Below are 286,492 nucleotides of genomic sequence, written 5' to 3'. Positions count from 1 at the left end.
AGCAACCATCAAAGCCCGACATACCACCCACTGTACAGTAACCGTCACGGCCCGACATACCTCCCACTTGACTGTAACCATCATGGCTCGACATATCTCCCACTGTACAGTAAACATCACTGCCCGACATAACTTCTTCTGTACAGTATCCATCACGGCACGACATACCCCCCATTGTACAGTAACCATCATGGTCCGACATACCGCCCACTGTACAGTAACCGTCACGGCCTGACATACCTTCCACTGTACAGTAACCATCATGGCTAGACCTACCCTTCCACTGTACGGTAACCATCACGGCCCGACATACCTCCCACTGTACAGTAACCGTCACGGCCAGACATACCTTCCACTGTACAGTAACCATCATGGCTAGACCTACCTTCCACTGTACAGTAACTATCACTGCCCGTCATACCACCCAATGTACAGTAACTTTCACTGCCCAACATACCAAACACTGTACAGTCAGCTGCACGACCAGACACTTCTCCCACTGTAGAGTAACCGTCACGGCCCGGCATACCTCCCACTGTACAGTAGCCGTCACTGTCCGACATACCTCCCACTGTACAGTATCCGTCACGGCCAGACACACCTCCCACTGTACAGGAACCGTCACTGCCACACATACCTCCCACTGTACATTAACCATCACAGCACGACATACCTCCCACTGTACAGTAACCATCGAGGCCCGGCATACCTCCCACTGTACAGTAACCATCAAAGCCCGACATACCTCCCACTGTACAGTAACCATAACACCCCGACATACCTCCCACTGTACAGTGACAGTCACGGCCCGACATACCGCCCACTGTACAGTAGCCATCAAAGTTCGACATAGCTCCCACCGTACAGGAACCATCACGGTCTGACATAACTCCCACTGTACAGTAACCATCACTGCCCGACATACCACCCACTATATAGTAACAATCACGGCCTGACATACCCCCCACTGTACAGTAACCATCACGACCCGACATACCTCCCACTGTACATTAACCATCACACCCCGACATACCGTCCAGTAACTATCACAGTCCGACACACCTCCCACTGTACAGTAACCGTCACGGCCCGACATACCTCCAACTGTACAGTAAACATCACAGCCGAACATACCACCCCACTGGACAATAAAAATCTCGAAGCTAAACACCTCCTAATGTACAGTAACCATCACGGTACGACATACCTCCCACTGTACAGTAACCATAACGTCCTGATATACCTCCCACTGTACAGTAACCATCACGGCCCGATATAACTCCCAATGTACAGTAACCGTCACGGCCCGGCATACATCCCACTGTACAGTAACCATCATGGTCCGACATACCTCCTACTGTACAGCAACCATCAACGCCCGACATACCTCCCACTATACAGTAACCACCACAGCCCGACATACCTCCCACTGTACAGTAACCATCACGGCCCGACATACTTCCCACTGTACAGCAACCATCAAAGCCCGACATACCACCCAATGTACAGTAGACATCACGGCCCGACATACCGCCCACTTTACAGTAACCATCACGACCCCGACATACCTCCCACTATACAGTAACCAGCACGACCAGACACTTCTCCCACTGTACAGTAACCATCATGGCCCGGCATACCTCCCACTGTACAATAACCACCAGGACATACCTCCCACTGTACAGTAACCATCACGGCCCGACATACTTCCCACTGTACAGCAACCATCAAAGCCCGACATACCACCCAATGTACAGTAGCCATCACGGCCCGACATACCGCCCACTGTACTGTAACTATCAAAGCCCGACATACCTCCCACTGTACAGTAACCAGCACGACCAGACACTTCTCTCACTGTACAGTAACCATCATGGCCCGGCATACCTCCCACTGTACAGTAACCACCAGGACATACCTCCCACTGTACAGTAACCGTCACGGCCCGACATACATCCCACTGTACAGTAACCATTAAAGCACGACATACCACCCACTGTACAGTAACCACCCCGACATACCTCCCACTGAGGTACGTCCTGACATACCTCCCACTGTACAGTAACCATCACGGCCCGACATAAATCCCAATGTACAGTAACCGTCACGGCCCGGCATACATCCCACTGTACAGTAAGCATCACGGCCCGACATACCACCCACTATACAGTAACCGTCACGGCCTGACATACCTCCCACTGTACAGGAACCATCACGGAACGAAATATTGCCCACTGTACAGTAACCATCACACCCCGACATACCTCCCACTGTACAGTAACTGTTACGGCCCGACATAACTCCCACTGTACAGTAACAGTCACGGCCCGACATACCTCCCACTGTACAGTAACCATAACCGCCTGACATACCTCCCACTGTACAGTAACCATCTCGGCCCGACATACCTCCCACTAAACAGTAACCATCACATCCCGACAAACTTCCCAAGATACAGTAAGCATCACGGCCCAACATATCGCTCACTGCACAGTTACCATTGCACCACGACATATCTCCCACTGTACAGTAACCATCATTACGCGACATACCACCCACTGTACAGTAACCATCACGGCCCGACATACCTCCCACTGGACAGTTACCGTGACGTCCAGACGTATCTCCCACTGTACAGTAACCGTGACGGCCCGACGTTCCACCCACTGTAGTATAACTGTCACGGCCCGACATACCTTCCACTGTACAGTAACCATCTCACTCCGACATACCACCCACTGAACAGTAACCATCACATCCCGACATACCTCCCACTATACAGTAACCGTCACGGCCCGACACACCTCCCACTGTACAGTAACAGTCACGGCCCGACATACCTGCCATCGTACAGGAACCATCATGGCCCGACATACCACCCACTGTACAGTAACCAACACCGTCCGACATACCTCCCACTGTACAGTAACCATCACCGTCCGACATACCTCCCACTGTACAGTAACCATCACATCCCGACATACCTCCCACTGTACAGTAACCATCACCGCCCGACATACCTCCCACTGTACAGTAACCGTCAGGCCCTGACACACCTTCCACTGTACAGTAACCATCACGTCACGACATCCCTCCCAATGTATAGTAACCATCACGGCCCGACATATCTCCCACTGCACAGTAACCATTGCACCCCGACGTATCTCCCTCTGTACAGTAACCATAATGGCGCGATATATCTCCCTCTGTACAGTAACCATCACGGCCTCACATACCTCCCACTGTACAGTAACCATCACGGCCCGACATTCTCCCACTGTACAGTAACCGTCACGGCCCGACATACCTCCCACTGTACAGTAAACATCACTGCCCGACATAACTCCCTCTGTACAGTATCCATCACGGCACGACATACCTCACACTGTACAGTAAACATCACGGCCCGACATACCTCCCACTGTATAGTAACCGTCACGTCCAGACATACCTCCTACTGTACAGTAACCAGCATGGCTAGACCTACCTCCCAGTGTACAGTAACCATCAAGGCCCGACATACCTCCAACTGTACAGTAACTATCACTGCCCGTCATATCTCCCAATGTCCAGTAACATTCACTTCCCAACATACCTCCCACTGTACAGTAACCAGCACGACCAGACACTTCTCCCACTGTACAGTAACCGTCAGGGCCCGGTATACCTCCCACTGCACAGTAACCGTCACGGCCAGACACACCTCCCACTGTACTGTAACCGTCACGGACACACATACCTCCCACTGTACATTTACCGTCACAGCACGACATACCACCCACTGTACAGTATCCATCACGGCCCGACATACCTCCCACTTTACAGTAACCATCACATACCGACATACCTCCCACTGTACAGTAACCGTCACTTCCCGACATACATCCCACTGTACAGTAACCATCAAAGCCCGACATACCACCCACTGTACAATAACCATCACACCCCGACATACCTCCCACTGTACAGTAACAGTCACGGCCCGACATAACTCCCAATGTACAGTAACCATCAAAATTCGACATACCTCCCACTGTACAGTATCCATCACGGCCTTACATACTACCCACTGTACAGTAACAGTCACGGCCTGACATAACTCCCACTGTAGGGTAACTATCACGGCCCGACATACCACCCACTGTACAGTCACCATCACGGCCCGACATACCACCCACTGTACAGTAACAGTCACGGCCCGACATACGTCCCATTGGACAGTTACCATCACGGCCCGACATACCACCCACTGTACTGTAACCATCACGGACCGACATACCTCCCACTGTACACTAACCATCACGGCCCGACATACCACCCACTGTACAGTAATCATCACGGCCCGACATACCTCCCACTGTACAGTAACCATCACATCCCGACATACCTCCCACTATACAGTAACCATCACGGCCCAACATACCTCCCACTGTACAGTAACCATCACCGCCCGACATAGCTCCCACTGTACAGTAACCGTCAGGGCCTGACACACCTTCCACTGTACAGTACCCATCACGTCACGACATCCTTCCCAATGTACAGTAACCATCACGGCCCGACATATCTCCCACTGCACAGTAAACATTGCACCCCGACATATCTCCCTCTGTACAGTAACCATAATGGCGCGACATATCTCCCACTGTACAGTAACCATCACAGCCTCACATACCTCCCACTGTACAGTAACCATCATGGCCCGACATTCTCCCACTGTACCGTAACCGTCACGGCCCGACATTCTCCCACTGTACAGTAACCATCACGGCCCGACATAACTCCCACTGTACTGTAACCATCACGGCCCGACATACCTCCCACTGTACAGTAACAGTAACGGCCCGACATAACTCCCACTGTACAGTAACCATCACGGCCCGACATACCACACACTGTACAGTAACCATCACGTCACGACATCCCTCCCAATGTACAGTAACCACCACGGCCCGACATATCGCCCACTGCACAATTACCATTGCACCCCGACATATCTCCCTCTGTACAGTAACCATCATGGCGCGACATACCTCCCACTGTACACTAACCGTCACGGCTCGACATACCTCCCACTGTACAGTAACTATCACATTCCAACATACCTCCCACTGTCCAGTAACCATCACGGCCTCACATACATCCCACTGTACAGTAACCATCACACCCCGACACACCTCCAACTGTACAGTAACCGTCACGGCCCGACATACCTCCCACTGTACAGTAACAGTCACGGCCCGACATACCACACACAATACAGTAACAGTCACGGCCTGACGTACCTCCCACTGTACAGTAACCGTCACACTCCGACATACCTCCAACTGTACAGTAACCGTCACGGCCCGATATACCTCCCACTGTACAGTAACAGTCACGGCCCGACATACCTCCCATTGTACAGGAACCATCACGGCCCGACATACCACCCACTGTACAGTAGCCATCACGTTCCGACATACCTCCCACTGTACAGTAACCATCACGGCCCGACATAACTCCCAATGTACAGTAACCATCACGGCCCGGCATACATCCCACTGTACAGTAACCATCACGGTCCGACATACCTCCCACTGTACAGTCAGCATCTCGCCCCGACATACCTCCCACTTTACAGCAACCGTCAGGGCCTGACAAACCTTCCACTGTACAGTAACCATCACAGTCCGACATACCTCCCAACTGTACAGTAACCATCACGTCAATACATCCCTCCCACTGTACTGTAGCCATCAAAGCCCGACATACCTCCCACTGTACAGTAACCAGCACGACCGGACACTTCTCCCACTGTACAGTAACCATCATGGCCCGGCATTCCTCCCACTGTACAGTAACCACCAGGACATACCTCCCACTCTACAGTAATCATCACGGCCCGACATACCTCCCACTGTACAGTAACCATCACCGCCCGACATAGCTCCCACTGTACAGTAACCGTCAGGGCCTGACACACCTTCCACTGTACAGTAACCATCACGTCACGACATCCCTCCCAATGTACAGTAACCATCACGGCCCGACATATCTCCCACTGCACAGTAAGCATTGCACCCCGACATATCTCCCTCTGTCCAGTAACCATAATGGCGCGACATATCTCCCACTGTACAGTAACCATCACAGCCTCACATACCTCCCACTGTACAGTAACCATCATGGCCCGACATTCTCCCACTGTACCGTAACCGTCACGGACCGACATTCTCCCACTGTACAGTAACCATCACGGCCCGACATAACTCCCACTGTACTGTAACCATCACGGCCCGACATACCTCCCACTGTACAGTAACAGTAACGGCCCGACATAACTCCCACTGTACAGTAACCATCACGTCACAACATCCCTCCCAATGTACAGTAACCACCACGGCCCGACATATCGCCCACTGCACAATTACCATTGCACCCCGACATATCTCCCTCTGTACAGTAACCATCATGGCGCGACATACCTCCCACTGTACACGAACCGTCACGGCCCGACATACCTCCCACTGTACAGTAACTATCACATTCCGACATACCTCCCACTGTCCAGTAACCATCACGGCCTCACATACATCCCACTGTACAATAACCATCACACCCGACACACCTCCAACTGTACAGTAACCGTCACGGCCCGACATACCTCCCACTGTACAGTAACAGTCACGGCCCGACATACCACACACAATACAGTAACAGTCACAGCCTGACGTACCTCCCACTGTACAGTAACCGTCACACTCCGACATACCTCCAACTGTACAGTAACCGTCACGGCCCGATATAACTCCCACTGTACAGTAACAGTCACGGCCCGACATACCTCCCATTGTACAGGAACCATCACGCCCCGACATACCACCCACTGTACAGTAGCCATCACGTTCCGACATACCTCCCACTGTACAGTAACCATCACGGCCCGACATAACTCACAATGTACAGTAACCATCACGGCCCGGCATACATCCCACTGTACAGTAACCATCACGGTCCGACATACCTCCCACTGTACAGTCAGCATCTCGCCCCGACATACCTCCCACTTTACAGCAACCGTCAGGGCCTGACAAACCTTCCACTGTACAGTAACCATCACAGTCCGACATACCTCCCAACTGTACAGTAACCATCACGTCAAGACATCCCTCCCACTGTACTGTAACCATCAAAGCCCGACATACCTCCCACTGTACAGTAACCAGCACGACCGGACACTTCTCCCACTGTACAGTAACCATCGTGGCCCGGCATACCTCCCACTGTACAGTAACCGTCACGGCCAGGCATACCTCTCACTGTACAGTAACCATCATGGCTAGACCTACCTCCCACTGTATAGTAACCATAACGGCCCGACATACCTCCAACTGTACAGTAACTATCACTGCCCGGCAGATTTCCCACTGTACAGGGACCATCACGGCCCGACATACCACACTGTACAGTAACAGTCACGGTCTGACATACCTCCCACTGTCCTGTAACCAGCACGGCCCGACATACATCCCACTCACAGTAACCATCACGGCCCGTCATACCTCCCACTGTACAGTAACCATCAAAGCCCGACATACCTCCTACTGTAGAGTAACCATCACACCCCGACATACCTCCCACTGTACAGTAACAGTCATCGCCTGACATACCTCCAACTGTAGAGTAACCATCACGGCCCGATGTACCTCCCACTGTACAGTAACCATCACACCCGACATACCTCCCACTGTACAGTAACAGTCACAGACCGACAGACTTCCCACTGTACAGGAACCATCACGGCCCGACATACCACCCACTGTACATTAACAGTCACGGCCTGACATACCTCCCACTGTACAGTAACCATCACGGCCCGACATACCACCCACTATACAGCAACAGTCACGAATGACATACCTCCCACTGTACAGTAACCATCACGGCCCGACATACCTTCCACTGTACATTAACCATCACACACCGACATACCTCGCAGTGTCCAGTAACTATCACAGTCCGACAAACCTCCCACTGTACAGTAACCGTCACGGCCCGACATACCTCCCACTGTGCAGTAACAGTCACGGCCCGACTTACCTCCAACTGTACAGTAACCATCACGGCCCGACATACCACCCACTATACAGCAACAGTCACGAAAGACATACCACCCACTGTACAGTAACCATCACGGCCCGACATACCTTCCACTGTACATTAACCATCACACACCGACATACCTTCCACTGTACATTAACCATCACACACCGACATACCTTGCAGTGTCCAGTAACTATCACAGTCTGACAAACCTCCCACTGTACAGTAACCGTCACGGCCCGACATACCTCCCACTGTGCAGTAACAGTCACGGCCCGACTTACCTCCAACTGTACAGTAACCATCACGGCCCGACATACCACCCACTATACAGCAACAGTCACGAAAGACATACCACCCACTGTCCAGTAACCATCACGGCCCGACATACCTTCCACTGTATATTAACCATCACACACCGACATACCTCCCACTGTACAGTAACCATCACAGCCCGACATACCTCCAACTGTACAGTAACCATCACACCCCGACATACCTCCCACTGTACAGTAACAGTCACGGCCAGACATACCTCCCATTGTACAGGAACCATCATGGCCCGACATACCACCCACAGTACAGTAGCTATCAGGTCCGACATACCTCCCACTGTACAATAATCATCACACCCCGACACACCTCCCACTGTACGTAACCATAACGGCCTGACATACCTCCCACTGTACAATAACCATCACGGCCCGACATACCACCCACTGTACAGTAGCCACCACATCCCGACATACCTCCCACTGTACAGTAACTATCACATTCCGACATACCTCCCACTGTCCAGTAACCATCACGGCCCGACATACCTCCCACTGTACAGTAACCATCACAGCCCGACATACCTTCAACTGTACAGTAACCATCACATTCCGACATACCTCCACATGTACAGTAACCATCACGTCACGACATCCCTCCCATTGTACAGTAACCATCACGGGAAGTCATATCTCCCCCTGCACAGTAACCATTGCACCCCGACAAATCTCCCCCTGCACAGTAACCATTGCACCCCGACATATCTCCCTGTGTACAGTAACCATACTGGCGCGACATACCTCCCACTGTACAGTAACCATTACCGCTCGACATACCTCCTACTGTACAGTAACCGTCACGGGCAGGCATACCTCTCACTGTACAGTAACCATCATGGCTAGACCTACCTCCCACTGTATAGTAACCATAACGGCCCGACATACCTCCAACTGTACAGTAACTATCACTGCCCGACAGACTTCCCACTGTCCAGGAACCATGACGGCCCGACATACCACACTGTACAGTAACAGTCACGGCCTGACATACCTCCCACTGTCCTGTAACCAGCACGGCCCGACATACATCCCACTCACAGTAACCATCACGGCCCGTCATACCTCCCACTGTACAGTAACCATCAAAGCCCGACATACCTCCTACTGTAGAGTAACCATCACACCCCGACATACCTCCCACTGTACAGTAACAGTCACGGCCCGGCATAGCACCCACTGTACAGTAACAGTCATCGCCCGACATACCTCCCACTGTACAGTAACAGTCACAGACCGACAGACTTCCCACTGTACAGGAACCATCACGGCCCGACATACCACCCACTGTACAGTAACAGTCACGGCCTGACATACCTCCCACTGTACAGTAACCATCACGGCCCGACATACCACCCACTATACAGCAACAGTCACGAATGACATACCTCCCACTGTACAGTAACCATCACGGCCCGACATACCTTCCACTGTACATTAACCATCACACATCGACATACCTCGCAGTGTCCAGTAACTATCACAGTCCGACATACCTCCCACTGTACAGTAACAGTCACGGCCCGGCATAGCACCCACTGTACAGTAACAGTCATCGCCTGACATACCTCGAACTGTAGAGTAACCATCACGGCCCGATGTACCTCCCACTGTACAGTAACCATCACACCCGACATACCTCCCACTGTACAGTAACAGTCACAGACCGACAGACTTCCCACTGTACAGGAACCATCACGGCCCGACATACCACCCACTGTACAGTAACAGTCACGGCCTGACATACCTCCCACTGTACAGTAACCATCACGGCCCGACATACCACCCACTATACAGCAACAGTCACGAATGACATACCTCCCACTGTACAGTAACCATCACGGCCCGACATACCTTCCACTGTACATTAACCATCACAAACCGACATACCTCGCAGTGTCCAGTAACTATCACAGTCCGACAAACCTCCCACTGTACAGTAACCGTCACGGCCCGACATACCTCCCACTGTGCAGTAACAGTCACGGCCCGACTTCCCTCCAACTGTACAGTAACCATCATGGCCCGACATACCACCCACTATACAGCAACAGTCACGAAAGACATACCACCCACTGTACAGTAACCATCACGGCCCGACATACCTTCCACTGTACATTAACCATCACACACCGACATACCTCCCACTGTACAGTAACCATCACGGTCCGACATACCTCCCACTGTACAGTAACCATCACAGCCCGACATACCTCCAACTGTACAGTAACCATCACACCCCGACATACCTCCCACTGTACAGTAACAGTCACGTCCAGACATACCTCCCATTGTACAGGAACCATCATGGCCCGACATACCACCCACTGTACAGTAGCTATCAGGTCCGACATACCTCCCACTGTACAATAATCATCACACCCCGACACACCTCCCACTGTACGTAATCATAACGGCCTGACATACCTCCCACTGTACAGTAACCACCACATCCTGACATTCCTCCCACTGTACAGTAACCATCACATTCCGACATACCTCCCTCTGTCCAGTAACCATCACGGCCCGACATACCTCCCACTGTACAGTAACCATCACAGCCCGACATACCTTCAACTGTACAGTAACCATCACATTCCGACATACCTCCACCTGTACAGTAACCATCACGTCACGACATCCCTCCCATTGTACAGTAACCATCACGGGAAGACATATCTCCCCCTGCACAGTAACCATTGCACCCCGACATATCTCCCCCTGCACAGTAACCATTGCACCCCGACATATCTCCCTGTGTACAGTAACCATACTGGCGCGACATACCTCCCACTGTACAGTAACCATTACCGCTCGACATACCTCCAACTGTACAGTAACCGTCACGGGCAGGCATACCTCTCACTGTACAGTAACCATCATGGCTTGACCTACCTCCCACTGTATAGTAACCATAACGGCCCGACATACCTCCAACTGTACAGTAACTATCACTGCCCGACAGACTTCCCGCTGTACAGGAACCATCACGGCCCGACATACCACACTGTACAGTAACAGTCACGGCCTGACATACCTCCCACTGTCCTGTAACCAGCACGGCCCGACATACATCCCACTCACAGTAACCATCACGGCCCGTCATACCTCCCACTGTACAGTAACCATCAAAGCCCGACATACCTCCTACTGTACAGTAACCATCACACCCCTACAAACCTCCCACAGTACAGTAACAGTCACGGCCCGACATACCACCCACTGTACAGTAACAGTCATCGCCTGACATACCTCCAACTGTAGAGTAACCATCACGGACCGATCTACCTCCCACTGTACAGTAACCATCACACCCGACATACCTCCCACGGTATAGTAACAGTCACAGACCGACAGACTTCCCACTGTACAGGAACCATCACGGCCCGACATACCACCCACTGCACAGTAACAGTCACGACCTGACATACCTCCCACTGTACAGTAACCATCACGGCCCGACATACCACCCACTATACAGCAACAGTCACGAATGACATACCTCCCACTGTACAGTAACCATCACGGCCCGACATACCTTCCACTGTACATTAACCATCACACACCGACATACCTCGCAGTGTCCAGTAACTATCACAGTCCGACAAACCTCCCACTGTACAGTAACCGTCACGGCCCGACATACCTCCCACTGTGCAGTAACAGTCACGGCCCGACTTACCTCCAACTGTACAGTAACCATCACGGCCCGAAATACCACCCACTATACAGGAACAGTCACGAAAGACATACCACCCACTGTACAGTAACCATCACGGCCCGACATACCTTCCACTGTACATTAACCATCACACACCGACATACCTCCCACTGTACAGTAACCATCACGGTCCGACATACCTCCCACTGTACAGTAACCATCACAGCCCGACATACCTCCAACTGTACAGTAACCATCACACCCCGACATACCTCCCACTGTACAGTAACTATCACATTCCGACATCCCTCCCACTGTCCAGGAACCATCACGGCCCGACATACCTCCCACTGTACAGTAACCATCACAGCGCGACATACCTTCAACTGTACACTAACCATCACATTCCGACATACCTCCTCCTGTACAGTAACCATCACGTCACGACATCCCTCCCATTGTACAGTAACCATCACGGGAAGACATATCTCCCCCTGCACAGTAACCATTGCACCCCGACAAATTTCCCCCTGCACAGTAACCATTGCACCCCGACATATCTCCCTGTGTACAGTAACCATACTGGCGCGACATACCTCCCACAGTACAGTAACCATTACCGCTCGACATACCTCCTACTGTACAGTAACCGTCACGGGCAGGCATACCTCTCACTGTACAGTAACCATCATGGCTAGACCTACCTCCCACTGTGTAGTAACCATAACGGCCCGACATACCTCCAACTGTACAGTAACTATCACTGCCCGACAGACTTCCCACTGTACAGGAACCATCACGGCCCGACATACCACACTGTACAGTAACAGTCACGGCCTGACATACCTCCCACTGTCCTGTAACCAGCACGGCCCGACATACATCCCACTCACAGTAACCATCACGGCCCGTCATACCTCCCACTGTACAGTAACCATCAAAGCCCGACATACCTCCTACTGTAGAGTAACCATCACACCCCGACATACCTCCCACTGTACAGTAACAGTCATGGCCCGGCATACCACCCACTGTACAGTAACAGTCATCGCCTGACATACCTCCAACTGTAGATTAACCTTCACGGCCCGATGTACCTCCCACTGTACAGTAACCATCACACCCGACATACGCCTCACTGTACAGTAACAGTCACAGACCGACAGACTTCCCACTGTACAGGAACCATCACGGCCCGACATACCACCCACTGTACAGTAACAGTCACGGCCTGACATACCTCCCACTGTACAGTAACCATCACGGCCCGACATACCACCCACTATACAGCAACAGTCACGAATGACATACCTCCCACTGTACAGTAACCATCAAGGCCCGACATACCTTCCACTGTACATTAACCATCACACACCGACATACCTCGCAGTGTCCAGTAACTATCACAGTCCGACAAACCTCCCACTGTACAGTAACCGTCACGGCCCGACATACCTCCCACTGTGCAGTAACAGTCACGGCCCGACTTCCCTCCAACTGTACAGTAACCATCACGGCCCGACATACCACCCACTATACAGCAACAGTCACGAAAGACATACCACCCACTGTACAGTAACCATCACGGCCCGACATACCTTCCACTGTACATTAACCATCACACACCGACATACCTCCCACTGTACAGTAACCATCACGGTCCGACATACCTCCCACTGTACAGTAACCATCACAGCCCGACATGCCTCCAACTGTACAGTAACCATCACACCCCGACATACCTCCCACTGTACAGTAACAGTCACGGCCAGACATACCTCCCATTGTACAGGAACCATCATGGCCCGACATACCACCCACTGTACAGTAGCTATCAGGTCCGACATACCTCCCACTGTACAATAATCATCACACCCCGACACACCTCCCACTGTACGTAACCATAATGGCCTGCCATACCTCCCACTGTACAGTAACCATCTCGGCCCGACATACCACCCACTGTACAGTAACCACCACATCCCGACATACCTCCCACTGTACAGTAACTATCACATTCCGACATACCTCCCACTGTCCAGTAACCATCACGGCCCGACATACCTCCCACTGTACCGTAACCATCACAGCCCGACATACCTTCCACTGTACAGTAACCATCACATTCCGACATACCTCCACCTGTACAGGAACCATCACGTCACGACATCCCTCCCATTGTACAGTAACCATCACGGGAAGACATATCTCCCCCTGCACAGTAACCACTGCACCCCGACATATCTCCCCCTGCACAGTAACCATTGCACCCCGACATATCTCCCTGTGTACAGTAACCATACTGGCGCGACATACCTCCCACTGTACAGTAACCATCACGGCCTCACATACCTCCCACTGTACAGTAACCATCACACGCCAACATACCTCCCACTGTACAGTAATAGTCACGCCCCGACATACCTCCCACTGTACAGTAACCATCATAGCTAGACCTACCTCCCACTGTATAGTAACCATAACGGCCCGACATACCTCCAACTTTACAGTAACTATCACTGCCCGACAGACTTCCCGCTGTACAGGAACCATCACTGCCCGACATACCACACTGTACAGTAACAGTCACGGCCTGACATACCTCCCACTGTCCTGTAACCAGCACGGCCCGACATACATCCCACTCACAGTAACCATCACGGCCCGTCATACCTCCTACTGTACAGTAACCATCACACCCCTACAAACCTCCCACAGTACAGTAACAGTCACGGCCCGACATACCACCCACTGTACAGTAACAGTCATCGCCTGACATACCTCCAACTGTAGAGTAACCATCACGGTCCGATGTACCTCCCACTGTACAGTAACCATCACACCCGACATACCTCCCACTGTACAGTAACAGTCACAGACCGACAGACTTCCCACTGTACAGGAACCATCACGGCCCGACATACCACCCACTATACAGCAACAGCCACGAATGACATACCTCCCACTGTACAGTAACCATCACGGCCCGACATACCTTCCACTGTACATTAACCATCACACACCGACATACCTCGCAGTGTCCAGTAACGATCACAGTCCGACAAACCTCCCACTGTACAGTAACCGTCACGGCCCGACATACCTCCCACTGTGCAGTAACAGTCACGACCCGACATACCTCCAACTGTACAGTAACCATCACGGCCCGACATACCAAACACTATACAGCAACAGTCACGAAAGACATACCACCCACTGTACAGTAACCATCACGGCCCGACATACCTTCCACTGTGCAGTAACAGTCACAGCCCGACATACCTCCAACTGTACAGTAACCATCACGGCCCGACATACCAAACACTATACAGCAACAGTCACGAAAGACATACACCCACTGTACAGTAGCTATCACACCCCGACACCCCTCCCACTGTACAGTTACCATAACGGCCTGACATACCTCCCACTCTACGGTAATCATCACGGCCCGACAAACCATCCACTGTACAGTAACCATCACGGCCCGACATGCCTCCCACTGTACAGTAACCACCACATCCCGACATACCTCTCATTATGCAGTAAGCATCACACCCCGACATACCTCCCACTGTGCAGGAACCATCACGGCCCGACATACCACCCACCGCACTGTTACCATCACGGCCCGACATACCACCCACTGTACAGTAACAGTCACGGCCTGACATACCTCCCACTGTACAGTAACCATCACGGCCCGACATACCACCCACTATACAGCAACAGTCACGAATGACATACCTCCCACTGTACAGTAACCATCAAGGCCCGACATACCTTCCACTGTACATTAACCATCACACACCGACATACCTCGCAGTGTCCAGTAACTATCACAGTCCGACAAACCTCCCACTGTACAGTAACCGTCACGGCCCGACATACCTCCCACTGTGCAGTAACAGTCACGGCCCGACTTACCTCCAACTGTACAGTAACCATCACGGCCCGACATACCACCCACTATACAGCAACAGTCACGAAAGACATACCACCCACTGTACAGTAACCATCACGGCCCGACATACCTTCCACTGTACATTAACCATCACACACCGACATACCTCCCACTGTACAGTAACCATCACGGTCCGACATACCTCCCACTGTACAGTAACCATCACAGCCCGACATACCTCCAACTGTACAGTAACCATCACAACCCGACATACCTCCCACTGTACAGTAACAGTCACGGCCAGACATACCTCCCATTGTACAGGAACCATCATGGCCCGACATACCACCCACTGTACAGTAGCTATCAGGTCCGACATACCTCCCACTGTACAATAATCATCACACCCCGACACACCTCCCACTGTACGTAACCATAATGGCCTGCCATACCTCCCACTGTACAGTAACCATCTCGGCCCGACATACCACCCACTGTACAGTAACCACCACATCCCGACATACCTCCCACTGTACAGTAACTATCACATTCCGACATACCTCCCACTGTCCAGTAACCATCACGGCCCGACATACCTCCCACTGTACAGTAACCATCACAGCCCGACATACCTTCCACTGTACAGTAACCATCACATTCCGACATACCTCCACCTGTACAGGAACCATCACGTCACGACATCCCTCCCATTGTACAGTAACCATCACGGGAAGACATATCTCCCCCTGCACAGTAACCACTGCACCCCGACATATCTCCCCCTGCACAGTAACCATTGCACCCCGACATATCTCCCTGTGTACAGTAACCATACTGGCGCGACATACCTCCCACTGTACAGTAACCATCACGGCCTCACATACCTCCCACTGTACAGTAACCATCACACGCCAACATACCTCCCACTGTACAGTAATAGTCACGCCCCGACATACCTCCCACTGTACAGTAACCATCATAGCTAGACCTACCTCCCACTGTATAGTAACCATAACGGCCCGACATACCTCCAACTGTACAGTAACTATCACTGCCCGACAGACTTCCCGCTGTACAGGAACCATCACGGCCCGACATACCACACTGTACAGTAACAGTCACGGCCTGACATACCTCCCACTGTCCTGTAACCAGCACGGCCCGACATACATCCCACTCACAGTAACCATCACGGCCCGTCATACCTCCCACTGTACAGTAACCATCAAAGCCCGACATACCTCCTACTGTACAGTAACCATCACACCCCTACAAACCTCCCACAGTACAGTAACAGTCACGGCCCGACATACCACCCACTGTACAGTAACAGTCATCGCCTGACATACCTCCAACTGTAGATTAACCATCACGGACCGATGTACCTCCCACTGTACAGTAACCATCACACCCGACATACCTCCCACTGTACAGTAACAGTCACAGACCGACAGACTTCCCACTGTACAGGAACCATCACGGCCCGACATACCACCCACTATACAGCAACAGCCACGAATGACATACCTCCCACTGTACAGTAACCATCACGGCCCGACATACCTTCCACTGTACATTAACCATCACACACCGACATACCTCGCAGTGTCCAGTAACGATCACAGTCCGACAAACCTCCCACTGTACAGTAACCGTCACGGCCCGACATACCTCCCACTGTGCAGTAACAGTCACGACCCGACATACCTCCAACTGTACAGTAACCATCACGGCCCGACATACCAAACACTATACAGCAACAGTCACGAAAGACATACCACCCACTGTACAGTAACCATCACGGCCCGACATACCTTCCACTGTGCAGTAACAGTCACAGCCCGACATACCTCCAACTGTACAGTAACCATCACGGCCCGACATACCAAACACTATACAGCAACAGTCACGAAAGACATACACCCACTGTACAGTAGCTATCACACCCCGACACCCCTCCCACTGTACAGTTACCATAACAGCCTGACATACCTCCCACTCTACGGTAATCATCACGGCCCGACAAACCATCCACTGTACAGTAACCATCACGGCCCGACATGCCTCCCACTGTACAGTAACCACCACATCCCGACATACCTCTCATTATGCAGTAAGCATCACACCCCGACATACCTCCCACTGTGCAGGAACCATCACGGCCCGACATACCACCCACCGCACTGTTACCATCACGGCCCGACATACCACCCACTGTACAGTAACAGTCACGGCCTGACATACCTCCCACTGTACAGTAACCATCACGGCCCGACATACCACCCACTATACAGCAACAGTCACGAATGACATACCTCCCACTGTACAGTAACCATCAAGGCCCGACATACCTTCCACTGTACATTAACCATCACACACCGACATACCTCGCAGTGTCCAGTAACTATCACAGTCCGACAAACCTCCCACTGTACAGTAACCGTCACGGCCCGACATACCTCCCACTGTGCAGTAACAGTCACGGCCCGACTTACCTCCAACTGTACAGTAACCATCACGGCCCGACATACCACCCACTATACAGCAACAGTCACGAAAGACATACCACCCACTGTACAGTAACCATCACGGCCCGACATACCTTCCACTGTACATTAACCATCACACACCGACATACCTCCCACTGTACAGTAACCATCACGGTCCGACATACCTCCCACTGTACAGTAACCATCACAGCCCGACATACCTCCAACTGTACAGTAACCATCACACCCCGACATACCTCCCACTGTACAGTAACAGTCACGGCCAGACATACCTCCCATTGTACAGGAACCATCATGGCCCGACATACCACCCACTGTACAGTAGCTATCAGGTCCGACATACCTCCCACTGTACAATAATCATCACACCCCGACACACCTCCCACTGTACGTAACCATAATGGCCTGCCATACCTCCCACTGTACAGTAACCATCTCGGCCCGACATACCACCCACTGTACAGTAACCACCACATCCCGACATACCTCCCACTGTACAGTAACTATCACATTCCGACATACCTCCCACTGTCCAGTAACCATCACGGCCCGACATACCTCCCACTGTACAGTAACCATCACAGCCCGACATACCTTCCACTGTACAGTAACCATCACATTCCGACATACCTCCACCTGTACAGGAACCATCACGTCACGACATCCCTCCCATTGTACAGTAACCATCACGGGAAGACATATCTCCCCCTGCACAGTAACCACTGCACCCCGACATATCTCCCCCTGCACAGTAACCATTGCACCCCGACATATCTCCCTGTGTACAGTAACCATACTGGCGCGACATACCTCCCACTGTACAGTAACCATCACGGCCTCACATACCTCCCACTGTACAGTAACCATCACACGCCAACATACCTCCCACTGTACAGTAATAGTCACGCCCCGACATACCTCCCACTGTACAGTAACCATCATAGCTAGACCTACCTCCCACTGTATAGTAACCATAACGGCCCGACATACCTCCAACTGTACAGTAACTATCACTGCCCGACAGACTTCCCGCTGTACAGGAACCATCACGGCCCGACATACCACACTGTACAGTAACAGTCACGGCCTGACATACCTCCCACTGTCCTGTAACCAGCACGGCCCGACATACATCCCACTCACAGTAACCATCACGGCCCGTCATACCTCCCACTGTACAGTAACCATCAAAGCCCGACATACCTCCTACTGTACAGTAACCATCACACCCCTACAAACCTCCCACAGTACAGTAACAGTCACGGCCCGACATACCACCCACTGTACAGTAACAGTCATCGCCTGACATACCTCCAACTGTAGATTAACCATCACGGACCGATGTACCTCCCACTGTACAGTAACCATCACACCCGACATACCTCCCACTGTACAGTAACAGTCACAGACCGACAGACTTCCCACTGTACAGGAACCATCACGGCCCGACATACCACCCACTATACAGCAACAGCCACGAATGACATACCTCCCACTGTACAGTAACCATCACGGCCCGACATACCTTCCACTGTACATTAACCATCACACACCGACATACCTCGCAGTGTCCAGTAACGATCACAGTCCGACAAACCTCCCACTGTACAGTAACCGTCACGGCCCGACATACCTCCCACTGTGCAGTAACAGTCACGACCCGACATACCTCCAACTGTATAGTAACCATCACGGCCCGACATACCAAACACTATACAGCAACAGTCACGAAAGACATACCACCCACTGTACAGTAACCATCACGGCCCGACATACCTTCCACTGTACATTAACCATCACACACCGACATACCTCTCACTGTACAGTAACCATCACGGCCCGACATACCTCCCACTGTGCAGTAACAGTCACAGCCCGACATACCTCCAACTGTACAGTAACCATCACGGCCCGACATACCAAACACTATACAGCAACAGTCACGAAAGACATACACCCACTGTACAGTAGCTATCACACCCCGACACCCCTCCCACTGTACAGTTACCATAACGGCCTGACATACCTCCCACTCTACGGTAATCATCACGGCCCGACAAACCATCCACTGTACAGTAACCATCACGGCCCGACATGCCTCCCACTGTACAGTAACCACCACATCCCGACATACCTCTCATTATACAGTAAGCATCACACCCCGACATACCTCCCACTGTGCAGGAACCATCACGGCCCGACATACCACCCACCGCACTGTTACCATCACGGTCCGACATATCTCCCACTGTACTGTAACCATCAATCCGCGACACACCTCCCACTGTACAGTAACCATAACGGCCCGACATACCTCCCACTGTTCAGTCACCATCAATCCCCGACACACCTCCCACTGTACAGTAACCATAACGGCCCGACACACCTCCCACTGTACAGTAACCATAACGGCCCGACATACCTCCCACTTTACAGTCACCATCACGGCCTGACATACCACACACTGTACAGTAACAGTCACGGCCTGACGTACCTCGCACTGTATAGTAAACATCACGGCCCGACATACCTCCCACTGTACAGTAACCGTCACACCCCGACATACCTCCAACTGTACAGTAACCGTCACGGCCCGACATACCTCCTACTGTACAGTAACGTCACGGCCCGACATACCTCCCATTGTACAGGAACCATCACGGTCCGACATCTCTCCCACTGTACAGTAACCATCAAACCCCGACACACCTCCCACTGTACAGTAACCATAACGGCCCGACATACCTCCCACTGTACAGTCACCATCACGGCCCGACATACCACCCACGGTAAAGTAACCATCACGGCCCGACATACCTCCCACTGTACAGTGACCATCACATCCCGACATACCTCCCACTGTACAGTAACTATCACAGTCCGACATACCTCCCACTGTACAGTAACCATCACTTCCCGACATACCACCCACTGTACAGTAACCATCACGGCCCGACCTATCTCCCACTGCACAGTAACCATTGCACCCCGACATATCTCCCTCTGTACAGTAACCAACATGGCGCGACACACCTCCCACTGTACAGTAACCATCGCGGCCTCACATACTTTCCATTGCACAGTAACCATCACGGTACGACATTCTCCCACTGTGCTGTAACCATCATGGCCCGACATACCTCCCACTTTTCAGTATACATTACTGCCCGACATAACTCCCTCTGTACAGTAACCACCACGTCCTGACCTACCTCCCACTGTCCAGTAACCATCACGGCCTGACATAACTCCCACTGTGCTGTAACCATCATGGCCCGACAAACTCCCACTGTTCAGTAAACATTACTGCCCGACATAACTCCCTCTGTACAGTAACCATCACGGCGCGACATACCTTCCACCGTGTAGTAACTGTCACGGCCCAACATACCTCCAAATGTACAGTTACCGTGAGGGCCCGACGCACCTCCCACTGTACAGTAACCGTGACGGTCCGACGTACCGCCCAGTGTATAGTAACTGTCACTGCCCGAAATATCCCCCACTGTACAGTAACCAACACCGCCCGACATATCTCCCACTGTACAGTAACCATCACGGCCCGACATTCCTCCCACTGTACAGTAACCACCACGGCCCGCCATACCTCCCACTGTATAGTAACTGTCACGGCCCAACATACCTCCAACTGTACAGTAACCGTCACGGCCAGACATATCTCCCACTGTATAGTAACTGTCACGGCCCAACATACCTCCAACTGTACAGTAACCGTCACGGCCCGACATATCTCCCAACGTACAGTAACTTTCAATGCCCAACATACCTCCCACTATACAGTAATCAACACGACCAGACATACCACCCACTGTACGGTAACCATCATGGCTTGACATACCTCCCACTGTACAGTAACCGTCACGGCCCGACATTCCTCCCATTGTGCAGTAACCATCACCGCTCGGCATACCTCCCACTGTACAGTAACCATCACGGTCCGACGTACCGCCCACTGTACTGTAACCATCACGGTCCGACATACCATCCACTGTACAGTAACCGGCTCGGCCCAACATACTTTCTACTCTACAGGCGCAATCAAGAGCGGCATGGTGGCTCAGTGTTTTGTCCTGCTACCTCACAGCGCCAATGTCCTGGGTTCGATTCCAGCCTTGGGAGATAACTGCATGGAGTTTGCACATTCACCCCGTCTCTGCATGGGTTTCCTCCCACAATCCAAAGTTATGCAGGCCAAGTGAATTGGCCATACTAAATTCTTAAGTGTCTTCGTCAGAGGTAGATGTGTGTGGGTGGGTTACTCTTCGGTGGGTTGATGTGGACTCGTTAGGCCGAAGGGCCTGTTTCCACAATGTAAGGAATCTAACCTGCTCTCCACGGTTCATGTCAGGAATATGATGGAATTATCACTTGTCTGAATGAGTGCAGCTCCAACAGCACTCTAGTATGGACTTACTAGCAACAGGCAACACAGTTGCGTGGGGAGGATCATGTCTCACAAACTTGATTGAATGTTTTGGGGAAGTGACAAAATTGATTGATGCAGGCGCGAGGCTGGATGCTGGCCGTCTGGATCTTGGCAATGCCTTTGATATGGTTTCTTATGGCAGGCACATACAGAAGGTGAGGTGAAGTGAAGTGGGATCAGCGGTCAGTTAGTAAGATGGATAGAGAACTGCTTGGCCATCGAAGACAGAGTCGTGGTGGAACAGTGTTTTTTGTGACTGGAGATCTGTAAATTGATTGGCGGAGTTGCAGATTGTGAGGATGATTGCCAGAGAATACAGCAGGATATAGGTCAGCTGCATACTTGGACAGAGAAAACACAGATGTAACTTTATTTGGACAATTGTGATGTGATGCATTGTAGAAGGTCTAATGCAGGAGAGAAAAATAAAGTGAATGGAGAAACTATTGATTGCATCAACATCCGAAGGGATCTAGGTGTACAGCTCATAGTTCCCTGAAAGTGGTAACACGGGTGGAGAGGGTGATCAAGAAGACTGACAGCAAACTTGCAGACATGCATCAGAGCATGCAGTATGAAAATTAGCCGGTCATGTTGCAGCTGTGGAGAAACGTAGTTCGAGGTACATTTAGAATATTGTGTACAGTACTGGTTGGCACACGATGTTGAGATGTTGGAGAGGGTATGGAAAAGTTTTACCAGGATGTAGTCTGGTTTGGAGGGTATTAGCCAGAAGGAGAAATTGAACACACATAGTTTGTTTGCACCTGGGCATCATTGGCTATGGGGCTATCAGATAAATATTTTCAAAATTGTAGGGGCATAGATAGAAGGATAGTTAGAGGCTTTTTCCCAGAGTAGAAATATCAATTACACAGGACCGTAGGTTTTAGGTAAAAGGGAAAAAGTTCAGGAGATATGATAGGTACGTTTTTTTTGCTGTTCCAGACAGAATGTGAATGTGGCTGGAATGTACTGATAGAGGGGAAGAAGCCAATATAGCAAGGATTAAGAATCTTGGCACAAGTGTGAGTAAGTAGGGAATAGAATGACATAGAAAGTATCGGAGCAAAAACTTTTGTGTTAACTTTAGAGCGGCATCCTGTGTCAATGTGGGCTTGCTGGGCAGAAGGACCTATTCTTGTGCTGGACTGTTCTTTAAGACAAGATTTGAGCGCGGGAGTGGCGAGATGCTCACTGACTAATTACTGATTACGAACAGCCATATTATTGTGTATCCCTCCCCTCATCAACTTGCAGCTTCATATCCATCCCCACTGTGGGCAAACACAATATTGAGAATTTGATATGAATGTCAGAGCTGGTACCTGGTGAAGCCATCTTGACCCTTGTTCCTGCGGCCTTCTATCTTGGACACCAACGTCTCGGGGGACACTGCACTGACAGAAGCTGCATGTACTCCATACCCACCAATGTTGTCGTCTGACACATGCCAGCCTCACTATGCCATCCCAACACATCTCCGACCCACTGACATTACGCTTCTGTACTTTAATGCTGCAGCTCAGGGTGCACTGACAACTCTCATTGCAATGCTGCTGCAAGGACACTGTGCTCAGGGACACACACCCAGCTCATGGACTGTCCCTCTGGGCTGCTCACTCCGTATTTGTACATACTCAATGCTGCTGCAAGGACACTGTGCTCAGGGACACACACCCAGCTCATGGACTGTCCCTCTGGGTTGCTCACTCCGTATTTGTACATACTCAATGCTGCTGCAAGGACACTGTGCTCAGGGACACACACCGAGCTCATGGACTATCTCTCTGGGCTGCACACTCCGTGTTTGTACACACTCACTTTGAACTGACTTCAATGCTCACAGAATTATTGCCTTGCCTTACCCTGTCTGTAGCAGAGTTTCCCCACAGCTAGAGCTACCAGGCTCACCCGTCTGCTGTATTGTCTTGGTGTTTAGAACAGACACAAACCCAGGAAGCTTGACATAATTGTCCACAGTCAGTCACGGTGCCCAGCACAGTGAGTCAGGGGGAGTCTCAGATCCTAGTCCGGGAACTTGGACACGGTCAGTCAGCCTCTCGTGGTTGTTAGGGTCAGGGTCCTTCCTCTGTGCTGGGCGAGGAGCTGAATGTTAGGCTGCCCCATATCTCTCTTCGCTCTTTGTTCCCTAGTGTGGGATGGTTCCTTCCGGAATGTGAGAATTACCAAGAAAGATTAGGGAAATGGAAGTGGTTGGTACAGCTGTTAGTGCTGGAACAGCTGGGGGAATGGTGTCGAGATGTGCTGAGTGAGTGAGTGGGCAGCATAGACACCAGGCAGAGTTGGGCAGAGGGGCAGAAAAGAGATTACATAGAGACTGAGAGAAGGTGCTGCATTCACTGAGGGTGGGAGAACATGAGCCTTGTTGCGAGGTGGGTGCAGTAACAGAGATAGAGTGAGGGAGAGGTCACAAAGTGCAGATGGTGCCACTTACCTGGTGGAGTGGAGAAAATCACTGACCTCCTTCCTCACAGCTGGGCATTCACCCAGAAAGCTGTCACTGCACTGACCCAGGGGTCAGCCTCGGACCAAGCTGGAAGGATTTGATGTCATAGCTTCCCCTGCCAGCCCTGGAGGAAGGTAATGACCCTCTCATGCACCATGTCATACACCAGGACCAGGGTCTTGGCCACAAAGTGGGGCCCCAGTTTTACCCCCTCTGCCATGTCCATGCCAGATTTGGATTCACAATCCAAGAGTAAAATGACTTTTTAAAGATGGCTCCTGGAAACAGGAAGGCCGGTGCATTCTGGGATATCCAGGCAGAGGGCAGTTGTTATGACAAAGGGGAAAATCATTGCGTTAGTGTCAGATGAGAGGAAGACCACGCGGACAGGGAGAGTAGTTAATGAGACAGATTGGGGATGGTATCATGAGAAAATGCAATGCACCTTGTGGAGAGTAACCCTCCATGAATCCCGAATAAAATGAGACTTGACCAAATCATAAGATGGGTTAGGCCTCTGTTTGTCTGAATCAAAGTGGGGATGCCGTGTTAAACATTGGGAGCAACAAACTTGGAGCAGAGAATTATACAGGAGATTCAAATCCTCAAAAAGGGGTAAGACAATGTTCCAGACTGTTAAAAGGAGCCGGTGAAAAATCTCCTGACTTATAGGTACCTACATTGTCCAATCCTCACTGGATGCAGGGATGATGCCGGAGGACAGGAGAACGGCATCGTTGTTTAATGTGAAGCAAGGCACTGACTGAATAGGTCGAGGCTGGAATTCGGAGACAGTGGATAAACCGTCACTGAGGAAGTCCCAGGGACTCCAGGACGGTCGGTCTGGATTTGTTCAAGGAAGATCGCGTGTAATTAATCCAACTGTATCGATCTGAGGCAGTAACTTGTAACTGCATGTGAATTACTTGGATTTGACAAGCGAGCCCATGGCAGTCTGTTTAAAAACAGAAATCCAGGTGAGTGAAGCAAACATCCCAGAGAAGTGCAAGGCAAGGCATTTGGGGACATCACCAATAGAGAGGAATACACAATAAATGAGAATATGGTCAGTGTGGGCAGGTAAATGAAGGTAGCTGGAAACATCAATAATCTCGTTAATGGCTTCATTTCCTCTGTAAGCCAAAGGGCAGAATATCAGAGCAGGAAGCTTATGCTGGAACTGTATAAAGAATGAGTTCAGTCGCGGCTTGGGGACTGTGTGCAGTTCTGGTCACCCCATCACATGGAAGGATGGAATTGGACTGGAGAGGGTACAGAGGAGATCCGTTACCCTGTGACAGTGGAAGTGCAGTTATGGGGAAAGATTGGAACGGAGGATACTGAGAGGAGATTTGATTGGTGCGCACATATTGTCAGGAGCCTGGGTAGAAAGGGAGAGAATACCTTGTTCCTCTTGGATACCTCAGTTATCAGTGGCAAAAATTTAATGTAATTGGTTAAAATATTAGAGAAGTGATGAGGAAAGTTATTTCACGCAGTTTATGCTTGGGATCTGGGAGGCACACATGGAAGTGGAATAGAGGCAGAAACTCTCAAACCACTTTAACAAGGTGCCGGGATCTGCACGTGAAGTCCTACACTGTCCGGGGAGACAGAACTCGGGCGTTAAAAACAACGTTACATCTTGTCCAATGCAGACAGCGGACAGAGTCATCTCCTCTATACTGTGCTATTTTCTGAAGTTTTCAAATGTTACCAATATCTGATAGGATTAATACGCAGAGATGAGGGGTGAGGGCAGGGAGGAGCAGTGTGCAAATTGATTAGCATCACAATAATACTGATCCCATCCTTTATACACAATGCTACTTCACTGTGTTGGTTTGTTTATCCTTCCTGTAGAAATGGGGAAAATCTTAGATTATCCAGGTCTTTCGTGGTCACACTGCAGCCCCATCTCCATAATCCCAGTTCCATCTGACCTGGTTCACACTATTTAACGCTACCATTTCACTGTCCTTGTGGAAAAGTTCCCAGCATCATTGTTGCCCCTTGAAGGCTGCTGTCAGTCAACTACTGTTTCTCCCTCTCAATTATTGCATATCATTGTCTACCATCATCCTGAACTTTACAATAAAATGATGGCTGCGCCGCAAAACCATCTCCTACTGACAATGGATCCACTTGCCCCACCTCTTTCCCAAGGACTATGTCCAACAGTACATGCTCTCTTGGGCTGGATACATACTACTGAAAAGAGCTCTCCTCCATGTAATCCAGGATCACTTGACCCTCGTGTTTCTTCACCACCAGTATCTCTGTCTGTATCTGGAAACATTAGGTTTCTCAGTATAACTGATCTGTAGTATTGCCATCGCTCTCAAATGATCCTGCATATTTATTGTCCATCATTTCTTTGGTTGCTGACCGACAGACTGTACCTGAAAGTGTAATTGTATACTTGTTGTGTGGTTCCAGCCAAATTCGTTCTGTCCTTGGACGGATCCTCTTTCTCTTGGACTCCTTAACTAATGCTAATCTAAACCAATACTTCTACCTTCATCCTTTCCCTTCTATTCTATCAGTTTGGAATCTTTTATACTCAGTAATATTTAACACCCAGTCCTGCCATTCCTTGAACCAGCTCTCGGTGATCAGTCCATCAGATTTCCACACACCAATCTGCATCTGGAACTCCCCACACTCCGAGTATTTATGTCCATGCAGAGTACCTCAGATTAAGGCTTTCTTTCTTATTCATCTTCCACTGATAAACGTGTTGTTGTAAATTAATACCAACTGTATCTACCATGATAAAGAGAATCCTGGTACTCTCCTCTACTATTCCTTTTTGGATCCTAAGCACACACCAAGTTATTTTCAATCCCTTCCAAACACCCCGTAAGAAATTCAGTCCCAGCTCTGTCACGTTAGCCCATCCAGCTCGTACAGTTGCTGCCTTCCCCAGAACCAGTCCCAATGTCCCTGGAATCTGAAGCCCTTCCTGCTGCACCATCGTTTCAGTCACACTCTCATCTACCTAAAACTCCGAGTCCTGTTCTCACTTGGACACGGCACTGGGAGTTTTCCAGGGATTGCTGCATTTTCAGACTGGCTTGCTAACCATCCACCGAGCTCCCAAAATTCCGACTCCCAGACCACTTCACCCTTCCTACCCAGGTCATTCCAACCAACATGGACATGACCTTTGACTGCTCACTGTCCCCCAGACGAATATCCTGCAGCCATCGTGACATTCTTAGCCCCACTATCCTGGAATTACAGAGACGCTCACACCTTTTTCACTTTCCGGTCTCACCTGTGAATATTGCTCCTCCTTCCTGCTCCCTCCCCTCCTGTACAGTCAGTATGCTTGCGGGGCCACAGACATGGCTCTGACTCCCTCCCTTGAGCAGTCTATACCTTCATCAGCTCTCAAACTGGGAAACCGAATTGGGAGGGAGACACCATGATATTCTTGTATTCTCTGACTATTTCTCTCCGATTGCTTTGTTCCCCTGACCCTTCCTTCTTCCAGGCCGTCATGTCTGCAGTGTGATCTACTCTTTGTGTGTGCTATCCACCTAACTCTCAGCATCACAGATGCCCCATAGAGTCTCTAGTCACTGTCTGAGCTCCATGACCCAGTGTCCATCTAGGACACGAGCAGGGAGCTATGACTTCCCAATGTAACAGAACACATTTTCCATCTGACAAGTATGTCTTACCATGTCTTAAAATACAACATGTCTGGAGTAACATAATTAATTACTTAGAATGAAGTTAACATTCAGGAAATAGCAATATGGTTAAGTCCCTTATTCAACTGTGGCTTACTGAGGGTAATTTATTATATTGGATCACAATTTCACTTGTCCCTCTTATTTCTGTGTTCAACCATTATTTCAGAAGTTGAAAAAATAAATTTGCTGACTTACAACAATTACCTGACAGTCACTAATAACAGTGTATTTATCAGCCAGTGACTTTACAGCCTTTTCTGTGATGGCTCTTGCATTTCTTTCAAACTCAGTGCAGGCAGGTCCCAGCAGCAGAAAGTTATCTCTGTGACTCCCAGGTGTGTGTAATCCTCCAGCTCCCACTGCACTCTGCTCCCTCACAGGGTCACCATCTCGGTGACTCCCGGGTACATGCCCTCCTCCAGCTCCCACTCCACTGTGCTCCCTCACAGGGTCACCGTCTCTGGGACTCACTGGTACGTGTAATACTCCAGTTCCACCTCCATTCCGCTCCCTCACAGGGTCACCGTCTCTGTGACTCCCAGGCACGATTAGGCCTTGATCCTCAGTTCTGATTTATATCCTCCCACGTTGCTGCTTCTGTAACTCCCAGGTATGTTAGCCTCATGCTCCTGCTCCAAGTTGCTCCCTCACATGGTTACGCCCTCTGTGACTCGGTGCTGATTTCGAGCCTCCTGCTCTGCTGTTTCTCCAACTCCAGGTCCCAGCCGGCCTCGATCCTCGCTACTGATTTATATTCACCCGCTCTGTGCTGCTTTCTCTCAGGTTCTCTCCCTTTGTGACTCCCAGGTAATAGTAGGCCTCAATCCTCAGCTGAGATTAATAACATTATATTCTGCATTGCTCTCTTACAGAATCGCTGTTATGCCTGGAATACAGTGGGAACGAGGAGGATTAGACAGAACAGAGTGTTTTACAGTGATTGAGCGAGCTATATGGGATGGAACAAGTTATCTGGGAAGCTTGGCAGACCTGCAGCAACTAAAGACGTTTACTGGAAGATACAGCGAGAGTTGCAGACACTGAAGAAGGCAAAGGAAATAGAGAGATGGTGGCTTGTTCATGACGGAGCTTTGTAGAGTCTAAAGGGCTTTTTCTGAACTGGTTACAGTGATGTGTAGACTTCAATAAAAGTAAATTGACAGCCAGCAAGTGTTGTCTGGTCCTGGAGACTTGGATGGAGACTTGGATGTGACAGAGTGAGAAGACTTGCAGTAGCTGGGGGAATATAAATCTTTGGGGCACTGGTGGTTTTCAAGGATCGTCAGGACATGAGGAGGTGCAGAGGATGGGAGCATTCCAAATAGTGGGATTGTAGGGATTGGAATTCCTGAGATGGATAAGGAGGAAGAAAATTGCCAATTTAACACAGACAACCATGGTAATTATAGACATTTAGGAAGGGAATCTGTGCTGTCATTGATTACAGTTATATGGAGTGCAACATAAACTGAAGGAGTTACAATTTTAAAAAGGGAGATATTTTGGGTGATTAGAAGTTTAAACAAGAATAAAGAAATTTTAGTGATCTCTAGCACAGATGGGAATGGAGGAGGTGAGATATTATGAGGAACTGTCAGATTTATATGGCAGGGAGGATGTCAGATATGAAAGGGAGAGCTGCATTCTCTCGATGCAGTTGCAGACATGAGGAGTGTTGTTGCGCCTGCGGGAGGGTACACAGATAACAACAGCAGTGGCTCAGGAAGGCAGCTCACCACCACCTTCTCAGGGACAACTCAAACTCAACGATAAATGCTGGCTCAGCTAACAAAGCTCATGTTCATGAATGAATGAAGGAATAAAAGATCTACAAATAGCACTGAGATAAATGAGGAAGGCTCTTTCAACAGCCGTTCACAAACCCGAAACCACTATACTCTGGAAGTACATTAGTTCCAGGTGCACGGGAGCACCACTATTTCCAACGTGCCCTCCAAGACACGCTCCATCCTCCCAGCACTGTGTCTGTCTCTACACACAAAGGCCTGCAGTGGATCAGGAAGGCAGCTCACCACCACCTTCTCCAGGGAATTACAGATGGGAAGGTAATGGTGAAACTCTGCTGTTTACAGCCAGATCGAAAAATAAATCCAGCAGTGGGTGTGAAATGAAATTTCTGTTTCAGAACAACATGTTTAGCATGGATAGAGGATTTGTCTGATTGGCACAAGGCAGAGAGTGTGAAAAAAAGGGTCTTTTTCACAATGGGAACTGGTGACGAGGGGAACTCCGCAGGGGTCAGTGTTGGGACTACACTCCATGCGTTATACATTAAGAGTCTGGACAAAGGAAGTGAATGGGTACGAGAAATGGGTTTCCAAGAAAGATTTCAGGGATGAAATTTGTGTCATATGAGGAGCAGGTGAAGTCTCTGGTCTGCACTTGATGAAGTTTCAGAGACAGCGGCAGAATCTTATTCAAACTTACAGAATACTGAGGGGCCTGGATGGTGTGGACGTGGGCAAGATGTTTCCACGAGCAGGAGAGACTAGGGGCCAACGGCACAGCTTCAGAGTGAAGGGACGACCCTTTAGAATGGAGATGTGGAGGAATTTATTCAACCAGAGGGTGATGGATCTGTGGAACTCACTACCTCATGGGGCTGTGGATGCTAAGTGATTCAGAGATAGCTAGTTTCTTGATGAGTAAGGAGATCAAGGGTTACAGGGAGTAAGTGAGAGAACGAGGTTGAGAATCAAATCAACCATAATCGAATAATGGAATAGACCCGATGGACAGAAGGGCCTAATTCTACTCCTATAAATGATGGTCGTATGGACTGCGCTTTATCAATAGGTTTCTAACTGTGCAGTTCGTATTTCTGACATATCATTTACCATACATTCTAACACTTTCCTGATTATTGATGTCACTTTTTGGTTTCAGATCAACTGCAGAAAGCGATACCACAGAGTAACTTGGGAATCCTTGTGTATAAATCTCAGAAAGGTGGCATACCGGGCAAGCAGTACATAGAGAATGTAAATGGAATGCTGGCATTGATTCCAAAGGGAATGGAGAATAAAAATAGGGAAGGCTTGTAACAACTATAGAGGACTCCTGTCAGCCCACAGTGAGAATACTGTGAACAGGTTTGGTCCTCTATCTGGAGGGAAAATGTCCTTGCATTGGGCGGCACGGTGGCACAGTGGGCGGCACGTGGCACGGTGGTTAGCACTGCTGCCTCGCAGCTTCAGAGACCCGGGTCCCCCTTAGGCGACTGACTGTGTGGAGTTTGCACGTTCTCCCCGTGTCTATGTGGGTTTCCTCCGGGTGTTCCGGTTTCCTCCCACAGTCCAAAGATGTGCAGGTCAGGTGAATTGGCCATGCTAAATTGCCCGTAGTGTTAGGTAAGGGGTAAATGTAGGGGTATGGGTGGGTTGTGCTTCGGCGGGGCGGTGTGGACTTGTTGGGCCGAAGGGCCTGTTTCCACACTGTAAGTAATCTAATCTAATCTAATTTGAGGCAGCCTGGAGAAGGTTCACCAGGCTGATCTTCAAAATGGAGGCATATAGATGAGAAGAGGTGCGGAAGGTTGAACTTGCAGTCATTAAAGTTTAGAAAATGAGGCAAATTTATTGATACAACGAAGATTCATATGTTCTTACAGATTCGGTACTGAGACATTGTTTCCCTGAGCAAGGATCTGTAACCGGAGATAAAGGGGAATACAGAGACCAGAGAGACTAACAGAGAAAAGCTGGGCTGTAGAGACTGGAGAATGTTACAGAGTTCGGGTGGTTTGAGATCACTGTTGGTGATTAGAGTTCAGATCGCTTGTCGGGCTGAAAGATGTCAAGGAGAGTGACAGGGTTATCAGTCCTGAAGGAGTTACAGAGATCAGGAGGAATATAGGGACTAGACATTACTCAGATAGTGGTGGTCGTTGGAGCTTCAGGAGATACAGAGACTGGGAGTGTTGTTGGGACTGAAGATTACACAGATATTGGTGGTAGTTGGAACTATAGAAGATTTTAGAGAAAGGGAAGGTGGTAGGCACTGGAGATCAGACAGATTGGGTGGTTTTTTGAGCTACAGAAAGGGAGGTTTGGACGGACGAGAGATTACACAGATTGGGGTGGGAGTTGGAGCTGCAGGAGTTTATAGAGACCGGGAGGATTGTTAGTGCCGGGAATTACACTGACATGGACAATAGTTGGAGCAGGAGTGAGTGAGATAGGGAGGATTGAACGGGCTGGATCAGTTCACGCAGCCAGGGAGAAGTGTAGGGATTGGAGGAACCAGAGATACTGAGAGTTGTAGGGCTTCAGGAGTTCAGAGAGTTAGTGAGGACTGCGAAGGCAGGTTTTCAGCATTCCCATCAGTTACACAGAGATGTGGAGTGCTGTTCTGGAAGAGGTTACAGAAATCAACAGGGTTGCAGATACTGGAAAATATTACAAAGACAGTGAGCTGTCGTAATTGAGGAGGTTACAGTGACAGAATGCATTGAGGAGTTGGAGGCTGCTACAGGTGTTAAACATGCTGCAAGAGATTAATAACATTACATCATTCAGGGGGATTGGAAGCTCTGGATATAAAGATTTAGAATTGCAGTAACTGAAGAATATCACAGAGATGGGGAGTAACATATGTGGAATGGTGCTATTTACAGAGACTATGAAATTGTATAGAATTGAGGAACAAAAAGAGATATGGAAGGCTATAGTTAATGTAGACATTTGTTGATGTCGGATACTGAGGTTCTGGAAATTATATGGACCGTAAAAGCAGGACAATCTGTCAGAGCTTACAGAGACAAGAACAGCAATAGAGCCTGGAGACACTAACAGATAGGGAGTATTGCACACACCAGAGGAGTTTTCTGCTTTAGGGATGGTTGTAGGGGAATGTAACGTTTACACTGATAGGGGTGTAAGAGCTGGAGAAAGTTATGGAGATGATTAGATTGGTGGGGAGAGAGGAGGAGCTTACATTGACAGGGCGGGTGATAGCGACGGGAGGATGTTACATCGATAGTAAGTCTTGTAGAAACTGAGTGGGAGAGTCACAAGCATTGGAGTTGTTTCCACAGATCGGGGGTGTTGCAGGGACCTGAGAGGATTATGCAGATAGGGAGGATTGTAGGATGTCCACATTTTCAGAGTGTTCCAGGACTGGAAAAGGTGACACAGTGAAGGAGGTATGTTGGAGCTGTGGGAGTTCACACATACTTGGAGGTTTGAAGGGTTTGGGGCTGTTTATGGATAGAGGGATATATGTAGGGACAATAATATGGAACGCAGAGGGAGAGTTTAGATTAGAAACTCTACAGCATGGGAACAGGTACTTCGGCCCAACAAGTCCACACCGACCCTGCAAAGAGTAACCAACCCAGACCCACTTCTCTCTGACAATGCACCTAACACTATGGTCAACTTAGAATGGCCAATTCACCTGACCTGCACATCTTTGGAGTGTCGGAGGAAGCCCACGCAGACACGGGGTTAATGTGCAAACTCCACACAGACAGTCACCTAACGCTGGAATCGAACCTGGGTCCCTGGCGCTGTGAGGCACCATTGCTCACCACTGACCCACCGTGCTGCCCCAAATTGCAGAATTACACAGAGACAATGTTTGAGGTGCTGGGAGGACTGTCGGGAGTGGAGCAGCAAACAGAGATGTGGAGTGCTGTTGTGGCTTGACAAGTGTCTGGAGGTGTTTATGCAGATAAGGAACTCAGTAAGGTTGGGAGAAGGTTATTGAGGTCATGTGGTGCTATAGGCCAGTAGGCACGAGTGTTATAGGGCCTGCAGAAGGTTACAGTGATATTATGTTCTCTTGGGGCTTGAGGAAGGTACACAGGAGGGTATTTTAGTCCAGGCTGGAGGAGTGTACAGAGACGGGGGCACGTAAGTATTGTGCAAGACTACAGAAATAGGAATTATTGTACTGAGTGAAGGATGAGATTATTGAGATTGGGCATGTTATCGACACTGGAGCAATTTACACACAGGGAGAGTCGTCAGCATTGGAGTAGGTTTGAAATATACAGCGGGAATATGGGAGGGGTGGAGGTTACAGAAACAGGAAATTTTCTGGGAATTACAAGTATTCCAGACACTGGTGCAAATGAGTTGGACAAAAAGGCTGTTTGACTCTATCACATGACAAGAGACAATGTGAGAATATAGAACAGAAATTTCCCAGGTTTCAATACCATCTCCTTGGGGGAGGCCTGCTTTCCCCTCGGTTGTACTGATCCTCACGAAGACAGCACAAGCCTGGATTGATAACTGTCAACTTTCTATATTGACACAGGAAGTCTCAGTACAGCAGAGATGAAAATGAACAAGAGGTGGAGTTTGAGCCTGGAACTATCATACTCTGTGTTCGTGCTTCAACACTGTATCTATGTCATGTCTTCTGGACCAAAGTTCGATCCCTTAAATACACTCTGCTCTGTTCAATGTGCGAGATCTTACCTCACTGCAGGATTTACTGAAGGCTCCAGATCTCACTCTCCATCTCTCTGGTTGACCAACTGTCGTCAATGTGGTGATGGACGAAACAGGAATTGGGAATTCTGCTGAGTCAGGAGCATCCTGAGTACCTACAGGAGACAGAGAAATGAACAGAATGGGAAATCAGATTGATGCAGTGATGGTTAAACATGGAGAATGACCGAGTCCCATAGAGACCTGGAAAATCCCAGTCTCCATCCCTGGTCTGTGCTGCTGCGTCTCCCTGGAGTGGAGAATTCTGTTGGGTCAGGATCTGGAGTAGCTGCAAAAGGTGCAGTCACCGGCAGCAATTAAACTCTCACAGTGACACATAACACATGGAGTGAGACTGTGTGATAGCACCAGAGTGCAGGAAGTTATCAGGATCAAATCACGGTCAGGAAGAAGGTGCACTGGGATCAGTACTCAGGGATGAGGGAGCTATCAATGGGCCAGGCAATGGCCTCGTGTTACTCTCACTAGACTGTTCATCCAGAATTTAATGCCGGTAGCAGGGATACCCATCTGACTACTTAATACCCTTTAAGTAAGGAAATCTGTTATAGGCTGCCAGTCTAGACAACATATGAATCCAGACCCAGAGCAATGGGATTGACTCTCAAATGCCCTCTGTAATGGTCTGGCAAGCCACTCAGCTCTAAGGCTGGTCAGGGTGGGCATGTGATGCTGGCCAGTCAGAGACAACAATATCTCACGAGTGAATTAAAACTAACACTGCTGGGACCAGTGTCTTGGCCAGTCATGTCGGTAGGTTTATGGACAGAGCTTTAAACTGACATGGAGGGTGCAGGGACAGGGTACAGGTGAAAGGAGCTTTCCAAATCCAAAGGGAAAATGTGAAGCCTCGGAACAGCATGGGAATGTGGCTGAAAACAAGCAGAAAGGAACAGGAAGGGACAGAGTTTAACGAAAACTGTACATTAATGAATCAGTTTCTGACAGACATTGTGGGAAAGAGGAAATTATCATTTTTTTGGAATGGGCAAAGTATCTACAATAAGGTAATAGACTTGTGACACAGAGAAAAATGAGACTTAGTCACCAGACAGACGTGGTTACAGGTTGAACAAAAGGTGGAACATAAATATTGCACAGTAAACAACCTTACAGGATCTCAGGCAGAATGGAAAATCAAGGTGGGAACCCTGACACTAATGGATAACAAAGGCATTACAGAGAAAGCATTTGGCCTCGGATTATGCAGCTGAATCAGCCTGAATGCAAATTCTGGGTGCTGTGTGTCAAAAACACAAGCAGGAAGAACAGTTTTTATGCTGCCTTGCAGTATTTCATTGCTCATCCCTGCATTAAACAGGAATTAATGAGAAATTGTAGCAAAGATGGTGAGATAATTTTTGGAGACTTCAATCTTTGTATAATCTGGGACAGACATATTGGCAAGAGTCATATTATCCGAGATCCTCCTTGAATGTTTTTGTCAGTATTTCTTTGAATAACGCATTGCGCAAATGGTTAGGGATGTAACTATCTCAGATCGACCGTTGGGTGATGAAGCTGAGTGAATGAGTAATATCACACTGAGATCCTCCAAGAAATTATACCGGAATTCAAAGGGATTATGACACTTTAAAGTGACCATAAAGCACACCCGAGCATCAGTAACAAAACCAATTACATGATGTTGAGAGAGAACTGACCAAGGTAAACAAAATGTCATTCTGTAAATGAACAGAGGAAAACATTTAGACCCAGAGAGTCCTAGAGACGTACAGCACATAAACAGACCCTTTGGTCCAATTCGTCCACGCCACCCAGATATCCTATCGTAATCTCGTCCCATCTTGGCCTATATCCCACTAAAACCTTTTTATTCATATACCAATCCAGATGCCTTTTGAATGCTGCAATTGTACCAGCCTCCACCACTTCCTCTGGCAGTACATTCCCTACATAACCACACTCTGCGTGAAAAGGTTGTCCCTTAGGTCCCTTTTAAATCTTTCATCTCTCACCCTAAACTAATGCCCTCCAGCTCTGGTCTCCACCACCCCAGGGAAAAGACCTTTTCTGTTTATCCTATCCATGCCCCTCATGATTTAATAATCCTCAAGAATGTCACCCCTTAGCCTCTGACGCTCCAGGGAAAACAGTCCCAGTCATTTCAGACTCTCCCGATAGCTCAAATCCTCCAACCCTGGCAACATCCTAGTAAAACCTTTCTAAACACTTCCAAGTTTCACAACATCCTTCCAATAGGAAAAAGACCAAAAATGCACGCAATATTCCAAAAGTGTCCTAACCAGTGTGCTGTACAACTGTAATATGTCCCCCAATCTCCTATAATCAATGCTATGACCAATAGAGGAAAGCATACCAAACACCGTCTTCACTATCCGCTTACCTGCGACTCTACTTACAAGGACTTATGAACTCCAAGGTCTCTTTGTTCAGCAACATTCCCTAGGACCTTCACATTATGTGTACAAGTCCTGCTCAGATGTGCTTTCCCAAAATGCAGCACCTCACATTTATCGAAATTAAACTCCATCTGTTACTCCTCAGCCCATTTGCACATCTGATCCAGATGCCGTTGTAATCTGAGGTAACCTTCTTCACTACCCACTATATCTAAAATTTTGGCGTCATCTGCAAACTTGTTTAACTGTACCTCCTATGTTCATGTCAAAATCATTAATATAATGACGAAACATAGTGACACCAGCACCGATCTTTATGGGACACCATCGTCCTCCAGTGTGATTAGATTACAGATTACATTACAGTGTAGAAACAGGCCCTTCGGCCCAACAAGTCCACACCGACCCACCGAAGTGCAAACCACCCATACGCCTACATTTACCCCTTACCTAACACTAAGGCAACTTAGCATGGTCAATTCACCTGACCTGCACATCTTTGGACTGTGGGAGGAAACCGGAGCACCAGGGGGAAACCCACGCAGACACGAGGAGAGCGTGCAAACTCCACACAGTCAGTCGCCTGAGGCGGGAATTGAACCCGGGTCTCTGGCGCTGTGAGGCAGCAGTGCTAACCATTGTGCCGCCCACAAACGCAACCCTCTGTATTTTACCTTCGAGCCAGTTCTGTATCCAAACAGCCAGTTCTCCCTGTATTCCATGAGATCTAACCTTGCTAACCAATCTCCCATGAGGATCTATTTCAAGCACCTCACTGAAGTCCATAGAAATCACATCCAATGATTGGCCCTCATCAATCCTTTTTGTTACTTCTTCAAAAAACGCAATCATTTTTTTGAGACATGATTTCCCACACACAAAGCCATGCTGACTATCCCTAGTCATTCCTTGCCTTTCTAAATACATGCAAATCCTATCTCGCAGGATTCCCTTCAACAATTTACCCACTACTGATGTCAGGCTCACTGGTCTGTAGTTCCCTAGCTTTCCCTTACCACCTTTCGTAAATGGTGGCACCACGTTAGCCAACCTGCAGTCTTCAAGCACCTCACCTGTGATAATCAATGATACAAATTTCTCAGCAAAGGGCCTATCAGTCACTTCCCTAGATTCCCACAGATTCCAAGGTACACCTGATCAGAGCCTGGGGATTTATGCGCTTTTATGCATTTCAAGACATCCAGCACCTCCTCGTCTTCGATATGGACGCTTTTCAAGACGTCACCATCTAATTCTCCACATTCTGCATCCTCCATTTCCTTCGCCTGATGCAAAATACTCATATAGTATCGCCACCATCTCCTCCGGCTGCACACAAAGGCTGTCTTGCTGATCTTTGAGGGGCCCTATTTTCTCCCTAGTTACCCTCTTGTCGTTTATGTATTTATAAAAACCCTTTGGATTCTCCTTAACACTATTTGTCAAAGCTGTCTCATGTACCCTTTTTACCCTTCTGATTTCCCTCTTAAGCATACTCCTCCTGCCTTTATATTCTGAGAATTCACTTGATTTCTCTTGTATATACCTGACAAATTTTTCCTTTTTTTCTTAACCAAAATCTTCATTCTCTCGTCATCCAGCATACCCTACACCCACCAGCATTTCCTTCCACCCTAACAGGAATACTACGTACTGTCTCTGGAAAGCCGTTATCTCATTTTTGAAGGCTTCCCAATCTCCAATGATAAAGGTTTCATTCTCTTAAAATGGAATCACCCCAATTCTGCATCTCATGAAACTGTCACTTGAAAATAATAAAAAAAGAAGAACATTCTAAACGAAGGCTTTGATGAGGTGAGCTCTGGTCAGTCCTGTCGATCTGGAGGTTACCAGATACACGGAGAGTACTTTCTATTAAAGCAGCACCAGGTCAGTGTTAGGCACACAGACAGAATGGGCAAATAGATTCACATCTGAACTCACATTTCCCAGCCTGGGAATCTGAAGCTGTGCACAGCCAATTCTGGTTAACATCAGCAAAATTAGGTCATCAAGATCGGCCCAATAGTCCAACATATAAAAAAAAAAATCATTCAGACTAAAATATCCTTCAGGTTCCACAACGCAGCCTCGGTCCCATCCTGCAGGTAATATGAATCCCGCTACCTCTAACCTCCTGAAGGATCCCCGTCCCTTCCTACATTTGTACCATCCTCCAGGTTCTGCTGCCCTTCCTACCTCCGTAACATGACCCAGACTCTACAACTCTTCCTTCCTCTGCAATATTCCCCAGAAGGGTACTGGAGGAGGTGAGGGGTACAGAGTTAGGAGGAATATCAGGACTGGTGGATTTTGCAGTTATTAGTAATATTGAAGTGGCTAAAATTGGCTTTGGTAGGTTTGAGGGTTCACATCAATAAAGGAGGTTACAGAGCTAAGGAGGATTATAGAGACCGGAAGACGCTTCACAGTTTATGAGTTTTGTGGGGACTGGAGCAAGGTACCAAATCAGGGAGGGTTAAAGATTGAAGGATTCTGCAGAAAATCTCTACTGGGTTAATGGCAGGAGTCTTGGTAGTGTGGAGCAACAGAAGTTTCATGGGGTCTACGTCCATAGATCCTTCAAAGATGACAGCCATGTTGATAGGGGTGGTAAGAAGGCGTGTGATGTATTAGCTTTCATTAGCAGGGGAATGGAATTTAAGACCTGTGAGGTTATGCTGCAGTTCCATACAGCCCTGGTTAGTCCACACTTGGAATATTGTGTTACGTTCTGGTCGCCTCATTATAGGAAAGATGTGGAAGCTTTGGAGAGGGTGCATAAGAGATTCATCAGGATGATTTCTGGATTGGAGGGCAGATCTAATGGAGAAATGTTGGGGAATCCATGGCTTTTCTCATTGGAATGTAAAAGGATGAGAGCTGACTTGATAGAGGTGTACAAAATGATGAGAAGCAGACAGAGTGGATAGCCCGAGAATGTTCCCATTGTGAAAATGGCTATAACCTTGGGGCATAAGTTTAAGGTAATTGGAGGAAGGTTTATGGAAGATGTCAGAGGTAGGTATGTTACACAGAGACTGGTTGGGTATGTGGAATGCACTGACAGTGTTGGTGGTAGAGACAGTTACATTAGGGATATTTAATTAACTTTTGGATATGCATATGGATGAGAGAAAAATGAATTTCTCAAAATGGAGACCTGTGCCCTGTGGTGTTCCACGAGGATCCGGGCTGAGTCCACTGTTGTTTGTGATATACATAAATGATTTGGAGGAAGATATCAGTTGCCTGATTAGCAAGTTTGCAGATGACACTAAGATTGGTGGAATAGCAGACAGTGAAGGGGACTGTTAGAGAATACAGCAGTGTATAGATTGAAGAGATGGGCAGAGAAATGGTAGATGGGGAGTTCAATCCGGGCAAATTTCAGAAGATCCAATTCAAGAGCAAACTAAATGGAAAAGTCCTGGGGACGTCTGACGTACAGAGAGATCTGGGTATTTAGGTCCATTGTTCCTTGAAGGTGACAACGCAGGTCAGTAAAGTGGTCAAGGCGGCATACAGCATGCTTTCTTTCACTGGAGGGGATAATGAGTAAAAGAGTTGGCAGGTCATGGTGCAGTTGTATTGGACTTTGGTTCGACCACATTTGGAATATTACGTACACTTCTGTTCACCACATTAACAAAAGGGTGTGGATGCATTGGAGATGGTGCAGGGGAGGTTCACCAGGATGTTGTCTGGTATGGAAGGGGCTAGCTTTGAAGAAAGTTTGAATAGATTCGGATTATTTTCATTAGAAAGACAAAGGTTGACTGGGGACCTGATTGAGGTCTACAAAATCATGTGATGTACAGACAGGGTGGATAGCAAGAAGCTTTTTCCCCCAGAGTGTGGTGAATGGAACAGATTGCAGGGATAAAGTGGGTTGTATAGACTGGAGGACCAAACAGAGATGGAGGGTAGTCGTGACTGAAGATGTTTATAGATATAGGAAGGTTTACTTCTGCAGATTATTTAGACATGGAGGGTGTGGAGTCTGACAGATTTTCCAGAAGGACAGTAATTTTAGTTGGAGCCAGTTTCAAAGATAAGAGAGCATGTGTAACCTCCTCCAGTTTGGTCAAAGTGGGAAGGGTTGTAGGGGAGGGTGACATTTCCACAGATAGGGGTGTAAGAGCTGGAGAAGGTTATGGAGATGAGTAAATGCATGGCAATACAGGAGGAACTTACATTGATAAGGTGGGTGCTGGTGACAGGAGGATGTCACACAGATAGTGAGTCTTGTCGGAACTGGATCAGGAGAATGACAGGCTTTCACTGGGTTCTGCAGACCGGGAATGCTGCAGGCACCTGAAAGGATTGTCGAGTCTCCAGGGAGTGATCTTGTCTTTAGGACTGGAATAGGTTACGTAGATACGGAAACATTGAAGACAATGTATACTATTTTCTTTTTCTTGAACAGAGCGTCAATATCCCTCATGAGCCAGGGATCGCTAAACCTGCCAGCTATTCCCTTCACTCTAACAGGGATACATTGGCCCTGGATTCTTGAGATCACACTTTTAAAAGCCTCCCATTTGTCCGTTATTCCATTCCTTCAAACAGCCTCACCCAGTTGATGGGAGCATGATGTGGAAGAGCCGATGTTGGACGGGGGTGGGGGGTGGGGGGGGGGGGGGGGGGGCGGGGGGCAAAGCTAAAAATCACACAACACCAGCTTACAGTCCAACAGGTTTATTTGAAGGCACTAGGTTTCAGAGCACTGCTCCTTCATCAGGTGGTTGTGGAGCACAATCATAAGGCACAGAATTTATAGCAACAGGATTGCAGTGTCATGGAAGGTAATATCAAACACATTTAGTTGAAGTTTTATCTTTTCGGCTGATCACCTGCGCTTTGAAAGCTAGTGCTTTGAAATAAACCTGTTGGACGAAACCTGGTGTTGTGTGATTTTTAATTCACCCAATCGACCTCTGCTCGATCCTGCCTCATGGCCCCAAACCTGTCCCTGCTCCAGTTAAAGAAATTAATCTGTGAACCTTTCTGATCTTTTTCCATAACTATGTTAAAACTAAGACAGTTGTGTTCACTGGACCCAAAGTGCTCTGCGACTGACACTTCAGTCACTTGCCTGACCTCGTTTTCTGAGGGGAGGTCCAGTGTTTCACCCGCCTGAGTAGAGTGGGGCCCTCTACATATTGATTTAGGAAAATTTCTTGGACACATTTGACAAATTCCACTCCATATGGGCTTTTTACACTCTGGGTGGCCAAGTCAATCGAGGGGAAGTTAAAATATCAAACCAATACTATCCTAATATTTCTATAGGTACATGCAATCTCTCTACACATCTGCCCCTGTAGTACCCGCTGGCTATTTGGGGTCGAGAACACCATCCCAGCAGACTGACCATCCCCTTTCTGTTTCTAACTTCTCAACATATGACCTCATTTGATCACGTCGAAAAAGTATCCTAATCACTGTTGTTATATCCTCCCTTATCACAAGGGCAGCTCCCCCTCCTCACTTACTTGTCCTTCTGTCCCGCCTGTATCTTCTGTATCGTGGAACACTGAGCTGCCAGTCCTGCCCTTCTCTCAGTCATGTTTTTGTTATGGCTATAATATCCCAGTCCCCAGAGTCAATCCGTGATCTGAGCTTGTCTGCCTTACCAGTCAGGCCTCGTGCGTTGAAATGAATGCCCTTTAAACCAGAAGTATTTTCCCTCCCTTGACTGTGCCCCAGGATATCCTGGATAGGAAACTTGCTCTTGATGACTGATGCATTTTTCCTTGACTGGTCGATGGTACCTCTCTTATTCAGAGTCCAAACCCCCTGTCAAACTAGTTTAAATCCTCCCTGCATAACACTGGCAAATCTCCCTCCTGTCAAGAGGTTTTAACAATTGACTGTTGAGGGTATTCACAGGTAAAGGACGTCAGGAAGGTGGGAAGCATTCAAAAGGGAGATAAAATGAGAGTTCAGGGCCAGCATATTCCTGTTAGTGTGAAGGACCATGCCGATCACAAGTAGGAAACACTGGGTGATTGGGGTTATTAAGTCTCTGGTCAAGGAAAAGGGGGCACGTGTCATAAAAATTGCGGGTGGAGTAATTCCCTTAACAGGGAAATCGGGAAGGACCAAAGGAGACCATAGAAAGCGTTGGCAGATCAGGCTGAGGAAAATCCAAAGATAGTCTACTCGTATATTAACAACAGAAGATTGACTAAAGGTAGAACATGGATTAATGTGACCATCCATGTGTGGAACCACAGGAGATGGGCGAGACCCTAAATGAGCATTTCATGTCAGAACGTACAGTGGACAAAGACGAGGAAACAAAGGGAATAAACAGTGATGACTTGTAAAGAGTCCCCATTACAGTAGAGGTCTTAGAACACAAAGGTAGAGAAAGTGCTAGATCCTAAACAAGCGTATCCCAGAACATTGTGACAAAGTAGTGGCAGGGACATGAGCAGAAATATTTTTATTATTGTCTTTCGCATTTCCACTGGGCGTAGGTGGCTCAGGGGTGATCTTATGAAGGTTTAGAAAACCATGAGGGGTACAGGTAAGTTGATTAGCCAACGTCTTTACCCCAGGGTAGTGGAGTCCATAACGAGATGGGATTGAACTGCAGAAGGAGAAGGTGTTAGCAATTCTGGAAAGTGTGAAAAAAACAGTTCCCTGGGCCAGATGGGATTTATCCTTGGACTCTCGAAAGCCAGGAAGGAGATTGCCAAGCCTTTGGCTTTGATCTTTAAGACATCATTGTGTACAGGAATAGTGCCAGAAGGCTGGTGGACAGCAAATGTTATCCCCTTGTCCAAGAAGGGGAATAGAGACAACCCTGGTAATTATAGAGCTGTGAGCCTTACTTCGATTCTGGGTAAAGTGTTGGAAAGGCTTGTAAAAACGAGCATTTATAATCAGCGGGAGATGGATAAGTTGATTAGGGAGAGTCAGCACAGTTTTCTAAAGGGTAGGACATGCCTCACAAACCATATTGAGTTCTTTGAGATGGTGACCAAAGAGGTGGATGAGGGTAAAGCAGTTGGTGTGCATACGGATTACAGTAAAGTGTTTGTTAAGGTTCCCCACGGTAGGCTATTGCCAACAATACAAAGGCATGGGATTGAGGGTGATTTCGCTGTGAGGATTGGATTATTGGCTCGCTGAACGAAGACAGAGGGTTGTGGTTGAAGGGAAATACTCATGCTAGAGTTCACTCACTAGTTGGAACTGCCACGATCTGTTTCGGAACCACTATTGTTTGTCATTTATATAAATGACTTGGGAAAGGCATTGAAGGATATGTTAGCAAATTTGCGGATAACACTCAGGTCGGTAGAGTTGTGGATAGTGACGAAGAATGTTCTAGGTTATAGAGAAGTCTAGATAAGCTGCAGAACTGGACAGAGAGTGTGAGGTGATTCACTTTGGAAGAAGTAACAGAAACACAGAGTACTGGGATATGGTAAGATTCTTGGTAGTGTAGGGGAACAGAGACATCTCTCTGTCCATGTACATAGATCCTTGAAGGTTGCCACGCAGATTGATAGGGTTGTTAAGAAGGCATTCGGCGCATGAGCTTTTATTGGTACAATCATTAAATTTCGGAACCATGAAATAATGCTGCAGCTGTACAAAACCCTGGTGCGTCCACATTTGGAGTATTGCCGATGGCTCAGGTCACCGTATTAGAGGACGGATATGAAAGATTTGGAAAGGTTAAGAGGTGAGTTACTAGGATTTTAACAAGTCTGAAGGGAAGGTCTTATGAGGAAGGCTGAGGGACTAGAATCTGTTTTTGATCGAGAGAAGACATTTGAGGCCAATTAATTGAGACATATAAGATAATCAGAGGGTTATATAGGTTAGACAGTGAGAGACGTTTCCCTCGGATGGCGATACCTAGCACGAAGTGAGATAGCTTGAAATTAAGGTAGCAATTAATATTAATATTAATTAATAGATATGGGATAGATGCCAGAGGTAGGTTCTTTACTCAGAATAGTAGAGCCATGGAATGCATTGCCTGCAACAGTAGTAGCCGCGCCAACTTTAAGGGCGTTTAAACGGTCATTGGACAGGCAGAGAGATGAGAATGGAATAGAGAAGGTTAGATGGACTTCACATTGGTTCCACAGGTTGGCGCAACATCGAGAGCCGGAGGGCCTGTACCGCGCTTCCATGTTCTATGTTCTGTCTTCTAGAAGGCATAAGTGTGAGATGGGAAAGAAAAACTGAAAAAGCGATCGGAGGAGAAGATTTTTCACACAGACGATGGTGCAGGTATGCAATGAGTTTCTGGGGGAAGTGGTAGAGAAATGTACAAGAACAACAACAACATGTAAAAGACATTTGGGCAGGTACAGAGAGAGGAGAACGTTTGAAGGGATTTATGTCAAATGCAGGGAAACGTGAATCATTCAGGGACTCTGTTCAGCATGGACTAGTTGGATCGAAGGAACCGTTTCCGTGCTGCATGACCCTGTCTCCTGTTAATGGAGGAGTAGACTACCGAGATAAGGAATGATTTAGAGATGCCGGTGTTGGACTGGGGTGTATAAAGTTAAAAATCACACAACACCTGGTTATAGTCCACCAGGTTTAATTGGAAGCACACTAGCTTTCGCAGCGACGCTCCTTCATAAGGTGACTATCACCTGATGAAGGACCATCGTTCTGAAAGCTAGTAGGCTTCCAATTATACCTGTTGGACTATAAACTGGTGTTGTGTGATTTTTAAAGAGATAAGGCATGGTATAGACACTGAAACAAGTTACAGCGATAGGGATGGCAGTCTGGAATGCAGTATATTCCAATTATATCTGGGACTATGGGGAAGGGAGGAGGTTATAGGGAATGTAACTGTTATAGTAGTTACAAACTATTGAAGATACTGGTCCACAAGACATGCCACAGATACAGTGTTGCAGAGTAGTGAGTCTTAGTACAACAGAACTTACAGTCGGAGTGGTGATTTAGCCTTGGGTGCGTCTGTACTGAGCTCCCCATCCAACACTGTATCTATATCATGTCTTGTTAGCCGATGTTTGGAGCCCTCGGTAAGGGCTGGAAGTTACAGACATTGTGGGCTGTACGTGCTGGGCAAGATGACACACACAATGATTTTTGTAGCGTTTTGGGGATAGTGGGCATAACACTAAGTGTCAGAGTTATTTTGGAAAGAGATAAGGGTAGTGCAGAAGTGAAGATTCCAAATTTGGGGAAGGCCCCTAATCATTAGAATATCACTGTCACTGGCCATTATCACGATCATGATACAGCACCTGGCAAACACAGACTGGGAGGAACTATCTGCAGTTGGGCTCATATTCGGAAAAAGGAAGTATGTTAAAGTGATACGGTGAGAATTCAGGTCCGGTATGGTCCCTGATGAGTGAATGTCAAAGGCAGTAACTCCAGCGAATACTGATCAAGCGATGTTGTGATCCTGATAAAGAAAGTACACTGCGATGAAAATAGGCGAAGCCCTTTAAATGTATAGAACATGCAATGGGGTCCTTCAAATTGAGGGTCAAAGAAAGGACATGAAATATCCTTTGCAGATACTGTTAAGGAAAGGCCACGAGGTATTTTATCAGTATAGTTAGAGGGTTGCGCCTGTTAGAAACCAAAGGAACAATCTGTACATGGAGCCAGAGGACGTAGGTGAGGCCTTCAATGAATACCTCCTGTCCTTATTCACACAGGAGAAAGGCATTGTAGCCAGGGATTCCAGTCGAGGATGGTGAGGTTCTCGAACATGTGACGACCAATAAGGAGGAGGTATTAAACGCTTTCACAAGCATAAAGGTGGATAAACCCCCAGTACCCAATGAAATATATCCTGGGCTGCTATAGGAAGTAAGGGAGGAGATTGCTGGGGCCCTGGTGGGTACTTTGGCTGGTCACAGGTGAAGTGCCGAATGACTGGAGGATAGTTAATCTGTTTCCTTTGTTCAAGAAGGGCACCAGGGATAGGCCAGGTAATTACAGAGCAGATAGTCTGACAACAGAGGGAGGGAAATTATTGGAAAATATTCTGAGGATGGATTAACACTTACAAAGGCAAAGGTCAACTTCGCTGCGTCATCACGGATTTGGTAGAGGAAGATACTGCCACAGAATTCAGTTGTGTTTTTTGAATTGGTCTCTCAAAATATTGAGGAAGGCAGTGCAGATTATGTGGTTTACATGCACTTGAATAAGGCCTTTGACAAGGTCCCAAGGGGAAGGCTGATCCAAAAGGGAACAGCCCATGGGATTCAAGGCATGTTGGTAATTTGGATACAAAATTGGGGTATAAACTTCTTCGTGTTTGAAATTCTTTCACCAGCGGGTGTACCACAGGGGTATGTGCAGGGACCATTGCTGGTTATTCTGTGGAATAATAACTCCGATGTGAAAGCAGAAGGTATCATTCGTCGGTTTGCCGATGACGTGGAAGGTGAGGGTGTTGTTCACAGTGAGGGGGATGGTCTCTAGCTACAGTTTGATGACAATCAGATGATAAGCTTAGCAGAGTTTAGTTCTGATCAATGTAAGTTCATACCCTGTGGGAGGTATGATAAGCGAAGTGCAGACATAATGAATGCGCGAACCTTGTGGAGTACTGAGGAACACAGGGACCTTCGTGGACAGGTGCCTCGATCCCTGAAGGTGTCAACACAGGGAGACAGGGTGGGAAAGGCACCTGAACCGGGAGCGGGAGGGGGACCAATACCCTGGTTGGGTGAATTACTTGAGAGGATATAAACTTAACTGGCAGGGTGTTGGACTTTAAACAGCCGTAAAGCCAGAAAGAAGATTGAGGCCAGTGCACAAGTTAAAGAGAGAACATTCAACAGGCAAGGCAGGCAAGAACATCGCAGGGAATGTGGAAAAACTAATGATTAAACTGCATTTATTTCAATGAAAGTGTCCCGACAGATGAACTAAGGGCATGGATTGGAACATGGGACTGGGATATTATAGTTATTACAGAAACACAGCTGAGGGAGGGGCAGGACTGGCTACTCAATATTTCAAGGTAGAGATACTACAGGAAGCATCGAAGGGGAGGAAAGAGAGGACGTGTGGTGGTGGGTTTTGATTGCATGAATCATCCCAGCAGTACTTAGAGTGGATATTCCTGTGGGATCACCCAGTGAAGCTATGTTAATGAAATTGAGAAATAAGAATGGGTCATCACTCTGACACGATTGTCCCACTAACCCCGAATAATCCGTGGCAGACTGAGGAACAAATATGTCGGGAGATCCCAAATATTAATCATAATAATAGGGCTGTTATGGTTGGGGTTTTTAAACTTTCTAAACTGAGACTGGGACTGCCAGTGTTCAGTGTTTGCAAGGGAGGAATTTGGTAATTGTGTTCCAGAAACTCCCACTCAATGTGTAATTGGCCTGAAAGGAGAAAGGGGAAAAACCTGACCCCCCTTTGGAAACAAGGTAGGAAAAGGGACTGAGGTATTAGTGGGAAAGCATTTTGCCAAAGTGACCACAGTTCTATTAGTTTGAAAACAGCGATGGAAAAGGACAGGCCTGGTCCACAAGTTCAAGTTACAAAATGGGGCCTGACCAATATTGATTGTATTAGCCAGGAACTTTCAAAATGTGATTGGGGAGTCTCTTTGCAGGGAAAGGGAAGTCTGGCAAGTGAGAATATATTAAAAGTGAGTTAAATTGAGCGATCACCACCAGCATGTTCCTGTTTGTGTGCAGGTCAATGCTGACAGCATTAGCAAACACTGGCTGTCTACTGAGGGTCTGGTCAAGGAAAAGGGAGCACATGTCAGGTATCACCAGCTGGATCAAGGGAACCTCTGAGGATCACAGGGACTGTAGGAATACAATTTGGGTGGAAATCAGGAATGCAGAAAGGGGACATGAAATAGCCTTGGCAGAGAATGATAAGGAGAATCCAAAAGTGATTGTATAAATATATTGAGCAAAAGAGTAACTCGAGACAAAATAGCAATGACACCATTGATGTGTGGAACCATATGATATGGCTAAGACCTTAAACACATTTTTTACTCCAGAACTTACTGTGGACAACTACTGGGGAACTCAGGGAACAAGAGTAATATGTTAGACCACATTTGGAGTTTTCTGCATTCCAGTATACTCGCAATAGGAAGGATGTTGTGAAATTTGAAAGTGCTCAGAAAAGATTTACAAGATGTTGCCAGGATTGTTGCTGAATAAGCTGGGGCTATTTTCCCTGAGCACCGGAGACTGAGTGGTGACCTGACAGAGGTTTATATAAACATGAGGGGTATGGATTTTGTAAACATTCAAGGTCTTTTCTCGGGGTTGGAGAGTCCAAAACTAGAGTGCACAGGTTTGAGGTTAAAGGGAAAAGGTTTAAAAGGGACTGAAGGGTCAGTTTTTTATGCACACGGTGATGTGTGTATGGAATGAGCTGAGAGAGAAAGTATCAGATACTGATACTATGACAACATTTAAAAGATATCTGGACGGGTATATGAATAATAAGGGTTTAGAAGTACATGGGCCAAATGCGGGTAAATGGGTTGGATTTATTTGCGTCTTCTGGTCAGCATGGACGAGTTGAACCGAAGGGTCTGTTTCCATGCTGTACATTTCTATGACTTTAATAGAGTGCATGTTATAGAAGAGGTGGTACTGGAGGTTTTAAGACACAAAGGTATGGAAAGCCCCAGGACCTGATTAAGTGTATCACAGGAAATTGTGCGATGCTAGTGAAGAAATTGTGGAGCCCCGAGCAAAGGTATTTGTACCATTGACAGCCATGTGTGATGTGCTGGAAAGGCTGGAGGGTGGCTTAGTCGACAGTGAAGGAGGTTTTTTGAGATTACAAAGTGATCTTGATGAGTGAATGGGCTGAAAAGCTGTAGATGGAATTCAATCTGAACAAATGTGAGGTAATGCACTTGGTAAAACTAACAAGGGTAGAACTTATACAATTCATGTTCTGGCCTCGGTTAGTGTTTTAGAGCAGAGCGACCTCCAGGTTCAGGTACATAATTCTTGAAGTTTGCATCACAGTATGGGTAAGACAGTGCTTGGCATGCCTGACTATTGCTCAGTCCATTGAATAGAGGATTTGGGACGTCATGTTGAGATTGCGCAGACATTGGTGAGGCCTGTTCTGCAATACTCTGTCCAGTTTGGGTCGCCCAGTTATCGGGAGGATATTATTAAGCTGCAGGGGTTCAGAAGATATTTACCAGGACGTTGCTGGACATGGAAGGCTTGAGTTCTGAAAAAGGGCTGGATAGGCTGAGTCTTTTTTCACTGGAGCCTGAAGGTTGAGACGTGATGTTATAAAAGGGTATTTTTTTAAAAAAAAGAAGTATATAGATCGATTTAGTGGTAGTTGCCTTTTCCGCAGGATGGGGGAGTCTCAAGAGGAGGGACCACATTTTTTAGGTTTGAAGAGAGAGATGTTCAAAAAAAAAAGACATGGGGGCAAATTGTTACCCAGAGGGTGTTTTGATTGTGGAATGAACTTCCTGAGGAAGGGGTGGATCTGGGTAAAATTACAATGTTTATAAGACAGAGATACTAAATGAGTATTTTGCATCAGTTTTTACTGTGGAAAATGATATGGAAGATATAGAATGTAGGGAAATAGATGGTGACACCTTGCAAAATGTCCATATTACAGAGGAGCAAGTGTTGGATGTCTTGAAATGCATAAAGAGGGGTACATTGGCCAGGATCTGATCAGGTGTACCCTCGAACTCTGTGGGAAGGTAGAGAAGTGATTGCTGGGCCTCTTGCTGAGATATTTGAGTCATCGATAGTCACAGGTGAGGTGGCGGAAGACTGGAGATTGGCTAACGTGGTGCAACTGCTTAAGAAGGGTGGTAAAGACAAGCCAGGGAATTATAGGCCAGTGAGCGTGACGTCGGTGGTGGGCAAGTTGTTGAAGGGGATCCTGAGGGACAGGATGCACATGTATTTGGAAAGGCAAGGACTGATTAGGGATATTCAACATTGCTTTGTGAGTGGGAATTCATGTCTCCCAAACTTGATTGAGTTTTTTGAAGAAGTAACAAAGAGGATTGATGAGGGCTGAGCGGTAGATGCGAACTATATGGACTTCAGTAAGGCATTCGACAAGTTTCCCTATGGGAGACTGACTTGCAAAGTTCGATCTCACGGAATACAGGAAGAACTAACTATGTGGATACAGAACTGGCTCAAAGGTAGAAGACAGAGGGTGGTGGTGGAGGGTTGCTTATCAGATTGGAGACCTGTGACCAGTGGAGTGCCACAAGGATTGGGCCTAAGAATGGTGAATAACCAAGGGAGTCCAAAACTCGAGGGTACAAATGGGAGGTGAGAGAGCAGAGATTTAAAGAGGGAGCTGAGGGGCAACATTATCCATAGAGGATGGTTCACAGACAGAACGGACTGCCAGAGGCACATGGGAGATACAAGAACAATGACAACATGGAAAACACATTTGGGCAGGTACATGGAGAGGAGAAGGTTTGAAGAGCTGAGGGCCAAATGCAGGCAAATGAGACTTATTCAGTGTGTGAAACATGGGCGGAAATGATGAGTTGGACACAGGTTCTGTTTCTGCGCTGTATCACTCTGTATCCAGCTAAAGAGGATTACAGTTCCGAGATAAAGCATGTTGTAGATGCTGAAGCAAGTTACAGCGATAGGGATGGTAGTCTGGAATGCAGTATGCTTCAAATATGTGGAGGGACTATCGGGAAGGGAGGTGGTTACAGGGACAGGAACTGTGAAAGGAGTTAAAAATGACGAAAGACACTGGTGCACAAGCCATGCCATAGGTACAGAGTTGCAGAATAATGAGTCTTAGTACAGTGATAGAGGGAGAACACAGAACAGAACGATCCCAGGCAGAATTCCCAACCTCTCATCAGAGGCCTGTTTTCCCCTCTGTTGTCCTGATTTTCACTAAGACAGCACAGGCCTGGTTTGATAACTATGAATTCCCCATGCTGTCCCAGCGCAATGTGAGTTATGTTGACGTGGTGTTTGAGCCAGGGGTGTGTCTGTACTGTACTGTTCTCCCCCTCCAGCACTGCATCTATGTCATGTCTTGTTAGCAATGTTAGGAGGCCTTTCATTGCTCTCTGCTCTGTGCACTGAGTGATCTTACCTCACTGCAGGATTTATTGAAGGCTCCACAAATCCCTGCCTTTTGTCTCTCTGGCTGACCAATCATCCTCAATGAGGTGTTGGACGACACACCCAGCAATTGAGAAGTCTATTGAGTCAGGAACTTCGTAAGTACCTACAGGATTCAGAGAAATAGACAGAATGGAAAATTCTGCAGTGAGGGTTACATATGAAGAATGGAAATGAGCCCCACAGAGATCTGTAAAATCCCACTCCATCCCTGGCCTGTGCTGTTGCATCTCTCTGGAGTGGAGAATTCTGTTGGCTCAGGATCTGGAGTAACGGCAAGAGTGGAGGCACTGACCAAGGCAGCAATTACACCCACACAGTGAGGGATACCACATGGAGAGAGACTGAGTGATATCACTAGAATGCTGGAAGACCTCAGGATCACACAGTCATGTTGAAAGAATGGGTTTAGCTTCATGATGCCCTGGTATCAGTGCTCAGGGATGAGCAACCAGTAAGCAGGCGAAGTGATGGCCTAGTGGTATTATTGCTAGAGCATGTATCCAAAATCTCAGCTAATGTTCAGGGGAAGTGGGTTTGAATCCCGCCATCAGAAATGGTGGAATTTGAAGTCAATAATTTTAAAAATAGTAATTAACAATCCATAAATAATATGAAACCATTGCTGATGTACAAAAAACCCAAACACTTGTCCTTCAGATAAGGATAGCTGCTCGTCTGCACGACGTACTCACAGCAAAATGTTTGCCTCTCAATTACCCTCTGAAATGGCCGAGCAAGTTACTCAGCTCGAAGGCAGCTAGAGCTGGGCAAGAAAGGTTGGTCAGCCAGAGACACCCACATCCCCTACCTGATTTAAAAAAAACAATCCATTAGGATGATCCCACTGGAACTGCTGGGACCAGTGTTCTGGCCAATCATGTCGTCGGTTAATGGACAGGGCTTTCAACTGACAGAGAGGATGCAGGAACAGGGTCCAGGTGAAAGGAGCTTTCCAAATCCAAATGGAAAAGGTGAAGTATGGGAACAGCATGGGAATGTGGCTGAAGACAAGCAGAAAGGAACAGGAAGGGACAGAGTTTAACTAAGATTGTGCATCAGGGAATCGGTTTGTGACAGGAAATTGTGGGAAAGAGTAAATTATGTTTTTTTTTGGAATGCATAATGTCTCATCAATAAGGTAGATTGATTTGTGACACAGAGATAAAAGAGATTTAGACACCAGGGTGACGTAGTTACAGGGCGAACAAAAGGTGGAACATAAATATTCAATGGATCACAACCTTGTGGAAACTCAGGCAAAATGGGTAACGCTAACAATAATGGATAAGAAAGGCATTACAGAGAAAGCATTTGGCCTCAGATCATGAAGTAGAGTCAGCCTGAATGTAAATTCTGGCCACTACTTGCAAAGGACACAAGCAGCAGAACAGTTTTAGACACCGAACAGCATTTCATTGCTCATCACTGCATTAAGCAGGAAGACATTAGAATTTTTTAACAAACACATTGTGATAATTTTGGGAAACTTCAATATTCACATAATCTGGGCTGACAGTGATATTGGAAGAGGAGTTCAGAGAATTTTTTTTCAGTGTTTCTTTGAATAACAAATTGTGCAACTGGCTAGGGATGTAACTATCTCAGAGCGACCGTTGTTTTTTTTTTAGATTAGATTAGATTACAGTGTGGAAACAGGCCCTTCGGCCCAACAAGTCCACACCGACCCGCCGAAGCGAAACCCACCCATATCCCTACATTTACCTCTTACCTAACACTACAGACAATTTAATATGGCCAATTTACCTGACCCTGCACATCTTTGGATGGTGGGAGGAAACCGGAGCACCCGGAGGAAACCCACGCAGACACGGGGAGAACGTGCAAACTCCACACAGTCAGTCGCCTGAGGCGGGAATTGAACCCGGGTCTCTGGCGCTGTGAGGCAGCAGTGCTAACCACTGTGCCACCGTGCCGCCCGTTGTGTGATGAAACTTAGTGAATGAGTAATGTCACCTGGAGAGATCTTCAAGGAAATTGTGATAAAGTTCAGCTTAAAGAAATATAAAGTTTTAAAGTGAATCACAGAAAGGACAAGCTACAACTAGAAACAAAAACAGTCTATTACATTTGAGAAGAGAACTGACCAAGGTAAAGAGGCGAAACAAACTGAAATGTGTGCCTGTAAATGGAAACCATTTGAAGGAACAGTGTAAATCACTCAACAAAATAACATTCCATTGGAACAGACAAAACCTCAGCAAGAAATTCCCACTGGCCCCTCTCTGAGGACAAAATGTATCATATTAGATTAGGAGACTTAGAAGATCACCAAAAAATACTTAAAATCCTGAAGTGAGAGAGTGTTTTAGGAGTAAGTTTTAAAGGTATTGCAAAGGGTCTGCTATCAGGAGGAGGGCAGTGGGAAGGGGAATCATTGTCAGGGTTTAATGTCGCAAAAGGAACAGGGAGAGGTGAAGGTGCTGGAGGTGGTGAGAGTGTTACACAGAGTGGTCAGGGTCTGAACGGTGTTACAAAGCCAGTACGGATTGCTGCAGCTGGAGGGGTTTGCAGAGATAGGGAGGGACATATATATTTTTATTTATTCATTCATGGGATGTGGGTGTCACTGCTAATTACCCAGAGGACAGCTCAGAGTCAGCCATATTGCTGTGGGTCTGGAGTCACATGTTAGCCAGGCAAGGTGAGAATGTCAGATGTTCGACACAAAAGGAGGTCAGTGAACCAGATGAGTTCTTCCCACTGATCAACAATGCTTTTATGGTGGCCTCACCAATGTCCACCACGACATGACATCCCAACTCCTACTCTCAATGCTCTGCCCAATGAAGGTAACCATCCCAAAGACCTGCTTCACCAGCCTGTCTGCGTGTGACACCACTTTCAAAGAACTGTGTACCTGCATCACTGGGTCTCTGACTAACAACACTACCCAAGGCCCGAACATTAACTGTACAAGTCCCACCCTGGCTTGTTTCACCCAAATGGCACACTTCCCATTTATCTAATTAAGCTCCATCTGCTATTCTTCAGCCCACTATCCCAGCAGTACTGTTCATCCTGTTATATCACAGATAACCTTAATCACTGTCCAGTTTACCACCAATTTCAGTGTCACCCAAAAAACTTACTTAACAATATTCCCATCCAAATCATTTATCTAAATGACAAACAACAGGGGACTCACCCCACCGCTGGTCACATGTCTCCAGTCAGAAAAAAACATGTCTCCCAAAACCCTCTGTCTCCTACCATCAGGCCCAATTTTCTGTCCAGTTGACTAGCTCCTCCTGAATGCCATAACCATTTACACTGATCTGAGCTTATTACCCAGTTTACCATATGACACATAGAACACAGAACAGTACAGAACAAGACCGTTCGGCCATGATGACATGCCAATCTTTTATCTGACGGTCGGATCAAAAAAAAGTAGCAGATAGTGTATAATTCAGATAAATGCAAGGTGCTGCATTTTGGGCAAGCAAATATTAGCAGGACTTATACACTTAATGGTAAGGTCCGAGGGAGTGTTGCTGAACAAAGAGACGTTGGAGTGCAGGTTCATAGCACCTTGAAAGTGGAGTTGCAGGTAGATAGGATAGTGAAGAAGGCGTTTGGTATGTTTCGTCTTTTGGTCTGAGTATTGAGTGCAGGAGTTGGGATGTCATGTTGCGACTGTACAACACATTGGTTAGACTACTGTTGTAATATTGCGTGCAATTTTGGTCTCCTTACTATCAGAAAGATGTTGTGAAACTTGAAGGGGTTCAGAAAAGATTTACAAGGATGTTGCCAGGGTTGGAGGATTTGAGCCACAGGGAGAGGTTGAACAGGCTGGGGCTGTTTTCCCTGCAGCGTTGGAGGCTGAGGGGTGACCTTATAGAGGTTTACAAAATTATGAAGGGCATGGATAGGGTAAATAGACAAAATCTTTTCCCTGGGGTTGGGAAGTCCAGAACTAGAGGGCATAGGTTTAGGATGAGAGGGGAAAGATATAAAAGAGACCTAAGGGGCAACTTTTTCATGCAGAGGGTGGTCCGTGTATGGAATGAGCTGATGGTCCGTGTATGGAATGAGCTGCCAGAGGAAGTGGTGGAGGCTGGTTACAATTGCAACATTTAAGATTTATTTGGATGGCTATATGAATAGGAAGAGTTTGGAGGGATATGGACCAGGTGCTGGCAGGTGGGACTAGATTGGGTTGGGATATCTAGTCGGCATTGACGGGTTGGACTGAAGGGTCTGTTTCCTTGTTGTACATCTCTATGACTCTAACTTCCATACCCTTCATTTTATTATCATCTATGTGCCTATCCAGAAGTATATTAAATGTCCCTAATGCATCTAATTTTACTGCCAACGCTGGCAGTGCATTCCACTCAGCTACCACTCTGTTTGTAACGAAACTAGCTCTGAAATCTCCCCTTAACCATCCGCTAATCACCGGAAAATTATAAACCCTTGTAATAGCTATTTATATCAGGGGAAAAAAAACTCTCTATATTCACTCTAACTATGCCTCTCATCACCTTGTTCACCTCTGCCAAGTCACCCCTCACCCTTCTTCATTCCAATGAGAAAAGCCTTAGCTCCCTCTATCTTTATTCATAAGACATGCCCTCCATTACAGGCAGCATCCTGGTAAATCTCCTCTTTACCCTCTCTAAAGCTTCCAAATCCTTCCTGAAATGAGGGGATCCAAACTGAACACAATATTCCAAGTGGGGTCCAACCAGGGTTCTATAGAGCTGAAGCATAACCTCACAGATTTAAAACTCAATCCCCAAACTCATGAAATCCCACGCAATATATTCCTTCTTAACCAGCCGATCAGCTCGATTGGCAACTTTGAGGTATCTAGGGACTTGGAACTCAAGATCCCTCTGTTCCTCCACACTGCAAAGGATCCTGCCTTTAACCCTGCATTCTGCATTCAATCTTTCAAAATGAATGACTTCACGCTTTTCCAGATTGAACTCTGTCTGCCACTTCTCAGCTCAGCTCTACATCCTATCAATGTTCCGTTGCAACCTACAACAGTCCTCCACACTATCAACCACTCCACCGACCTTTGTGTCATTGGCAAATTTTCTAACCCACTCTTCCACTCACACATCCAAGTCATTCATAAACTCACAAAGCGCACTGTAACCACTTCCTGAAGAAAAAAAAAACTGGTCACTAAGCTCCAGGATGAATGTTTTCCATCCATCATCGCCCTCCGTCTTCTGTGGGCCAGTAATCCTGTATTAGGACAGACAGGTTTCCCTGTATCCCATGCCTCCATACTTTCTGAATGAGCCATAAAGGTGTTCTGTCACATTCTCAAAAGATTCAATAAGACTTTTAAGGCATGACCTTCCCCTTACAAAACCATGCTACTATCTCTAATTAAACTATGGCTTCCCAAGGAATAATAAATCCTGTCTCCCAAAGTCCTCTCCAAAACTCTGGACACCACAGACATAAGACTGACAGGTGTGCAATTCCCAGGGTTATCCCTATTCACTTTCCTGAACAAGGGAATAATAATTTCCTGCCTCCAATCATCTGGTCTGACTCCAGTGGACGGTGAGGGTGCAAAGGTCATCACCAGGTGCGCAGCAATCCATTCCCTCCCTCGCTTTGTGTAGTAACTTCGGACGCATCCAGTCTGGTTCAGCGACTTATCGATCCTTATCTTTGACAAAATTTTCAGCACATTCTTCTTCTTAACATCCGCCTGTTCACGTACAGCAGCCTGTTTCACGCTGTCCTCACAAACGACAAGACCCTTCTCAGCCGTGAATACTGAGGCATAGTATTCATTAGGAACCTCCCCGACCTCCTGTGACTCCAAGCACAAGTTCCTTCCACTATCCCAGATTGGCCTTATCCACACTCTGACCATCCTTTTGTTCATCGAGAATGTGGAGAATGCCTCACGGTTTTCCTTAATCCTTCCCAACAAAGCATTTTCATGTCCCCTTCTAGTTGCTCTAATTCCATTCCTCAGTTCCTTCCTGGTACCTTCAGAGAATCCCTGCAGTGTGGAAACGGGCTATTTGACCTAACACCTCCATACCAACCATCCAAACAGTATCCAACCCAGCCCCATTCCCCCACCCTATTACTCTCCATTTGTCCTGACTAATGCACCAAACCTACACATCCCTGAACACTATGGGTAATTTAACATGGCTGAGTCACCAAACTGGCATATCTTTGGACTGTGGCGGGAAACCGGAGCATCTGGAGGAAACCCACAGGGAGAATGCGCAAACTCCACACAGACCGTCGCCTGAGGCTGTAATCGAAATGGAGTCCGTGGTGCTTTGAGGTAGCAGTACTAACCACTGAGACACCGTGCCACCCAATGCAAGTTTCTGGAGCCCTGCCTGATCCTTTCTTCCTCAAACTTACGTAACCTTCCTTCTTCCTCTTGACTAGATGCTAAAGTCAATGTGGACAACGTTGACTGCTCTGCCTTCATCGAAGTTTGGCCTTCCTCGAAGAGTCAATCCAGTTTGAGAAACATGGTTATCCACTCACAAAGCCATGCTGACCATCTCGAATCCGCCCTTGCCTTTGTAAATGTAAGGAGCTCCTTTCTCTCAGAATCTCCTCCAACAATTTCCACGTCACTGGTCTAACTGGGCTGTAATTTCCTGGCTTTTTCCTGCACCCTGAAGCGAATGAACAGCACTAGCCAACCTCCAGTCTTCCAACATCTCACTGTATCTTGTAATTTCCTGGCTTTTTCCTGCACCCTGAAGCGAATGAACACCACTAGCCAACCTCCAGTCTTGCAACATCTCACTGTATCTCTGTAAGGGACACTGCTATCTCTTCCCGAGCTTCCCTCAATATTCTAGAATCAACTTAATGAGCTACTGAAGATTGACTGATCTTTATTTGTTTTAAGATCCAGCACTTTCTCTTCTCTGGTGAGGATTCTTTCCAAGACATCACTATTTATTTCCCCATGTTCCCAAGCTTCCATGTCTTTCGCCACAGTAAATACTGACAAGACTACTTTGTCTCATATCTCACCCATCGCCTCTGGTTCCACGCATGGGTGACGTTATTGATCTTTAAGGGGCCCTATTCTCTACCAAGTTACTCTTTAGCCCTTATTGAAACTTGTGTAAAGGCTTCTGGTGATTCAAATACACATTATCCCCCCTACCACTATACCCCTCCTGCACTCTTACAATTCTGCCATTTATATTCACACCAACACATTAAATCTAACATGCTCAAAAACAAACTCTCTTTCATCAAATGTGTTTCTAAGTGGCCAGTTATTGTATATTGACATATCCTTTCTAACAATGTCAATATGCTCCCGACTTAGTATCAGGCTAACTCTGTTTGGTTTCAGATTGGCAGTTGAAAGGGTTGAGGGAGTCCTTGTTTATCAATCTGAAAAAGGTACCTCACAGGGCCAGCAGGTAATAGAGAAGGCAAATCAAATGCTAGCATTTATTACAGAGGGAATGGAGTCTAAAAACATGGAGGTCTAGCTAAAACTATACAAGGCACAAGTCAGACCACACCTCGAATATTATGAACAGTGTGAGTGCCCGAAGGAAAGGTATTTTCGAATTGGAGGCAGTCCAGAGAAGGGTCACTCGGCTGATCCTGGGAATGGAGGGGATTTTCTAATGAGAAGAGGTGGAGTAGGTTGAGGTTGAACCCATTGAAGTTTAGATAATGAGAGAGAAATGGAATGAACCATCCAAGATTCTGATGGGGTCTGATCGGGCAGATGCTTGGAAGTTAGTAAATAGAACAGTAGAGCACAGCAACAGGCCCTTCGGCCCACCACGTCTATGCTGTATAATATACTATTCTAACTCATACCATCTGACTGCACATGGGTCCATATCCCTCTATTCTCTGCCTGTTCATTTTTCTGTCTAAATGCCACTTCAAAACTTTACTCACATTTCTGCTTCTATGACTTCCCTCGGTAACATCCACTCACGTTAAAAAAAACTGGCTTCACACATCTCGTTTAAAATTCCTCTTTCTCACCTGAAAGTGATGCGCTCCAGTATTTGGAACTTACACATTGGAAAAGAGATTCTGACTGTCCACATTATCTATCCCTGTTCCAAATGTTATATTCCTGAATCTGGTCACCTGTCAGCCTCTAATACTCTCACAAAACTATCCAACTTTGTTAAACTTCCTCTTACACCTAAGACACCCTTAAAAAACCCCAACACAGGCAACATGCTGATAAACCCCTTTTGCACCCTGTCCAAAGCCTCTACCTCCTTCCTATTGTGTGGAGATGAGAACTGCACACAGTACTCCACGTGACAAAACAAGCATTTTATACAATTACAACATCAGATGCAAATCACTATACTTAACCTTGTTACCGATGAAGTCCAGTGTTCCATTTGCTTCCTTCCCCATCTGAAACACGTCTGTTGCTATTTTCTGGGAGTTACTGACTTGCACCAAGATCCTTCTGTATATCAATATCCCTCAGTATGCTAACTTTCGACTTGAATTTGACATCATCTCACACTTCTCCAGATTAAACTCAATTTGCCATTTCTGTCTATCTTTCCAAATGTTCTGTAACCTCATGCAGATTTTAATGAATCAGGGAAACAAACGTTTTGAGGAAAAGGCAGGAAAGTAGAGTTGAACAGTATCAGATCAGGCATGATCTTACTGAAGGACAGAGCACATTCAATGAGCCAAATGGCCTCATTCTCCTACATCTCACAGTGGTAAACACAAACTCAATATGTCCTGCATAATATTATGGGTGTCTGCTCACAAAACGCCTTTATAATGGGATTATTGGATATTTATTAGTACACAGCATTTGATCTACAAATATGAGATGACGTTATAGAAAACCATCTCACATACAATCCAGGCTTCTATCCATTGCAGCACTGATAGTCAGGCCATGGAGAATGCCAGGTTTCTGGGTTGGAGACAGTTACACAAATGGGGAGGGTTGCACAAACTGAAAGAGGTTCCTGTGGTCGCGAGGTGTCGGGAATGAAGATGAAATTGAACAAGATAAAGATCAAAGAATTGGAAAAGGATAAGGAGATTACAAATTTTTCACAGCTAAGGAAGGGTTGTAGGAGCTGGAGAAGATTACATAGGTAGGGACCGATGGAGAGGTTAAAGACAAATACATTGACATGGAGATGGTATTGGTGGGAGGAGATTACAGGGATAGACAGGACTGTCAGGGTTTACAGGGATGAAGGAATTTAGTATCTACTGGGTAAGGTTAGGAATTAGTGCGTGAGGGATTGGAGAACCTGACAGAGACAAACACAGAGGTGTAGTGTGGACGAGAGGAGATTTTAAACAGAGGAAGAAATATCGGGACTGGAGGATATTACAGAGAGCACGAATACAGCATGGGTCAGGATTGATGCCTGCGATCCTCTGTGTTGTCGCATCGAGGACCAGTACAGCAGAGGTGAAGGCAGGACCCTCACAAGATGGTTGGAGTGAAGCTTAGAATGTTGATGTTCCTTGCCCAGCTCTGTATCTATGTTCTGTCTTCCAGGTCTGAATATAGAAGTCTCCTACCTCCACGCTGTGCTGTTTACTGCGAGTGATCTTACCGGCTGCAGGATTTACTGAAGGCTCCAGATCTTCCTCTCCATCTCTCTCTGGCTGACCAAGCATCTTCAATGAGGTGATGGATGAGACAGGAGTTAGGATCATCCTGATTACCTGCATGAGAAAGAAATAGACAGAATGGGAAATTAGACTGATGCAATGAGGATAACTCATGCAGAGTGGCACTGAGTCCAGCAGAGATCTTGAAAATCCCAGTCTCCGTCCCTTGCCTGTGATGCTGCGTCTCTCTGGAGTGGACAATTCTGTTGACTCAGGATATCAGACCATCTGTAAGAGGAAGAAACACTGGCAGAGGCAGCAAATAGACTGACACAGCGAGGGATACCATATGGAGAGGTACTGAGTGATGTCACATTATTAGACACTGCATTAACAGGGAATTATTGGAATTTGTAACAAAGGCACTGGGATAATTGTGAGGGGATTCAAACTTCCTATCTCATCATCTCATTGGCGGTGGGTCACAGACGAGGCTGACTCTCTCCCACTCTCGGGGGTGGGCTGGGGCGCGGTCTGGAGTTGGCTATAAAGACCAATGTGGCCTTCCACACGTCCAGACTCTATTACACTTGGGGCAGAAGGTGGCTATGGGAAGGGTGTGGGAGTGGCATTGGTGTGGTCATGCGCTCCTTGTGCTGTTTTCTCCTGGATTCCCATTTTCCCCACAGAAAGTCTCGAGGTACTGACCAGCTTCCCAATGCTCCTCCTCCCACTTCGGACGATCTTGGCACAGGACTTACCAGATTTGATTAAGAGATGAAAAAAAACTATCAATTCTGAAGAAGCCAACATTTAGAAATGTGGACACATTTGTTAAAGAGACCGTCAGGGATTCTTCTAGCTGGCGGAGTGCAGTCGGAAGAGGAAACGTTGCCAGCGTTTAATCAGATGATCTGAACAGGTAGAGGTGAAGGTGCTGGAGGTGGGGAGAGTGTTACAGAGAGGGACAAAGGCCTGAACAATGTTACAAAGCCAGTACGATTTGCTGCAGCTACAGCTGTTTGCAGAGGTAGGGATGGACATCTGTATTTTCATTGATTCATTCATGGCCTGAGGCTGTCAGCGAATGGACCAGCATACATTGCCCGACTGCGAATTGGCTAGAGGCAGCTCAGACTCAGCCATATTGCTGTGGGACTGGAGTCACATGTGAGCCAGACCAGTGTAAGAATGTCAGATGTCCCTCTCTAATGGACATACGTGAACAAGTTGATTTTTTTCCAGATAATCAACAATGCTTATACGGTGGACTCAATGATGTCCTGAACAGATATACCATGACATCGCAACTCCTACTCTCAATGCTCTACGCAATGAAGGGTAACCATCCCAAACGCCGGTTCACAACTAACAACAGGGCAATTCCAAACTACTCTTTCAAACACACTGCAGCGTTAGTGCACCACCACTTCCCAGACAATGCTAAAAAGAGAGAAAGAAAGAACATAATAAGAATAGGCAATAAAAAGTGAATTTCACCAATCACAGTCTCGATTAGATTACCTTTCCCTTCCGACGTCTCCAGGACGGAAATGAAGGAAATGGGAGAAATTCAATAACATAACACATCGAAATTCATTGGAACGATTTTCTCATTGGCCAGAAAACCAAATAACGACGAGTCGAGTCACCGTAGGACTTTGTTTCACAACAGCGAGGAAATAACAGTCTCCATTCGGTTCCAGTAAAAACTCAACTTGCCTGGAACGTGAAGCAACAGCAGAGCTGTTTGCGATTTTCCGCGCGGGAGACGAACATGATCGTGACAGCACAGACACTTCGGAAAATTCGGCAATTGACCACACCACAGTTAATTCCACGGGAAGCAAACTCATTTTTCTTCTGTTTCAAACAGAAATGCAGCAGGGGTCGAAACCGCATTTGAACAAGCGGCGTCGTTGGAGTTTATCAGCATGAATGGCAGCGGAGGGATTCGAACCCACGCCTCTGACGAGACTGGAGCCTTAATCCAGCGCCTTCGACCGCTCGGCCACATTACCAGCCGCCCGCAGCCGCTCCTTTTCTTACACTTCCAATTGTGCTCCTGCATACCAACATATGCAAAGTCACGTGAAAAGGGTTCCATGACCCCTCTCCGACACGCACAACTGCTGGGATGTGCCCGTCTACAATATCAATTTCGCAGCAGATAATGATAGCCCATCAATCCAGACAAAAATCAATGGTATGCTGAGTCTATCTTCTCAGACTCTTTTCAGCTACAAATGTATCTGTGAGTGCGTGAGAATATATGATCGATTATGATTTGGTCACATTACCATGAGCTGCTTGACATTACTGCAATTTCGATTCTTGCTTTGCTAAATGATTTCACCCTTTGATCGAAACAGGACACCTTTCACGTTTACACGGAACATGAAACACACCGGACTACAGGGAAAATGCACAAAGCTGAGCAGGCCGTGTTCCACATCATACCGCGCAGCATCGTTTCAGTCAATGTGTCTGTTTTGCAGAATTAGAGTCCCAAAGAATGTTCTCCACCCTAAAACCGGAGGTTGCATTACAATCCGAGAACGACAGATCACATTGTGAGGATGCTCTGACTTCGGAGCCGGTTCGAGATGCCACTTTCCTTGTCTTTTTGCCTTAACCGTGCAATTCGCTGCAGAGATGTTCACAGCTGGATATGAGCCACATGGATACCAACTGAGTCGACGAGAAGCGACTCAATAAATTTTGCTAAATTCCACGGTGCTTATTAGACATGCAGTTTCTGTTCACATCAATCTAAAAGACAGTTTCTGAACATAGTAACAGAAGTCAAAAGGTAATTAGCTCACCCCACCCCCCTCTCCGGAAGAGGTGCTAACTGCCCTTGACTGCTTTTTGTTCTCGATGTGAAGAGCTCTCACGTCTGAGTCACCTTCACACGTCTCTGTATGCTGAGTGAATCACAAAGAAGGAATTTCACCAGAGCTGCAACTGCCTCACTTCTCCACTCGCCCTCCCAGTTTACATTTTCCTGCTCGTCAGTGATTTAAAGAAAACCAAATGGATGCGATGTCATTCTGTAGCCTCGCTGTCGATTCCTCCGTTTCAGTTCCAACGTGGCTTAGATCTCGGGGCGCACCCTAATACTAGCGACGCTATGAAAGCACAGGTGCAGAGGTTCCCCTGAGAGTGTCATTTCTTTCATTGCTGTTGCTGATTGAATGAGCCACTAACGTGCGAACTGCTCCAAAACATGATTCAGGACCTCTGGTGCCAACTCTCGCACGTTGAATAACGACAGACAGCTTCCAAATGATGTCTTTCATAGACGACTTTGGGGGTACATTTGACAGACCGATTAGTTCAGGCATCCGTGGTGTGCTGTGACACCAGCGCATCAGCTTCTCCCCTGTCTTGGAAACGGGCCGCCTGCGCAAGGAATGCCAATGCGGTACTGCTTTTCGTGGAAGGACCAGAAGGCCACTACACTCTCAAACAGAATGGCATATGATCACAACCAAGTTGGAGAAAAATTTACAATACTTTGCACAGTAATTAAATGGAGTTGCATTGCATTTCACTCCGAGAGCAGATTTTTTCAAGCAACTTCGAAGGCAGTTTGCAGATGGGAAAGCAATCAAGAAAGCTCCGTTCTTGTCCATGTTAAATTCTGCAGTTGAAGAACAAAGCAGTTTCTGCCCAGTTTCGAACTGGGGACCTTTCGCGCCTAAGGCGAACGTGATGACCAGTACACTACAGAAACAAGCCGCAGTCGCCTCTGCGGAGCCTCAGTGGCATCCACCACTGAACGTTGAAGCCATTTTACCTTTCACTTTTCTGTTTCCAATAGCTCGTTGTTTAATGGGACTTGTTTAATCATGGCTATGTGGTGAGCATGGACGAGATACACCGAAGTATCTGTTTCCACGCGGTGTGCGCCAATAACATTGTGTTGCTTACACCGGCTGTAAAGGATCACTTTTTAGCGGAGCTTGCCGTCGCAGTCTGTGGCAGTATCATTTAGTCTGTTCGACTGCTCACGGGACAAGTCGCATTGTGAAACACTGCAGAAACGAACGACTTCCTTACTTTTGCTCCGACTGACCATACTGAGGGAAATTTTCCCAGATTCTCAGTTGAGGATTTTTGCAGCTGGAAGTTACCTCAGAAACCCTGTTAATTCGTAATGTATTGAGCGAATCGCAAAACAGAAAGCATTTAACACGGAACACAAACAAAACTGGCAAACCAAATGCGTTTTCAGACACAGCGAGCATGAATGCTAAATGTGAGACAGGCCGGGGGCATGAGCCATAAAGTAATCTCACAACTAACAACAGGGCAATTCCAAACTGCTCTTTCAAACATACTGGAGCCTGAGTGCACCACCACTTCCCAGACAATGCTGAAAAGAGAGAAAGAAAGAACACAATAAGAATGGGCCATTAAAAAGTGAATTTCACCAATCACAGTCTCGATTACATTACCTTTCCCTTCCGATGTCTCCAGGACGGAAATAAAGGAAATGGGAGAAATTCAATAACATGTGACATCGCAATTCATTGGAACGATTTTCCCATTGGCAGAAAACAAAATAACGACGAGTCGAGCCACCGCAGGACTTTGTTTCACAGCAGCAATGAAATAACAGCCTCCATTCGGTTCCAGGAAACGCACAACTTGTCTGGGACAGCAGAGCTGTTTGCGATTTTCCGCGCGGGAGGCGAGCACGATCATGACAGCACAGACACCGGAAAAGTCGGCACTTTTCCACACCACAGTTAATTGCCCGGGAAGCACAGACATGTTTTATCGGTTTTAAACAGAAATGCAGCAGGAGTCGAAACAGTATTTTAACAAGCTGCGTCGTTGGAAACGATCAGCAGAAATGGCAGCGGTGGGATTCGAACCCACGCCTCTATCGAGACTGGAGTCTAAATCCAGCGCCTTAGACCGCTCGGCCACACTACCAGCCAGGCGCGCCTCTCATTTTCTTGCACTTCCAATTGTGATGCTGCATAACAACAGATGCAAAGTCACGTGAAAAGGGTTCCATCATCCCTCTCCGACACGCACAACTGCTGGGATGTGCCCGTCTACAATATCAATTTCGCAGCAGATAATGATAGCCCATCAATCCAGATAAATAAGCTGAGTCTATCTTCTCAGACTCTTTTCAGCTACAAATGTATCTGTGAGTGCGTGAGGACATACGATCGGTTATGATTTGGTCAAATTACCATGAGCTGCTTGACATTACTGCAATTGTTTAATGGGACTTGTTTAATCATGGCTTTGTGGTGAGCATGGACGAGATACACCGAAGTATCTGTTTCCACGCGGTGTGCGCCAATAACATTGTGTTGCTTACACCGGCTGTAAAGGATCACTTTTTAGCGGAGCTTGCCGGCGAAGTCTGTGGCAGTATCATTTAGTCTGTTCGACTGCTCACGGGACAAGTCGCATTGTGAAACACTGCAGAAACGAACGACTTCCTTACTTTTGCTCCGACTGACCATACTGAGGGAAATTTTCCCAGAATCTCAGTTGAGGATTTTTGCAGCTGGAAGTTACCTCAGAAACCCTGTTAATTCGTAATGTATTGAGCGAATCGCAAAACAGAAAGCATTTAACACGGAACACAAACAAAACTGGCAAACCAAATGCGTTTTCAGACACAGCGAGCATGAATGCTAAATGTGAGACAGGCCGGGGGCATGAGCCATAAAGTAATCTCACAACTAACAACAGGGCAATTCCAAACTGCTCTTTCAAACATACTGGAGCCTGAGTGCACCACCACTTCCCAGACAATGCTGAAAAGAGAGAAAGAAAGAACACAATAAGAATGGGCCATTAAAAAGTAAATTTCACCAATCACAGTCTCGATTACATTACCTTTCCCTTCCGACGTCTCCAGGACGGAAATAAAGGAAATGGGAGAAATTCAATAACATGTGACATCGCAATTCATTGGAACGATTTTCCTATTGGCAGAAAACAAAATAACGACGAGTCGAGCCACCGCAGGACTTTGTTTCACAGCAGCAATGAAATAACAGCCTCCATTCGGTTCCAGTAAACGCACAACTTGTCTGGGACAGCAGAGCTGTTTGCGATTTTCCGCGCGGGAGGGGAGCACGATCATGACAGCACAGACACCAGAAAAGTCGGCACTTTTCCACACCACAGTTAATTGCCCGGGAAGCACAGACATGTTTTATCGGTTTTAAACAGAAATGCAGCAGGAGTCGAAACAGTATTTTAACAAGCTGCGTCGTTGGAAACGATCAGCAGAAATGGCAGCGGTGGGTTTCGAACCCACGCCTCTATCGAGACTGGAGTCTAAATCCAGCGCCTTAGACCGCTCGGCCACACTACCAGCCAGGCGCACCTCTCATTTTCTTGCACTTCCAATTGTGATGCTGCATAACAACAGATGCAAAGTCACGTGAAAAGGGTTCCATGATCCCTCTCCGACACGCACAACTGCTGGGATGTGCCCGTCTACAATATCAATTTCGCAGCAGATAATGATAGCCCATCAATCCAGATAAATAAGCTGAGTCTATCTTCTCAGACTCTTTTCAGCTACAAATGTATCTGTGAGTGCGTGAGGACATACGATCGGTTATGATTTGGTCAAATTACCATGAGCTGCTTGACATTACTGCAATTGTTTAATGGGACTTGTTTAATCATGGCTTTGTGGTGAGCATGGACGAGATACACCGAAGTATCTGTTTCCACGCGGTGTGCGCCAATAACATTGTGTTGCTTCCACCGGCTGTAAAGGATCACTTTTTAGCGGAGCTTGCCGTCGAAGTCTGTGGCAGTATCATTTAGTCTGTTCGACTGCTCACGGGACAAGTCGCATTGTGAAACACTGCAGAAACGAACGACTTCCTTACTTTTGCTCCGACTGACCATACTGCGGGAAATTTTCCCAGATTCTCAGTTGAGGATTTTTGCAGCTGGAAGTTACCTCAGAAACCCTGTTAATTCGTAATGTATTGAGCGAATCGCAAAACAGAAAGCATTTAACACGGAACACAAACAAAACTGGCAAACCAAATGCGTTTTCAGACACAGCGAGCATGAATGCTAAATGTGAGACAGGCCGGGGGCATGAGCCATAAAGTAATCTCACAACTAACAACAGGGCAATTCCAAACTGCTCTTTCAAACATACTGGAGCCTGAGTGCACCACCACTTCCCAGACAATGCTGAAAAGAGAGAAAGAAAGAACACAATAAGAATGGGCCATTAAAAAGTGAATTTCACCAATCACAGTCTCGATTACATTACCTTTCCCTTCCGATGTCTCCAGGACGGAAATAAAGGAAATGGGAGAAATTCAATAACATGTGACATCGCAATTCATTGGAACGATTTTCCCATTAGCAGAAAACAAAATAACGACGAGTCGAGCCCCCGCAGGACTTTGTTTCACAGCAGCAATGAAATAACAGCCTCCATTCGGTTCCAGTAAACGCACAACTTGTCTGGGACAGCAGAGCTGTTTGCGATTTTCCGCGCGGGAGGCGAGCACGATCATGACAGCACAGACACCGGAAAAGTCGGCACTTTTCCACACCACAGTTAATTGCCCGGGAAGCACAGACATGTTTTTTCGGTTTTAAACAGAAATGCAGCAGGAGTCGAAACAGTATTTTAACAAGCTGCGTCGTTGGAAACGATCAGCAGAAATGGCAGCGGTGGGATTCGAACCCACGCCTCTATCGAGACTGGAGTCTAAACCCAGCGCCTTAGACCGCTCGGCCACACTACCAGCCAGCCGCGCCCCTCATTTTCTTGCACTTCCAATTGTGATGCTGCGTAACAACAGATGCAAAGTCACGTGAAAAGGGTTCCATGATCCCTCTCTGACACGCACAACTGCTGGGATGTGCCCGTCTACAATATCAATTTCGCAGCAGATAATGATAGCCCATCAATCCAGATAAATAAGCTGAGTCTATCTTCTCAGACTCTTTTCAGCTACAAATGTATCTGTGAGTGCGTGAGAACATACGATCGGTTATGATTTGGTCAAATTACCATGAGCTGCTTGACATTACTGCAATTTCGATTCTTGCTTTGCTAAATGATTTCACCCTTTGATCGAAACAGGACACCTTTCACGTTTACACGGAACATGAAACACACCGGACTACAGGGAAAATGCGCAAAGCTGAGCAGGCCGTGTTCCACATCATACCGCGCAGCATCGTTTCAGTCACTGTGTCTGTTTTGCAGAATTAGAGTCCCAAAGAATGTTCTCCACCCTAAAACCGGAGGTTGCATTACAATCCGAGAACGACAGATCACATTGTGAGGATGCTCTGACTTCGGAGCCGGTTCGAGATGCCACTTTCCTTGTCTTTTTGCCTTAACCGTGCAATTCGCTGCAGAGATGTTCACAGCTGGATATGAGCCACATGGATACCAACTGAGTCGACGAGAAGCGACTCAATAAATTTTGCTAAATTCCACGGTGCTTATTAGAAATGCAGTTTCTGTTCACATCAATCTAAAAGACAGTTTCTGAACATAGTAACAGAAGTCAAAAGGTAATTAGCTCACCCCACCCCCCTCTCCGGAAGAGGTGCTAACTGCTCTTGAGTGCTTTTTGTTCTCGATGTGAAGAGCTCTCACGTCTGAGTCACCTTCACACGTCTCTGTATGCTGAGTGAATCACAAAGAAGGAATTTCACCAGAGCTGCAACTGCCTCACTTCTCCACTCGCCCTCCCAGTTTACATTTTCCTGCTCGTCAGTGATTTAAAGAAAACCAAATGGATGCGATGTCATTCTGTAGCCTCGCTGTCGATTCCTCCGTTTCAGTTCCAACGTGGCTTAGATCTCGGGGCGCACCTTAATACTAGCGACGCTATGAAAGCACAGGTGCAGAGGTTCCCCTGAGAGTGTCATTTCTTTCATTGCTGTTGCTGATTGAATGAGCCACTAACGTGCGAACTGCTCCAAAACATGATTCAGGACCTCTGGTGCCAACTCTCGCACGTTGAATAACGACAGACAGCTTCCAAATGATGTCTTTCATAGACGACTTTGGGGGTACATTTGACAGACCGATTAGTTCAGGCATCCGTGGTGTGCTGTGACACCAGCGCATCAGCTTCTCCCCTGTCTTGGAAACGGGCCGCCTGCGCAAGGAATGCCAATGCGGTACTGCTTTTCGTGGAAGGACCAGAAGGCCACTACACTCTCAAACAGAATGGCATATGATCACAACCAAGTTGGAGAAAAATTTACAATACTTTGCACAGTAATTAAATGGAGTTGCATTGCATTTCACTCCGAGAGCAGATTTTTTCAAGCAAATTCGAAGGCAGTTTGCAGATGGTAAAGCAATCAAGAAAGCTCCGTTCTTGTCCATGTTAAATTCTGCAGTTGAAGAACAAAGCAGTTTCTGGCCAGTTTCGAACTGGGGACCTTTCGCGCGTAAGGCGAACGTGATGACCACTACACTACAGAAACAAGCCGCAGTCGCCTCTGCGGAGCCTCAGTGGCATCCAGCACTGAACGTTGAAGCCATTTTACCTTTCACTTTTCTGTTTCCAATAGCTCGTTGTTTAATGGGACTTGTTTAATCATGGCTATGTGGTGAGCATGGACGAGATACACCGAAGTATCTGTTTCCACGCGGTGTGCGCCAATAACATTGTGTTGCTTACACCGGCTGTAAAGGATCACTTTTTAGCGGAGCTTGCCGTCGCAGTCTGTGGCAGTATCATTTAGTCTGTTCGACTGCTCACGGGACAAGTCGCATTGTGAAACACTGCAGAAACGAACGACTTCCTTACTTTTGCTCCGACTGACCATACTGCGGGAAATTTTCCCAGATTCTCAGTTGAGGATTTTTGCAGCTGGAAGTTACCTCAGAAACCCTGTTAATTCGTAATGTATTGAGCGAATCGCAAAACAGAAAGCATTTAACACGGAACACAAACAAAACTGGCAAACCAAATGCGTTTTCAGACACAGCGAGCATGAATGCTAAATGTGAGACAGGCCGGGGGCATGAGCCATAAAGTAATCTCACAACTAACAACAGGGCAATTCCAAACTGCTCTTTCAAACATACTGGAGCCTGAGTGCACCACCACTTCCCAGACAATGCTGAAAAGAGAGAAAGAAAGAACACAATAAGAATGGGCCATTAAAAAGTGAATTTCACCAATCACAGTCTCGATTACATTACCTTTCCCTTCCGATGTCTCCAGGACGGAAATAAAGGAAATGGGAGAAATTCAATAACATGTGACATCGCAATTCATTGGAACGATTTTCCCATTAGCAGAAAACAAAATAACGACGAGTCGAGCCCCCGCAGGACTTTGTTTCACAGCAGCAATGAAATAACAGCCTCCATTCGGTTCCAGTAAACGCACAACTTGTCTGGGACAGCAGAGCTGTTTGCGATTTTCCGCGCGGGAGGCGAGCACGATCATGACAGCACAGACACCGGAAAAGTCGGCACTTTTCCACACCACAGTTAATTGCCCGGGAAGCACAGACATGTTTTTTCGGTTTTAAACAGAAATGCAGCAGGAGTCGAAACAGTATTTTAACAAGCTGCGTCGTTGGAAACGATCAGCAGAAATGGCAGCGGTGGGATTCGAACCCACGCCTCTATCGAGACTGGAGTCTAAACCCAGCGCCTTAGACCGCTCGGCCACACTACCAGCCAGCCGCGCCCCTCATTTTCTTGCACTTCCAATTGTGATGCTGCGTAACAACAGATGCAAAGTCACGTGAAAAGGGTTCCATGATCCCTCTCTGACACGCACAACTGCTGGGATGTGCCCGTCTACAATATCAATTTCGCAGCAGATAATGATAGCCCATCAATCCAGATAAATAAGCTGAGTCTATCTTCTCAGACTCTTTTCAGCTACAAATGTATCTGTGAGTGCGTGAGAACATACGATCGGTTATGATTTGGTCAAATTACCATGAGCTGCTTGACATTACTGCAATTTCGATTCTTGCTTTGCTAAATGATTTCACCCTTTGATCGAAACAGGACACCTTTCACGTTTACACGGAACATGAAACACACCGGACTACAGGGAAAATGCACAAAGCTGAGCAGGCCGTGTTCCACATCATACCGCGCAGCATCGTTTCAGTCACTGTGTCTGTTTTGCAGAATTAGAGTCCCAAAGAATGTTCTCCACCCTAAAACCGGAGGTTGCATTACAATCCGAGAACGACAGATCACATTGTGAGGATGCTCTGACTTCGGAGCCGGTTCGAGATGCCACTTTCCTTGTCTTTTTGCCTTAACCGTGCAATTCGCTGCAGAGATGTTCACAGCTGGATATGAGCCACATGGATACCAACTGAGTCGACGAGAAGCGACTCAATAAATTTTGCTAAATTCCACGGTGCTTATTAGAAATGCAGTTTCTGTTCACATCAATCTAAAAGACAGTTTCTGAACATAGTAACAGAAGTCAAAAGGTAATTAGCTCACCCCACCCCCCTCTCCGGAAGAGGTGCTAACTGCTCTTGAGTGCTTTTTGTTCTCGATGTGAAGAGCTCTCACGTCTGAGTCACCTTCACACGTCTCTGTATGCTGAGTGAATCACAAAGAAGGAATTTCACCAGAGCTGCAACTGCCTCACTTCTCCACTCGCCCTCCCAGTTTACATTTTCCTGCTCGTCAGTGATTTAAAGAAAACCAAATGGATGCGATGTCATTCTGTAGCCTCGCTGTCGATTCCTCCGTTTCAGTTCCAACGTGGCTTAGATCTCGGGGCGCACCTTAATACTAGCGACGCTATGAAAGCACAGGTGCAGAGGTTCCCCTGAGAGTGTCATTTCTTTCATTGCTGTTGCTGATTGAATGAGCCACTAACGTGCGAACTGCTCCAAAACATGATTCAGGACCTCTGGTGCCAACTCTCGCACGTTGAATAACGACAGACAGCTTCCAAATGATGTCTTTCATAGACGACTTTGGGGGTACATTTGACAGACCGATTAGTTCAGGCATCCGTGGTGTGCTGTGACACCAGCGCATCAGCTTCTCCCCTGTCTTGGAAACGGGCCGCCTGCGCAAGGAATGCCAATGCGGTACTGCTTTTCGTGGAAGGACCAGAAGGCCACTACACTCTCAAACAGAATGGCATATGATCACAACCAAGTTGGAGAAAAATTTACAATACTTTGCACAGTAATTAAATGGAGTTGCATTGCATTTCACTCCGAGAGCAGATTTTTTCAAGCAAATTCGAAGGCAGTTTGCAGATGGTAAAGCAATCAAGAAAGCTCCGTTCTTGTCCATGTTAAATTCTGCAGTTGAAGAACAAAGCAGTTTCTGGCCAGTTTCGAACTGGGGACCTTTCGCGCGTAAGGCGAACGTGATGACCACTACACTACAGAAACAAGCCGCAGTCGCCTCTGCGGAGCCTCAGTGGCATCCAGCACTGAACGTTGAAGCCATTTTACCTTTCACTTTTCTGTTTCCAATAGCTCGTTGTTTAATGGGACTTGTTTAATCATGGCTATGTGGTGAGCATGGACGAGATACACCGAAGTATCTGTTTCCACGCGGTGTGCGCCAATAACATTGTGTTGCTTACACCGGCTGTAAAGGATCACTTTTTAGCGGAGCTTGCCGTCGCAGTCTGTGGCAGTATCATTTAGTCTGTTCGACTGCTCACGGGACAAGTCGCATTGTGAAACACTGCAGAAACGAACGACTTCCTTACTTTTGCTCCGACTGACCATACTGCGGGAAATTTTCCCAGATTCTCAGTTGAGGATTTTTGCAGCTGGAAGTTACCTCAGAAACCCTGTTAATTCGTAATGTATTGAGCGAATCGCAAAACAGAAAGCATTTAACACGGAACACAAACAAAACTGGCAAACCAAATGCGTTTTCAGACACAGCGAGCATGAATGCTAAATGTGAGACAGGCCGGGGGCATGAGCCATAAAGTAATCTCACAACTAACAACAGGGCAATTCCAAACTGCTCTTTCAAACATACTGGAGCCTGAGTGCACCACCACTTCCCAGACAATGCTGAAAAGAGAGAAAGAAAGAACACAATAAGAATGGGCCATTAAAAAGTGAATTTCACCAATCACAGTCTCGATTACATTACCTTTCCCTTCCGATGTCTCCAGGACGGAAATAAAGGAAATGGGAGAAATTCAATAACATGTGACATCGCAATTCATTGGAACGATTTTCCCATTAGCAGAAAACAAAATAACGACGAGTCGAGCCCCCGCAGGACTTTGTTTCACAGCAGCAATGAAATAACAGCCTCCATTCGGTTCCAGTAAACGCACAACTTGTCTGGGACAGCAGAGCTGTTTGCGATTTTCCGCGCGGGAGGCGAGCACGATCATGACAGCACAGACACCGGAAAAGTCGGCACTTTTCCACACCACAGTTAATTGCCCGGGAAGCACAGACATGTTTTTTCGGTTTTAAACAGAAATGCAGCAGGAGTCGAAACAGTATTTTAACAAGCTGCGTCGTTGGAAACGATCAGCAGAAATGGCAGCGGTGGGATTCGAACCCACGCCTCTATCGAGACTGGAGTCTAAACCCAGCGCCTTAGACCGCTCGGCCACACTACCAGCCAGCCGCGCCTCTCATTTTCTTGCACTTCCAATTGTGATGCTGCGTAACAACAGATGCAAAGTCACGTGAAAAGGGTTCCATGATCCCTCTCTGACACGCACAACTGCTGGGATGTGCCCGTCTACAATATCAATTTCGCAGCAGATAATGATAGCCCATCAATCCAGATAAATAAGCTGAGTCTATCTTCTCAGACTCTTTTCAGCTACAAATGTATCTGTGAGTGCGTGAGAACATACGATCGGTTATGATTTGGTCAAATTACCATGAGCTGCTTGACATTACTGCAATTTCGATTCTTGCTTTGCTAAATGATTTCACCCTTTGATCGAAACAGGACACCTTTCACGTTTACACGGAACATGAAACACACCGGACTACAGGGAAAATGCACAAAGCTGAGCAGGCCGTGTTCCACATCATACCGCGCAGCATCGTTTCAGTCACTGTGTCTGTTTTGCAGAATTAGAGTCCCAAAGAATGTTCTCCACCCTAAAACCGGAGGTTGCATTACAATCCGAGAACGACAGATCACATTGTGAGGATGCTCTGACTTCGGAGCCGGTTCGAGATGCCACTTTCCTTGTCTTTTTGCCTTAACCGTGCAATTCGCTGCAGAGATGTTCACAGCTGGATATGAGCCACATGGATACCAACTGAGTCGACGAGAAGCGACTCAATAAATTTTGCTAAATTCCACGGTGCTTATTAGAAATGCAGTTTCTGTTCACATCAATCTAAAAGACAGTTTCTGAACATAGTAACAGAAGTCAAAAGGTAATTAGCTCACCCCACCCCCCTCTCCGGAAGAGGTGCTAACTGCTCTTGAGTGCTTTTTGTTCTCGATGTGAAGAGCTCTCACGTCTGAGTCACCTTCACACGTCTCTGTATGCTGAGTGAATCACAAAGAAGGAATTTCACCAGAGCTGCAACTGCCTCACTTCTCCACTCGCCCTCCCAGTTTACATTTTCCTGCTCGTCAGTGATTTAAAGAAAACCAAATGGATGCGATGTCATTCTGTAGCCTCGCTGTCGATTCCTCCGTTTCAGTTCCAACGTGGCTTAGATCTCGGGGCGCACCTTAATACTAGCGACGCTATGAAAGCACAGGTGCAGAGGTTCCCCTGAGAGTGTCATTTCTTTCATTGCTGTTGCTGATTGAATGAGCCACTAACGTGCGAACTGCTCCAAAACATGATTCAGGACCTCTGGTGCCAACTCTCGCACGTTGAATAACGACAGACAGCTTCCAAATGATGTCTTTCATAGACGACTTTGGGGGTACATTTGACAGACCGATTAGTTCAGGCATCCGTGGTGTGCTGTGACACCAGCGCATCAGCTTCTCCCCTGTCTTGGAAACGGGCCGCCTGCGCAAGGAATGCCAATGCGGTACTGCTTTTCGTGGAAGGACCAGAAGGCCACTACACTCTCAAACAGAATGGCATATGATCACAACCAAGTTGGAGAAAAATTTACAATACTTTGCACAGTAATTAAATGGAGTTGCATTGCATTTCACTCCGAGAGCAGATTTTTTCAAGCAAATTCGAAGGCAGTTTGCAGATGGTAAAGCAATCAAGAAAGCTCCGTTCTTGTCCATGTTAAATTCTGCAGTTGAAGAACAAAGCAGTTTCTGGCCAGTTTCGAACTGGGGACCTTTCGCGCGTAAGGCGAACGTGATGACCACTACACTACAGAAACAAGCCGCAGTCGCCTCTGCGGAGCCTCAGTGGCATCCAGCACTGAACGTTGAAGCCATTTTACCTTTCACTTTTCTGTTTCCAATAGCTCGTTGTTTAATGGGACTTGTTTAATCATGGCTATGTGGTGAGCATGGACGAGATACACCGAAGTATCTGTTTCCACGCGGTGTGCGCCAATAACATTGTGTTGCTTACACCGGCTGTAAAGGATCACTTTTTAGCGGAGCTTGCCGTCGCAGTCTGTGGCAGTATCATTTAGTCTGTTCGACTGCTCACGGGACAAGTCGCATTGTGAAACACTGCAGAAACGAACGACTTCCTTACTTTTGCTCCGACTGACCATACTGCGGGAAATTTTCCCAGATTCTCAGTTGAGGATTTTTGCAGCTGGAAGTTACCTCAGAAACCCTGTTAATTCGTAATGTATTGAGCGAATCGCAAAACAGAAAGCATTTAACACGGAACACAAACAAAACTGGCAAACCAAATGCGTTTTCAGACACAGCGAGCATGAATGCTAAATGTGAGACAGGCCGGGGGCATGAGCCATAAAGTAATCTCACAACTAACAACAGGGCAATTCCAAACTGCTCTTTCAAACATACTGGAGCCTGAGTGCACCACCACTTCCCAGACAATGCTGAAAAGAGAGAAAGAAAGAACACAATAAGAATGGGCCATTAAAAAGTGAATTTCACCAATCACAGTCTCGATTACATTACCTTTCCCTTCCGATGTCTCCAGGACGGAAATAAAGGAAATGGGAGAAATTCAATAACATGTGACATCGCAATTCATTGGAACGATTTTCCCATTGGCAGAAAACAAAATAACGACGAGTCGAACCACCGCAGGACTTTGTTTCACAGCAGCAATGAAATAACAGCCTCCATTCGGTTCCAGTAAACGCACAACTTGTCTGGGACAGCAGAGCTGTTTGCGATTTTCCGCGCGGGAGGCGAGCACGATCATGACAGCACAGACACCGGAAAAGTCGGCACTTTTCCACACCACAGTTAATTGCCCGGGAAGCACAGACATGTTTTTTCGGTTTTAAACAGAAATGCAGCAGGAGTCGAAACAGTATTTTAACAAGCTGCGTCGTTGGAAACGATCAGCAGAAATGGCAGCGGTGGGATTCGAACCCACGCCTCTATCGAGACTGGAGTCTAAACCCAGCGCCTTAGACCGTTCGGCCACACTACCAGCCAGCCGCGCCTCTCATTTTCTTGCACTTCCAATTGTGATGCTGCGTAACAACAGATGCAAAGTCACGTGAAAAGGGTTCCATGATCCCTCTCTGACACGCACAACTGCTGGGATGTGCCCGTCTACAATATCAATTTCGCAGCAGATAATGATAGCCCATCAATCCAGATAAATAAGCTGAGTCTATCTTCTCAGACTCTTTTCAGCTACAAATGTATCTGTGAGTGCGTGAGAACATACGATCGGTTATGATTTGGTCAAATTACCATGAGCTGCTTGACATTACTGCAATTTCGATTCTTGCTTTGCTAAATGATTTCACCCTTTGATCGAAACAGGACACCTTTCACGTTTACACGGAACATGAAACACACCGGACTACAGGGAAAATGCACAAAGCTGAGCAGGCCGTGTTCCACATCATACCGCGCAGCATCGTTTCAGTCACTGTGTCTGTTTTGCAGAATTAGAGTCCCAAAGAATGTTCTCCACCCTAAAACCGGAGGTTGCATTACAATCCGAGAACGACAGATCACATTGTGAGGATGCTCTGACTTCGGAGCCGGTTCGAGATGCCACTTTCCTTGTCTTTTTGCCTTAACCGTGCAATTCGCTGCAGAGATGTTCACAGCTGGATATGAGCCACATGGATACCAACTGAGTCGACGAGAAGCGACTCAATAAATTTTGCTAAATTCCACGGTGCTTATTAGAAATGCAGTTTCTGTTCACATCAATCTAAAAGACAGTTTCTGAACATAGTAACAGAAGTCAAAAGGTAATTAGCTCACCCCACCCCCCTCTCCGGAAGAGGTGCTAACTGCTCTTGAGTGCTTTTTGTTCTCGATGTGAAGAGCTCTCACGTCTGAGTCACCTTCACACGTCTCTGTATGCTGAGTGAATCACAAAGAAGGAATTTCACCAGAGCTGCAACTGCCTCACTTCTCCACTCGCCCTCCCAGTTTACATTTTCCTGCTCGTCAGTGATTTAAAGAAAACCAAATGGATGCGATGTCATTCTGTAGCCTCGCTGTCGATTCCTCCGTTTCAGTTCCAACGTGGCTTAGATCTCGGGGCGCACCTTAATACTAGCGACGCTATGAAAGCACAGGTGCAGAGGTTCCCCTGAGAGTGTCATTTCTTTCATTGCTGTTGCTGATTGAATGAGCCACTAACGTGCGAACTGCTCCAAAACATGATTCAGGACCTCTGGTGCCAACTCTCGCACGTTGAATAACGACAGACAGCTTCCAAATGATGTCTTTCATAGACGACTTTGGGGGTACATTTGACAGACCGATTAGTTCAGGCATCCGTGGTGTGCTGTGACACCAGCGCATCAGCTTCTCCCCTGTCTTGGAAACGGGCCGCCTGCGCAAGGAATGCCAATGCGGTACTGCTTTTCGTGGAAGGACCAGAAGGCCACTACACTCTCAAACAGAATGGCATATGATCACAACCAAGTTGGAGAAAAATTTACAATACTTTGCACAGTAATTAAATGGAGTTGCATTGCATTTCACTCCGAGAGCAGATTTTTTCAAGCAAATTCGAAGGCAGTTTGCAGATGGTAAAGCAATCAAGAAAGCTCCGTTCTTGTCCATGTTAAATTCTGCAGTTGAAGAACAAAGCAGTTTCTGGCCAGTTTCGAACTGGGGACCTTTCGCGCGTAAGGCGAACGTGATGACCACTACACTACAGAAACAAGCCGCAGTCGCCTCTGCGGAGCCTCAGTGGCATCCAGCACTGAACGTTGAAGCCATTTTACCTTTCACTTTTCTGTTTCCAATAGCTCGTTGTTTAATGGGACTTGTTTAATCATGGCTATGTGGTGAGCATGGACGAGATACACCGAAGTATCTGTTTCCACGCGGTGTGCGCCAATAACATTGTGTTGCTTACACCGGCTGTAAAGGATCACTTTTTAGCGGAGCTTGCCGTCGCAGTCTGTGGCAGTATCATTTAGTCTGTTCGACTGCTCACGGGACAAGTCGCATTGTGAAACACTGCAGAAACGAACGACTTCCTTACTTTTGCTCCGACTGACCATACTGCGGGAAATTTTCCCAGATTCTCAGTTGAGGATTTTTGCAGCTGGAAGTTACCTCAGAAACCCTGTTAATTCGTAATGTATTGAGCGAATCGCAAAACAGAAAGCATTTAACACGGAACACAAACAAAACTGGCAAACCAAATGCGTTTTCAGACACAGCGAGCATGAATGCTAAATGTGAGACAGGCCGGGGGCATGAGCCATAAAGTAATCTCACAACTAACAACAGGGCAATTCCAAACTGCTCTTTCAAACATACTGGAGCCTGAGTGCACCACCACTTCCCAGACAATGCTGAAAAGAGAGAAAGAAAGAACACAATAAGAATGGGCCATTAAAAAGTGAATTTCACCAATCACAGTCTCGATTACATTACCTTTCCCTTCCGATGTCTCCAGGACGGAAATAAAGGAAATGGGAGAAATTCAATAACATGTGACATCGCAATTCATTGGAACGATTTTCCCATTGGCAGAAAACAAAATAACGACGAGTCGAGCCCCCGCAGGACTTTGTTTCACAGCAGCAATGAAATAACAGCCTCCATTCGGTTCCAGTAAACGCACAACTTGTCTGGGACAGCAGAGCTGTTTGCGATTTTCCGCGCGGGAGGCGAGCACGATCATGACAGCACAGACACCGGAAAAGTCGGCACTTTTCCACACCACAGTTAATTGCCCGGGAAGCACAGACATGTTTTTTCGGTTTTAAACAGAAATGCAGCAGGAGTCGAAACAGTATTTTAACAAGCTGCGTCGTTGGAAACGATCAGCAGAAATGGCAGCGGTGGGATTCGAACCCACGCCTCTATCGAGACTGGAGTCTAAACCCAGCGCCTTAGACCGTTCGGCCACACTACCAGCCAGCCGCGCCTCTCATTTTCTTGCACTTCCAATTGTGATGCTGCGTAACAACAGATGCAAAGTCACGTGAAAAGGGTTCCATGATCCCTCTCTGACACGCACAACTGCTGGGATGTGCCCGTCTACAATATCAATTTCGCAGCAGATAATGATAGCCCATCAATCCAGATAAATAAGCTGAGTCTATCTTCTCAGACTCTTTTCAGCTACAAATGTATCTGTGAGTGCGTGAGAACATACGATCGGTTATGATTTGGTCAAATTACCATGAGCTGCTTGACATTACTGCAATTTCGATTCTTGCTTTGCTAAATGATTTCACCCTTTGATCGAAACAGGACACCTTTCACGTTTACACGGAACATGAAACACACCGGACTACAGGGAAAATGCACAAAGCTGAGCAGGCCGTGTTCCACATCATACCGCGCAGCATCGTTTCAGTCACTGTGTCTGTTTTGCAGAATTAGAGTCCCAAAGAATGTTCTCCACCCTAAAACCGGAGGTTGCATTACAATCCGAGAACGACAGATCACATTGTGAGGATGCTCTGACTTCGGAGCCGGTTCGAGATGCCACTTTCCTTGTCTTTTTGCCTTAACCGTGCAATTCGCTGCAGAGATGTTCACAGCTGGATATGAGCCACATGGATACCAACTGAGTCGACGAGAAGCGACTCAATAAATTTTGCTAAATTCCACGGTGCTTATTAGAAATGCAGTTTCTGTTCACATCAATCTAAAAGACAGTTTCTGAACATAGTAACAGAAGTCAAAAGGTAATTAGCTCACCCCACCCCCCTCTCCGGAAGAGGTGCTAACTGCTCTTGAGTGCTTTTTGTTCTCGATGTGAAGAGCTCTCACGTCTGAGTCACCTTCACACGTCTCTGTATGCTGAGTGAATCACAAAGAAGGAATTTCACCAGAGCTGCAACTGCCTCACTTCTCCACTCGCCCTCCCAGTTTACATTTTCCTGCTCGTCAGTGATTTAAAGAAAACCAAATGGATGCGATGTCATTCTGTAGCCTCGCTGTCGATTCCTCCGTTTCAGTTCCAACGTGGCTTAGATCTCGGGGCGCACCTTAATACTAGCGACGCTATGAAAGCACAGGTGCAGAGGTTCCCCTGAGAGTGTCATTTCTTTCATTGCTGTTGCTGATTGAATGAGCCACTAACGTGCGAACTGCTCCAAAACATGATTCAGGACCTCTGGTGCCAACTCTCGCACGTTGAATAACGACAGACAGCTTCCAAATGATGTCTTTCATAGACGACTTTGGGGGTACATTTGACAGACCGATTAGTTCAGGCATCCGTGGTGTGCTGTGACACCAGCGCATCAGCTTCTCCCCTGTCTTGGAAACGGGCCGCCTGCGCAAGGAATGCCAATGCGGTACTGCTTTTCGTGGAAGGACCAGAAGGCCACTACACTCTCAAACAGAATGGCATATGATCACAACCAAGTTGGAGAAAAATTTACAATACTTTGCACAGTAATTAAATGGAGTTGCATTGCATTTCACTCCGAGAGCAGATTTTTTCAAGCAAATTCGAAGGCAGTTTGCAGATGGTAAAGCAATCAAGAAAGCTCCGTTCTTGTCCATGTTAAATTCTGCAGTTGAAGAACAAAGCAGTTTCTGCCCAGTTTCGAACTGGGGACCTTTCGCGCGTAAGGCGAACGTGATGACCACTACACTACAGAAACAAGCCGCAGTCGCCTCTGCGGAGCCTCAGTGGCATCCAGCACTGAACGTTGAAGCCATTTTACCTTTCACTTTTCTGTTTCCAATAGCTCGTTGTTTAATGGGACTTGTTTAATCATGGCTATGTGGTGAGCATGGACGAGATACACCGAAGTATCTGTTTCCACGCGGTGTGCGCCAATAACATTGTGTTGCTTACACCGGCTGTAAAGGATCACTTTTTAGCGGAGCTTGCCGTCGCAGTCTGTGGCAGTATCATTTAGTCTGTTCGACTGCTCACGGGACAAGTCGCATTGTGAAACACTGCAGAAACGAACGACTTCCTTACTTTTGCTCCGACTGACCATACTGCGGGAAATTTTCCCAGATTCTCAGTTGAGGATTTTTGCAGCTGGAAGTTACCTCAGAAACCCTGTTAATTCGTAATGTATTGAGCGAATCGCAAAACAGAAAGCATTTAACACGGAACACAAACAAAACTGGCAAACCAAATGCGTTTTCAGACACAGCGAGCATGAATGCTAAATGTGAGACAGGCCGGGGGCATGAGCCATAAAGTAATCTCACAACTAACAACAGGGCAATTCCAAACTGCTCTTTCAAACATACTGGAGCCTGAGTGCACCACCACTTCCCAGACAATGCTGAAAAGAGAGAAAGAAAGAACACAATAAGAATGGGCCATTAAAAAGTGAATTTCACCAATCACAGTCTCGATTACATTACCTTTCCCTTCCGATGTCTCCAGGACGGAAATAAAGGAAATGGGAGAAATTCAATAACATGTGACATCGCAATTCATTGGAACGATTTTCCCATTAGCAGAAAACAAAATAACGACGAGTCGAGCCCCCGCAGGACTTTGTTTCACAGCAGCAATGAAATAACAGCCTCCATTCGGTTCCAGTAAACGCACAACTTGTCTGGGACAGCAGAGCTGTTTGCGATTTTCCGCGCGGGAGGCGAGCACGATCATGACAGCACAGACACCGGAAAAGTCGGCACTTTTCCACACCACAGTTAATTGCCCGGGAAGCACAGACATGTTTTTTCGGTTTTAAACAGAAATGCAGCAGGAGTCGAAACAGTATTTTAACAAGCTGCGTCGTTGGAAACGATCAGCAGAAATGGCAGCGGTGGGATTCGAACCCACGCCTCTATCGAGACTGGAGTCTAAACCCAGCGCCTTAGACCGCTCGGCCACACTACCAGCCAGCCGCGCCCCTCATTTTCTTGCACTTCCAATTGTGATGCTGCGTAACAACAGATGCAAAGTCACGTGAAAAGGGTTCCATGATCCCTCTCTGACACGCACAACTGCTGGGATGTGCCCGTCTACAATATCAATTTCGCAGCAGATAATGATAGCCCATCAATCCAGATAAATAAGCTGAGTCTATCTTCTCAGACTCTTTTCAGCTACAAATGTATCTGTGAGTGCGTGAGAACATACGATCGGTTATGATTTGGTCAAATTACCATGAGCTGCTTGACATTACTGCAATTTCGATTCTTGCTTTGCTAAATGATTTCACCCTTTGATCGAAACAGGACACCTTTCACGTTTACACGGAACATGAAACACACCGGACTACAGGGAAAATGCACAAAGCTGAGCAGGCCGTGTTCCACATCATACCGCGCAGCATCGTTTCAGTCACTGTGTCTGTTTTGCAGAATTAGAGTCCCAAAGAATGTTCTCCACCCTAAAACCGGAGGTTGCATTACAATCCGAGAACGACAGATCACATTGTGAGGATGCTCTGACTTCGGAGCCGGTTCGAGATGCCACTTTCCTTGTCTTTTTGCCTTAACCGTGCAATTCGCTGCAGAGATGTTCACAGCTGGATATGAGCCACATGGATACCAACTGAGTCGACGAGAAGCGACTCAATAAATTTTGCTAAATTCCACGGTGCTTATTAGAAATGCAGTTTCTGTTCACATCAATCTAAAAGACAGTTTCTGAACATAGTAACAGAAGTCAAAAGGTAATTAGCTCACCCCACCCCCCTCTCCGGAAGAGGTGCTAACTGCTCTTGAGTGCTTTTTGTTCTCGATGTGAAGAGCTCTCACGTCTGAGTCACCTTCACACGTCTCTGTATGCTGAGTGAATCACAAAGAAGGAATTTCACCAGAGCTGCAACTGCCTCACTTCTCCACTCGCCCTCCCAGTTTACATTTTCCTGCTCGTCAGTGATTTAAAGAAAACCAAATGGATGCGATGTCATTCTGTAGCCTCGCTGTCGATTCCTCCGTTTCAGTTCCAACGTGGCTTAGATCTCGGGGCGCACCTTAATACTAGCGACGCTATGAAAGCACAGGTGCAGAGGTTCCCCTGAGAGTGTCATTTCTTTCATTGCTGTTGCTGATTGAATGAGCCACTAACGTGCGAACTGCTCCAAAACATGATTCAGGACCTCTGGTGCCAACTCTCGCACGTTGAATAACGACAGACAGCTTCCAAATGATGTCTTTCATAGACGACTTTGGGGGTACATTTGACAGACCGCTTAGTTCAGGCATCCGTGGTGTGCTGTGACACCAGCGCATCAGCTTCTCCCCTGTCTTGGAAACGGGCCGCCTGCGCAAGGAATGCCAATGCGGTACTGCTTTTCGTGGAAGGACCAGAAGGCCACTACACTCTCAAACAGAATGGCATATGATCACAACCAAGTTGGAGAAAAATTTACAATACTTTGCACAGTAATTAAATGGAGTTGCATTGCATTTCACTCCGAGAGCAGATTTTTTCAAGCAAATTCGAAGGCAGTTTGCAGATGGTAAAGCAATCAAGAAAGCTCCGTTCTTGTCCATGTTAAATTCTGCAGTTGAAGAACAAAGCAGTTTCTGCCCAGTTTCGAACTGGGGACCTTTCGCGCGTAAGGCGAACGTGATGACCACTACACTACAGAAACAAGCCGCAGTCGCCTCTGCGGAGCCTCAGTGGCATCCAGCACTGAACGTTGAAGCCATTTTACCTTTCACTTTTCTGTTTCCAATAGCTCGTTGTTTAATGGGACTTGTTTAATCATGGCTATGTGGTGAGCATGGACGAGATACACCGAAGTATCTGTTTCCACGCGGTGTGCGCCAATAACATTGTGTTGCTTACACCGGCTGTAAAGGATCACTTTTTAGCGGAGCTTGCCGTCGCAGTCTGTGGCAGTATCATTTAGTCTGTTCGACTGCTCACGGGACAAGTCGCATTGTGAAACACTGCAGAAACGAACGACTTCCTTACTTTTGCTCCGACTGACCATACTGCGGGAAATTTTCCCAGATTCTCAGTTGAGGATTTTTGCAGCTGGAAGTTACCTCAGAAACCCTGTTAATTCGTAATGTATTGAGCGAATCGCAAAACAGAAAGCATTTAACACGGAACACAAACAAAACTGGCAAACCAAATGCGTTTTCAGACACAGCGAGCATGAATGCTAAATGTGAGACAGGCCGGGGGCATGAGCCATAAAGTAATCTCACAACTAACAACAGGGCAATTCCAAACTGCTCTTTCAAACATACTGGAGCCTGAGTGCACCACCACTTTCCAGACAATGCTGAAAAGAGAGAAAGAAAGAACACAATAAGAATGGGCCATTAAAAAGTGAATTTCACCAATCACAGTCTCGATTACATTACCTTTCCCTTCCGATGTCTCCAGGACGGAAATAAAGGAAATGGGAGAAATTCAATAACATGTGACATCGCAATTCATTGGAACGATTTTCCCATTAGCAGAAAACAAAATAACGACGAGTCGAGCCCCCGCAGGACTTTGTTTCACAGCAGCAATGAAATAACAGCCTCCATTCGGTTCCAGTAAACGCACAACTTGTCTGGGACAGCAGAGCTGTTTGCGATTTTCCGCGCGGGAGGCGAGCACGATCATGACAGCACAGACACCGGAAAAGTCGGCACTTTTCCACACCACAGTTAATTGCCCGGGAAGCACAGACATGTTTTTTCGGTTTTAAACAGAAATGCAGCAGGAGTCGAAACAGTATTTTAACAAGCTGCGTCGTTGGAAACGATCAGCAGAAATGGCAGCGGTGGGATTCGAACCCACGCCTCTATCGAGACTGGAGTCTAAACCCAGCGCCTTAGACCGCTCGGCCACACTACCAGTCAGCCGCGCCCCTCATTTTCTTGCACTTCCAATTGTGATGCTGCGTAACAACAGATGCAAAGTCACGTGAAAAGGGTTCCATGATCCCTCTCTGACACGCACAACTGCTGGGATGTGCCCGTCTACAATATCAATTTCGCAGCAGATAATGATAGCCCATCAATCCAGATAAATAAGCTGAGTCTATCTTCTCAGACTCTTTTCAGCTACAAATGTATCTGTGAGTGCGTGAGAACATACGATCGGTTATGATTTGGTCAAATTACCATGAGCTGCTTGACATTACTGCAATTTCGATTCTTGCTTTGCTAAATGATTTCACCCTTTGATCGAAACAGGACACCTTTCACGTTTACACGGAACATGAAACACACCGGACTACAGGGAAAATGCACAAAGCTGAGCAGGCCGTGTTCCACATCATACCGCGCAGCATCGTTTCAGTCACTGTGTCTGTTTTGCAGAATTAGAGTCCCAAAGAATGTTCTCCACCCTAAAACCGGAGGTTGCATTACAATCCGAGAACGACAGATCACATTGTGAGGATGCTCTGACTTCGGAGCCGGTTCGAGATGCCACTTTCCTTGTCTTTTTGCCTTAACCGTGCAATTCGCTGCAGAGATGTTCACAGCTGGATATGAGCCACATGGATACCAACTGAGTCGACGAGAAGCGACTCAATAAATTTTGCTAAATTCCACGGTGCTTATTAGAAATGCAGTTTCTGTTCACATCAATCTAAAAGACAGTTTCTGAACATAGTAACAGAAGTCAAAAGGTAATTAGCTCACCCCACCCCCCTCTCCGGAAGAGGTGCTAACTGCTCTTGAGTGCTTTTTGTTCTCGATGTGAAGAGCTCTCACGTCTGAGTCACCTTCACACGTCTCTGTATGCTGAGTGAATCACAAAGAAGGAATTTCACCAGAGCTGCAACTGCCTCACTTCTCCACTCGCCCTCCCAGTTTACATTTTCCTGCTCGTCAGTGATTTAAAGAAAACCAAATGGATGCGATGTCATTCTGTAGCCTCGCTGTCGATTCCTCCGTTTCAGTTCCAACGTGGCTTAGATCTCGGGGCGCACCTTAATACTAGCGACGCTATGAAAGCACAGGTGCAGAGGTTCCCCTGAGAGTGTCATTTCTTTCATTGCTGTTGCTGATTGAATGAGCCACTAACGTGCGAACTGCTCCAAAACATGATTCAGGACCTCTGGTGCCAACTCTCGCACGTTGAATAACGACAGACAGCTTCCAAATGATGTCTTTCATAGACGACTTTGGGGGTACATTTGACAGACCGCTTAGTTCAGGCATCCGTGGTGTGCTGTGACACCAGCGCATCAGCTTCTCCCCTGTCTTGGAAACGGGCCGCCTGCGCAAGGAATGCCAATGCGGTACTGCTTTTCGTGGAAGGACCAGAAGGCCACTACACTCTCAAACAGAATGGCATATGATCACAACCAAGTTGGAGAAAAATTTACAATACTTTGCACAGTAATTAAATGGAGTTGCATTGCATTTCACTCCGAGAGCAGATTTTTTCAAGCAAATTCGAAGGCAGTTTGCAGATGGTAAAGCAATCAAGAAAGCTCCGTTCTTGTCCATGTTAAATTCTGCAGTTGAAGAACAAAGCAGTTTCTGCCCAGTTTCGAACTGGGGACCTTTCGCGCGTAAGGCGAACGTGATGACCACTACACTACAGAAACAAGCCGCAGTCGCCTCTGCGGAGCCTCAGTGGCATCCAGCACTGAACGTTGAAGCCATTTTACCTTTCACTTTTCTGTTTCCAATAGCTCGTTGTTTAATGGGACTTGTTTAATCATGGCTATGTGGTGAGCATGGACGAGATACACCGAAGTATCTGTTTCCACGCGGTGTGCGCCAATAACATTGTGTTGCTTACACCGGCTGTAAAGGATCACTTTTTAGCGGAGCTTGCCGTCGCAGTCTGTGGCAGTATCATTTAGTCTGTTCGACTGCTCACGGGACAAGTCGCATTGTGAAACACTGCAGAAACGAACGACTTCCTTACTTTTGCTCCGACTGACCATACTGCGGGAAATTTTCCCAGATTCTCAGTTGAGGATTTTTGCAGCTGGAAGTTACCTCAGAAACCCTGTTAATTCGTAATGTATTGAGCGAATCGCAAAACAGAAAGCATTTAACACGGAACACAAACAAAACTGGCAAACCAAATGCGTTTTCAGACACAGCGAGCATGAATGCTAAATGTGAGACAGGCCGGGGGCATGAGCCATAAAGTAATCTCACAACTAACAACAGGGCAATTCCAAACTGCTCTTTCAAACATACTGGAGCCTGAGTGCACCACCACTTCCCAGACAATGCTGAAAAGAGAGAAAGAAAGAACACAATAAGAATGGGCCATTAAAAAGTGAATTTCACCAATCACAGTCTCGATTACATTACCTTTCCCTTCCGATGTCTCCAGGACGGAAATAAAGGAAATGGGAGAAATTCAATAACATGTGACATCGCAATTCATTGGAACGATTTTCCCATTAGCAGAAAACAAAATAACGACGAGTCGAGCCCCCGCAGGACTTTGTTTCACAGCAGCAATGAAATAACAGCCTCCATTCGGTTCCAGTAAACGCACAACTTGTCTGGGACAGCAGAGCTGTTTGCGATTTTCCGCGCGGGAGGCGAGCACGATCATGACAGCACAGACACCGGAAAAGTCGGCACTTTTCCACACCACAGTTAATTGCCCGGGAAGCACAGACATGTTTTTTCGGTTTTAAACAGAAATGCAGCAGGAGTCGAAACAGTATTTTAACAAGCTGCGTCGTTGGAAACGATCAGCAGAAATGGCAGCGGTGGGATTCGAACCCACGCCTCTATCGAGACTGGAGTCTAAACCCAGCGCCTTAGACCGCTCGGCCACACTACCAGCCAGCCGCGCCCCTCATTTTCTTGCACTTCCAATTGTGATGCTGCGTAACAACAGATGCAAAGTCACGTGAAAAGGGTTCCATGATCCCTCTCTGACACGCACAACTGCTGGGATGTGCCCGTCTACAATATCAATTTCGCAGCAGATAATGATAGCCCATCAATCCAGATAAATAAGCTGAGTCTATCTTCTCAGACTCTTTTCAGCTACAAATGTATCTGTGAGTGCGTGAGAACATACGATCGGTTATGATTTGGTCAAATTACCATGAGCTGCTTGACATTACTGCAATTTCGATTCTTGCTTTGCTAAATGATTTCACCCTTTGATCGAAACAGGACACCTTTCACGTTTACACGGAACATGAAACACACCGGACTACAGGGAAAATGCACAAAGCTGAGCAGGCCGTGTTCCACATCATACCGCGCAGCATCGTTTCAGTCACTGTGTCTGTTTTGCAGAATTAGAGTCCCAAAGAATGTTCTCCACCCTAAAACCGGAGGTTGCATTACAATCCGAGAACGACAGATCACATTGTGAGGATGCTCTGACTTCGGAGCCGGTTCGAGATGCCGTGCAATTCGCTGCAGAGATGTTCACAGCTGGATATGAGCCACATGGATACCAACTGAGTCGACGAGAAGCGACTCAATAAATTTTGCTAAATTCCACGGTGCTTATTAGAAATGCAGTTTCTGTTCACATCAATCTAAAAGACAGTTTCTGAACATAGTAACAGAAGTCAAAAGGTAATTAGCTCACCCCACCCCCCTCTCCGGAAGAGGTGCTAACTGCTCTTGAGTGCTTTTTGTTCTCGATGTGAAGAGCTCTCACGTCTGAGTCACCTTCACACGTCTCTGTATGCTGAGTGAATCACAAAGAAGGAATTTCACCAGAGCTGCAACTGCCTCACTTCTCCACTCGCCCTCCCAGTTTACATTTTCCTGCTCGTCAGTGATTTAAAGAAAACCAAATGGATGCGATGTCATTCTGTAGCCTCGCTGTCGATTCCTCCGTTTCAGTTCCAACGTGGCTTAGATCTCGGGGCGCACCTTAATACTAGCGACGCTATGAAAGCACAGGTGCAGAGGTTCCCCTGAGAGTGTCATTTCTTTCATTGCTGTTGCTGATTGAATGAGCCACTAACGTGCGAACTGCTCCAAAACATGATTCAGGACCTCTGGTGCCAACTCTCGCACGTTGAATAACGACAGACAGCTTCCAAATGATGTCTTTCATAGACGACTTTGGGGGTACATTTGACAGACCGATTAGTTCAGGCATCCGTGGTGTGCTGTGACACCAGCGCATCAGCTTCTCCCCTGTCTTGGAAACGGGCCGCCTGCGCAAGGAATGCCAATGCGGTACTGCTTTTCGTGGAAGGACCAGAAGGCCACTACACTCTCAAACAGAATGGCATATGATCACAACCAAGTTGGAGAAAAATTTACAATACTTTGCACAGTAATTAAATGGAGTTGCATTGCATTTCACTCCGAGAGCAGATTTTTTCAAGCAAATTCGAAGGCAGTTTGCAGATGGTAAAGCAATCAAGAAAGCTCCGTTCTTGTCCATGTTAAATTCTGCAGTTGAAGAACAAAGCAGTTTCTGGCCAGTTTCGAACTGGGGACCTTTCGCGCGTAAGGCGAACGTGATGACCACTACACTACAGAAACAAGCCGCAGTCGCCTCTGCGGAGCCTCAGTGGCATCCAGCACTGAACGTTGAAGCCATTTTACCTTTCACTTTTCTGTTTCCAATAGCTCGTTGTTTAATGGGACTTGTTTAATCATGGCTATGTGGTGAGCATGGACGAGATACACCGAAGTATCTGTTTCCACGCGGTGTGCGCCAATAACATTGTGTTGCTTACACCGGCTGTAAAGGATCACTTTTTAGCGGAGCTTGCCGTCGCAGTCTGTGGCAGTATCATTTAGTCTGTTCGACTGCTCACGGGACAAGTCGCATTGTGAAACACTGCAGAAACGAACGACTTCCTTACTTTTGCTCCGACTGACCATACTGCGGGAAATTTTCCCAGATTCTCAGGTGAGGATTTTTGCAGCTGGAAGTTACCTCAGAAACCCTGTTAATTCGTAATGTATTGAGCGAATCGCAAAACAGAAAGCATTTAACACGGAACACAAACAAAACTGGCAAACCAAATGCGTTTTCAGACACAGCGAGCATGAATGCTAAATGTGAGACAGGCCGGGGGCATGAGCCATAAAGTAATCTCACAACTAACAACAGGGCAATTCCAAACTGCTCTTTCAAACATACTGGAGCCTGAGTGCACCACCACTTCCCAGACAATGCTGAAAAGAGAGAAAGAAAGAACACAATAAGAATGGGCCATTAAAAAGTGAATTTCACCAATCACAGTCTCGATTACATTACCTTTCCCTTCCGATGTCTCCAGGACGGAAATAAAGGAAATGGGAGAAATTCAATAACATGTGACATCGCAATTCATTGGAACGATTTTCCCATTAGCAGAAAACAAAATAACGACGAGTCGAGCCCCCGCAGGACTTTGTTTCACAGCAGCAATGAAATAACAGCCTCCATTCGGTTCCAGTAAACGCACAACTTGTCTGGGACAGCAGAGCTGTTTGCGATTTTCCGCGCGGGAGGCGAGCACGATCATGACAGCACAGACACCGGAAAAGTCGGCACTTTTCCACACCACAGTTAATTGCCCGGGAAGCACAGACATGTTTTTTCGGTTTTAAACAGAAATGCAGCAGGAGTCGAAACAGTATTTTAACAAGCTGCGTCGTTGGAAACGATCAGCAGAAATGGCAGCGGTGGGATTCGAACCCACGCCTCTATCGAGACTGGAGTCTAAACCCAGCGCCTTAGACCGCTCGGCCACACTACCAGCCAGCCGCGCCCCTCATTTTCTTGCACTTCCAATTGTGATGCTGCGTAACAACAGATGCAAAGTCACGTGAAAAGGGTTCCATGATCCCTCTCTGACACGCACAACTGCTGGGATGTGCCCGTCTACAATATCAATTTCGCAGCAGATAATGATAGCCCATCAATCCAGATAAATAAGCTGAGTCTATCTTCTCAGACTCTTTTCAGCTACAAATGTATCTGTGAGTGCGTGAGAACATACGATCGGTTATGATTTGGTCAAATTACCATGAGCTGCTTGACATTACTGCAATTTCGATTCTTGCTTTGCTAAATGATTTCACCCTTTGATCGAAACAGGACACCTTTCACGTTTACACGGAACATGAAACACACCGGACTACAGGGAAAATGCGCAAAGCTGAGCAGGCCGTGTTCCACATCATACCGCGCAGCATCGTTTCAGTCACTGTGTCTGTTTTGCAGAATTAGAGTCCCAAAGAATGTTCTCCACCCTAAAACCGGAGGTTGCATTACAATCCGAGAACGACAGATCACATTGTGAGGATGCTCTGACTTCGGAGCCGGTTCGAGATGCCACTTTCCTTGTCTTTTTGCCTTAACCGTGCAATTCGCTGCAGAGATGTTCACAGCTGGATATGAGCCACATGGATACCAACTGAGTCGACGAGAAGCGACTCAATAAATTTTGCTAAATTCCACGGTGCTTATTAGAAATGCAGTTTCTGTTCACATCAATCTAAAAGACAGTTTCTGAACATAGTAACAGAAGTCAAAAGGTAATTAGCTCACCCCACCCCCCTCTCCGGAAGAGGTGCTAACTGCTCTTGAGTGCTTTTTGTTCTCGATGTGAAGAGCTCTCACGTCTGAGTCACCTTCACACGTCTCTGTATGCTGAGTGAATCACAAAGAAGGAATTTCACCAGAGCTGCAACTGCCTCACTTCTCCACTCGCCCTCCCAGTTTACATTTTCCTGCTCGTCAGTGATTTAAAGAAAACCAAATGGATGCGATGTCATTCTGTAGCCTCGCTGTCGATTCCTCCGTTTCAGTTCCAACGTGGCTTAGATCTCGGGGCGCACCTTAATACTAGCGACGCTATGAAAGCACAGGTGCAGAGGTTCCCCTGAGAGTGTCATTTCTTTCATTGCTGTTGCTGATTGAATGAGCCACTAACGTGCGAACTGCTCCAAAACATGATTCAGGACCTCTGGTGCCAACTCTCGCACGTTGAATAACGACAGACAGCTTCCAAATGATGTCTTTCATAGACGACTTTGGGGGTACATTTGACAGACCGCTTAGTTCAGGCATCCGTGGTGTGCTGTGACACCAGCGCATCAGCTTCTCCCCTGTCTTGGAAACGGGCCGCCTGCGCAAGGAATGCCAATGCGGTACTGCTTTTCGTGGAAGGACCAGAAGGCCACTACACTCTCAAACAGAATGGCATATGATCACAACCAAGTTGGAGAAAAATTTACAATACTTTGCACAGTAATTAAATGGAGTTGCATTGCATTTCACTCCGAGAGCAGATTTTTTCAAGCAAATTCGAAGGCAGTTTGCAGATGGTAAAGCAATCAAGAAAGCTCCGTTCTTGTCCATGTTAAATTCTGCAGTTGAAGAACAAAGCAGTTTCTGCCCAGTTTCGAACTGGGGACCTTTCGCGCGTAAGGCGAACGTGATGACCACTACACTACAGAAACAAGCCGCAGTCGCCTCTGCGGAGCCTCAGTGGCATCCAGCACTGAACGTTGAAGCCATTTTACCTTTCACTTTTCTGTTTCCAATAGCTCGTTGTTTAATGGGACTTGTTTAATCATGGCTATGTGGTGAGCATGGACGAGATACACCGAAGTATCTGTTTCCACGCGGTGTGCGCCAATAACATTGTGTTGCTTACACCGGCTGTAAAGGATCACTTTTTAGCGGAGCTTGCCGTCGCAGTCTGTGGCAGTATCATTTAGTCTGTTCGACTGCTCACGGGACAAGTCGCATTGTGAAACACTGCAGAAACGAACGACTTCCTTACTTTTGCTCCGACTGACCATACTGCGGGAAATTTTCCCAGATTCTCAGGTGAGGATTTTTGCAGCTGGAAGTTACCTCAGAAACCCTGTTAATTCGTAATGTATTGAGCGAATCGCAAAACAGAAAGCATTTAACACGGAACACAAACAAAACTGGCAAACCAAATGCGTTTTCAGACACAGCGAGCATGAATGCTAAATGTGAGACAGGCCGGGGGCATGAGCCATAAAGTAATCTCACAACTAACAACAGGGCAATTCCAAACTGCTCTTTCAAACATACTGGAGCCTGAGTGCACCACCACTTCCCAGACAATGCTGAAAAGAGAGAAAGAAAGAACACAATAAGAATGGGCCATTAAAAAGTGAATTTCACCAATCACAGTCTCGATTACATTACCTTTCCCTTCCGATGTCTCCAGGACGGAAATAAAGGAAATGGGAGAAATTCAATAACATGTGACATCGCAATTCATTGGAACGATTTTCCCATTAGCAGAAAACAAAATAACGACGAGTCGAGCCCCCGCAGGACTTTGTTTCACAGCAGCAATGAAATAACAGCCTCCATTCGGTTCCAGTAAACGCACAACTTGTCTGGGACAGCAGAGCTGTTTGCGATTTTCCGCGCGGGAGGCGAGCACGATCATGACAGCACAGACACCGGAAAAGTCGGCACTTTTCCACACCACAGTTAATTGCCCGGGAAGCACAGACATGTTTTTTCGGTTTTAAACAGAAATGCAGCAGGAGTCGAAACAGTATTTTAACAAGCTGCGTCGTTGGAAACGATCAGCAGAAATGGCAGCGGTGGGATTCGAACCCACGCCTCTATCGAGACTGGAGTCTAAACCCAGCGCCTTAGACCGCTCGGCCACACTACCAGCCAGCCGCGCCCCTCATTTTCTTGCACTTCCAATTGTGATGCTGCGTAACAACAGATGCAAAGTCACGTGAAAAGGGTTCCATGATCCCTCTCTGACACGCACAACTGCTGGGATGTGCCCGTCTACAATATCAATTTCGCAGCAGATAATGATAGCCCATCAATCCAGATAAATAAGCTGAGTCTATCTTCTCAGACTCTTTTCAGCTACAAATGTATCTGTGAGTGCGTGAGAACATACGATCGGTTATGATTTGGTCAAATTACCATGAGCTGCTTGACATTACTGCAATTTCGATTCTTGCTTTGCTAAATGATTTCACCCTTTGATCGAAACAGGACACCTTTCACGTTTACACGGAACATGAAACACACCGGACTACAGGGAAAATGCGCAAAGCTGAGCAGGCCGTGTTCCACATCATACCGCGCAGCATCGTTTCAGTCACTGTGTCTGTTTTGCAGAATTAGAGTCCCAAAGAATGTTCTCCACCCTAAAACCGGAGGTTGCATTACAATCCGAGAACGACAGATCACATTGTGAGGATGCTCTGACTTCGGAGCCGGTTCGAGATGCCGTGCAATTCGCTGCAGAGATGTTCACAGCTGGATATGAGCCACATGGATACCAACTGAGTCGACGAGAAGCGACTCAATAAATTTTGCTAAATTCCACGGTGCTTATTAGAAATGCAGTTTCTGTTCACATCAATCTAAAAGACAGTTTCTGAACATAGTAACAGAAGTCAAAAGGTAATTAGCTCACCCCACCCCCCTCTCCGGAAGAGGTGCTAACTGCTCTTGAGTGCTTTTTGTTCTCGATGTGAAGAGCTCTCACGTCTGAGTCACCTTCACACGTCTCTGTATGCTGAGTGAATCACAAAGAAGGAATTTCACCAGAGCTGCAACTGCCTCACTTCTCCACTCGCCCTCCCAGTTTACATTTTCCTGCTCGTCAGTGATTTAAAGAAAACCAAATGGATGCGATGTCATTCTGTAGCCTCGCTGTCGATTCCTCCGTTTCAGTTCCAACGTGGCTTAGATCTCGGGGCGCACCTTAATACTAGCGACGCTATGAAAGCACAGGTGCAGAGGTTCCCCTGAGAGTGTCATTTCTTTCATTGCTGTTGCTGATTGAATGAGCCACTAACGTGCGAACTGCTCCAAAACATGATTCAGGACCTCTGGTGCCAACTCTCGCACGTTGAATAACGACAGACAGCTTCCAAATGATGTCTTTCATAGACGACTTTGGGGGTACATTTGACAGACCGATTAGTTCAGGCATCCGTGGTGTGCTGTGACACCAGCGCATCAGCTTCTCCCCTGTCTTGGAAACGGGCCGCCTGCGCAAGGAATGCCAATGCGGTACTGCTTTTCGTGGAAGGACCAGAAGGCCACTACACTCTCAAACAGAATGGCATATGATCACAACCAAGTTGGAGAAAAATTTACAATACTTTGCACAGTAATTAAATGGAGTTGCATTGCATTTCACTCCGAGAGCAGATTTTTTCAAGCAAATTCGAAGGCAGTTTGCAGATGGTAAAGCAATCAAGAAAGCTCCGTTCTTGTCCATGTTAAATTCTGCAGTTGAAGAACAAAGCAGTTTCTGGCCAGTTTCGAACTGGGGACCTTTCGCGCGTAAGGCGAACGTGATGACCACTACACTACAGAAACAAGCCGCAGTCGCCTCTGCGGAGCCTCAGTGGCATCCAGCACTGAACGTTGAAGCCATTTTACCTTTCACTTTTCTGTTTCCAATAGCTCGTTGTTTAATGGGACTTGTTTAATCATGGCTATGTGGTGAGCATGGACGAGATACACCGAAGTATCTGTTTCCACGCGGTGTGCGCCAATAACATTGTGTTGCTTACACCGGCTGTAAAGGATCACTTTTTAGCGGAGCTTGCCGTCGCAGTCTGTGGCAGTATCATTTAGTCTGTTCGACTGCTCACGGGACAAGTCGCATTGTGAAACACTGCAGAAACGAACGACTTCCTTACTTTTGCTCCGACTGACCATACTGCGGGAAATTTTCCCAGATTCTCAGGTGAGGATTTTTGCAGCTGGAAGTTACCTCAGAAACCCTGTTAATTCGTAATGTATTGAGCGAATCGCAAAACAGAAAGCATTTAACACGGAACACAAACAAAACTGGCAAACCAAATGCGTTTTCAGACACAGCGAGCATGAATGCTAAATGTGAGACAGGCCGGGGGCATGAGCCATAAAGTAATCTCACAACTAACAACAGGGCAATTCCAAACTGCTCTTTCAAACATACTGGAGCCTGAGTGCACCACCACTTCCCAGACAATGCTGAAAAGAGAGAAAGAAAGAACACAATAAGAATGGGCCATTAAAAAGTGAATTTCACCAATCACAGTCTCGATTACATTACCTTTCCCTTCCGATGTCTCCAGGACGGAAATAAAGGAAATGGGAGAAATTCAATAACATGTGACATCGCAATTCATTGGAACGATTTTCCCATTAGCAGAAAACAAAATAACGACGAGTCGAGCCCCCGCAGGACTTTGTTTCACAGCAGCAATGAAATAACAGCCTCCATTCGGTTCCAGTAAACGCACAACTTGTCTGGGACAGCAGAGCTGTTTGCGATTTTCCGCGCGGGAGGCGAGCACGATCATGACAGCACAGACACCGGAAAAGTCGGCACTTTTCCACACCACAGTTAATTGCCCGGGAAGCACAGACATGTTTTTTCGGTTTTAAACAGAAATGCAGCAGGAGTCGAAACAGTATTTTAACAAGCTGCGTCGTTGGAAACGATCAGCAGAAATGGCAGCGGTGGGATTCGAACCCACGCCTCTATCGAGACTGGAGTCTAAACCCAGCGCCTTAGACCGCTCGGCCACACTACCAGCCAGCCGCGCCCCTCATTTTCTTGCACTTCCAATTGTGATGCTGCGTAACAACAGATGCAAAGTCACGTGAAAAGGGTTCCATGATCCCTCTCTGACACGCACAACTGCTGGGATGTGCCCGTCTACAATATCAATTTCGCAGCAGATAATGATAGCCCATCAATCCAGATAAATAAGCTGAGTCTATCTTCTCAGACTCTTTTCAGCTACAAATGTATCTGTGAGTGCGTGAGAACATACGATCGGTTATGATTTGGTCAAATTACCATGAGCTGCTTGACATTACTGCAATTTCGATTCTTGCTTTGCTAAATGATTTCACCCTTTGATCGAAACAGGACACCTTTCACGTTTACACGGAACATGAAACACACCGGACTACAGGGAAAATGCGCAAAGCTGAGCAGGCCGTGTTCCACATCATACCGCGCAGCATCGTTTCAGTCACTGTGTCTGTTTTGCAGAATTAGAGTCCCAAAGAATGTTCTCCACCCTAAAACCGGAGGTTGCATTACAATCCGAGAACGACAGATCACATTGTGAGGATGCTCTGACTTCGGAGCCGGTTCGAGATGCCACTTTCCTTGTCTTTTTGCCTTAACCGTGCAATTCGCTGCAGAGATGTTCACAGCTGGATATGAGCCACATGGATACCAACTGAGTCGACGAGAAGCGACTCAATAAATTTTGCTAAATTCCACGGTGCTTATTAGAAATGCAGTTTCTGTTCACATCAATCTAAAAGACAGTTTCTGAACATAGTAACAGAAGTCAAAAGGTAATTAGCTCACCCCACCCCCCTCTCCGGAAGAGGTGCTAACTGCTCTTGAGTGCTTTTTGTTCTCGATGTGAAGAGCTCTCACGTCTGAGTCACCTTCACACGTCTCTGTATGCTGAGTGAATCACAAAGAAGGAATTTCACCAGAGCTGCAACTGCCTCACTTCTCCACTCGCCCTCCCAGTTTACATTTTCCTGCTCGTCAGTGATTTAAAGAAAACCAAATGGATGCGATGTCATTCTGTAGCCTCGCTGTCGATTCCTCCGTTTCAGTTCCAACGTGGCTTAGATCTCGGGGCGCACCTTAATACTAGCGACGCTATGAAAGCACAGGTGCAGAGGTTCCCCTGAGAGTGTCATTTCTTTCATTGCTGTTGCTGATTGAATGAGCCACTAACGTGCGAACTGCTCCAAAACATGATTCAGGACCTCTGGTGCCAACTCTCGCACGTTGAATAACGACAGACAGCTTCCAAATGATGTCTTTCATAGACGACTTTGGGGGTACATTTGACAGACCGATTAGTTCAGGCATCCGTGGTGTGCTGTGACACCAGCGCATCAGCTTCTCCCCTGTCTTGGAAACGGGCCGCCTGCGCAAGGAATGCCAATGCGGTACTGCTTTTCGTGGAAGGACCAGAAGGCCACTACACTCTCAAACAGAATGGCATATGATCACAACCAAGTTGGAGAAAAATTTACAATACTTTGCACAGTAATTAAATGGAGTTGCATTGCATTTCACTCCGAGAGCAGATTTTTTCAAGCAAATTCGAAGGCAGTTTGCAGATGGTAAAGCAATCAAGAAAGCTCCGTTCTTGTCCATGTTAAATTCTGCAGTTGAAGAACAAAGCAGTTTCTGCCCAGTTTCGAACTGGGGACCTTTCGCGCGTAAGGCGAACGTGATGACCACTACACTACAGAAACAAGCCGCAGTCGCCTCTGCGGAGCCTCAGTGGCATCCAGCACTGAACGTTGAAGCCATTTTACCTTTCACTTTTCTGTTTCCAATAGCTCGTTGTTTAATGGGACTTGTTTAATCATGGCTATGTGGTGAGCATGGACGAGATACACCGAAGTATCTGTTTCCACGCGGTGTGCGCCAATAACATTGTGTTGCTTACACCGGCTGTAAAGGATCACTTTTTAGCGGAGCTTGCCGTCGCAGTCTGTGGCAGTATCATTTAGTCTGTTCGACTGCTCACGGGACAAGTCGCATTGTGAAACACTGCAGAAACGAACGACTTCCTTACTTTTGCTCCGACTCACCATACTGCGGGAAATTTTCCCAGATTCTCAGTTGAGGATTTTTGCAGCTGGAAGTTACCTCAGAAACCCTGTTAATTCGTAATGTATTGAGCGAATCGCAAAACAGAAAGCATTTAACACGGAACACAAACAAAACTGGCAAACCAAATGCGTTTTCAGACACAGCGAGCATGAATGCTAAATGTGAGACAGGCCGGGGGCATGAGCCATAAAGTAATCTCACAACTAACAACAGGGCAATTCCAAACTGCTCTTTCAAACATACTGGAGCCTGAGTGCACCACCACTTCCCAGACAATGCTGAAAAGAGAGAAAGAAAGAACACAATAAGAATGGGCCATTAAAAAGTGAATTTCACCAATCACAGTCTCGATTACATTACCTTTCCCTTCCGATGTCTCCAGGACGGAAATAAAGGAAATGGGAGAAATTCAATAACATGTGACATCGCAATTCATTGGAACGATTTTCCCATTAGCAGAAAACAAAATAACGACGAGTCGAGCCCCCGCAGGACTTTGTTTCACAGCAGCAATGAAATAACAGCCTCCATTCGGTTCCAGTAAACGCACAACTTGTCTGGGACAGCAGAGCTGTTTGCGATTTTCCGCGCGGGAGGCGAGCACGATCATGACAGCACAGACACCGGAAAAGTCGGCACTTTTCCACACCACAGTTAATTGCCCGGGAAGCACAGACATGTTTTTTCGGTTTTAAACAGAAATGCAGCAGGAGTCGAAACAGTATTTTAACAAGCTGCGTCGTTGGAAACGATCAGCAGAAATGGCAGCGGTGGGATTCGAACCCACGCCTCTATCGAGACTGGAGTCTAAACCCAGCGCCTTAGACCGCTCGGCCACACTACCAGCCAGCCGCGCCCCTCATTTTCTTGCACTTCCAATTGTGATGCTGCGTAACAACAGATGCAAAGTCACGTGAAAAGGGTTCCATGATCCCTCTCTGACACGCACAACTGCTGGGATGTGCCCGTCTACAATATCAATTTCGCAGCAGATAATGATAGCCCATCAATCCAGATAAATAAGCTGAGTCTATCTTCTCAGACTCTTTTCAGCTACAAATGTATCTGTGAGTGCGTGAGAACATACGATCGGTTATGATTTGGTCAAATTACCATGAGCTGCTTGACATTACTGCAATTTCGATTCTTGCTTTGCTAAATGATTTCACCCTTTGATCGAAACAGGACACCTTTCACGTTTACACGGAACATGAAACACACCGGACTACAGGGAAAATGCACAAAGCTGAGCAGGCCGTGTTCCACATCATACCGCGCAGCATCGTTTCAGTCACTGTGTCTGTTTTGCAGAATTAGAGTCCCAAAGAATGTTCTCCACCCTAAAACCGGAGGTTGCATTACAATCCGAGAACGACAGATCACATTGTGAGGATGCTCTGACTTCGGAGCCGGTTCGAGATGCCACTTTCCTTGTCTTTTTGCCTTAACCGTGCAATTCGCTGCAGAGATGTTCACAGCTGGATATGAGCCACATGGATACCAACTGAGTCGACGAGAAGCGACTCAATAAATTTTGCTAAATTCCACGGTGCTTATTAGAAATGCAGTTTCTGTTCACATCAATCTAAAAGACAGTTTCTGAACATAGTAACAGAAGTCAAAAGGTAATTAGCTCACCCCACCCCCCTCTCCGGAAGAGGTGCTAACTGCTCTTGAGTGCTTTTTGTTCTCGATGTGAAGAGCTCTCACGTCTGAGTCACCTTCACACGTCTCTGTATGCTGAGTGAATCACAAAGAAGGAATTTCACCAGAGCTGCAACTGCCTCACTTCTCCACTCGCCCTCCCAGTTTACATTTTCCTGCTCGTCAGTGATTTAAAGAAAACCAAATGGATGCGATGTCATTCTGTAGCCTCGCTGTCGATTCCTCCGTTTCAGTTCCAACGTGGCTTAGATCTCGGGGCGCACCTTAATACTAGCGACGCTATGAAAGCACAGGTGCAGAGGTTCCCCTGAGAGTGTCATTTCTTTCATTGCTGTTGCTGATTGAATGAGCCACTAACGTGCGAACTGCTCCAAAACATGATTCAGGACCTCTGGTGCCAACTCTCGCACGTTGAATAACGACAGACAGCTTCCAAATGATGTCTTTCATAGACGACTTTGGGGGTACATTTGACAGACCGATTAGTTCAGGCATCCGTGGTGTGCTGTGACACCAGCGCATCAGCTTCTCCCCTGTCTTGGAAACGGGCCGCCTGCGCAAGGAATGCCAATGCGGTACTGCTTTTCGTGGAAGGACCAGAAGGCCACTACACTCTCAAACAGAATGGCATATGATCACAACCAAGTTGGAGAAAAATTTACAATACTTTGCACAGTAATTAAATGGAGTTGCATTGCATTTCACTCCGAGAGCAGATTTTTTCAAGCAAATTCGAAGGCAGTTTGCAGATGGTAAAGCAATCAAGAAAGCTCCGTTCTTGTCCATGTTAAATTCTGCAGTTGAAGAACAAAGCAGTTTCTGGCCAGTTTCGAACTGGGGACCTTTCGCGCGTAAGGCGAACGTGATGACCACTACACTACAGAAACAAGCCGCAGTCGCCTCTGCGGAGCCTCAGTGGCATCCAGCACTGAACGTTGAAGCCATTTTACCTTTCACTTTTCTGTTTCCAATAGCTCGTTGTTTAATGGGACTTGTTTAATCATGGCTATGTGGTGAGCATGGACGAGATACACCGAAGTATCTGTTTCCACGCGGTGTGCGCCAATAACATTGTGTTGCTTACACCGGCTGTAAAGGATCACTTTTTAGCGGAGCTTGCCGTCGCAGTCTGTGGCAGTATCATTTAGTCTGTTCGACTGCTCACGGGACAAGTCGCATTGTGAAACACTGCAGAAACGAACGACTTCCTTACTTTTGCTCCGACTGACCATACTGCGGGAAATTTTCCCAGATTCTCAGTTGAGGATTTTTGCAGCTGGAAGTTACCTCAGAAACCCTGTTAATTCGTAATGTATTGAGCGAATCGCAAAACAGAAAGCATTTAACACGGAACACAAACAAAACTGGCAAACCAAATGCGTTTTCAGACACAGCGAGCATGAATGCTAAATGTGAGACAGGCCGGGGGCATGAGCCATAAAGTAATCTCACAACTAACAACAGGGCAATTCCAAACTGCTCTTTCAAACATACTGGAGCCTGAGTGCACCACCACTTCCCAGACAATGCTGAAAAGAGAGAAAGAAAGAACACAATAAGAATGGGCCATTAAAAAGTGAATTTCACCAATCACAGTCTCGATTACATTACCTTTCCCTTCCGATGTCTCCAGGACGGAAATAAAGGAAATGGGAGAAATTCAATAACATGTGACATCGCAATTCATTGGAACGATTTTCCCATTAGCAGAAAACAAAATAACGACGAGTCGAGCCCCCGCAGGACTTTGTTTCACAGCAGCAATGAAATAACAGCCTCCATTCGGTTCCAGTAAACGCACAACTTGTCTGGGACAGCAGAGCTGTTTGCGATTTTCCGCGCGGGAGGCGAGCACGATCATGACAGCACAGACACCGGAAAAGTCGGCACTTTTCCACACCACAGTTAATTGCCCGGGAAGCACAGACATGTTTTTTCGGTTTTAAACAGAAATGCAGCAGGAGTCGAAACAGTATTTTAACAAGCTGCGTCGTTGGAAACGATCAGCAGAAATGGCAGCGGTGGGATTCGAACCCACGCCTCTATCGAGACTGGAGTCTAAACCCAGCGCCTTAGACCGCTCGGCCACACTACCAGCCAGCCGCGCCCCTCATTTTCTTGCACTTCCAATTGTGATGCTGCGTAACAACAGATGCAAAGTCACGTGAAAAGGGTTCCATGATCCCTCTCTGACACGCACAACTGCTGGGATGTGCCCGTCTACAATATCAATTTCGCAGCAGATAATGATAGCCCATCAATCCAGATAAATAAGCTGAGTCTATCTTCTCAGACTCTTTTCAGCTACAAATGTATCTGTGAGTGCGTGAGAACATACGATCGGTTATGATTTGGTCAAATTACCATGAGCTGCTTGACATTACTGCAATTTCGATTCTTGCTTTGCTAAATGATTTCACCCTTTGATCGAAACAGGACACCTTTCACGTTTACACGGAACATGAAACACACCGGACTACAGGGAAAATGCGCAAAGCTGAGCAGGCCGTGTTCCACATCATACCGCGCAGCATCGTTTCAGTCACTGTGTCTGTTTTGCAGAATTAGAGTCCCAAAGAATGTTCTCCACCCTAAAACCGGAGGTTGCATTACAATCCGAGAACGACAGATCACATTGTGAGGATGCTCTGACTTCGGAGCCGGTTCGAGATGCCACTTTCCTTGTCTTTTTGCCTTAACCGTGCAATTCGCTGCAGAGATGTTCACAGCTGGATATGAGCCACATGGATACCAACTGAGTCGACGAGAAGCGACTCAATAAATTTTGCTAAATTCCACGGTGCTTATTAGAAATGCAGTTTCTGTTCACATCAATCTAAAAGACAGTTTCTGAACATAGTAACAGAAGTCAAAAGGTAATTAGCTCACCCCACCCCCCTCTCCGGAAGAGGTGCTAACTGCTCTTGAGTGCTTTTTGTTCTCGATGTGAAGAGCTCTCACGTCTGAGTCACCTTCACACGTCTCTGTATGCTGAGTGAATCACAAAGAAGGAATTTCACCAGAGCTGCAACTGCCTCACTTCTCCACTCGCCCTCCCAGTTTACATTTTCCTGCTCGTCAGTGATTTAAAGAAAACCAAATGGATGCGATGTCATTCTGTAGCCTCGCTGTCGATTCCTCCGTTTCAGTTCCAACGTGGCTTAGATCTCGGGGCGCACCTTAATACTAGCGACGCTATGAAAGCACAGGTGCAGAGGTTCCCCTGAGAGTGTCATTTCTTTCATTGCTGTTGCTGATTGAATGAGCCACTAACGTGCGAACTGCTCCAAAACATGATTCAGGACCTCTGGTGCCAACTCTCGCACGTTGAATAACGACAGACAGCTTCCAAATGATGTCTTTCATAGACGACTTTGGGGGTACATTTGACAGACCGATTAGTTCAGGCATCCGTGGTGTGCTGTGACACCAGCGCATCAGCTTCTCCCCTGTCTTGGAAACGGGCCGCCTGCGCAAGGAATGCCAATGCGGTACTGCTTTTCGTGGAAGGACCAGAAGGCCACTACACTCTCAAACAGAATGGCATATGATCACAACCAAGTTGGAGAAAAATTTACAATACTTTGCACAGTAATTAAATGGAGTTGCATTGCATTTCACTCCGAGAGCAGATTTTTTCAAGCAAATTCGAAGGCAGTTTGCAGATGGTAAAGCAATCAAGAAAGCTCCGTTCTTGTCCATGTTAAATTCTGCAGTTGAAGAACAAAGCAGTTTCTGCCCAGTTTCGAACTGGGGACCTTTCGCGCGTAAGGCGAACGTGATGACCACTACACTACAGAAACAAGCCGCAGTCGCCTCTGCGGAGCCTCAGTGGCATCCAGCACTGAACGTTGAAGCCATTTTACCTTTCACTTTTCTGTTTCCAATAGCTCGTTGTTTAATGGGACTTGTTTAATCATGGCTATGTGGTGAGCATGGACGAGATACACCGAAGTATCTGTTTCCACGCGGTGTGCGCCAATAACATTGTGTTGCTTACACCGGCTGTAAAGGATCACTTTTTAGCGGAGCTTGCCGTCGCAGTCTGTGGCAGTATCATTTAGTCTGTTCGACTGCTCACGGGACAAGTCGCATTGTGAAACACTGCAGAAACGAACGACTTCCTTACTTTTGCTCCGACTGACCATACTGCGGGAAATTTTCCCAGATTCTCAGTTGAGGATTTTTGCAGCTGGAAGTTACCTCAGAAACCCTGTTAATTCGTAATGTATTGAGCGAATCGCAAAACAGAAAGCATTTAACACGGAACACAAACAAAACTGGCAAACCAAATGCGTTTTCAGACACAGCGAGCATGAATGCTAAATGTGAGACAGGCCGGGGGCATGAGCCATAAAGTAATCTCACAACTAACAACAGGGCAATTCCAAACTGCTCTTTCAAACATACTGGAGCCTGAGTGCACCACCACTTCCCAGACAATGCTGAAAAGAGAGAAAGAAAGAACACAATAAGAATGGGCCATTAAAAAGTGAATTTCACCAATCACAGTCTCGATTACATTACCTTTCCCTTCCGATGTCTCCAGGACGGAAATAAAGGAAATGGGAGAAATTCAATAACATGTGACATCGCAATTCATTGGAACGATTTTCCCATTAGCAGAAAACAAAATAACGACGAGTCGAGCCCCCGCAGGACTTTGTTTCACAGCAGCAATGAAATAACAGCCTCCATTCGGTTCCAGTAAACGCACAACTTGTCTGGGACAGCAGAGCTGTTTGCGATTTTCCGCGCGGGAGGCGAGCACGATCATGACAGCACAGACACCGGAAAAGTCGGCACTTTTCCACACCACAGTTAATTGCCCGGGAAGCACAGACATGTTTTTTCGGTTTTAAACAGAAATGCAGCAGGAGTCGAAACAGTATTTTAACAAGCTGCGTCGTTGGAAACGATCAGCAGAAATGGCAGCGGTGGGATTCGAACCCACGCCTCTATCGAGACTGGAGTCTAAACCCAGCGCCTTAGACCGCTCGGCCACACTACCAGCCAGCCGCGCCCCTCATTTTCTTGCACTTCCAATTGTGATGCTGCGTAACAACAGATGCAAAGTCACGTGAAAAGGGTTCCATGATCCCTCTCTGACACGCACAACTGCTGGGATGTGCCCGTCTACAATATCAATTTCGCAGCAGATAATGATAGCCCATCAATCCAGATAAATAAGCTGAGTCTATCTTCTCAGACTCTTTTCAGCTACAAATGTATCTGTGAGTGCGTGAGAACATACGATCGGTTATGATTTGGTCAAATTACCATGAGCTGCTTGACATTACTGCAATTTCGATTCTTGCTTTGCTAAATGATTTCACCCTTTGATCGAAACAGGACACCTTTCACGTTTACACGGAACATGAAACACACCGGACTACAGGGAAAATGCACAAAGCTGAGCAGGCCGTGTTCCACATCATACCGCGCAGCATCGTTTCAGTCACTGTGTCTGTTTTGCAGAATTAGAGTCCCAAAGAATGTTCTCCACCCTAAAACCGGAGGTTGCATTACAATCCGAGAACGACAGATCACATTGTGAGGATGCTCTGACTTCGGAGCCGGTTCGAGATGCCACTTTCCTTGTCTTTTTGCCTTAACCGTGCAATTCGCTGCAGAGATGTTCACAGCTGGATATGAGCCACATGGATACCAACTGAGTCGACGAGAAGCGACTCAATAAATTTTGCTAAATTCCACGGTGCTTATTAGAAATGCAGTTTCTGTTCACATCAATCTAAAAGACAGTTTCTGAACATAGTAACAGAAGTCAAAAGGTAATTAGCTCACCCCACCCCCCTCTCCGGAAGAGGTGCTAACTGCTCTTGAGTGCTTTTTGTTCTCGATGTGAAGAGCTCTCACGTCTGAGTCACCTTCACACGTCTCTGTATGCTGAGTGAATCACAAAGAAGGAATTTCACCAGAGCTGCAACTGCCTCACTTCTCCACTCGCCCTCCCAGTTTACATTTTCCTGCTCGTCAGTGATTTAAAGAAAACCAAATGGATGCGATGTCATTCTGTAGCCTCGCTGTCGATTCCTCCGTTTCAGTTCCAACGTGGCTTAGATCTCGGGGCGCACCTTAATACTAGCGACGCTATGAAAGCACAGGTGCAGAGGTTCCCCTGAGAGTGTCATTTCTTTCATTGCTGTTGCTGATTGAATGAGCCACTAACGTGCGAACTGCTCCAAAACATGATTCAGGACCTCTGGTGCCAACTCTCGCACGTTGAATAACGACAGACAGCTTCCAAATGATGTCTTTCATAGACGACTTTGGGGGTACATTTGACAGACCGATTAGTTCAGGCATCCGTGGTGTGCTGTGACACCAGCGCATCAGCTTCTCCCCTGTCTTGGAAACGGGCCGCCTGCGCAAGGAATGCCAATGCGGTACTGCTTTTCGTGGAAGGACCAGAAGGCCACTACACTCTCAAACAGAATGGCATATGATCACAACCAAGTTGGAGAAAAATTTACAATACTTTGCACAGTAATTAAATGGAGTTGCATTGCATTTCACTCCGAGAGCAGATTTTTTCAAGCAAATTCGAAGGCAGTTTGCAGATGGTAAAGCAATCAAGAAAGCTCCGTTCTTGTCCATGTTAAATTCTGCAGTTGAAGAACAAAGCAGTTTCTGCCCAGTTTCGAACTGGGGACCTTTCGCGCGTAAGGCGAACGTGATGACCACTACACTACAGAAACAAGCCGCAGTCGCCTCTGCGGAGCCTCAGTGGCATCCAGCACTGAACGTTGAAGCCATTTTACCTTTCACTTTTCTGTTTCCAATAGCTCGTTGTTTAATGGGACTTGTTTAATCATGGCTATGTGGTGAGCATGGACGAGATACACCGAAGTATCTGTTTCCACGCGGTGTGCGCCAATAACATTGTGTTGCTTACACCGGCTGTAAAGGATCACTTTTTAGCGGAGCTTGCCGTCGCAGTCTGTGGCAGTATCATTTAGTCTGTTCGACTGCTCACGGGACAAGTCGCATTGTGAAACACTGCAGAAACGAACGACTTCCTTACTTTTGCTCCGACTGACCATACTGCGGGAAATTTTCCCAGATTCTCAGTTGAGGATTTTTGCAGCTGGAAGTTACCTCAGAAACCCTGTTAATTCGTAATGTATTGAGCGAATCGCAAAACAGAAAGCATTTAACACGGAACACAAACAAAACTGGCAAACCAAATGCGTTTTCAGACACAGCGAGCATGAATGCTAAATGTGAGACAGGCCGGGGGCATGAGCCATAAAGTAATCTCACAACTAACAACAGGGCAATTCCAAACTGCTCTTTCAAACATACTGGAGCCTGAGTGCACCACCACTTCCCAGACAATGCTGAAAAGAGAGAAAGAAAGAACACAATAAGAATGGGCCATTAAAAAGTGAATTTCACCAATCACAGTCTCGATTACATTACCTTTCCCTTCCGATGTCTCCAGGACGGAAATAAAGGAAATGGGAGAAATTCAATAACATGTGACATCGCAATTCATTGGAACGATTTTCCCATTAGCAGAAAACAAAATAACGACGAGTCGAGCCCCCGCAGGACTTTGTTTCACAGCAGCAATGAAATAACAGCCTCCATTCGGTTCCAGTAAACGCACAACTTGTCTGGGACAGCAGAGCTGTTTGCGATTTTCCGCGCGGGAGGCGAGCACGATCATGACAGCACAGACACCGGAAAAGTCGGCACTTTTCCACACCACAGTTAATTGCCCGGGAAGCACAGACATGTTTTTTCGGTTTTAAACAGAAATGCAGCAGGAGTCGAAACAGTATTTTAACAAGCTGCGTCGTTGGAAACGATCAGCAGAAATGGCAGCGGTGGGATTCGAACCCACGCCTCTATCGAGACTGGAGTCTAAACCCAGCGCCTTAGACCGCTCGGCCACACTACCAGCCAGCCGCGCCCCTCATTTTCTTGCACTTCCAATTGTGATGCTGCGTAACAACAGATGCAAAGTCACGTGAAAAGGGTTCCATGATCCCTCTCTGACACGCACAACTGCTGGGATGTGCCCGTCTACAATATCAATTTCGCAGCAGATAATGATAGCCCATCAATCCAGATAAATAAGCTGAGTCTATCTTCTCAGACTCTTTTCAGCTACAAATGTATCTGTGAGTGCGTGAGAACATACGATCGGTTATGATTTGGTCAAATTACCATGAGCTGCTTGACATTACTGCAATTTCGATTCTTGCTTTGCTAAATGATTTCACCCTTTGATCGAAACAGGACACCTTTCACGTTTACACGGAACATGAAACACACCGGACTACAGGGAAAATGCGCAAAGCTGAGCAGGCCGTGTTCCACATCATACCGCGCAGCATCGTTTCAGTCACTGTGTCTGTTTTGCAGAATTAGAGTCCCAAAGAATGTTCTCCACCCTAAAACCGGAGGTTGCATTACAATCCGAGAACGACAGATCACATTGTGAGGATGCTCTGACTTCGGAGCCGGTTCGAGATGCCACTTTCCTTGTCTTTTTGCCTTAACCGTGCAATTCGCTGCAGAGATGTTCACAGCTGGATATGAGCCACATGGATACCAACTGAGTCGACGAGAAGCGACTCAATAAATTTTGCTAAATTCCACGGTGCTTATTAGAAATGCAGTTTCTGTTCACATCAATCTAAAAGACAGTTTCTGAACATAGTAACAGAAGTCAAAAGGTAATTAGCTCACCCCACCCCCCTCTCCGGAAGAGGTGCTAACTGCTCTTGAGTGCTTTTTGTTCTCGATGTGAAGAGCTCTCACGTCTGAGTCACCTTCACACGTCTCTGTATGCTGAGTGAATCACAAAGAAGGAATTTCACCAGAGCTGCAACTGCCTCACTTCTCCACTCGCCCTCCCAGTTTACATTTTCCTGCTCGTCAGTGATTTAAAGAAAACCAAATGGATGCGATGTCATTCTGTAGCCTCGCTGTCGATTCCTCCGTTTCAGTTCCAACGTGGCTTAGATCTCGGGGCGCACCTTAATACTAGCGACGCTATGAAAGCACAGGTGCAGAGGTTCCCCTGAGAGTGTCATTTCTTTCATTGCTGTTGCTGATTGAATGAGCCACTAACGTGCGAACTGCTCCAAAACATGATTCAGGACCTCTGGTGCCAACTCTCGCACGTTGAATAACGACAGACAGCTTCCAAATGATGTCTTTCATAGACGACTTTGGGGGTACATTTGACAGACCGATTAGTTCAGGCATCCGTGGTGTGCTGTGACACCAGCGCATCAGCTTCTCCCCTGTCTTGGAAACGGGCCGCCTGCGCAAGGAATGCCAATGCGGTACTGCTTTTCGTGGAAGGACCAGAAGGCCACTACACTCTCAAACAGAATGGCATATGATCACAACCAAGTTGGAGAAAAATTTACAATACTTTGCACAGTAATTAAATGGAGTTGCATTGCATTTCACTCCGAGAGCAGATTTTTTCAAGCAAATTCGAAGGCAGTTTGCAGATGGTAAAGCAATCAAGAAAGCTCCGTTCTTGTCCATGTTAAATTCTGCAGTTGAAGAACAAAGCAGTTTCTGGCCAGTTTCGAACTGGGGACCTTTCGCGCGTAAGGCGAACGTGATGACCACTACACTACAGAAACAAGCCGCAGTCGCCTCTGCGGAGCCTCAGTGGCATCCAGCACTGAACGTTGAAGCCATTTTACCTTTCACTTTTCTGTTTCCAATAGCTCGTTGTTTAATGGGACTTGTTTAATCATGGCTATGTGGTGAGCATGGACGAGATACACCGAAGTATCTGTTTCCACGCGGTGTGCGCCAATAACATTGTGTTGCTTACACCGGCTGTAAAGGATCACTTTTTAGCGGAGCTTGCCGTCGCAGTCTGTGGCAGTATCATTTAGTCTGTTCGACTGCTCACGGGACAAGTCGCATTGTGAAACACTGCAGAAACGAACGACTTCCTTACTTTTGCTCCGACTGACCATACTGCGGGAAATTTTCCCAGATTCTCAGTTGAGGATTTTTGCAGCTGGAAGTTACCTCAGAAACCCTGTTAATTCGTAATGTATTGAGCGAATCGCAAAACAGAAAGCATTTAACACGGAACACAAACAAAACTGGCAAACCAAATGCGTTTTCAGACACAGCGAGCATGAATGCTAAATGTGAGACAGGCCGGGGGCATGAGCCATAAAGTAATCTCACAACTAACAACAGGGCAATTCCAAACTGCTCTTTCAAACATACTGGAGCCTGAGTGCACCACCACTTCCCAGACAATGCTGAAAAGAGAGAAAGAAAGAACACAATAAGAATGGGCCATTAAAAAGTGAATTTCACCAATCACAGTCTCGATTACATTACCTTTCCCTTCCGATGTCTCCAGGACGGAAATAAAGGAAATGGGAGAAATTCAATAACATGTGACATCGCAATTCATTGGAACGATTTTCCCATTAGCAGAAAACAAAATAACGACGAGTCGAGCCCCCGCAGGACTTTGTTTCACAGCAGCAATGAAATAACAGCCTCCATTCGGTTCCAGTAAACGCACAACTTGTCTGGGACAGCAGAGCTGTTTGCGATTTTCCGTGCGGGAGGCGAGCACGATCATGACAGCACAGACACCGGAAAAGTCGGCACTTTTCCACACCACAGTTAATTGCCCGGGAAGCACAGACATGTTTTTTCGGTTTTAAACAGAAATGCAGCAGGAGTCGAAACAGTATTTTAACAAGCTGCGTCGTTGGAAACGATCAGCAGAAATGGCAGCGGTGGGATTCGAACCCACGCCTCTATCGAGACTGGAGTCTAAACCCAGCGCCTTAGACCGCTCGGCCACACTACCAGCCAGCCGCGCCCCTCATTTTCTTGCACTTCCAATTGTGATGCTGCGTAACAACAGATGCAAAGTCACGTGAAAAGGGTTCCATGATCCCTCTCTGACACGCACAACTGCTGGGATGTGCCCGTCTACAATATCAATTTCGCAGCAGATAATGATAGCCCATCAATCCAGATAAATAAGCTGAGTCTATCTTCTCAGACTCTTTTCAGCTACAAATGTATCTGTGAGTGCGTGAGAACATACGATCGGTTATGATTTGGTCAAATTACCATGAGCTGCTTGACATTACTGCAATTTCGATTCTTGCTTTGCTAAATGATTTCACCCTTTGATCGAAACAGGACACCTTTCACGTTTACACGGAACATGAAACACACCGGACTACAGGGAAAATGCACAAAGCTGAGCAGGCCGTGTTCCACATCATACCGCGCAGCATCGTTTCAGTCACTGTGTCTGTTTTGCAGAATTAGAGTCCCAAAGAATGTTCTCCACCCTAAAACCGGAGGTTGCATTACAATCCGAGAACGACAGATCACATTGTGAGGATGCTCTGACTTCGGAGCCGGTTCGAGATGCCACTTTCCTTGTCTTTTTGCCTTAACCGTGCAATTCGCTGCAGAGATGTTCACAGCTGGATATGAGCCACATGGATACCAACTGAGTCGACGAGAAGCGACTCAATAAATTTTGCTAAATTCCACGGTGCTTATTAGAAATGCAGTTTCTGTTCACATCAATCTAAAAGACAGTTTCTGAACATAGTAACAGAAGTCAAAAGGTAATTAGCTCACCCCACCCCCCTCTCCGGAAGAGGTGCTAACTGCTCTTGAGTGCTTTTTGTTCTCGATGTGAAGAGCTCTCACGTCTGAGTCACCTTCACACGTCTCTGTATGCTGAGTGAATCACAAAGAAGGAATTTCACCAGAGCTGCAACTGCCTCACTTCTCCACTCGCCCTCCCAGTTTACATTTTCCTGCTCGTCAGTGATTTAAAGAAAACCAAATGGATGCGATGTCATTCTGTAGCCTCGCTGTCGATTCCTCCGTTTCAGTTCCAACGTGGCTTAGATCTCGGGGCGCACCTTAATACTAGCGACGCTATGAAAGCACAGGTGCAGAGGTTCCCCTGAGAGTGTCATTTCTTTCATTGCTGTTGCTGATTGAATGAGCCACTAACGTGCGAACTGCTCCAAAACATGATTCAGGACCTCTGGTGCCAACTCTCGCACGTTGAATAACGACAGACAGCTTCCAAATGATGTCTTTCATAGACGACTTTGGGGGTACATTTGACAGACCGATTAGTTCAGGCATCCGTGGTGTGCTGTGACACCAGCGCATCAGCTTCTCCCCTGTCTTGGAAACGGGCCGCCTGCGCAAGGAATGCCAATGCGGTACTGCTTTTCGTGGAAGGACCAGAAGGCCACTACACTCTCAAACAGAATGGCATATGATCACAACCAAGTTGGAGAAAAATTTACAATACTTTGCACAGTAATTAAATGGAGTTGCATTGCATTTCACTCCGAGAGCAGATTTTTTCAAGCAAATTCGAAGGCAGTTTGCAGATGGTAAAGCAATCAAGAAAGCTCCGTTCTTGTCCATGTTAAATTCTGCAGTTGAAGAACAAAGCAGTTTCTGGCCAGTTTCGAACTGGGGACCTTTCGCGCGTAAGGCGAACGTGATGACCACTACACTACAGAAACAAGCCGCAGTCGCCTCTGCGGAGCCTCAGTGGCATCCAGCACTGAACGTTGAAGCCATTTTACCTTTCACTTTTCTGTTTCCAATAGCTCGTTGTTTAATGGGACTTGTTTAATCATGGCTATGTGGTGAGCATGGACGAGATACACCGAAGTATCTGTTTCCACGCGGTGTGCGCCAATAACATTGTGTTGCTTACACCGGCTGTAAAGGATCACTTTTTAGCGGAGCTTGCCGTCGCAGTCTGTGGCAGTATCATTTAGTCTGTTCGACTGCTCACGGGACAAGTCGCATTGTGAAACACTGCAGAAACGAACGACTTCCTTACTTTTGCTCCGACTGACCATACTGCGGGAAATTTTCCCAGATTCTCAGTTGAGGATTTTTGCAGCTGGAAGTTACCTCAGAAACCCTGTTAATTCGTAATGTATTGAGCGAATCGCAAAACAGAAAGCATTTAACACGGAACACAAACAAAACTGGCAAACCAAATGCGTTTTCAGACACAGCGAGCATGAATGCTAAATGTGAGACAGGCCGGGGGCATGAGCCATAAAGTAATCTCACAACTAACAACAGGGCAATTCCAAACTGCTCTTTCAAACATACTGGAGCCTGAGTGCACCACCACTTCCCAGACAATGCTGAAAAGAGAGAAAGAAAGAACACAATAAGAATGGGCCATTAAAAAGTGAATTTCACCAATCACAGTCTCGATTACATTACCTTTCCCTTCCGATGTCTCCAGGACGGAAATAAAGGAAATGGGAGAAATTCAATAACATGTGGCATCGCAATTCATTGGAACGATTTTCCCATTAGCAGAAAACAAAATAACGACGAGTCGAGCCCCCGCAGGACTTTGTTTCACAGCAGCAATGAAATAACAGCCTCCATTCGGTTCCAGTAAACGCACAACTTGTCTGGGACAGCAGAGCTGTTTGCGATTTTCCGCGCGGGAGGCGAGCACGATCATGACAGCACAGACACCGGAAAAGTCGGCACTTTTCCACACCACAGTTAATTGCCCGGGAAGCACAGACATGTTTTTTCGGTTTTAAACAGAAATGCAGCAGGAGTCGAAACAGTATTTTAACAAGCTGCGTCGTTGGAAACGATCAGCAGAAATGGCAGCGGTGGGATTCGAACCCACGCCTCTATCGAGACTGGAGTCTAAACCCAGCGCCTTAGACCGCTCGGCCACACTACCAGCCAGCCGCGCCCCTCATTTTCTTGCACTTCCAATTGTGATGCTGCGTAACAACAGATGCAAAGTCACGTGAAAAGGGTTCCATGATCCCTCTCTGACACGCACAACTGCTGGGATGTGCCCGTCTACAATATCAATTTCGCAGCAGATAATGATAGCCCATCAATCCAGATAAATAAGCTGAGTCTATCTTCTCAGACTCTTTTCAGCTACAAATGTATCTGTGAGTGCGTGAGAACATACGATCGGTTATGATTTGGTCAAATTACCATGAGCTGCTTGACATTACTGCAATTTCGATTCTTGCTTTGCTAAATGATTTCACCCTTTGATCGAAACAGGACACCTTTCACGTTTACACGGAACATGAAACACACCGGACTACAGGGAAAATGCGCAAAGCTGAGCAGGCCGTGTTCCACATCATACCGCGCAGCATCGTTTCAGTCACTGTGTCTGTTTTGCAGAATTAGAGTCCCAAAGAATGTTCTCCACCCTAAAACCGGAGGTTGCATTACAATCCGAGAACGACAGATCACATTGTGAGGATGCTCTGACTTCGGAGCCGGTTCGAGATGCCACTTTCCTTGTCTTTTTGCCTTAACCGTGCAATTCGCTGCAGAGATGTTCACAGCTGGATATGAGCCACATGGATACCAACTGAGTCGACGAGAAGCGACTCAATAAATTTTGCTAAATTCCACGGTGCTTATTAGAAATGCAGTTTCTGTTCACATCAATCTAAAAGACAGTTTCTGAACATAGTAACAGAAGTCAAAAGGTAATTAGCTCACCCCACCCCCCTCTCCGGAAGAGGTGCTAACTGCTCTTGAGTGCTTTTTGTTCTCGATGTGAAGAGCTCTCACGTCTGAGTCACCTTCACACGTCTCTGTATGCTGAGTGAATCACAAAGAAGGAATTTCACCAGAGCTGCAACTGCCTCACTTCTCCACTCGCCCTCCCAGTTTACATTTTCCTGCTCGTCAGTGATTTAAAGAAAACCAAATGGATGCGATGTCATTCTGTAGCCTCGCTGTCGATTCCTCCGTTTCAGTTCCAACGTGGCTTAGATCTCGGGGCGCACCTTAATACTAGCGACGCTATGAAAGCACAGGTGCAGAGGTTCCCCTGAGAGTGTCATTTCTTTCATTGCTGTTGCTGATTGAATGAGCCACTAACGTGCGAACTGCTCCAAAACATGATTCAGGACCTCTGGTGCCAACTCTCGCACGTTGAATAACGACAGACAGCTTCCAAATGATGTCTTTCATAGACGACTTTGGGGGTACATTTGACAGACCGATTAGTTCAGGCATCCGTGGTGTGCTGTGACACCAGCGCATCAGCTTCTCCCCTGTCTTGGAAACGGGCCGCCTGCGCAAGGAATGCCAATGCGGTACTGCTTTTCGTGGAAGGACCAGAAGGCCACTACACTCTCAAACAGAATGGCATATGATCACAACCAAGTTGGAGAAAAATTTACAATACTTTGCACAGTAATTAAATGGAGTTGCATTGCATTTCACTCCGAGAGCAGATTTTTTCAAGCAAATTCGAAGGCAGTTTGCAGATGGTAAAGCAATCAAGAAAGCTCCGTTCTTGTCCATGTTAAATTCTGCAGTTGAAGAACAAAGCAGTTTCTGGCCAGTTTCGAACTGGGGACCTTTCGCGCGTAAGGCGAACGTGATGACCACTACACTACAGAAACAAGCCGCAGTCGCCTCTGCGGAGCCTCAGTGGCATCCAGCACTGAACGTTGAAGCCATTTTACCTTTCACTTTTCTGTTTCCAATAGCTCGTTGTTTAATGGGACTTGTTTAATCATGGCTATGTGGTGAGCATGGACGAGATACACCGAAGTATCTGTTTCCACGCGGTGTGCGCCAATAACATTGTGTTGCTTACACCGGCTGTAAAGGATCACTTTTTAGCGGAGCTTGCCGTCGCAGTCTGTGGCAGTATCATTTAGTCTGTTCGACTGCTCACGGGACAAGTCGCATTGTGAAACACTGCAGAAACGAACGACTTCCTTACTTTTGCTCCGACTGACCATACTGCGGGAAATTTTCCCAGATTCTCAGTTGAGGATTTTTGCAGCTGGAAGTTACCTCAGAAACCCTGTTAATTCGTAATGTATTGAGCGAATCGCAAAACAGAAAGCATTTAACACGGAACACAAACAAAACTGGCAAACCAAATGCGTTTTCAGACACAGCGAGCATGAATGCTAAATGTGAGACAGGCCGGGGGCATGAGCCATAAAGTAATCTCACAACTAACAACAGGGCAATTCCAAACTGCTCTTTCAAACATACTGGAGCCTGAGTGCACCACCACTTCCCAGACAATGCTGAAAAGAGAGAAAGAAAGAACACAATAAGAATGGGCCATTAAAAAGTGAATTTCACCAATCACAGTCTCGATTACATTACCTTTCCCTTCCGATGTCTCCAGGACGGAAATAAAGGAAATGGGAGAAATTCAATAACATGTGACATCGCAATTCATTGGAACGATTTTCCCATTGGCAGAAAACAAAATAACGACGAGTCGAGCCACCGCAGGACTTTGTTTCACAGCAGCAATGAAATAACAGCCTCCATTCGGTTCCAGTAAACGCACAACTTGTCTGGGACAGCAGAGCTGTTTGCGATTTTCCGCGCGGGAGGCGAGCACGATCATGACAGCACAGACACCGGAAAAGTCGGCACTTTTCCACACCACAGTTAATTGCCCGGGAAGCACAGACATGTTTTTTCGGTTTTAAACAGAAATGCAGCAGGAGTCGAAACAGTATTTTAACAAGCTGCGTCGTTGGAAACGATCAGCAGAAATGGCAGCGGTGGGATTCGAACCCACGCCTCTATCGAGACTGGAGTCTAAACCCAGCGCCTTAGACCGCTCGGCCACACTACCAGCCAGCCGCGCCCCTCATTTTCTTGCACTTCCAATTGTGATGCTGCGTAACAACAGATGCAAAGTCACGTGAAAAGGGTTCCATGATCCCTCTCTGACACGCACAACTGCTGGGATGTGCCCGTCTACAATATCAATTTCGCAGCAGATAATGATAGCCCATCAATCCAGATAAATAAGCTGAGTCTATCTTCTCAGACTCTTTTCAGCTACAAATGTATCTGTGAGTGCTTGAGAACATACGATCGGTTATGATTTGGTCAAATTACCATGAGCTGCTTGACATTACTGCAATTTCGATTCTTGCTTTGATAAATGATTTCACCCTTTGATCGAAACAGGACACCTTTCACGTTTACACGGAACATGAAACACACCGGACTACAGGGAAAATGCGCAAAGCTGAGCAGGCCGTGTTCCACATCATACCGCGCAGCATCGTTTCAGTCACTGTGTCTGTTTTGCAGAATTAGAGTCCCAAAGAATGTTCTCCACCCTAAAACCGGAGGTTGCATTACAATCCGAGAACGACAGATCACATTGTGAGGATGCTCTGACTTCGGAGCCGGTTCGAGATGCCACTTTCCTTGTCTTTTTGCCTTAACCGTGCAATTCGCTGCAGAGATGTTCACAGCTGGATATGAGCCACATGGATACCAACTGAGTCGACGAGAAGCGACTCAATAAATTTTGCTAAATTCCACGGTGCTTATTAGAAATGCAGTTTCTGTTCACATCAATCTAAAAGACAGTTTCTGAACATAGTAACAGAAGTCAAAAGGTAATTAGCTCACCCCACCCCCCTCTCCGGAAGAGGTGCTAACTGCTCTTGAGTGCTTTTTGTTCTCGATGTGAAGAGCTCTCACGTCTGAGTCACCTTCACACGTCTCTGTATGCTGAGTGAATCACAAAGAAGGAATTTCACCAGAGCTGCAACTGCCTCACTTCTCCACTCGCCCTCCCAGTTTACATTTTCCTGCTCGTCAGTGATTTAAAGAAAACCAAATGGATGCGATGTCATTCTGTAGCCTCGCTGTCGATTCCTCCGTTTCAGTTCCAACGTGGCTTAGATCTCGGGGCGCACCTTAATACTAGCGACGCTATGAAAGCACAGGTGCAGAGGTTCCCCTGAGAGTGTCATTTCTTTCATTGCTGTTGCTGATTGAATGAGCCACTAACGTGCGAACTGCTCCAAAACATGATTCAGGACCTCTGGTGCCAACTCTCGCACGTTGAATAACGACAGACAGCTTCCAAATGATGTCTTTCATAGACGACTTTGGGGGTACATTTGACAGACCGATTAGTTCAGGCATCCGTGGTGTGCTGTGACACCAGCGCATCAGCTTCTCCCCTGTCTTGGAAACGGGCCGCCTGCGCAAGGAATGCCAATGCGGTACTGCTTTTCGTGGAAGGACCAGAAGGCCACTACACTCTCAAACAGAATGGCATATGATCACAACCAAGTTGGAGAAAAATTTACAATACTTTGCACAGTAATTAAATGGAGTTGCATTGCATTTCACTCCGAGAGCAGATTTTTTCAAGCAAATTCGAAGGCAGTTTGCAGATGGTAAAGCAATCAAGAAAGCTCCGTTCTTGTCCATGTTAAATTCTGCAGTTGAAGAACAAAGCAGTTTCTGGCCAGTTTCGAACTGGGGACCTTTCGCGCGTAAGGCGAACGTGATGACCACTACACTACAGAAACAAGCCGCAGTCGCCTCTGCGGAGCCTCAGTGGCATCCAGCACTGAACGTTGAAGCCATTTTACCTTTCACTTTTCTGTTTCCAATAGCTCGTTGTTTAATGGGACTTGTTTAATCATGGCTATGTGGTGAGCATGGACGAGATACACCGAAGTATCTGTTTCCACGCGGTGTGCGCCAATAACATTGTGTTGCTTACACCGGCTGTAAAGGATCACTTTTTAGCGGAGCTTGCCGTCGCAGTCTGTGGCAGTATCATTTAGTCTGTTCGACTGCTCACGGGACAAGTCGCATTGTGAAACACTGCAGAAACGAACGACTTCCTTACTTTTGCTCCGACTGACCATACTGCGGGAAATTTTCCCAGATTCTCAGTTGAGGATTTTTGCAGCTGGAAGTTACCTCAGAAACCCTGTTAATTCGTAATGTATTGAGCGAATCGCAAAACAGAAAGCATTTAACACGGAACACAAACAAAACTGGCAAACCAAATGCGTTTTCAGACACAGCGAGCATGAATGCTAAATGTGAGACAGGCCGGGGGCATGAGCCATAAAGTAATCTCACAACTAACAACAGGGCAATTCCAAACTGCTCTTTCAAACATACTGGAGCCTGAGTGCACCACCACTTCCCAGACAATGCTGAAAAGAGAGAAAGAAAGAACACAATAAGAATGGGCCATTAAAAAGTGAATTTCACCAATCACAGTCTCGATTACATTACCTTTCCCTTCCGATGTCTCCAGGACGGAAATAAAGGAAATGGGAGAAATTCAATAACATGTGACATCGCAATTCATTGGAACGATTTTCCCATTGGCAGAAAACAAAATAACGACGAGTCGAACCACCGCAGGACTTTGTTTCACAGCAGCAATGAAATAACAGCCTCCATTCGGTTCCAGTAAACGCACAACTTGTCTGGGACAGCAGAGCTGTTTGCGATTTTCCGCGCGGGAGGCGAGCACGATCATGACAGCACAGACACCGGAAAAGTCGGCACTTTTCCACACCACAGTTAATTGCCCGGGAAGCACAGACATGTTTTTTCGGTTTTAAACAGAAATGCAGCAGGAGTCGAAACAGTATTTTAACAAGCTGCGTCGTTGGAAACGATCAGCAGAAATGGCAGCGGTGGGATTCGAACCCACGCCTCTATCGAGACTGGAGTCTAAACCCAGCGCCTTAGACCGTTCGGCCACACTACCAGCCAGCCGCGCCTCTCATTTTCTTGCACTTCCAATTGTGATGCTGCGTAACAACAGATGCAAAGTCACGTGAAAAGGGTTCCATGATCCCTCTCTGACACGCACAACTGCTGGGATGTGCCCGTCTACAATATCAATTTCGCAGCAGATAATGATAGCCCATCAATCCAGATAAATAAGCTGAGTCTATCTTCTCAGACTCTTTTCAGCTACAAATGTATCTGTGAGTGCGTGAGAACATACGATCGGTTATGATTTGGTCAAATTACCATGAGCTGCTTGACATTACTGCAATTTCGATTCTTGCTTTGCTAAATGATTTCACCCTTTGATCGAAACAGGACACCTTTCACGTTTACACGGAACATGAAACACACCGGACTACAGGGAAAATGCACAAAGCTGAGCAGGCCGTGTTCCACATCATACCGCGCAGCATCGTTTCAGTCACTGTGTCTGTTTTGCAGAATTAGAGTCCCAAAGAATGTTCTCCACCCTAAAACCGGAGGTTGCATTACAATCTGAGAACGACAGATCACATTGTGAGGATGCTCTGACTTCGGAGCCGGTTCGAGATGCCACTTTCCTTGTCTTTTTGCCTTAACCGTGCAATTCGCTGCAGAGATGTTCACAGCTGGATATGAGCCACATGGATACCAACTGAGTCGACGAGAAGCGACTCAATAAATTTTGCTAAATTCCACGGTGCTTATTAGAAATGCAGTTTCTGTTCACATCAATCTAAAAGACAGTTTCTGAACATAGTAACAGAAGTCAAAAGGTAATTAGCTCACCCCACCCCCCTCTCCGGAAGAGGTGCTAACTGCTCTTGAGTGCTTTTTGTTCTCGATGTGAAGAGCTCTCACGTCTGAGTCACCTTCACACGTCTCTGTATGCTGAGTGAATCACAAAGAAGGAATTTCACCAGAGCTGCAACTGCCTCACTTCTCCACTCGCCCTCCCAGTTTACATTTTCCTGCTCGTCAGTGATTTAAAGAAAACCAAATGGATGCGATGTCATTCTGTAGCCTCGCTGTCGATTCCTCCGTTTCAGTTCCAACGTGGCTTAGATCTCGGGGCGCACCTTAATACTAGCGACGCTATGAAAGCACAGGTGCAGAGGTTCCCCTGAGAGTGTCATTTCTTTCATTGCTGTTGCTGATTGAATGAGCCACTAACGTGCGAACTGCTCCAAAACATGATTCAGGACCTCTGGTGCCAACTCTCGCACGTTGAATAACGACAGACAGCTTCCAAATGATGTCTTTCATAGACGACTTTGGGGGTACATTTGACAGACCGATTAGTTCAGGCATCCGTGGTGTGCTGTGACACCAGCGCATCAGCTTCTCCCCTGTCTTGGAAACGGGCCGCCTGCGCAAGGAATGCCAATGCGGTACTGCTTTTCGTGGAAGGACCAGAAGGCCACTACACTCTCAAACAGAATGGCATATGATCACAACCAAGTTGGAGAAAAATTTACAATACTTTGCACAGTAATTAAATGGAGTTGCATTGCATTTCACTCCGAGAGCAGATTTTTTCAAGCAAATTCGAAGGCAGTTTGCAGATGGTAAAGCAATCAAGAAAGCTCCGTTCTTGTCCATGTTAAATTCTGCAGTTGAAGAACAAAGCAGTTTCTGGCCAGTTTCGAACTGGGGACCTTTCGCGCGTAAGGCGAACGTGATGACCACTACACTACAGAAACAAGCCGCAGTCGCCTCTGCGGAGCCTCAGTGGCATCCAGCACTGAACGTTGAAGCCATTTTACCTTTCACTTTTCTGTTTCCAATAGCTCGTTGTTTAATGGGACTTGTTTAATCATGGCTATGTGGTGAGCATGGACGAGATACACCGAAGTATCTGTTTCCACGCGGTGTGCGCCAATAACATTGTGTTGCTTACACCGGCTGTAAAGGATCACTTTTTAGCGGAGCTTGCCGTCGCAGTCTGTGGCAGTATCATTTAGTCTGTTCGACTGCTCACGGGACAAGTCGCATTGTGAAACACTGCAGAAACGAACGACTTCCTTACTTTTGCTCCGACTGACCATACTGCGGGAAATTTTCCCAGATTCTCAGTTGAGGATTTTTGCAGCTGGAAGTTACCTCAGAAACCCTGTTAATTCGTAATGTATTGAGCGAATCGCAAAACAGAAAGCATTTAACACGGAACACAAACAAAACTGGCAAACCAAATGCGTTTTCAGACACAGCGAGCATGAATGCTAAATGTGAGACAGGCCGGGGGCATGAGCCATAAAGTAATCTCACAACTAACAACAGGGCAATTCCAAACTGCTCTTTCAAACATACTGGAGCCTGAGTGCACCACCACTTCCCAGACAATGCTGAAAAGAGAGAAAGAAAGAACACAATAAGAATGGGCCATTAAAAAGTGAATTTCACCAATCACAGTCTCGATTACATTACCTTTCCCTTCCGATGTCTCCAGGACGGAAATAAAGGAAATGGGAGAAATTCAATAACATGTGACATCGCAATTCATTGGAACGATTTTCCCATTGGCAGAAAACAAAATAACGACGAGTCGAACCACCGCAGGACTTTGTTTCACAGCAGCAATGAAATAACAGCCTCCATTCGGTTCCAGTAAACGCACAACTTGTCTGGGACAGCAGAGCTGTTTGCGATTTTCCGCGCGGGAGGCGAGCACGATCATGACAGCACAGACACCGGAAAAGTCGGCACTTTTCCACACCACAGTTAATTGCCCGGGAAGCACAGACATGTTTTTTCGGTTTTAAACAGAAATGCAGCAGGAGTCGAAACAGTATTTTAACAAGCTGCGTCGTTGGAAACGATCAGCAGAAATGGCAGCGGTGGGATTCGAACCCACGCCTCTATCGAGACTGGAGTCTAAACCCAGCGCCTTAGACCGTTCGGCCACACTACCAGCCAGCCGCGCCTCTCATTTTCTTGCACTTCCAATTGTGATGCTGCGTAACAACAGATGCAAAGTCACGTGAAAAGGGTTCCATGATCCCTCTCTGACACGCACAACTGCTGGGATGTGCCCGTCTACAATATCAATTTCGCAGCAGATAATGATAGCCCATCAATCCAGATAAATAAGCTGAGTCTATCTTCTCAGACTCTTTTCAGCTACAAATGTATCTGTGAGTGCGTGAGAACATACGATCGGTTATGATTTGGTCAAATTACCATGAGCTGCTTGACATTACTGCAATTTCGATTCTTGCTTTGCTAAATGATTTCACCCTTTGATCGAAACAGGACACCTTTCACGTTTACACGGAACATGAAACACACCGGACTACAGGGAAAATGCACAAAGCTGAGCAGGCCGTGTTCCACATCATACCGCGCAGCATCGTTTCAGTCACTGTGTCTGTTTTGCAGAATTAGAGTCCCAAAGAATGTTCTCCACCCTAAAACCGGAGGTTGCATTACAATCCGAGAACGACAGATCACATTGTGAGGATGCTCTGACTTCGGAGCCGGTTCGAGATGCCACTTTCCTTGTCTTTTTGCCTTAACCGTGCAATTCGCTGCAGAGATGTTCACAGCTGGATATGAGCCACATGGATACCAACTGAGTCGACGAGAAGCGACTCAATAAATTTTGCTAAATTCCACGGTGCTTATTAGAAATGCAGTTTCTGTTCACATCAATCTAAAAGACAGTTTCTGAACATAGTAACAGAAGTCAAAAGGTAATTAGCTCACCCCACCCCCCTCTCCGGAAGAGGTGCTAACTGCTCTTGAGTGCTTTTTGTTCTCGATGTGAAGAGCTCTCACGTCTGAGTCACCTTCACACGTCTCTGTATGCTGAGTGAATCACAAAGAAGGAATTTCACCAGAGCTGCAACTGCCTCACTTCTCCACTCGCCCTCCCAGTTTACATTTTCCTGCTCGTCAGTGATTTAAAGAAAACCAAATGGATGCGATGTCATTCTGTAGCCTCGCTGTCGATTCCTCCGTTTCAGTTCCAACGTGGCTTAGATCTCGGGGCGCACCTTAATACTAGCGACGCTATGAAAGCACAGGTGCAGAGGTTCCCCTGAGAGTGTCATTTCTTTCATTGCTGTTGCTGATTGAATGAGCCACTAACGTGCGAACTGCTCCAAAACATGATTCAGGACCTCTGGTGCCAACTCTCGCACGTTGAATAACGACAGACAGCTTCCAAATGATGTCTTTCATAGACGACTTTGGGGGTACATTTGACAGACCGATTAGTTCAGGCATCCGTGGTGTGCTGTGACACCAGCGCATCAGCTTCTCCCCTGTCTTGGAAACGGGCCGCCTGCGCAAGGAATGCCAATGCGGTACTGCTTTTCGTGGAAGGACCAGAAGGCCACTACACTCTCAAACAGAATGGCATATGATCACAACCAAGTTGGAGAAAAATTTACAATACTTTGCACAGTAATTAAATGGAGTTGCATTGCATTTCACTCCGAGAGCAGATTTTTTCAAGCAAATTCGAAGGCAGTTTGCAGATGGTAAAGCAATCAAGAAAGCTCCGTTCTTGTCCATGTTAAATTCTGCAGTTGAAGAACAAAGCAGTTTCTGCCCAGTTTCGAACTGGGGACCTTTCGCGCGTAAGGCGAACGTGATGACCACTACACTACAGAAACAAGCCGCAGTCGCCTCTGCGGAGCCTCAGTGGCATCCAGCACTGAACGTTGAAGCCATTTTACCTTTCACTTTTCTGTTTCCAATAGCTCGTTGTTTAATGGGACTTGTTTAATCATGGCTATGTGGTGAGCATGGACGAGATACACCGAAGTATCTGTTTCCACGCGGTGTGCGCCAATAACATTGTGTTGCTTACACCGGCTGTAAAGGATCACTTTTTAGCGGAGCTTGCCGTCGCAGTCTGTGGCAGTATCATTTAGTCTGTTCGACTGCTCACGGGACAAGTCGCATTGTGAAACACTGCAGAAACGAACGACTTCCTTACTTTTGCTCCGACTGACCATACTGCGGGAAATTTTCCCAGATTCTCAGTTGAGGATTTTTGCAGCTGGAAGTTACCTCAGAAACCCTGTTAATTCGTAATGTATTGAGCGAATCGCAAAACAGAAAGCATTTAACACGGAACACAAACAAAACTGGCAAACCAAATGCGTTTTCAGACACAGCGAGCATGAATGCTAAATGTGAGACAGGCCGGGGGCATGAGCCATAAAGTAATCTCACAACTAACAACAGGGCAATTCCAAACTGCTCTTTCAAACATACTGGAGCCTGAGTGCACCACCACTTCCCAGACAATGCTGAAAAGAGAGAAAGAAAGAACACAATAAGAATGGGCCATTAAAAAGTGAATTTCACCAATCACAGTCTCGATTACATTACCTTTCCCTTCCGATGTCTCCAGGACGGAAATAAAGGAAATGGGAGAAATTCAATAACATGTGACATCGCAATTCATTGGAACGATTTTCCCATTAGCAGAAAACAAAATAACGACGAGTCGAGCCCCCGCAGGACTTTGTTTCACAGCAGCAATGAAATAACAGCCTCCATTCGGTTCCAGTAAACGCACAACTTGTCTGGGACAGCAGAGCTGTTTGCGATTTTCCGCGCGGGAGGCGAGCACGATCATGACAGCACAGACACCGGAAAAGTCGGCACTTTTCCACACCACAGTTAATTGCCCGGGAAGCACAGACATGTTTTTTCGGTTTTAAACAGAAATGCAGCAGGAGTCGAAACAGTATTTTAACAAGCTGCGTCGTTGGAAACGATCAGCAGAAATGGCAGCGGTGGGATTCGAACCCACGCCTCTATCGAGACTGGAGTCTAAACCCAGCGCCTTAGACCGCTCGGCCACACTACCAGCCAGCCGCGCCCCTCATTTTCTTGCACTTCCAATTGTGATGCTGCGTAACAACAGATGCAAAGTCACGTGAAAAGGGTTCCATGATCCCTCTCTGACACGCACAACTGCTGGGATGTGCCCGTCTACAATATCAATTTCGCAGCAGATAATGATAGCCCATCAATCCAGATAAATAAGCTGAGTCTATCTTCTCAGACTCTTTTCAGCTACAAATGTATCTGTGAGTGCGTGAGAACATACGATCGGTTATGATTTGGTCAAATTACCATGAGCTGCTTGACATTACTGCAATTTCGATTCTTGCTTTGCTAAATGATTTCACCCTTTGATCGAAACAGGACACCTTTCACGTTTACACGGAACATGAAACACACCGGACTACAGGGAAAATGCACAAAGCTGAGCAGGCCGTGTTCCACATCATACCGCGCAGCATCGTTTCAGTCACTGTGTCTGTTTTGCAGAATTAGAGTCCCAAAGAATGTTCTCCACCCTAAAACCGGAGGTTGCATTACAATCCGAGAACGACAGATCACATTGTGAGGATGCTCTGACTTCGGAGCCGGTTCGAGATGCCACTTTCCTTGTCTTTTTGCCTTAACCGTGCAATTCGCTGCAGAGATGTTCACAGCTGGATATGAGCCACATGGATACCAACTGAGTCGACGAGAAGCGACTCAATAAATTTTGCTAAATTCCACGGTGCTTATTAGAAATGCAGTTTCTGTTCACATCAATCTAAAAGACAGTTTCTGAACATAGTAACAGAAGTCAAAAGGTAATTAGCTCACCCCACCCCCCTCTCCGGAAGAGGTGCTAACTGCTCTTGAGTGCTTTTTGTTCTCGATGTGAAGAGCTCTCACGTCTGAGTCACCTTCACACGTCTCTGTATGCTGAGTGAATCACAAAGAAGGAATTTCACCAGAGCTGCAACTGCCTCACTTCTCCACTCGCCCTCCCAGTTTACATTTTCCTGCTCGTCAGTGATTTAAAGAAAACCAAATGGATGCGATGTCATTCTGTAGCCTCGCTGTCGATTCCTCCGTTTCAGTTCCAACGTGGCTTAGATCTCGGGGCGCACCTTAATACTAGCGACGCTATGAAAGCACAGGTGCAGAGGTTCCCCTGAGAGTGTCATTTCTTTCATTGCTGTTGCTGATTGAATGAGCCACTAACGTGCGAACTGCTCCAAAACATGATTCAGGACCTCTGGTGCCAACTCTCGCACGTTGAATAACGACAGACAGCTTCCAAATGATGTCTTTCATAGACGACTTTGGGGGTACATTTGACAGACCGATTAGTTCAGGCATCCGTGGTGTGCTGTGACACCAGCGCATCAGCTTCTCCCCTGTCTTGGAAACGGGCCGCCTGCGCAAGGAATGCCAATGCGGTACTGCTTTTCGTGGAAGGACCAGAAGGCCACTACACTCTCAAACAGAATGGCATATGATCACAACCAAGTTGGAGAAAAATTTACAATACTTTGCACAGTAATTAAATGGAGTTGCATTGCATTTCACTCCGAGAGCAGATTTTTTCAAGCAAATTCGAAGGCAGTTTGCAGATGGTAAAGCAATCAAGAAAGCTCCGTTCTTGTCCATGTTAAATTCTGCAGTTGAAGAACAAAGCAGTTTCTGCCCAGTTTCGAACTGGGGACCTTTCGCGCGTAAGGCGAACGTGATGACCACTACACTACAGAAACAAGCCGCAGTCGCCTCTGCGGAGCCTCAGTGGCATCCAGCACTGAACGTTGAAGCCATTTTACCTTTCACTTTTCTGTTTCCAATAGCTCGTTGTTTAATGGGACTTGTTTAATCATGGCTATGTGGTGAGCATGGACGAGATACACCGAAGTATCTGTTTCCACGCGGTGTGCGCCAATAACATTGTGTTGCTTACACCGGCTGTAAAGGATCACTTTTTAGCGGAGCTTGCCGTCGCAGTCTGTGGCAGTATCATTTAGTCTGTTCGACTGCTCACGGGACAAGTCGCATTGTGAAACACTGCAGAAACGAACGACTTCCTTACTTTTGCTCCGACTGACCATACTGCGGGAAATTTTCCCAGATTCTCAGTTGAGGATTTTTGCAGCTGGAAGTTACCTCAGAAACCCTGTTAATTCGTAATGTATTGAGCGAATCGCAAAACAGAAAGCATTTAACACGGAACACAAACAAAACTGGCAAACCAAATGCGTTTTCAGACACAGCGAGCATGAATGCTAAATGTGAGACAGGCCGGGGGCATGAGCCATAAAGTAATCTCACAACTAACAACAGGGCAATTCCAAACTGCTCTTTCAAACATACTGGAGCCTGAGTGCACCACCACTTCCCAGACAATGCTGAAAAGAGAGAAAGAAAGAACACAATAAGAATGGGCCATTAAAAAGTGAATTTCACCAATCACAGTCTCGATTACATTACCTTTCCCTTCCGATGTCTCCAGGACGGAAATAAAGGAAATGGGAGAAATTCAATAACATGTGACATCGCAATTCATTGGAACGATTTTCCCATTAGCAGAAAACAAAATAACGACGAGTCGAGCCCCCGCAGGACTTTGTTTCACAGCAGCAATGAAATAACAGCCTCCATTCGGTTCCAGTAAACGCACAACTTGTCTGGGACAGCAGAGCTGTTTGCGATTTTCCGCGCGGGAGGCGAGCACGATCATGACAGCACAGACACCGGAAAAGTCGGCACTTTTCCACACCACAGTTAATTGCCCGGGAAGCACAGACATGTTTTTTCGGTTTTAAACAGAAATGCAGCAGGAGTCGAAACAGTATTTTAACAAGCTGCGTCGTTGGAAACGATCAGCAGAAATGGCAGCGGTGGGATTCGAACCCACGCCTCTATCGAGACTGGAGTCTAAACCCAGCGCCTTAGACCGCTCGGCCACACTACCAGCCAGCCGCGCCCCTCATTTTCTTGCACTTCCAATTGTGATGCTGCGTAACAACAGATGCAAAGTCACGTGAAAAGGGTTCCATGATCCCTCTCTGACACGCACAACTGCTGGGATGTGCCCGTCTACAATATCAATTTCGCAGCAGATAATGATAGCCCATCAATCCAGATAAATAAGCTGAGTCTATCTTCTCAGACTCTTTTCAGCTACAAATGTATCTGTGAGTGCGTGAGAACATACGATCGGTTATGATTTGGTCAAATTACCATGAGCTGCTTGACATTACTGCAATTTCGATTCTTGCTTTGCTAAATGATTTCACCCTTTGATCGAAACAGGACACCTTTCACGTTTACACGGAACATGAAACACACCGGACTACAGGGAAAATGCACAAAGCTGAGCAGGCCGTGTTCCACATCATACCGCGCAGCATCGTTTCAGTCACTGTGTCTGTTTTGCAGAATTAGAGTCCCAAAGAATGTTCTCCACCCTAAAACCGGAGGTTGCATTACAATCCGAGAACGACAGATCACATTGTGAGGATGCTCTGACTTCGGAGCCGGTTCGAGATGCCACTTTCCTTGTCTTTTTGCCTTAACCGTGCAATTCGCTGCAGAGATGTTCACAGCTGGATATGAGCCACATGGATACCAACTGAGTCGACGAGAAGCGACTCAATAAATTTTGCTAAATTCCACGGTGCTTATTAGAAATGCAGTTTCTGTTCACATCAATCTAAAAGACAGTTTCTGAACATAGTAACAGAAGTCAAAAGGTAATTAGCTCACCCCACCCCCCCTCCGGAAGAGGTGCTAACTGCTCTTGAGTGCTTTTTGTTCTCGATGTGAAGAGCTCTCACGTCTGAGTCACCTTCACACGTCTCTGTATGCTGAGTGAATCACAAAGAAGGAATTTCACCAGAGCTGCAACTGCCTCACTTCTCCACTCGCCCTCCCAGTTTACATTTTCCTGCTCGTCAGTGATTTAAAGAAAACCAAATGGATGCGATGTCATTCTGTAGCCTCGCTGTCGATTCCTCCGTTTCAGTTCCAACGTGGCTTAGATCTCGGGGCGCACCTTAATACTAGCGACGCTATGAAAGCACAGGTGCAGAGGTTCCCCTGAGAGTGTCATTTCTTTCATTGCTGTTGCTGATTGAATGAGCCACTAACGTGCGAACTGCTCCAAAACATGATTCAGGACCTCTGGTGCCAACTCTCGCACGTTGAATAACGACAGACAGCTTCCAAATGATGTCTTTCATAGACGACTTTGGGGGTACATTTGACAGACCGATTAGTTCAGGCATCCGTGGTGTGCTGTGACACCAGCGCATCAGCTTCTCCCCTGTCTTGGAAACGGGCCGCCTGCGCAAGGAATGCCAATGCGGTACTGCTTTTCGTGGAAGGACCAGAAGGCCACTACACTCTCAAACAGAATGGCATATGATCACAACCAAGTTGGAGAAAAATTTACAATACTTTGCACAGTAATTAAATGGAGTTGCATTGCATTTCACTCCGAGAGCAGATTTTTTCAAGCAAATTCGAAGGCAGTTTGCAGATGGTAAAGCAATCAAGAAAGCTCCGTTCTTGTCCATGTTAAATTCTGCAGTTGAAGAACAAAGCAGTTTCTGCCCAGTTTCGAACTGGGGACCTTTCGCGCGTAAGGCGAACGTGATGACCACTACACTACAGAAACAAGCCGCAGTCGCCTCTGCGGAGCCTCAGTGGCATCCAGCACTGAACGTTGAAGCCATTTTACCTTTCACTTTTCTGTTTCCAATAGCTCGTTGTTTAATGGGACTTGTTTAATCATGGCTATGTGGTGAGCATGGACGAGATACACCGAAGTATCTGTTTCCACGCGGTGTGCGCCAATAACATTGTGTTGCTTACACCGGCTGTAAAGGATCACTTTTTAGCGGAGCTTGCCGTCGCAGTCTGTGGCAGTATCATTTAGTCTGTTCGACTGCTCACGGGACAAGTCGCATTGTGAAACACTGCAGAAACGAACGACTTCCTTACTTTTGCTCCGACTGACCATACTGCGGGAAATTTTCCCAGATTCTCAGTTGAGGATTTTTGCAGCTGGAAGTTACCTCAGAAACCCTGTTAATTCGTAATGTATTGAGCGAATCGCAAAACAGAAAGCATTTAACACGGAACACAAACAAAACTGGCAAACCAAATGCGTTTTCAGACACAGCGAGCATGAATGCTAAATGTGAGACAGGCCGGGGGCATGAGCCATAAAGTAATCTCACAACTAACAACAGGGCAATTCCAAACTGCTCTTTCAAACATACTGGAGCCTGAGTGCACCACCACTTCCCAGACAATGCTGAAAAGAGAGAAAGAAAGAACACAATAAGAATGGGCCATTAAAAAGTGAATTTCACCAATCACAGTCTCGATTACATTACCTTTCCCTTCCGATGTCTCCAGGACGGAAATAAAGGAAATGGGAGAAATTCAATAACATGTGACATCGCAATTCATTGGAACGATTTTCCCATTAGCAGAAAACAAAATAACGACGAGTCGAGCCCCCGCAGGACTTTGTTTCACAGCAGCAATGAAATAACAGCCTCCATTCGGTTCCAGTAAACGCACAACTTGTCTGGGACAGCAGAGCTGTTTGCGATTTTCCGCGCGGGAGGCGAGCACGATCATGACAGCACAGACACCGGAAAAGTCGGCACTTTTCCACACCACAGTTAATTGCCCGGGAAGCACAGACATGTTTTTTCGGTTTTAAACAGAAATGCAGCAGGAGTCGAAACAGTATTTTAACAAGCTGCGTCGTTGGAAACGATCAGCAGAAATGGCAGCGGTGGGATTCGAACCCACGCCTCTATCGAGACTGGAGTCTAAACCCAGCGCCTTAGACCGCTCGGCCACACTACCAGCCAGCCGCGCCCCTCATTTTCTTGCACTTCCAATTGTGATGCTGCGTAACAACAGATGCAAAGTCACGTGAAAAGGGTTCCATGATCCCTCTCTGACACGCACAACTGCTGGGATGTGCCCGTCTACAATATCAATTTCGCAGCAGATAATGATAGCCCATCAATCCAGATAAATAAGCTGAGTCTATCTTCTCAGACTCTTTTCAGCTACAAATGTATCTGTGAGTGCGTGAGAACATACGATCGGTTATGATTTGGTCAAATTACCATGAGCTGCTTGACATTACTGCAATTTCGATTCTTGCTTTGATAAATGATTTCACCCTTTGATCGAAACAGGACACCTTTCACGTTTACACGGAACATGAAACACACCGGACTACAGGGAAAATGCACAAAGCTGAGCAGGCCGTGTTCCACATCATACCGCGCAGCATCGTTTCAGTCACTGTGTCTGTTTTGCAGAATTAGAGTCCCAAAGAATGTTCTCCACCCTAAAACCGGAGGTTGCATTACAATCCGAGAACGACAGATCACATTGTGAGGATGCTCTGACTTCGGAGCCGGTTCGAGATGCCACTTTCCTTGTCTTTTTGCCTTAACCGTGCAATTCGCTGCAGAGATGTTCACAGCTGGATATGAGCCACATGGATACCAACTGAGTCGACGAGAAGCGACTCAATAAATTTTGCTAAATTCCACGGTGCTTATTAGAAATGCAGTTTCTGTTCACATCAATCTAAAAGACAGTTTCTGAACATAGTAACAGAAGTCAAAAGGTAATTAGCTCACCCCACCCCCCTCTCCGGAAGAGGTGCTAACTGCTCTTGAGTGCTTTTTGTTCTCGATGTGAAGAGCTCTCACGTCTGAGTCACCTTCACACGTCTCTGTATGCTGAGTGAATCACAAAGAAGGAATTTCACCAGAGCTGCAACTGCCTCACTTCTCCACTCGCCCTCCCAGTTTACATTTTCCTGCTCGTCAGTGATTTAAAGAAAACCAAATGGATGCGATGTCATTCTGTAGCCTCGCTGTCGATTCCTCCGTTTCAGTTCCAACGTGGCTTAGATCTCGGGGCGCACCTTAATACTAGCGACGCTATGAAAGCACAGGTGCAGAGGTTCCCCTGAGAGTGTCATTTCTTTCATTGCTGTTGCTGATTGAATGAGCCACTAACGTGCGAACTGCTCCAAAACATGATTCAGGACCTCTGGTGCCAACTCTCGCACGTTGAATAACGACAGACAGCTTCCAAATGATGTCTTTCATAGACGACTTTGGGGGTACATTTGACAGACCGATTAGTTCAGGCATCCGTGGTGTGCTGTGACACCAGCGCATCAGCTTCTCCCCTGTCTTGGAAACGGGCCGCCTGCGCAAGGAATGCCAATGCGGTACTGCTTTTCGTGGAAGGACCAGAAGGCCACTACACTCTCAAACAGAATGGCATATGATCACAACCAAGTTGGAGAAAAATTTACAATACTTTGCACAGTAATTAAATGGAGTTGCATTGCATTTCACTCCGAGAGCAGATTTTTTCAAGCAAATTCGAAGGCAGTTTGCAGATGGTAAAGCAATCAAGAAAGCTCCGTTCTTGTCCATGTTAAATTCTGCAGTTGAAGAACAAAGCAGTTTCTGCCCAGTTTCGAACTGGGGACCTTTCGCGCGTAAGGCGAACGTGATGACCACTACACTACAGAAACAAGCCGCAGTCGCCTCTGCGAAGCCTCAGTGGCATCCAGCACTGAACGTTGAAGCCATTTTACCTTTCACTTTTCTGTTTCCAATAGCTCGTTGTTTAATGGGACTTGTTTAATCATGGCTATGTGGTGAGCATGGACGAGATACACCGAAGTATCTGTTTCCACGCGGTGTGCGCCAATAACATTGTGTTGCTTACACCGGCTGTAAAGGATCACTTTTTAGCGGAGCTTGCCGTCGCAGTCTGTGGCAGTATCATTTAGTCTGTTCGACTGCTCACGGGACAAGTCGCATTGTGAAACACTGCAGAAACGAACGACTTCCTTACTTTTGCTCCGACTGACCATACTGCGGGAAATTTTCCCAGATTCTCAGTTGAGGATTTTTGCAGCTGGAAGTTACCTCAGAAACCCTGTTAATTCGTAATGTATTGAGCGAATCGCAAAACAGAAAGCATTTAACACGGAACACAAACAAAACTGGCAAACCAAATGCGTTTTCAGACACAGCGAGCATGAATGCTAAATGTGAGACAGGCCGGGGGCATGAGCCATAAAGTAATCTCACAACTAACAACAGGGCAATTCCAAACTGCTCTTTCAAACATACTGGAGCCTGAGTGCACCACCACTTCCCAGACAATGCTGAAAAGAGAGAAAGAAAGAACACAATAAGAATGGGCCATTAAAAAGTGAATTTCACCAATCACAGTCTCGATTACATTACCTTTCCCTTCCGATGTCTCCAGGACGGAAATAAAGGAAATGGGAGAAATTCAATAACATGTGACATCGCAATTCATTGGAACGATTTTCCCATTAGCAGAAAACAAAATAACGACGAGTCGAGCCCCCGCAGGACTTTGTTTCACAGCAGCAATGAAATAACAGCCTCCATTCGGTTCCAGTAAACGCACAACTTGTCTGGGACAGCAGAGCTGTTTGCGATTTTCCGCGCGGGAGGCGAGCACGATCATGACAGCACAGACACCGGAAAAGTCGGCACTTTTCCACACCACAGTTAATTGCCCGGGAAGCACAGACATGTTTTTTCGGTTTTAAACAGAAATGCAGCAGGAGTCGAAACAGTATTTTAACAAGCTGCGTCGTTGGAAACGATCAGCAGAAATGGCAGCGGTGGGATTCGAACCCACGCCTCTATCGAGACTGGAGTCTAAACCCAGCGCCTTAGACCGCTCGGCCACACTACCAGCCAGCCGCGCCCCTCATTTTCTTGCACTTCCAATTGTGATGCTGCGTAACAACAGATGCAAAGTCACGTGAAAAGGGTTCCATGATCCCTCTCTGACACGCACAACTGCTGGGATGTGCCCGTCTACAATATCAATTTCGCAGCAGATAATGATAGCCCATCAATCCAGATAAATAAGCTGAGTCTATCTTCTCAGACTCTTTTCAGCTACAAATGTATCTGTGAGTGCGTGAGAACATACGATCGGTTATGATTTGGTCAAATTACCATGAGCTGCTTGACATTACTGCAATTTCGATTCTTGCTTTGCTAAATGATTTCACCCTTTGATCGAAACAGGACACCTTTCACGTTTACACGGAACATGAAACACACCGGACTACAGGGAAAATGCACAAAGCTGAGCAGGCCGTGTTCCACATCATACCGCGCAGCATCGTTTCAGTCACTGTGTCTGTTTTGCAGAATTAGAGTCCCAAAGAATGTTCTCCACCCTAAAACCGGAGGTTGCATTACAATCCGAGAACGACAGATCACATTGTGAGGATGCTCTGACTTCGGAGCCGGTTCGAGATGCCGTGCAATTCGCTGCAGAGATGTTCACAGCTGGATATGAGCCACATGGATACCAACTGAGTCGACGAGAAGCGACTCAATAAATTTTGCTAAATTCCACGGTGCTTATTAGAAATGCAGTTTCTGTTCACATCAATCTAAAAGACAGTTTCTGAACATAGTAACAGAAGTCAAAAGGTAATTAGCTCACCCCACCCCCCTCTCCGGAAGAGGTGCTAACTGCTCTTGAGTGCTTTTTGTTCTCGATGTGAAGAGCTCTCACGTCTGAGTCACCTTCACACGTCTCTGTATGCTGAGTGAATCACAAAGAAGGAATTTCACCAGAGCTGCAACTGCCTCACTTCTCCACTCGCCCTCCCAGTTTACATTTTCCTGCTCGTCAGTGATTTAAAGAAAACCAAATGGATGCGATGTCATTCTGTAGCCTCGCTGTCGATTCCTCCGTTTCAGTTCCAACGTGGCTTAGATCTCGGGGCGCACCTTAATACTAGCGACGCTATGAAAGCACAGGTGCAGAGGTTCCCCTGAGAGTGTCATTTCTTTCATTGCTGTTGCTGATTGAATGAGCCACTAACGTGCGAACTGCTCCAAAACATGATTCAGGACCTCTGGTGCCAACTCTCGCACGTTGAATAACGACAGACAGCTTCCAAATGATGTCTTTCATAGACGACTTTGGGGGTACATTTGACAGACCGATTAGTTCAGGCATCCGTGGTGTGCTGTGACACCAGCGCATCAGCTTCTCCCCTGTCTTGGAAACGGGCCGCCTGCGCAAGGAATGCCAATGCGGTACTGCTTTTCGTGGAAGGACCAGAAGGCCACTACACTCTCAAACAGAATGGCATATGATCACAACCAAGTTGGAGAAAAATTTACAATACTTTGCACAGTAATTAAATGGAGTTGCATTGCATTTCACTCCGAGAGCAGATTTTTTCAAGCAAATTCGAAGGCAGTTTGCAGATGGTAAAGCAATCAAGAAAGCTCCGTTCTTGTCCATGTTAAATTCTGCAGTTGAAGAACAAAGCAGTTTCTGCCCAGTTTCGAACTGGGGACCTTTCGCGCGTAAGGCGAACGTGATGACCACTACACTACAGAAACAAGCCGCAGTCGCCTCTGCGAAGCCTCAGTGGCATCCAGCACTGAACGTTGAAGCCATTTTACCTTTCACTTTTCTGTTTCCAATAGCTCGTTGTTTAATGGGACTTGTTTAATCATGGCTATGTGGTGAGCATGGACGAGATACACCGAAGTATCTGTTTCCACGCGGTGTGCGCCAATAACATTGTGTTGCTTACACCGGCTGTAAAGGATCACTTTTTAGCGGAGCTTGCCGTCGCAGTCTGTGGCAGTATCATTTAGTCTGTTCGACTGCTCACGGGACAAGTCGCATTGTGAAACACTGCAGAAACGAACGACTTCCTTACTTTTGCTCCGACTGACCATACTGCGGGAAATTTTCCCAGATTCTCAGGTGAGGATTTTTGCAGCTGGAAGTTACCTCAGAAACCCTGTTAATTCGTAATGTATTGAGCGAATCGCAAAACAGAAAGCATTTAACACGGAACACAAACAAAACTGGCAAACCAAATGCGTTTTCAGACACAGCGAGCATGAATGCTAAATGTGAGACAGGCCGGGGGCATGAGCCATAAAGTAATCTCACAACTAACAACAGGGCAATTCCAAACTGCTCTTTCAAACATACTGGAGCCTGAGTGCACCACCACTTCCCAGACAATGCTGAAAAGAGAGAAAGAAAGAACACAATAAGAATGGGCCATTAAAAAGTGAATTTCACCAATCACAGTCTCGATTACATTACCTTTCCCTTCCGATGTCTCCAGGACGGAAATAAAGGAAATGGGAGAAATTCAATAACATGTGACATCGCAATTCATTGGAACGATTTTCCCATTAGCAGAAAACAAAATAACGACGAGTCGAGCCCCCGCAGGACTTTGTTTCACAGCAGCAATGAAATAACAGCCTCCATTCGGTTCCAGTAAACGCACAACTTGTCTGGGACAGCAGAGCTGTTTGCGATTTTCCGCGCGGGAGGCGAGCACGATCATGACAGCACAGACACCGGAAAAGTCGGCACTTTTCCACACCACAGTTAATTGCCCGGGAAGCACAGACATGTTTTTTCGGTTTTAAACAGAAATGCAGCAGGAGTCGAAACAGTATTTTAACAAGCTGCGTCGTTGGAAACGATCAGCAGAAATGGCAGCGGTGGGATTCGAACCCACGCCTCTATCGAGACTGGAGTCTAAACCCAGCGCCTTAGACCGCTCGGCCACACTACCAGCCAGCCGCGCCCCTCATTTTCTTGCACTTCCAATTGTGATGCTGCGTAACAACAGATGCAAAGTCACGTGAAAAGGGTTCCATGATCCCTCTCTGACACGCACAACTGCTGGGATGTGCCCGTCTACAATATCAATTTCGCAGCAGATAATGATAGCCCATCAATCCAGATAAATAAGCTGAGTCTATCTTCTCAGACTCTTTTCAGCTACAAATGTATCTGTGAGTGCTTGAGAACATACGATCGGTTATGATTTGGTCAAATTACCATGAGCTGCTTGACATTACTGCAATTTCGATTCTTGCTTTGATAAATGATTTCACCCTTTGATCGAAACAGGACACCTTTCACGTTTACACGGAACATGAAACACACCGGACTACAGGGAAAATGCGCAAAGCTGAGCAGGCCGTGTTCCACATCATACCGCGCAGCATCGTTTCAGTCACTGTGTCTGTTTTGCAGAATTAGAGTCCCAAAGAATGTTCTCCACCCTAAAACCGGAGGTTGCATTACAATCCGAGAACGACAGATCACATTGTGAGGATGCTCTGACTTCGGAGCCGGTTCGAGATGCCACTTTCCTTGTCTTTTTGCCTTAACCGTGCAATTCGCTGCAGAGATGTTCACAGCTGGATATGAGCCACATGGATACCAACTGAGTCGACGAGAAGCGACTCAATAAATTTTGCTAAATTCCACGGTGCTTATTAGAAATGCAGTTTCTGTTCACATCAATCTAAAAGACAGTTTCTGAACATAGTAACAGAAGTCAAAAGGTAATTAGCTCACCCCACCCCCCTCTCCGGAAGAGGTGCTAACTGCTCTTGAGTGCTTTTTGTTCTCGATGTGAAGAGCTCTCACGTCTGAGTCACCTTCACACGTCTCTGTATGCTGAGTGAATCACAAAGAAGGAATTTCACCAGAGCTGCAACTGCCTCACTTCTCCACTCGCCCTCCCAGTTTACATTTTCCTGCTCGTCAGTGATTTAAAGAAAACCAAATGGATGCGATGTCATTCTGTAGCCTCGCTGTCGATTCCTCCGTTTCAGTTCCAACGTGGCTTAGATCTCGGGGCGCACCTTAATACTAGCGACGCTATGAAAGCACAGGTGCAGAGGTTCCCCTGAGAGTGTCATTTCTTTCATTGCTGTTGCTGATTGAATGAGCCACTAACGTGCGAACTGCTCCAAAACATGATTCAGGACCTCTGGTGCCAACTCTCGCACGTTGAATAACGACAGACAGCTTCCAAATGATGTCTTTCATAGACGACTTTGGGGGTACATTTGACAGACCGATTAGTTCAGGCATCCGTGGTGTGCTGTGACACCAGCGCATCAGCTTCTCCCCTGTCTTGGAAACGGGCCGCCTGCGCAAGGAATGCCAATGCGGTACTGCTTTTCGTGGAAGGACCAGAAGGCCACTACACTCTCAAACAGAATGGCATATGATCACAACCAAGTTGGAGAAAAATTTACAATACTTTGCACAGTAATTAAATGGAGTTGCATTGCATTTCACTCCGAGAGCAGATTTTTTCAAGCAAATTCGAAGGCAGTTTGCAGATGGTAAAGCAATCAAGAAAGCTCCGTTCTTGTCCATGTTAAATTCTGCAGTTGAAGAACAAAGCAGTTTCTGGCCAGTTTCGAACTGGGGACCTTTCGCGCGTAAGGCGAACGTGATGACCACTACACTACAGAAACAAGCCGCAGTCGCCTCTGCGGAGCCTCAGTGGCATCCAGCACTGAACGTTGAAGCCATTTTACCTTTCACTTTTCTGTTTCCAATAGCTCGTTGTTTAATGGGACTTGTTTAATCATGGCTATGTGGTGAGCATGGACGAGATACACCGAAGTATCTGTTTCCACGCGGTGTGCGCCAATAACATTGTGTTGCTTACACCGGCTGTAAAGGATCACTTTTTAGCGGAGCTTGCCGTCGCAGTCTGTGGCAGTATCATTTAGTCTGTTCGACTGCTCACGGGACAAGTCGCATTGTGAAACACTGCAGAAACGAACGACTTCCTTACTTTTGCTCCGACTGACCATACTGCGGGAAATTTTCCCAGATTCTCAGTTGAGGATTTTTGCAGCTGGAAGTTACCTCAGAAACCCTGTTAATTCGTAATGTATTGAGCGAATCGCAAAACAGAAAGCATTTAACACGGAACACAAACAAAACTGGCAAACCAAATGCGTTTTCAGACACAGCGAGCATGAATGCTAAATGTGAGACAGGCCGGGGGCATGAGCCATAAAGTAATCTCACAACTAACAACAGGGCAATTCCAAACTGCTCTTTCAAACATACTGGAGCCTGAGTGCACCACCACTTCCCAGACAATGCTGAAAAGAGAGAAAGAAAGAACACAATAAGAATGGGCCATTAAAAAGTGAATTTCACCAATCACAGTCTCGATTACATTACCTTTCCCTTCCGATGTCTCCAGGACGGAAATAAAGGAAATGGGAGAAATTCAATAACATGTGACATCGCAATTCATTGGAACGATTTTCCCATTAGCAGAAAACAAAATAACGACGAGTCGAGCCCCCGCAGGACTTTGTTTCACAGCAGCAATGAAATAACAGCCTCCATTCGGTTCCAGTAAACGCACAACTTGTCTGGGACAGCAGAGCTGTTTGCGATTTTCCGCGCGGGAGGCGAGCACGATCATGACAGCACAGACACCGGAAAAGTCGGCACTTTTCCACACCACAGTTAATTGCCCGGGAAGCACAGACATGTTTTTTCGGTTTTAAACAGAAATGCAGCAGGAGTCGAAACAGTATTTTAACAAGCTGCGTCGTTGGAAACGATCAGCAGAAATGGCAGCGGTGGGATTCGAACCCACGCCTCTATCGAGACTGGAGTCTAAACCCAGCGCCTTAGACCGCTCGGCCACACTACCAGCCAGCCGCGCCCCTCATTTTCTTGCACTTCCAATTGTGATGCTGCGTAACAACAGATGCAAAGTCACGTGAAAAGGGTTCCATGATCCCTCTCTGACACGCACAACTGCTGGGATGTGCCCGTCTACAATATCAATTTCGCAGCAGATAATGATAGCCCATCAATCCAGATAAATAAGCTGAGTCTATCTTCTCAGACTCTTTTCAGCTACAAATGTATCTGTGAGTGCGTGAGAACATACGATCGGTTATGATTTGGTCAAATTACCATGAGCTGCTTGACATTACTGCAATTTCGATTCTTGCTTTGATAAATGATTTCACCCTTTGATCGAAACAGGACACCTTTCACGTTTACACGGAACATGAAACACACCGGACTACAGGGAAAATGCACAAAGCTGAGCAGGCCGTGTTCCACATCATACCGCGCAGCATCGTTTCAGTCACTGTGTCTGTTTTGCAGAATTAGAGTCCCAAAGAATGTTCTCCACCCTAAAACCGGAGGTTGCATTACAATCCGAGAACGACAGATCACATTGTGAGGATGCTCTGACTTCGGAGCCGGTTCGAGATGCCACTTTCCTTGTCTTTTTGCCTTAACCGTGCAATTCGCTGCAGAGATGTTCACAGCTGGATATGAGCCACATGGATACCAACTGAGTCGACGAGAAGCGACTCAATAAATTTTGCTAAATTCCACGGTGCTTATTAGAAATGCAGTTTCTGTTCACATCAATCTAAAAGACAGTTTCTGAACATAGTAACAGAAGTCAAAAGGTAATTAGCTCACCCCACCCCCCTCTCCGGAAGAGGTGCTAACTGCTCTTGAGTGCTTTTTGTTCTCGATGTGAAGAGCTCTCACGTCTGAGTCACCTTCACACGTCTCTGTATGCTGAGTGAATCACAAAGAAGGAATTTCACCAGAGCTGCAACTGCCTCACTTCTCCACTCGCCCTCCCAGTTTACATTTTCCTGCTCGTCAGTGATTTAAAGAAAACCAAATGGATGCGATGTCATTCTGTAGCCTCGCTGTCGATTCCTCCGTTTCAGTTCCAACGTGGCTTAGATCTCGGGGCGCACCTTAATACTAGCGACGCTATGAAAGCACAGGTGCAGAGGTTCCCCTGAGAGTGTCATTTCTTTCATTGCTGTTGCTGATTGAATGAGCCACTAACGTGCGAACTGCTCCAAAACATGATTCAGGACCTCTGGTGCCAACTCTCGCACGTTGAATAACGACAGACAGCTTCCAAATGATGTCTTTCATAGACGACTTTGGGGGTACATTTGACAGACCGATTAGTTCAGGCATCCGTGGTGTGCTGTGACACCAGCGCATCAGCTTCTCCCCTGTCTTGGAAACGGGCCGCCTGCGCAAGGAATGCCAATGCGGTACTGCTTTTCGTGGAAGGACCAGAAGGCCACTACACTCTCAAACAGAATGGCATATGATCACAACCAAGTTGGAGAAAAATTTACAATACTTTGCACAGTAATTAAATGGAGTTGCATTGCATTTCACTCCGAGAGCAGATTTTTTCAAGCAAATTCGAAGGCAGTTTGCAGATGGTAAAGCAATCAAGAAAGCTCCGTTCTTGTCCATGTTAAATTCTGCAGTTGAAGAACAAAGCAGTTTCTGCCCAGTTTCGAACTGGGGACCTTTCGCGCGTAAGGCGAACGTGATGACCACTACACTACAGAAACAAGCCGCAGTCGCCTCTGCGGAGCCTCAGTGGCATCCAGCACTGAACGTTGAAGCCATTTTACCTTTCACTTTTCTGTTTCCAATAGCTCGTTGTTTAATGGGACTTGTTTAATCATGGCTATGTGGTGAGCATGGACGAGATACACCGAAGTATCTGTTTCCACGCGGTGTGCGCCAATAACATTGTGTTGCTTACACCGGCTGTAAAGGATCACTTTTTAGCGGAGCTTGCCGTCGCAGTCTGTGGCAGTATCATTTAGTCTGTTCGACTGCTCACGGGACAAGTCGCATTGTGAAACACTGCAGAAACGAACGACTTCCTTACTTTTGCTCCGACTGACCATACTGCGGGAAATTTTCCCAGATTCTCAGTTGAGGATTTTTGCAGCTGGAAGTTACCTCAGAAACCCTGTTAATTCGTAATGTATTGAGCGAATCGCAAAACAGAAAGCATTTAACACGGAACACAAACAAAACTGGCAAACCAAATGCGTTTTCAGACACAGCGAGCATGAATGCTAAATGTGAGACAGGCCGGGGGCATGAGCCATAAAGTAATCTCACAACTAACAACAGGGCAATTCCAAACTGCTCTTTCAAACATACTGGAGCCTGAGTGCACCACCACTTCCCAGACAATGCTGAAAAGAGAGAAAGAAAGAACACAATAAGAATGGGCCATTAAAAAGTGAATTTCACCAATCACAGTCTCGATTACATTACCTTTCCCTTCCGATGTCTCCAGGACGGAAATAAAGGAAATGGGAGAAATTCAATAACATGTGACATCGCAATTCATTGGAACGATTTTCCCATTAGCAGAAAACAAAATAACGACGAGTCGAGCCCCCGCAGGACTTTGTTTCACAGCAGCAATGAAATAACAGCCTCCATTCGGTTCCAGTAAACGCACAACTTGTCTGGGACAGCAGAGCTGTTTGCGATTTTCCGCGCGGGAGGCGAGCACGATCATGACAGCACAGACACCGGAAAAGTCGGCACTTTTCCACACCACAGTTAATTGCCCGGGAAGCACAGACATGTTTTTTCGGTTTTAAACAGAAATGCAGCAGGAGTCGAAACAGTATTTTAACAAGCTGCGTCGTTGGAAACGATCAGCAGAAATGGCAGCGGTGGGATTCGAACCCACGCCTCTATCGAGACTGGAGTCTAAACCCAGCGCCTTAGACCGCTCGGCCACACTACCAGCCAGCCGCGCCCCTCATTTTCTTGCACTTCCAATTGTGATGCTGCGTAACAACAGATGCAAAGTCACGTGAAAAGGGTTCCATGATCCCTCTCTGACACGCACAACTGCTGGGATGTGCCCGTCTACAATATCAATTTCGCAGCAGATAATGATAGCCCATCAATCCAGATAAATAAGCTGAGTCTATCTTCTCAGACTCTTTTCAGCTACAAATGTATCTGTGAGTGCGTGAGAACATACGATCGGTTATGATTTGGTCAAATTACCATGAGCTGCTTGACATTACTGCAATTTCGATTCTTGCTTTGATAAATGATTTCACCCTTTGATCGAAACAGGACACCTTTCACGTTTACACGGAACATGAAACACACCGGACTACAGGGAAAATGCACAAAGCTGAGCAGGCCGTGTTCCACATCATACCGCGCAGCATCGTTTCAGTCACTGTGTCTGTTTTGCAGAATTAGAGTCCCAAAGAATGTTCTCCACCCTAAAACCGGAGGTTGCATTACAATCCGAGAACGACAGATCACATTGTGAGGATGCTCTGACTTCGGAGCCGGTTCGAGATGCCACTTTCCTTGTCTTTTTGCCTTAACCGTGCAATTCGCTGCAGAGATGTTCACAGCTGGATATGAGCCACATGGATACCAACTGAGTCGACGAGAAGCGACTCAATAAATTTTGCTAAATTCCACGGTGCTTATTAGAAATGCAGTTTCTGTTCACATCAATCTAAAAGACAGTTTCTGAACATAGTAACAGAAGTCAAAAGGTAATTAGCTCACCCCACCCCCCTCTCCGGAAGAGGTGCTAACTGCTCTTGAGTGCTTTTTGTTCTCGATGTGAAGAGCTCTCACGTCTGAGTCACCTTCACACGTCTCTGTATGCTGAGTGAATCACAAAGAAGGAATTTCACCAGAGCTGCAACTGCCTCACTTCTCCACTCGCCCTCCCAGTTTACATTTTCCTGCTCGTCAGTGATTTAAAGAAAACCAAATGGATGCGATGTCATTCTGTAGCCTCGCTGTCGATTCCTCCGTTTCAGTTCCAACGTGGCTTAGATCTCGGGGCGCACCTTAATACTAGCGACGCTATGAAAGCACAGGTGCAGAGGTTCCCCTGAGAGTGTCATTTCTTTCATTGCTGTTGCTGATTGAATGAGCCACTAACGTGCGAACTGCTCCAAAACATGATTCAGGACCTCTGGTGCCAACTCTCGCACGTTGAATAACGACAGACAGCTTCCAAATGATGTCTTTCATAGACGACTTTGGGGGTACATTTGACAGACCGATTAGTTCAGGCATCCGTGGTGTGCTGTGACACCAGCGCATCAGCTTCTCCCCTGTCTTGGAAACGGGCCGCCTGCGCAAGGAATGCCAATGCGGTACTGCTTTTCGTGGAAGGACCAGAAGGCCACTACACTCTCAAACAGAATGGCATATGATCACAACCAAGTTGGAGAAAAATTTACAATACTTTGCACAGTAATTAAATGGAGTTGCATTGCATTTCACTCCGAGAGCAGATTTTTTCAAGCAAATTCGAAGGCAGTTTGCAGATGGTAAAGCAATCAAGAAAGCTCCGTTCTTGTCCATGTTAAATTCTGCAGTTGAAGAACAAAGCAGTTTCTGCCCAGTTTCGAACTGGGGACCTTTCGCGCGTAAGGCGAACGTGATGACCACTACACTACAGAAACAAGCCGCAGTCGCCTCTGCGGAGCCTCAGTGGCATCCAGCACTGAACGTTGAAGCCATTTTACCTTTCACTTTTCTGTTTCCAATAGCTCGTTGTTTAATGGGACTTGTTTAATCATGGCTATGTGGTGAGCATGGACGAGATACACCGAAGTATCTGTTTCCACGCGGTGTGCGCCAATAACATTGTGTTGCTTACACCGGCTGTAAAGGATCACTTTTTAGCGGAGCTTGCCGTCGCAGTCTGTGGCAGTATCATTTAGTCTGTTCGACTGCTCACGGGACAAGTCGCATTGTGAAACACTGCAGAAACGAACGACTTCCTTACTTTTGCTCCGACTGACCATACTGCGGGAAATTTTCCCAGATTCTCAGGTGAGGATTTTTGCAGCTGGAAGTTACCTCAGAAACCCTGTTAATTCGTAATGTATTGAGCGAATCGCAAAACAGAAAGCATTTAACACGGAACACAAACAAAACTGGCAAACCAAATGCGTTTTCAGACACAGCGAGCATGAATGCTAAATGTGAGACAGGCCGGGGGCATGAGCCATAAAGTAATCTCACAACTAACAACAGGGCAATTCCAAACTGCTCTTTCAAACATACTGGAGCCTGAGTGCACCACCACTTCCCAGACAATGCTGAAAAGAGAGAAAGAAAGAACACAATAAGAATGGGCCATTAAAAAGTGAATTTCACCAATCACAGTCTCGATTACATTACCTTTCCCTTCCGATGTCTCCAGGACGGAAATAAAGGAAATGGGAGAAATTCAATAACATGTGACATCGCAATTCATTGGAACGATTTTCCCATTAGCAGAAAACAAAATAACGACGAGTCGAGCCCCCGCAGGACTTTGTTTCACAGCAGCAATGAAATAACAGCCTCCATTCGGTTCCAGTAAACGCACAACTTGTCTGGGACAGCAGAGCTGTTTGCGATTTTCCGCGCGGGAGGCGAGCACGATCATGACAGCACAGACACCGGAAAAGTCGGCACTTTTCCACACCACAGTTAATTGCCCGGGAAGCACAGACATGTTTTTTCGGTTTTAAACAGAAATGCAGCAGGAGTCGAAACAGTATTTTAACAAGCTGCGTCGTTGGAAACGATCAGCAGAAATGGCAGCGGTGGGATTCGAACCCACGCCTCTATCGAGACTGGAGTCTAAACCCAGCGCCTTAGACCGCTCGGCCACACTACCAGCCAGCCGCGCCCCTCATTTTCTTGCACTTCCAATTGTGATGCTGCGTAACAACAGATGCAAAGTCACGTGAAAAGGGTTCCATGATCCCTCTCTGACACGCACAACTGCTGGGATGTGCCCGTCTACAATATCAATTTCGCAGCAGATAATGATAGCCCATCAATCCAGATAAATAAGCTGAGTCTATCTTCTCAGACTCTTTTCAGCTACAAATGTATCTGTGAGTGCTTGAGAACATACGATCGGTTATGATTTGGTCAAATTACCATGAGCTGCTTGACATTACTGCAATTTCGATTCTTGCTTTGATAAATGATTTCACCCTTTGATCGAAACAGGACACCTTTCACGTTTACACGGAACATGAAACACACCGGACTACAGGGAAAATGCGCAAAGCTGAGCAGGCCGTGTTCCACATCATACCGCGCAGCATCGTTTCAGTCACTGTGTCTGTTTTGCAGAATTAGAGTCCCAAAGAATGTTCTCCACCCTAAAACCGGAGGTTGCATTACAATCCGAGAACGACAGATCACATTGTGAGGATGCTCTGACTTCGGAGCCGGTTCGAGATGCCACTTTCCTTGTCTTTTTGCCTTAACCGTGCAATTCGCTGCAGAGATGTTCACAGCTGGATATGAGCCACATGGATACCAACTGAGTCGACGAGAAGCGACTCAATAAATTTTGCTAAATTCCACGGTGCTTATTAGAAATGCAGTTTCTGTTCACATCAATCTAAAAGACAGTTTCTGAACATAGTAACAGAAGTCAAAAGGTAATTAGCTCACCCCACCCCCCTCTCCGGAAGAGGTGCTAACTGCTCTTGAGTGCTTTTTGTTCTCGATGTGAAGAGCTCTCACGTCTGAGTCACCTTCACACGTCTCTGTATGCTGAGTGAATCACAAAGAAGGAATTTCACCAGAGCTGCAACTGCCTCACTTCTCCACTCGCCCTCCCAGTTTACATTTTCCTGCTCGTCAGTGATTTAAAGAAAACCAAATGGATGCGATGTCATTCTGTAGCCTCGCTGTCGATTCCTCCGTTTCAGTTCCAACGTGGCTTAGATCTCGGGGCGCACCTTAATACTAGCGACGCTATGAAAGCACAGGTGCAGAGGTTCCCCTGAGAGTGTCATTTCTTTCATTGCTGTTGCTGATTGAATGAGCCATTAACGTGCGAACTGCTCCAAAACATGATTCAGGACCTCTGGTGCCAACTCTCGCACGTTGAATAACGACAGACAGCTTCCAAATGATGTCTTTCATAGACGACTTTGGGGATACATTTGACAGACCGATTAGTTCAGGCATCCGTGGTGTGCTGTGACACCAGCGCATCAGCTTCTCCCCTGTCTTGGAAACGGGCCGCCTGCGCAAGGAATGCCAATGCGGTACTGCTTTTCGTGGAAGGACCAGAAGGCCACTACACTCTCAAACAGAATGGCATATGATCACAACCAAGATGGAGAAAAATTTACAATACTTTGCACAGTAATTAAATGGAGTTGCATTGCATTTCACTCCGAGAGCAGATTTTTTCAAGCAAATTCGAAGGCAGTTTGCAGATGGTAAAGCAATCAAGAAAGCTCCGTTCTTGTCCATGTTAAATTCTGCAGTTGAAGAACAAAGCAGTTTCTGGCCAGTTTCGAACTGGGGACCTTTCGCGCGTAAGGCGAACGTGATGACCACTACACTACAGAAACAAGCCGCAGTCGCCTCTGCGGAGCCTCAGTGGCATCCAGCACTGAACGTTGAAGCCATTTTACCTTTCACTTTTCTGTTTCCAATAGCTCGTTGTTTAATGGGACTTGTTTAATCATGGCTATGTGGTGAGCATGGACGAGATACACCGAAGTATCTGTTTCCACGCGGTGTGCGCCAATAACATTGTGTTGCTTACACCGGCTGTAAAGGATCACTTTTTAGCGGAGCTTGCCGTCGCAGTCTGTGGCAGTATCATTTAGTCTGTTCGACTGCTCACGGGACAAGTCGCATTGTGAAACACTGCAGAAACGAACGACTTCCTTACTTTTGCTCCGACTGACCATACTGCGGGAAATTTTCCCAGATTCTCAGTTGAGGATTTTTGCAGCTGGAAGTTACCTCAGAAACCCTGTTAATTCGTAATGTATTGAGCGAATCGCAAAACAGAAAGCATTTAACACGGAACACAAACAAAACTGGCAAACCAAATGCGTTTTCAGACACAGCGAGCATGAATGCTAAATGTGAGACAGGCCGGGGGCATGAGCCATAAAGTAATCTCACAACTAACAACAGGGCAATTCCAAACTGCTCTTTCAAACATACTGGAGCCTGAGTGCACCACCACTTCCCAGACAATGCTGAAAAGAGAGAAAGAAAGAACACAATAAGAATGGGCCATTAAAAAGTGAATTTCACCAATCACAGTCTCGATTACATTACCTTTCCCTTCCGATGTCTCCAGGACGGAAATAAAGGAAATGGGAGAAATTCAATAACATGTGACATCGCAATTCATTGGAACGATTTTCCCATTAGCAGAAAACAAAATAACGACGAGTCGAGCCCCCGCAGGACTTTGTTTCACAGCAGCAATGAAATAACAGCCTCCATTCGGTTCCAGTAAACGCACAACTTGTCTGGGACAGCAGAGCTGTTTGCGATTTTCCGCGCGGGAGGCGAGCACGATCATGACAGCACAGACACCGGAAAAGTCGGCACTTTTCCACACCACAGTTAATTGCCCGGGAAGCACAGACATGTTTTTTCGGTTTTAAACAGAAATGCAGCAGGAGTCGAAACAGTATTTTAACAAGCTGCGTCGTTGGAAACGATCAGCAGAAATGGCAGCGGTGGGATTCGAACCCACGCCTCTATCGAGACTGGAGTCTAAACCCAGCGCCTTAGACCGCTCGGCCACACTACCAGCCAGCCGCGCCCCTCATTTTCTTGCACTTCCAATTGTGATGCTGCGTAACAACAGATGCAAAGTCACGTGAAAAGGGTTCCATGATCCCTCTCTGACACGCACAACTGCTGGGATGTGCCCGTCTACAATATCAATTTCGCAGCAGATAATGATAGCCCATCAATCCAGATAAATAAGCTGAGTCTATCTTCTCAGACTCTTTTCAGCTACAAATGTATCTGTGAGTGCGTGAGAACATACGATCGGTTATGATTTGGTCAAATTACCATGAGCTGCTTGACATTACTGCAATTTCGATTCTTGCTTTGCTAAATGATTTCACCCTTTGATCGAAACAGGACACCTTTCACGTTTACACGGAACATGAAACACACCGGACTACAGGGAAAATGCACAAAGCTGAGCAGGCCGTGTTCCACATCATACCGCGCAGCATCGTTTCAGTCACTGTGTCTGTTTTGCAGAATTAGAGTCCCAAAGAATGTTCTCCACCCTAAAACCGGAGGTTGCATTACAATCCGAGAACGACAGATCACATTGTGAGGATGCTCTGACTTCGGAGCCGGTTCGAGATGCCACTTTCCTTGTCTTTTTGCCTTAACCGTGCAATTCGCTGCAGAGATGTTCACAGCTGGATATGAGCCACATGGATACCAACTGAGTCGACGAGAAGCGACTCAATAAATTTTGCTAAATTCCACGGTGCTTATTAGAAATGCAGTTTCTGTTCACATCAATCTAAAAGACAGTTTCTGAACATAGTAACAGAAGTCAAAAGGTAATTAGCTCACCCCACCCCCCTCTCCGGAAGAGGTGCTAACTGCTCTTGAGTGCTTTTTGTTCTCGATGTGAAGAGCTCTCACGTCTGAGTCACCTTCACACGTCTCTGTATGCTGAGTGAATCACAAAGAAGGAATTTCACCAGAGCTGCAACTGCCTCACTTCTCCACTCGCCCTCCCAGTTTACATTTTCCTGCTCGTCAGTGATTTAAAGAAAACCAAATGGATGCGATGTCATTCTGTAGCCTCGCTGTCGATTCCTCCGTTTCAGTTCCAACGTGGCTTAGATCTCGGGGCGCACCTTAATACTAGCGACGCTATGAAAGCACAGGTGCAGAGGTTCCCCTGAGAGTGTCATTTCTTTCATTGCTGTTGCTGATTGAATGAGCCACTAACGTGCGAACTGCTCCAAAACATGATTCAGGACCTCTGGTGCCAACTCTCGCACGTTGAATAACGACAGACAGCTTCCAAATGATGTCTTTCATAGACGACTTTGGGGGTACATTTGACAGACCGATTAGTTCAGGCATCCGTGGTGTGCTGTGACACCAGCGCATCAGCTTCTCCCCTGTCTTGGAAACGGGCCGCCTGCGCAAGGAATGCCAATGCGGTACTGCTTTTCGTGGAAGGACCAGAAGGCCACTACACTCTCAAACAGAATGGCATATGATCACAACCAAGTTGGAGAAAAATTTACAATACTTTGCACAGTAATTAAATGGAGTTGCATTGCATTTCACTCCGAGAGCAGATTTTTTCAAGCAAATTCGAAGGCAGTTTGCAGATGGTAAAGCAATCAAGAAAGCTCCGTTCTTGTCCATGTTAAATTCTGCAGTTGAAGAACAAAGCAGTTTCTGGCCAGTTTTGAACTGGGGACCTTTCGCGCGTAAGGCGAACGTGATGACCACTACACTACAGAAACAAGCCGCAGTCGCCTCTGCGGAGCCTCAGTGGCATCCAGCACTGAACGTTGAAGCCATTTTACCTTTCACTTTTCTGTTTCCAATAGCTCGTTGTTTAATGGGACTTGTTTAATCATGGCTATGTGGTGAGCATGGACGAGATACACCGAAGTATCTGTTTCCACGCGGTGTGCGCCAATAACATTGTGTTGCTTACACCGGCTGTAAAGGATCACTTTTTAGCGGAGCTTGCCGTCGCAGTCTGTGGCAGTATCATTTAGTCTGTTCGACTGCTCACGGGACAAGTCGCATTGTGAAACACTGCAGAAACGAACGACTTCCTTACTTTTGCTCCGACTGACCATACTGCGGGAAATTTTCCCAGATTCTCAGGTGAGGATTTTTGCAGCTGGAAGTTACCTCAGAAACCCTGTTAATTCGTAATGTATTGAGCGAATCGCAAAACAGAAAGCATTTAACACGGAACACAAACAAAACTGGCAAACCAAATGCGTTTTCAGACACAGCGAGCATGAATGCTAAATGTGAGACAGGCCGGGGGCATGAGCCATAAAGTAATCTCACAACTAACAACAGGGCAATTCCAAACTGCTCTTTCAAACATACTGGAGCCTGAGTGCACCACCACTTCCCAGACAATGCTGAAAAGAGAGAAAGAAAGAACACAATAAGAATGGGCCATTAAAAAGTGAATTTCACCAATCACAGTCTCGATTACATTACCTTTCCCTTCCGATGTCTCCAGGACGGAAATAAAGGAAATGGGAGAAATTCAATAACATGTGACATCGCAATTCATTGGAACGATTTTCCCATTAGCAGAAAACAAAATAACGACGAGTCGAGCCCCCGCAGGACTTTGTTTCACAGCAGCAATGAAATAACAGCCTCCATTCGGTTCCAGTAAACGCACAACTTGTCTGGGACAGCAGAGCTGTTTGCGATTTTCCGCGCGGGAGGCGAGCACGATCATGACAGCACAGACACCGGAAAAGTCGGCACTTTTCCACACCACAGTTAATTGCCCGGGAAGCACAGACATGTTTTTTCGGTTTTAAACAGAAATGCAGCAGGAGTCGAAACAGTATTTTAACAAGCTGCGTCGTTGGAAACGATCAGCAGAAATGGCAGCGGTGGGATTCGAACCCACGCCTCTATCGAGACTGGAGTCTAAACCCAGCGCCTTAGACCGCTCGGCCACACTACCAGCCAGCCGCGCCCCTCATTTTCTTGCACTTCCAATTGTGATGCTGCGTAACAACAGATGCAAAGTCACGTGAAAAGGGTTCCATGATCCCTCTCTGACACGCACAACTGCTGGGATGTGCCCGTCTACAATATCAATTTCGCAGCAGATAATGATAGCCCATCAATCCAGATAAATAAGCTGAGTCTATCTTCTCAGACTCTTTTCAGCTACAAATGTATCTGTGAGTGCTTGAGAACATACGATCGGTTATGATTTGGTCAAATTACCATGAGCTGCTTGACATTACTGCAATTTCGATTCTTGCTTTGATAAATGATTTCACCCTTTGATCGAAACAGGACACCTTTCACGTTTACACGGAACATGAAACACACCGGACTACAGGGAAAATGCGCAAAGCTGAGCAGGCCGTGTTCCACATCATACCGCGCAGCATCGTTTCAGTCACTGTGTCTGTTTTGCAGAATTAGAGTCCCAAAGAATGTTCTCCACCCTAAAACCGGAGGTTGCATTACAATCCGAGAACGACAGATCACATTGTGAGGATGCTCTGACTTCGGAGCCGGTTCGAGATGCCACTTTCCTTGTCTTTTTGCCTTAACCGTGCAATTCGCTGCAGAGATGTTCACAGCTGGATATGAGCCACATGGATACCAACTGAGTCGACGAGAAGCGACTCAATAAATTTTGCTAAATTCCACGGTGCTTATTAGAAATGCAGTTTCTGTTCACATCAATCTAAAAGACAGTTTCTGAACATAGTAACAGAAGTCAAAAGGTAATTAGCTCACCCCACCCCCCTCTCCGGAAGAGGTGCTAACTGCTCTTGAGTGCTTTTTGTTCTCGATGTGAAGAGCTCTCACGTCTGAGTCACCTTCACACGTCTCTGTATGCTGAGTGAATCACAAAGAAGGAATTTCACCAGAGCTGCAACTGCCTCACTTCTCCACTCGCCCTCCCAGTTTACATTTTCCTGCTCGTCAGTGATTTAAAGAAAACCAAATGGATGCGATGTCATTCTGTAGCCTCGCTGTCGATTCCTCCGTTTCAGTTCCAACGTGGCTTAGATCTCGGGGCGCACCTTAATACTAGCGACGCTATGAAAGCACAGGTGCAGAGGTTCCCCTGAGAGTGTCATTTCTTTCATTGCTGTTGCTGATTGAATGAGCCACTAACGTGCGAACTGCTCCAAAACATGATTCAGGACCTCTGGTGCCAACTCTCGCACGTTGAATAACGACAGACAGCTTCCAAATGATGTCTTTCATAGACGACTTTGGGGGTACATTTGACAGACCGATTAGTTCAGGCATCCGTGGTGTGCTGTGACACCAGCGCATCAGCTTCTCCCCTGTCTTGGAAACGGGCCGCCTGCGCAAGGAATGCCAATGCGGTACTGCTTTTCGTGGAAGGACCAGAAGGCCACTACACTCTCAAACAGAATGGCATATGATCACAACCAAGTTGGAGAAAAATTTACAATACTTTGCACAGTAATTAAATGGAGTTGCATTGCATTTCACTCCGAGAGCAGATTTTTTCAAGCAAATTCGAAGGCAGTTTGCAGATGGTAAAGCAATCAAGAAAGCTCCGTTCTTGTCCATGTTAAATTCTGCAGTTGAAGAACAAAGCAGTTTCTGGCCAGTTTCGAACTGGGGACCTTTCGCGCGTAAGGCGAACGTGATGACCACTACACTACAGAAACAAGCCGCAGTCGCCTCTGCGGAGCCTCAGTGGCATCCAGCACTGAACGTTGAAGCCATTTTACCTTTCACTTTTCTGTTTCCAATAGCTCGTTGTTTAATGGGACTTGTTTAATCATGGCTATGTGGTGAGCATGGACGAGATACACCGAAGTATCTGTTTCCACGCGGTGTGCGCCAATAACATTGTGTTGCTTACACCGGCTGTAAAGGATCACTTTTTAGCGGAGCTTGCCGTCGCAGTCTGTGGCAGTATCATTTAGTCTGTTCGACTGCTCACGGGACAAGTCGCATTGTGAAACACTGCAGAAACGAACGACTTCCTTACTTTTGCTCCGACTGACCATACTGCGGGAAATTTTCCCAGATTCTCAGTTGAGGATTTTTGCAGCTGGAAGTTACCTCAGAAACCCTGTTAATTCGTAATGTATTGAGCGAATCGCAAAACAGAAAGCATTTAACACGGAACACAAACAAAACTGGCAAACCAAATGCGTTTTCAGACACAGCGAGCATGAATGCTAAATGTGAGACAGGCCGGGGGCATGAGCCATAAAGTAATCTCACAACTAACAACAGGGCAATTCCAAACTGCTCTTTCAAACATACTGGAGCCTGAGTGCACCACCACTTCCCAGACAATGCTGAAAAGAGAGAAAGAAAGAACACAATAAGAATGGGCCATTAAAAAGTGAATTTCACCAATCACAGTCTCGATTACATTACCTTTCCCTTCCGATGTCTCCAGGACGGAAATAAAGGAAATGGGAGAAATTCAATAACATGTGACATCGCAATTCATTGGAACGATTTTCCCATTAGCAGAAAACAAAATAACGACGAGTCGAGCCCCCGCAGGACTTTGTTTCACAGCAGCAATGAAATAACAGCCTCCATTCGGTTCCAGTAAACGCACAACTTGTCTGGGACAGCAGAGCTGTTTGCGATTTTCCGCGCGGGAGGCGAGCACGATCATGACAGCACAGACACCGGAAAAGTCGGCACTTTTCCACACCACAGTTAATTGCCCGGGAAGCACAGACATGTTTTTTCGGTTTTAAACAGAAATGCAGCAGGAGTCGAAACAGTATTTTAACAAGCTGCGTCGTTGGAAACGATCAGCAGAAATGGCAGCGGTGGGATTCGAACCCACGCCTCTATCGAGACTGGAGTCTAAACCCAGCGCCTTAGACCGCTCGGCCACACTACCAGCCAGCCGCGCCCCTCATTTTCTTGCACTTCCAATTGTGATGCTGCGTAACAACAGATGCAAAGTCACGTGAAAAGGGTTCCATGATCCCTCTCTGACACGCACAACTGCTGGGATGTGCCCGTCTACAATATCAATTTCGCAGCAGATAATGATAGCCCATCAATCCAGATAAATAAGCTGAGTCTATCTTCTCAGACTCTTTTCAGCTACAAATGTATCTGTGAGTGCGTGAGAACATACGATCGGTTATGATTTGGTCAAATTACCATGAGCTGCTTGACATTACTGCAATTTCGATTCTTGCTTTGATAAATGATTTCACCCTTTGATCGAAACAGGACACCTTTCACGTTTACACGGAACATGAAACACACCGGACTACAGGGAAAATGCGCAAAGCTGAGCAGGCCGTGTTCCACATCATACCGCGCAGCATCGTTTCAGTCACTGTGTCTGTTTTGCAGAATTAGAGTCCCAAAGAATGTTCTCCACCCTAAAACCGGAGGTTGCATTACAATCCGAGAACGACAGATCACATTGTGAGGATGCTCTGACTTCGGAGCCGGTTCGAGATGCCACTTTCCTTGTCTTTTTGCCTTAACCGTGCAATTCGCTGCAGAGATGTTCACAGCTGGATATGAGCCACATGGATACCAACTGAGTCGACGAGAAGCGACTCAATAAATTTTGCTAAATTCCACGGTGCTTATTAGAAATGCAGTTTCTGTTCACATCAATCTAAAAGACAGTTTCTGAACATAGTAACAGAAGTCAAAAGGTAATTAGCTCACCCCACCCCCCTCTCCGGAAGAGGTGCTAACTGCTCTTGAGTGCTTTTTGTTCTCGATGTGAAGAGCTCTCACGTCTGAGTCACCTTCACACGTCTCTGTATGCTGAGTGAATCACAAAGAAGGAATTTCACCAGAGCTGCAACTGCCTCACTTCTCCACTCGCCCTCCCAGTTTACATTTTCCTGCTCGTCAGTGATTTAAAGAAAACCAAATGGATGCGATGTCATTCTGTAGCCTCGCTGTCGATTCCTCCGTTTCAGTTCCAACGTGGCTTAGATCTCGGGGCGCACCTTAATACTAGCGACGCTATGAAAGCACAGGTGCAGAGGTTCCCCTGAGAGTGTCATTTCTTTCATTGCTGTTGCTGATTGAATGAGCCACTAACGTGCGAACTGCTCCAAAACATGATTCAGGACCTCTGGTGCCAACTCTCGCACGTTGAATAACGACAGACAGCTTCCAAATGATGTCTTTCATAGACGACTTTGGGGGTACATTTGACAGACCGATTAGTTCAGGCATCCGTGGTGTGCTGTGACACCAGCGCATCAGCTTCTCCCCTGTCTTGGAAACGGGCCGCCTGCGCAAGGAATGCCAATGCGGTACTGCTTTTCGTGGAAGGACCAGAAGGCCACTACACTCTCAAACAGAATGGCATATGATCACAACCAAGTTGGAGAAAAATTTACAATACTTTGCACAGTAATTAAATGGAGTTGCATTGCATTTCACTCCGAGAGCAGATTTTTTCAAGCAAATTCGAAGGCAGTTTGCAGATGGTAAAGCAATCAAGAAAGCTCCGTTCTTGTCCATGTTAAATTCTGCAGTTGAAGAACAAAGCAGTTTCTGCCCAGTTTCGAACTGGGGACCTTTCGCGCGTAAGGCGAACGTGATGACCACTACACTACAGAAACAAGCCGCAGTCGCCTCTGCGAAGCCTCAGTGGCATCCAGCACTGAACGTTGAAGCCATTTTACCTTTCACTTTTCTGTTTCCAATAGCTCGTTGTTTAATGGGACTTGTTTAATCATGGCTATGTGGTGAGCATGGACGAGATACACCGAAGTATCTGTTTCCACGCGGTGTGCGCCAATAACATTGTGTTGCTTACACCGGCTGTAAAGGATCACTTTTTAGCGGAGCTTGCCGTCGCAGTCTGTGGCAGTATCATTTAGTCTGTTCGACTGCTCACGGGACAAGTCGCATTGTGAAACACTGCAGAAACGAACGACTTCCTTACTTTTGCTCCGACTGACCATACTGCGGGAAATTTTCCCAGATTCTCAGTTGAGGATTTTTGCAGCTGGAAGTTACCTCAGAAACCCTGTTAATTCGTAATGTATTGAGCGAATCGCAAAACAGAAAGCATTTAACACGGAACACAAACAAAACTGGCAAACCAAATGCGTTTTCAGACACAGCGAGCATGAATGCTAAATGTGAGACAGGCCGGGGGCATGAGCCATAAAGTAATCTCACAACTAACAACAGGGCAATTCCAAACTGCTCTTTCAAACATACTGGAGCCTGAGTGCACCACCACTTCCCAGACAATGCTGAAAAGAGAGAAAGAAAGAACACAATAAGAATGGGCCATTAAAAAGTGAATTTCACCAATCACAGTCTCGATTACATTACCTTTCCCTTCCGATGTCTCCAGGACGGAAATAAAGGAAATGGGAGAAATTCAATAACATGTGACATCGCAATTCATTGGAACGATTTTCCCATTAGCAGAAAACAAAATAACGACGAGTCGAGCCCCCGCAGGACTTTGTTTCACAGCAGCAATGAAATAACAGCCTCCATTCGGTTCCAGTAAACGCACAACTTGTCTGGGACAGCAGAGCTGTTTGCGATTTTCCGCGCGGGAGGCGAGCACGATCATGACAGCACAGACACCGGAAAAGTCGGCACTTTTCCACACCACAGTTAATTGCCCGGGAAGCACAGACATGTTTTTTCGGTTTTAAACAGAAATGCAGCAGGAGTCGAAACAGTATTTTAACAAGCTGCGTCGTTGGAAACGATCAGCAGAAATGGCAGCGGTGGGATTCGAACCCACGCCTCTATCGAGACTGGAGTCTAAACCCAGCGCCTTAGACCGCTCAGCCACACTACCAGTCAGCCGCGCCCCTCATTTTCTTGCACTTCCAATTGTGATGCTGCGTAACAACAGATGCAAAGTCACGTGAAAAGGGTTCCATGATCCCTCTCTGACACGCACAACTGCTGGGATGTGCCCGTCTACAATATCAATTTCGCAGCAGATAATGATAGCCCATCAATCCAGATAAATAAGCTGAGTCTATCTTCTCAGACTCTTTTCAGCTACAAATGTATCTGTGAGTGCGTGAGAACATACGATCGGTTATGATTTGGTCAAATTACCATGAGCTGCTTGACATTACTGCAATTTCGATTCTTGCTTTGCTAAATGATTTCACCCTTTGATCGAAACAGGACACCTTTCACGTTTACACGGAACATGAAACACACCGGACTACAGGGAAAATGCACAAAGCTGAGCAGGCCGTGTTCCACATCATACCGCGCAGCATCGTTTCAGTCACTGTGTCTGTTTTGCAGAATTAGAGTCCCAAAGAATGTTCTCCACCCTAAAACCGGAGGTTGCATTACAATCCGAGAACGACAGATCACATTGTGAGGATGCTCTGACTTCGGAGCCGGTTCGAGATGCCACTTTCCTTGTCTTTTTGCCTTAACCGTGCAATTCGCTGCAGAGATGTTCACAGCTGGATATGAGCCACATGGATACCAACTGAGTCGACGAGAAGCGACTCAATAAATTTTGCTAAATTCCACGGTGCTTATTAGAAATGCAGTTTCTGTTCACATCAATCTAAAAGACAGTTTCTGAACATAGTAACAGAAGTCAAAAGGTAATTAGCTCACCCCACCCCCCTCTCCGGAAGAGGTGCTAACTGCTCTTGAGTGCTTTTTGTTCTCGATGTGAAGAGCTCTCACGTCTGAGTCACCTTCACACGTCTCTGTATGCTGAGTGAATCACAAAGAAGGAATTTCACCAGAGCTGCAACTGCCTCACTTCTCCACTCGCCCTCCCAGTTTACATTTTCCTGCTCGTCAGTGATTTAAAGAAAACCAAATGGATGCGATGTCATTCTGTAGCCTCGCTGTCGATTCCTCCGTTTCAGTTCCAACGTGGCTTAGATCTCGGGGCGCACCTTAATACTAGCGACGCTATGAAAGCACAGGTGCAGAGGTTCCCCTGAGAGTGTCATTTCTTTCATTGCTGTTGCTGATTGAATGAGCCACTAACGTGCGAACTGCTCCAAAACATGATTCAGGACCTCTGGTGCCAACTCTCGCACGTTGAATAACGACAGACAGCTTCCAAATGATGTCTTTCATAGACGACTTTGGGGGTACATTTGACAGACCGATTAGTTCAGGCATCCGTGGTGTGCTGTGACACCAGCGCATCAGCTTCTCCCCTGTCTTGGAAACGGGCCGCCTGCGCAAGGAATGCCAATGCGGTACTGCTTTTCGTGGAAGGACCAGAAGGCCACTACACTCTCAAACAGAATGGCATATGATCACAACCAAGTTGGAGAAAAATTTACAATACTTTGCACAGTAATTAAATGGAGTTGCATTGCATTTCACTCCGAGAGCAGATTTTTTCAAGCAAATTCGAAGGCAGTTTGCAGATGGTAAAGCAATCAAGAAAGCTCCGTTCTTGTCCATGTTAAATTCTGCAGTTGAAGAACAAAGCAGTTTCTGGCTAGTTTCGAACTGGGGACCTTTCGCGCGTAAGGCGAACGTGATGACCACTACACTACAGAAACAAGCCGCAGTCCCCTCTGCGGAGCCTCAGTGGCATCCAGCACTGAACGTTGAAGCCATTTTACCTTTCACTTTTCTGTTTCCAATAGCTCGTTGTTTAATGGGACTTGTTTAATCATGGCTATGTGGTGAGCATGGACGAGATACACCGAAGTATCTGTTTCCACGCGGTGTGCGCCAATAACATTGTGTTGCTTACACCGGCTGTAAAGGATCACTTTTTAGCGGAGCTTGCCGTCGCAGTCTGTGGCAGTATCATTTAGTCTGTTCGACTGCTCACGGGACAAGTCGCATTGTGAAACACTGCAGAAACGAACGACTTCCTTACTTTTGCTCCGACTGACCATACTGCGGGAAATTTTCCCAGATTCTCAGTTGAGGATTTTTGCAGCTGGAAGTTACCTCAGAAACCCTGTTAATCCGTAATGTATTGAGCGAATCGCAAAACAGAAAGCATTTAACACGGAACACAAACAAAACTGGCAAACCAAATGCGTTTTCAGACACAGCGAGCATGAATGCTAAATGTGAGACAGGCCGGGGGCATGAGCCATAAAGTAATCTCACAACTAACAACAGGGCAATTCCAAACTGCTCTTTCAAACATACTGGAGCCTGAGTGCACCACCACTTCCCAGACAATGCTGAAAAGAGAGAAAGAAAGAACACAATAAGAATGGGCCATTAAAAAGTGAATTTCACCAATCACAGTCTCGATTACATTACCTTTCCCTTCCGATGTCTCCAGGACGGAAATAAAGGAAATGGGAGAAATTCAATAACATGTGACATCGCAATTCATTGGAACGATTTTCCCATTAGCAGAAAACAAAATAACGACGAGTCGAGCCCCCGCAGGACTTTGTTTCACAGCAGCAATGAAATAACAGCCTCCATTCGGTTCCAGTAAACGCACAACTTGTCTGGGACAGCAGAGCTGTTTGCGATTTTCCGCGCGGGAGGCGAGCACGATCATGACAGCACAGACACCGGAAAAGTCGGCACTTTTCCACACCACAGTTAATTGCCCGGGAAGCACAGACATGTTTTTTCGGTTTTAAACAGAAATGCAGCAGGAGTCGAAACAGTATTTTAACAAGCTGCGTCGTTGGAAACGATCAGCAGAAATGGCAGCGGTGGGATTCGAACCCACGCCTCTATCGAGACTGGAGTCTAAACCCAGCGCCTTAGACCGCTCGGCCACACTACCAGCCAGCCGCGCCCCTCATTTTCTTGCACTTCCAATTGTGATGCTGCGTAACAACAGATGCAAAGTCACGTGAAAAGGGTTCCATGATCCCTCTCTGACACGCACAACTGCTGGGATGTGCCCGTCTACAATATCAATTTCGCAGCAGATAATGATAGCCCATCAATCCAGATAAATAAGCTGAGTCTATCTTCTCAGACTCTTTTCAGCTACAAATGTATCTGTGAGTGCGTGAGAACATACGATCGGTTATGATTTGGTCAAATTACCATGAGCTGCTTGACATTACTGCAATTTCGATTCTTGCTTTGCTAAATGATTTCACCCTTTGATCGAAACAGGACACCTTTCACGTTTACACGGAACATGAAACACACCGGACTACAGGGAAAATGCACAAAGCTGAGCAGGCCGTGTTCCACATCATACCGCGCAGCATCGTTTCAGTCACTGTGTCTGTTTTGCAGAATTAGAGTCCCAAAGAATGTTCTCCACCCTAAAACCGGAGGTTGCATTACAATCCGAGAACGACAGATCACATTGTGAGGATGCTCTGACTTCGGAGCCGGTTCGAGATGCCACTTTCCTTGTCTTTTTGCCTTAACCGTGCAATTCGCTGCAGAGATGTTCACAGCTGGATATGAGCCACATGGATACCAACTGAGTCGACGAGAAGCGACTCAATAAATTTTGCTAAATTCCACGGTGCTTATTAGAAATGCAGTTTCTGTTCACATCAATCTAAAAGACAGTTTCTGAACATAGTAACAGAAGTCAAAAGGTAATTAGCTCACCCCACCCCCCTCTCCGGAAGAGGTGCTAACTGCTCTTGAGTGCTTTTTGTTCTCGATGTGAAGAGCTCTCACGTCTGAGTCACCTTCACACGTCTCTGTATGCTGAGTGAATCACAAAGAAGGAATTTCACCAGAGCTGCAACTGCCTCACTTCTCCACTCGCCCTCCCAGTTTACATTTTCCTGCTCGTCAGTGATTTAAAGAAAACCAAATGGATGCGATGTCATTCTGTAGCCTCGCTGTCGATTCCTCCGTTTCAGTTCCAACGTGGCTTAGATCTCGGGGCGCACCTTAATACTAGCGACGCTATGAAAGCACAGGTGCAGAGGTTCCCCTGAGAGTGTCATTTCTTTCATTGCTGTTGCTGATTGAATGAGCCACTAACGTGCGAACTGCTCCAAAACATGATTCAGGACCTCTGGTGCCAACTCTCGCACGTTGAATAACGACAGACAGCTTCCAAATGATGTCTTTCATAGACGACTTTGGGGGTACATTTGACAGACCGATTAGTTCAGGCATCCGTGGTGTGCTGTGACACCAGCGCATCAGCTTCTCCCCTGTCTTGGAAACGGGCCGCCTGCGCAAGGAATGCCAATGCGGTACTGCTTTTCGTGGAAGGACCAGAAGGCCACTACACTCTCAAACAGAATGGCATATGATCACAACCAAGTTGGAGAAAAATTTACAATACTTTGCACAGTAATTAAATGGAGTTGCATTGCATTTCACTCCGAGAGCAGATTTTTTCAAGCAAATTCGAAGGCAGTTTGCAGATGGTAAAGCAATCAAGAAAGCTCCGTTCTTGTCCATGTTAAATTCTGCAGTTGAAGAACAAAGCAGTTTCTGGCTAGTTTCGAACTGGGGACCTTTCGCGCGTAAGGCGAACGTGATGACCACTACACTACAGAAACAAGCCGCAGTCCCCTCTGCGGAGCCTCAGTGGCATCCAGCACTGAACGTTGAAGCCATTTTACCTTTCACTTTTCTGTTTCCAATAGCTCGTTGTTTAATGGGACTTGTTTAATCATGGCTATGTGGTGAGCATGGACGAGATACACCGAAGTATCTGTTTCCACGCGGTGTGCGCCAATAACATTGTGTTGCTTACACCGGCTGTAAAGGATCACTTTTTAGCGGAGCTTGCCGTCGCAGTCTGTGGCAGTATCATTTAGTCTGTTCGACTGCTCACGGGACAAGTCGCATTGTGAAACACTGCAGAAACGAACGACTTCCTTACTTTTGCTCCGACTGACCATACTGCGGGAAATTTTCCCAGATTCTCAGTTGAGGATTTTTGCAGCTGGAAGTTACCTCAGAAACCCTGTTAATTCGTAATGTATTGAGCGAATCGCAAAACAGAAAGCATTTAACACGGAACACAAACAAAACTGGCAAACCAAATGCGTTTTCAGACACAGCGAGCATGAATGCTAAATGTGAGACAGGCCGGGGGCATGAGCCATAAAGTAATCTCACAACTAACAACAGGGCAATTCCAAACTGCTCTTTCAAACATACTGGAGCCTGAGTGCACCACCACTTCCCAGACAATGCTGAAAAGAGAGAAAGAAAGAACACAATAAGAATGGGCCATTAAAAAGTGAATTTCACCAATCACAGTCTCGATTACATTACCTTTCCCTTCCGATGTCTCCAGGACGGAAATAAAGGAAATGGGAGAAATTCAATAACATGTGACATCGCAATTCATTGGAACGATTTTCCCATTAGCAGAAAACAAAATAACGACGAGTCGAGCCCCCGCAGGACTTTGTTTCACAGCAGCAATGAAATAACAGCCTCCATTCGGTTCCAGTAAACGCACAACTTGTCTGGGACAGCAGAGCTGTTTGCGATTTTCCGCGCGGGAGGCGAGCACGATCATGACAGCACAGACACCGGAAAAGTCGGCACTTTTCCACACCACAGTTAATTGCCCGGGAAGCACAGACATGTTTTTTCGGTTTTAAACAGAAATGCAGCAGGAGTCGAAACAGTATTTTAACAAGCTGCGTCGTTGGAAACGATCAGCAGAAATGGCAGCGGTGGGATTCGAACCCACGCCTCTATCGAGACTGGAGTCTAAACCCAGCGCCTTAGACCGCTCGGCCACACTACCAGCCAGCCGCGCCCCTCATTTTCTTGCACTTCCAATTGTGATGCTGCGTAACAACAGATGCAAAGTCACGTGAAAAGGGTTCCATGATCCCTCTCTGACACGCACAACTGCTGGGATGTGCCCGTCTACAATATCAATTTCGCAGCAGATAATGATAGCCCATCAATCCAGATAAATAAGCTGAGTCTATCTTCTCAGACTCTTTTCAGCTACAAATGTATCTGTGAGTGCGTGAGAACATACGATCGGTTATGATTTGGTCAAATTACCATGAGCTGCTTGACATTACTGCAATTTCGATTCTTGCTTTGCTAAATGATTTCACCCTTTGATCGAAACAGGACACCTTTCACGTTTACACGGAACATGAAACACACCGGACTACAGGGAAAATGCACAAAGCTGAGCAGGCCGTGTTCCACATCATACCGCGCAGCATCGTTTCAGTCACTGTGTCTGTTTTGCAGAATTAGAGTCCCAAAGAATGTTCTCCACCCTAAAACCGGAGGTTGCATTACAATCCGAGAACGACAGATCACATTGTGAGGATGCTCTGACTTCGGAGCCGGTTCGAGATGCCACTTTCCTTGTCTTTTTGCCTTAACCGTGCAATTCGCTGCAGAGATGTTCACAGCTGGATATGAGCCACATGGATACCAACTGAGTCGACGAGAAGCGACTCAATAAATTTTGCTAAATTCCACGGTGCTTATTAGAAATGCAGTTTCTGTTCACATCAATCTAAAAGACAGTTTCTGAACATAGTAACAGAAGTCAAAAGGTAATTAGCTCACCCCACCCCCCTCTCCGGAAGAGGTGCTAACTGCTCTTGAGTGCTTTTTGTTCTCGATGTGAAGAGCTCTCACGTCTGAGTCACCTTCACACGTCTCTGTATGCTGAGTGAATCACAAAGAAGGAATTTCACCAGAGCTGCAACTGCCTCACTTCTCCACTCGCCCTCCCAGTTTACATTTTCCTGCTCGTCAGTGATTTAAAGAAAACCAAATGGATGCGATGTCATTCTGTAGCCTCGCTGTCGATTCCTCCGTTTCAGTTCCAACGTGGCTTAGATCTCGGGGCGCACCTTAATACTAGCGACGCTATGAAAGCACAGGTGCAGAGGTTCCCCTGAGAGTGTCATTTCTTTCATTGCTGTTGCTGATTGAATGAGCCACTAACGTGCGAACTGCTCCAAAACATGATTCAGGACCTCTGGTGCCAACTCTCGCACGTTGAATAACGACAGACAGCTTCCAAATGATGTCTTTCATAGACGACTTTGGGGGTACATTTGACAGACCGATTAGTTCAGGCATCCGTGGTGTGCTGTGACACCAGCGCATCAGCTTCTCCCCTGTCTTGGAAACGGGCCGCCTGCGCAAGGAATGCCAATGCGGTACTGCTTTTCGTGGAAGGACCAGAAGGCCACTACACTCTCAAACAGAATGGCATATGATCACAACCAAGTTGGAGAAAAATTTACAATACTTTGCACAGTAATTAAATGGAGTTGCATTGCATTTCACTCCGAGAGCAGATTTTTTCAAGCAAATTCGAAGGCAGTTTGCAGATGGTAAAGCAATCAAGAAAGCTCCGTTCTTGTCCATGTTAAATTCTGCAGTTGAAGAACAAAGCAGTTTCTGGCCAGTTTCGAACTGGGGACCTTTCGCGCGTAAGGCGAACGTGATGACCACTACACTACAGAAACAAGCCGCAGTCGCCTCTGCGGAGCCTCAGTGGCATCCAGCACTGAACGTTGAAGCCATTTTACCTTTCACTTTTCTGTTTCCAATAGCTCGTTGTTTAATGGGACTTGTTTAATCATGGCTATGTGGTGAGCATGGACGAGATACACCGAAGTATCTGTTTCCACGCGGTGTGCGCCAATAACATTGTGTTGCTTACACCGGCTGTAAAGGATCACTTTTTAGCGGAGCTTGCCGTCGCAGTCTGTGGCAGTATCATTTAGTCTGTTCGACTGCTCACGGGACAAGTCGCATTGTGAAACACTGCAGAAACGAACGACTTCCTTACTTTTGCTCCGACTGACCATACTGCGGGAAATTTTCCCAGATTCTCAGTTGAGGATTTTTGCAGCTGGAAGTTACCTCAGAAACCCTGTTAATTCGTAATGTATTGAGCGAATCGCAAAACAGAAAGCATTTAACACGGAACACAAACAAAACTGGCAAACCAAATGCGTTTTCAGACACAGCGAGCATGAATGCTAAATGTGAGACAGGCCGGGGGCATGAGCCATAAAGTAATCTCACAACTAACAACAGGGCAATTCCAAACTGCTCTTTCAAACATACTGGAGCCTGAGTGCACCACCACTTCCCAGACAATGCTGAAAAGAGAGAAAGAAAGAACACAATAAGAATGGGCCATTAAAAAGTGAATTTCACCAATCACAGTCTCGATTACATTACCTTTCCCTTCCGATGTCTCCAGGACGGAAATAAAGGAAATGGGAGAAATTCAATAACATGTGACATCGCAATTCATTGGAACGATTTTCCCATTAGCAGAAAACAAAATAACGACGAGTCGAGCCCCCGCAGGACTTTGTTTCACAGCAGCAATGAAATAACAGCCTCCATTCGGTTCCAGTAAACGCACAACTTGTCTGGGACAGCAGAGCTGTTTGCGATTTTCCGCGCGGGAGGCGAGCACGATCATGACAGCACAGACACCGGAAAAGTCGGCACTTTTCCACACCACAGTTAATTGCCCGGGAAGCACAGACATGTTTTTTCGGTTTTAAACAGAAATGCAGCAGGAGTCGAAACAGTATTTTAACAAGCTGCGTCGTTGGAAACGATCAGCAGAAATGGCAGCGGTGGGATTCGAACCCACGCCTCTATCGAGACTGGAGTCTAAACCCAGCGCCTTAGACCGCTCAGCCACACTACCAGTCAGCCGCGCCCCTCATTTTCTTGCACTTCCAATTGTGATGCTGCGTAACAACAGATGCAAAGTCACGTGAAAAGGGTTCCATGATCCCTCTCTGACACGCACAACTGCTGGGATGTGCCCGTCTACAATATCAATTTCGCAGCAGATAATGATAGCCCATCAATCCAGATAAATAAGCTGAGTCTATCTTCTCAGACTCTTTTCAGCTACAAATGTATCTGTGAGTGCGTGAGAACATACGATCGGTTATGATTTGGTCAAATTACCATGAGCTGCTTGACATTACTGCAATTTCGATTCTTGCTTTGCTAAATGATTTCACCCTTTGATCGAAACAGGACACCTTTCACGTTTACACGGAACATGAAACACACCGGACTACAGGGAAAATGCACAAAGCTGAGCAGGCCGTGTTCCACATCATACCGCGCAGCATCGTTTCAGTCACTGTGTCTGTTTTGCAGAATTAGAGTCCCAAAGAATGTTCTCCACCCTAAAACCGGAGGTTGCATTACAATCCGAGAACGACAGATCACATTGTGAGGATGCTCTGACTTCGGAGCCGGTTCGAGATGCCACTTTCCTTGTCTTTTTGCCTTAACCGTGCAATTCGCTGCAGAGATGTTCACAGCTGGATATGAGCCACATGGATACCAACTGAGTCGACGAGAAGCGACTCAATAAATTTTGCTAAATTCCACGGTGCTTATTAGAAATGCAGTTTCTGTTCACATCAATCTAAAAGACAGTTTCTGAACATAGTAACAGAAGTCAAAAGGTAATTAGCTCACCCCACCCCCCTCTCCGGAAGAGGTGCTAACTGCTCTTGAGTGCTTTTTGTTCTCGATGTGAAGAGCTCTCACGTCTGAGTCACCTTCACACGTCTCTGTATGCTGAGTGAATCACAAAGAAGGAATTTCACCAGAGCTGCAACTGCCTCACTTCTCCACTCGCCCTCCCAGTTTACATTTTCCTGCTCGTCAGTGATTTAAAGAAAACCAAATGGATGCGATGTCATTCTGTAGCCTCGCTGTCGATTCCTCCGTTTCAGTTCCAACGTGGCTTAGATCTCGGGGCGCACCTTAATACTAGCGACGCTATGAAAGCACAGGTGCAGAGGTTCCCCTGAGAGTGTCATTTCTTTCATTGCTGTTGCTGATTGAATGAGCCACTAACGTGCGAACTGCTCCAAAACATGATTCAGGACCTCTGGTGCCAACTCTCGCACGTTGAATAACGACAGACAGCTTCCAAATGATGTCTTTCATAGACGACTTTGGGGGTACATTTGACAGACCGATTAGTTCAGGCATCCGTGGTGTGCTGTGACACCAGCGCATCAGCTTCTCCCCTGTCTTGGAAACGGGCCGCCTGCGCAAGGAATGCCAATGCGGTACTGCTTTTCGTGGAAGGACCAGAAGGCCACTACACTCTCAAACAGAATGGCATATGATCACAACCAAGTTGGAGAAAAATTTACAATACTTTGCACAGTAATTAAATGGAGTTGCATTGCATTTCACTCCGAGAGCAGATTTTTTCAAGCAAATTCGAAGGCAGTTTGCAGATGGTAAAGCAATCAAGAAAGCTCCGTTCTTGTCCATGTTAAATTCTGCAGTTGAAGAACAAAGCAGTTTCTGGCTAGTTTCGAACTGGGGACCTTTCGCGCGTAAGGCGAACGTGATGACCACTACACTACAGAAACAAGCCGCAGTCCCCTCTGCGGAGCCTCAGTGGCATCCAGCACTGAACGTTGAAGCCATTTTACCTTTCACTTTTCTGTTTCCAATAGCTCGTTGTTTAATGGGACTTGTTTAATCATGGCTATGTGGTGAGCATGGACGAGATACACCGAAGTATCTGTTTCCACGCGGTGTGCGCCAATAACATTGTGTTGCTTACACCGGCTGTAAAGGATCACTTTTTAGCGGAGCTTGCCGTCGCAGTCTGTGGCAGTATCATTTAGTCTGTTCGACTGCTCACGGGACAAGTCGCATTGTGAAACACTGCAGAAACGAACGACTTCCTTACTTTTGCTCCGACTGACCATACTGCGGGAAATTTTCCCAGATTCTCAGTTGAGGATTTTTGCAGCTGGAAGTTACCTCAGAAACCCTGTTAATTCGTAATGTATTGAGCGAATCGCAAAACAGAAAGCATTTAACACGGAACACAAACAAAACTGGCAAACCAAATGCGTTTTCAGACACAGCGAGCATGAATGCTAAATGTGAGACAGGCCGGGGGCATGAGCCATAAAGTAATCTCACAACTAACAACAGGGCAATTCCAAACTGCTCTTTCAAACATACTGGAGCCTGAGTGCACCACCACTTCCCAGACAATGCTGAAAAGAGAGAAAGAAAGAACACAATAAGAATGGGCCATTAAAAAGTGAATTTCACCAATCACAGTCTCGATTACATTACCTTTCCCTTCCGATGTCTCCAGGACGGAAATAAAGGAAATGGGAGAAATTCAATAACATGTGACATCGCAATTCATTGGAACGATTTTCCCATTAGCAGAAAACAAAATAACGACGAGTCGAGCCCCCGCAGGACTTTGTTTCACAGCAGCAATGAAATAACAGCCTCCATTCGGTTCCAGTAAACGCACAACTTGTCTGGGACAGCAGAGCTGTTTGCGATTTTCCGCGCGGGAGGCGAGCACGATCATGACAGCACAGACACCGGAAAAGTCGGCACTTTTCCACACCACAGTTAATTGCCCGGGAAGCACAGACATGTTTTTTCGGTTTTAAACAGAAATGCAGCAGGAGTCGAAACAGTATTTTAACAAGCTGCGTCGTTGGAAACGATCAGCAGAAATGGCAGCGGTGGGATTCGAACCCACGCCTCTATCGAGACTGGAGTCTAAACCCAGCGCCTTAGACCGCTCGGCCACACTACCAGCCAGCCGCGCCCCTCATTTTCTTGCACTTCCAATTGTGATGCTGCGTAACAACAGATGCAAAGTCACGTGAAAAGGGTTCCATGATCCCTCTCTGACACGCACAACTGCTGGGATGTGCCCGTCTACAATATCAATTTCGCAGCAGATAATGATAGCCCATCAATCCAGATAAATAAGCTGAGTCTATCTTCTCAGACTCTTTTCAGCTACAAATGTATCTGTGAGTGCGTGAGAACATACGATCGGTTATGATTTGGTCAAATTACCATGAGCTGCTTGACATTACTGCAATTTCGATTCTTGCTTTGCTAAATGATTTCACCCTTTGATCGAAACAGGACACCTTTCACGTTTACACGGAACATGAAACACACCGGACTACAGGGAAAATGCACAAAGCTGAGCAGGCCGTGTTCCACATCATACCGCGCAGCATCGTTTCAGTCACTGTGTCTGTTTTGCAGAATTAGAGTCCCAAAGAATGTTCTCCACCCTAAAACCGGAGGTTGCATTACAATCCGAGAACGACAGATCACATTGTGAGGATGCTCTGACTTCGGAGCCGGTTCGAGATGCCACTTTCCTTGTCTTTTTGCCTTAACCGTGCAATTCGCTGCAGAGATGTTCACAGCTGGATATGAGCCACATGGATACCAACTGAGTCGACGAGAAGCGACTCAATAAATTTTGCTAAATTCCACGGTGCTTATTAGAAATGCAGTTTCTGTTCACATCAATCTAAAAGACAGTTTCTGAACATAGTAACAGAAGTCAAAAGGTAATTAGCTCACCCCACCCCCCTCTCCGGAAGAGGTGCTAACTGCTCTTGAGTGCTTTTTGTTCTCGATGTGAAGAGCTCTCACGTCTGAGTCACCTTCACACGTCTCTGTATGCTGAGTGAATCACAAAGAAGGAATTTCACCAGAGCTGCAACTGCCTCACTTCTCCACTCGCCCTCCCAGTTTACATTTTCCTGCTCGTCAGTGATTTAAAGAAAACCAAATGGATGCGATGTCATTCTGTAGCCTCGCTGTCGATTCCTCCGTTTCAGTTCCAACGTGGCTTAGATCTCGGGGCGCACCTTAATACTAGCGACGCTATGAAAGCACAGGTGCAGAGGTTCCCCTGAGAGTGTCATTTCTTTCATTGCTGTTGCTGATTGAATGAGCCACTAACGTGCGAACTGCTCCAAAACATGATTCAGGACCTCTGGTGCCAACTCTCGCACGTTGAATAACGACAGACAGCTTCCAAATGATGTCTTTCATAGACGACTTTGGGGGTACATTTGACAGACCGATTAGTTCAGGCATCCGTGGTGTGCTGTGACACCAGCGCATCAGCTTCTCCCCTGTCTTGGAAACGGGCCGCCTGCGCAAGGAATGCCAATGCGGTACTGCTTTTCGTGGAAGGACCAGAAGGCCACTACACTCTCAAACAGAATGGCATATGATCACAACCAAGTTGGAGAAAAATTTACAATACTTTGCACAGTAATTAAATGGAGTTGCATTGCATTTCACTCCGAGAGCAGATTTTTTCAAGCAAATTCGAAGGCAGTTTGCAGATGGTAAAGCAATCAAGAAAGCTCCGTTCTTGTCCATGTTAAATTCTGCAGTTGAAGAACAAAGCAGTTTCTGCCCAGTTTCGAACTGGGGACCTTTCGCGCGTAAGGCGAACGTGATGACCACTACACTACAGAAACAAGCCGCAGTCGCCTCTGCGGAGCCTCAGTGGCATCCAGCACTGAACGTTGAAGCCATTTTACCTTTCACTTTTCTGTTTCCAATAGCTCGTTGTTTAATGGGACTTGTTTAATCATGGCTATGTGGTGAGCATGGACGAGATACACCGAAGTATCTGTTTCCACGCGGTGTGCGCCAATAACATTGTGTTGCTTACACCGGCTGTAAAGGATCACTTTTTAGCGGAGCTTGCCGTCGCAGTCTGTGGCAGTATCATTTAGTCTGTTCGACTGCTCACGGGACAAGTCGCATTGTGAAACACTGCAGAAACGAACGACTTCCTTACTTTTGCTCCGACTGACCATACTGCGGGAAATTTTCCCAGATTCTCAGTTGAGGATTTTTGCAGCTGGAAGTTACCTCAGAAACCCTGTTAATTCGTAATGTATTGAGCGAATCGCAAAACAGAAAGCATTTAACACGGAACACAAACAAAACTGGCAAACCAAATGCGTTTTCAGACACAGCGAGCATGAATGCTAAATGTGAGACAGGCCGGGGGCATGAGCCATAAAGTAATCTCACAACTAACAACAGGGCAATTCCAAACTGCTCTTTCAAACATACTGGAGCCTGAGTGCACCACCACTTCCCAGACAATGCTGAAAAGAGAGAAAGAAAGAACACAATAAGAATGGGCCATTAAAAAGTGAATTTCACCAATCACAGTCTCGATTACATTACCTTTCCCTTCCGATGTCTCCAGGACGGAAATAAAGGAAATGGGAGAAATTCAATAACATGTGACATCGCAATTCATTGGAACGATTTTCCCATTAGCAGAAAACAAAATAACGACGAGTCGAGCCCCCGCAGGACTTTGTTTCACAGCAGCAATGAAATAACAGCCTCCATTCGGTTCCAGTAAACGCACAACTTGTCTGGGACAGCAGAGCTGTTTGCGATTTTCCGCGCGGGAGGCGAGCACGATCATGACAGCACAGACACCGGAAAAGTCGGCACTTTTCCACACCACAGTTAATTGCCCGGGAAGCACAGACATGTTTTTTCGGTTTTAAACAGAAATGCAGCAGGAGTCGAAACAGTATTTTAACAAGCTGCGTCGTTGGAAACGATCAGCAGAAATGGCAGCGGTGGGATTCGAACCCACGCCTCTATCGAGACTGGAGTCTAAACCCAGCGCCTTAGACCGCTCAGCCACACTACCAGTCAGCCGCGCCCCTCATTTTCTTGCACTTCCAATTGTGATGCTGCGTAACAACAGATGCAAAGTCACGTGAAAAGGGTTCCATGATCCCTCTCTGACACGCACAACTGCTGGGATGTGCCCGTCTACAATATCAATTTCGCAGCAGATAATGATAGCCCATCAATCCAGATAAATAAGCTGAGTCTATCTTCTCAGACTCTTTTCAGCTACAAATGTATCTGTGAGTGCGTGAGAACATACGATCGGTTATGATTTGGTCAAATTACCATGAGCTGCTTGACATTACTGCAATTTCGATTCTTGCTTTGCTAAATGATTTCACCCTTTGATCGAAACAGGACACCTTTCACGTTTACACGGAACATGAAACACACCGGACTACAGGGAAAATGCACAAAGCTGAGCAGGCCGTGTTCCACATCATACCGCGCAGCATCGTTTCAGTCACTGTGTCTGTTTTGCAGAATTAGAGTCCCAAAGAATGTTCTCCACCCTAAAACCGGAGGTTGCATTACAATCCGAGAACGACAGATCACATTGTGAGGATGCTCTGACTTCGGAGCCGGTTCGAGATGCCACTTTCCTTGTCTTTTTGCCTTAACCGTGCAATTCGCTGCAGAGATGTTCACAGCTGGATATGAGCCACATGGATACCAACTGAGTCGACGAGAAGCGACTCAATAAATTTTGCTAAATTCCACGGTGCTTATTAGAAATGCAGTTTCTGTTCACATCAATCTAAAAGACAGTTTCTGAACATAGTAACAGAAGTCAAAAGGTAATTAGCTCACCCCACCCCCCTCTCCGGAAGAGGTGCTAACTGCTCTTGAGTGCTTTTTGTTCTCGATGTGAAGAGCTCTCACGTCTGAGTCACCTTCACACGTCTCTGTATGCTGAGTGAATCACAAAGAAGGAATTTCACCAGAGCTGCAACTGCCTCACTTCTCCACTCGCCCTCCCAGTTTACATTTTCCTGCTCGTCAGTGATTTAAAGAAAACCAAATGGATGCGATGTCATTCTGTAGCCTCGCTGTCGATTCCTCCGTTTCAGTTCCAACGTGGCTTAGATCTCGGGGCGCACCTTAATACTAGCGACGCTATGAAAGCACAGGTGCAGAGGTTCCCCTGAGAGTGTCATTTCTTTCATTGCTGTTGCTGATTGAATGAGCCACTAACGTGCGAACTGCTCCAAAACATGATTCAGGACCTCTGGTGCCAACTCTCGCACGTTGAATAACGACAGACAGCTTCCAAATGATGTCTTTCATAGACGACTTTGGGGGTACATTTGACAGACCGATTAGTTCAGGCATCCGTGGTGTGCTGTGACACCAGCGCATCAGCTTCTCCCCTGTCTTGGAAACGGGCCGCCTGCGCAAGGAATGCCAATGCGGTACTGCTTTTCGTGGAAGGACCAGAAGGCCACTACACTCTCAAACAGAATGGCATATGATCACAACCAAGTTGGAGAAAAATTTACAATACTTTGCACAGTAATTAAATGGAGTTGCATTGCATTTCACTCCGAGAGCAGATTTTTTCAAGCAAATTCGAAGGCAGTTTGCAGATGGTAAAGCAATCAAGAAAGCTCCGTTCTTGTCCATGTTAAATTCTGCAGTTGAAGAACAAAGCAGTTTCTGGCTAGTTTCGAACTGGGGACCTTTCGCGCGTAAGGCGAACGTGATGACCACTACACTACAGAAACAAGCCGCAGTCCCCTCTGCGGAGCCTCAGTGGCATCCAGCACTGAACGTTGAAGCCATTTTACCTTTCACTTTTCTGTTTCCAATAGCTCGTTGTTTAATGGGACTTGTTTAATCATGGCTATGTGGTGAGCATGGACGAGATACACCGAAGTATCTGTTTCCACGCGGTGTGCGCCAATAACATTGTGTTGCTTACACCGGCTGTAAAGGATCACTTTTTAGCGGAGCTTGCCGTCGCAGTCTGTGGCAGTATCATTTAGTCTGTTCGACTGCTCACGGGACAAGTCGCATTGTGAAACACTGCAGAAACGAACGACTTCCTTACTTTTGCTCCGACTGACCATACTGCGGGAAATTTTCCCAGATTCTCAGTTGAGGATTTTTGCAGCTGGAAGTTACCTCAGAAACCCTGTTAATTCGTAATGTATTGAGCGAATCGCAAAACAGAAAGCATTTAACACGGAACACAAACAAAACTGGCAAACCAAATGCGTTTTCAGACACAGCGAGCATGAATGCTAAATGTGAGACAGGCCGGGGGCATGAGCCATAAAGTAATCTCACAATTAACAACAGGGCAATTCCAAACTGCTCTTTCAAACATACTGGAGCCTGAGTGCACCACCACTTCCCAGACAATGCTGAAAAGAGAGAAAGAAAGAACACAATAAGAATGGGCCATTAAAAAGTGAATTTCACCAATCACAGTCTCGATTACATTACCTTTCCCTTCCGATGTCTCCAGGACGGAAATAAAGGAAATGGGAGAAATTCAATAACATGTGACATCGCAATTCATTGGAACGATTTTCCCATTAGCAGAAAACAAAATAACGACGAGTCGAGCCCCCGCAGGACTTTGTTTCACAGCAGCAATGAAATAACAGCCTCCATTCGGTTCCAGTAAACGCACAACTTGTCTGGGACAGCAGAGCTGTTTGCGATTTTCCGCGCGGGAGGCGAGCACGATCATGACAGCACAGACACCGGAAAAGTCGGCACTTTTCCACACCACAGTTAATTGCCCGGGAAGCACAGACATGTTTTTTCGGTTTTAAACAGAAATGCAGCAGGAGTCGAAACAGTATTTTAACAAGCTGCGTCGTTGGAAACGATCAGCAGAAATGACAGCGGTGGGATTCGAACCCACGCCTCTATCGAGACTGGAGTCTAAACCCAGCGCCTTAGACCGCTCGGCCACACTACCAGCCAGCCGCGCCCCTCATTTTCTTGCACTTCCAATTGTGATGCTGCGTAACAACAGATGCAAAGTCACGTGAAAAGGGTTCCATGATCCCTCTCTGACACGCACAACTGCTGGGATGTGCCCGTCTACAATATCAATTTCGCAGCAGATAATGATAGCCCATCAATCCAGATAAATAAGCTGAGTCTATCTTCTCAGACTCTTTTCAGCTACAAATGTATCTGTGAGTGCGTGAGAACATACGATCGGTTATGATTTGGTCAAATTACCATGAGCTGCTTGACATTACTGCAATTTCGATTCTTGCTTTGCTAAATGATTTCACCCTTTGATCGAAACAGGACACCTTTCACGTTTACACGGAACATGAAACACACCGGACTACAGGGAAAATGCACAAAGCTGAGCAGGCCGTGTTCCACATCATACCGCGCAGCATCGTTTCAGTCACTGTGTCTGTTTTGCAGAATTAGAGTCCCAAAGAATGTTCTCCACCCTAAAACCGGAGGTTGCATTACAATCCGAGAACGACAGATCACATTGTGAGGATGCTCTGACTTCGGAGCCGGTTCGAGATGCCACTTTCCTTGTCTTTTTGCCTTAACCGTGCAATTCGCTGCAGAGATGTTCACAGCTGGATATGAGCCACATGGATACCAACTGAGTCGACGAGAAGCGACTCAATAAATTTTGCTAAATTCCACGGTGCTTATTAGAAATGCAGTTTCTGTTCACATCAATCTAAAAGACAGTTTCTGAACATAGTAACAGAAGTCAAAAGGTAATTAGCTCACCCCACCCCCCTCTCCGGAAGAGGTGCTAACTGCTCTTGAGTGCTTTTTGTTCTCGATGTGAAGAGCTCTCACGTCTGAGTCACCTTCACACGTCTCTGTATGCTGAGTGAATCACAAAGAAGGAATTTCACCAGAGCTGCAACTGCCTCACTTCTCCACTCGCCCTCCCAGTTTACATTTTCCTGCTCGTCAGTGATTTAAAGAAAACCAAATGGATGCGATGTCATTCTGTAGCCTCGCTGTCGATTCCTCCGTTTCAGTTCCAACGTGGCTTAGATCTCGGGGCGCACCTTAATACTAGCGACGCTATGAAAGCACAGGTGCAGAGGTTCCCCTGAGAGTGTCATTTCTTTCATTGCTGTTGCTGATTGAATGAGCCACTAACGTGCGAACTGCTCCAAAACATGATTCAGGACCTCTGGTGCCAACTCTCGCACGTTGAATAACGACAGACAGCTTCCAAATGATGTCTTTCATAGACGACTTTGGGGGTACATTTGACAGACCGATTAGTTCAGGCATCCGTGGTGTGCTGTGACACCAGCGCATCAGCTTCTCCCCTGTCTTGGAAACGGGCCGCCTGCGCAAGGAATGCCAATGCGGTACTGCTTTTCGTGGAAGGACCAGAAGGCCACTACACTCTCAAACAGAATGGCATATGATCACAACCAAGTTGGAGAAAAATTTACAATACTTTGCACAGTAATTAAATGGAGTTGCATTGCATTTCACTCCGAGAGCAGATTTTTTCAAGCAAATTCGAAGGCAGTTTGCAGATGGTAAAGCAATCAAGAAAGCTCCGTTCTTGTCCATGTTAAATTCTGCAGTTGAAGAACAAAGCAGTTTCTGCCCAGTTTCGAACTGGGGACCTTTCGCGCGTAAGGCGAACGTGATGACCACTACACTACAGAAACAAGCCGCAGTCGCCTCTGCGGAGCCTCAGTGGCATCCAGCACTGAACGTTGAAGCCATTTTACCTTTCACTTTTCTGTTTCCAATAGCTCGTTGTTTAATGGGACTTGTTTAATCATGGCTATGTGGTGAGCATGGACGAGATACACCGAAGTATCTGTTTCCACGCGGTGTGCGCCAATAACATTGTGTTGCTTACACCGGCTGTAAAGGATCACTTTTTAGCGGAGCTTGCCGTCGCAGTCTGTGGCAGTATCATTTAGTCTGTTCGACTGCTCACGGGACAAGTCGCATTGTGAAACACTGCAGAAACGAACGACTTCCTTACTTTTGCTCCGACTGACCATACTGCGGGAAATTTTCCCAGATTCTCAGTTGAGGATTTTTGCAGCTGGAAGTTACCTCAGAAACCCTGTTAATTCGTAATGTATTGAGCGAATCGCAAAACAGAAAGCATTTAACACGGAACACAAACAAAACTGGCAAACCAAATGCGTTTTCAGACACAGCGAGCATGAATGCTAAATGTGAGACAGGCCGGGGGCATGAGCCATAAAGTAATCTCACAACTAACAACAGGGCAATTCCAAACTGCTCTTTCAAACATACTGGAGCCTGAGTGCACCACCACTTCCCAGACAATGCTGAAAAGAGAGAAAGAAAGAACACAATAAGAATGGGCCATTAAAAAGTGAATTTCACCAATCACAGTCTCGATTACATTACCTTTCCCTTCCGATGTCTCCAGGACGGAAATAAAGGAAATGGGAGAAATTCAATAACATGTGACATCGCAATTCATTGGAACGATTTTCCCATTAGCAGAAAACAAAATAACGACGAGTCGAGCCCCCGCAGGACTTTGTTTCACAGCAGCAATGAAATAACAGCCTCCATTCGGTTCCAGTAAACGCACAACTTGTCTGGGACAGCAGAGCTGTTTGCGATTTTCCGCGCGGGAGGCGAGCACGATCATGACAGCACAGACACCGGAAAAGTCGGCACTTTTCCACACCACAGTTAATTGCCCGGGAAGCACAGACATGTTTTTTCGGTTTTAAACAGAAATGCAGCAGGAGTCGAAACAGTATTTTAACAAGCTGCGTCGTTGGAAACGATCAGCAGAAATGGCAGCGGTGGGATTCGAACCCACGCCTCTATCGAGACTGGAGTCTAAACCCAGCGCCTTAGACCGCTCGGCCACACTACCAGTCAGCCGCGCCCCTCATTTTCTTGCACTTCCAATTGTGATGCTGCGTAACAACAGATGCAAAGTCACGTGAAAAGGGTTCCATGATCCCTCTCTGACACGCACAACTGCTGGGATGTGCCCGTCTACAATATCAATTTCGCAGCAGATAATGATAGCCCATCAATCCAGATAAATAAGCTGAGTCTATCTTCTCAGACTCTTTTCAGCTACAAATGTATCTGTGAGTGCGTGAGAACATACGATCGGTTATGATTTGGTCAAATTACCATGAGCTGCTTGACATTACTGCAATTTCGATTCTTGCTTTGCTAAATGATTTCACCCTTTGATCGAAACAGGACACCTTTCACGTTTACACGGAACATGAAACACACCGGACTACAGGGAAAATGCACAAAGCTGAGCAGGCCGTGTTCCACATCATACCGCGCAGCATCGTTTCAGTCACTGTGTCTGTTTTGCAGAATTAGAGTCCCAAAGAATGTTCTCCACCCTAAAACCGGAGGTTGCATTACAATCCGAGAACGACAGATCACATTGTGAGGATGCTCTGACTTCGGAGCCGGTTCGAGATGCCGTGCAATTCGCTGCAGAGATGTTCACAGCTGGATATGAGCCACATGGATACCAACTGAGTCGACGAGAAGCGACTCAATAAATTTTGCTAAATTCCACGGTGCTTATTAGAAATGCAGTTTCTGTTCACATCAATCTAAAAGACAGTTTCTGAACATAGTAACAGAAGTCAAAAGGTAATTAGCTCACCCCACCCCCCTCTCCGGAAGAGGTGCTAACTGCTCTTGAGTGCTTTTTGTTCTCGATGTGAAGAGCTCTCACGTCTGAGTCACCTTCACACGTCTCTGTATGCTGAGTGAATCACAAAGAAGGAATTTCACCAGAGCTGCAACTGCCTCACTTCTCCACTCGCCCTCCCAGTTTACATTTTCCTGCTCGTCAGTGATTTAAAGAAAACCAAATGGATGCGATGTCATTCTGTAGCCTCGCTGTCGATTCCTCCGTTTCAGTTCCAACGTGGCTTAGATCTCGGGGCGCACCTTAATACTAGCGACGCTATGAAAGCACAGGTGCAGAGGTTCCCCTGAGAGTGTCATTTCTTTCATTGCTGTTGCTGATTGAATGAGCCACTAACGTGCGAACTGCTCCAAAACATGATTCAGGACCTCTGGTGCCAACTCTCGCACGTTGAATAACGACAGACAGCTTCCAAATGATGTCTTTCATAGACGACTTTGGGGGTACATTTGACAGACCGATTAGTTCAGGCATCCGTGGTGTGCTGTGACACCAGCGCATCAGCTTCTCCCCTGTCTTGGAAACGGGCCGCCTGCGCAAGGAATGCCAATGCGGTACTGCTTTTCGTGGAAGGACCAGAAGGCCACTACACTCTCAAACAGAATGGCATATGATCACAACCAAGTTGGAGAAAAATTTACAATACTTTGCACAGTAATTAAATGGAGTTGCATTGCATTTCACTCCGAGAGCAGATTTTTTCAAGCAAATTCGAAGGCAGTTTGTAGATGGTAAAGCAATCAAGAAAGCTCCGTTCTTGTCCATGTTAAATTCTGCAGTTGAAGAACAAAGCAGTTTCTGCCCAGTTTCGAACTGGGGACCTTTCGCGCGTAAGGCGAACGTGATGACCACTACACTACAGAAACAAGCCGCAGTCGCCTCTGCGGAGCCTCAGTGGCATCCAGCACTGAACGTTGAAGCCATTTTACCTTTCACTTTTCTGTTTCCAATAGCTCGTTGTTTAATGGGACTTGTTTAATCATGGCTATGTGGTGAGCATGGACGAGATACACCGAAGTATCTGTTTCCACGCGGTGTGCGCCAATAACATTGTGTTGCTTACACCGGCTGTAAAGGATCACTTTTTAGCGGAGCTTGCCGTCGCAGTCTGTGGCAGTATCATTTAGTCTGTTCGACTGCTCACGGGACAAGTCGCATTGTGAAACACTGCAGAAACGAACGACTTCCTTACTTTTGCTCCGACTGACCATACTGCGGGAAATTTTCCCAGATTCTCAGGTGAGGATTTTTGCAGCTGGAAGTTACCTCAGAAACCCTGTTAATTCGTAATGTATTGAGCGAATCGCAAAACAGAAAGCATTTAACACGGAACACAAACAAAACTGGCAAACCAAATGCGTTTTCAGACACAGCGAGCATGAATGCTAAATGTGAGACAGGCCGGGGGCATGAGCCATAAAGTAATCTCACAACTAACAACAGGGCAATTCCAAACTGCTCTTTCAAACATACTGGAGCCTGAGTGCACCACCACTTCCCAGACAATGCTGAAAAGAGAGAAAGAAAGAACACAATAAGAATGGGCCATTAAAAAGTGAATTTCACCAATCACAGTCTCGATTACATTACCTTTCCCTTCCGATGTCTCCAGGACGGAAATAAAGGAAATGGGAGAAATTCAATAACATGTGACATCGCAATTCATTGGAACGATTTTCCCATTAGCAGAAAACAAAATAACGACGAGTCGAGCCCCCGCAGGACTTTGTTTCACAGCAGCAATGAAATAACAGCCTCCATTCGGTTCCAGTAAACGCACAACTTGTCTGGGACAGCAGAGCTGTTTGCGATTTTCCGCGCGGGAGGCGAGCACGATCATGACAGCACAGACACCGGAAAAGTCGGCACTTTTCCACACCACAGTTAATTGCCCGGGAAGCACAGACATGTTTTTTCGGTTTTAAACAGAAATGCAGCAGGAGTCGAAACAGTATTTTAACAAGCTGCGTCGTTGGAAACGATCAGCAGAAATGGCAGCGGTGGGATTCGAACCCACGCCTCTATCGAGACTGGAGTCTAAACCCAGCGCCTTAGACCGCTCGGCCACACTACCAGCCAGCCGCGCCCCTCATTTTCTTGCACTTCCAATTGTGATGCTGCGTAACAACAGATGCAAAGTCACGTGAAAAGGGTTCCATGATCCCTCTCTGACACGCACAACTGCTGGGATGTGCCCGTCTACAATATCAATTTCGCAGCAGATAATGATAGCCCATCAATCCAGATAAATAAGCTGAGTCTATCTTCTCAGACTCTTTTCAGCTACAAATGTATCTGTGAGTGCGTGAGAACATACGATCGGTTATGATTTGGTCAAATTACCATGAGCTGCTTGACATTACTGCAATTTCGATTCTTGCTTTGCTAAATGATTTCACCCTTTGATCGAAACAGGACACCTTTCACGTTTACACGGAACATGAAACACACCGGACTACAGGGAAAATGCGCAAAGCTGAGCAGGCCGTGTTCCACATCATACCGCGCGGCATCGTTTCAGTCACTGTGTCTGTTTTGCAGAATTAGAGTCCCAAAGAATGTTCTCCACCCTAAAACCGGAGGTTGCATTACAATCCGAGAACGACAGATCACATTGTGAGGATGCTCTGACTTCGGAGCCGGTTCGAGATGCCACTTTCCTTGTCTTTTTGCCTTAACCGTGCAATTCGCTGCAGAGATGTTCACAGCTGGATATGAGCCACATGGATACCAACTGAGTCGACGAGAAGCGACTCAATAAATTTTGCTAAATTCCACGGTGCTTATTAGAAATGCAGTTTCTGTTCACATCAATCTAAAAGACAGTTTCTGAACATAGTAACAGAAGTCAAAAGGTAATTAGCTCACCCCACCCCCCTCTCCGGAAGAGGTGCTAACTGCTCTTGAGTGCTTTTTGTTCTCGATGTGAAGAGCTCTCACGTCTGAGTCACCTTCACACGTCTCTGTATGCTGAGTGAATCACAAAGAAGGAATTTCACCAGAGCTGCAACTGCCTCACTTCTCCACTCGCCCTCCCAGTTTACATTTTCCTGCTCGTCAGTGATTTAAAGAAAACCAAATGGATGCGATGTCATTCTGTAGCCTCGCTGTCGATTCCTCCGTTTCAGTTCCAACGTGGCTTAGATCTCGGGGCGCACCTTAATACTAGCGACGCTATGAAAGCACAGGTGCAGAGGTTCCCCTGAGAGTGTCATTTCTTTCATTGCTGTTGCTGATTGAATGAGCCACTAACGTGCGAACTGCTCCAAAACATGATTCAGGACCTCTGGTGCCAACTCTCGCACGTTGAATAACGACAGACAGCTTCCAAATGATGTCTTTCATAGACGACTTTGGGGGTACATTTGACAGACCGATTAGTTCAGGCATCCGTGGTGTGCTGTGACACCAGCGCATCAGCTTCTCCCCTGTCTTGGAAACGGGCCGCCTGCGCAAGGAATGCCAATGCGGTACTGCTTTTCGTGGAAGGACCAGAAGGCCACTACACTCTCAAACAGAATGGCATATGATCACAACCAAGTTGGAGAAAAATTTACAATACTTTGCACAGTAATTAAATGGAGTTGCATTGCATTTCACTCCGAGAGCAGATTTTTTCAAGCAAATTCGAAGGCAGTTTGCAGATGGTAAAGCAATCAAGAAAGCTCCGTTCTTGTCCATGTTAAATTCTGCAGTTGAAGAACAAAGCAGTTTCTGCCCAGTTTCGAACTGGGGACCTTTCGCGCGTAAGGCGAACGTGATGACCACTACACTACAGAAACAAGCCGCAGTCGCCTCTGCGGAGCCTCAGTGGCATCCAGCACTGAACGTTGAAGCCATTTTACCTTTCACTTTTCTGTTTCCAATAGCTCGTTGTTTAATGGGACTTGTTTAATCATGGCTATGTGGTGAGCATGGACGAGATACACCGAAGTATCTGTTTCCACGCGGTGTGCGCCAATAACATTGTGTTGCTTACACCGGCTGTAAAGGATCACTTTTTAGCGGAGCTTGCCGTCGCAGTCTGTGGCAGTATCATTTAGTCTGTTCGACTGCTCACGGGACAAGTCGCATTGTGAAACACTGCAGAAACGAACGACTTCCTTACTTTTGCTCCGACTGACCATACTGCGGGAAATTTTCCCAGATTCTCAGTTGAGGATTTTTGCAGCTGGAAGTTACCTCAGAAACCCTGTTAATTCGTAATGTATTGAGCGAATCGCAAAACAGAAAGCATTTAACACGGAACACAAACAAAACTGGCAAACCAAATGCGTTTTCAGACACAGCGAGCATGAATGCTAAATGTGAGACAGGCCGGGGGCATGAGCCATAAAGTAATCTCACAACTAACAACAGGGCAATTCCAAACTGCTCTTTCAAACATACTGGAGCCTGAGTGCACCACCACTTCCCAGACAATGCTGAAAAGAGAGAAAGAAAGAACACAATAAGAATGGGCCATTAAAAAGTGAATTTCACCAATCACAGTCTCGATTACATTACCTTTCCCTTCCGATGTCTCCAGGACGGAAATAAAGGAAATGGGAGAAATTCAATAACATGTGACATCGCAATTCATTGGAACGATTTTCCCATTAGCAGAAAACAAAATAACGACGAGTCGAGCCCCCGCAGGACTTTGTTTCACAGCAGCAATGAAATAACAGCCTCCATTCGGTTCCAGTAAACGCACAACTTGTCTGGGACAGCAGAGCTGTTTGCGATTTTCCGCGCGGGAGGCGAGCACGATCATGACAGCACAGACACCGGAAAAGTCGGCACTTTTCCACACCACAGTTAATTGCCCGGGAAGCACAGACATGTTTTTTCGGTTTTAAACAGAAATGCAGCAGGAGTCGAAACAGTATTTTAACAAGCTGCGTCGTTGGAAACGATCAGCAGAAATGGCAGCGGTGGGATTCGAACCCACGCCTCTATCGAGACTGGAGTCTAAACCCAGCGCCTTAGACCGCTCGGCCACACTACCAGCCAGCCGCGCCCCTCATTTTCTTGCACTTCCAATTGTGATGCTGCGTAACAACAGATGCAAAGTCACGTGAAAAGGGTTCCATGATCCCTCTCTGACACGCACAACTGCTGGGATGTGCCCGTCTACAATATCAATTTCGCAGCAGATAATGATAGCCCATCAATCCAGATAAATAAGCTGAGTCTATCTTCTCAGACTCTTTTCAGCTACAAATGTATCTGTGAGTGCGTGAGAACATACGATCGGTTATGATTTGGTCAAATTACCATGAGCTGCTTGACATTACTGCAATTTCGATTCTTGCTTTGCTAAATGATTTCACCCTTTGATCGAAACAGGACACCTTTCACGTTTACACGGAACATGAAACACACCGGACTACAGGGAAAATGCACAAAGCTGAGCAGGCCGTGTTCCACATCATACCGCGCAGCATCGTTTCAGTCACTGTGTCTGTTTTGCAGAATTAGAGTCCCAAAGAATGTTCTCCACCCTAAAACCGGAGGTTGCATTACAATCCGAGAACGACAGATCACATTGTGAGGATGCTCTGACTTCGGAGCCGGTTCGAGATGCCACTTTCCTTGTCTTTTTGCCTTAACCGTGCAATTCGCTGCAGAGATGTTCACAGCTGGATATGAGCCACATGGATACCAACTGAGTCGACGAGAAGCGACTCAATAAATTTTGCTAAATTCCACGGTGCTTATTAGAAATGCAGTTTCTGTTCACATCAATCTAAAAGACAGTTTCTGAACATAGTAACAGAAGTCAAAAGGTAATTAGCTCACCCCACCCCCCTCTCCGGAAGAGGTGCTAACTGCTCTTGAGTGCTTTTTGTTCTCGATGTGAAGAGCTCTCACGTCTGAGTCACCTTCACACGTCTCTGTATGCTGAGTGAATCACAAAGAAGGAATTTCACCAGAGCTGCAACTGCCTCACTTCTCCACTCGCCCTCCCAGTTTACATTTTCCTGCTCGTCAGTGATTTAAAGAAAACCAAATGGATGCGATGTCATTCTGTAGCCTCGCTGTCGATTCCTCCGTTTCAGTTCCAACGTGGCTTAGATCTCGGGGCGCACCTTAATACTAGCGACGCTATGAAAGCACAGGTGCAGAGGTTCCCCTGAGAGTGTCATTTCTTTCATTGCTGTTGCTGATTGAATGAGCCACTAACGTGCGAACTGCTCCAAAACATGATTCAGGACCTCTGGTGCCAACTCTCGCACGTTGAATAACGACAGACAGCTTCCAAATGATGTCTTTCATAGACGACTTTGGGGGTACATTTGACAGACCGATTAGTTCAGGCATCCGTGGTGTGCTGTGACACCAGCGCATCAGCTTCTCCCCTGTCTTGGAAACGGGCCGCCTGCGCAAGGAATGCCAATGCGGTACTGCTTTTCGTGGAAGGACCAGAAGGCCACTACACTCTCAAACAGAATGGCATATGATCACAACCAAGTTGGAGAAAAATTTACAATACTTTGCACAGTAATTAAATGGAGTTGCATTGCATTTCACTCCGAGAGCAGATTTTTTCAAGCAAATTCGAAGGCAGTTTGCAGATGGTAAAGCAATCAAGAAAGCTCCGTTCTTGTCCATGTTAAATTCTGCAGTTGAAGAACAAAGCAGTTTCTGGCCAGTTTCGAACTGGGGACCTTTCGCGCGTAAGGCGAACGTGATGACCACTACACTACAGAAACAAGCCGCAGTCGCCTCTGCGGAGCCTCAGTGGCATCCAGCACTGAACGTTGAAGCCATTTTACCTTTCACTTTTCTGTTTCCAATAGCTCGTTGTTTAATGGGACTTGTTTAATCATGGCTATGTGGTGAGCATGGACGAGATACACCGAAGTATCTGTTTCCACGCGGTGTGCGCCAATAACATTGTGTTGCTTACACCGGCTGTAAAGGATCACTTTTTAGCGGAGCTTGCCGTCGCAGTCTGTGGCAGTATCATTTAGTCTGTTCGACTGCTCACGGGACAAGTCGCATTGTGAAACACTGCAGAAACGAACGACTTCCTTACTTTTGCTCCGACTGACCATACTGCGGGAAATTTTCCCAGATTCTCAGTTGAGGATTTTTGCAGCTGGAAGTTACCTCAGAAACCCTGTTAATTCGTAATGTATTGAGCGAATCGCAAAACAGAAAGCATTTAACACGGAACACAAACAAAACTGGCAAACCAAATGCGTTTTCAGACACAGCGAGCATGAATGCTAAATGTGAGACAGGCCGGGGGCATGAGCCATAAAGTAATCTCACAACTAACAACAGGGCAATTCCAAACTGCTCTTTCAAACATACTGGAGCCTGAGTGCACCACCACTTCCCAGACAATGCTGAAAAGAGAGAAAGAAAGAACACAATAAGAATGGGCCATTAAAAAGTGAATTTCACCAATCACAGTCTCGATTACATTACCTTTCCCTTCCGATGTCTCCAGGACGGAAATAAAGGAAATGGGAGAAATTCAATAACATGTGACATCGCAATTCATTGGAACGATTTTCCCATTAGCAGAAAACAAAATAACGACGAGTCGAGCCCCCGCAGGACTTTGTTTCACAGCAGCAATGAAATAACAGCCTCCATTCGGTTCCAGTAAACGCACAACTTGTCTGGGACAGCAGAGCTGTTTGCGATTTTCCGCGCGGGAGGCGAGCACGATCATGACAGCACAGACACCGGAAAAGTCGGCACTTTTCCACACCACAGTTAATTGCCCGGGAAGCACAGACATGTTTTTTCGGTTTTAAACAGAAATGCAGCAGGAGTCGAAACAGTATTTTAACAAGCTGCGTCGTTGGAAACGATCAGCAGAAATGGCAGCGGTGGGATTCGAACCCACGCCTCTATCGAGACTGGAGTCTAAACCCAGCGCCTTAGACCGCTCGGCCACACTACCAGCCAGCCGCGCCCCTCATTTTCTTGCACTTCCAATTGTGATGCTGCGTAACAACAGATGCAAAGTCACGTGAAAAGGGTTCCATGATCCCTCTCTGACACGCACAACTGCTGGGATGTGCCCGTCTACAATATCAATTTCGCAGCAGATAATGATAGCCCATCAATCCAGATAAATAAGCTGAGTCTATCTTCTCAGACTCTTTTCAGCTACAAATGTATCTGTGAGTGCGTGAGAACATACGATCGGTTATGATTTGGTCAAATTACCATGAGCTGCTTGACATTACTGCAATTTCGATTCTTGCTTTGATAAATGATTTCACCCTTTGATCGAAACAGGACACCTTTCACGTTTACACGGAACATGAAACACACCGGACTACAGGGAAAATGCACAAAGCTGAGCAGGCCGTGTTCCACATCATACCGCCCAGCATCGTTTCAGTCACTGTGTCTGTTTTGCAGAATTAGAGTCCCAAAGAATGTTCTCCACCCTAAAACCGGAGGTTGCATTACAATCCGAGAACGACAGATCACATTGTGAGGATGCTCTGACTTCGGAGCCGGTTCGAGATGCCACTTTCCTTGTCTTTTTGCCTTAACCGTGCAATTCGCTGCAGAGATGTTCACAGCTGGATATGAGCCACATGGATACCAACTGAGTCGACGAGAAGCGACTCAATAAATTTTGCTAAATTCCACGGTGCTTATTAGAAATGCAGTTTCTGTTCACATCAATCTAAAAGACAGTTTCTGAACATAGTAACAGAAGTCAAAAGGTAATTAGCTCACCCCACCCCCCTCTCCGGAAGAGGTGCTAACTGCTCTTGAGTGCTTTTTGTTCTCGATGTGAAGAGCTCTCACGTCTGAGTCACCTTCACACGTCTCTGTATGCTGAGTGAATCACAAAGAAGGAATTTCACCAGAGCTGCAACTGCCTCACTTCTCCACTCGCCCTCCCAGTTTACATTTTCCTGCTCGTCAGTGATTTAAAGAAAACCAAATGGATGCGATGTCATTCTGTAGCCTCGCTGTCGATTCCTCCGTTTCAGTTCCAACGTGGCTTAGATCTCGGGGCGCACCTTAATACTAGCGACGCTATGAAAGCACAGGTGCAGAGGTTCCCCTGAGAGTGTCATTTCTTTCATTGCTGTTGCTGATTGAATGAGCCACTAACGTGCGAACTGCTCCAAAACATGATTCAGGACCTCTGGTGCCAACTCTCGCACGTTGAATAACGACAGACAGCTTCCAAATGATGTCTTTCATAGACGACTTTGGGGGTACATTTGACAGACCGATTAGTTCAGGCATCCGTGGTGTGCTGTGACACCAGCGCATCAGCTTCTCCCCTGTCTTGGAAACGGGCCGCCTGCGCAAGGAATGCCAATGCGGTACTGCTTTTCGTGGAAGGACCAGAAGGCCACTACACTCTCAAACAGAATGGCATATGATCACAACCAAGTTGGAGAAAAATTTACAATACTTTGCACAGTAATTAAATGGAGTTGCATTGCATTTCACTCCGAGAGCAGATTTTTTCAAGCAAATTCGAAGGCAGTTTGCAGATGGTAAAGCAATCAAGAAAGCTCCGTTCTTGTCCATGTTAAATTCTGCAGTTGAAGAACAAAGCAGTTTCTGCCCAGTTTCGAACTGGGGACCTTTCGCGCGTAAGGCGAACGTGATGACCACTACACTACAGAAACAAGCCGCAGTCGCCTCTGCGGAGCCTCAGTGGCATCCAGCACTGAACGTTGAAGCCATTTTACCTTTCACTTTTCTGTTTCCAATAGCTCGTTGTTTAATGGGACTTGTTTAATCATGGCTATGTGGTGAGCATGGACGAGATACACCGAAGTATCTGTTTCCACGCGGTGTGCGCCAATAACATTGTGTTGCTTACACCGGCTGTAAAGGATCACTTTTTAGCGGAGCTTGCCGTCGCAGTCTGTGGCAGTATCATTTAGTCTGTTCGACTGCTCACGGGACAAGTCGCATTGTGAAACACTGCAGAAACGAACGACTTCCTTACTTTTGCTCCGACTGACCATACTGCGGGAAATTTTCCCAGATTCTCAGGTGAGGATTTTTGCAGCTGGAAGTTACCTCAGAAACCCTGTTAATTCGTAATGTATTGAGCGAATCGCAAAACAGAAAGTATTTAACACGGAACACAAACAAAACTGGCAAACCAAATGCGTTTTCAGACACAGCGAGCATGAATGCTAAATGTGAGACAGGCCGGGGGCATGAGCCATAAAGTAATCTCACAACTAACAACAGGGCAATTCCAAACTGCTCTTTCAAACATACTGGAGCCTGAGTGCACCACCACTTCCCAGACAATGCTGAAAAGAGAGAAAGAAAGAACACAATAAGAATGGGCCATTAAAAAGTGAATTTCACCAATCACAGTCTCGATTACATTACCTTTCCCTTCCGATGTCTCCAGGACGGAAATAAAGGAAATGGGAGAAATTCAATAACATGTGACATCGCAATTCATTGGAACGATTTTCCCATTAGCAGAAAACAAAATAACGACGAGTCGAGCCCCCGCAGGACTTTGTTTCACAGCAGCAATGAAATAACAGCCTCCATTCGGTTCCAGTAAACGCACAACTTGTCTGGGACAGCAGAGCTGTTTGCGATTTTCCGCGCGGGAGGCGAGCACGATCATGACAGCACAGACACCGGAAAAGTCGGCACTTTTCCACACCACAGTTAATTGCCCGGGAAGCACAGACATGTTTTTTCGGTTTTAAACAGAAATGCAGCAGGAGTCGAAACAGTATTTTAACAAGCTGCGTCGTTGGAAACGATCAGCAGAAATGGCAGCGGTGGGATTCGAACCCACGCCTCTATCGAGACTGGAGTCTAAACCCAGCGCCTTAGACCGCTCGGCCACACTACCAGCCAGCCGCGCCCCTCATTTTCTTGCACTTCCAATTGTGATGCTGCGTAACAACAGATGCAAAGTCACGTGAAAAGGGTTCCATGATCCCTCTCTGACACGCACAACTGCTGGGATGTGCCCGTCTACAATATCAATTTCGCAGCAGATAATGATAGCCCATCAATCCAGATAAATAAGCTGAGTCTATCTTCTCAGACTCTTTTCAGCTACAAATGTATCTGTGAGTGCTTGAGAACATACGATCGGTTATGATTTGGTCAAATTACCATGAGCTGCTTGACATTACTGCAATTTCGATTCTTGCTTTGATAAATGATTTCACCCTTTGATCGAAACAGGACACCTTTCACGTTTACACGGAACATGAAACACACCGGACTACAGGGAAAATGCGCAAAGCTGAGCAGGCCGTGTTCCACATCATACCGCGCAGCATCGTTTCAGTCACTGTGTCTGTTTTGCAGAATTAGAGTCCCAAAGAATGTTCTCCACCCTAAAACCGGAGGTTGCATTACAATCCGAGAACGACAGATCACATTGTGAGGATGCTCTGACTTCGGAGCCGGTTCGAGATGCCACTTTCCTTGTCTTTTTGCCTTAACCGTGCAATTCGCTGCAGAGATGTTCACAGCTGGATATGAGCCACATGGATACCAACTGAGTCGACGAGAAGCGACTCAATAAATTTTGCTAAATTCCACGGTGCTTATTAGAAATGCAGTTTCTGTTCACATCAATCTAAAAGACAGTTTCTGAACATAGTAACAGAAGTCAAAAGGTAATTAGCTCACCCCACCCCCCTCTCCGGAAGAGGTGCTAACTGCTCTTGAGTGCTTTTTGTTCTCGATGTGAAGAGCTCTCACGTCTGAGTCACCTTCACACGTCTCTGTATGCTGAGTGAATCACAAAGAAGGAATTTCACCAGAGCTGCAACTGCCTCACTTCTCCACTCGCCCTCCCAGTTTACATTTTCCTGCTCGTCAGTGATTTAAAGAAAACCAAATGGATGCGATGTCATTCTGTAGCCTCGCTGTCGATTCCTCCGTTTCAGTTCCAACGTGGCTTAGATCTCGGGGCGCACCTTAATACTAGCGACGCTATGAAAGCACAGGTGCAGAGGTTCCCCTGAGAGTGTCATTTCTTTCATTGCTGTTGCTGATTGAATGAGCCACTAACGTGCGAACTGCTCCAAAACATGATTCAGGACCTCTGGTGCCAACTCTCGCACGTTGAATAACGACAGACAGCTTCCAAATGATGTCTTTCATAGACGACTTTGGGGGTACATTTGACAGACCGATTAGTTCAGGCATCCGTGGTGTGCTGTGACACCAGCGCATCAGCTTCTCCCCTGTCTTGGAAACGGGCCGCCTGCGCAAGGAATGCCAATGCGGTACTGCTTTTCGTGGAAGGACCAGAAGGCCACTACACTCTCAAACAGAATGGCATATGATCACAACCAAGTTGGAGAAAAATTTACAATACTTTGCACAGTAATTAAATGGAGTTGCATTGCATTTCACTCCGAGAGCAGATTTTTTCAAGCAAATTCGAAGGCAGTTTGCAGATGGTAAAGCAATCAAGAAAGCTCCGTTCTTGTCCATGTTAAATTCTGCAGTTGAAGAACAAAGCAGTTTCTGGCCAGTTTCGAACTGGGGACCTTTCGCGCGTAAGGCGAACGTGATGACCACTACACTACAGAAACAAGCCGCAGTCGCCTCTGCGGAGCCTCAGTGGCATCCAGCACTGAACGTTGAAGCCATTTTACCTTTCACTTTTCTGTTTCCAATAGCTCGTTGTTTAATGGGACTTGTTTAATCATGGCTATGTGGTGAGCATGGACGAGATACACCGAAGTATCTGTTTCCACGCGGTGTGCGCCAATAACATTGTGTTGCTTACACCGGCTGTAAAGGATCACTTTTTAGCGGAGCTTGCCGTCGCAGTCTGTGGCAGTATCATTTAGTCTGTTCGACTGCTCACGGGACAAGTCGCATTGTGAAACACTGCAGAAACGAACGACTTCCTTACTTTTGCTCCGACTGACCATACTGCGGGAAATTTTCCCAGATTCTCAGGTGAGGATTTTTGCAGCTGGAAGTTACCTCAGAAACCCTGTTAATTCGTAATGTATTGAGCGAATCGCAAAACAGAAAGCATTTAACACGGAACACAAACAAAACTGGCAAACCAAATGCGTTTTCAGACACAGCGAGCATGAATGCTAAATGTGAGACAGGCCGGGGGCATGAGCCATAAAGTAATCTCACAACTAACAACAGGGCAATTCCAAACTGCTCTTTCAAACATACTGGAGCCTGAGTGCACCACCACTTCCCAGACAATGCTGAAAAGAGAGAAAGAAAGAACACAATAAGAATGGGCCATTAAAAAGTGAATTTCACCAATCACAGTCTCGATTACATTACCTTTCCCTTCCGATGTCTCCAGGACGGAAATAAAGGAAATGGGAGAAATTCAATAACATGTGACATCGCAATTCATTGGAACGATTTTCCCATTAGCAGAAAACAAAATAACGACGAGTCGAGCCCCCGCAGGACTTTGTTTCACAGCAGCAATGAAATAACAGCCTCCATTCGGTTCCAGTAAACGCACAACTTGTCTGGGACAGCAGAGCTGTTTGCGATTTTCCGCGCGGGAGGCGAGCACGATCATGACAGCACAGACACCGGAAAAGTCGGCACTTTTCCACACCACAGTTAATTGCCCGGGAAGCACAGACATGTTTTTTCGGTTTTAAACAGAAATGCAGCAGGAGTCGAAACAGTATTTTAACAAGCTGCGTCGTTGGAAACGATCAGCAGAAATGGCAGCGGTGGGATTCGAACCCACGCCTCTATCGAGACTGGAGTCTAAACCCAGCGCCTTAGACCGCTCGGCCACACTACCAGCCAGCCGCGCCCCTCATTTTCTTGCACTTCCAATTGTGATGCTGCGTAACAACAGATGCAAAGTCACGTGAAAAGGGTTCCATGATCCCTCTCTGACACGCACAACTGCTGGGATGTGCCCGTCTACAATATCAATTTCGCAGCAGATAATGATAGCCCATCAATCCAGATAAATAAGCTGAGTCTATCTTCTCAGACTCTTTTCAGCTACAAATGTATCTGTGAGTGCGTGAGAACATACGATCGGTTATGATTTGGTCAAATTACCATGAGCTGCTTGACATTACTGCAATTTCGATTCTTGCTTTGCTAAATGATTTCACCCTTTGATCGAAACAGGACACCTTTCACGTTTACACGGAACATGAAACACACCGGACTACAGGGAAAATGCACAAAGCTGAGCAGGCCGTGTTCCACATCATACCGCGCAGCATCGTTTCAGTCACTGTGTCTGTTTTGCAGAATTAGAGTCCCAAAGAATGTTCTCCACCCTAAAACCGGAGGTTGCATTACAATCCGAGAACGACAGATCACATTGTGAGGATGCTCTGACTTCGGAGCCGGTTCGAGATGCCACTTTCCTTGTCTTTTTGCCTTAACCGTGCAATTCGCTGCAGAGATGTTCACAGCTGGATATGAGCCACATGGATACCAACTGAGTCGACGAGAAGCGACTCAATAAATTTTGCTAAATTCCACGGTGCTTATTAGAAATGCAGTTTCTGTTCACATCAATCTAAAAGACAGTTTCTGAACATAGTAACAGAAGTCAAAAGGTAATTAGCTCACCCCACCCCCCTCTCCGGAAGAGGTGCTAACTGCTCTTGAGTGCTTTTTGTTCTCGATGTGAAGAGCTCTCACGTCTGAGTCACCTTCACACGTCTCTGTATGCTGAGTGAATCACAAAGAAGGAATTTCACCAGAGCTGCAACTGCCTCACTTCTCCACTCGCCCTCCCAGTTTACATTTTCCTGCTCGTCAGTGATTTAAAGAAAACCAAATGGATGCGATGTCATTCTGTAGCCTCGCTGTCGATTCCTCCGTTTCAGTTCCAACGTGGCTTAGATCTCGGGGCGCACCTTAATACTAGCGACGCTATGAAAGCACAGGTGCAGAGGTTCCCCTGAGAGTGTCATTTCTTTCATTGCTGTTGCTGATTGAATGAGCCACTAACGTGCGAACTGCTCCAAAACATGATTCAGGACCTCTGGTGCCAACTCTCGCACGTTGAATAACGACAGACAGCTTCCAAATGATGTCTTTCATAGACGACTTTGGGGGTACATTTGACAGACCGATTAGTTCAGGCATCCGTGGTGTGCTGTGACACCAGCGCATCAGCTTCTCCCCTGTCTTGGAAACGGGCCGCCTGCGCAAGGAATGCCAATGCGGTACTGCTTTTCGTGGAAGGACCAGAAGGCCACTACACTCTCAAACAGAATGGCATATGATCACAACCAAGTTGGAGAAAAATTTACAATACTTTGCACAGTAATTAAATGGAGTTGCATTGCATTTCACTCCGAGAGCAGATTTTTTCAAGCAAATTCGAAGGCAGTTTGCAGATGGTAAAGCAATCAAGAAAGCTCCGTTCTTGTCCATGTTAAATTCTGCAGTTGAAGAACAAAGCAGTTTCTGGCCAGTTTCGAACTGGGGACCTTTCGCGCGTAAGGCGAACGTGATGACCACTACACTACAGAAACAAGCCGCAGTCGCCTCTGCGGAGCCTCAGTGGCATCCAGCACTGAACGTTGAAGCCATTTTACCTTTCACTTTTCTGTTTCCAATAGCTCGTTGTTTAATGGGACTTGTTTAATCATGGCTATGTGGTGAGCATGGACGAGATACACCGAAGTATCTGTTTCCACGCGGTGTGCGCCAATAACATTGTGTTGCTTACACCGGCTGTAAAGGATCACTTTTTAGCGGAGCTTGCCGTCGCAGTCTGTGGCAGTATCATTTAGTCTGTTCGACTGCTCACGGGACAAGTCGCATTGTGAAACACTGCAGAAACGAACGACTTCCTTACTTTTGCTCCGACTGACCATACTGCGGGAAATTTTCCCAGATTCTCAGTTGAGGATTTTTGCAGCTGGAAGTTACCTCAGAAACCCTGTTAATTCGTAATGTATTGAGCGAATCGCAAAACAGAAAGCATTTAACACGGAACACAAACAAAACTGGCAAACCAAATGCGTTTTCAGACACAGCGAGCATGAATGCTAAATGTGAGACAGGCCGGGGGCATGAGCCATAAAGTAATCTCACAACTAACAACAGGGCAATTCCAAACTGCTCTTTCAAACATACTGGAGCCTGAGTGCACCACCACTTCCCAGACAATGCTGAAAAGAGAGAAAGAAAGAACACAATAAGAATGGGCCATTAAAAAGTGAATTTCACCAATCACAGTCTCGATTACATTACCTTTCCCTTCCGATGTCTCCAGGACGGAAATAAAGGAAATGGGAGAAATTCAATAACATGTGACATCGCAATTCATTGGAACGATTTTCCCATTAGCAGAAAACAAAATAACGACGAGTCGAGCCCCCGCAGGACTTTGTTTCACAGCAGCAATGAAATAACAGCCTCCATTCGGTTCCAGTAAACGCACAACTTGTCTGGGACAGCAGAGCTGTTTGCGATTTTCCGCGCGGGAGGCGAGCACGATCATGACAGCACAGACACCGGAAAAGTCGGCACTTTTCCACACCACAGTTAATTGCCCGGGAAGCACAGACATGTTTTTTCGGTTTTAAACAGAAATGCAGCAGGAGTCGAAACAGTATTTTAACAAGCTGCGTCGTTGGAAACGATCAGCAGAAATGGCAGCGGTGGGATTCGAACCCACGCCTCTATCGAGACTGGAGTCTAAACCCAGCGCCTTAGACCGCTCGGCCACACTACCAGCCAGCCGCGCCCCTCATTTTCTTGCACTTCCAATTGTGATGCTGCGTAACAACAGATGCAAAGTCACGTGAAAAGGGTTCCATGATCCCTCTCTGACACGCACAACTGCTGGGATGTGCCCGTCTACAATATCAATTTCGCAGCAGATAATGATAGCCCATCAATCCAGATAAATAAGCTGAGTCTATCTTCTCAGACTCTTTTCAGCTACAAATGTATCTGTGAGTGCTTGAGAACATACGATCGGTTATGATTTGGTCAAATTACCATGAGCTGCTTGACATTACTGCAATTTCGATTCTTGCTTTGCTAAATGATTTCACCCTTTGATCGAAACAGGACACCTTTCACGTTTACACGGAACATGAAACACACCGGACTACAGGGAAAATGCACAAAGCTGAGCAGGCCGTGTTCCACATCATACCGCGCAGCATCGTTTCAGTCACTGTGTCTGTTTTGCAGAATTAGAGTCCCAAAGAATGTTCTCCACCCTAAAACCGGAGGTTGCATTACAATCCGAGAACGACAGATCACATTGTGAGGATGCTCTGACTTCGGAGCCGGTTCGAGATGCCACTTTCCTTGTCTTTTTGCCTTAACCGTGCAATTCGCTGCAGAGATGTTCACAGCTGGATATGAGCCACATGGATACCAACTGAGTCGACGAGAAGCGACTCAATAAATTTTGCTAAATTCCACGGTGCTTATTAGAAATGCAGTTTCTGTTCACATCAATCTAAAAGACAGTTTCTGAACATAGTAACAGAAGTCAAAAGGTAATTAGCTCACCCCACCCCCCTCTCCGGAAGAGGTGCTAACTGCTCTTGAGTGCTTTTTGTTCTCGATGTGAAGAGCTCTCACGTCTGAGTCACCTTCACACGTCTCTGTATGCTGAGTGAATCACAAAGAAGGAATTTCACCAGAGCTGCAACTGCCTCACTTCTCCACTCGCCCTCCCAGTTTACATTTTCCTGCTCGTCAGTGATTTAAAGAAAACCAAATGGATGCGATGTCATTCTGTAGCCTCGCTGTCGATTCCTCCGTTTCAGTTCCAACGTGGCTTAGATCTCGGGGCGCACCTTAATACTAGCGACGCTATGAAAGCACAGGTGCAGAGGTTCCCCTGAGAGTGTCATTTCTTTCATTGCTGTTGCTGATTGAATGAGCCACTAACGTGCGAACTGCTCCAAAACATGATTCAGGACCTCTGGTGCCAACTCTCGCACGTTGAATAACGACAGACAGCTTCCAAATGATGTCTTTCATAGACGACTTTGGGGGTACATTTGACAGACCGATTAGTTCAGGCATCCGTGGTGTGCTGTGACACCAGCGCATCAGCTTCTCCCCTGTCTTGGAAACGGGCCGCCTGCGCAAGGAATGCCAATGCGGTACTGCTTTTCGTGGAAGGACCAGAAGGCCACTACACTCTCAAACAGAATGGCATATGATCACAACCAAGTTGGAGAAAAATTTACAATACTTTGCACAGTAATTAAATGGAGTTGCATTGCATTTCACTCCGAGAGCAGATTTTTTCAAGCAAATTCGAAGGCAGTTTGCAGATGGTAAAGCAATCAAGAAAGCTCCGTTCTTGTCCATGTTAAATTCTGCAGTTGAAGAACAAAGCAGTTTCTGCCCAGTTTCGAACTGGGGACCTTTCGCGCGTAAGGCGAACGTGATGACCACTACACTACAGAAACAAGCCGCAGTCGCCTCTGCGGAGCCTCAGTGGCATCCAGCACTGAACGTTGAAGCCATTTTACCTTTCACTTTTCTGTTTCCAATAGCTCGTTGTTTAATGGGACTTGTTTAATCATGGCTATGTGGTGAGCATGGACGAGATACACCGAAGTATCTGTTTCCACGCGGTGTGCGCCAATAACATTGTGTTGCTTACACCGGCTGTAAAGGATCACTTTTTAGCGGAGCTTGCCGTCGCAGTCTGTGGCAGTATCATTTAGTCTGTTCGACTGCTCACGGGACAAGTCGCATTGTGAAACACTGCAGAAACGAACGACTTCCTTACTTTTGCTCCGACTGACCATACTGCGGGAAATTTTCCCAGATTCTCAGGTGAGGATTTTTGCAGCTGGAAGTTACCTCAGAAACCCTGTTAATTCGTAATGTATTGAGCGAATCGCAAAACAGAAAGCATTTAACACGGAACACAAACAAAACTGGCAAACCAAATGCGTTTTCAGACACAGCGAGCATGAATGCTAAATGTGAGACAGGCCGGGGGCATGAGCCATAAAGTAATCTCACAACTAACAACAGGGCAATTCCAAACTGCTCTTTCAAACATACTGGAGCCTGAGTGCACCACCACTTCCCAGACAATGCTGAAAAGAGAGAAAGAAAGAACACAATAAGAATGGGCCATTAAAAAGTGAATTTCACCAATCACAGTCTCGATTACATTACCTTTCCCTTCCGATGTCTCCAGGACGGAAATAAAGGAAATGGGAGAAATTCAATAACATGTGACATCGCAATTCATTGGAACGATTTTCCCATTAGCAGAAAACAAAATAACGACGAGTCGAGCCCCCGCAGGACTTTGTTTCACAGCAGCAATGAAATAACAGCCTCCATTCGGTTCCAGTAAACGCACAACTTGTCTGGGACAGCAGAGCTGTTTGCGATTTTCCGCGCGGGAGGCGAGCACGATCATGACAGCACAGACACCGGAAAAGTCGGCACTTTTCCACACCACAGTTAATTGCCCGGGAAGCACAGACATGTTTTTTCGGTTTTAAACAGAAATGCAGCAGGAGTCGAAACAGTATTTTAACAAGCTGCGTCGTTGGAAACGATCAGCAGAAATGGCAGCGGTGGGATTCGAACCCACGCCTCTATCGAGACTGGAGTCTAAACCCAGCGCCTTAGACCGCTCGGCCACACTACCAGCCAGCCGCGCCCCTCATTTTCTTGCACTTCCAATTGTGATGCTGCGTAACAACAGATGCAAAGTCACGTGAAAAGGGTTCCATGATCCCTCTCTGACACGCACAACTGCTGGGATGTGCCCGTCTACAATATCAATTTCGCAGCAGATAATGATAGCCCATCAATCCAGATAAATAAGCTGAGTCTATCTTCTCAGACTCTTTTCAGCTACAAATGTATCTGTGAGTGCTTGAGAACATACGATCGGTTATGATTTGGTCAAATTACCATGAGCTGCTTGACATTACTGCAATTTCGATTCTTGCTTTGATAAATGATTTCACCCTTTGATCGAAACAGGACACCTTTCACGTTTACACGGAACATGAAACACACCGGACTACAGGGAAAATGCGCAAAGCTGAGCAGGCCGTGTTCCACATCATACCGCGCAGCATCGTTTCAGTCACTGTGTCTGTTTTGCAGAATTAGAGTCCCAAAGAATGTTCTCCACCCTAAAACCGGAGGTTGCATTACAATCCGAGAACGACAGATCACATTGTGAGGATGCTCTGACTTCGGAGCCGGTTCGAGATGCCACTTTCCTTGTCTTTTTGCCTTAACCGTGCAATTCGCTGCAGAGATGTTCACAGCTGGATATGAGCCACATGGATACCAACTGAGTCGACGAGAAGCGACTCAATAAATTTTGCTAAATTCCACGGTGCTTATTAGAAATGCAGTTTCTGTTCACATCAATCTAAAAGACAGTTTCTGAACATAGTAACAGAAGTCAAAAGGTAATTAGCTCACCCCACCCCCCTCTCCGGAAGAGGTGCTAACTGCTCTTGAGTGCTTTTTGTTCTCGATGTGAAGAGCTCTCACGTCTGAGTCACCTTCACACGTCTCTGTATGCTGAGTGAATCACAAAGAAGGAATTTCACCAGAGCTGCAACTGCCTCACTTCTCCACTCGCCCTCCCAGTTTACATTTTCCTGCTCGTCAGTGATTTAAAGAAAACCAAATGGATGCGATGTCATTCTGTAGCCTCGCTGTCGATTCCTCCGTTTCAGTTCCAACGTGGCTTAGATCTCGGGGCGCACCTTAATACTAGCGACGCTATGAAAGCACAGGTGCAGAGGTTCCCCTGAGAGTGTCATTTCTTTCATTGCTGTTGCTGATTGAATGAGCCACTAACGTGCGAACTGCTCCAAAACATGATTCAGGACCTCTGGTGCCAACTCTCGCACGTTGAATAACGACAGACAGCTTCCAAATGATGTCTTTCATAGACGACTTTCGGGGTACATTTGACAGACCGATTAGTTCAGGCATCCGTGGTGTGCTGTGACACCAGCGCATCAGCTTCTCCCCTGTCTTGGAAACGGGCCGCCTGCGCAAGGAATGCCAATGCGGTACTGCTTTTCGTGGAAGGACCAGAAGGCCACTACACTCTCAAACAGAATGGCATATGATCACAACCAAGTTGGAGAAAAATTTACAATACTTTGCACAGTAATTAAATGGAGTTGCATTGCATTTCACTCCGAGAGCAGATTTTTTCAAGCAAATTCGAAGGCAGTTTGCAGATGGTAAAGCAATCAAGAAAGCTCCGTTCTTGTCCATGTTAAATTCTGCAGTTGAAGAACAAAGCAGTTTCTGGCCAGTTTCGAACTGGGGACCTTTCGCGCGTAAGGCGAACGTGATGACCACTACACTACAGAAACAAGCCGCAGTCGCCTCTGCGGAGCCTCAGTGGCATCCAGCACTGAACGTTGAAGCCATTTTACCTTTCACTTTTCTGTTTCCAATAGCTCGTTGTTTAATGGGACTTGTTTAATCATGGCTATGTGGTGAGCATGGACGAGATACACCGAAGTATCTGTTTCCACGCGGTGTGCGCCAATAACATTGTGTTGCTTACACCGGCTGTAAAGGATCACTTTTTAGCGGAGCTTGCCGTCGCAGTCTGTGGCAGTATCATTTAGTCTGTTCGACTGCTCACGGGACAAGTCGCATTGTGAAACACTGCAGAAACGAACGACTTCCTTACTTTTGCTCCGACTGACCATACTGCGGGAAATTTTCCCAGATTCTCAGTTGAGGATTTTTGCAGCTGGAAGTTACCTCAGAAACCCTGTTAATTCGTAATGTATTGAGCGAATCGCAAAACAGAAAGCATTTAACACGGAACACAAACAAAACTGGCAAACCAAATGCGTTTTCAGACACAGCGAGCATGAATGCTAAATGTGAGACAGGCCGGGGGCATGAGCCATAAAGTAATCTCACAACTAACAACAGGGCAATTCCAAACTGCTCTTTCAAACATACTGGAGCCTGAGTGCACCACCACTTCCCAGACAATGCTGAAAAGAGAGAAAGAAAGAACACAATAAGAATGGGCCATTAAAAAGTGAATTTCACCAATCACAATCTCGATTACATTACCTTTCCCTTCCGATGTCTCCAGGACGGAAATAAAGGAAATGGGAGAAATTCAATAACATGTGACATCGCAATTCATTGGAACGATTTTCCCATTAGCAGAAAACAAAATAACGACGAGTCGAGCCCCCGCAGGACTTTGTTTCACAGCAGCAATGAAATAACAGCCTCCATTCGGTTCCAGTAAACGCACAACTTGTCTGGGACAGCAGAGCTGTTTGCGATTTTCCGCGCGGGAGGCGAGCACGATCATGACAGCACAGACACCGGAAAAGTCGGCACTTTTCCACACCACAGTTAATTGCCCGGGAAGCACAGACATGTTTTTTCGGTTTTAAACAGAAATGCAGCAGGAGTCGAAACAGTATTTTAACAAGCTGCGTCGTTGGAAACGATCAGCAGAAATGGCAGCGGTGGGATTCGAACCCACGCCTCTATCGAGACTGGAGTCTAAACCCAGCGCCTTAGACCGCTCGGCCACACTACCAGCCAGCGGCGCCCCTCATTTTCTTGCACTTCCAATTGTGATGCTGCGTAACAACAGATGCAAAGTCACGTGAAAAGGGTTCCATGATCCCTCTCTGACACGCACAACTGCTGGGATGTGCCCGTCTACAATATCAATTTCGCAGCAGATAATGATAGCCCATCAATCCAGATAAATAAGCTGAGTCTATCTTCTCAGACTCTTTTCAGCTACAAATGTATCTGTGAGTGCGTGAGAACATACGATCGGTTATGATTTGGTCAAATTACCATGAGCTGCTTGACATTACTGCAATTTCGATTCTTGCTTTGCTAAATGATTTCACCCTTTGATCGAAACAGGACACCTTTCACGTTTACACGGAACATGAAACACACCGGACTACAGGGAAAATGCGCAAAGCTGAGCAGGCCGTGTTCCACATCATACCGCGCGGCATCGTTTCAGTCACTGTGTCTGTTTTGCAGAATTAGAGTCCCAAAGAATGTTCTCCACCCTAAAACCGGAGGTTGCATTACAATCCGAGAACGACAGATCACATTGTGAGGATGCTCTGACTTCGGAGCCGGTTCGAGATGCCACTTTCCTTGTCTTTTTGCCTTAACCGTGCAATTCGCTGCAGAGATGTTCACAGCTGGATATGAGCCACATGGATACCAACTGAGTCGACGAGAAGCGACTCAATAAATTTTGCTAAATTCCACGGTGCTTATTAGAAATGCAGTTTCTGTTCACATCAATCTAAAAGACAGTTTCTGAACATAGTAACAGAAGTCAAAAGGTAATTAGCTCACCCCACCCCCCTCTCCGGAAGAGGTGCTAACTGCTCTTGAGTGCTTTTTGTTCTCGATGTGAAGAGCTCTCACGTCTGAGTCACCTTCACACGTCTCTGTATGCTGAGTGAATCACAAAGAAGGAATTTCACCAGAGCTGCAACTGCCTCACTTCTCCACTCGCCCTCCCAGTTTACATTTTCCTGCTCGTCAGTGATTTAAAGAAAACCAAATGGATGCGATGTCATTCTGTAGCCTCGCTGTCGATTCCTCCGTTTCAGTTCCAACGTGGCTTAGATCTCGGGGCGCACCTTAATACTAGCGACGCTATGAAAGCACAGGTGCAGAGGTTCCCCTGAGAGTGTCATTTCTTTCATTGCTGTTGCTGATTGAATGAGCCACTAACGTGCGAACTGCTCCAAAACATGATTCAGGACCTCTGGTGCCAACTCTCGCACGTTGAATAACGACAGACAGCTTCCAAATGATGTCTTTCATAGACGACTTTGGGGGTACATTTGACAGACCGATTAGTTCAGGCATCCGTGGTGTGCTGTGACACCAGCGCATCAGCTTCTCCCCTGTCTTGGAAACGGGCCGCCTGCGCAAGGAATGCCAATGCGGTACTGCTTTTCGTGGAAGGACCAGAAGGCCACTACACTCTCAAACAGAATGGCATATGATCACAACCAAGTTGGAGAAAAATTTACAATACTTTGCACAGTAATTAAATGGAGTTGCATTGCATTTCACTCCGAGAGCAGATTTTTTCAAGCAAATTCGAAGGCAGTTTGCAGATGGTAAAGCAATCAAGAAAGCTACGTTCTTGTCCATGTTAAATTCTGCAGTTGAAGAACAAAGCAGTTTCTGGCCAGTTTCGAACTGGGGACCTTTCGCGCGTAAGGCGAACGTGATGACCACTACACTACAGAAACAAGCCGCAGTCGCCTCTGCGGAGCCTCAGTGGCATCCAGCACTGAACGTTGAAGCCATTTTACCTTTCACTTTTCTGTTTCCAATAGCTCGTTGTTTAATGGGACTTGTTTAATCATGGCTATGTGGTGAGCATGGACGAGATACACCGAAGTATCTGTTTCCACGCGGTGTGCGCCAATAACATTGTGTTGCTTACACCGGCTGTAAAGGATCACTTTTTAGCGGAGCTTGCCGTCGCAGTCTGTGGCAGTATCATTTAGTCTGTTCGACTGCTCACGGGACAAGTCGCATTGTGAAACACTGCAGAAACGAACGACTTCCTTACTTTTGCTCCGACTGACCATACTGCGGGAAATTTTCCCAGATTCTCAGTTGAGGATTTTTGCAGCTGGAAGTTACCTCAGAAACCCTGTTAATTCGTAATGTATTGAGCGAATCGCAAAACAGAAAGCATTTAACACGGAACACAAACAAAACTGGCAAACCAAATGCGTTTTCAGACACAGCGAGCATGAATGCTAAATGTGAGACAGGCCGGGGGCATGAGCCATAAAGTAATCTCACAACTAACAACAGGGCAATTCCAAACTGCTCTTTCAAACATACTGGAGCCTGAGTGCACCACCACTTCCCAGACAATGCTGAAAAGAGAGAAAGAAAGAACACAATAAGAATGGGCCATTAAAAAGTGAATTTCACCAATCACAGTCTCGATTACATTACCTTTCCCTTCCGATGTCTCCAGGACGGAAATAAAGGAAATGGGAGAAATTCAATAACATGTGACATCGCAATTCATTGGAACGATTTTCCCATTAGCAGAAAACAAAATAACGACGAGTCGAGCCCCCGCAGGACTTTGTTTCACAGCAGCAATGAAATAACAGCCTCCATTCGGTTCCAGTAAACGCACAACTTGTCTGGGACAGCAGAGCTGTTTGCGATTTTCCGCGCGGGAGGCGAGCACGATCATGACAGCACAGACACCGGAAAAGTCGGCACTTTTCCACACCACAGTTAATTGCCCGGGAAGCACAGACATGTTTTTTCGGTTTTAAACAGAAATGCAGCAGGAGTCGAAACAGTATTTTAACAAGCTGCGTCGTTGGAAACGATCAGCAGAAATGGCAGCGGTGGGATTCGAACCCACGCCTCTATCGAGACTGGAGTCTAAACCCAGCGCCTTAGACCGCTCGGCCACACTACCAGTCAGCCGCGCCCCTCATTTTCTTGCACTTCCAATTGTGATGCTGCGTAACAACAGATGCAAAGTCACGTGAAAAGGGTTCCATGATCCCTCTCTGACACGCACAACTGCTGGGATGTGCCCGTCTACAATATCAATTTCGCAGCAGATAATGATAGCCCATCAATCCAGATAAATAAGCTGAGTCTATCTTCTCAGACTCTTTTCAGCTACAAATGTATCTGTGAGTGCGTGAGAACATACGATCGGTTATGATTTGGTCAAATTACCATGAGCTGCTTGACATTACTGCAATTTCGATTCTTGCTTTGCTAAATGATTTCACCCTTTGATCGAAACAGGACACCTTTCACGTTTACACGGAACATGAAACACACCGGACTACAGGGAAAATGCGCAAAGCTGAGCAGGCCGTGTTCCACATCATACCGCGCGGCATCGTTTCAGTCACTGTGTCTGTTTTGCAGAATTAGAGTCCCAAAGAATGTTCTCCACCCTAAAACCGGAGGTTGCATTACAATCCGAGAACGACAGATCACATTGTGAGGATGCTCTGACTTCGGAGCCGGTTCGAGATGCCACTTTCCTTGTCTTTTTGCCTTAACCGTGCAATTCGCTGCAGAGATGTTCACAGCTGGATATGAGCCACATGGATACCAACTGAGTCGACGAGAAGCGACTCAATAAATTTTGCTAAATTCCACGGTGCTTATTAGAAATGCAGTTTCTGTTCACATCAATCTAAAAGACAGTTTCTGAACATAGTAACAGAAGTCAAAAGGTAATTAGCTCACCCCACCCCCCTCTCCGGAAGAGGTGCTAACTGCTCTTGAGTGCTTTTTGTTCTCGATGTGAAGAGCTCTCACGTCTGAGTCACCTTCACACGTCTCTGTATGCTGAGTGAATCACAAAGAAGGAATTTCACCAGAGCTACAACTGCCTCACTTCTCCACTCGCCCTCCCAGTTTACATTTTCCTGCTCGTCAGTGATTTAAAGAAAACCAAATGGATGCGATGTCATTCTGTAGCCTCGCTGTCGATTCCTCCGTTTCAGTTCCAACGTGGCTTAGATCTCGGGGCGCACCTTAATACTAGCGACGCTATGAAAGCACAGGTGCAGAGGTTCCCCTGAGAGTGTCATTTCTTTCATTGCTGTTGCTGATTGAATGAGCCACTAACGTGCGAACTGCTCCAAAACATGATTCAGGACCTCTGGTGCCAACTCTCGCACGTTGAATAACGACAGACAGCTTCCAAATGATGTCTTTCATAGACGACTTTGGGGGTACATTTGACAGACCGATTAGTTCAGGCATCCGTGGTGTGCTGTGACACCAGCGCATCAGCTTCTCCCCTGTCTTGGAAACGGGCCGCCTGCGCAAGGAATGCCAATGCGGTACTGCTTTTCGTGGAAGGATCAGAAGGCCACTACACTCTCAAACAGAATGGCATATGATCACAACCAAGTTGGAGAAAAATTTACAATACTTTGCACAGTAATTAAATGGAGTTGCATTGCATTTCACTCCGAGAGCAGATTTTTTCAAGCAAATTCGAAGGCAGTTTGCAGATGGTAAAGCAATCAAGAAAGCTCCGTTCTTGTCCATGTTAAATTCTGCAGTTGAAGAACAAAGCAGTTTCTGGCCAGTTTCGAACTGGGGACCTTTCGCGCGTAAGGCGAACGTGATGACCACTACACTACAGAAACAAGCCGCAGTCGCCTCTGCGGAGCCTCAGTGGCATCCAGCACTGAACGTTGAAGCCATTTTACCTTTCACTTTTCTGTTTCCAATAGCTCGTTGTTTAATGGGACTTGTTTAATCATGGCTATGTGGTGAGCATGGACGAGATACACCGAAGTATCTGTTTCCACGCGGTGTGCGCCAATAACATTGTGTTGCTTACACCGGCTGTAAAGGATCACTTTTTAGCGGAGCTTGCCGTCGCAGTCTGTGGCAGTATCATTTAGTCTGTTCGACTGCTCACGGGACAAGTCGCATTGTGAAACACTGCAGAAACGAACGACTTCCTTACTTTTGCTCCGACTGACCATACTGCGGGAAATTTTCCCAGATTCTCAGTTGAGGATTTTTGCAGCTGGAAGTTACCTCAGAAACCCTGTTAATTCGTAATGTATTGAGCGAATCGCAAAACAGAAAGCATTTAACACGGAACACAAACAAAACTGGCAAACCAAATGCGTTTTCAGACACAGCGAGCATGAATGCTAAATGTGAGACAGGCCGGGGGCATGAGCCATAAAGTAATCTCACAACTAACAACAGGGCAATTCCAAACTGCTCTTTCAAACATACTGGAGCCTGAGTGCACCACCACTTCCCAGACAATGCTGAAAAGAGAGAAAGAAAGAACACAATAAGAATGGGCCATTAAAAAGTGAATTTCACCAATCACAGTCTCGATTACATTACCTTTCCCTTCCGATGTCTCCAGGACGGAAATAAAGGAAATGGGAGAAATTCAATAACATGTGACATCGCAATTCATTGGAACGATTTTCCCATTAGCAGAAAACAAAATAACGACGAGTCGAGCCCCCGCAGGACTTTGTTTCACAGCAGCAATGAAATAACAGCCTCCATTCGGTTCCAGTAAACGCACAACTTGTCTGGGACAGCAGAGCTGTTTGCGATTTTCCGCGCGGGAGGCGAGCACGATCATGACAGCACAGACACCGGAAAAGTCGGCACTTTTCCACACCACAGTTAATTGCCCGGGAAGCACAGACATGTTTTTTCGGTTTTAAACAGAAATGCAGCAGGAGTCGAAACAGTATTTTAACAAGCTGCGTCGTTGGAAACGATCAGCAGAAATGGCAGCGGTGGGATTCGAACCCACGCCTCTATCGAGACTGGAGTCTAAACCCAGCGCCTTAGACCGCTCGGCCACACTACCAGCCAGCCGCGCCCCTCATTTTCTTGCACTTCCAATTGTGATGCTGCGTAACAACAGATGCAAAGTCACGTGAAAAGGGTTCCATGATCCCTCTCTGACACGCACAACTGCTGGGATGTGCCCGTCTACAATATCAATTTCGCAGCAGATAATGATAGCCTATCAATCCAGATAAATAAGCTGAGTCTATCTTCTCAGACTCTTTTCAGCTACAAATGTATCTGTGAGTGCGTGAGAACATACGATCGGTTATGATTTGGTCAAATTACCATGAGCTGCTTGACATTACTGCAATTTCGATTCTTGCTTTGCTAAATGATTTCACCCTTTGATCGAAACAGGACACCTTTCACGTTTACACGGAACATGAAACACACCGGACTACAGGGAAAATGCGCAAAGCTGAGCAGGCCGTGTTCCACATCATACCGCGCGGCATCGTTTCAGTCACTGTGTCTGTTTTGCAGAATTAGAGTCCCAAAGAATGTTCTCCACCCTAAAACCGGAGGTTGCATTACAATCCGAGAACGACAGATCACATTGTGAGGATGCTCTGACTTCGGAGCCGGTTCGAGATGCCACTTTCCTTGTCTTTTTGCCTTAACCGTGCAATTCGCTGCAGAGATGTTCACAGCTGGATATGAGCCACATGGATACCAACTGAGTCGACGAGAAGCGACTCAATAAATTTTGCTAAATTCCACGGTGCTTATTAGAAATGCAGTTTCTGTTCACATCAATCTAAAAGACAGTTTCTGAACATAGTAACAGAAGTCAAAAGGTAATTAGCTCACCCCACCCCCCTCTCCGGAAGAGGTGCTAACTGCTCTTGAGTGCTTTTTGTTCTCGATGTGAAGAGCTCTCACGTCTGAGTCACCTTCACACGTCTCTGTATGCTGAGTGAATCACAAAGAAGGAATTTCACCAGAGCTGCAACTGCCTCACTTCTCCACTCGCCCTCCCAGTTTACATTTTCCTGCTCGTCAGTGATTTAAAGAAAACCAAATGGATGCGATGTCATTCTGTAGCCTCGCTGTCGATTCCTCCGTTTCAGTTCCAACGTGGCTTAGATCTCGGGGCGCACCTTAATACTAGCGACGCTATGAAAGCACAGGTGCAGAGGTTCCCCTGAGAGTGTCATTTCTTTCATTGCTGTTGCTGATTGAATGAGCCACTAACGTGCGAACTGCTCCAAAACATGATTCAGGACCTCTGGTGCCAACTCTCGCACGTTGAATAACGACAGACAGCTTCCAAATGATGTCTTTCATAGACGACTTTGGGGGTACATTTGACAGACCGATTAGTTCAGGCATCCGTGGTGTGCTGTGACACCAGCGCATCAGCTTCTCCCCTGTCTTGGAAACGGGCCGCCTGCGCAAGGAATGCCAATGCGGTACTGCTTTTCGTGGAAGGACCAGAAGGCCACTACACTCTCAAACAGAATGGCATATGATCACAACCAAGTTGGAGAAAAATTTACAATACTTTGCACAGTAATTAAATGGAGTTGCATTGCATTTCACTCCGAGAGCAGATTTTTTCAAGCAAATTCGAAGGCAGTTTGCAGATGGTAAAGCAATCAAGAAAGCTCCGTTCTTGTCCATGTTAAATTCTGCAGTTGAAGAACAAAGCAGTTTCTGGCCAGTTTTGAACTGGGGACCTTTCGCGCGTAAGGCGAACGTGATGACCACTACACTACAGAAACAAGCCGCAGTCGCCTCTGCGGAGCCTCAGTGGCATCCAGCACTGAACGTTGAAGCCATTTTACCTTTCACTTTTCTGTTTCCAATAGCTCGTTGTTTAATGGGACTTGTTTAATCATGGCTATGTGGTGAGCATGGACGAGATACACCGAAGTATCTGTTTCCACGCGGTGTGCGCCAATAACATTGTGTTGCTTACACCGGCTGTAAAGGATCACTTTTTAGCGGAGCTTGCCGTCGCAGTCTGTGGCAGTATCATTTAGTCTGTTCGACTGCTCACGGGACAAGTCGCATTGTGAAACACTGCAGAAACGAACGACTTCCTTACTTTTGCTCCGACTGACCATACTGCGGGAAATTTTCCCAGATTCTCAGTTGAGGATTTTTGCAGCTGGAAGTTACCTCAGAAACCCTGTTAATTCGTAATGTATTGAGCGAATCGCAAAACAGAAAGCATTTAACACGGAACACAAACAAAACTGGCAAACCAAATGCGTTTTCAGACACAGCGAGCATGAATGCTAAATGTGAGACAGGCCGGGGGCATGAGCCATAAAGTAATCTCACAACTAACAACAGGGCAATTCCAAACTGCTCTTTCAAACATACTGGAGCCTGAGTGCACCACCACTTCCCAGACAATGCTGAAAAGAGAGAAAGAAAGAACACAATAAGAATGGGCCATTAAAAAGTGAATTTCACCAATCACAGTCTCGATTACATTACCTTTCCCTTCCGATGTCTCCAGGACGGAAATAAAGGAAATGGGAGAAATTCAATAACATGTGACATCGCAATTCATTGGAACGATTTTCCCATTAGCAGAAAACAAAATAACGACGAGTCGAGCCCCCGCAGGACTTTGTTTCACAGCAGCAATGAAATAACAGCCTCCATTCGGTTCCAGTAAACGCACAACTTGTCTGGGACAGCAGAGCTGTTTGCGATTTTCCGCGCGGGAGGCGAGCACGATCATGACAGCACAGACACCGGAAAAGTCGGCACTTTTCCACACCACAGTTAATTGCCCGGGAAGCACAGACATGTTTTTTCGGTTTTAAACAGAAATGCAGCAGGAGTCGAAACAGTATTTTAACAAGCTGCGTCGTTGGAAACGATCAGCAGAAATGGCAGCGGTGGGATTCGAACCCACGCCTCTATCGAGACTGGAGTCTAAACCCAGCGCCTTAGACCGCTCGGCCACACTACCAGCCAGCCGCGCCCCTCATTTTCTTGCACTTCCAATTGTGATGCTGCGTAACAACAGATGCAAAGTCACGTGAAAAGGGTTCCATGATCCCTCTCTGACACGCACAACTGCTGGGATGTGCCCGTCTACAATATCAATTTCGCAGCAGATAATGATAGCCCATCAATCCAGATAAATAAGCTGAGTCTATCTTCTCAGACTCTTTTCAGCTACAAATGTATCTGTGAGTGCGTGAGAACATACGATCGGTTATGATTTGGTCAAATTACCATGAGCTGCTTGACATTACTGCAATTTCGATTCTTGCTTTGCTAAATGATTTCACCCTTTGATCGAAACAGGACACCTTTCACGTTTACACGGAACATGAAACACACCGGACTACAGGGAAAATGCACAAAGCTGAGCAGGCCGTGTTCCACATCATACCGCGCAGCATCGTTTCAGTCACTGTGTCTGTTTTGCAGAATTAGAGTCCCAAAGAATGTTCTCCACCCTAAAACCGGAGGTTGCATTACAATCCGAGAACGACAGATCACATTGTGAGGATGCTCTGACTTCGGAGCCGGTTCGAGATGCCACTTTCCTTGTCTTTTTGCCTTAACCGTGCAATTCGCTGCAGAGATGTTCACAGCTGGATATGAGCCACATGGATACCAACTGAGTCGACGAGAAGCGACTCAATAAATTTTGCTAAATTCCACGGTGCTTATTAGAAATGCAGTTTCTGTTCACATCAATCTAAAAGACAGTTTCTGAACATAGTAACAGAAGTCAAAAGGTAATTAGCTCACCCCACCCCCCTCTCCGGAAGAGGTGCTAACTGCTCTTGAGTGCTTTTTGTTCTCGATGTGAAGAGCTCTCACGTCTGAGTCACCTTCACACGTCTCTGTATGCTGAGTGAATCACAAAGAAGGAATTTCACCAGAGCTGCAACTGCCTCACTTCTCCACTCGCCCTCCCAGTTTACATTTTCCTGCTCGTCAGTGATTTAAAGAAAACCAAATGGATGCGATGTCATTCTGTAGCCTCGCTGTCGATTCCTCCGTTTCAGTTCCAACGTGGCTTAGATCTCGGGGCGCACCTTAATACTAGCGACGCTATGAAAGCACAGGTGCAGAGGTTCCCCTGAGAGTGTCATTTCTTTCATTGCTGTTGCTGATTGAATGAGCCACTAACGTGCGAACTGCTCCAAAACATGATTCAGGACCTCTGGTGCCAACTCTCGCACGTTGAATAACGACAGACAGCTTCCAAATGATGTCTTTCATAGACGACTTTGGGGGTACATTTGACAGACCGATTAGTTCAGGCATCCGTGGTGTGCTGTGACACCAGCGCATCAGCTTCTCCCCTGTCTTGGAAACGGGCCGCCTGCGCAAGGAATGCCAATGCGGTACTGCTTTTCGTGGAAGGACCAGAAGGCCACTACACTCTCAAACAGAATGGCATATGATCACAACCAAGTTGGAGAAAAATTTACAATACTTTGCACAGTAATTAAATGGAGTTGCATTGCATTTCACTCCGAGAGCAGATTTTTTCAAGCAAATTCGAAGGCAGTTTGCAGATGGTAAAGCAATCAAGAAAGCTCCGTTCTTGTCCATGTTAAATTCTGCAGTTGAAGAACAAAGCAGTTTCTGGCCAGTTTTGAACTGGGGACCTTTCGCGCGTAAGGCGAACGTGATGACCACTACACTACAGAAACAAGCCGCAGTCGCCTCTGCGGAGCCTCAGTGGCATCCAGCACTGAACGTTGAAGCCATTTTACCTTTCACTTTTCTGTTTCCAATAGCTCGTTGTTTAATGGGACTTGTTTAATCATGGCTATGTGGTGAGCATGGACGAGATACACCGAAGTATCTGTTTCCACGCGGTGTGCGCCAATAACATTGTGTTGCTTACACCGGCTGTAAAGGATCACTTTTTAGCGGAGCTTGCCGTCGCAGTCTGTGGCAGTATCATTTAGTCTGTTCGACTGCTCACGGGACAAGTCGCATTGTGAAACACTGCAGAAACGAACGACTTCCTTACTTTTGCTCCGACTGACCATACTGCGGGAAATTTTCCCAGATTCTCAGTTGAGGATTTTTGCAGCTGGAAGTTACCTCAGAAACCCTGTTAATTCGTAATGTATTGAGCGAATCGCAAAACAGAAAGCATTTAACACGGAACACAAACAAAACTGGCAAACCAAATGCGTTTTCAGACACAGCGAGCATGAATGCTAAATGTGAGACAGGCCGGGGGCTGGAGCCATAAAGTAATCTCACAACTAACAACAGGGCAATTCCAAACTGCTCTTTCAAACATACTGGAGCCTGAGTGCACCACCACTTCCCAGACAATGCTGAAAAGAGAGAAAGAAAGAACACAATAAGAATGGGCCATTAAAAAGTGAATTTCACCAATCACAGTCTCGATTACATTACCTTTCCCTTCCGATGTCTCCAGGACGGAAATAAAGGAAATGGGAGAAATTCAATAACATGTGACATCGCAATTCATTGGAACGATTTTCCCATTAGCAGAAAACAAAATAACGACGAGTCGAGCCCCCGCAGGACTTTGTTTCACAGCAGCAATGAAATAACAGCCTCCATTCGGTTCCAGTAAACGCACAACTTGTCTGGGACAGCAGAGCTGTTTGCGATTTTCCGCGCGGGAGGCGAGCACGATCATGACAGCACAGACACCGGAAAAGTCGGCACTTTTCCACACCACAGTTAATTGCCCGGGAAGCACAGACATGTTTTTTCGGTTTTAAACAGAAATGCAGCAGGAGTCGAAACAGTATTTTAACAAGCTGCGTCGTTGGAAACGATCAGCAGAAATGGCAGCGGTGGGATTCGAACCCACGCCTCTATCGAGACTGGAGTCTAAACCCAGCGCCTTAGACCGCTCGGCCACACTACCAGCCAGCCGCGCCCCTCATTTTCTTGCACTTCCAATTGTGATGCTGCGTAACAACAGATGCAAAGTCACGTGAAAAGGGTTCCATGATCCCTCTCTGACACGCACAACTGCTGGGATGTGCCCGTCTACAATATCAATTTCGCAGCAGATAATGATAGCCCATCAATCCAGATAAATAAGCTGAGTCTATCTTCTCAGACTCTTTTCAGCTACAAATGTATCTGTGAGTGCGTGAGAACATACGATCGGTTATGATTTGGTCAAATTACCATGAGCTGCTTGACATTACTGCAATTTCGATTCTTGCTTTGCTAAATGATTTCACCCTTTGATCGAAACAGGACACCTTTCACGTTTACACGGAACATGAAACACACCGGACTACAGGGAAAATGCACAAAGCTGAGCAGGCCGTGTTCCACATCATACCGCGCAGCATCGTTTCAGTCACTGTGTCTGTTTTGCAGAATTAGAGTCCCAAAGAATGTTCTCCACCCTAAAACCGGAGGTTGCATTACAATCCGAGAACGACAGATCACATTGTGAGGATGCTCTGACTTCGGAGCCGGTTCGAGATGCCACTTTCCTTGTCTTTTTGCCTTAACCGTGCAATTCGCTGCAGAGATGTTCACAGCTGGATATGAGCCACATGGATACCAACTGAGTCGACGAGAAGCGACTCAATAAATTTTGCTAAATTCCACGGTGCTTATTAGAAATGCAGTTTCTGTTCACATCAATCTAAAAGACAGTTTCTGAACATAGTAACAGAAGTCAAAAGGTAATTAGCTCACCCCACCCCCCTCTCCGGAAGAGGTGCTAACTGCTCTTGAGTGCTTTTTGTTCTCGATGTGAAGAGCTCTCACGTCTGAGTCACCTTCACACGTCTCTGTATGCTGAGTGAATCACAAAGAAGGAATTTCACCAGAGCTGCAACTGCCTCACTTCTCCACTCGCCCTCCCAGTTTACATTTTCCTGCTCGTCAGTGATTTAAAGAAAACCAAATGGATGCGATGTCATTCTGTAGCCTCGCTGTCGATTCCTCCGTTTCAGTTCCAACGTGGCTTAGATCTCGGGGCGCACCTTAATACTAGCGACGCTATGAAAGCACAGGTGCAGAGGTTCCCCTGAGAGTGTCATTTCTTTCATTGCTGTTGCTGATTGAATGAGCCACTAACGTGCGAACTGCTCCAAAACATGATTCAGGACCTCTGGTGCCAACTCTCGCACGTTGAATAACGACAGACAGCTTCCAAATGATGTCTTTCATAGACGACTTTGGGGGTACATTTGACAGACCGATTAGTTCAGGCATCCGTGGTGTGCTGTGACACCAGCGCATCAGCTTCTCCCCTGTCTTGGAAACGGGCCGCCTGCGCAAGGAATGCCAATGCGGTACTGCTTTTCGTGGAAGGACCAGAAGGCCACTACACTCTCAAACAGAATGGCATATGATCACAACCAAGTTGGAGAAAAATTTACAATACTTTGCACAGTAATTAAATGGAGTTGCATTGCATTTCACTCCGAGAGCAGATTTTTTCAAGCAAATTCGAAGGCAGTTTGCAGATGGTAAAGCAATCAAGAAAGCTCCGTTCTTGTCCATGTTAAATTCTGCAGTTGAAGAACAAAGCAGTTTCTGCCCAGTTTCGAACTGGGGACCTTTCGCGCGTAAGGCGAACGTGATGACCACTACACTACAGAAACAAGCCGCAGTCGCCTCTGCGGAGCCTCAGTGGCATCCAGCACTGAACGTTGAAGCCATTTTACCTTTCACTTTTCTGTTTCCAATAGCTCGTTGTTTAATGGGACTTGTTTAATCATGGCTATGTGGTGAGCATGGACGAGATACACCGAAGTATCTGTTTCCACGCGGTGTGCGCCAATAACATTGTGTTGCTTACACCGGCTGTAAAGGATCACTTTTTAGCGGAGCTTGCCGTCGCAGTCTGTGGCAGTATCATTTAGTCTGTTCGACTGCTCACGGGACAAGTCGCATTGTGAAACACTGCAGAAACGAACGACTTCCTTACTTTTGCTCCGACTGACCATACTGCGGGAAATTTTCCCAGATTCTCAGTTGAGGATTTTTGCAGCTGGAAGTTACCTCAGAAACCCTGTTAATTCGTAATGTATTGAGCGAATCGCAAAACAGAAAGCATTTAACACGGAACACAAACAAAACTGGCAAACCAAATGCGTTTTCAGACACAGCGAGCATGAATGCTAAATGTGAGACAGGCCGGGGGCATGAGCCATAAAGTAATCTCACAACTAACAACAGGGCAATTCCAAACTGCTCTTTCAAACATACTGGAGCCTGAGTGCACCACCACTTCCCAGACAATGCTGAAAAGAGAGAAAGAAAGAACACAATAAGAATGGGCCATTAAAAAGTGAATTTCACCAATCACAGTCTCGATTACATTACCTTTCCCTTCCGATGTCTCCAGGACGGAAATAAAGGAAATGGGAGAAATTCAATAACATGTGACATCGCAATTCATTGGAACGATTTTCCCATTAGCAGAAAACAAAATAACGACGAGTCGAGCCCCCGCAGGACTTTGTTTCACAGCAGCAATGAAATAACAGCCTCCATTCGGTTCCAGTAAACGCACAACTTGTCTGGGACAGCAGAGCTGTTTGCGATTTTCCGCGCGGGAGGCGAGCACGATCATGACAGCACAGACACCGGAAAAGTCGGCACTTTTCCACACCACAGTTAATTGCCCGGGAAGCACAGACATGTTTTTTCGGTTTTAAACAGAAATGCAGCAGGAGTCGAAACAGTATTTTAACAAGCTGCGTCGTTGGAAACGATCAGCAGAAATGGCAGCGGTGGGATTCGAACCCACGCCTCTATCGAGACTGGAGTCTAAACCCAGCGCCTTAGACCGCTCGGCCACACTACCAGCCAGCCGCGCCCCTCATTTTCTTGCACTTCCAATTGTGATGCTGCGTAACAACAGATGCAAAGTCACGTGAAAAGGGTTCCATGATCCCTCTCTGACACGCACAACTGCTGGGATGTGCCCGTCTACAATATCAATTTCGCAGCAGATAATGATAGCCCATCAATCCAGATAAATAAGCTGAGTCTATCTTCTCAGACTCTTTCCAGCTACAAATGTATCTGTGAGTGCGTGAGAACATACGATCGGTTATGATTTGGTCAAATTACCATGAGCTGCTTGACATTACTGCAATTTCGATTCTTGCTTTGCTAAATGATTTCACCCTTTGATCGAAACAGGACACCTTTCACGTTTACACGGAACATGAAACACACCGGACTACAGGGAAAATGCGCAAAGCTGAGCAGGCCGTGTTCCACATCATACCGCGCAGCATCGTTTCAGTCACTGTGTCTGTTTTGCAGAATTAGAGTCCCAAAGAATGTTCTCCACCCTAAAACCGGAGGTTGCATTACAATCCGAGAACGACAGATCACATTGTGAGGATGCTCTGACTTCGGAGCCGGTTCGAGATGCCACTTTCCTTGTCTTTTTGCCTTAACCGTGCAATTCGCTGCAGAGATGTTCACAGCTGGATATGAGCCACATGGATACCAACTGAGTCGACGAGAAGCGACTCAATAAATTTTGCTAAATTCCACGGTGCTTATTAGAAATGCAGTTTCTGTTCACATCAATCTAAAAGACAGTTTCTGAACATAGTAACAGAAGTCAAAAGGTAATTAGCTCACCCCACCCCCCTCTCCGGAAGAGGTGCTAACTGCTCTTGAGTGCTTTTTGTTCTCGATGTGAAGAGCTCTCACGTCTGAGTCACCTTCACACGTCTCTGTATGCTGAGTGAATCACAAAGAAGGAATTTCACCAGAGCTGCAACTGCCTCACTTCTCCACTCGCCCTCCCAGTTTACATTTTCCTGCTCGTCAGTGATTTAAAGAAAACCAAATGGATGCGATGTCATTCTGTAGCCTCGCTGTCGATTCCTCCGTTTCAGTTCCAACGTGGCTTAGATCTCGGGGCGCACCTTAATACTAGCGACGCTATGAAAGCACAGGTGCAGAGGTTCCCCTGAGAGTGTCATTTCTTTCATTGCTGTTGCTGATTGAATGAGCCACTAACGTGCGAACTGCTCCAAAACATGATTCAGGACCTCTGGTGCCAACTCTCGCACGTTGAATAACGACAGACAGCTTCCAAATGATGTCTTTCATAGACGACTTTCGGGGTACATTTGACAGACCGATTAGTTCAGGCATCCGTGGTGTGCTGTGACACCAGCGCATCAGCTTCTCCCCTGTCTTGGAAACGGGCCGCCTGCGCAAGGAATGCCAATGCGGTACTGCTTTTCGTGGAAGGACCAGAAGGCCACTACACTCTCAAACAGAATGGCATATGATCACAACCAAGTTGGAGAAAAATTTACAATACTTTGCACAGTAATTAAATGGAGTTGCATTGCATTTCACTCCGAGAGCAGATTTTTTCAAGCAAATTCGAAGGCAGTTTGCAGATGGTAAAGCAATCAAGAAAGCTCCGTTCTTGTCCATGTTAAATTCTGCAGTTGAAGAACAAAGCAGTTCCTGCCCAGTTTCGAACTGGGGACCTTTCGCGCGTAAGGCGAACGTGATGACCACTACACTACAGAAACAAGCCGCAGTCGCCTCTGCGGAGCCTCAGTGGCATCCAGCACTGAACGTTGAAGCCATTTTACCTTTCACTTTTCTGTTTCCAATAGCTCGTTGTTTAATGGGACTTGTTTAATCATGGCTATGTGGTGAGCATGGACGAGATACACCGAAGTATCTGTTTCCACGCGGTGTGCGCCAATAACATTGTGTTGCTTACACCGGCTGTAAAGGATCACTTTTTAGCGGAGCTTGCCGTCGCAGTCTGTGGCAGTATCATTTAGTCTGTTCGACTGCTCACGGGACAAGTCGCATTGTGAAACACTGCAGAAACGAACGACTTCCTTACTTTTGCTCCGACTGACCATACTGCGGGAAATTTTCCCAGATTCTCAGTTGAGGATTTTTGCAGCTGGAAGTTACCTCAGAAACCCTGTTAATTCGTAATGTATTGAGCGAATCGCAAAACAGAAAGCATTTAACACGGAACACAAACAAAACTGGCAAACCAAATGCGTTTTCAGACACAGCGAGCATGAATGCTAAATGTGAGACAGGCCGGGGGCATGAGCCATAAAGTAATCTCACAACTAACAACAGGGCAATTCCAAACTGCTCTTTCAAACATACTGGAGCCTGAGTGCACCACCACTTCCCAGACAATGCTGAAAAGAGAGAAAGAAAGAACACAATAAGAATGGGCCATTAAAAAGTGAATTTCACCAATCACAGTCTCGATTACATTACCTTTCCCTTCCGATGTCTCCAGGACGGAAATAAAGGAAATGGGAGAAATTCAATAACATGTGACATCGCAATTCATTGGAACGATTTTCCCATTAGCAGAAAACAAAATAACGACGAGTCGAGCCCCCGCAGGACTTTGTTTCACAGCAGCAATGAAATAACAGCCTCCATTCGGTTCCAGTAAACGCACAACTTGTCTGGGACAGCAGAGCTGTTTGCGATTTTCCGCGCGGGAGGCGAGCACGATCATGACAGCACAGACACCGGAAAAGTCGGCACTTTTCCACACCACAGTTAATTGCCCGGGAAGCACAGACATGTTTTTTCGGTTTTAAACAGAAATGCAGCAGGAGTCGAAACAGTATTTTAACAAGCTGCGTCGTTGGAAACGATCAGCAGAAATGGCAGCGGTGGGATTCGAACCCACGCCTCTATCGAGACTGGAGTCTAAACCCAGCGCCTTAGACCGCTCGGCCACACTACCAGCCAGCCGCGCCCCTCATTTTCTTGCACTTCCAATTGTGATGCTGCGTAACAACAGATGCAAAGTCACGTGAAAAGGGTTCCATGATCCCTCTCTGACACGCACAACTGCTGGGATGTGCCCGTCTACAATATCAATTTCGCAGCAGATAATGATAGCCCATCAATCCAGATAAATAAGCTGAGTCTATCTTCTCAGACTCTTTTCAGCTACAAATGTATCTGTGAGTGCGTGAGAACATACGATCGGTTATGATTTGGTCAAATTACCATGAGCTGCTTGACATTACTGCAATTTCGATTCTTGCTTTGCTAAATGATTTCACCCTTTGATCGAAACAGGACACCTTTCACGTTTACACGGAACATGAAACACACCGGACTACAGGGAAAATGCACAAAGCTGAGCAGGCCGTGTTCCACATCATACCGCGCAGCATCGTTTCAGTCACTGTGTCTGTTTTGCAGAATTAGAGTCCCAAAGAATGTTCTCCACCCTAAAACCGGAGGTTGCATTACAATCCGAGAACGACAGATCACATTGTGAGGATGCTCTGACTTCGGAGCCGGTTCGAGATGCCACTTTCCTTGTCTTTTTGCCTTAACCGTGCAATTCGCTGCAGAGATGTTCACAGCTGGATATGAGCCACATGGATACCAACTGAGTCGACGAGAAGCGACTCAATAAATTTTGCTAAATTCCACGGTGCTTATTAGAAATGCAGTTTCTGTTCACATCAATCTAAAAGACAGTTTCTGAACATAGTAACAGAAGTCAAAAGGTAATTAGCTCACCCCACCCCCCTCTCCGGAAGAGGTGCTAACTGCTCTTGAGTGCTTTTTGTTCTCGATGTGAAGAGCTCTCACGTCTGAGTCACCTTCACACGTCTCTGTATGCTGAGTGAATCACAAAGAAGGAATTTCACCAGAGCTGCAACTGCCTCACTTCTCCACTCGCCCTCCCAGTTTACATTTTCCTGCTCGTCAGTGATTTAAAGAAAACCAAATGGATGCGATGTCATTCTGTAGCCTCGCTGTCGATTCCTCCGTTTCAGTTCCAACGTGGCTTAGATCTCGGGGCGCACCTTAATACTAGCGACGCTATGAAAGCACAGGTGCAGAGGTTCCCCTGAGAGTGTCATTTCTTTCATTGCTGTTGCTGATTGAATGAGCCACTAACGTGCGAACTGCTCCAAAACATGATTCAGGACCTCTGGTGCCAACTCTCGCACGTTGAATAACGACAGACAGCTTCCAAATGATGTCTTTCATAGACGACTTTGGGGGTACATTTGACAGACCGATTAGTTCAGGCATCCGTGGTGTGCTGTGACACCAGCGCATCAGCTTCTCCCCTGTCTTGGAAACGGGCCGCCTGCGCAAGGAATGCCAATGCGGTACTGCTTTTCGTGGAAGGACCAGAAGGCCACTACACTCTCAAACAGAATGGCATATGATCACAACCAAGTTGGAGAAAAATTTACAATACTTTGCACAGTAATTAAATGGAGTTGCATTGCATTTCACTCCGAGAGCAGATTTTTTCAAGCAAATTCGAAGGCAGTTTGCAGATGGTAAAGCAATCAAGAAAGCTCCGTTCTTGTCCATGTTAAATTCTGCAGTTGAAGAACAAAGCAGTTTCTGCCCAGTTTCGAACTGGGGACCTTTCGCGCGTAAGGCGAACGTGATGACCACTACACTACAGAAACAAGCCGCAGTCGCCTCTGCGGAGCCTCAGTGGCATCCAGCACTGAACGTTGAAGCCATTTTACCTTTCACTTTTCTGTTTCCAATAGCTCGTTGTTTAATGGGACTTGTTTAATCATGGCTATGTGGTGAGCATGGACGAGATACACCGAAGTATCTGTTTCCACGCGGTGTGCGCCAATAACATTGTGTTGCTTACACCGGCTGTAAAGGATCACTTTTTAGCGGAGCTTGCCGTCGCAGTCTGTGGCAGTATCATTTAGTCTGTTCGACTGCTCACGGGACAAGTCGCATTGTGAAACACTGCAGAAACGAACGACTTCCTTACTTTTGCTCCGACTGACCATACTGCGGGAAATTTTCCCAGATTCTCAGTTGAGGATTTTTGCAGCTGGAAGTTACCTCAGAAACCCTGTTAATTCGTAATGTATTGAGCGAATCGCAAAACAGAAAGCATTTAACACGGAACACAAACAAAACTGGCAAACCAAATGCGTTTTCAGACACAGCGAGCATGAATGCTAAATGTGAGACAGGCCGGGGGCATGAGCCATAAAGTAATCTCACAACTAACAACAGGGCAATTCCAAACTGCTCTTTCAAACATACTGGAGCCTGAGTGCACCACCACTTCCCAGACAATGCTGAAAAGAGAGAAAGAAAGAACACAATAAGAATGGGCCATTAAAAAGTGAATTTCACCAATCACAGTCTCGATTACATTACCTTTCCCTTCCGATGTCTCCAGGACGGAAATAAAGGAAATGGGAGAAATTCAATAACATGTGACATCGCAATTCATTGGAACGATTTTCCCATTAGCAGAAAACAAAATAACGACGAGTCGAGCCCCCGCAGGACTTTGTTTCACAGCAGCAATGAAATAACAGCCTCCATTCGGTTCCAGTAAACGCACAACTTGTCTGGGACAGCAGAGCTGTTTGCGATTTTCCGCGCGGGAGGCGAGCACGATCATGACAGCACAGACACCGGAAAAGTCGGCACTTTTCCACACCACAGTTAATTGCCCGGGAAGCACAGACATGTTTTTTCGGTTTTAAACAGAAATGCAGCAGGAGTCGAAACAGTATTTTAACAAGCTGCGTCGTTGGAAACGATCAGCAGAAATGGCAGCGGTGGGATTCGAACCCACGCCTCTATCGAGACTGGAGTCTAAACCCAGCGCCTTAGACCGCTCGGCCACACTACCAGCCAGCCGCGCCCCTCATTTTCTTGCACTTCCAATTGTGATGCTGCGTAACAACAGATGCAAAGTCACGTGAAAAGGGTTCCATGATCCCTCTCTGACACGCACAACTGCTGGGATGTGCCCGTCTACAATATCAATTTCGCAGCAGATAATGATAGCCCATCAATCCAGATAAATAAGCTGAGTCTATCTTCTCAGACTCTTTCCAGCTACAAATGTATCTGTGAGTGCGTGAGAACATACGATCGGTTATGATTTGGTCAAATTACCATGAGCTGCTTGACATTACTGCAATTTCGATTCTTGCTTTGCTAAATGATTTCACCCTTTGATCGAAACAGGACACCTTTCACGTTTACACGGAACATGAAACACACCGGACTACAGGGAAAATGCGCAAAGCTGAGCAGGCCGTGTTCCACATCATACCGCGCAGCATCGTTTCAGTCACTGTGTCTGTTTTGCAGAATTAGAGTCCCAAAGAATGTTCTCCACCCTAAAACCGGAGGTTGCATTACAATCCGAGAACGACAGATCACATTGTGAGGATGCTCTGACTTCGGAGCCGGTTCGAGATGCCACTTTCCTTGTCTTTTTGCCTTAACCGTGCAATTCGCTGCAGAGATGTTCACAGCTGGATATGAGCCACATGGATACCAACTGAGTCGACGAGAAGCGACTCAATAAATTTTGCTAAATTCCACGGTGCTTATTAGAAATGCAGTTTCTGTTCACATCAATCTAAAAGACAGTTTCTGAACATAGTAACAGAAGTCAAAAGGTAATTAGCTCACCCCACCCCCCTCTCCGGAAGAGGTGCTAACTGCTCTTGAGTGCTTTTTGTTCTCGATGTGAAGAGCTCTCACGTCTGAGTCACCTTCACACGTCTCTGTATGCTGAGTGAATCACAAAGAAGGAATTTCACCAGAGCTGCAACTGCCTCACTTCTCCACTCGCCCTCCCAGTTTACATTTTCCTGCTCGTCAGTGATTTAAAGAAAACCAAATGGATGCGATGTCATTCTGTAGCCTCGCTGTCGATTCCTCCGTTTCAGTTCCAACGTGGCTTAGATCTCGGGGCGCACCTTAATACTAGCGACGCTATGAAAGCACAGGTGCAGAGGTTCCCCTGAGAGTGTCATTTCTTTCATTGCTGTTGCTGATTGAATGAGCCACTAACGTGCGAACTGCTCCAAAACATGATTCAGGACCTCTGGTGCCAACTCTCGCACGTTGAATAACGACAGACAGCTTCCAAATGATGTCTTTCATAGACGACTTTCGGGGTACATTTGACAGACCGATTAGTTCAGGCATCCGTGGTGTGCTGTGACACCAGCGCATCAGCTTCTCCCCTGTCTTGGAAACGGGCCGCCTGCGCAAGGAATGCCAATGCGGTACTGCTTTTCGTGGAAGGACCAGAAGGCCACTACACTCTCAAACAGAATGGCATATGATCACAACCAAGTTGGAGAAAAATTTACAATACTTTGCACAGTAATTAAATGGAGTTGCATTGCATTTCACTCCGAGAGCAGATTTTTTCAAGCAAATTCGAAGGCAGTTTGCAGATGGTAAAGCAATCAAGAAAGCTCCGTTCTTGTCCATGTTAAATTCTGCAGTTGAAGAACAAAGCAGTTCCTGCCCAGTTTCGAACTGGGGACCTTTCGCGCGTAAGGCGAACGTGATGACCACTACACTACAGAAACAAGCCGCAGTCGCCTCTGCGGAGCCTCAGTGGCATCCAGCACTGAACGTTGAAGCCATTTTACCTTTCACTTTTCTGTTTCCAATAGCTCGTTGTTTAATGGGACTTGTTTAATCATGGCTATGTGGTGAGCATGGACGAGATACACCGAAGTATCTGTTTCCACGCGGTGTGCGCCAATAACATTGTGTTGCTTACACCGGCTGTAAAGGATCACTTTTTAGCGGAGCTTGCCGTCGCAGTCTGTGGCAGTATCATTTAGTCTGTTCGACTGCTCACGGGACAAGTCGCATTGTGAAACACTGCAGAAACGAACGACTTCCTTACTTTTGCTCCGACTGACCATACTGCGGGAAATTTTCCCAGATTCTCAGTTGAGGATTTTTGCAGCTGGAAGTTACCTCAGAAACCCTGTTAATTCGTAATGTATTGAGCGAATCGCAAAACAGAAAGCATTTAACACGGAACACAAACAAAACTGGCAAACCAAATGCGTTTTCAGACACAGCGAGCATGAATGCTAAATGTGAGACAGGCCGGGGGCATGAGCCATAAAGTAATCTCACAACTAACAACAGGGCAATTCCAAACTGCTCTTTCAAACATACTGGAGCCTGAGTGCACCACCACTTCCCAGACAATGCTGAAAAGAGAGAAAGAAAGAACACAATAAGAATGGGCCATTAAAAAGTGAATTTCACCAATCACAGTCTCGATTACATTACCTTTCCCTTCCGATGTCTCCAGGACGGAAATAAAGGAAATGGGAGAAATTCAATAACATGTGACATCGCAATTCATTGGAACGATTTTCCCATTAGCAGAAAACAAAATAACGACGAGTCGAGCCCCCGCAGGACTTTGTTTCACAGCAGCAATGAAATAACAGCCTCCATTCGGTTCCAGTAAACGCACAACTTGTCTGGGACAGCAGAGCTGTTTGCGATTTTCCGCGCGGGAGGCGAGCACGATCATGACAGCACAGACACCGGAAAAGTCGGCACTTTTCCACACCACAGTTAATTGCCCGGGAAGCACAGACATGTTTTTTCGGTTTTAAACAGAAATGCAGCAGGAGTCGAAACAGTATTTTAACAAGCTGCGTCGTTGGAAACGATCAGCAGAAATGGCAGCGGTGGGATTCGAACCCACGCCTCTATCGAGACTGGAGTCTAAACCCAGCGCCTTAGACCGCTCGGCCACACTACCAGCCAGCCGCGCCCCTCATTTTCTTGCACTTCCAATTGTGATGCTGCGTAACAACAGATGCAAAGTCACGTGAAAAGGGTTCCATGATCCCTCTCTGACACGCACAACTGCTGGGATGTGCCCGTCTACAATATCAATTTCGCAGCAGATAATGATAGCCCATCAATCCAGATAAATAAGCTGAGTCTATCTTCTCAGACTCTTTTCAGCTACAAATGTATCTGTGAGTGCGTGAGAACATACGATCGGTTATGATTTGGTCAAATTACCATGAGCTGCTTGACATTACTGCAATTTCGATTCTTGCTTTGCTAAATGATTTCACCCTTTGATCGAAACAGGACACCTTTCACGTTTACACGGAACATGAAACACACCGGACTACAGGGAAAATGCACAAAGTTGAGCAGGCCGTGTTCCACATCATACCGCGCAGCATCGTTTCAGTCACTGTGTCTGTTTTGCAGAATTAGAGTCCCAAAGAATGTTCTCCACCCTAAAACCGGAGGTTGCATTACAATCCGAGAACGACAGATCACATTGTGAGGATGCTCTGACTTCGGAGCCGGTTCGAGATGCCACTTTCCTTGTCTTTTTGCCTTAACCGTGCAATTCGCTGCAGAGATGTTCACAGCTGGATATGAGCCACATGGATACCAACTGAGTCGACGAGAAGCGACTCAATAAATTTTGCTAAATTCCACGGTGCTTATTAGAAATGCAGTTTCTGTTCACATCAATCTAAAAGACAGTTTCTGAACATAGTAACAGAAGTCAAAAGGTAATTAGCTCACCCCACCCCCCTCTCCGGAAGAGGTGCTAACTGCTCTTGAGTGCTTTTTGTTCTCGATGTGAAGAGCTCTCACGTCTGAGTCACCTTCACACGTCTCTGTATGCTGAGTGAATCACAAAGAAGGAATTTCACCAGAGCTGCAACTGCCTCACTTCTCCACTCGCCCTCCCAGTTTACATTTTCCTGCTCGTCAGTGATTTAAAGAAAACCAAATGGATGCGATGTCATTCTGTAGCCTCGCTGTCGATTCCTCCGTTTCAGTTCCAACGTGGCTTAGATCTCGGGGCGCACCTTAATACTAGCGACGCTATGAAAGCACAGGTGCAGAGGTTCCCCTGAGAGTGTCATTTCTTTCATTGCTGTTGCTGATTGAATGAGCCACTAACGTGCGAACTGCTCCAAAACATGATTCAGGACCTCTGGTGCCAACTCTCGCACGTTGAATAACGACAGACAGCTTCCAAATGATGTCTTTCATAGACGACTTTGGGGGTACATTTGACAGACCGATTAGTTCAGGCATCCGTGGTGTGCTGTGACACCAGCGCATCAGCTTCTCCCCTGTCTTGGAAACGGGCCGCCTGCGCAAGGAATGCCAATGCGGTACTGCTTTTCGTGGAAGGACCAGAAGGCCACTACACTCTCAAACAGAATGGCATATGATCACAACCAAGTTGGAGAAAAATTTACAATACTTTGCACAGTAATTAAATGGAGTTGCATTGCATTTCACTCCGAGAGCAGATTTTTTCAAGCAAATTCGAAGGCAGTTTGCAGATGGTAAAGCAATCAAGAAAGCTCCGTTCTTGTCCATGTTAAATTCTGCAGTTGAAGAACAAAGCAGTTTCTGGCCAGTTTCGAACTGGGGACCTTTCGCGCGTAAGGCGAACGTGATGACCACTACACTACAGAAACAAGCCGCAGTCGCCTCTGCGGAGCCTCAGTGGCATCCAGCACTGAACGTTGAAGCCATTTTACCTTTCACTTTTCTGTTTCCAATAGCTCGTTGTTTAATGGGACTTGTTTAATCATGGCTATGTGGTGAGCATGGACGAGATACACCGAAGTATCTGTTTCCACGCGGTGTGCGCCAATAACATTGTGTTGCTTACACCGGCTGTAAAGGATCACTTTTTAGCGGAGCTTGCCGTCGCAGTCTGTGGCAGTATCATTTAGTCTGTTCGACTGCTCACGGGACAAGTCGCATTGTGAAACACTGCAGAAACGAACGACTTCCTTACTTTTGCTCCGACTGACCATACTGCGGGAAATTTTCCCAGATTCTCAGTTGAGGATTTTTGCAGCTGGAAGTTACCTCAGAAACCCTGTTAATTCGTAATGTATTGAGCGAATCGCAAAACAGAAAGCATTTAACACGGAACACAAACAAAACTGGCAAACCAAATGCGTTTTCAGACACAGCGAGCATGAATGCTAAATGTGAGACAGGCCGGGGGCATGAGCCATAAAGTAATCTCACAACTAACAACAGGGCAATTCCAAACTGCTCTTTCAAACATACTGGAGCCTGAGTGCACCACCACTTCCCAGACAATGCTGAAAAGAGAGAAAGAAAGAACACAATAAGAATGGGCCATTAAAAAGTGAATTTCACCAATCACAGTCTCGATTACATTACCTTTCCCTTCCGATGTCTCCAGGACGGAAATAAAGGAAATGGGAGAAATTCAATAACATGTGACATCGCAATTCATTGGAACGATTTTCCCATTAGCAGAAAACAAAATAACGACGAGTCGAGCCCCCGCAGGACTTTGTTTCACAGCAGCAATGAAATAACAGCCTCCATTCGGTTCCAGTAAACGCACAACTTGTCTGGGACAGCAGAGCTGTTTGCGATTTTCCGCGCGGGAGGCGAGCACGATCATGACAGCACAGACACCGGAAAAGTCGGCACTTTTCCACACCACAGTTAATTGCCCGGGAAGCACAGACATGTTTTTTCGGTTTTAAACAGAAATGCAGCAGGAGTCGAAACAGTATTTTAACAAGCTGCGTCGTTGGAAACGATCAGCAGAAATGGCAGCGGTGGGATTCGAACCCACGCCTCTATCGAGACTGGAGTCTAAACCCAGCGCCTTAGACCGCTCGGCCACACTACCAGCCAGCCGCGCCCCTCATTTTCTTGCACTTCCAATTGTGATGCTGCGTAACAACAGATGCAAAGTCACGTGAAAAGGGTTCCATGATCCCTCTCTGACACGCACAACTGCTGGGATGTGCCCGTCTACAATATCAATTTCGCAGCAGATAATGATAGCCCATCAATCCAGATAAATAAGCTGAGTCTATCTTCTCAGACTCTTTTCAGCTACAAATGTATCTGTGAGTGCGTGAGAACATACGATCGGTTATGATTTGGTCAAATTACCATGAGCTGCTTGACATTACTGCAATTTCGATTCTTGCTTTGCTAAATGATTTCACCCTTTGATCGAAACAGGACACCTTTCACGTTTACACGGAACATGAAACACACCGGACTACAGGGAAAATGCGCAAAGCTGAGCAGGCCGTGTTCCACATCATACCGCGCAGCATCGTTTCAGTCACTGTGTCTGTTTTGCAGAATTAGAGTCCCAAAGAATGTTCTCCACCCTAAAACCGGAGGTTGCATTACAATCCGAGAACGACAGATCACATTGTGAGGATGCTCTGACTTCGGAGCCGGTTCGAGATGCCACTTTCCTTGTCTTTTTGCCTTAACCGTGCAATTCGCTGCAGAGATGTTCACAGCTGGATATGAGCCACATGGATACCAACTGAGTCGACGAGAAGCGACTCAATAAATTTTGCTAAATTCCACGGTGCTTATTAGAAATGCAGTTTCTGTTCACATCAATCTAAAAGACAGTTTCTGAACATAGTAACAGAAGTCAAAAGGTAATTAGCTCACCCCACCCCCCTCTCCGGAAGAGGTGCTAACTGCTCTTGAGTGCTTTTTGTTCTCGATGTGAAGAGCTCTCACGTCTGAGTCACCTTCACACGTCTCTGTATGCTGAGTGAATCACAAAGAAGGAATTTCACCAGAGCTGCAACTGCCTCACTTCTCCACTCGCCCTCCCAGTTTACATTTTCCTGCTCGTCAGTGATTTAAAGAAAACCAAATGGATGCGATGTCATTCTGTAGCCTCGCTGTCGATTCCTCCGTTTCAGTTCCAACGTGGCTTAGATCTCGGGGCGCACCTTAATACTAGCGACGCTATGAAAGCACAGGTGCAGAGGTTCCCCTGAGAGTGTCATTTCTTTCATTGCTGTTGCTGATTGAATGAGCCACTAACGTGCGAACTGCTCCAAAACATGATTCAGGACCTCTGGTGCCAACTCTCGCACGTTGAATAACGACAGACAGCTTCCAAATGATGTCTTTCATAGACGACTTTGGGGGTACATTTGACAGACCGATTAGTTCAGGCATCCGTGGTGTGCTGTGACACCAGCGCATCAGCTTCTCCCCTGTCTTGGAAACGGGCCGCCTGCGCAAGGAATGCCAATGCGGTACTGCTTTTCGTGGAAGGACCAGAAGGCCACTACACTCTCAAACAGAATGGCATATGATCACAACCAAGTTGGAGAAAAATTTACAATACTTTGCACAGTAATTAAATGGAGTTGCATTGCATTTCACTCCGAGAGCAGATTTTTTCAAGCAAATTCGAAGGCAGTTTGCAGATGGTAAAGCAATCAAGAAAGCTCCGTTCTTGTCCATGTTAAATTCTGCAGTTGAAGAACAAAGCAGTTTCTGCCCAGTTTCGAACTGGGGACCTTTCGCGCGTAAGGCGAACGTGATGACCACTACACTACAGAAACAAGCCGCAGTCGCCTCTGCGGAGCCTCAGTGGCATCCAGCACTGAACGTTGAAGCCATTTTACCTTTCACTTTTCTGTTTCCAATAGCTCGTTGTTTAATGGGACTTGTTTAATCATGGCTATGTGGTGAGCATGGACGAGATACACCGAAGTATCTGTTTCCACGCGGTGTGCGCCAATAACATTGTGTTGCTTACACCGGCTGTAAAGGATCACTTTTTAGCGGAGCTTGCCGTCGCAGTCTGTGGCAGTATCATTTAGTCTGTTCGACTGCTCACGGGACAAGTCGCATTGTGAAACACTGCAGAAACGAACGACTTCCTTACTTTTGCTCCGACTGACCATACTGCGGGAAATTTTCCCAGATTCTCAGTTGAGGATTTTTGCAGCTGGAAGTTACCTCAGAAACCCTGTTAATTCGTAATGTATTGAGCGAATCGCAAAACAGAAAGCATTTAACACGGAACACAAACAAAACTGGCAAACCAAATGCGTTTTCAGACACAGCGAGCATGAATGCTAAATGTGAGACAGGCCGGGGGCATGAGCCATAAAGTAATCTCACAACTAACAACAGGGCAATTCCAAACTGCTCTTTCAAACATACTGGAGCCTGAGTGCACCACCACTTCCCAGACAATGCTGAAAAGAGAGAAAGAAAGAACACAATAAGAATGGGCCATTAAAAAGTGAATTTCACCAATCACAGTCTCGATTACATTACCTTTCCCTTCCGATGTCTCCAGGACGGAAATAAAGGAAATGGGAGAAATTCAATAACATGTGACATCGCAATTCATTGGAACGATTTTCCCATTAGCAGAAAACAAAATAACGACGAGTCGAGCCCCCGCAGGACTTTGTTTCACAGCAGCAATGAAATAACAGCCTCCATTCGGTTCCAGTAAACGCACAACTTGTCTGGGACAGCAGAGCTGTTTGCGATTTTCCGCGCGGGAGGCGAGCACGATCATGACAGCACAGACACCGGAAAAGTCGGCACTTTTCCACACCACAGTTAATTGCCCGGGAAGCACAGACATGTTTTTTCGGTTTTAAACAGAAATGCAGCAGGAGTCGAAACAGTATTTTAACAAGCTGCGTCGTTGGAAACGATCAGCAGAAATGGCAGCGGTGGGATTCGAACCCACGCCTCTATCGAGACTGGAGTCTAAACCCAGCGCCTTAGACCGCTCGGCCACACTACCAGCCAGCCGCGCCCCTCATTTTCTTGCACTTCCAATTGTGATGCTGCGTAACAACAGATGCAAAGTCACGTGAAAAGGGTTCCATGATCCCTCTCTGACACGCACAACTGCTGGGATGTGCCCGTCTACAATATCAATTTCGCAGCAGATAATGATAGCCCATCAATCCAGATAAATAAGCTGAGTCTATCTTCTCAGACTCTTTTCAGCTACAAATGTATCTGTGAGTGCGTGAGAACATACGATCGGTTATGATTTGGTCAAATTACCATGAGCTGCTTGACATTACTGCAATTTCGATTCTTGCTTTGCTAAATGATTTCACCCTTTGATCGAAACAGGACACCTTTCACGTTTACACGGAACATGAAACACACCGGACTACAGGGAAAATGCGCAAAGCTGAGCAGGCCGTGTTCCACATCATACCGCGCAGCATCGTTTCAGTCACTGTGTCTGTTTTGCAGAATTAGAGTCCCAAAGAATGTTCTCCACCCTAAAACCGGAGGTTGCATTACAATCCGAGAACGACAGATCACATTGTGAGGATGCTCTGACTTCGGAGCCGGTTCGAGATGCCACTTTCCTTGTCTTTTTGCCTTAACCGTGCAATTCGCTGCAGAGATGTTCACAGCTGGATATGAGCCACATGGATACCAACTGAGTCGACGAGAAGCGACTCAATAAATTTTGCTAAATTCCACGGTGCTTATTAGAAATGCAGTTTCTGTTCACATCAATCTAAAAGACAGTTTCTGAACATAGTAACAGAAGTCAAAAGGTAATTAGCTCACCCCACCCCCCTCTCCGGAAGAGGTGCTAACTGCTCTTGAGTGCTTTTTGTTCTCGATGTGAAGAGCTCTCACGTCTGAGTCACCTTCACACGTCTCTGTATGCTGAGTGAATCACAAAGAAGGAATTTCACCAGAGCTGCAACTGCCTCACTTCTCCACTCGCCCTCCCAGTTTACATTTTCCTGCTCGTCAGTGATTTAAAGAAAACCAAATGGATGCGATGTCATTCTGTAGCCTCGCTGTCGATTCCTCCGTTTCAGTTCCAACGTGGCTTAGATCTCGGGGCGCACCTTAATACTAGCGACGCTATGAAAGCACAGGTGCAGAGGTTCCCCTGAGAGTGTCATTTCTTTCATTGCTGTTGCTGATTGAATGAGCCACTAACGTGCGAACTGCTCCAAAACATGATTCAGGACCTCTGGTGCCAACTCTCGCACGTTGAATAACGACAGACAGCTTCCAAATGATGTCTTTCATAGACGACTTTGGGGGTACATTTGACAGACCGATTAGTTCAGGCATCCGTGGTGTGCTGTGACACCAGCGCATCAGCTTCTCCCCTGTCTTGGAAACGGGCCGCCTGCGCAAGGAATGCCAATGCGGTACTGCTTTTCGTGGAAGGACCAGAAGGCCACTACACTCTCAAACAGAATGGCATATGATCACAACCAAGTTGGAGAAAAATTTACAATACTTTGCACAGTAATTAAATGGAGTTGCATTGCATTTCACTCCGAGAGCAGATTTTTTCAAGCAAATTCGAAGGCAGTTTGCAGATGGTAAAGCAATCAAGAAAGCTCCGTTCTTGTCCATGTTAAATTCTGCAGTTGAAGAACAAAGCAGTTTCTGCCCAGTTTCGAACTGGGGACCTTTCGCGCGTAAGGCGAACGTGACGACCACTACACTACAGAAACAAGCCGCAGTCGCCTCTGCGGAGCCTCAGTGGCATCCAGCACTGAACGTTGAAGCCATTTTACCTTTCACTTTTCTGTTTCCAATAGCTCGTTGTTTAATGGGACTTGTTTAATCATGGCTATGTGGTGAGCATGGACGAGATACACCGAAGTATCTGTTTCCACGCGGTGTGCGCCAATAACATTGTGTTGCTTACACCGGCTGTAAAGGATCACTTTTTAGCGGAGCTTGCCGTCGCAGTCTGTGGCAGTATCATTTAGTCTGTTCGACTGCTCACGGGACAAGTCGCATTGTGAAACACTGCAGAAACGAACGACTTCCTTACTTTTGCTCCGACTGACCATACTGCGGGAAATTTTCCCAGATTCTCAGTTGAGGATTTTTGCAGCTGGAAGTTACCTCAGAAACCCTGTTAATTCGTAATGTATTGAGCGAATCGCAAAACAGAAAGCATTTAACACGGAACACAAACAAAACTGGCAAACCAAATGCGTTTTCAGACACAGCGAGCATGAATGCTAAATGTGAGACAGGCCGGGGGCATGAGCCATAAAGTAATCTCACAACTAACAACAGGGCAATTCCAAACTGCTCTTTCAAACATACTGGAGCCTGAGTGCACCACCACTTCCCAGACAATGCTGAAAAGAGAGAAAGAAAGAACACAATAAGAATGGGCCATTAAAAAGTGAATTTCACCAATCACAGTCTCGATTACATTACCTTTCCCTTCCGATGTCTCCAGGACGGAAATAAAGGAAATGGGAGAAATTCAATAACATGTGACATCGCAATTCATTGGAACGATTTTCCCATTAGCAGAAAACAAAATAACGACGAGTCGAGCCCCCGCAGGACTTTGTTTCACAGCAGCAATGAAATAACAGCCTCCATTCGGTTCCAGTAAACGCACAACTTGTCTGGGACAGCAGAGCTGTTTGCGATTTTCCGCGCGGGAGGCGAGCACGATCATGACAGCACAGACACCGGAAAAGTCGGCACTTTTCCACACCACAGTTAATTGCCCGGGAAGCACAGACATGTTTTTTCGGTTTTAAACAGAAATGCAGCAGGAGTCGAAACAGTATTTTAACAAGCTGCGTCGTTGGAAACGATCAGCAGAAATGGCAGCGGTGGGATTCGAACCCACGCCTCTATCGAGACTGGAGTCTAAACCCAGCGCCTTAGACCGCTCGGCCACACTACCAGCCAGCCGCGCCCCTCATTTTCTTGCACTTCCAATTGTGATGCTGCGTAACAACAGATGCAAAGTCACGTGAAAAGGGTTCCATGATCCCTCTCTGACACGCACAACTGCTGGGATGTGCCCGTCTACAATATCAATTTCGCAGCAGATAATGATAGCCCATCAATCCAGATAAATAAGCTGAGTCTATCTTCTCAGACTCTTTTCAGCTACAAATGTATCTGTGAGTGCGTGAGAACATACGATCGGTTATGATTTGGACAAATTACCATGAGCTGCTTGACATTACTGCAATTTCGATTCTTGCTTTGCTAAATGATTTCACCCTTTGATCGAAACAGGACACCTTTCACGTTTACACGGAACATGAAACACACCGGACTACAGGGAAAATGCGCAAAGCTGAGCAGGCCGTGTTCCACATCATACCGCGCAGCATCGTTTCAGTCACTGTGTCTGTTTTGCAGAATTAGAGTCCCAAAGAATGTTCTCCACCCTAAAACCGGAGGTTGCATTACAATCCGAGAACGACAGATCACATTGTGAGGATGCTCTGACTTCGGAGCCGGTTCGAGATGCCACTTTCCTTGTCTTTTTGCCTTAACCGTGCAATTCGCTGCAGAGATGTTCACAGCTGGATATGAGCCACATGGATACCAACTGAGTCGACGAGAAGCGACTCAATAAATTTTGCTAAATTCCACGGTGCTTATTAGAAATGCAGTTTCTGTTCACATCAATCTAAAAGACAGTTTCTGAACATAGTAACAGAAGTCAAAAGGTAATTAGCTCACCCCACCCCCCTCTCCGGAAGAGGTGCTAACTGCTCTTGAGTGCTTTTTGTTCTCGATGTGAAGAGCTCTCACGTCTGAGTCACCTTCACACGTCTCTGTATGCTGAGTGAATCACAAAGAAGGAATTTCACCAGAGCTGCAACTGCCTCACTTCTCCACTCGCCCTCCCAGTTTACATTTTCCTGCTCGTCAGTGATTTAAAGAAAACCAAATGGATGCGATGTCATTCTGTAGCCTCGCTGTCGATTCCTCCGTTTCAGTTCCAACGTGGCTTAGATCTCGGGGCGCACCTTAATACTAGCGACGCTATGAAAGCACAGGTGCAGAGGTTCCCCTGAGAGTGTCATTTCTTTCATTGCTGTTGCTGATTGAATGAGCCACTAACGTGCGAACTGCTCCAAAACATGATTCAGGACCTCTGGTGCCAACTCTCGCACGTTGAATAACGACAGACAGCTTCCAATGATGTCTTTCATAGACGACTTTGGGGGTACATTTGACAGACCGATTAGTTCAGGCATCCGTGGTGTGCTGTGACACCAGCGCATCAGCTTCTCCCCTGTCTTGGAAACGGGCCGCCTGCGCAAGGAATGCCAATGCGGTACTGCTTTTCGTGGAAGGACCAGAAGGCCACTACACTCTCAAACAGAATGGCATATGATCACAACCAAGTTGGAGAAAAATTTACAATACTTTGCACAGTAATTAAATGGAGTTGCATTGCATTTCACTCCGAGAGCAGATTTTTTCAAGCAAATTCGAAGGCAGTTTGCAGATGGTAAAGTAATCAAGAAAGCTCCGTTCTTGTCCATGTTAAATTCTGCAGTTGAAGAACAAAGCAGTTTCTGCCCAGTTTCGAACTGGGGACCTTTCGCGCGTAAGGCGAACGTGATGACCACTACACTACAGAAACAAGCCGCAGTCGCCTCTGCGGAGCCTCAGTGGCATCCAGCACTGAACGTTGAAGCCATTTTACCTTTCACTTTTCTGTTTCCAATAGCTCGTTGTTTAATGGGACTTGTTTAATCATGGCTATGTGGTGAGCATGGACGAGATACACCGAAGTATCTGTTTCCACGCGGTGTGCGCCAATAACATTGTGTTGCTTACACCGTCTGTAAAGGATCACTTTTTAGCGGAGCTTGCCGTCGCAGTCTGTGGCAGTATCATTTAGTCTGTTCGACTGCTCACGGGACAAGTCGCATTGTGAAACACTGCAGAAACGAACGACTTCCTTACTTTTGCTCCGACTGACCATACTGCGGGAAATTTTCCCAGATTCTCAGTTGAGGATTTTTGCAGCTGGAAGTTACCTCAGAAACCCTGTTAATTCGTAATGTATTGAGCGAATCGCAAAACAGAAAGCATTTAACACGGAACACAAACAAAACTGGCAAACCAAATGCGTTTTCAGACACAGCGAGCATGAATGCTAAATGTGAGACAGGCCGGGGGCATGAGCCATAAAGTAATCTCACAACTAACAACAGGGCAATTCCAAACTGCTCTTTCAAACATACTGGAGCCTGAGTGCACCACCACTTCCCAGACAATGCTGAAAAGAGAGAAAGAAAGAACACAATAAGAATGGGCCATTAAAAAGTGAATTTCACCAATCACAGTCTCGATTACATTACCTTTCCCTTCCGATGTCTCCAGGACGGAAATAAAGGAAATGGGAGAAATTCAATAACATGTGACATCGCAATTCATTGGAACGATTTTCCCATTAGCAGAAAACAAAATAACGACGAGTCGAGCCCCCGCAGGACTTTGTTTCACAGCAGCAATGAAATAACAGCCTCCATTCGGTTCCAGTAAACGCACAACTTGTCTGGGACAGCAGAGCTGTTTGCGATTTTCCGCGCGGGAGGCGAGCACGATCATGACAGCACAGACACCGGAAAAGTCGGCACTTTTCCACACCACAGTTAATTGCCCGGGAAGCACAGACATGTTTTTTCGGTTTTAAACAGAAATGCAGCAGGAGTCGAAACAGTATTTTAACAAGCTGCGTCGTTGGAAACGATCAGCAGAAATGGCAGCGGTGGGATTCGAACCCAAGCCTCTATCGAGACTGGAGTCTAAACCCAGCGCCTTAGACCGCTCGGCCACACTACCAGCCAGCCGCGCCCCTCATTTTCTTGCACTTCCAATTGTGATGCTGCGTAACAACAGATGCAAAGTCACGTGAAAAGGGTTCCATGATCCCTCTCTGACACGCACAACTGCTGGGATGTGCCCGTCTACAATATCAATTTCGCAGCAGATAATGATAGCCCATCAATCCAGATAAATAAGCTGAGTCTATCTTCTCAGACTCTTTCCAGCTACAAATGTATCTGTGAGTGCGTGAGAACATACGATCGGTTATGATTTGGTCAAATTACCATGAGCTGCTTGACATTACTGCAATTTCGATTCTTGCTTTGCTAAATGATTTCACCCTTTGATCGAAACAGGACACCTTTCACGTTTACACGGAACATGAAACACACTGGACTACAGGGAAAATGCGCAAAGCTGAGCAGGCCGTGTTCCACATCATACCGCGCAGCATCGTTTCAGTCACTGTGTCTGTTTTGCAGAATTAGAGTCCCAAAGAATGTTCTCCACCCTAAAACCGGAGGTTGCATTACAATCCGAGAACGACAGATCACATTGTGAGGATGCTCTGACTTCGGAGCCGGTTCGAGATGCCACTTTCCTTGTCTTTTTGCCTTAACCGTGCAATTCGCTGCAGAGATGTTCACAGCTGGATATGAGCCACATGGATACCAACTGAGTCGACGAGAAGCGACTCAATAAATTTTGCTAAATTCCACGGTGCTTATTAGAAATGCAGTTTCTGTTCACATCAATCTAAAAGACAGTTTCTGAACATAGTAACAGAAGTCAAAAGGTAATTAGCTCACCCCACCCCCCTCTCCGGAAGAGGTGCTAACTGCTCTTGAGTGCTTTTTGTTCTCGATGTGAAGAGCTCTCACGTCTGAGTCATCTTCACACGTCTCTGTATGCTGAGTGAATCACAAAGAAGGAATTTCACCAGAGCTGCAACTGCCTCACTTCTCCACTCGCCCTCCCAGTTTACATTTTCCTGCTCGTCAGTGATTTAAAGAAAACCAAATGGATGCGATGTCATTCTGTAGCCTCGCTGTCGATTCCTCCGTTTCAGTTCCAACGTGGCTTAGATCTCGGGGCGCACCTTAATACTAGCGACGCTATGAAAGCACAGGTGCAGAGGTTCCCCTGAGAGTGTCATTTCTTTCATTGCTGTTGCTGATTGAATGAGCCACTAACGTGCGAACTGCTCCAAAACATGATTCAGGACCTCTGGTGCCAACTCTCGCACGTTGAATAACGACAGACAGCTTCCAAATGATGTCTTTCATAGACGACTTTGGGGGTACATTTGACAGACCGATTAGTTCAGGCATCCGTGGTGTGCTGTGACACCAGCGCATCAGCTTCTCCCCTGTCTTGGAAACGGGCCGCCTGCGCAAGGAATGCCAATGCGGTACTGCTTTTCGTGGAAGGACCAGAAGGCCACTACACTCTCAAACAGAATGGCATATGATCACAACCAAGTTGGAGAAAAATTTACAATACTTTGCACAGTAATTAAATGGAGTTGCATTGCATTTCACTCCGAGAGCAGATTTTTTCAAGCAAATTCGAAGGCAGTTTGCAGATGGTAAAGCAATCAAGAAAGCTCCGTTCTTGTCCATGTTAAATTCTGCAGTTGAAGAACAAAGCAGTTTCTGCCCAGTTTCGAACTGGGGACCTTTCGCGCGTAAGGCGAACGTGATGACCACTACACTACAGAAACAAGCCGCAGTCGCCTCTGCGGAGCCTCAGTGGCATCCAGCACTGAACGTTGAAGCCATTTTACCTTTCACTTTTCTGTTTCCAATAGCTCGTTGTTTAATGGGACTTGTTTAATCATGGCTATGTGGTGAGCATGGACGAGATACACCGAAGTATCTGTTTCCACGCGGTGTGCGCCAATAACATTGTGTTGCTTACACCGGCTGTAAAGGATCACTTTTTAGCGGAGCTTGCCGTCGCAGTCTGTGGCAGTATCATTTAGTCTGTTCGACTGCTCACGGGACAAGTCGCATTGTGAAACACTGCAGAAACGAACGACTTCCTTACTTTTGCTCCGACTGACCATACTGCGGGAAATTTTCCCAGATTCTCAGTTGAGGATTTTTGCAGCTGGAAGTTACCTCAGAAACCCTGTTAATTCGTAATGTATTGAGCGAATCGCAAAACAGAAAGCATTTAACACGGAACACAAACAAAACTGGCAAACCAAATGCGTTTTCAGACACAGCGAGCATGAATGCTAAATGTGAGACAGGCCGGGGGCATGAGCCATAAAGTAATCTCACAACTAACAACAGGGCAATTCCAAACTGCTCTTTCAAACATACTGGAGCCTGAGTGCACCACCACTTCCCAGACAATGCTGAAAAGAGAGAAAGAAAGAACACAATAAGAATGGGCCATTAAAAAGTGAATTTCACCAATCACAGTCTCGATTACATTACCTTTCCCTTCCGATGTCTCCAGGACGGAAATAAAGGAAATGGGAGAAATTCAATAACATGTGACATCGCAATTCATTGGAACGATTTTCCCATTAGCAGAAAACAAAATAACGACGAGTCGAGCCCCCGCAGGACTTTGTTTCACAGCAGCAATGAAATAACAGCCTCCATTCGGTTCCAGTAAACGCACAACTTGTCTGGGACAGCAGAGCTGTTTGCGATTTTCCGCGCGGGAGGCGAGCACGATCATGACAGCACAGACACCGGAAAAGTCGGCACTTTTCCACACCACAGTTAATTGCCCGGGAAGCACAGACATGTTTTTTCGGTTTTAAACAGAAATGCAGCAGGAGTCGAAACAGTATTTTAACAAGCTGCGTCGTTGGAAACGATCAGCAGAAATGGCAGCGGTGGGATTCGAACCCACGCCTCTATCGAGACTGGAGTCTAAACCCAGCGCCTTAGACCGCTCGGCCACACTACCAGCCAGCCGCGCCCCTCATTTTCTTGCACTTCCAATTGTGATGCTGCGTAACAACAGATGCAAAGTCACGTGAAAAGGGTTCCATGATCCCTCTCTGACACGCACAACTGCTGGGATGTGCCCGTCTACAATATCAATTTCGCAGCAGATAATGATAGCCCATCAATCCAGATAAATAAGCTGAGTCTATCTTCTCAGACTCTTTCCAGCTACAAATGTATCTGTGAGTGCGTGAGAACATACGATCGGTTATGATTTGGTCAAATTACCATGAGCTGCTTGACATTACTGCAATTTCGATTCTTGCTTTGCTAAATGATTTCACCCTTTGATCGAAACAGGACACCTTTCACGTTTACACGGAACATGAAACACACCGGACTACAGGGAAAATGCGCAAAGCTGAGCAGGCCGTGTTCCACATCATACCGCGCAGCATCGTTTCAGTCACTGTGTCTGTTTTGCAGAATTAGAGTCCCAAAGAATGTTCTCCACCCTAAAACCGGAGGTTGCATTACAATCCGAGAACGACAGATCACATTGTGAGGATGCTCTGACTTCGGAGCCGGTTCGAGATGCCACTTTCCTTGTCTTTTTGCCTTAACCGTGCAATTCGCTGCAGAGATGTTCACAGCTGGATATGAGCCACATGGATACCAACTGAGTCGACGAGAAGTGACTCAATAAATTTTGCTAAATTCCACGGTGCTTATTAGAAATGCAGTTTCTGTTCACATCAATCTAAAAGACAGTTTCTGAACATAGTAACAGAAGTCAAAAGGTAATTAGCTCACCCCACCCCCCTCTCCGGAAGAGGTGCTAACTGCTCTTGAGTGCTTTTTGTTCTCGATGTGAAGAGCTCTCACGTCTGAGTCACCTTCACACGTCTCTGTATGCTGAGTGAATCACAAAGAAGGAATTTCACCAGAGCTGCAACTGCCTCACTTCTCCACTCGCCCTCCCAGTTTACATTTTCCTGCTCGTCAGTGATTTAAAGAAAACCAAATGGATGCGATGTCATTCTGTAGCCTCGCTGTCGATTCCTCCGTTTCAGTTCCAACGTGGCTTAGATCTCGGGGCGCACCTTAATACTAGCGACGCTATGAAAGCACAGGTGCAGAGGTTCCCCTGAGAGTGTCATTTCTTTCATTGCTGTTGCTGATTGAATGAGCCACTAACGTGCGAACTGCTCCAAAACATGATTCAGGACCTCTGGTGCCAACTCTCGCACGTTGAATAACGACAGACAGCTTCCAAATGATGTCTTTCATAGACGACTTTGGGGGTACATTTGACAGACCGATTAGTTCAGGCATCCGTGGTGTGCTGTGACACCAGCGCATCAGCTTCTCCCCTGTCTTGGAAACGGGCCGCCTGCGCAAGGAATGCCAATGCGGTACTGCTTTTCGTGGAAGGACCAGAAGGCCACTACACTCTCAAACAGAATGGCATATGATCACAACCAAGTTGGAGAAAAATTTACAATACTTTGCACAGTAATTAAATGGAGTTGCATTGCATTTCACTCCGAGAGCAGATTTTTTCAAGCAAATTCGAAGGCAGTTTGCAGATGGTAAAGCAATCAAGAAAGCTCAGTTCTTGTCCATGTTAAATTCTGCAGTTGAAGAACAAAGCAGTTTCTGCCCAGTTTCGAACTGGGGACCTTTCGCGCGTAAGGCGAACGTGATGACCACTACACTACAGAAACAAGCCGCAGTCGCTTCTGCGGAGCCTCAGTGGCATCCAGCACTGAACGTTGAAGCCATTTTACCTTTCACTTTTCTGTTTCCAATAGCTCGTTGTTTAATGGGACTTGTTTAATCATGGCTATGTGGTGAGCATGGACGAGATACACCGAAGTATCTGTTTCCACGCGGTGTGCGCCAATAACATTGTGTTGCTTACACCGGCTGTAAAGGATCACTTTTTAGCGGAGCTTGCCGTCGCAGTCTGTGGCAGTATCATTTAGTCTGTTCGACTGCTCACGGGACAAGTCGCATTGTGAAACACTGCAGAAACGAACGACTTCCTTACTTTTGCTCCGACTGACCATACTGCGGGAAATTTTCCCAGATTCTCAGTTGAGGATTTTTGCAGCTGGAAGTTACCTCAGAAACCCTGTTAATTCGTAATGTATTGAGCGAATCGCAAAACAGAAAGCATTTAACACGGAACACAAACAAAACTGGCAAACCAAATGCGTTTTCAGACACAGCGAGCATGAATGCTAAATGTGAGACAGGCCGGGGGCATGAGCCATAAAGTAATCTCACAACTAACAACAGGGCAATTCCAAACTGCTCTTTCAAACATACTGGAGCCTGAGTGCACCACCACTTCCCAGACAATGCTGAAAAGAGAGAAAGAAAGAACACAATAAGAATGGGCCATTAAAAAGTGAATTTCACCAATCACAGTCTCGATTACATTACCTTTCCCTTCCGATGTCTCCAGGACGGAAATAAAGGAAATGGGAGAAATTCAATAACATGTGACATCGCAATTCATTGGAACGATTTTCCCATTAGCAGAAAACAAAATAACGACGAGTCGAGCCCCCGCAGGACTTTGTTTCACAGCAGCAATGAAATAACAGCCTCCATTCGGTTCCAGTAAACGCACAACTTGTCTGGGACAGCAGAGCTGTTTGCGATTTTCCGCGCGGGAGGCGAGCACGATCATGACAGCACAGACACCGGAAAAGTCGGCACTTTTCCACACCACAGTTAATTGCCCGGGAAGCACAGACATGTTTTTTCGGTTTTAAACAGAAATGCAGCAGGAGTCGAAACAGTATTTTAACAAGCTGCGTCGTTGGAAACGATCAGCAGAAATGGCAGCGGTGGGATTCGAACCCACGCCTCTATCGAGACTGGAGTCTAAACCCAGCGCCTTAGACCGCTCGGCCACACTACCAGCCAGCCGCGCCCCTCATTTTCTTGCACTTCCAATTGTGATGCTGCGTAACAACAGATGCAAAGTCACGTGAAAAGGGTTCCATGATCCCTCTCTGACACGCACAACTGCTGGGATGTGCCCGTCTACAATATCAATTTCGCAGCAGATAATGATAGCCCATCAATCCAGATAAATAAGCTGAGTCTATCTTCTCAGACTCTTTCCAGCTACAAATGTATCTGTGAGTGCGTGAGAACATACGATCGGTTATGATTTGGTCAAATTACCATGAGCTGCTTGACATTACTGCAATTTCGATTCTTGCTTTGCTAAATGATTTCACCCTTTGATCGAAACAGGACACCTTTCACGTTTACACGGAACATGAAACACACTGGACTACAGGGAAAATGCGCAAAGCTGAGCAGGCCGTGTTCCACATCATACCGCGCAGCATCGTTTCAGTCACTGTGTCTGTTTTGCAGAATTAGAGTCCCAAAGAATGTTCTCCACCCTAAAACCGGAGGTTGCATTACAATCCGAGAACGACAGATCACATTGTGAGGATGCTCTGACTTCGGAGCCGGTTCGAGATGCCACTTTCCTTGTCTTTTTGCCTTAACCGTGCAATTCGCTGCAGAGATGTTCACAGCTGGATATGAGCCACATGGATACCAACTGAGTCGACGAGAAGCGACTCAATAAATTTTGCTAAATTCCACGGTGCTTATTAGAAATGCAGTTTCTGTTCACATCAATCTAAAAGACAGTTTCTGAACATAGTAACAGAAGTCAAAAGGTAATTAGCTCACCCCACCCCCCTCTCCGGAAGAGGTGCTAACTGCTCTTGAGTGCTTTTTGTTCTCGATGTGAAGAGCTCTCACGTCTGAGTCACCTTCACACGTCTCTGTATGCTGAGTGAATCACAAAGAAGGAATTTCACCAGAGCTGCAACTGCCTCACTTCTCCACTCGCCCTCCCAGTTTACATTTTCCTGCTCGTCAGTGATTTAAAGAAAACCAAATGGATGCGATGTCATTCTGTAGCCTCGCTGTCGATTCCTCCGTTTCAGTTCCAACGTGGCTTAGATCTCGGGGCGCACCTTAATACTAGCGACGCTATGAAAGCACAGGTGCAGAGGTTCCCCTGAGAGTGTCATTTCTTTCATTGCTGTTGCTGATTGAATGAGCCACTAACGTGCGAACTGCTCCAAAACATGATTCAGGACCTCTGGTGCCAACTCTCGCACGTTGAATAACGACAGACAGCTTCCAAATGATGTCTTTCATAGACGACTTTGGGGGTACATTTGACAGACCGATTAGTTCAGGCATCCGTGGTGTGCTGTGACACCAGCGCATCAGCTTCTCCCCTGTCTTGGAAACGGGCCGCCTGCGCAAGGAATGCCAATGCGGTACTGCTTTTCGTGGAAGGACCAGAAGGCCACTACACTCTCAAACAGAATGGCATATGATCACAACCAAGTTGGAGAAAAATTTACAATACTTTGCACAGTAATTAAATGGAGTTGCATTGCATTTCACTCCGAGAGCAGATTTTTTCAAGCAAATTCGAAGGCAGTTTGCAGATGGTAAAGCAATCAAGAAAGCTCCGTTCTTGTCCATGTTAAATTCTGCAGTTGAAGAACAAAGCAGTTTCTGGCCAGTTTCGAACTGGGGACCTTTCGCGCGTAAGGCGAACGTGATGACCACTACACTACAGAAACAAGCCGCAGTCGCCTCTGCGGAGCCTCAGTGGCATCCAGCACTGAACGTTGAAGCCATTTTACCTTTCACTTTTCTGTTTCCAATAGCTCGTTGTTTAATGGGACTTGTTTAATCATGGCTATGTGGTGAGCATGGACGAGATACACCGAAGTATCTGTTTCCACGCGGTGTGCGCCAATAACATTGTGTTGCTTACACCGGCTGTAAAGGATCACTTTTTAGCGGAGCTTGCCGTCGCAGTCTGTGGCAGTATCATTTAGTCTGTTCGACTGCTCACGGGACAAGTCGCATTGTGAAACACTGCAGAAACGAACGACTTCCTTACTTTTGCTCCGACTGACCATACTGCGGGAAATTTTCCCAGATTCTCAGTTGAGGATTTTTGCAGCTGGAAGTTACCTCAGAAACCCTGTTAATTCGTAATGTATTGAGCGAATCGCAAAACAGAAAGCATTTAACACGGAACACAAACAAAACTGGCAAACCAAATGCGTTTTCAGACACAGCGAGCATGAATGCTAAATGTGAGACAGGCCGGGGGCATGAGCCATAAAGTAATCTCACAACTAACAACAGGGCAATTCCAAACTGCTCTTTCAAACATACTGGAGCCTGAGTGCACCACCACTTCCCAGACAATGCTGAAAAGAGAGAAAGAAAGAACACAATAAGAATGGGCCATTAAAAAGTGAATTTCACCAATCACAGTCTCGATTACATTACCTTTCCCTTCCGATGTCTCCAGGACGGAAATAAAGGAAATGGGAGAAATTCAATAACATGTGACATCGCAATTCATTGGAACGATTTTCCCATTAGCAGAAAACAAAATAACGACGAGTCGAGCCCCCGCAGGACTTTGTTTCACAGCAGCAATGAAATAACAGCCTCCATTCGGTTCCAGTAAACGCACAACTTGTCTGGGACAGCAGAGCTGTTTGCGATTTTCCGCGCGGGAGGCGAGCACGATCATGACAGCACAGACACCGGAAAAGTCGGCACTTTTCCACACCACAGTTAATTGCCCGGGAAGCACAGACATGTTTTTTCGGTTTTAAACAGAAATGCAGCAGGAGTCGAAACAGTATTTTAACAAGCTGCGTCGTTGGAAACGATCAGCAGAAATGGCAGCGGTGGGATTCGAACCCACGCCTCTATCGAGACTGGAGTCTAAACCCAGCGCCTTAGACCGCTCGGCCACACTACCAGCCAGCCGCGCCCCTCATTTTCTTGCACTTCCAATTGTGATGCTGCGTAACAACAGATGCAAAGTCACGTGAAAAGGGTTCCATGATCCCTCTCTGACACGCACAACTGCTGGGATGTGCCCGTCTACAATATCAATTTCGCAGCAGATAATGATAGCCCATCAATCCAGATAAATAAGCTGAGTCTATCTTCTCAGACTCTTTCCAGCTACAAATGTATCTGTGAGTGCGTGAGAACATACGATCGGTTATGATTTGGTCAAATTACCATGAGCTGCTTGACATTACTGCAATTTCGATTCTTGCTTTGCTAAATGATTTCACCCTTTGATCGAAACAGGACACCTTTCACGTTTACACGGAACATGAAACACACCGGACTACAGGGAAAATGCGCAAAGCTGAGCAGGCCGTGTTCCACATCATACCGCGCAGCATCGTTTCAGTCACTGTGTCTGTTTTGCAGAATTAGAGTCCCAAAGAATGTTCTCCACCCTAAAACCGGAGGTTGCATTACAATCCGAGAACGACAGATCACATTGTGAGGATGCTCTGACTTCGGAGCCGGTTCGAGATGCCACTTTCCTTGTCTTTTTGCCTTAACCGTGCAATTCGCTGCAGAGATGTTCACAGCTGGATATGAGCCACATGGATACCAACTGAGTCGACGAGAAGCGACTCAATAAATTTTGCTAAATTCCACGGTGCTTATTAGAAATGCAGTTTCTGTTCACATCAATCTAAAAGACAGTTTCTGAACATAGTAACAGAAGTCAAAAGGTAATTAGCTCACCCCACCCCCCTCTCCGGAAGAGGTGCTAACTGCTCTTGAGTGCTTTTTGTTCTCGATGTGAAGAGCTCTCACGTCTGAGTCACCTTCACACGTCTCTGTATGCTGAGTGAATCACAAAGAAGGAATTTCACCAGAGCTGCAACTGCCTCACTTCTCCACTCGCCCTCCCAGTTTACATTTTCCTGCTCGTCAGTGATTTAAAGAAAACCAAATGGATGCGATGTCATTCTGTAGCCTCGCTGTCGATTCCTCCGTTTCAGTTCCAACGTGGCTTAGATCTCGGGGCGCACCTTAATACTAGCGACGCTATGAAAGCACAGGTGCAGAGGTTCCCCTGAGAGTGTCATTTCTTTCATTGCTGTTGCTGATTGAATGAGCCACTAACGTGCGAACTGCTCCAAAACATGATTCAGGACCTCTGGTGCCAACTCTCGCACGTTGAATAACGACAGACAGCTTCCAAATGATGTCTTTCATAGACGACTTTGGGGGTACATTTGACAGACCGATTAGTTCAGGCATCCGTGGTGTGCTGTGACACCAGCGCATCAGCTTCTCCCCTGTCTTGGAAACGGGCCGCCTGCGCAAGGAATGCCAATGCGGTACTGCTTTTCGTGGAAGGACCAGAAGGCCACTACACTCTCAAACAGAATGGCATATGATCACAACCAAGTTGGAGAAAAATTTACAATACTTTGCACAGTAATTAAATGGAGTTGCATTGCATTTCACTCCGAGAGCAGATTTTTTCAAGCAAATTCGAAGGCAGTTTGCAGATGGTAAAGCAATCAAGAAAGCTCCGTTCTTGTCCATGTTAAATTCTGCAGTTGAAGAACAAAGCAGTTTCTGCCCAGTTTCGAACTGGGGACCTTTCGCGCGTAAGGCGAACGTGATGACCACTACACTACAGAAACAAGCCGCAGTCGCCTCTGCGGAGCCTCAGTGGCATCCAGCACTGAACGTTGAAGCCATTTTACCTTTCACTTTTCTGTTTCCAATAGCTCGTTGTTTAATGGGACTTGTTTAATCATGGCTATGTGGTGAGCATGGACGAGATACACCGAAGTATCTGTTTCCACGCGGTGTGCGCCAATAACATTGTGTTGCTTACACCGGCTGTAAAGGATCACTTTTTAGCGGAGCTTGCCGTCGCAGTCTGTGGCAGTATCATTTAGTCTGTTCGACTGCTCACGGGACAAGTCGCATTGTGAAACACTGCAGAAACGAACGACTTCCTTACTTTTGCTCCGACTGACCATACTGCGGGAAATTTTCCCAGATTCTCAGTTGAGGATTTTTGCAGCTGGAAGTTACCTCAGAAACCCTGTTAATTCGTAATGTATTGAGCGAATCGCAAAACAGAAAGCATTTAACACGGAACACAAACAAAACTGGCAAACCAAATGCGTTTTCAGACACAGCGAGCATGAATGCTAAATGTGAGACAGGCCGGGGGCATGAGCCATAAAGTAATCTCACAACTAACAACAGGGCAATTCCAAACTGCTCTTTCAAACATACTGGAGCCTGAGTGCACCACCACTTCCCAGACAATGCTGAAAAGAGAGAAAGAAAGAACACAATAAGAATGGGCCATTAAAAAGTGAATTTCACCAATCACAGTCTCGATTACATTACCTTTCCCTTCCGATGTCTCCAGGACGGAAATAAAGGAAATGGGAGAAATTCAATAACATGTGACATCGCAATTCATTGGAACGATTTTCCCATTAGCAGAAAACAAAATAACGACGAGTCGAGCCACCGCAGGACTTTGTTTCACAGCAGCAATGAAATAACAGCCTCCATTCGGTTCCAGTAAACGCACAACTTGTCTGGGACAGCAGAGCTGTTTGCGATTTTCCGCGCGGGAGGCGAGCACGATCATGACAGCACAGACACCGGAAAAGTCGGCACTTTTCCACACCACAGTTAATTGCCCGGGAAGCACAGGCATGTTTTTTCGGTTTTAAACAGAAATACAGCAGGAGTCGAAACAGTATTTTAACAAGCTGCGTCGTTGGAAACGATCAGCAGAAATGGCAGCGGTGGGATTCGAACCCACGCCTCTATCGAGACTGGAGTCTAAACCCAGCGCCTTAGACCGCTCGGCCACACTACCAGCCAGCCGCGCCCCTCATTTTCTTGCACTTCCAATTGTGATGCTGCGTAACAACAGATGCAAAGTCACGTGAAAAGGGTTCCATGATCCCTCTCTGACACGCACAACTGCTGGGATGTGCCCGTCTACAATATCAATTTCGCAGCAGATAATGATAGCCCATCAATCCAGATAAATAAGCTGAGTCTATCTTCTCAGACTCTTTCCAGCTACAAATGTATCTGTGAGTGCGTGAGAACATACGATCGGTTATGATTTGGTCAAATTACCATGAGCTGCTTGACATTACTGCAATTTCGATTCTTGCTTTGCTAAATGATTTCACCCTTTGATCGAAACAGGACACCTTTCACGTTTACACGGAACATGAAACACACCGGACTACAGGGAAAATGCGCAAAGCTGAGCAGGCCGTGTTCCACATCATACCGCGCAGCATCGTTTCAGTCACTGTGTCTGTTTTGCAGAATTAGAGTCCCAAAGAATGTTCTCCACCCTAAAACCGGAGGTTGCATTACAATCCGAGAACGACAGATCACATTGTGAGGATGCTCTGACTTCGGAGCCGGTTCGAGATGCCACTTTCCTTGTCTTTTTGCCTTAACCGTGCAATTCGCTGCAGAGATGTTCACAGCTGGATATGAGCCACATGGATACCAACTGAGTCGACGAGAAGCGACTCAATAAATTTTGCTAAATTCCACGGTGCTTATTAGAAATGCAGTTTCTGTTCACATCAATCTAAAAGACAGTTTCTGAACATAGTAACAGAAGTCAAAAGGTAATTAGCTCACCCCACCCCCCTCTCCGGAAGAGGTGCTAACTGCTCTTGAGTGCTTTTTGTTCTCGATGTGAAGAGCTCTCACGTCTGAGTCACCTTCACACGTCTCTGTATGCTGAGTGAATCACAAAGAAGGAATTTCACCAGAGCTGCAACTGCCTCACTTCTCCACTCGCCCTCCCAGTTTACATTTTCCTGCTCGTCAGTGATTTAAAGAAAACCAAATGGATGCGATGTCATTCTGTAGCCTCGCTGTCGATTCCTCCGTTTCAGTTCCAACGTGGCTTAGATCTCGGGGCGCACCTTAATACTAGCGACGCTATGAAAGCACAGGTGCAGAGGTTCCCCTGAGAGTGTCATTTCTTTCATTGCTGTTGCTGATTGAATGAGCCACTAACGTGCGAACTGCTCCAAAACATGATTCAGGACCTCTGGTGCCAACTCTCGCACGTTGAATAACGACAGACAGCTTCCAAATGATGTCTTTCATAGACGACTTTGGGGGTACATTTGACAGACCGATTAGTTCAGGCATCCGTGGTGTGCTGTGACACCAGCGCATCAGCTTCTCCCCTGTCTTGGAAACGGGCCGCCTGCGCAAGGAATGCCAATGCGGTACTGCTTTTCGTGGAAGGACCAGAAGGCCACTACACTCTCAAACAGAATGGCATATGATCACAACCAAGTTGGAGAAAAATTTACAATACTTTGCACAGTAATTAAATGGAGTTGCATTGCATTTCACTCCGAGAGCAGATTTTTTCAAGCAAATTCGAAGGCAGTTTGCAGATGGTAAAGCAATCAAGAAAGCTCCGTTCTTGTCCATGTTAAATTCTGCAGTTGAAGAACAAAGCAGTTTCTGCCCAGTTTCGAACTGGGGACCTTTCGCGCGTAAGGCGAACGTGATGACCACTACACTACAGAAACAAGCCGCAGTCGCCTCTGCGGAGCCTCAGTGGCATCCAGCACTGAACGTTGAAGCCATTTTACCTTTCACTTTTCTGTTTCCAATAGCTCGTTGTTTAATGGGACTTGTTTAATCATGGCTATGTGGTGAGCATGGACGAGATACACCGAAGTATCTGTTTCCACGCGGTGTGCGCCAATAACATTGTGTTGCTTACACCGGCTGTAAAGGATCACTTTTTAGCGGAGCTTGCCGTCGCAGTCTGTGGCAGTATCATTTAGTCTGTTCGACTGCTCACGGGACAAGTCGCATTGTGAAACACTGCAGAAACGAACGACTTCCTTACTTTTGCTCCGACTGACCATACTGCGGGAAATTTTCCCAGATTCTCAGTTGAGGATTTTTGCAGCTGGAAGTTACCTCAGAAACCCTGTTAATTCGTAATGTATTGAGCGAATCGCAAAAGAGAAAGCATTTAACACGGAACACAAACAAAACTGGCAAACCAAATGCGTTTTCAGACACAGCGAGCATGAATGCTAAATGTGAGACAGGCCGGGGGCATGAGCCATAAAGTAATCTCACAACTAACAACAGGGCAATTCCAAACTGCTCTTTCAAACATACTGGAGCCTGAGTGCACCACCACTTCCCAGACAATGCTGAAAAGAGAGAAAGAAAGAACACAATAAGAATGGGCCATTAAAAAGTGAATTTCACCAATCACAGTCTCGATTACATTACCTTTCCCTTCCGATGTCTCCAGGACGGAAATAAAGGAAATGGGAGAAATTCAATAACATGTGACATCGCAATTCATTGGAACGATTTTCCCATTAGCAGAAAACAAAATAACGACGAGTCGAGCCCCCGCAGGACTTTGTTTCACAGCAGCAATGAAATAACAGCCTCCATTCGGTTCCAGTAAACGCACAACTTGTCTGGGACAGCAGAGCTGTTTGCGATTTTCCGCGCGGGAGGCGAGCACGATCATGACAGCACAGACACCGGAAAAGTCGGCACTTTTCCACACCACAGTTAATTGCCCGGGAAGCACAGACATGTTTTTTCGGTTTTAAACAGAAATGCAGCAGGAGTCGAAACAGTATTTTAACAAGCTGCGTCGTTGGAAACGATCAGCAGAAATGGCAGCGGTGGGATTCGAACCCACGCCTCTATCGAGACTGGAGTCTAAATCCAGCGCCTTAGACCGCTCGGCCACACTACCAGCCAACCGCGCCCCTCATTTTCTTGCACTTCCAATTGTGATGCTGCGTAACAACAGATGCAAAGTCACGTGAAAAGGGTTCCATGATCCCTCTCTGACACGCACAACTGCTGGGATGTGCCCGTCTACAATATCAATTTCGCAGCAGATAATGATAGCCCATCAATCCAGATAAATAAGCTGAGTCTATCTTCTCAGACTCTTTTCAGCTACAAATGTATCTGTGAGTGCGTGAGAACATACGATCGGTTATGATTTGGTCAAATTACCATGAGCTGCTTGACATTACTGCAATTTCGATTCTTGCTTTGCTAAATGATTTCACCCTTTGATCGAAACAGGACACCTTTCACGTTTACACGGAACATGAAACACACCGGACTACAGGGAAAATGCACAAAGCTGAGCAGGCCGTGTTCCACATCATACCGCGCAGCATCGTTTCAGTCACTGTGTCTGTTTTGCAGAATTAGAGTCCCAAAGAATGTTCTCCACCCTAAAACCGGAGGTTGCATTACAATCCGAGAACGACAGATCACATTGTGAGGATGCTCTGACTTCGGAGCCGGTTCGAGATGCCACTTTCCTTGTCTTTTTGCCTTAACCGTGCAATTCGCTGCAGAGATGTTCACAGCTGGATATGAGCCACATGGATACCAACTGAGTCGACGAGAAGCGACTCAATAAATTTTGCTAAATTCCACGGTGCTTATTAGAAATGCAGTTTCTGTTCACATCAATCTAAAAGACAGTTTCTGAACATAGTAACAGAAGTCAAAAGGTAATTAGCTCACCCCACCCCCCTCTCCGGAAGAGGTGCTAACTGCCCTTGAGTGCTTTTTGTTCTCGATGTGAAGAGCTCTCACGTCTGAGTCACCTTCACACGTCTCTGTATGCTGAGTGAATCACAAAGAAGGAATTTCACCAGAGCTGCAACTGCCTCACTTCTCCACTCGCCCTCCCAGTTTACATTTTCCTGCTCGTCAGTGATTTAAAGAAAACCAAATGGATGCGATGTCATTATGTAGCCTCGCTGTCGATTCCTCCGTTTCAGTTCCAACGTGGCTTAGATCTCGGGGCGCACCTTAATACTAGCGACGCTATGAAAGCACAGGTGCAGAGGTTCCCCTGAGAGTGTCATTTCTTTCATTGCTGTTGCTGATTGAATGAGCCACTAACGTGCGAACTGCTCCAAAACATGATTCAGGACCTCTGGTGCCAACTCTCGCACGTTGAATAACGACAGACAGCTTCCAAATGATGTCTTTCATAGACGACTTTGGGGGTACATTTGACAGACCGATTAGTTCAGGCATCCGTGGTGTGCTGTGACACCAGCGCATCAGCTTCTCCCCTGTCTTGGAAACGGGCCGCCTGCGCAAGGAATGCCAATGCGGTACTGCTTTTCGTGGAAGGACCAGAAGGCCACTACACTCTCAAACAGAATGGCATATGATCACAACCAAGTTGGAGAAAAATTTACAATACTTTGCACAGTAATTAAATGGAGTTGCATTGCATTTCACTCCGAGAGCAGATTTTTTCAAGCAAATTCGAAGGCAGTTTGCAGATGGTAAAGCAATCAAGAAAGCTCCGTTCTTGTCCATGTTAAATTCTGCAGTTGAAGAACAAAGCAGTTTCTGCCCAGTTTCGAACTGGGGACCTTTCGCGCGTAAGGCGAACGTGATGACCACTACACTACAGAAACAAGCCGCAGTCGCCTCTGCGGAGCCTCAGTGGCATCCAGCACTGAACGTTGAAGCCATTTTACCTTTCACTTTTCTGTTTCCAATAGCTCGTTGTTTAATGGGACTTGTTTAATCATGGCTATGTGGTGAGCATGGACGAGATACACCGAAGTATCTGTTTCCACGCGGTGTGCGCCAATAACATTGTGTTGCTTACACCGGCTGTAAAGGATCACTTTTTAGCGGAGCTTGCCGTCGCAGTCTGTGGCAGTATCATTTAGTCTGTTCGACTGCTCACGGGACAAGTCGCATTGTGAAACACTGCAGAAACGAACGACTTCCTTACTTTTGCTCCGACTGACCATACTGCGGGAAATTTTCCCAGATTCTCAGTTGAGGATTTTTGCAGCTGGAAGTTACCTCAGAAACCCTGTTAATTCGTAATGTATTGAGCGAATCGCAAAACAGAAAGCATTTAACACGGAACACAAACAAAACTGGCAAACCAAATGCGTTTTCAGACACAGCGAGCATGAATGCTAAATGTGAGACAGGCCGGGGGCATGAGCCATAAAGTAATCTCACAACTAACAACAGGGCAATTCCAAACTGCTCTTTCAAACATACTGGAGCCTGAGTGCACCACCACTTCCCAGACAATGCTGAAAAGAGAGAAAGAAAGAACACAATAAGAATGGGCCATTAAAAAGTGAATTTCACCAATCACAGTCTCGATTACATTACCTTTCCCTTCCGATGTCTCCAGGACGGAAATAAAGGAAATGGGAGAAATTCAATAACATGTGACATCGCAATTCATTGGAACGATTTTCCCATTAGCAGAAAACAAAATAACGACGAGTCGAGCCCCCGCAGGACTTTGTTTCACAGCAGCAATGAAATAACAGCCTCCATTCGGTTCCAGTAAACGCACAACTTGTCTGGGACAGCAGAGCTGTTTGCGATTTTCCGCGCGGGAGGCGAGCACGATCATGACAGCACAGACACCGGAAAAGTCGGCACTTTTCCACACCACAGTTAATTGCCCGGGAAGCACAGACATGTTTTTTTCGGTTTTAAACAGAAATGCAGCAGGAGTCGAAACAGTATTTTAACAAGCTGCGTCGTTGGAAACGATCAGCAGAAATGGCAGCGGTGGGATTCGAACCCACGCCTCTATCGAGACTGGAGTCTAAATCCAGCGCCTTAGACCGCTCGGCCACACTACCAGCCAACCGCGCCCCTCATTTTCTTGCACTTCCAATTGTGATGCTGCGTAACAACAGATGCAAAGTCACGTGAAAAGGGTTCCATGATCCCTCTCTGACACGCACAACTGCTGGGATGTGCCCGTCTACAATATCAATTTCGCAGCAGATAATGATAGCCCATCAATCCAGATAAATAAGCTGAGTCTATCTTCTCAGACTCTTTTCAGTTACAAATGTATCTGTGAGTGCGTGAGAACATACGATCGGTTATGATTTGGTCAAATTACCATGTGCTGCTTGACATTACTGCAATTTCGATTCTTGCTTTGCTAAATGATTTCACCCTTTGATCGAAACAGGACACCTTTCACGTTTACACGGAACATGAAACACACCGGACTACAGGGAAAATGCACAAAGCTGAGCAGGCCGTGTTCCACATCATACCGCGCAGCATCGTTTCAGTCACTGTGTCTGTTTTGCAGAATTAGAGTCCCAAAGAATGTTCTCCACCCTAAAACCGGAGGTTGCATTACAATCCGAGAACGACAGATCACATTGTGAGGATGCTCTGACTTCGGAGCCGGTTCGAGATGCCACTTTCCTTGTCTTTTTGCCTTAACCGTGCAATTCGCTGCAGAGATGTTCACAGCTGGATATGAGCCACATGGATACCAACTGAGTCGACGAGAAGCGACTCAATAAATTTTGCTAAATTCCACGGTGCTTATTAGAAATGCAGTTTCTGTTCACATCAATCTAAAAGACAGTTTCTGAACATAGTAACAGAAGTCAAAAGGTAATTAGCTCACCCCACCCCCCTCTCCGGAAGAGGTGCTAACTGCCCTTGAGTGCTTTTTGTTCTCGATGTGAAGAGCTCTCACGTCTGAGTCACCTTCACACGTCTCTGTATGCTGAGTGAATCACAAAGAAGGAATTTCACCAGAGCTGCAACTGCCTCACTTCTCCACTCGCCCTCCCAGTTTACATTTTCCTGCTCGTCAGTGATTTAAAGAAAACCAAATGGATGCGATGTCATTCTGTAGCCTCGCTGTCGATTCCTCCGTTTCAGTTCCAACGTGGCTTAGATCTCGGGGCGCACCTTAATACTAGCGACGCTATGAAAGCACAGGTGCAGAGGTTCCCCTGAGAGTGTCATTTCTTTCATTGCTGTTGCTGATTGAATGAGCCACTAACGTGCGAACTGCTCCAAAACATGATTCAGGACCTCTGGTGCCAACTCTCGCACGTTGAATAACGACAGACAGCTTCCAAATGATGTCTTTCATAGACGACTTTGGGGGTACATTTGACAGACCGATTAGTTCAGGCATCCGTGGTGTGCTGTGACACCAGCGCATCAGCTTCTCCCCTGTCTTGGAAACGGGCCGCCTGCGCAAGGAATGCCAATGCGGTACTGCTTTTCGTGGAAGGACCAGAAGGCCACTACACTCTCAAACAGAATGGCATATGATCACAACCAAGTTGGAGAAAAATTTACAATACTTTGCACAGTAATTAAATGGAGTTGCATTGCATTTCACTCCGAGAGCAGATTTTTTCAAGCAAATTCGAAGGCAGTTTGCAGATGGTAAAGCAATCAAGAAAGCTCAGTTCTTGTCCATGTTAAATTCTGCAGTTGAAGAACAAAGCAGTTTCTGCCCAGTTTCGAACTGGGGACCTTTCGCGCGTAAGGCGAACGTGATGACCACTACACTACAGAAACAAGCCGCAGTCGCCTCTGCGGAGCCTCAGTGGCATCCAGCACTGAACGTTGAAGCCATTTTACCTTTCACTTTTCTGTTTCCAATAGCTCGTTGTTTAATGGGACTTGTTTAATCATGGCTATGTGGTGAGCATGGACGAGATACACCGAAGTATCTGTTTCCACGCGGTGTGCGCCAATAACATTGTGTTGCTTACAGCGGCTGTAAAGGATCACTTTTTAGCGGAGCTTGCCGTCGCAGTCTGAGGCAGTATCATTTAGTCTGTTCGACTGCTCACGGGACAAGTCGCATTGTGAAACACTGCAGAAACGAACGACTTCCTTACTTTTGCTCCGACTGACCATACTGCGGGAAATTTTCCCAGATTCTCAGTTGAGGATTTTTGCAGCTGGAAGTTACCTCAGAAACCCTGTTAATTCGTAATGTATTGAGCGAATCGCAAAACAGAAAGCATTTAACACGGAACACAAACAAAACTGGCAAACCAAATGCGTTTTCAGACACAGCGAGCATGAATGCTAAATGTGAGACAGGCCGGGGGCATGAGCCATAAAGTAATCTCACAACTAACAACAGGGCAATTCCAAACTGCTCTTTCAAACATACTGGAGCCTGAGTGCACCACCACTTCCCAGACAATGCTGAAAAGAGAGAAAGAAAGAACACAATAAGAATGGGCCATTAAAAAGTGAATTTCACCAATCACAGTCTCGATTACATTACCTTTCCCTTCCGATGTCTCCAGGACGGAAATAAAGGAAATGGGAGAAATTCAATAACATGTGACATCGCAATTCATTGGAACGATTTTCCCATTAGCAGAAAACAAAATAACGACGAGTCGAGCCACCGCAGGACTTTGTTTCACAGCAGCAATGAAATAACAGCCTCCATTCGGTTCCAGTAAACGCACAACTTGTCTGGGACAGCAGAGCTGTTTGCGATTTTCCGCGCGGGAGGCGAGCACGATCATGACAGCACAGACACCGGAAAAGTCGGCACTTTTCCACACCACAGTTAATTGCCCGGGAAGCACAGACATGTTTTTTCGGTTTTAAACAGAAATGCAGCAGGAGTCGAAACAGTATTTTAACAAGCTGCGTCGTTGGAAACGATCAGCAGAAATGGCAGCGGTGGGATTCGAACCCACGCCTCTATCGAGACTGGAGTCTAAATCCAGCGCCTTAGACCGCTCGGCCACACTACCAGCCAACCGCGCCCCTCATTTTCTTGCACTTCCAATTGTGATGCTGCGTAACAACAGATGCAAAGTCACGTGAAAAGGGTTCCATGATCCCTCTCTGACACGCACAACTGCTGGGATGTGCCCGTCTACAATATCAATTTCGCAGCAGATAATGATAGCCCATTATTTCACAACCGCGATGAAAAATCAGTCTCCATTCTGTTCCAGTAAAAACTCAACTTGCCTGGAACGTAAAGCAACACTAGAGCTGCTTGCGACTTTCCGCGCGGGAGGCAAACACGATCATGATAGCACAGAACTTCCCCACACCACAGTTAATTCCCCGGGAAGTAATACCATTTTCCTTCTGTCTTAAACAGAAATGCACCAGGGGTAGAAGCTGCATTATAACAAGGCTGCGCCGTTGGAGTTGATCAACGAAAATGCTAGCCAGTGATTCGGACCCCGCCCTTGACGAGAGTATTGTCGAGCTTGGAGCATTAATCCAGCGCTTGAGACCGCTCGGCCACACTACCAGAAGAGAGTGCTGCCCATTTTCTTGCGCGTCCAATTGTGCTCCTGCATAACAACAGATGCAAAGTCACGTGAAAAGGGTTCCATGATCTCTCTCCGACTCGCACTTCTGCCTGGATGTGCCCGTCTGCAATATCAATTTTGCAGCAGCTAATGATAGCCCATCATTGGGAGACGTTGCGGTACATTTGACAGACAGACTAGTTCAGGAATCCGTGGTGCGCTGTGACACCAGCGCATCATCTTCTTCCCTGCCTTGGAAACGGGCCGCCTGCGCAAGGAATGCAAATGCGGTACTGCTTTTCGTGGAATGATCAGAACGCGGGAACTGCACTCTCAAACAGAATGGCGTATGTTCAGAAGCAGGTTGGAGAAAACCTTCACAACGTTTCGCCCAATAATTAAATGGAATTGCATTACTTTTCACCCCGAGAGCAGGCTTGCGTGAGCAAACTCAAAGCCAGGTTTGCGAATGGCAAAGCAAGCAAGAAAGCTCCATTCCCGCTCGTCTAAAAGGCTCCTGTTGGGAACAGGGCTGTTTCTGCCCAGTTTCATACTGGGGAACCTTTCCTGTGAAAGGCGAACGTGATAACCATGACACTTCAGAAACAAGTCGTGCCGGGAGCTGTTGCTGTTCTGCGGTGTCCAGCACTAACACTTGCTGCCGTTCTTCGCTTCATCTTTCTGTCTCCAATAGCTCGTTGTTGTCCAGCGTTATTGGCATCATCGAAAAGGTTAGAATATCACGTAAAATTGCTTACAGAATATCGACAAGGATGTTGTCATGATTACAATGTTTGAACTGCAGGGTGAGGCAGTATGGAAAGTTTGTAAACTCAGTGTTTAAGTTGTTTACCCAAGGTGGGGCGAGTTAAAAACTGGAGAGCATAGGTTTAAGATGAGAATGCTAAAATTTTAAGAGAGACCTGAGGCACCTTTCCCACAGAAGGCTGTGCGTGTTTGGAATGAGCTATCAGAGGAAGTGGAGGAGGCTAGTACACTCAGAAGATTTCAAAGGCGACCGGATGAATTTCTGGATAGGAAGGTTCTAGAGGGATAGGAGCCACAATTAGACACACAGGACTTGAACAATTATTAAATATTACATATTAGCAACAATTGTTCTTGTAAACAGTTCATAGCAAACTTGCAAATGTTTAAAAATCTCATATTGCTATCCATAATGTGTCGAACTGAGCAGTAATTATTGGAATGCAAATCATTCAGCAGTGTCTTAACTTATAAGGCCCAATAGTAATCCAACGATTACTGTGAACATTCAAATGCTGTTAGTGCATGATGGGAAATGATTAGTTGGTTTGTGGATGTGTTGACCTGAAATAAAAGATACATCTTTCATTGTAATACTGGCACTAATAAATAATGGAGTCAGCTATTATGTGAATCTCGCGATGCATGTTACAAAGCATCAACTAAATTTCTGTATGACTGTTGGAATGACAATGAATTGACAATTAATTTTAGAATTCTGACAAAGTAAATTGTATAATGTTTCCCAACGAGTTTGCTCTGATGTCGATTAGATATTTAGTAAAGTCAGTGAACTGAGAATTAAAATACTGGTAAGATGAGTTCGATAAAAACTGACACGTAGCAAGTATTGATCAGAATTGTGCTGTCATTTAAAACTCTCAGTTATCGAAGAATTCTAAACTTCGTGTTGCTGCTATTCTTGTAGAATTATCATATGTAATTGTTGCAATTTTTGTGTCATGAATGTTTTGACATTTATGACAGAATAACAAAGAAAATAAGTGGATAAAGAACATAGGTATCAGAAAAATACAGTTTACGGCATTTATAGAGAAATTGCTTTGAATATTGTCTCTGGAAAAAAAAAAACAACTGATTCAGTTTAATGGGGATCTGATCAAAATGTACTGAGTCACAATTACACTTTTGTATGGGTGATTGAACTGGATTGCCCATACCGTGAACTTGCGTCATCTCAATACATGCTTTGAATTTTTTTAGATTAGATTTCCCACAGTGTGGAAACTGGGCCTTCGGCCAACAAATCCACACCGACCCTCCGAAGAGTAACCCACCCAGCCCCAGTTCCCTCTGACTAATGCACCTAACACTATGGGCAATTTAGCACAGCCAATTCACCTGACCTACACATCTTCGGACTGTGGGAAGAAACCAGGGCAAACCCAGACAGATACGGAGAGAATGTGCAAACTCCATACAGACAGTTGCCCGAAGCTGGAATTGATTACTATGGGCATTCTCAGCTGTAAATATTTTAGTTTGATTATTGCCCTAGGAAAGATGTAGCACGTAAATAATACAAAGATATCTCTTGCTTATCTTACTGTGGGGCGATAGCATTATTTTAATAACATTTTGCTGTGACCTTGGTTGGATATTAATTAAGACTGGTAACACCCTGTGGATTAAAATATAGTAGCTGGCTTTAAGGATAGATGAAAAATAAGAACCATTCACCGAATGTTGAACAGAATTTTGTTTTACTCAAAAATGCAGGGAATACATGAAAAAAAATGTATTGGTTTCTATGTAGAGCATTGTTATTTAAAATTATGTCATTATTCTTATCAATGTTGATATATTTGTGTCAGAATTAGAAAGAAAAATGCATAGAGTCAAAGTGAACATTACACTGAACAAAAGCTACATTAAATGACATTTGACTGAAAAAGGAATTTTCATAAATACGTCATCAATGTACATTGACATATAACATTAAAATAAAAATGACAAGACTGGAACAAGTTCAAAACAAGTTTCTACTTATGAAGCGAAAACAATAAACAGTTTGCAGCACGCATGAATTAAAGAAGCAGTCTTTAATGTGACATGTCAGCTGAAGACCACTTCCCATTTTCCAGAAATGCAGGACTGCCAAAAATTCAAAATTTAGTGTTGTTGAGTAATACAGTAAAATGTGTGCAACGTGAGCTTTCTCTTGCACACAGGAAAGAACAAGAAAATGTAAAAGATTTTCAGTATGAAATAGATTTATTTCTTAGTATTACAGTCAATATTCATTCAAAAGTGTAATTGTTGGTTTAAGCAGCAGACATTGTGTTTTAATTACTGAGCTGAAATGTCAGATATAGATTGCATTTATTGGATGGACTGAGGGCCAAACGTTTACCGTGGTAATTGCTCTCAGGAACAATAAAATACTTCGGTTACTCTACTGAACAGTAATTAGATGCTCAAGAAGATCTGTGTTCCCCAATGTGCTGTGTTTTGTGTGAGCACTGATTTCAATAATGCAGATGGAATAATTTGGTGTCAATGATCTTATTTAAAATTAATGAAATTTTGATGCTAGCATTGCTTTGGAAACACACTTAAACCATCATGCTATAAATGAGAGTTACACAAAGTCAACTTTTAAATGAAAATACTCCGATATTTTCGAAACATTTCAATCTGACATTCAGTGTACATAGGTGAGTGAATTTTTAAAAAAAAATTTAGACAATCCATAACCTAAATAATAATTTAAAAATAACTTTGAGTAAAGGATATAAAGACATTAGAAAAATTACAACATTTAGTTACAAATGCAGGAAATCAGCTGATTGATGAATAATAGGAAATGGCATTTATTTATTTTATTGAAGAAGACATTGATTTTCTTTTCATGGAGAATCAGCTTTTATAGGTTTTAGTTGTTTGAGCAAAGCTTTTTGGAAAAGGAATTGATGAATATCCTTACTTCAACTCTTTCTTCTTTAAGACAGCAACATTCTCAAATATTTTCGAAGGAATACCGAACCAGCAGAATTAAATGTATGCTTTTCTATGTGGCCTGAAGAACATAAATAGCATTGTAATTATTGGAATGAACGACAGATTAAAAACTCATGTTGTCTTGAAAGACAATTCAACAGTGTTGCCATCATTAAAATAAAACTTGATGCTCACAATGATTGAGAGATTATATACTGCCATAATTTTATATTTGTTCATATACTGAGTTGGAATTCCACATTGATATATCATACTAGATTGAACAATTATTAGATATTAGCAACAATTGGATGGACAAAATACTATCAGTCAGTTTAAGAATAATGAGAAATCTCATCTTGCTGTGTGACTGAGCAATGTATAGAAACAAACAGGAATTATTCCAATAAAAGGTACTTATAGTTCTCTGAATTTTAAAGTCTGAGATTATTGTGATTATTCAAATGGGCAAATATCAGATATTTACAAAGAGTGTTTGATGGGAAGTCATTGGTTCCATTGTGGGATAGTTGAGCTGAAAAATGGATTTTATATTGTAGTATTCATGCTAAGATACAAATGATTAACATAAAATGTGAATCTCACAACATTTGATAGAAAGACTAATTGAAATAATTGTGTAATAATTGCAATAATAATGAATGGATAATTAATGTTGTAATGGAAGCAAATAAACTGATTCAATATCTTAACAACACTTTGCTGCGATGTTGATTGGATAGTCATGAAGGTTGGTAAACAAAGGAATACAATACAGGTTTAAAGACCGAACACACAAAAAAAAGATCCATTCAGTGAATATTGGACAAAATTTTCTTTTTGTTCAATAATGGAGGAAATCCAAGAATTTTATTTTGATCCATTGATTTCCTTGTAGAGCTATGCTATTTTAAATTATATAATTATTATTCTGATCAATGTTTAGATATTTGTGTCAGAATTAGGAAGAAAATAAACTGACAGTGAAAGTGAATTAAAAGTGAATAAAAGATGCAGTGAATGACATGTGGTTTAAAAAGGATTTGTATAATTGTGTAATTATTGCACATTGATAAATAATGTTGAAATAAAAATCAAAAAAAAATATATTCAAAGCATCCTTTTTTACAATTAAAATTAAAATAATAATCATTTTGACGAACATGATTTGAAAAAGAAAACAGGCATTTAATGTGATATTTTACCTGAAGACAACTTTCCTTTTTCAAAAAGTAGGACTTCCAAGAATTGAACATTTAGTGTGTTTGTTGAACGAACAAACAAATGGATGTAACTGCACTTTTTCTTGCATGCAACAAACTTCATAAACATATTAAAAGAATTTTAGTATGTAAAAGATGTAGGTCTTAGTGGGATGATTTTAAACACAACACAAGCTTGTATTGAATTGAATTCTAGTCAAAGCAAGTCACAGGAATCCACTATTAAAAGAAAAGTCAATAGGATTCCATTATTGAACTAAAAATCAACTGGGACTGCAATATTACAATAAAAAAACTGCTTTCGATGAATGGGAAACTACAATGTAATATGGTTGCATCAGTTGATGTACTGTGCCATAATATCATACTTAAAGCTGGATATACTGTATTTGAACAATGTTAAGATATTTTTTGGCTACAATCTGGATTACAAAAAGTTCATTGCAACCATGTTAATGATGAGAACTGTCAGGTTGTTATGTAACTACGTAATGTGTAGAGATGAACAGTAATTATTGGTGTGAAAAGAAATCAGACATGACTTGATTTATATGTCTGAACGTTAACGTCATGATTCCTGAGCGTATTCAAATAAGAAATAATAAGGTATTTACTGCAAGTGCTGGAATGAAAGTCATTGTTTGTTTAGTGGGTGTGTTGACCTGGAATAAATAATCTGTTTTTCATTGTAATATGAAACAGTAAGAAATAATGGACTTAACTAAAATGCAAATCTCATGTTGTTACAAAGACTAAACTGAATTACTGTCTGATTATTGGAATGACAATGAAATGAAAATTAGTGTTCGAAGTCTTACAACTTAAATAACTCAATATTTCTAAACAAGATTGCTCTGATGTTGATTAGATATTCATTAAAATCAGTGCACTGTGAATAAAAATGTTGGAATAATGGTGTGTAAAAAGCACCTCAGATATGCTGTACTCATTGATCAGAATTATTTTGCCATTCAAAATTCTCAGCTTTTCAATATTCTATTTTTCTTAACTCGGGTTTGCTTCTGAAGAAAAATAATTCATAATTGTAGTTACTTTATGTATCATCAATATTTAGACATTTGCGCTAAAACATGGAAGAAAATAAGTAGACAAGGAAAATTAATATTACGTTTAATGTATATGACTCCAAAATGTTTGCAGATATCGATATAACGAGCTTCAATTACACTTTTGTAGTGATGATTAGACTGGACAATGAGAAAACTTAGAAATATTCAGGAACATCAACATCGAGCATCCATTGAATGGGATGATAACGAAATATTTGCTGTGCTTATTGAGCTCAAGGACAATAAGATACTTCAGAAGAGTGTTCTACTCAGCATGGTCATGTCGTCTTTGTGCAGGGTGTGTGTACACTTTGATTTCCCAAACGTGGAGCTGTTTTACAAAGAAGTCCATACTTCCTTCCTTTGGTTTTCTTGCAGACAACACTCCTTTATAATTCATATAATTTATTATGGTCAGTATTTCGACATTTATATCAGAATTCAGAAGAAAATGAGAAGCAATTAACATGAGTATTTTCATGAATGAAAACAATAAATAAAATTTACAGTGGCAATTTTCAGTGTTTTCTCTTAATAAGCAGATGAAGTTTTTTTTTAATAGACATGAGTACAAAGTATTTGTACTAAGCGAAAATGAAATGTTTTGCCAACTTTGGACTGGGAACCTGTTCTAAAACTTGTAACGAATCAGGATCATCAACATCTCGATATAAGTTGGTGCTAGCGTCCTCAGCCATCTGTAATAAAAAAAAAAATGACTATTGGTTTTAACTGCATATGTCCTGTGTAATTACTGAACTGAAATATAAGGTAACGATTGAATTCGTTGGATAGAATGATCAGTAAATGTTTACTGTGGTGCTTGCTCTCAGGAACAAGAAGGAACTTACTCAGGTGATTCTACTCAGCATTAATTATATGATCATCAAGACTTTGTGTGGCTCGATGTGCCATTTTGTGTGAGCATTGATATCAATAACATTGAGATTTTTTATGTGATATAGGAATGGATTAACAATTGGGTGTTAAAGATCATAATTAAAGCCACTGTTGTAAGAATTTACTCTAATTCCTTTGTGAATCACATTTAAAAGCAACATGTGATCAGTGAGACATTTGCAACTTCGATTTTCAAGTGAACGCACCAATATTTTCAAAGCATTTTAATTTCACACTGAATATAACTAGGCGAGAGGAAAATAAAATGAGCTCTCAGTACATCAATCGAAGTGGAAGGAGAAATTTAATTTGATCAAAAGATGGAGCAATAATGAGATGAATTACAACATTTTGATGTATCATAAAGGTAATCAAGAGACTGAAGGGCAATAGGAAATGACATCTGTTTCATTTACTGAAGGAGAAATCAATTTTTTATCTTGCATAGTACAGAAAAAGGACTGATGTACGTGATTTTCTGAAATGCATATTGTTTATGTGTTAAATGTTTATTGAAACTCTTTTGCAGGATTGAATTCAGAGAATATATTATATGTGAACATTCCTGAGCTGATTGGCAGTAAAATGCTATTGCTCACCATATGGATCCTAATTGGATTCTTTTTTTTAGTTCCCTACAGTGTGGAAACAGGCCCGTTGGCCCAACAAGTCCACAGCGACCCTCCGACGAGTAACCCATTTCCCTTTCACTAGTGCACCTTTCAGTACCTTGGCAATTTAGCATGGCCAATTCACCTAACCTACACATCTGTGGACTGTGGGAGGAAGGCGGAATGCCCAGACGAAACCTACACAGACACGGGGAGAATGTGCAAACTCGTCACAGACAGTCGCCCGAGGCTGGAATCGAATCTGGGACCTAGTGCTGTGAAGCCACAGTGGTAACCACTGACCCACCGTGCCCATCCCCAATTTTTGTAGGATATTTTAAACAAAAAAATCATTATTTAGATAGTTTAAGTTTTAAAAACTACAATGTTCTCAAATTTAAAATTTTCAGATACTAGAATGAGACACATAGTTTTGTTAGTAACCTGAAGATAATAAATCGCAGAGTTCTGTGATTATGGAAATGAACAACATGAGAAGCAAATCCAATGTTGGATTGAAAAACAATTCAGTCTCCGCTTCGATATTTTTGAACCAACATTCTTGGCTGCTCTGACACATGTCTGCTGAAGGTGGGAATTCGATCCACGCCTCGTCGCCTTGTAGTAGAGACATTACCAGAGCTCCACAAGAGCCTTTCATTATGTTCTCATCAAGGAATGGTGGGAGTATTGTCACATCCTCACTGTGGTTATGCGAACGAAAACTAAACAAGATTCATTGTGATAATTTGCCTGATTCTGTGTGTAATGGACTAACAATGAAATAGTAATTCACAATAATAACGGTACAAAGCACAAATGGTCATACTTAAAAATTAATATCATGATAATTAAATGAAAGACATGTAGATATAATCGTGTGATATTGTAAATTCATTAAAATAAATAAAACTATTCAATATGTTTAAAGTATTTGTTCTTATAATAAAAAGACAATCAGAATTTTTTGCAACATTAAGAAATCAGAAAAAAGTGTTATTCAATGTGACTATTCAGTTGCAGCCAAATTCCCTTCCTTCCACTACTGTACAACTTTCAACAATTCAAAATTTACTCTTATTGAAAAAGGAAAGAGCAAACAGCTGTAAATTCTTTTTCTTGTTTACACAAAAAAACTCACAAAAATTGAACTATTTTTTTCACATTAAAATATTTAACTCAGTTTGACCAGAAATTTAAGCATTGAAGAAAAATATAATCAATTCAAAACACACATCGATATTCACAATAATTGGGAGATTGAACACTGCAAATCCTTTTCATCCGTTGATGTACTGAGCCATAATTCAACTGTTATACCCCTTAATGTACTGAGCAACTATTAGATATTAGCAATAACTAAATTATTAATATGCTATGAGTCAGCTGAATATTAATGAGAAATCTCACATTGCTAGTTGAACAAGCAATATGTATAAATAAACAGTATTTATTGGATAAAATGTCTTTAGATATCTCATTATGGGTGGCGCTGTGATTACTTTGACTGTTAATATGAGTAGCAATCAGCTATTTCCAATGAGCATTGTATGGAAAATTAATGCTTTTGTTTTATGAACATGAATAAAATGCTTTTGTTTCGACAATAGATAATAGACAATAGGTGCAAGAGTAGGCCATTCAGCCCTTCGAGCCTGCACCGCCATTCAATATAATCATGGCTGATCATTCCTAATCAGTATCCTGTTCCTGCCTTATCTCCATCACCCTTGATTCCACTATCTTTGAGAGCTCTATCCAACTCCTTCTTAAATGAATCCAGAGAGTGGGCCTCCACTGCCCCCTGTGGCAGAGCATTCCACACAGCCACAGTTTATTGTAGTATTGGCACTAAGAAATAATGGATTAAGGTAAGATATGAATTTCAGAAGTTTTCTGACAGGTTTCTAGTCAAACTATCAGTGAAAAATTATGGCTCAGTACAAATATTTTAAACACATGCCTTAAAGATATTTGTTAATTCAGAACAAAAAATGAAAAATTACCTCTGGAAATGTCATTGACCATATCTTTCGATTATACTCAAGTTTGTTGTTTTCCTATTTTATTCCTAACTTTGACAGTCACGGTTAAATATTCATTATATTAAATGTCATGTGAGTTACACATTATTGCACTTGAAATGAGCATAGAACATTGACCTGTGCAGCACAGGAATGGACACTTTCCCAATGACATCATTCCGAGCATGATGCCAAATGAAACTCCTCCCTTCTGCCTGCCCTTGGCCCATAACCCTCCATCCTTCTATATTCATGTGCCAATCTAAATGACTGTTAAATGCTCCAATTGTATCTGCCTTCGCCACCACCCCAGAAGTCCATTCTAGATACCTAACACTCTCTGTAAAAATATATTTGCCCCTTGCATCTCCTTTGAAGTCCCCACCATCCACCCACCCCACCCCTCCACCTGAAGTGCATGCCACCTAGTTTTTGACATTTCAATTCTCAGAAAATCATTCTGACTGTTAACCTTATCTATGCATCTCATAATTTTGCCTGATCTGATCAAGTCTCCCCTCAAAGTCCACTGCTCCAGAGAAAATATCCTGAGCTTTTCTGGCATCTCATTATAGGTCATTTCCTCTAAAAAAGGCAGCATCCTAGTAAGCACCCACTGCGTCCTCTCCGAAGCCACTGCATCCTTCCTGTAATGTGGTGAATACAATTGAACACAGTACTCTAAGTATGACCTAACCAAAGTCTTATAAAGCTGCAACATGACAACCTGACTCTGGTAATCAATTTGCTCACCAATAGAGACAGGCATGCCAAATGCCATCTTTACCACCTTATCTACTTGCATGTTCTCTTTCAGGGAGACGTGGACTTGAATGACACGATTCCCATGAACAACAAAGCTGTTCAGGGTCCCGTCTTTCACCATATACTTTTCCTTATTATTTAATCGCTCAAAGAGCAGCACCTCACACTTACATGGATTAAACTCCATCTGCTATTTCTCCGCCCATATCTGCAGCTTTTCTATGTCCCACTGTAATATTTCGTAACCCTCCACACATCCACTGTTCCCCCAACCTTTGCATTGTCTGCACACTTACTAATACATCATTTATATTTTCATCTAAGTCATTTTTGTACGCCATAAACAACAGAGTCCCAGTACAGATCCTGTGGAAGAACGAGGGAAAATAAGGGAAATACAGATTTCTTGAATAAATGAGACTCTTGAATGACAAAACAATTCTGATCAATAATCTCTGAATTTTATTAAAAAGAAACAATATTTTAATCCTCAGTTTACCACTCTTAGTGAATATCTAGTCAAGATCAAAGCAAACCGTTTTGGAAATATTGAATCATTTTAATTGTTGAGCTCTAACATTATATGCCTTTACAGAATGAGGGTGACGCTGTACAGGCCAGCAGTTATTTCCCATTCCTAACTGCCCAGAGGACAGTTGAGAGTCAGCCACGTTGTTGTGGGTTTGGAGTCAGACCTGCCGTGGTGGGATTCAAATTTGGGTCCCCAGAACATCATCTGGATCTCTGGATTAACAGGCTAGCAATAATGCTACTAAGCCATTGCCTTCTCTGTAAAGATTATTTTTTATTTTAACTATCACACCTTAATGAAATTTAGTCTTTCTAACAAGCATCATGAGATTCCCCCTTTATTTTTAATCCATTATTTCTTAATGCCAGTATCATCATGAAATATTAACATTTTTTTCTGGTCAACACACCAGTAATCAACCAAAGATTTTTCATCCAACACTCATAGTAAATATCTGATACTCTTTCATCTCACTACCCATTTTAATGGAAGGATTATTAATTAGCTTTATCAATTATAAGAAGTCTAATGAATTTTCACAACAATATTTCAGTTCTCGCCAACATATCGTACAGTCACATTGCAATGCAAATTTTCTCATTGTTCTTAAATTTGTTTTCAACTATTTTAAACCAATTTCTTGCGAATAACGAACAGGTTTAACTCCAACATATCCAGCTGTAGATGTGGAATTATGGCTTAGTACATCAATTGACTCAAAAACACATTGCACTCTACAATCTCCCAAACATAGCGAAATTTAATTTCATGGGTGGAAACTTAGTTAGATTGATTTGATTATATTTCACTTGATTGTTCACATTTATTGTAGTTCTTGCTAAAAATCCATTAAATTTCCAATGATTTAATTAAATACCACATGTTTGGAAAAAGGGAATTTGCTTTTAGCTGATCTGTCATCTTTAATACCTTTTCTTCTTTCCCAACTCATGCACATTGTTTTTAAATTTTTAGTTCAACGTATGAAAAAGTGATTTGAAGATACAGAAATATTAAAGCTTTTATCCAAATTATTTGTCAATGTACAATATTTCACAAGTGTGTCACATTTCTTCTTTCTACCAAATGTCATGGATTGTACCTTTCACTAAAAAGGATAATCACATTCATTATCTATTCACGTTCTGTCTAATTCTGTCCCAAACATCTAACCACTGATTGCGGTTAAAATTTGACAAATTATAAATTACCTTTCTCTCCAAGAAATACAATGGAAAGAAGAGAGAATTCTTGAATCGCCTGCATTTTTGAATGAAAATATAATTCTGTTTGATAATGACCATTAGTTTTCTATCAACCTAGTTACCTTGTTTTAATCCTGTTTACTGATCTTAATGAATATTTAATCAACATCAAAGTAAGCTACTTTGAAAGCACTGAAACAGTTTTCTTTTTTAGAATTCTAACATTAATTATAAATAAAAACGGAAAGATCTGTAGATGGTGTAGATCAGAAACACGAACTTGAAATTTCTGGGAATCAAAAATACATTATTTCCAATTTATGACCTTTGCAATGCAGTTTAAGTTTCATTTAGGTGAATGAATAACTGTTGAATCATATTGAATCATTTGATTTATTGTTAGTCTTCACTGATTCTCCCTTCAACTTCCTGCGAATTATCACACGATTTATATTTAATCAAGACCATTGTTGTTTAGCTCCAACATTATTATTTTTGTCAGTCCATTACACACAGAAAGTATCTGATTCCATCCCAGTCCAATTATTTTCATAAATATCTGAGCAGTTTTCATGAGAGTATCTACAGTAAACATGTGATTATAGTCCTCCCATTCCTGAGTGGGAACATTATGGAAAACTCTTATGGAGCTCCGGTAATGTCTCTACGAGTAGACCAGGATTCAATTCCCACCTTCCACAGAGGTGTATCAAAGCACCTCTGAAATTTGATGAGACAATATATAAATATCTACCGAATTGCTTTTCACTCTAACATTAAATCCACTTGTAAGTTTTGTTCATTTTAATGATCACAGTACCTCCAAATTATTTGCTTCGGGTCACGAATTAAGTATGAATGTCATTATGCTGCTTTTAAATTCCTCCAAAATTTGAAGAACTTTGTAGTCGTAAAGAGTTTACAGTCTTTACGACTGTAAAGGTGAGAGGGGAAAGATTTAAAAGGGGCCTGAGGGTCAACTTTTTGCGCCAAGTGTGGTGCGCATATGAAATGAGCTGTTAGAGGAAGTGGTAGAGGTTGGTACAATTACGACATTTAAAAGACTCTTGGACGGTAAGGTGGCGAGGAAAGGTCCAGAAGGTTATGGGCCAAATGCAGGTAATGGGATTAGTTCAGTTTAAAAAACCTGGTCGGCATGGACAAGTTGGGCTGAATGGCCTGTTTTCTTGCTATATCCATCTCCGTTTCTTCAATACACAAATTGTTACGATTGATAAAGGAAAGAGCAAATGGGTTTTAAGTTCACTTTGTGACCTTAAAAAGTGACATGAATTATAAAGAATTTTGTAACATCTAAAATAGTCTGTGATTAGAAATACAAATAAATATGATCATTGAAGTGAAATATAATGAAATCAATTCAACTCTGTTTCCATGGTTAAAATATAAATTGATATTCAGAATGATTGTGAGTTTGTACACTGCAATGTCTTCACATTAGTTCGTATGCTGAGATATAATTCCACATTTACACCCATTACTGAACTGAGCAATTATTGGCTATTAGCAACACATAGATTTTCAAAATTCTGTTAGTGCAGTTAGAAGAATCAGATATGTGATTTTGCAATGTGTAGCGATGAACAGAAATTATTGCAGTGAAAACCTCAATCTACAAGGGTGAGATTACTGTGATCATTCATATGAGCAAAAGTCAGATACCTGTATTTACAATGAGATTTGGATGGTAAGTCGTGGATTCCATTATGGGATAGTTGACCTGAAAGAAAAATGTATTTTCATATTGTAGTATTGTTCCAATGGATTAAGTTAAAGAATAGATTAAATTAATTCATGAATTTCACTATAACCTTCAAAGGACAAACTTAAAATATTTCACAATTATTGTAATGATAATGACTCGATAATTATTTTTGTTAACCTGAACAAATAAATTGACTAAATATTTTGAAAGTACTTTGCTCTGATGTTGATTGGGTATTCATTAAGATCGGTAAACTGAAGAATAAAATATATTAATGGATTGAAGAAAAAAATGAGCCATTCAGTAATTTTGCTCAAAATGCAGATGATACAAGAATTATGTATTTCGTTCTATTGGTTTACTTGAAGGAATATGTATTTTTAATTGATGTAAGTTTGCAGTGCACATGATCCATAAAAGCAAACATTCATTTAATGTGATTAATCAGCTGAAGGATACATTCCTCTTTTGCTTTTTTCTAAAGCAGGACTTTCAAGAATTCAAAAAGGATTAAATTTGTTGAACTGAACAGCAAATCTATGTGACTTCACTTCGCACAAAAAACAGCACAGGAAATGTAGAACATTTTTATCACGAGCTGGATGTGGCATTCAAAACAAGATAAATGTCTGTACTGAATTGAAATCTAAGCAAGTCAAACAGGATTCCACTATTAAAATAAAAATCAATTTGCATCCCATGACTGAACTAAAAATCAACTAGGATGGCACTATTACCATAAAAACCAGCATTTGCTATAATTGTACAATGATACCATGCGATATATATACATCAGTTGATGTACTGAAACATGATTCCAAACTTAAAGCTGGATCTAAATTATTTGAACAATTATTAAATATTGGAAACAAGAAATAATTTGTATTTAAATCAGTGAATGTCAAACTTTAAATTGGCAAGAAATCTCATTGCTGTGCAACTGTGTGATGTGTAGACATGCACAGAAATTATTGGAGTGATAGCAATCTAACATGTGTTAAATAATAAGACTGAATATTAATTTCATGATTATTTTGCGCATTCACATCAGAAGGGATAATATGTTCTCTATGAGCGGTGGATGGGAAACCATGGGTTCTTTTGCAAATGTATTAACCTGGAAAGAATGATTACAATTTTTCATTTTAATATTGATGCTAATAAACAATGGATTAAACTAAAATGTGAATCTCACGATGCCTGTCACAAAGACTAAACAAAATTACCGTCTGATTATTGGAATGGCAATAAATTGATAATTAATGTTAGAGGTCTGGCAAATTAAATGATTAAATATTTTCAAAGTAGTTTGCTCTAATGTTAATTAGACATTCATTAAGATAGTGAATTGAAGATTAAAATGACATGGTGATGGTTTGATAAACAAAAGACATTGAGGGATTATTAATCAGCATTGTTTGGTTCATAATTCTCAGTTATTTAAGAATTCCTTCCTCTGCTTTTCTTCTCAATGAAAATAGTACATTTCCTGCAATTTTTCATATCATCAATATTTAGACATTCAAGTCACAATTAGGACAAAAATAACTAGATGAGGAATATGGGTATCCTATAAAAATACAGTCACTGGCATTTCCAGAGGATTTTTTCAATATTTGGTCTGAATAAACAAATGAGTAATTTTCATGGAGATTTGTTTTAAAATCTTGCAGGTATTGATGTACTCAGCCACAATTACACATTTATAATTGATGATTGCACTGGAAAATTATTGGAAATCTTTCAAATATTCAGGAATATCATCACATATACATTTTAATATTAATATCCACAGGCATTATTATTGAAAGTGATTATCAATCTGATCAACATGTAGTGTGTCAATTATCTCTTGCAGATAACTTGGATGGGGTGATAACCAGATGTGTGCTGTGGATATACAACCCAAGCATATGTTACCTACGAAGCATTTTCCACTGAACAGTAATTACATGGCCTTGAAGACAGTCATGTGTTTTTTGTATCAGAGTGTTTGTGTGCACATTGATTTCAATAATGTTAAGCGGTTTTAAATGGTTTGGAAATGACTAATAGTCGAATGATAAAGGTCCTACTATGTCCATGAACTGGATTGAAAGCTTCCAGCAGGGTGACTCCAACACCCTTTAATATTGCCATGGTGGAGAAGTGTAAAGTGCTGAGCCACTGGCAGGAAGTCAAGATGACAGCAACTCTGGATGAAACTCCTCCAATACACAACTATTTAGCTGGTTGTAACTGGATATACCTGAAACTTTGTGATCTCTTTGACTTGGGTTTCCAATGTTCTCTGCAGCCAACTGATGCTAGCTGCTGTTTCATTGAGTTTAGCGAATTTTCTGCTCAGCCCAGTTAGTCCAGCTTTGTGTGAATTGAGAATGTCCAATTTAGGATCGATGGTCATTTGACCTCAGTGGATAGTTAAAATATAATTCACTTTTGTAATAACAATTAAGTAATTTTAGTCATTTAACAAATAAAACGATTCAATATTTTCATGCAGTTTACACTGACATTGATTAGATACACATTAAGATCGATAAACTGAGAATTAGAATATTGTGGCAGGATCGATGAATTGTAAAAGTGTATACTAGTAGGAATTGTTTTTCATTCCATTGTATAGGCTGTTCAATAATTCTGTATATCCTTCCATTTGTTTCCTTGTAGAAAATACTCATTTCTAATACATATAATTTTACATGAGCAATGTTTTGACATTTGAATTCGCGTTAGAAAGAAAATGAGGAGCAATTAACAGGAATGTTTTACAGAATTAAAGACACAGTAAATTAAAATTACAGTGGCAACTTTCAGTATTTGCTCTGAATAGGCAGATTTTTTTTAATGGACACGAACTCAAAATATTTACATCTATGATTGTACTCAGGCAAAATTGCACAATTTTTGTGATATTTGAACTGGAAAGCAGTTTGGAAGCTTGCTACAAATTAGAACTATCAACATTTCAATCTTTTTGCTGTTGCATCCTTGATAATTCATGATAAAGTATGACTATTGCTTTAAGCAACAAGAATCATATGCAATTACTGAATTGCAATATAAGATATCAATTGCATTTATTGGATGGAATGACAACCAAATGTTTACTGGGTGTATTGATCTCAGGAACAATAAGATACTTACTCAGATTGCTATACTGAACAGTAATTATGGAATTCCCTCAGCATGGAAGCATATTATTCAGCCCATCAAGTGCACACTACTACACCGAAGATTATCCCACCCAAACTCATCTCGCTTCCATATTCCTGTAACCTTGCATTATCGCCAAGAAGACCTTTGTGTGGCTTTATGTGCAATAGTTTGTGTGAGTATTGATTTCAATAACATTGATATATTTTATATGATGTAACAACAGGTTGATAATTGGATGTTAAGATCTTAGTTAAAGTCAACAAATGTTTGGCTTTTACTGGAATTCCACCAGGAAACATTCTTAATCCACAGTGCAACAAGCAAGATATGTGAGAGATGTGAAAAGCTTATTTTCAAATGAACACACTCCAATATTTTCAAAGCATTTTAATCTTACAGTCAAAATGAACAGGAGGAGGAGGCTTCACAAATATCCCCATCGGCAATTATGGGGAAGCCTAGCACATCAGTGCAAAAGGTAAGGCTGATGCATTCGGAACAATCTTCAGTCAGAAGTGCTCCATGCTGACTATACAATTCCAAATAGTCATAAATCCTGTCTTTCAGAATCCTTTCCAGAAATTTGCCCACAATTGATGCAAGACTGACTTGTCTATAATTTCCAGGATTATCCCAATCCCTTTCTTGAACAAGAGAATAATGGTTTCCACCATCCGGTGGAACTCCAGTGGACAGTGAGGATGCAGTGGTCCCAGCATCACAGATTCCAGTCTCCAGCCAATTCTTTTCACTCCACGTGATATCAAAATGTGGCTGGAGGTACTGGATACTGCAAAGGGTATGGATTCTGACAACATTCCAGCAATAGTACTGAAGAAGTATGCTCCAGAACTTGCTGCTCTCTTAGCTAAGCTCTTCCAGTACAGTTACAACATTGGCATCTAACCGACAATGTGGAAAATGGCTCAGTTATGTCCTGTTCACAAAAAGCAGGACAAATCCAACCCGGCCAGTTACTGCCCAATCATCAATGAAGTGATGGAAGGGCTCAGCAACAGTGCTATCAAGCAGCATCTCCTCAGCAATTACCTGTTCGGTGACGCCCAGTTTGGGTTTGCCCAACGTCATTCAGCTCCTAATCTCATTGCATCCTTGGTTCAAACATGGACGGAACAGCTGAATTCCAGAGGTGAGGGAAGAGTGACAGCCCTTGACATTAAAGCTGCTTTTGACTGAGTATGGCATCAAGGAACTCTCGCAAAATTGGTAACAATGGGTACCGGGGGCAAACACTCCGCTGGTTAGATTCATACCCGGAATAAAGAAAGATGGTTGTGGTTGTGGAGGGTCAGTCATCTCAGCTCCAGGACATCTCTGCAGGAGCCCCTCAGGGTAGCGTCCTCGGCCCAACAATCTTCAGCTGCTTCATCAATGACCTTGCCACGGTCAGAAGTGGAACGTTTGCCGATGAATGTACAGTGTTCAGCACCATTCGCGATTCCTCAAGTATTGAAGAAGTCCATGCTCAAATGAAACAAGATCTGCACAATACGCAGGATTGGGCCGACAAGTGGCAAGTAACATTTGCGCCAGACAATGACCATCACCAACGAGAGATATTCTAACCACAGCCCCTTTACATTCAACAGCATTACCATCACTCCATCTCCCACTGATACCATTGACCAAAAACTCAACGGACTCAGCACATAAACACAGTGGCTACAAGAACAGGTCAGAGACTCGGGTACTGTGACAAGGAACTCACCTCCTGGCACCTGAAAGTCTATCCCCCATCCACCAGGCACAAGTCAGGAGTGCGATGGAATACTCTCCACTTTCCTGGATGGGTGCAACCCCAATGACACTCAAGAAGCTCGACAGAATCCAGGAAAAAGCAACCTGTTTGATTGGCACCTCATCTACAAGCATTCAATCCCTCCACCGTCAGCGATCAGTAGCAGAAGTGTATACTATCTACATGGTACTCTGCAGAAATTCACCGAAGCATCTTAGACTGCACCTTCCAAACCCACGATCACTTCCATCCAGAAGGACAAGGGCAGCAGGTACTTGGAAACATCACCACCTACAAGTTTCCCTCAAAGCCACTGACCACCTTGCCTTGGCAATATATATTTGTTTCTTCACAGTCATTGGGCCAAAATCCTGGAATTCCCTCCCTAATGGCATTGTTGGTCAAAAACCCACAACAAGTGGACTGCAGCGATTCAAGTAACCAGCTCAGCACCATCTTCTCAAAGGCAAATAGGGATGCCCAAGTCACACAAATGAAGTTTGAAAAAGCAATTGAAGGAATCACTGAGGATGGCAAGGACACAAAATGTACTCTGTGTTGAGGATTTCAATGTTCACCATCAAGAGTGGCTCGGTGGCAGTACTACTGATGGAGTTGGTTGGGTCCTAAAGGACATAGCTGTGAGGCTGGGCCTGCAGTCATTGGGGAGGGAATCAACAAGAGGGAAAAACATACCTGAGCTCATTCTTACCAATCTGCCAGTTGCAAATGCATCTATCCATGACGGTATCAGTAAGAGTAACCACAGTATAGACATTGTGGAAACAAGTCCCACCTTCAAATTGAGAATAACCCCCATCGTGTTGTGTGGCAGTATGACCGTGCTAAATGGGACAGATTTTGAAACGATCTAGCAGCTCAAGACAAGGTGTCCATGAGGCACTAGGCCCCCAGTAGCAGCAGAACTGTGCAGTAGCACAATCTGTAACCTCATGGCATGACATATCCCCCACGCAACTATGACCATAAAACCAGGGGGTCAATCCTGATTCAACGGAGAGTGCAGGATAGCACCAGGCATGCCTAAAAATGAGGTGCCAATCAGGTGAAGCGACCAAACAGCAAACTTGCATGTCAAACTGTATAAGCAACAAGTAATAGAGCTAAGTGATGCAGCAACCAAAAGATCAGATCTAAGTTCTGCATTCCTGCCACATCCAGTCGAGAATGGCTGTGGACAATTTAACAACTCACTGGAAGAGGAGGCTCCACCAGTATTCCCATTGACAATGATGGAAAAGCCTAGCACATCAGTGCAAAAGATAAGGCTGAAGCTTTCTCGGAGCGAAATATTCAAAGTCTTACATCCAAACGAAAAGACAGGCAGGTGGGCAGGGGTTGCCTGATCAGTAAGAAATGAAGTTAAATCAATAGCATAAATGAAGTGGAGTCAGATAATGTAGATTCACGAAGGTAAAAACACCATAATGGGAGTTATCTAGAGACCTCCAAGAAATAGTCAAGATTTGGGGCATAACACACATGAGGAAATAGAAAAAGCATGTAAGAAAAGCATGGTTACAGTAATCTGGAGGATTCCAAAATGCAGGGGTACTGAGAAAATAGGGCTGACAGTAGATTGCAAGAAAATTAATCTATGGAATTTTGGAAGATGGCTTTTCAGAGCAGCTTGTGCACCCCAGTAGAGAACAGGCAGTACCGGATTTAATGTTGTGCAATGAGGCAACCTTCATAAGGGAGATTAACTTGAATGAACCCTGAGGTGGCAGTGACCCTAATATGATAGAATTTACTTAGCAGTTTGAGAGAGAGAAGGTGGAATCAGATGTAACTCTATTACAGCTAAATAAAGGCAACTACTGAGACATGAGGGAGAAGCTGGAGAGAATTGACTGGGAGAAGAGCCCAATAGGACAGATAATGGAACAGCAATGGCAGGGGTTTCTGGGAGTAATCCGGGTGACACAGCAGACATTCATCCCGAGGAGAAAGACACGTATTAAAGAGAGCATGAGTCAATCATGGCTGACTCGGGAAGTCAGGGACAGCATAAAAGCAAAACAGAAATCACATCATGTGGCAAAGTGCAGTGGGAAACCAGAGGATTGGGAAGCCTAGAAACACCAATGGAGGATAATGAAGAAAGAAATAAGGAGGGAGAAGATTAAGCATGAGGGAAAGCTAGTCAGTAATATTAAAAACAAGATTGCCAGAGTTTTTCGAGACATACAAAGTTCAAAAGAGGCAAAAGTGGACATTGGGCCGTTGGAAAATAAGGCTGGCAGAGTAGTTACGGCTAACAAAGAAATGGCTGAGGAACTGAATAAGTACTTTGCATCAGTCCTCACGGTGGAAGACACGAGCAATATCCCAAAACTTTAAGAGAGTCAAGGGGACAGAGATGAGTACGGTGGCCATAACCAAGGAGAAGATGCTGGAAAACTGAAAGGTCTGAAAATAGATAAAACAACTGGACCAGATGTACTACTCCCCAGAGTTGTGAAGGCAATAACTGAAGAGATAGTGGTGGCTTTAGTTGTGAGCTTTCAGGTATCACTGGACTCAGGGCGGGTCCCAGAGGACAGGAAAATTGCTAATATAACCCCCCCAGTATAAGAAGGATGTAAGGAAAAAGAAGTTATCAGCTGATAAGCCTGACCTCAGTCGTTGATAAATTGTAAGTTAATATTACTGACAAAATGTTACCAACTGGTTTCTTCAATTCCAATGCAAACTTTACAAACAGACCAAGTACCTTTTAGGTGACAACAACTTTTCTAATAACTTTTCTCAATCTCTCTCTCTCTCTCCTTGTTTTTCGTTAGACAATGGAGGGAGGGGTGGAAACACCACAGTGATGTAAGATATATGTAATACAGTGAGGCATTGACTTGTAGACCCCTCGCAGTGAAGCAACACATTCACTGCATCATAAACATAAAACAACATTTCAACCCCACCCACACCCAGCGTGACAGAAATAAAATGTGGATTGGTTGGACAGGCTGGGTTTGTTTCAGCTGGAGTTTGGGAGAATGAGAGGTGACATGACTGAAGTGCATAAGATCCTGAACGGTGTGAGAAGGAGGATGTGGAAAGGATGTTTCACTTGTGGGTCATTTCTGAACCAGAGGGAACTGCTTTAAAATTGGGTTTATGCTTTCAGGACAGAGTTGACGAGATTTGTTTCCTCTCAGAAGGCTGTGCAACTTTGGAACTCTCTGCCGCAGAAGGTGGGTGCACTGAGTATTTTAAGACACAGGTTGATAGATTCTCGTTAAGGGGCGTTGGGGGGAGATGGAATGCAAATCACGAACAGATCAGGCCTGGTCTTATTGAATGGTGGAGCAGGCTCGTGGGGATGAATGGTCACCTTCTGATTCTCTCTCACATGATCACAGGACTGAGAGCTTTGTTTAAAATACATTCACTGGATGTAGTTACCACTGGCTAGGGCAGCATTTATTACCCAGACAGCAAGTAAGAGTCAACCACATTGCTGTGGGTCAGTAGTCACATGTAGGCCAGACCAGGTAACAATGGCAGCTTCCTTCCCTAAAGGACATCAGTGAACCCAGGTGGGTTTTTCCTGACAATCGACGATAATTCACGGTCATCAATAGCCTCATATTTCTAGATTTACACTGAATTCAAATTCCACATCTGCCGTGGTAGGATTTGAATCAGGGTCCCCAGAATAATAACGGTTCAGCAATGATACCATGAGGCTGTTACCTATCTACAAAGGGAGAGTTTTAAGTTTGGAAACCAAAATCTTGATTAAACAAGTGGATGTTAAGGAGAGCCTATGGAATGGAGGAGAGTCGAAGGGAATAGGGGAAGAGAATTATCAAGCCTGGATTGAAGTTGAAATTATCAAGTTGAAACTAAAGCCACCAACAGGGAGGAGAATAAAATAAGAAACTGTCAAGCAGCTGGAATTGGATAAGTGCAGATACCTCAGGGAGGTGTGGAACTACACGGATGGACAGGGTGAAGGCACGGGTAGGTTTAGAAGCAGCAAACCAAATTTTGAAATTATCTTTCTGAACGCAATGCAGATCAGGTTAAACCTGAGGTAGATGTCTTACGCAACTTGCTGTAAGGACACAGACAGTAGAATCTGAGATGATCATGAGGAAATGGAGGTAGCATTTTGGAGACAAGTTTGGACTGTATTGGAGTAGTCACGCTGAGAGGGATCAAATGTTGGATGGAGGGTTTCAGCAGCTGATGGACTGAAGCTGAGGAGAGACAGTGAAAACTGAGCAAGTGACCATTGCCTAATAGGACAGAGAAACTGATCATCACCAGAAACAGACTGACCACATGGCTGTCAGTGAATCCAACACAAGTGAATGGAAACATTGCCCAGAGCCTGTTTCTGAAACATTCAAAACAACCAGGAAGTTGAAAGTGAATAATTAGCTGAAAACAAGGCCACTGCTCTGTTAGAGTCAAAACCATTCAATGTTGAGTTACTTAACATTACTGATTAACAGAATAGTCTAATCTGCAGAAAGTACTCTCCCAGAATCATGGTAAAAGGGGAAATAAAAAAGCAGTGACATAATGAAACAACTGCTTGTATGAAAACAGCTCAGACCAAAGGGGCGGAATCCTCAACAAACTGACAAACGCAGATACCATCAGATTTGTAGACAGAGATTGGAATTCTTTGGAAAAACCGTTCCCTGCTGATGGTGTGTGCTGGAAACCATTCTCAGTGTGATCTGCCACTTCTTTCCTTTGAAATGAATTTTTGCTTGCCCTAAGAAAAGCAGGCGTATTGCTCACTGGCCCCCTGATTTACAGACAAAGGAAACCTGATAAGGGTCTCTCAGATAAATTAAGCGATTAGCGACAGTCCATTGCACACAAAAAGAGTTTAGAATACAACAGATTCTAGTAAAACCAACAATGCAACGAAAAAGGCCAATTAATCTTTACACTCATGCAGCTTCTCTCAATCAAATAATCCGGGTCAACTTCTAAACATTTTAAACTAGTCATATCAAGGTATACATATTTGTTTCCTATCCTAATTTCCTCCAAAAATATCTGATTATTCTTTTGAAAATATATTTTAGATGTTCAATTAATAATCACAATTTATTTCAAATTATTCCTAGTGCAGAACAACTTGCAAACTAAAATATTTTTTCATGTCAATATGGACACTCTATAACAAAGTTTTCAGTTCAATCATATGTCCAAATATTGTTTCGGTTCATTATTGCAGTGAAGCTAAAATTAAAGTCTGTTTTTTTTTCTGATATCCTTCCATTACTTTATGCCCTGATTACAATGCATGGTCTAACAGTTGACAAGCATTGAATAACATTGAATTTTCAATGCAAGAACTGGTACAAATAATCACATATTATTGAGCTCATTTATGGTTGTTGATTTCCGAGATTATTTTCACAGTATGATCACGTTAATTTCACTTAAATACTGACAGTAGAATTTTCACCTCTATAATTATGTCGAGTGAATCTCAAATTATTCTTATTTCAAGTAAAACCAAATTTACATTTTGTTCTGTTTTATTCCAGGAATGACGGAATGTTACATTATTATGAGAAACAGGAACAAGTGAAGATGGTGGCTCTCAGATGTGAGGCCTTAAAGCCAAAGGGCCAGATCGTAGTTATAGTGGGGGAGGTACCTAGTACCCCGCTCTCCTCAGAAAGCAGTGAGGATGGTGACACTGACTGGAACGGGTGAGATGATACAGCTCCCATGCATGGACAGAGGAACGGCCATGGATGGTATGGCCCACCATTCTGTAAGGCCCGGAAGGCAGTGTCTATGGCACCACTGGGCATCAAAGCTCAAACTTGGACAGACGGGAGGGGCAGCGAATGGAACTGACAGAAACCAAACCTGAACCGTTCACCTGGCTGAACGACAGATGTTGGTGAATGAACACCCAGCCTGATAGAGAAATGGTAATAATGGGCCTTATTGGGAGAATATGGATGAATTAGTTGAGGTACACAGTCTCACCAATGATGATGTGCATACCCTCCTTCAAGCCAAGATGCCCTGACGTGTACAGCAGAACCTGTCGCTGCAATGAGAGGTTGCGGGTGTGACCCGGTTCCCCCCAGAGCACAGCCGATCAATGGCTCCAGGCAATTACAGATATTGCAGGAACACACTGGGGAAGAGGACAGACTGAATGGGCTGAAATAACCTTGGTGACTCAGGGACCCATGGGTAATACAGAGGATAATACAGAGAGGAAGCCTGAGGTGTGTAAGGACCACAGGGGATTAGCAAACCCCATCCTGCGATGATGAAATCAGTTTGATATATTTAAAATGGTACTACATTTAACTGTAATTATAAACATGGGACTCCCAGTGGGAGATAATTCTAACAAAATTCTGAATTGAACCATGAGAACTGAGGCAAACTCAGAAACACAGGGGAATACCCTGGGAGGGTAACCAGATCTACAATGTTACAAGGGAAGCAGGAAAGAGCACAGAGCCAGGGAATGTCGGCAGAGAGAGGGAGATAGGTGTTCACATTGTGTGTGGCCTGTATTCACATGTGCACATGCATAACTCATGAATATTTATTGACGCGCTGTTAAGGGGCCAGCACCGCATTATGCTAATATGGAGCATCTTTATCAGTTACCGATAAGGATTTACTACTCACCCCCTCAATGACTAAAATAAGAGCAGTCAGAGAGGGAACTCAGGAAGCTGGATGAAATAAACCTGTCCCTATGTAGACCGGGAGTATGACAAAATGTATTCAGATATAGAGGTGTGAAACTTAAAAAGGGACCATTCTGGGAGTTGCTCCTATTTATTCTAAAATGGCAACTATTGATGTCAACACGTGAATTTAAACATGGGGATGCTCCGGCCAGGACTGGGACAAAAAGAAAAGGAGAGGCAACCTCTTTGGAGTAGCTACATTGCAGGGAGACTGGGACAGTCAGAGAATCTGGTGAGTTATAGCTCGGACCCACTCAGCGGTGTGCGTAACTCAAACAGGAATGTGGGTTATTATCTATCGACCCTGGAGAGATCGAGGGCCCTCTCACTCCCCACACAAACGGGATTTCATCAAAGCTGGGGCAGGGGAGGCAGTAATTGTGACAGTGATAAATTGACAGAAGCTGGAAATAGTCTGGGTCCACACCTGTGGACATTGAATGGCAGACGAGAGTGGTGTTTACTGACCGAGGAGAACAGGCCACCAGGATACTATGACTATTACCTCAGGGATCCCGCAATACTCCAGTATATCCCACCGATGTGTGTTTGATGGATGTAGTCACACTGATCTTACCAACACCTCATCACCTCAAGCAGTGAGAAAGAACATATCTAGATATTAAACAGGGTATTGGAGCAGGTTAGCCAGGCC

The 286,492-nt window shown here is 45.7% G+C and overlaps 99 non-coding genes across 99 annotated transcripts; all 99 read right to left on the bottom strand.

Moving 5' to 3' along the window:
- Positions 1-66,358: 66,358 nt before the first annotated feature.
- On the bottom strand, positions 66,359-66,431 carry trnal-uag (transfer RNA leucine (anticodon UAG)). Its single transcript has one exon. It is a non-coding gene; the product is annotated as a tRNA-Leu (tRNA).
- Positions 66,432-67,557: 1,126 nt separating this feature from the next.
- trnal-uag (transfer RNA leucine (anticodon UAG)) lies at positions 67,558-67,639 on the bottom strand. Its single transcript has one exon. It is a non-coding gene; the product is annotated as a tRNA-Leu (tRNA).
- A 1,329-nt stretch (positions 67,640-68,968) lies between these two features.
- trnal-uag (transfer RNA leucine (anticodon UAG)) lies at positions 68,969-69,050 on the bottom strand. The gene has a single exon. It is a non-coding gene; the product is annotated as a tRNA-Leu (tRNA).
- Positions 69,051-70,379: 1,329 nt separating this feature from the next.
- Positions 70,380-70,461, bottom strand: trnal-uag (transfer RNA leucine (anticodon UAG)). Its single transcript has one exon. It is a non-coding gene; the product is annotated as a tRNA-Leu (tRNA).
- A 2,834-nt stretch (positions 70,462-73,295) lies between these two features.
- trnal-uag (transfer RNA leucine (anticodon UAG)) lies at positions 73,296-73,377 on the bottom strand. Its single transcript has one exon. It is a non-coding gene; the product is annotated as a tRNA-Leu (tRNA).
- Positions 73,378-76,211: 2,834 nt separating this feature from the next.
- Positions 76,212-76,293, bottom strand: trnal-uag (transfer RNA leucine (anticodon UAG)). The gene has a single exon. It is a non-coding gene; the product is annotated as a tRNA-Leu (tRNA).
- Positions 76,294-79,127: 2,834 nt separating this feature from the next.
- On the bottom strand, positions 79,128-79,209 carry trnal-uag (transfer RNA leucine (anticodon UAG)). Its single transcript has one exon. It is a non-coding gene; the product is annotated as a tRNA-Leu (tRNA).
- A 2,834-nt stretch (positions 79,210-82,043) lies between these two features.
- On the bottom strand, positions 82,044-82,125 carry trnal-uag (transfer RNA leucine (anticodon UAG)). Its single transcript has one exon. It is a non-coding gene; the product is annotated as a tRNA-Leu (tRNA).
- A 1,635-nt stretch (positions 82,126-83,760) lies between these two features.
- Positions 83,761-83,833, bottom strand: trnav-uac (transfer RNA valine (anticodon UAC)). The gene has a single exon. It is a non-coding gene; the product is annotated as a tRNA-Val (tRNA).
- Positions 83,834-84,959: 1,126 nt separating this feature from the next.
- trnal-uag (transfer RNA leucine (anticodon UAG)) lies at positions 84,960-85,041 on the bottom strand. The gene has a single exon. It is a non-coding gene; the product is annotated as a tRNA-Leu (tRNA).
- Positions 85,042-86,676: 1,635 nt separating this feature from the next.
- On the bottom strand, positions 86,677-86,749 carry trnav-uac (transfer RNA valine (anticodon UAC)). Its single transcript has one exon. It is a non-coding gene; the product is annotated as a tRNA-Val (tRNA).
- Positions 86,750-87,875: 1,126 nt separating this feature from the next.
- trnal-uag (transfer RNA leucine (anticodon UAG)) lies at positions 87,876-87,957 on the bottom strand. The gene has a single exon. It is a non-coding gene; the product is annotated as a tRNA-Leu (tRNA).
- Positions 87,958-89,592: 1,635 nt separating this feature from the next.
- Positions 89,593-89,665, bottom strand: trnav-uac (transfer RNA valine (anticodon UAC)). Its single transcript has one exon. It is a non-coding gene; the product is annotated as a tRNA-Val (tRNA).
- A 1,126-nt stretch (positions 89,666-90,791) lies between these two features.
- On the bottom strand, positions 90,792-90,873 carry trnal-uag (transfer RNA leucine (anticodon UAG)). Its single transcript has one exon. It is a non-coding gene; the product is annotated as a tRNA-Leu (tRNA).
- A 2,808-nt stretch (positions 90,874-93,681) lies between these two features.
- trnal-uag (transfer RNA leucine (anticodon UAG)) lies at positions 93,682-93,763 on the bottom strand. Its single transcript has one exon. It is a non-coding gene; the product is annotated as a tRNA-Leu (tRNA).
- Positions 93,764-95,398: 1,635 nt separating this feature from the next.
- Positions 95,399-95,471, bottom strand: trnav-uac (transfer RNA valine (anticodon UAC)). Its single transcript has one exon. It is a non-coding gene; the product is annotated as a tRNA-Val (tRNA).
- A 1,126-nt stretch (positions 95,472-96,597) lies between these two features.
- On the bottom strand, positions 96,598-96,679 carry trnal-uag (transfer RNA leucine (anticodon UAG)). The gene has a single exon. It is a non-coding gene; the product is annotated as a tRNA-Leu (tRNA).
- A 2,808-nt stretch (positions 96,680-99,487) lies between these two features.
- Positions 99,488-99,569, bottom strand: trnal-uag (transfer RNA leucine (anticodon UAG)). The gene has a single exon. It is a non-coding gene; the product is annotated as a tRNA-Leu (tRNA).
- A 1,635-nt stretch (positions 99,570-101,204) lies between these two features.
- On the bottom strand, positions 101,205-101,277 carry trnav-uac (transfer RNA valine (anticodon UAC)). Its single transcript has one exon. It is a non-coding gene; the product is annotated as a tRNA-Val (tRNA).
- Positions 101,278-102,403: 1,126 nt separating this feature from the next.
- On the bottom strand, positions 102,404-102,485 carry trnal-uag (transfer RNA leucine (anticodon UAG)). Its single transcript has one exon. It is a non-coding gene; the product is annotated as a tRNA-Leu (tRNA).
- A 2,834-nt stretch (positions 102,486-105,319) lies between these two features.
- Positions 105,320-105,401, bottom strand: trnal-uag (transfer RNA leucine (anticodon UAG)). Its single transcript has one exon. It is a non-coding gene; the product is annotated as a tRNA-Leu (tRNA).
- Positions 105,402-107,036: 1,635 nt separating this feature from the next.
- trnav-uac (transfer RNA valine (anticodon UAC)) lies at positions 107,037-107,109 on the bottom strand. Its single transcript has one exon. It is a non-coding gene; the product is annotated as a tRNA-Val (tRNA).
- Positions 107,110-108,235: 1,126 nt separating this feature from the next.
- trnal-uag (transfer RNA leucine (anticodon UAG)) lies at positions 108,236-108,317 on the bottom strand. The gene has a single exon. It is a non-coding gene; the product is annotated as a tRNA-Leu (tRNA).
- Positions 108,318-109,952: 1,635 nt separating this feature from the next.
- trnav-uac (transfer RNA valine (anticodon UAC)) lies at positions 109,953-110,025 on the bottom strand. The gene has a single exon. It is a non-coding gene; the product is annotated as a tRNA-Val (tRNA).
- Positions 110,026-111,151: 1,126 nt separating this feature from the next.
- On the bottom strand, positions 111,152-111,233 carry trnal-uag (transfer RNA leucine (anticodon UAG)). Its single transcript has one exon. It is a non-coding gene; the product is annotated as a tRNA-Leu (tRNA).
- A 2,834-nt stretch (positions 111,234-114,067) lies between these two features.
- trnal-uag (transfer RNA leucine (anticodon UAG)) lies at positions 114,068-114,149 on the bottom strand. The gene has a single exon. It is a non-coding gene; the product is annotated as a tRNA-Leu (tRNA).
- Positions 114,150-116,983: 2,834 nt separating this feature from the next.
- On the bottom strand, positions 116,984-117,065 carry trnal-uag (transfer RNA leucine (anticodon UAG)). Its single transcript has one exon. It is a non-coding gene; the product is annotated as a tRNA-Leu (tRNA).
- A 2,834-nt stretch (positions 117,066-119,899) lies between these two features.
- Positions 119,900-119,981, bottom strand: trnal-uag (transfer RNA leucine (anticodon UAG)). Its single transcript has one exon. It is a non-coding gene; the product is annotated as a tRNA-Leu (tRNA).
- A 2,834-nt stretch (positions 119,982-122,815) lies between these two features.
- On the bottom strand, positions 122,816-122,897 carry trnal-uag (transfer RNA leucine (anticodon UAG)). The gene has a single exon. It is a non-coding gene; the product is annotated as a tRNA-Leu (tRNA).
- A 2,834-nt stretch (positions 122,898-125,731) lies between these two features.
- On the bottom strand, positions 125,732-125,813 carry trnal-uag (transfer RNA leucine (anticodon UAG)). Its single transcript has one exon. It is a non-coding gene; the product is annotated as a tRNA-Leu (tRNA).
- Positions 125,814-127,448: 1,635 nt separating this feature from the next.
- trnav-uac (transfer RNA valine (anticodon UAC)) lies at positions 127,449-127,521 on the bottom strand. Its single transcript has one exon. It is a non-coding gene; the product is annotated as a tRNA-Val (tRNA).
- Positions 127,522-128,647: 1,126 nt separating this feature from the next.
- trnal-uag (transfer RNA leucine (anticodon UAG)) lies at positions 128,648-128,729 on the bottom strand. Its single transcript has one exon. It is a non-coding gene; the product is annotated as a tRNA-Leu (tRNA).
- A 1,635-nt stretch (positions 128,730-130,364) lies between these two features.
- Positions 130,365-130,437, bottom strand: trnav-uac (transfer RNA valine (anticodon UAC)). The gene has a single exon. It is a non-coding gene; the product is annotated as a tRNA-Val (tRNA).
- Positions 130,438-131,563: 1,126 nt separating this feature from the next.
- trnal-uag (transfer RNA leucine (anticodon UAG)) lies at positions 131,564-131,645 on the bottom strand. Its single transcript has one exon. It is a non-coding gene; the product is annotated as a tRNA-Leu (tRNA).
- Positions 131,646-133,279: 1,634 nt separating this feature from the next.
- On the bottom strand, positions 133,280-133,352 carry trnav-uac (transfer RNA valine (anticodon UAC)). Its single transcript has one exon. It is a non-coding gene; the product is annotated as a tRNA-Val (tRNA).
- Positions 133,353-134,478: 1,126 nt separating this feature from the next.
- On the bottom strand, positions 134,479-134,560 carry trnal-uag (transfer RNA leucine (anticodon UAG)). Its single transcript has one exon. It is a non-coding gene; the product is annotated as a tRNA-Leu (tRNA).
- A 1,635-nt stretch (positions 134,561-136,195) lies between these two features.
- trnav-uac (transfer RNA valine (anticodon UAC)) lies at positions 136,196-136,268 on the bottom strand. Its single transcript has one exon. It is a non-coding gene; the product is annotated as a tRNA-Val (tRNA).
- Positions 136,269-137,394: 1,126 nt separating this feature from the next.
- trnal-uag (transfer RNA leucine (anticodon UAG)) lies at positions 137,395-137,476 on the bottom strand. The gene has a single exon. It is a non-coding gene; the product is annotated as a tRNA-Leu (tRNA).
- Positions 137,477-139,085: 1,609 nt separating this feature from the next.
- Positions 139,086-139,158, bottom strand: trnav-uac (transfer RNA valine (anticodon UAC)). The gene has a single exon. It is a non-coding gene; the product is annotated as a tRNA-Val (tRNA).
- A 1,126-nt stretch (positions 139,159-140,284) lies between these two features.
- Positions 140,285-140,366, bottom strand: trnal-uag (transfer RNA leucine (anticodon UAG)). The gene has a single exon. It is a non-coding gene; the product is annotated as a tRNA-Leu (tRNA).
- A 2,834-nt stretch (positions 140,367-143,200) lies between these two features.
- On the bottom strand, positions 143,201-143,282 carry trnal-uag (transfer RNA leucine (anticodon UAG)). The gene has a single exon. It is a non-coding gene; the product is annotated as a tRNA-Leu (tRNA).
- Positions 143,283-144,917: 1,635 nt separating this feature from the next.
- Positions 144,918-144,990, bottom strand: trnav-uac (transfer RNA valine (anticodon UAC)). Its single transcript has one exon. It is a non-coding gene; the product is annotated as a tRNA-Val (tRNA).
- Positions 144,991-146,116: 1,126 nt separating this feature from the next.
- On the bottom strand, positions 146,117-146,198 carry trnal-uag (transfer RNA leucine (anticodon UAG)). Its single transcript has one exon. It is a non-coding gene; the product is annotated as a tRNA-Leu (tRNA).
- Positions 146,199-147,833: 1,635 nt separating this feature from the next.
- On the bottom strand, positions 147,834-147,906 carry trnav-uac (transfer RNA valine (anticodon UAC)). The gene has a single exon. It is a non-coding gene; the product is annotated as a tRNA-Val (tRNA).
- A 1,126-nt stretch (positions 147,907-149,032) lies between these two features.
- Positions 149,033-149,114, bottom strand: trnal-uag (transfer RNA leucine (anticodon UAG)). The gene has a single exon. It is a non-coding gene; the product is annotated as a tRNA-Leu (tRNA).
- Positions 149,115-151,948: 2,834 nt separating this feature from the next.
- Positions 151,949-152,030, bottom strand: trnal-uag (transfer RNA leucine (anticodon UAG)). The gene has a single exon. It is a non-coding gene; the product is annotated as a tRNA-Leu (tRNA).
- A 2,834-nt stretch (positions 152,031-154,864) lies between these two features.
- Positions 154,865-154,946, bottom strand: trnal-uag (transfer RNA leucine (anticodon UAG)). The gene has a single exon. It is a non-coding gene; the product is annotated as a tRNA-Leu (tRNA).
- Positions 154,947-157,780: 2,834 nt separating this feature from the next.
- trnal-uag (transfer RNA leucine (anticodon UAG)) lies at positions 157,781-157,862 on the bottom strand. The gene has a single exon. It is a non-coding gene; the product is annotated as a tRNA-Leu (tRNA).
- A 1,635-nt stretch (positions 157,863-159,497) lies between these two features.
- On the bottom strand, positions 159,498-159,570 carry trnav-uac (transfer RNA valine (anticodon UAC)). The gene has a single exon. It is a non-coding gene; the product is annotated as a tRNA-Val (tRNA).
- Positions 159,571-160,696: 1,126 nt separating this feature from the next.
- On the bottom strand, positions 160,697-160,778 carry trnal-uag (transfer RNA leucine (anticodon UAG)). Its single transcript has one exon. It is a non-coding gene; the product is annotated as a tRNA-Leu (tRNA).
- A 2,834-nt stretch (positions 160,779-163,612) lies between these two features.
- On the bottom strand, positions 163,613-163,694 carry trnal-uag (transfer RNA leucine (anticodon UAG)). Its single transcript has one exon. It is a non-coding gene; the product is annotated as a tRNA-Leu (tRNA).
- Positions 163,695-166,528: 2,834 nt separating this feature from the next.
- Positions 166,529-166,610, bottom strand: trnal-uag (transfer RNA leucine (anticodon UAG)). Its single transcript has one exon. It is a non-coding gene; the product is annotated as a tRNA-Leu (tRNA).
- Positions 166,611-169,444: 2,834 nt separating this feature from the next.
- Positions 169,445-169,526, bottom strand: trnal-uag (transfer RNA leucine (anticodon UAG)). The gene has a single exon. It is a non-coding gene; the product is annotated as a tRNA-Leu (tRNA).
- A 2,834-nt stretch (positions 169,527-172,360) lies between these two features.
- On the bottom strand, positions 172,361-172,442 carry trnal-uag (transfer RNA leucine (anticodon UAG)). The gene has a single exon. It is a non-coding gene; the product is annotated as a tRNA-Leu (tRNA).
- Positions 172,443-174,077: 1,635 nt separating this feature from the next.
- On the bottom strand, positions 174,078-174,150 carry trnav-uac (transfer RNA valine (anticodon UAC)). Its single transcript has one exon. It is a non-coding gene; the product is annotated as a tRNA-Val (tRNA).
- A 1,126-nt stretch (positions 174,151-175,276) lies between these two features.
- trnal-uag (transfer RNA leucine (anticodon UAG)) lies at positions 175,277-175,358 on the bottom strand. Its single transcript has one exon. It is a non-coding gene; the product is annotated as a tRNA-Leu (tRNA).
- A 2,834-nt stretch (positions 175,359-178,192) lies between these two features.
- Positions 178,193-178,274, bottom strand: trnal-uag (transfer RNA leucine (anticodon UAG)). The gene has a single exon. It is a non-coding gene; the product is annotated as a tRNA-Leu (tRNA).
- Positions 178,275-179,909: 1,635 nt separating this feature from the next.
- trnav-uac (transfer RNA valine (anticodon UAC)) lies at positions 179,910-179,982 on the bottom strand. Its single transcript has one exon. It is a non-coding gene; the product is annotated as a tRNA-Val (tRNA).
- A 1,126-nt stretch (positions 179,983-181,108) lies between these two features.
- Positions 181,109-181,190, bottom strand: trnal-uag (transfer RNA leucine (anticodon UAG)). Its single transcript has one exon. It is a non-coding gene; the product is annotated as a tRNA-Leu (tRNA).
- A 1,609-nt stretch (positions 181,191-182,799) lies between these two features.
- trnav-uac (transfer RNA valine (anticodon UAC)) lies at positions 182,800-182,872 on the bottom strand. Its single transcript has one exon. It is a non-coding gene; the product is annotated as a tRNA-Val (tRNA).
- Positions 182,873-183,998: 1,126 nt separating this feature from the next.
- Positions 183,999-184,080, bottom strand: trnal-uag (transfer RNA leucine (anticodon UAG)). The gene has a single exon. It is a non-coding gene; the product is annotated as a tRNA-Leu (tRNA).
- Positions 184,081-185,715: 1,635 nt separating this feature from the next.
- On the bottom strand, positions 185,716-185,788 carry trnav-uac (transfer RNA valine (anticodon UAC)). Its single transcript has one exon. It is a non-coding gene; the product is annotated as a tRNA-Val (tRNA).
- Positions 185,789-186,914: 1,126 nt separating this feature from the next.
- Positions 186,915-186,996, bottom strand: trnal-uag (transfer RNA leucine (anticodon UAG)). The gene has a single exon. It is a non-coding gene; the product is annotated as a tRNA-Leu (tRNA).
- Positions 186,997-189,830: 2,834 nt separating this feature from the next.
- trnal-uag (transfer RNA leucine (anticodon UAG)) lies at positions 189,831-189,912 on the bottom strand. Its single transcript has one exon. It is a non-coding gene; the product is annotated as a tRNA-Leu (tRNA).
- A 1,635-nt stretch (positions 189,913-191,547) lies between these two features.
- trnav-uac (transfer RNA valine (anticodon UAC)) lies at positions 191,548-191,620 on the bottom strand. The gene has a single exon. It is a non-coding gene; the product is annotated as a tRNA-Val (tRNA).
- Positions 191,621-192,746: 1,126 nt separating this feature from the next.
- Positions 192,747-192,828, bottom strand: trnal-uag (transfer RNA leucine (anticodon UAG)). The gene has a single exon. It is a non-coding gene; the product is annotated as a tRNA-Leu (tRNA).
- Positions 192,829-195,662: 2,834 nt separating this feature from the next.
- On the bottom strand, positions 195,663-195,744 carry trnal-uag (transfer RNA leucine (anticodon UAG)). The gene has a single exon. It is a non-coding gene; the product is annotated as a tRNA-Leu (tRNA).
- Positions 195,745-198,578: 2,834 nt separating this feature from the next.
- trnal-uag (transfer RNA leucine (anticodon UAG)) lies at positions 198,579-198,660 on the bottom strand. Its single transcript has one exon. It is a non-coding gene; the product is annotated as a tRNA-Leu (tRNA).
- Positions 198,661-200,295: 1,635 nt separating this feature from the next.
- Positions 200,296-200,368, bottom strand: trnav-uac (transfer RNA valine (anticodon UAC)). The gene has a single exon. It is a non-coding gene; the product is annotated as a tRNA-Val (tRNA).
- A 1,126-nt stretch (positions 200,369-201,494) lies between these two features.
- trnal-uag (transfer RNA leucine (anticodon UAG)) lies at positions 201,495-201,576 on the bottom strand. The gene has a single exon. It is a non-coding gene; the product is annotated as a tRNA-Leu (tRNA).
- Positions 201,577-204,410: 2,834 nt separating this feature from the next.
- trnal-uag (transfer RNA leucine (anticodon UAG)) lies at positions 204,411-204,492 on the bottom strand. Its single transcript has one exon. It is a non-coding gene; the product is annotated as a tRNA-Leu (tRNA).
- Positions 204,493-207,326: 2,834 nt separating this feature from the next.
- Positions 207,327-207,408, bottom strand: trnal-uag (transfer RNA leucine (anticodon UAG)). The gene has a single exon. It is a non-coding gene; the product is annotated as a tRNA-Leu (tRNA).
- Positions 207,409-210,242: 2,834 nt separating this feature from the next.
- trnal-uag (transfer RNA leucine (anticodon UAG)) lies at positions 210,243-210,324 on the bottom strand. Its single transcript has one exon. It is a non-coding gene; the product is annotated as a tRNA-Leu (tRNA).
- A 2,834-nt stretch (positions 210,325-213,158) lies between these two features.
- Positions 213,159-213,240, bottom strand: trnal-uag (transfer RNA leucine (anticodon UAG)). Its single transcript has one exon. It is a non-coding gene; the product is annotated as a tRNA-Leu (tRNA).
- Positions 213,241-216,074: 2,834 nt separating this feature from the next.
- trnal-uag (transfer RNA leucine (anticodon UAG)) lies at positions 216,075-216,156 on the bottom strand. The gene has a single exon. It is a non-coding gene; the product is annotated as a tRNA-Leu (tRNA).
- Positions 216,157-217,791: 1,635 nt separating this feature from the next.
- On the bottom strand, positions 217,792-217,864 carry trnav-uac (transfer RNA valine (anticodon UAC)). The gene has a single exon. It is a non-coding gene; the product is annotated as a tRNA-Val (tRNA).
- A 1,126-nt stretch (positions 217,865-218,990) lies between these two features.
- Positions 218,991-219,072, bottom strand: trnal-uag (transfer RNA leucine (anticodon UAG)). Its single transcript has one exon. It is a non-coding gene; the product is annotated as a tRNA-Leu (tRNA).
- A 2,834-nt stretch (positions 219,073-221,906) lies between these two features.
- On the bottom strand, positions 221,907-221,988 carry trnal-uag (transfer RNA leucine (anticodon UAG)). The gene has a single exon. It is a non-coding gene; the product is annotated as a tRNA-Leu (tRNA).
- A 1,635-nt stretch (positions 221,989-223,623) lies between these two features.
- On the bottom strand, positions 223,624-223,696 carry trnav-uac (transfer RNA valine (anticodon UAC)). Its single transcript has one exon. It is a non-coding gene; the product is annotated as a tRNA-Val (tRNA).
- A 1,126-nt stretch (positions 223,697-224,822) lies between these two features.
- On the bottom strand, positions 224,823-224,904 carry trnal-uag (transfer RNA leucine (anticodon UAG)). Its single transcript has one exon. It is a non-coding gene; the product is annotated as a tRNA-Leu (tRNA).
- A 2,834-nt stretch (positions 224,905-227,738) lies between these two features.
- Positions 227,739-227,820, bottom strand: trnal-uag (transfer RNA leucine (anticodon UAG)). The gene has a single exon. It is a non-coding gene; the product is annotated as a tRNA-Leu (tRNA).
- Positions 227,821-230,654: 2,834 nt separating this feature from the next.
- trnal-uag (transfer RNA leucine (anticodon UAG)) lies at positions 230,655-230,736 on the bottom strand. The gene has a single exon. It is a non-coding gene; the product is annotated as a tRNA-Leu (tRNA).
- Positions 230,737-232,371: 1,635 nt separating this feature from the next.
- On the bottom strand, positions 232,372-232,444 carry trnav-uac (transfer RNA valine (anticodon UAC)). The gene has a single exon. It is a non-coding gene; the product is annotated as a tRNA-Val (tRNA).
- Positions 232,445-233,570: 1,126 nt separating this feature from the next.
- On the bottom strand, positions 233,571-233,652 carry trnal-uag (transfer RNA leucine (anticodon UAG)). The gene has a single exon. It is a non-coding gene; the product is annotated as a tRNA-Leu (tRNA).
- Positions 233,653-236,486: 2,834 nt separating this feature from the next.
- trnal-uag (transfer RNA leucine (anticodon UAG)) lies at positions 236,487-236,568 on the bottom strand. The gene has a single exon. It is a non-coding gene; the product is annotated as a tRNA-Leu (tRNA).
- A 1,634-nt stretch (positions 236,569-238,202) lies between these two features.
- trnav-uac (transfer RNA valine (anticodon UAC)) lies at positions 238,203-238,275 on the bottom strand. Its single transcript has one exon. It is a non-coding gene; the product is annotated as a tRNA-Val (tRNA).
- A 2,843-nt stretch (positions 238,276-241,118) lies between these two features.
- On the bottom strand, positions 241,119-241,191 carry trnav-uac (transfer RNA valine (anticodon UAC)). Its single transcript has one exon. It is a non-coding gene; the product is annotated as a tRNA-Val (tRNA).
- Positions 241,192-242,317: 1,126 nt separating this feature from the next.
- On the bottom strand, positions 242,318-242,399 carry trnal-uag (transfer RNA leucine (anticodon UAG)). The gene has a single exon. It is a non-coding gene; the product is annotated as a tRNA-Leu (tRNA).
- A 1,635-nt stretch (positions 242,400-244,034) lies between these two features.
- On the bottom strand, positions 244,035-244,107 carry trnav-uac (transfer RNA valine (anticodon UAC)). The gene has a single exon. It is a non-coding gene; the product is annotated as a tRNA-Val (tRNA).
- Positions 244,108-245,233: 1,126 nt separating this feature from the next.
- trnal-uag (transfer RNA leucine (anticodon UAG)) lies at positions 245,234-245,315 on the bottom strand. Its single transcript has one exon. It is a non-coding gene; the product is annotated as a tRNA-Leu (tRNA).
- Positions 245,316-248,149: 2,834 nt separating this feature from the next.
- Positions 248,150-248,231, bottom strand: trnal-uag (transfer RNA leucine (anticodon UAG)). Its single transcript has one exon. It is a non-coding gene; the product is annotated as a tRNA-Leu (tRNA).
- A 1,635-nt stretch (positions 248,232-249,866) lies between these two features.
- On the bottom strand, positions 249,867-249,939 carry trnav-uac (transfer RNA valine (anticodon UAC)). The gene has a single exon. It is a non-coding gene; the product is annotated as a tRNA-Val (tRNA).
- A 1,126-nt stretch (positions 249,940-251,065) lies between these two features.
- trnal-uag (transfer RNA leucine (anticodon UAG)) lies at positions 251,066-251,147 on the bottom strand. The gene has a single exon. It is a non-coding gene; the product is annotated as a tRNA-Leu (tRNA).
- Positions 251,148-252,782: 1,635 nt separating this feature from the next.
- trnav-uac (transfer RNA valine (anticodon UAC)) lies at positions 252,783-252,855 on the bottom strand. Its single transcript has one exon. It is a non-coding gene; the product is annotated as a tRNA-Val (tRNA).
- Positions 252,856-253,981: 1,126 nt separating this feature from the next.
- trnal-uag (transfer RNA leucine (anticodon UAG)) lies at positions 253,982-254,063 on the bottom strand. Its single transcript has one exon. It is a non-coding gene; the product is annotated as a tRNA-Leu (tRNA).
- Positions 254,064-255,698: 1,635 nt separating this feature from the next.
- Positions 255,699-255,771, bottom strand: trnav-uac (transfer RNA valine (anticodon UAC)). The gene has a single exon. It is a non-coding gene; the product is annotated as a tRNA-Val (tRNA).
- Positions 255,772-256,898: 1,127 nt separating this feature from the next.
- trnal-uag (transfer RNA leucine (anticodon UAG)) lies at positions 256,899-256,980 on the bottom strand. The gene has a single exon. It is a non-coding gene; the product is annotated as a tRNA-Leu (tRNA).
- Positions 256,981-258,615: 1,635 nt separating this feature from the next.
- trnav-uac (transfer RNA valine (anticodon UAC)) lies at positions 258,616-258,688 on the bottom strand. The gene has a single exon. It is a non-coding gene; the product is annotated as a tRNA-Val (tRNA).
- Positions 258,689-259,814: 1,126 nt separating this feature from the next.
- Positions 259,815-259,896, bottom strand: trnal-uag (transfer RNA leucine (anticodon UAG)). The gene has a single exon. It is a non-coding gene; the product is annotated as a tRNA-Leu (tRNA).
- Between the last annotated feature and the right edge of the window lie 26,596 nt (positions 259,897-286,492).

This window comes from Chiloscyllium plagiosum, unplaced genomic scaffold, assembly GCF_037043375.1.
Source record: "Chiloscyllium plagiosum isolate Xiang-an unplaced genomic scaffold, Cpla_swu_hap1 HiC_scaffold_21, whole genome shotgun sequence".
Classification (NCBI taxonomy): Eukaryota; Metazoa; Chordata; class Chondrichthyes; order Orectolobiformes; family Hemiscylliidae; genus Chiloscyllium; species Chiloscyllium plagiosum.
Note: the sequence above shows the minus strand (reverse complement) of the source record. Positions and strands in the feature narration are given on the sequence as shown.